Genomic DNA, 276,624 nt, shown 5'->3' with positions numbered 1-276,624 from the left:
AACTGTGACACTGCTTTTTAGGTTTCTGCACAACAAAGCTCAGCAAGTGCTCCTCAAGTAAAGGTTAGATTAAAAGGGCAGGGCATTGCTACAATTCCCTTGTTCTGCTTTTACAGCAGCTGTTAAGGAACACAGAATGGTTACTATCACAGCTCACATGGCAAATCAGTGTACAGAAACTAGAATTTATCATGGTTTCAACTCTCAGCACCACTATGAAAATGTGAACAAAAGTATCAACTGTATCTTAGCCAAACCTGTATTAGCCAATGCAACAGTAACTCCCCAATCGACCATGTTTACAGATAGTCATATATAAAATTGATCCAAGAAAGGGCACAACCCACTTTTGTGTTTTCAGTTTTATACAGAACCCCCATCCAGATTTTTGGGGTGTGGGTTAGTTTCTCTAAGCTTGTTCTGAGCCTAAAGCTCTTCTTTCCCCAGCTGCATCCCACTGGTTGATGCCATAGCTGGAATTGAGTACTAGCCAACAACCTCTGGCCACAGGTCATTCTCAGAATGGGCGAAATATCTAGAGAGACAAGACCACAGGAGACTCAGTTCATTTCCTAAAGAAGCCTCCAGGCTCAATAAGAATTCTTTACCCATTCGGTTTTTTTTAATTGTAATTAAAAATTTTAAAATTTAAAGTATCTTTTCATTCACTGAAATGTATTTTCTAAAAAGCCACATTTGTAAAAATATATCTGTCCCTTTATTCATCACGATCCTTCTCCTTTGTGCAATTATATTACAGCCTGATCTACTGAGAGACTACTCAGACTATAACTAACGCAGTTCTTGACAGTGTCTCTACTCTCTTTATACACAGGGACAATTTTAAGGAAGTTCACTAAATCCCATGTAAATGGTAAAATAAAAAGCTGCCAGCTGTTTGTTGAATTTCCCAGGCTGAAAGAGTATAGGCAGATGTTACGAGTTTTCTGAAAATGAAGAAACTTGCACAAAATTGCGTTAGCTCATTTGGTTATTTTTACATCTGCAAACTCATACCACGAGCACTTCCCCGAGTACCAGTAATTCTTAACAGTTCAAAAAGCATCTGACCATAATAAATTGTTAAAAGAATCAAATGTAATGTGTTTAGGAAAGCTGCTTGCCACTGCTATTACTATGTACTGCTCACATTACATCTTGCTCCTGCTTGTAACTCTAACCAATCCCTGTTATTCAGCTTATGTGGTCAGATGTATATTTTGTGTATTAGTAAAGAAAAAATGATGGTTGAGTTCATTTTCACAGACCCTAGGTTCTCTTCTTCTTCTGTGCAAGTGAACATTCAAAAGAAGCATAGGACCTGATTCTGCCACAGGATACATGTCCCAACTTCCAGGGAAGTCAATGGGAATTTAAGGTCATATCCATTAGCTCAACTAGCTTTGTAATCTGTGTCACCCATCTTCCTAACTAGAAAAGGGGATTGTCAACTTTCTGTAAAGTTAGCTTGTGAATGTACTGGGTTCAGCCTCCATTCACCTTGCGCTCAGAAATTACCATGCAAGCCCAGCTGGGACTAAAGTAAACACTGGCAAACAGGTGGTTATATTAGTCTTCACAAAAGGACACAAAATTACAGCCGTCAACAATGGGCTTTGAATTAGACATCCAAGAGTAAGCTATACTTATTGGCTTTTCATTTTCTGTGTCTGGGCTTTTTATAGTTCAAAACTTCCAAAATGTAAGTATTAAAATAGTCATCCAGTCAATTTTAGATTTCAGATAAGTGGAATAAAATTATAAATGTTTTTTTTTATTAACCGATTTGTTTATTTCACTCTACTGTAAATATGAGCTAAACATAAAAGCAATGATGCAACTTTCAGGCCAGTAGTTTGGACTGGATATTAATTGAGTTGGCCTTTTTATGACTCCAGGTTTGCTATGCTTAATAAATGGCCTTACAGCTATATGTGTGCAGCACAACAGTGACACCCAGAGGCCAGGCAATGTAACCAGCGCTTGTTTTCCTCAGAGTGGCAGTTTGAATGTTGAGCAGACCTCAATGAAATTTCACCTTTGCAAAAGTAAATTCTCAGTAGGCATTATTTGATATGTATAGCATTGTAAACAGTTCCTTGTTCGTTTCAAAATTCCTTGGCAATCCTTATGAGCATTAATAGCCTCAGACAATTCAAGCAGATATTCTGTATATGAATGCACTCCATTGCATTGCATATAGTAGTTACTTGCCCCCTTGTAAAGCATTTAATGAAGAACCAGCGACAAGCCACAACAGTGCAGCACAAGAGGCTTGATATTTATCAGTTGGGGCCTTTTAGGCCTCTTTGCTAGCCTAAGTGGGTTTACTCTGAAATCATGGTTATAACCAAGACTTATGTTAAGTTTTCTACTTGGGAGTACTGTAGCCAGTTCAAAACCAACAGCTTACTTTATTAAAAATGTTACCATTTTATAAAAGACATGTTTAATTATGATGGAGATGGCTGTATTGTAATTAATATTTTGAGATAATTGTGATATTGAGCTTAAATTATATACAAAAAAGTCATTTTTGTATGTGTTAAAAAGATTGCTATATTACAGATGACTAACTGTACTTTTCAGTTTAATTACAGTATTGATGTAAATAAAGCTGAATGAAGAAATATTTACTACTTTAAGATAGATTGTGAATGTATTTAATGGTTTTGCAGTATAAGGACTTACTGAACTTGAAAGCTGCTTCATTTTATGTGCAAAAAGGTACTTTAAAACTATATTTTAAATCTATTGATTCAGTGAAATCAATTATCTTGTTAGTTAATTTGCACATGCAAGTTGTATCCTTCCAGTTTTATTTTATGTATTGACACTAATTGGTAAGGTGCATATTGTGTTTAGAATGCATTTTGCAGATGCTTTCTGTACATAAAAGAAATACAGGGACTAAAACAATGCTGTGCAGTGTATAGCAGAGCCATTTTTCGGCTTTGGCGTACCAACTTTTTCAGTATTTAAAAAGTGTTTTGAATAACATTAAAAAGTCTCTTTATTGTACAAATAATAAAAATGTCACATTATTGTAACAAACTTTTGTCATCTTTTAATATAAAGAAGGGATATCAATTATCCCAAGGTAATTAATTGTACTGCTGTTGGTCTCTATCTAGTTCCTTTTAAACTGCCATTCAATATGTTTTATTTTTCTTTTGTATAGTAAAATTTCAAACTGTATTAACTCAATGGTTAGTGATAAACTTTTGAAAGAACCACCATAATGTTTGTTCAGAGTTACGTACAACCTCCATTTCCAAAGTGTTTGAAAGTCTGAGGTTCTACTGTAAAATTATCACAACTGTATGAAGAAAAGCTACAGCACCTGAAGGTCTAAAATTCAGTGTCTATATAGAATGTGCTTTGTATAGAAGCTGGAAGAGTGTCTCAGTAATCTAAATGTTAGACTTGATAGAGCTATAAAATGCTGGGTACCATTCATTCAAATAGAGGCAACTTTGGCCTTCAACTATTGGCAATGTATTTATGTGGGAAGGCTATTTGTTTTTTTTGTTTTTTTGCATGGGGCTCTCTCTTAAAACAGTAGCACATCTACTCAAATGCTCCACCTCCTTGTCCTTTCCTATTGCTATATAGTGTTATGTGCCAGCTGTTTGCTGTCCTCCCTCCCCAGAGGGGGTTACATTTCAGTGCTGTTGCATGTATTGTGGTAGTTTATGATGAAAGGTGCGCATTAAATGTAAGACATTAGGGATAGGTGTATTTATTTTGTCTTAATTTTGGACCCACTCAACCATCATTGGGTTGAAAGGTTAATTGGAATTGTTTTTTAATTTTGCTGATAATAGGAGATGGGGAATGGAGAAAGAGAAAAGTGTTGAAGGAGGCAGACAGTGTGAAACACTTACCTATTTGATTAAGAGGTCACCTGCTATAAAGCATAGTTTATACACACCATACATAATATCCACTTCAGCTGTCTTCTAATGGCATGAGCAGAGTGAATGTGGCAAGAGGTGGCTTTTCTATTCCTAATTAACACAGGATTCTCTTTAGGTACAAGACCTCATTTTCTTTTAAGTTCAATTAGGAAGGTGGGGAAAACAGGTTGCACTCAGAAGAAAAAGGCTTGCAAAAGTAATTTTTAACAAGCCAAGGTAGGTGAAGATGTTCACCCATTCCTAATGTATGTACTGTAGTTTAGTCTGTAAGAATTAAAAGCCATCTGACCTTCAGTATAATACTGAATTCCCTTGAAAATATAGCCTTAAAAACAGGGCAGCTGTCAGTCTTCAATACTGTTTGGAAGTGAAGTGCTCAACAAACAGTCAGTGCAAACCACTATGGGCTCAATTTTGATTCGGGCTACAATTTTTTAGGCTTTTACTTGCAACAAAGAGCAATGTATATACATTTGCATCACAGTTCAGATCTGAGGCACCCATTCCCCCAACAAATTTATCACCAGAGTTATTCATCCTGGAAATGGCACCTTAAGATGCATCAACATATTTGTATGTAATATGGCAAGCACATATTAATGTTATTGAGCTAGAGAGCGTGACTGGTACATTAAACTAAACAAAGGTAATAATTTACATCCAACAGGAAACATTTATTCATTACTAGTCAACCAAGTAGAATTCAATCACTTTTATAAACACATTCTTCACACTCTTTGTAGCACAGTTCATACTGTATCCTTACCATTATTACAGCATTGGTGTGTAATTTAAGGTTTCAGGCATTTAACAGGAGGCAGACAGTGTGAAACACTTACCTATTTGATTAAGAGGTCACCTGCTATAAAGCATTTGGTCCCACACAACTATGGACAATACAAACCTAAGAACATCAGAAAGTTTACTTTTTATGCAACCCCTTTAGTGTTCCTAAAATTAATTCATAAAAAGTTTTTTTTAAACTGAACTGTAGAAAAAATTGTCATTGTTAGTGGTTGTATCCATTGAAATCACTGCATTACAAATAAAGACAATCAGCATTGTGGTATTTTCAATTGAAATGTTGATTTATGTAACTCTGGAAGAAGATCTGAGATTTTATGGATGGGCATTTTTTTCAAACAGAATAAAAGCAGTATTATAAAAAATGCTTTATGGCACAGGCCAGCTTAATCAATAGTTGACAAACAGGAAGGAAGTCAGACTGGTGTATGGCCTTTGGGTTTCTGATGGTAAAAATCTTGCTTGTATTTTGATCCATAAGCCTAACAAAAAAATAAGTGTACTCTGATCAAGTAGGAATTCGACTTCTTAGGTATTCTAGTACAGCTGCTGTTCCTTTTGCCAAAATGGCTCCTCGAGGAGTGCGGAATGGATTTCCTTCTAGCAGAAGTGTCCTGGGGAAGTACAGAAATAAAAATTAATACTGTCAGTGCTTTTGCTTGTGCCAGCACATTCATACATCACGCACACTTATGGCTCTTTAGAAAAATAAAAGAATCCTGATTAAAGATGAATAGTAATACTATATTATGAATTTCTGCTACTCGATTTCATATTGGCCTAATTCAAGTGCTAATAGTATGCCAACAGTGATGTAGTGATGGATAGTTGTGTGCATAATATACATGTGCCCTGCAATACTGTACATTTAGGGGAACATACTTTTTCAGTAAAATCCCTGCCTGGGACGGTGGGAGGAAGCACTTATAAAAATAAATGATAAAAGCAATGGGAATAGCTGGTTGTAGCACTGAGCTATGCTAAATGGCAACTTTACCTTTTCCCAACTCAGTTGTTTTACACAGGCTCTCAGGTAAGCACAAGTCCTGTCACCAGAGCACATTCCCATACGTTCCCTTCAAGCCTTCCCTATGACCTAGGATCTGTGTTTTGCTGAACTAGTCAGACCCTTAGGCCCTGTCTAAATAGGGGAAAAAAGATGCATTTTTGTTGTGTTAACTAACACATTAAAATTCTACTCATGAACATTATTTGTCAGTGCTACAGAGGCTAGTTTTAGAGTTCACACGAAAACTAAACTCCATAAGTCTGCAAGAGTCTCCTTGCCCATACATTCATGTTCTTGAAAATGTGATTATCCAATAAATCTAAAACAAAGTCAACTGTAAACTCCTCAATCAGAAAAACAAGCATGCTGTTTACTCTGAGAAATGTGGGTGACTCAGCACCTCTTCTCAAGCCAAACCAGTTGTGCAGCAGGTGGATCTCACTTATGCCACTGTGGTAAGAGAACAACTGCTATTTCTATTGGAAAAAGCAGTGAAAGGGTTCATAACTTGCCCGTTTTTAACTATGCTGAACTGAAGCTTGGTATACAAGCTGTCTGCCCACTTGAGATTTCCATTTCATTCACAAAAATGGTTTAAATTGGTAAAGCTAGTGGTAGGCTGAAGAGTGGTTATTTGTCCCTGTATGACTTCAAAGCCTTAATTTTAAAAAATAAATTTTATTTAATAAATTGCAAGAAGGAACACAGGAATTGCCAGCCAGAGACCCATTTAGTCTAGTATCTTGCCTTTGTCAACACCAGTAGCATCACAGTGGTATGACCAGCCCCTAGGGCAAGTTTCTATTCAAACTCTTTCATGGAAGGGGTTGGATTATTCCCTGAAGCTTGAGAGTGTATATTCTCAAAATGGCTCTCTATTGAATCTAACTGGGAGTTAAAGCACTCACCTGCCAGGGAGGAGACCCAGGTTCTCCCACAACCAGGAATGTACCCTCCATCCCAACTGAGTGGTCTAACCACTGGCCTCTCTCTCTCACTTCCCCCACCGTGGACCTAAGAAACCTTCCTAATGCAAGTTGCATTGAAACCATCCTTTCCCATGAAAAACTTTAGTTTCAACTAACTGGCATTTTCTGACAAAAACTGTTTTGTAGAAAAATTCCTGAGCAGCTCTAGTGTGTACACATATTTCCTTTTATCAATGTAAATTTGTTACCTTCCACTTTCATCAACCCTCTCTGCAATCTTGTAGTGTGAAAAAAAAGTACATATTTGCTCTCAATTTACCTTCTCTATAACAATCATTTTTTGACTTTTTTTTTTCAACTCTCTCTTCTCTAAACCATTACAGTCCCAAATCTTTCACTCTCTCCTCATCAGGAAGTCTTGTTATACCTCTAATAATTTGCAATCCCCATCTCTGAACCACTTGTCTCTAGATAAACACTGAGATTGAACAAGCAGGACTGAACAGAGTATGCCAGGTGAGGACCTAAAATTAATTTATAAAGTGCCCATATCATTTTTCCGTGTTATTTTCTATCACATTCTTTATGCACCCGAACATTGTGGGTTTTTTTTCCCCTTTTTAAACACTGCTGAAGCATACCAAGCAGAGATTTTCATGAAGCTTATACAACTATATCCAGATCTTTCTCCTGAATGCGCAAAGTAATTTAGCAACAGCAAGTCCTGTGGCACCTTTAAGACTAACAGAGAGCATAAGCTTTCGTGGGTGAATACCCTCTTTGCCAGATGCACGTTATGGAAATTCTCAGAGGTAGGTATAATTATGCAGGCAAGAATCAGTCTGGAGATAACGAGGTTAGTTCAATCAGGAAGGGTGAGGTCCTCTGCTAGCAGTTGAGGTATGAACACCAAGGGAGGAGAAAACTGCTTTTGTAGTTGGCTAGCCATTCAGTCTTTGTTTAATCCTGAGCTGATGGTGTCAAATTTGCAAATGAACTGAAGCTCAGCAGTTTCTCTTTGGAGTCTGGTCCTGAAGTTTTTTTTGCTGCAGGATGGCTACCTTTAAATCTGCTATTGTGTGTCCAGGGAGGCTGAAGTGTTCTCCTACAGGTTTTTGTATATTGCCATTCCTAATATCTGACTTGTGTCCATTGATCCTTTCATGTAGTGACTGTCCAGTTTAGCCAATGTACATAGCAGAGGGGCATTGCTGGCCCATGATGGCATATATAACATTGGTGGATGTCCAGGTGAATGAACCGGTGATGTTGTAGCTGATCTGGTTAGGTCCTGTGATGATGTTGCTGGTGTAGATATGTGGGCAGAGTTGACATCGAGGTTTGTTGCATGGATTGGTGCCTGAGTTAGAGTTGTTATGGTACAGTGTGTGGTTGCTGGTGAGAATATGCTTAAGGTTGGCAGGTTGTCTGTAGGCGAGGTCTGGCCTGCCTCTGAGGGTCTATGAAAGCGAGGGATCATTGTCCAGGATGGGTTGTAGATCACTGATGATGCGTTGGAGAAGTTTAAGCTGAAGACCGTATGTGATGGCCAGTGGAGTTCTGTTGGTTTCTTTCTTGGGCTTATCTTGTAGCAAGAGGCTTCTGGGTACACGTCTGGCTCTGTTGATTTGTTTCCTTATTTCCTTGTGCGGATATCGTAGTTTTGAGAATGCTTGGTGAAGATCTTGTAGGTGTTGGTCTCTGTCTGAGGGGTTGGAGCAGATGCGGTTGTACCTCTGCGCTTGGCTGTAGACGATGGATCGTGTGGTGTGTCCGGGGTGGAAGCTGGAGGCATGAAGGTAGGCATAGCGGTCGGTGGGTTTTCGGTATAGGGTGGTGTTAACGTGACCATCACTTACTTGTACTGTGGTGTCTAGAAAGTGGACCTCCTTTGTAGATTGGTCCAGGCTGAGGTTGATGGCGGGGTGGACGCTGTTGAAATCGTGATGGAATTCTTGCAGAGTCTCCTTCCAATAGGTCCAGATGAATGTAGTTGAGGAGTTCAAATTATTCCTTTCAATACGGATTATCATACAGATGTCACCGCTGTATTCATCTGCCATCACATTGCCCATTCCCCTATCTTTGTTATGAAATTCCTCAGTGGCTTTTCCAATTTTCTACTCTAAATACTGTGTCCTTTGCAAATGATGACACTTTACTAACCCGCCCCTTTCTGATCACTGATCAATATATTAAATACCAGAATCTTTGGGCAGCCTATTGTTAAAGTCTTTTAACAAATTGCCTTTGACAAATGGCCATGAGAAAAATGTCAATAAATGGGGCACTATACATAAGTCTCAGGACAATCCTCTGTTATGAACAATCCCTGAAGTAAGTAAAAATAAGGCAGGTTAAGAGCAGACCAGTAGCTTAATTCTAAATTTTCCTAAATTGTGGGTTTATTAAGTTGGACTAACTCCAAGTTTGATGCTCAAGGCCAAACTCCATATTCAAGTACCCCTATGTAACGTGAGTTAGCCTCTAACACGAAATATAATTTTCTGTTTAATAAATAGATAAATTAAATCATGAACCAAAAATGTCCTCTATTCTCAATTAGTCTTGAGAAACTATGAAAAAATTGCAGTTGCTTCATAGCTGATGACTAGAGGTCAGGCATTTTATGAATTTAGACCAACACACAAGTACACTGTTACTCTACCATTTTTCCTTGTGACTAAAAAAAGGCCAAAAAAAAACAGTTATCAAAACCACGTTACTGTGCAGTATTAAAAAAAAAGTCACCTAAGATTTACGCAGTTTCCAAGTTCTGGTGGCACTTGAAGGAGGTCATTATTCTGAAGGTCTATGGTGCCAAGCTTGTCCATCTTCCTTAGTTGTAGAGGGTCTATAGATCCAACCTGATTGTTACTGAGTAGGATAGTTTCAAGTGTTGGGATGCGATAAAGAACGTTGGGAAATATTTTAAACCTACCAAAAAATGAAAATAAATTCACTTAAGGAATCAAATCAGAAACACAGATATACAAAATGGGTAACAAAACAGATAATGGTGAGGTGAAAGACTAGATTTAACTGAATTTGTTTAATAATCATCACTCATTAAAGGTACATTTTCAACATGCATTTTTGGGAGGGTGACAATAATACTGATTAGTCTACTTCACAAACATAAAAGCAGAATGTAATTTGTATGATGACTGCTGCGGGCCTTTTGTTCTCTGAGCAGTCATTTTGTAAAACTGAGCATAGCAATGTCGTCAGACAGACACATTCCTCCTACAGTCTGAGATAAGTTCCTGTAAACACATTCATTACATTCGCCAAGCTGAATCCTGCTTGTTTTATACTCATGAAAAAATTGTCACCATTCAGATACCAACCCCCCACCCCAAATCCCACTATACTTATGACCAGTTTATATATGAAAACAAGAGCCCTTCATTTATAGACACCATGTTTATGGTCCATGGCACAAAGAAATTAAGTAGAAGCTTCATTACTTGTAATCATCCAGCATTTTATCTACCCACTGCTCCCTTAACGTGACAGCTGACTAATGCAGCTCTGAAATACTACTGCACCACACAATTTAAAAACGTTTCAGAAATACTGATTTACAAACTATTTATAGATTCTGCTAAATACTAACAGCTGTATTTCTAGCATAATGCATAGCACCCAGTGATTTGGCAAAAAAACTAAATCAGCCCCCCATTTTCATGGCTTGTTTTCATTAATTAAGACACAGGCAAGATTTGGTTCCAAAAAAGAGTGTTTTCCTTTTAAATATTAATACAGGAAGAACCTTCAATACTGCTTAAAACAAAACAGATCTTCACTTAGTTATTAGAAAAAACACCAAAAAAACGCAATTAACACAATCCTGTGTTAAACAGAATGTGCATTGATTGTCTTAGCGGAAAGAAAATTACTTCTACCCCAAAGAATTCTATTAATTTTTTTCTTGTTGGAAAAACACTAAGATGTTACAGATCTAATCAGAGTTCACAATGGGGTGGGGGTTTTTTGGGGGGTAGGAGGGGCGCCTCTCTTTCTTCCCACTCACAGTTTTTATTCTGCTCTTTTAATGGCAACATTTTCAAGAGTCTTGCTGCAGCCAGGGTGGCCAGAGACAAGGGGAGTGCTTTGGGAGAGACTTGTGTTTTAAAAAACTTTAAGCATAGCTTTTGAGAGGCAGAGGCAGGCTCGATTGGAGCAATAGAGCCAGCCACACTGGGTTTAGCCACATGTATTGCTGCCTGAAGGAAGGAATCACTAGCGAAGGCAGGAGGGGCCTGCCATTCTCTGCAGCATCCAAATGAGATGGGAATTAGAAAGAATAAATATCAATCAGAATATATTTAAATCTCTGTTATAAATACATAACTAGCTCTGATTATTACTAAACAACAACTATGCCTCAGGAAACCAGTGACATATATTGCTCCCTGCAAGCACCAGAGATTTGCTGCAGCAGTAAGTTCTTTGAAAAATAAGTACCATATGGTGCATGCAGAAGAGTGTATGCCGATAAATCCCATTGTGCTCTGTTAACTATTTTTAAAGTTTGGCCCCATTGGCACCAGCAAAGGCAGAGAAAGCTACCATCTCGATGAATCACAGCCTGGTACTGGATATGTATCTGCTACTGAAGAAAGTTCCCTTATCTACTGTTCACATAGTGGCCTGATCCAGCGAAGTGCTGACTTTGATACATTCAAGCAAACTGACACCTAGTTTCAATGAAAAAACCTGGCACAGGCACAAGGGACAACTTATATTTTCTTGTAAAACTGATCCTTTTTTAAATGGGCTGGAAATTATATGAAACTAACCAGCACTGAGCAATGCCATTTGCAAAAGGAAGAAAGGAATCAAAATCCATACTTTCACACATCGTTTCCTGCCAAACAGACGACAAGCTAGGCAGGAGTTTGTATTTACACTTTGGTAAGAAGCAGTTTGCCCTGAAAAGTTCTGCTTGGCAATGGTGCCAAATGTTCAAGCCTGCTCCAAATCATGATAAAGTAGTTTCTCCCTAAAACCATGAGCCACCACTAACTAAAAGTGGGAGATGCAAGCTCATTACAAGTCAAGAAAGTGAAAGGCTTTGGTTGATAGCCCAGGTCTGTAAATCCTTTATTGCTGGTAAAATATGAAGAGTGAAATTCTGGCCCTATTGAATTCAATGTCAAAAACTCCATTGACTTTAGTAGGGCCAGGATTTTCCAAGAAATGCCTATGATGGAAACAGGATGAAGCCAGTGACCTACAGGAAACCCTCAAAAATACCCACAGATACCCTTTAAAAAAAAAAAATCAAAAAAAAAATCACAAATACCGAGTATTTTTCTCATCAGGTGTCCCCCTCCCAGCATCAGTGACAGAATATTCCTGTGTTAATTATCAGCAGATGGAACCAAAGTCCACTTGCACCTGCTTAATAAGACATGCAGTGCAACCCAGTTCTTTGGTTAACATATTTGCAGAATGCTTTGAACATTTAAAGTACTTACTGAGGCTGGGAAAGCAGGAAAAAGGTGTTTTTCTCTTGAAAAAAGAATGAAACAAGGTAACTAACATCTCAAGTTATTCTCCATTGTTTTCATTAGTTGATTTGGAAACAAAACTTCTTTACTAGCAGAATCAGAACCCTAATATGAACAGACTCAGTAGTATTGAGGAGTATTCTCCTGTGCACATTGCTTCAAACACACAAACGGGATTACCACATGGTGGTCTTTGCCTCATTCTCATTATATGTTAATAGGTCTATCTGCAAGGTTACTTACCTATTGAAGCAAAGATTTATTATTTGCAGTCTTATCAGTGCTTCCATTTCCTCAGGTAAAGATGTCAAAAAGTTATTTCTGAATTGTAGACAAAGAAAAGCAGCATTTACTAACCTTTAGCAAATTTAAGGGTTTCCAGAAAGCAAAATTTGCTAGTCTGTCCTTGAGCTGATGTTACTAACATGCTAAACTAGTCAACTGTTTCATGGGTATGCCCAAACCACAGTTAGTGCAGATGGGCATCGAAATCATTGTTTTCTTTAGCATTTGGTTTTTGCCAGTCAGAGAACAGATTTTATCATCAAGACATACCCAAACATTTTGTAATGTGGCATCACTTTCATTTGACAATAACTTTCAGTATGTATGGAGTAGGAATTAAGTAAATCAAATCTTTAATCAAGTCGCTGCCATAATTTCAATATTGCATTTATATAGCACTGTAATGTGTACCCAGCATTGTACCATGGTCAGAGTGACATACAAAGATCCACCCAAGGAGCTTATGGACTAAAACAACATGTAGTTACAGTTGAGAACATTTCAGTCAAAGTGTGCAAAGAGCTGGCATCCCCCACCCCACTTCTAACACAGAACATACGTACAACTATGTTGCCCAAACCCACCCTTTTTCTTAAAAGGTTTTCAGGAGCTGCTTAAATGAGAAGAGAAAGGGGGCTCGAGGAAATGGAATGGGCCATTTCACATACAGTACTCAAGAAAGGGGGACTAATCACTGAGGGTCATTAAATGTTGCAGTCTTAGACTAAACAAATCTGCCCTCACTCCCTTCCTGGAGCACTCAGCCTCGTTCCCTCCCTATCAACCACCTCACATGGTCTTACCCATCCCTGCAACTTGCAGCCTAACCCTTCCTCCCACTTCTCCCTCTTCAGCAGCACATAAATTCAAACAAGCTGGCTTAAATGTAACTAAACCAATGCAAGCTGCTGTGCCTGGCTACTTTTCACTTTGCACTATACCCTGGTAATAAGTGCCAATGACAATTCCACCACCTTGAATGAACACCCTGAGAAGTTATGAAGATTATTGTCATTCAGATGAATACATATAAGGAGCCTACTGGATGTTACTGAAGATACTACAAATATAGTTGCCCAAGGACACACTCCAAGCTTATTAATCTCTACTCCTGATGGAATTCTCCGCCAAAAAAATAAAAATTCTGCACCAAAAAAAAAAAAATTACACACGCTATATTTTAAAATTCTGCAAATTGTATTTGTCAATAAATAAATGTGGCTCCAGCATGGCAGTGGGAAGCACAGGCAACTGGCTGCATTGAGGTGGGAGATCACCCTGAATCTCCCACTTCCCCTGGTACAGGGACTTGGCAGTGAGGCTGCACCTGACCCTGACACCGTGCAAGGGTTGGGCCTGCCCCAGAAACATCCCAGAGCCCAGCCTCTCTGCACCAGGTGCGGACAGGCAGGCTCAGCCCAGCAGGAGCCAAGAGTGGAGGGGCTTAGTATGGGGGGATCCAGGTGTGGGGTGAGGTTTCCGTGTGGGAGATCTGGATGCACAGGGGCTTGTTGGAAGGAGGGGTTCTGGGTGCAGGGGCAATGGCACTCTGCAAGGGATCCAGGTGAAAGTGGTTGGGGCTCAGCAAAGGGGTCTGGGTGTGAGAAAATGGGACTCATGGGGGGTGGTGTCGGTGGGGGGAATCTGTGTGCTGGGGGTCCAGGTGCAGCTGGTTGAGGCTCAGTGGGCTGGATGTGGGGGGCTTGTCAGGGGGGGTCCAGGTGTAGGGAGGCAGGGCTTGTCAGGCTGAGGGTTCGATGGGCCTGCTTAATGGGGAAGCCCCAGCTGCTGCCCAGGGAACACCGCATGCTGGTCTCCCGCTTCCCCCTGTGATTTCCCTATCATCTTTTCTTCCCCATCTCACCTCCCTCCCCCAATACCTCATGCCTCATCCTTCCCCCTCACTCCAGGGGTGCTGGAACAATTTGTATAGTGGGGGTGCTGAGAGCCATTGAACCAAGCCATCAAACTTGTATATGATGGAAACCACTTCAAGACAGCACCCAGCACCTCTAGTTCCAGCACCTGTGCCTCACTCCCACATTCCCCTATTCAACCCCCATACACTTCCCCACTGCCTCTTCCCCTCCACCCTCTCACCCCCCTTCCTTCATTTTCTCCACCCCACCATGGGCACTCACTGTTGCACAGAGAAGAGGAAGGTTCCTCGAGAGGAGAAGCTTGACTGGCACTAGGACCCAGGAGGCAGCCTCCTTCAGCTGGGCAGCTCTGCGCTTGCAGAAATGGGGGAAGGAGGGCCAGTGGCATGTAACTCTGTGTTCCCCAACGCCTCGCCTCTGTTGGGGGGGGGCGGTCAGTCAATACCCTGCCAAAATTGTGCCCACAGTCGTGCCCCCATGCAGCTCCCCTCTGCTTCCCCACTGTTTTCTGCAGAGGTGTTTTCTGCGGGCACACAGTCCCACAGAATTGTCCCAGGAGTAATTCTCAGAGAGCATAACTGCCTGGCACTGCTGTCATAACTGCCCTTAAGGCTCTTTTCTCAGAGTCACTTAAACTCCATGACAGCCTTTACAACTCTGATGCAGAGCATTTCAGTCAGTTCATGACTTATTTACTTAGGGCTTGTCCACTTGATCAGTTTTCAATGGTTAGCTCTAGGCCACCTGATCACCATCCAACTCCAAGCCTGCCAACTGTTCAACCATCATAGAAACAATTAGGAAAATGAAAGATTATTTCAGTACTGCAATACTGTACCAACGGATGGTTTAAAATGGCATTAAAAGAAATTACTCTAAAAGGAATCCAGCAAAACATCACAAACCTGATATCCAAGTGTGTCAATTTATGAAGTGTACAGAGCTCCAAGGAAATGGAAGAGAGTTTATTGAAGCCAAGATTCACATCACAGACAGATTCTTTCAGCTCCACAATCCTGCAACCCATTACAAATAAAGTGTATTACATGAGTAAAACATCTCCCTTTTTATTGTGTAATTTATAAAAACCAGCTTCCTTGCTATGGGACTTTCATTTACAAGTCAGGTATTTTCTGCGCTCTTTGGGATTTCAGTGGCCATGTTGGCAGGAAGAAAATAATGGGAGATGCACTTATGAAAGCTGACTGTCCTTGAGGCTTATATTTTAATGCCAAGACAAAAGCTCACACTTAACTTTCTAAGGTTGCCCTCAGTCAGCAAACAAAGTATTTCAGAAAGCTATGGCAAAAACGAACTGGACTTTCACTGTTAACTTCCACATTGTAAATTCTGTTTTACTAAAAAGGCACCAAAGAGTCACTCTTCTTATTAGCCACAATGAAATGCAATCACTTGTTTCAATGTTGAAATTAAATTCCAGTCTTTCATTTCCATTTCATTGTATCACTATTGTGAAGTACAGAGAACATTGTATTTATTGCTCTGGTAAGCAGTGTACTGAGATAATTTTGAGACACTTCGATGTGAACTATTTGGAAGTTCATGAAGTTAATTGAAATCCCTCAGATTAAGGCCTTATTTTAACCAATGCGGGAGTAATTAACACGCAGAGTACTCATCTCTCCAAATTGTGATTTCTCCTGAAATTCCTTCCTGTCAAGCAGCTATTCATATACGCGGTTCACCTACACCTTCCTCCCCCAATCTTTAATACAGTGACTAAACAAATGGAGCTGTTTACACACACACTGGTTTAATAAACTGATTTTTCTATAGAATTCTAGCAATACACTTGCATTGAAGAGATATTTTCATTTACAAAATAACACAAAATGGCTGTCCCTCTCAGTTGTATTTGTTTCTGTTCAGTGCCTAGTACAATGGAGTCCTGGTCCATTATAAGGGCTGCTGGGCACTATTACAATACAAATAAATAACAGGTCTATGTCTAGACATGCAGGCATATATGATTATTACATATTTATATTACAATGTTGCTTAGAGACCCCCGTTAGGATCACAGCCTTATTGAGCTAGGGCTGTACAAACATATGAAGAGATGGTCTTTTCCCAGAAGAGTTTATAAGCATTATGCAGGGCTCAATTCTACAGCTTCTAATCAAGTGAGACTTCCATTTAAGATAATACAATTTTTGTTTGAATAAGGACTGCAAGATCAAAACTGTGGTATGGATGCAAAATACCGTATAACCGCAAGAAACTAGCTAACATATAGAACCAAGAGTGAATGTTATTTCGTTCACGTGTGTGTGTCTAAGCACTGCAGCTTATATACTCTGCTTGTCAGAACACAAGGATGGGGGTTCCTCTTACCAGATATTTTTTATTTTACTGTAGCCCCTAGAGGCCCTAATCAGGATTGTGGCTCCTCCTTCCCCTGGGTGGGCTCTCTTTCTGACTCTTCATCTCTGCCTCACTGCTGGTGGCTTGGCAGTTCTGATCCGTGGCTCCTAGCTTGAGCCACAAGGCTATTGTGCCAGATAGGGGAGTCAATTTCAGTAGCTCTCAGCCCCCCCGTTTAGCATCGGAATCCCTCCTGAAAACTCACTTCTTTCTTGAGGCCCACAAATAGTAACTCATGTTGTAAAGAAGATATCACTGTGCTATTAAATAAATTAGAATTAAGCACATTCCTGTGTTGTCTATTTAATCTGTAAGCTCCTTGGGGCAGGGATCATGTCCTCCTTTTTATCTAGTACAGCACACTCTTAAGTGCTTTACAAATAAAAGACTGTGTTGCTCCCACTAAAGTTATTGCAACACTTTCCAGGGACTTCCATTGAGGTAGAATGAAGTCCAATGATATCTGAAGCTACAGTACTAGAGGCTTTATGCTTGGAGAGTCTACCAGACTATCACTGATGGGGGAAAATGTTGAAATTATTTATGCTTGCAGGAAACACTAAACTGAAGTACCTGCAAAAGTTGCATTTTAAATTGGACCTCATCTATAGCACACAGCTGTCAGCTCTCAAAGCAGTGGATCCACACAAATTATTTCTTTGGATAGGAAAAAGTGAACCACTTTGTGATGAGAACAATGAACAATCCTACAGATTCACCAAACCGGTCAACTGGCTGTACTGTATTTTTATTATGTGAGGTGTCAATGATGTATCCCCTCATTTGTTTCAACAACTCTTAGCAAAGCAAAAAAATAAAAACACACACACACACTCATGCATGTGTGTAATGAAAGTATTACTCAGCCATCTCTTCTCCTAGCTAGGCTTCTTTCACTTACAATTAGCATCTATGTAAGATACCTGCACACTACTCAGAATAAGCAAAGTCCTTTTAAAGAAAAGATGCAATTGTTTTATTCATAGCATCATAACATAAAATACGTCTTGAAGTAGAAATTAAGATATGGAGTAAATATTCTTGGCAGCAAGGTTAAAAACACAACGTTTTAATATATTGCTGATTGACCAGGAGAGAAAAGAATCATTAGGATGTGGAACAACATCTACTAAGAAGTAGCTATACCTTTTTGGAATTTCATTCAGCTGATTCTTGCTGAAGTTTACAGTAGTGACAGAATTGCTTCCGACTGCATTAAATATTTCATCAGGAATCACAGCTGCTCGTTTCTCACTAAACAAAAAGCATCTTATTTAGCAGGGTAACATGAACATGTCAATCATTCTCTGTTCATTAACTGGACATTCTTCCTCTTTTAGAAAGATAATCAGCAGAAAAATTTACTGAAATGTGGATGTTTTTAAATTCCTCTTAACCAGAAGGCCATCAGAACATGGTGCCATGGTATCTCGTGCATAGGCAATTTTATCACCTCATGCTGTGATCCTGATCTGTTGTCAGATCTTAGAAGATGCACAGTCTTGGGCAAAATCAATACCTCAAACATGTAAGTGCCAGAGGAAAAGATGCTGGGTCTACATAGGTGTCACTCTTACCTCAGAGCCAATGCCTCAGTATAGTGCCACAGGTTCCCTGATGCTGGAGTGGTCATCTTTCAGATGAGAAATAAAGCTGAATTTCTGAACATTTGTGGTAATTAAAGATTTCATGGCACTGTTCATTAGAGAAAGGGCATTAACCCTATTGTTCTGGTCCTATTCCAGCGCCAATAATTACATTGTGCACAGACTCTGCAGTTTCAAGTGGATGTGGTATATTTTTTCCACTTCTTGACCTAACCTTTGAAGCATTGCTTACATTTCAAAAGTAGTTGAAGAAATTCCTTACAAACCACAAAGGGGTTTTGGAAGGGTAATTTCTTAATGTTTCTAAAACTCTTGAGATCTGATAAAAGGTGCTAAAAGTGTCTGATGCATTAACTTTTCAGTGAGCTTTAAAGAAACTCTGCCATGCTTGTTACAGGGCACACAAAATAAAAAGATACAAAAGCAATACCAGGATGTGCAAGAGTCTAGGATCTCTGCATGTCTGGTATGCACCATATAGGGCTGGTCAGAAAACCAGAATTCTTCCTTGCAAAAATGTTAGAGGTTTTGGAATTTATTTTCATTCCCAGTTGGAAAGAAAATGAAACCTCCTGAATTTTTCACAAAAAAACAACCTGTGTGCAAGAGAGACAGACAGACACACAGACACACACCAAAATAGACAAGAAAGTGGTGGTTAGGGCCCTTACCTGGGATGTGGGAGATGGAGGTTCAAGTCCTGCCTGGTTTGGAGCAGGGACTTGAACTGTGGTCTCCGAGGGTATGTCTACACTGCAATTAAAACTCCATAGCTGGCCTGTGCCAGCTGACTCAGTCTCACAAGACTTGGGCTAAAGGGCTGTTTAATTGAAGTGTAGATGTCCATGCTCTGGCTGGAGACTGGTCCCTAGGACCATGCAAGGTGGGAGAGTTCCAGAACTCAGGCTGCAGCTTGAGCCAAAAACGTCTACACCATAATTAAACAGCCCTGCAGCCTGAGCACCATGAGCCTGTCAGCTGACATGAGCCAACCATGGGTGTTTAATTGCAGTGTAGATATCCCACACATCCTAGATGTGTGTCCTAATCACTGGGCAGTTCTGGATGAGTGCCTGGCTCTCTGGCTGTCTTGACCCAAGAAATCTTCTTGATGAAATTTTTGTCCAAACTGATACACTTCCACAACGTTTCAGTTTTGATAAAACAATGTTTTTTTTACAGAAAAATGTTTCATCAAAATATTTTGACCAGCTCTAGCACTGAGAGTCTGAAAACAAAGGAAAATGTAAAACAAGAAAGGATTCTTATAGTTCTAGAAATAGATAGCCTTTGTGACACATACCTGTATTCTAATACTTTTAATGCAGTTATGGCATGAATGTTAATCCTTGACTCACTTGGAAGAGTCATGGCTATCACAGGAGACCCCTCATTTGGGCTAGTTATATCATCTAGAGAAAACATAACCATACATGTAAAAAACAGCATTTAATAGATGTTAATATTTGTATAAGCACACATGTAGTACCCTCTCTCTAGATTTCCTACTGTTTGTTATCTGTCATCTTGAGGAATATGGTGTCAGTGGTTAGAGAACAGTCTGGAATATATCTCTTTAGTAAATCCAGAGGATTAAAGAATCCAAATCTATAACTGTGCGTGTATGGAGCTGCAGCAACAGGCTTTAAGACATCATGTACCCATGGGTTAGTATAAGAATCCGTCAGAAAGTACAACTATATTCTAAGCCTAGTTTCCACTAAAAAAGGAAACTATACAGACTAAGCAGCACTTATGAAAAAATGTATGGGAGCAGATAAAGATTAACATAAGAATGGCTCTACTGGGTCAAACCAAAGGTCCATCTAGCCCTGTATAGTGTCTTCTGACAGTGGCCAGTGCCAGGTGCCCCAGAGGCAATGAGCAGGTAATCATCCAGTGATCCATCCTGTCGCTCACTCCCAGCTTCTGGCAAACAGAGGCTAGGGACACCATTCCTGGCCATCATGGCTAATAGCCATTGCTGGACCTATCCTCCATGAATTTATCTAGTTCTTTTGTGAACTCTGTTATTGTCTTCACAACATCCTCTGCAAGGAGTTCCAAGTGCTGACTGTGCATTGTGTGAACAAATACTTTGTTTTATTTGTTTTAAACCTGCTGCCTATTAATTTCATTAGGTGACCCCTAGTTCCTATGTTATGAGAAGTAGTAAACAACACTTCCTTATCTACTTTCTCTACACCAGTCATGATTTTATAGATCTCAATCATCTCTCCCCTTAGCCGTCTCTTTTCCAAGCTGAAAAATCCCAGTCTTATCACTCTCTCCTCATACGGAAGCCATTCCATACCCCTAATCATTTTTGCTGCCCTTTTCTGAACCTTTTCCAATTCCAATGTATCTTTTTTGAGATGGGGCAACCACATCTGCACACAGTATTTAAGATGTGGGCATACCAGGGATTTATACAGAGGCAACACGATATTTTCTGTCCTATTATCTATCCCTTTCTTAATTATCCCCAGCTTTTTTGAGTGCCGCTGCATGCTGAGTGGATGTTTTCAGAGAACTATCCACAATGACTCTAAGATCTCTTTCTTAAGTGGTAACAGCTAATTTAGACCCATCATTTTATATGTATAGTTGGGATTATGCTTTCCAGTGTGCATTACTTTGCATTTCATCTGCCATTTTGTTGCCCAGTCACGCAGTTTTGAGAGACCCTTTTGCAGCTCTTCGCAGTCTGCCCGGGTCTTAACTATCTTTAGTAATTTTGTATAATCTGCAAATGTTGCCACCTTACTGTTTACCCATTTTTCCCCGATCATTTATGAATATGTTGAATAGATTAGTCCCAGAACAGACCCCTGGCGGACACCACTATTTATCTCTCTCCATTCTCTACCCTTTGTTTCCTATCTTTTAACACATCCAGTCATGCATTTACTATAGAGGGGTCAAAAACAACAAACAACAACAACAACAACAACATGTATTATTTTTCAAGCCAAACTTCTATGAAACAGGACTGCTGCAGTCTTCAGTTTATCTAGCTCTCAGACCTCATAGTAACAGGTGCAATATCTAGATAGATATTGCAATAAGTGTAAGTATAACTAACTTTATCATCTACAGCATAGCATCTCTATATAAACTGAGTCTGATAAACTACCTATATCCATACTCACTTTACCCAGTTAGTGCTAGGATTTAATTTTTCAGGACAATATCGAAGAACCTGACATTTCAAAAGCCATGTGCAACCCTGTACAAGGCACTAAACTGATTAATACTGCCATCTTCTGATGCAAAGAGATACACATTATAAAAAGGAATAAAACAACCATACATAGTCAGTGAAAGGTATTATACTAGAAGGAAAAATGGTCCTGAGTATGTGCATTCAAACAGCTATGCTCAGGCTATAAGCTACCAAGGCCCCTTCTATATTAAATGGAGAAAGTTTCTCTAAATTCCTAAGTGTATGAGGTGATATACACACACATATATACACACACACATATGTATACACATATACATACATACATACACATACACACCCCTATTTACCATTTAAATAAAAACTAGATAATTTAATCTGTTTTCAGGCATACTACCATATTTTTTTCCATTAGCTTTATAACAGAGACATTTAAATGAAAGATCCTGAGAAACAAGTTAGAAAGGTTCATGGTGCACATTTTCTCTCTCGAAAAGAGCAGAAACAAGCACAGGCAGTGGGGTGGCTAGGGCTAGACAGGGCTCAGTTCCCATCCCTCCCAATCTATTTTCTTATTTTTCACTTAGGTGCTTTTGGAAATTTTATCCACGGTCTTTCATACTATTACATCACTTTTTGACTCTCCTATCCAGAGAGGTAGAGGCTAGATTCAAATGTAGCATCTATGTCTTCCAAGATCAAATCAGTTGTGGAAAAAGAGCACTGCTAATCATATTAGGAGAACTGGACAAGATAACCAGGGCAACTGTTCTAACTTCTAATGCATTTAAAGCCACAACAGATTAATTAATTAATTTAAATAAATAAAGCAAAGAGTCTCCTCGTTCAACATATTGCAAAGTAATACCATACCTTGGATTTTGCTTCTCAGATACTTCAGGAGTTCTTGGGTGCCTTTCTAAAAATACAGAGAAAAAACAAGATAAAAGAACTTGTCAATCAGTATTTCTGAAATTTTATTAGAAACAATGGATGAAAAGGGTCAGTATTGTAGGGAAAGCTCATAGCACTGCATGTTATTATGGTTGCATGACACGTCCCACTATAAGATCAAGTTTTCAGTTGATTATCAACTTTGCCAAAAACTTTAACCATTGGGGCTGAAGATTTCCATGTCTGGTATCTGCCTCAGGCTAATTTTTGGGGGGGAAATGTCAATCATTTCCAAGAATGAAGTCAGAGAAAACCACATTGTTTTGCCAATGTTAAAAAATTATGGTAACCTTTTCTTTAAAAAGCTCTAATGCCTCCATGCTTTGGAGCAAAGACTTGAAATTTGGCAGGGGGTGGGCCTTTGGATGTTCCTGCGAACATCCATCCAGATTCAGCTAAATGTAAAAAGCCCTTGAAAATAATCTCAGTTTATACACGCTCAGTAGAGAGTTCCTCACAGAGTGATCAGTTCAGTTTTCTGTAAGCTCTTCCCCACAAAGTGACTGGGCATGTTTCTGCCTGCCTCAGGATACGGGGTGAAGCCAGATTTTTCCTGTAACTGCCATCTCTGGCTGCTGCAGGGTTAGGAAATGTAGGCTGTACTTGAAGTGCTCTCAGTCATCTCCCTGCTGACACCCAGGCAGCATGGAGAAGGGAACCTAACTGGAATGCAGAGGGGACAAGAGCTGGACTAGCGGCAGGGAAAGGATGGGACAAGGAGCCTAGTGAGATTGGGACTGGAGAGGAGGGGAAGAGAGAAACTGTGACTAGGAGTTGGGGGAGGATGGAGACTGGGATCGAAAGTCCAAGGGAAGCTGGGACTGGTTGAGCAAGGAGACCGGGATTGGGAGCCGGTGATGGAGGAGACTTGGACTGAAAGGTGCTGAGGGGAAAAATTTGTACCAGAATGTTGGAATGTATATCATTGAGTTCTGCAGAGGAGCTGGAGGGAGACTGGGATTAGAAATTACAGGTCTGTCTCATCTTATGCTAGGGTTACGTTCCGTGGTCAGCGCGTAAAGCAAAAACCGCATATAGTCAAAATTACACTGAGTGTAATGGCGGGCAGAATCGCCCGCACTACAGGAACAGTATTTAAATTGTTATTTTTCTCCTTTTTTTTTGTTTTTGCCAACAGCGTAAAGCTGAATTTGCACATGTTAAATCTGCATAAGATGCGACAGACCTGTAGTGGGGGGAATGAAGACATTTGGCAAGGAACTGGGCTATGAGGAGAGTACTGGGACTGACAGGGCAAAAAGACTGGGAAAAGGAAACAGAGATCAGAGACTGTGACAAGGAGCCAGGCAGGGTTGGGGTGGGAGACTGAGATGGAATGAAGAAGAACCTAGTGTGAGAGACTGGGAACAGATGAGACAGTTCAAACAAGGAGCTAGGTGGAACTGGTTGGGTCAGAAGACAGAGGACAAGATGTTGGGCTGGGGTAGAAACAAGAGAAACTAGGAATGGAGTGGGGGAATTGGGACTCAAACAGGCAACTTGGGAGCGAGAGACTAGGACTGGCTAGGCACAGAGACAGAGGTGAGAAGCTTGAGGAGTGGAGACAAACTATGTAGGGAAGAAGAATGGGGCTGGGACAAGGAGCCAGGGATGGGGAAGAGACAGGACTGGGACAGGTTGAAAGAGACAGGGCAGAAGGATCTGCAACCACTAGAGAACACTCCCCTCTAGAACCTACAGAAGAATCCAAGTTTTCTGAGTCTCACCATTCCTCTGCTATGAGCTAATATATGTCAAACCCACAGGCAAAGTGGGTCTGTCATCCTCTCTGAGGACAGCACTCCAGGTGGACACCTTACTTATTATCAGTTACTCTGTTAGCTCAAGCGGCAGAGGTCTGTGTGGAGAACCTAATGGTTCCAACCCTGCTGATGAAACATGGGTTTCAGTGTAATAGCAAATGATGGACTTTCTGATTTTTCAATTTGCTTTTTAAAAACATAGGAAATTACATAAAAAATACATCAAAAGAACATTATTAAGGATCCTAAGTTAAGCACCCAAAAGTTAGGAAGTGCCAGAATTAGTGTTGCCTGCGAAACCTTAATCTGCCCCACTTATGACTGCACTATGATACAGTCTTTAGTTCCATGCTCACGTACTATTTTCCCCACAGGATCCATGCCTATTTGTTGCAGAAACTGGAAGTATCGCAGAAGCTGAAGTACTACTTGTAGTACTGACGCATAAAGGTTTAGGCCCACTCATAACTAAAGGCCTGCCCCCTCAATTAAGGAGAATGAACCACTAAGCCCAGGCCACAATTGATTTCTGGGGACAACAAATGACCTGTTTTTCCAAAGGTTAAAAAAAAATTTAAAACAATCAGAGATCCAGAGGGGGACACTGAGCAGCAAACCCGACAGCCCCCACTGCTCCTCAAAGGAGTCCAGGGAGTCAATGGACTCTGCTCAAATGCATGACTGGAGAACGGAACGGAAATAGGCCCCACAGTCAAAGAGCATCCCCTGCATCCAGCTTCCTCCTCCTGGTATGATGGGTGTCCATATTGGTCAACACCAGGAGGCTGAAAAAGTGGTCCTGCAATTTTGTGGAGCCACAGATGGGATGTGCAAAAATCGAGAGGTGAGGGGAGAAGCACAGCCAGAATCTCAGTAAGAGGTTTTGGAGGAGTTGGAAGAGGAGCTGTAACCTGACGCACCCCATGTAAACATGTGCCCTGAAAGATGCATAATGAACAAGGCAGAGAATTGCAGAAAGAAAATAGATGGTCTCGTGGTTACGGCAGATGAATGCTGTTCCGGGGAACTGGATTCTATGCCTGCCTCTGGCACAGAGCTTCTATATGATGCTAGGAAAGTAATTTAAACCAAACTTTTCATATGTGGTTACTGATTGTATGTTCAGAGCACAACTCCCATTGACTTCAGCTGCAGTTTTGTGTGATTCAGCGCTTCCGTAAATCAGATCCCAGGATCTTAAATGAGGCACCAGTAAATGAGGAATACACAGAGTGCTATATAATGCTAAGTGCTCTGAAAAATCAGGTTCTATCTGTCTCAAACTGGGCAGCCAAAATTAGCGGATACTTCTGACCTCAATTTCTCAGTTCTCCATCTGTAAAATGGGGATAATACCGTACCCTCACTTCACAGGGGTATTGTAAACAATAATTCTGAAGCACTCAGATACGATAGTGATAAGACCCTGTGATGGGGTATTCAAACCCTGTGCCAGGAAGGAGGAATTAAGAATCAACCCTGGGCCTGGGAAACCCTACCCTGCCACACCTGCAAAGCATGTATGGCTTGGAGGAGGAGCTCAAAAGGAGAACAGACCAGCTCTGTAGGAGGTAAAGACAAAGGAGATAAAGTGACCTTCACATGCAGCTCCTAGGAAGAAGCACTGCAGGTGATCCAGCTGCCTGAGCTTTCTGGCTGTGGTGACTTTGCCAAACCCAAAGAGAAAGGACATGCAGAAGGTCTAAGACTTTACTTTTGATTTCAGTTTTTTAGTGACTATGCATTGGGAAAAGGGGACTAGTAGGAAGTGATCCAGGGAAGCAGCAGCATAGTATTTTGGGTGCATAATATAGCTGCCTACTATTGCACCTGGAATTGGAACCCTAGGAGAAGGCAGGTGCCTGTTCTTCATATGGGGGAATCTGGACAAGAAAAGACCTTGAAGTCAAAGAAGAGTCAAGACCCTGAGACCCTGACCAGGTGAATTCTGGAGCACTTCGCCTGACCATAGGTCTGTCTATTGCTGGACTCTTTATATATCCGAAAAAGGGCAGACATAAATATGTGACCTGGAGAGAGGGCTGAGTCACAAGAGGGGGCAGACCATTACAGGGCTGGAGCAGTTATCTGCAGGGCATACCCAGAAAGAGGAGAGCCTGCTAACCTGCACCCGGCCACAAGGAGTCAATTTCTTCACAGTGACACGGAAAAGCCCACGAGGAAATTAATAATTCTGTATTCAGAGCAGGGTTTGAATAGTATGCAGGCCACACACTGAAGAATGAGGAGAAAGAACTATTGAATAGCTGCTCATTAATTTATCATCTTCCATCCTGTGCACTGAATAAGGTAGAGGTTCTGTGGAAAAAGACAGGATATAATAATGTAACTAAAGACTATCATAATGCATACATATGGCAGGAGATAACATGTATTAAGGTTACACAATCAACCTTAATTCTGGCATTACCTAACTTTTGAGAGCTTGCCTTTGTAATTTTAATAAACTCCTTTAACATAGTTTGATATATCAAGCTGTATTTGATTCCTAAGTGTACTTACCTGTAACATGTCTCTTCGAATAGTTCTCAAAGGATTTCCCTCTAATGCCAGGAGTTTCAACTGAGGAAGATTCCCCAGAGCACAAGGCAAGCTGCAAATAGACGTAGCTCATTTCAGAGAGTGACTTCAACAAAACTAGAATATGATTAGCACCAGTCAGTCAGATCACCTACTATTCTGAATCTTAGATACACAAGGATATCACATGTAAGAAAGAAAATGTAGTGGAATCAGGACCACAAAAGAGAAAGTGAATCAGAAGAACCACCTCAGGGTTCAATTTTATTTTATAACCGAATAATTTAGTTGATTTACAAAAATACTGCAACACAATGTAAGTTTATAATGACAGAATTATTAGAATAATAATTCACTGTATCAAACAATGAAGATTGATTTCATTAGTTATGCCTCACCACATATTCATGTGGTTTTTAATCTTACCTACTGATATCATTGTTGGTTAAGTCAAGTCGCTCCAACCCCTGAAGCAGAGTAATTTCATCAGGCAGTGATTTTAGCTTGTTATCTCTAAGCTCTAACACGCAGAGAGAATTCAGATGTTTAAGATGCTCTGCACTTAACACTTCAATCTGATTTTCACCAACATGTAACTCCTATTGAAGCAGAGAGCATCAAAATTATATTTCTGTGGCAAAATGTCATTTACTCATCTCAATTCTGACACTGCACCTCCATTTTAGGGTGTCCAACTTGACAAAGTGAAGGGGGTAATGTTCATAATTACAAGTCACTTCTGAAAATCTTGGCCTTAAAAACCTAACTGCAGGAACCCACATTTGAAAATGTTAGCCTTAAATCTTTTTTGTCCTTAAAGCTCTTTTGCTTATCCCATTTCTGAAGGGGTTGTTATTGAAAAATAACACTATCATTGTTATAGATACACAGATAATTCATTTACAATAAAAATAGAACATGGCCTTACTAAATTACTAAAGAGGAGAATTTCTTTTCATTTCCTTCATAGCCCTTTCGTATATTTTTCTCATATTATAAAAAACTATTGTCACCTACCAAAGACACTTATGCTGATGACTAATATTAAAAAGTTATGGGGCTAACTGTAAATAAAGCAGATATGCTCTCAAAGCATACATGTCTCAAAGCATGAGAGGAAGGGAAGAAGTATGTAGAAAAGAAAGGGGGTAGGTTCCCTTGTATGCTCCCCACTTACATACAGAAGACAAAACAATAAGCATTCTGTAGTCTGTCACTCAGCTAATATGCAAGATCTTGCATTATCAAGACTGTACATCTTCCTTGCAACAAAAAGCTAGGAATAACTTCCATTTCAGTAAATCTGGATCTTCAGACATCACAGCACATTGATCCAGATAGGTTTTGCTATAGGTTTACACTATACGACTGTGTATATCTATATGACTCACAAACTGCAACAAAAGCAGGCCTTGCAGATGTCAATGGGATTTATTTTAGGTTTTGCCTTCTGCACTCAAGATGCAGTTCTCAAATCACAAAACAAATGTGAATAGAATTTTCAGTCTATACATGGAGAGATGTGCTTCTCATATAAGCTTTCAGAATATTCTTACCCAAGACAGGTCTATCTTCCTGTTAGGTATAGATCAGATGGACATCCCATTATTTTACAAAATGCTTGGAAGAAAGAAGCATTTCTAGAGACTAGTATAAATTACACTGGTCTACAATTTTTTGAGAAGTCATCTGCTTCAGAGATAAAATGTGATATTTATTATGTATTTTAATGTGCTGAATTCAAATATGACAATTAAAACAACTGTTGGCTACTGTTTCCAAGATAAGTTAAGTTTTTACATTTTATGTCTATGTATATTGTGTAGATAGTAGAGTTTTAATCATAAATTGTAAACCTAGGTCTTTTCATGTGTTTATGGTTGCTTTACATGATAATATTTCACCTGTCCTGTTTATGTAACACTTTAAAAATCAGCAGAAGGGTTATATAAATAAAATTTATTATGAAACAAAAGGCAAAAAACTATTATGTACATAGTTTAGTCCTATTCAGTGTCTACTCAGTGTTTCTAGGCTTGTCTCTTGTATTCATTAAATGGAGCATCTCTTGTCACTGTCCAGCAATAGTCTGCAAGCATTGATGGGCTCCATTTGCCCTGATAGCCCGCCAGGAGATTCCACTGCTGTAGTCTGGAGCCCAACAGCTCTGCCTTACTCTTGGGTAGTTCCAAATCCCTGACAAGGTCATTCAGTTCACCTTGTGTTATGAGGTGTGGTTCAGAGGAGGAGGATGGGAGAAAATGTGGGTCCTGTGACACTGATGGTTCAGGACCAGAAGTTTCATCCTCTTCCTCATCTGACTCAAGTGAGAACGATTCTGGTGCATCAGGAACTGGCAGTCCTTCTCCGTGGGGTACTGGGCGTATAGCTGATGGAATGTTTGGATAATGCACAGTCCACTTTTTCTTCTTTGACACACCTTTCCCAACTGGAGGTACCATGCAGAAGTAACAATTCCTGGTATGATCTGTTGGCTCTCTCCAAATCATTGGCACTGCAAAAGGCATAGATTTCCTTTTCCTGTTCAACCACTGGCAAAGATTTGTTGCACAAGTGTTGCAGCATATGTGTGGGGCCTACCTCTTGTCCTGATCTCCAATTTTGCAGCCAAAAGAAAGGTGATAGGCTTTCTTAACCATAGTGGTTATACTGCGCTTTTGTGATGCAAAAGTCACTTCACCACAAACACAGCAGAAGTTATCTGCACTGTTCACACAAGTATGAGGCATCTCTGCTCACTTTGGCTGAACAGAAATGTGTCCCTTTGCAAAAATCAAACACTGACAAATAAGAGAGCATGACACTGTATGATTTCTAGAGCTGATATAGGGCAATTTGTTCAGCAGAGTGATGTAAGCTTCCTTATGATTGCATCATCCATGACTTCTAGGAATAACATGATGCAATTCATATCATGTATGATGCAATACCAACTTCAGATTGCATCATTCATTGTTTTGCCTAAAAGCAAGTACTGTCCAAACCCAGTCATAGATTTATTCATAGATCCAGTCAAAGATGTATTTTAGTCATTTCTGGTTTAAATTTGAGATCCCTTCCCTTTATAACTCACTTATCCTCCGCCATTCCCAAGTCAAGGGTCGTATATACTGACCCAATAGCATGTCTTGAAAACTAGAGCCAATCAACAATTTTAAGCATCATTTTCGTTCTCAGTGACCCAGAATTAGTAAAGTTGGACTACATTTATTTCAGAAGCATTTTGGCTGTAGAGCAGTGTTATATATCTACTGTATATTATTACATTCCGTTTTTTCAGTCATTCCCCTTAATCCACATTTTTATTTTCCCAAATGTAAAGATAGTTGTAGATTTGTCTTCCAGTTTAAGTTTAACTGTTACTTGCAACTGTTATTACTGTGCACACTGATAAACTATAATGCTAGGCACAGAATTGTTAAGATAATGTTTAAAGTAATTTGTGATAATTTACATGTTCACAACTGCAAAGCAAGGTTAAGAAAAAAAATTTACTCCAAACACATTTAGATTACAAAAGCTGTAACAAAACTTACCTTCAGTAACTTGCATGATGGAAATTCTGGTAAATACTGTAATTTATTTTTTCTTAGATAAAGCTGTTCTAAAGATGCCATGCTGGCCAATTCGGAAGGTATGGTTTCCAACTGGTTTTTAGTACAATCCAGTTGTTTTAAGCCTAGAGAAATAATTTCAGTGGTGAAAAACTGAAATATCAAAAATTCTAAAACTTTTACTAGAGACGCAGATGGCACACAGAAATATGCTTTTCTAAAATAAGCTTTCTGTGGCAGCTGTCAATTTCAGAAATACCTACTACACCTTCAGTGTTTGCAAAAGCTTTCTGTTTGGCTAATTATAAACAGACTTCAAAGATTTTCAGAGTACTCTATCCACATTAAATATTAAGTATTCAATGACAGTGCAGAGGGTTGGCCACATAGCAGGCCTTGTTTGGGGGTGGTATGGAGGGATCACAAGCTGGTCTCCACACACTTCAACTATGTCTGTTTAGAAACTTAGGGTATGTCTTCACTACCGGCTGGATCGGCAGGCAGCAATCGATCCAGCAGGAATCAATTTATCGCGTCTAGTCTAGGCCTCTCCCATCAACTCCTGCACTCCAGCTCGGCAAGAGGCACAGGCAGAGTCGACGGGGGAGTGGCAGTTGTCGACTCAACATGATGAAGACGCCATGGTAGCTCAATCTAAGTTCGTAGACTTCAGCTACGGTATTCACGTAGCTGAAATTGCGTAACTAAGATTGATTCCCTCCAGTATAGACCAAGCCTAATAGTCTACCATCAGTACACAATCTGTTCCTCTTTATCTGCAACAGCAATTGCGGCCCATATTTACCTTAAATGGCTATTAAGCCTGATGATTTAAGGTGATTCAAAGATTAAGACTGAACTTTTACAAATAATCCATTTATACTTTCTCCAGCTCTAATTCCACCACCTGCTTTATGCGCTTGGTTTTCCATACAGCATATGCCATAAGGAAAAGGCTCATCTGTTATATAATCTTAACCAGAACACTAGCCTCTAAGCAGAGCAAGGTTTATCTTTGCTCTTCTTTGATTACGCTTCACATTCTATCAAGAAATGACAGCTATCAGAAACCTGAAGTTTTATATCCAGGAGAACCCACGAGCTATGACTTATTTCAACCATTTACAATACCTCACATTATACCTATTTATTCAGCTGCAATAAAAATGCAAGCAACATCTTTCAAGATAAGAGACTATAGACTTATTGTAAGACATTTAAAATGCTGTGGGAAACTCGTTTACTTTTCATTGCGCTGATCTCTGCTGGCAGCTTCTTCAGTTGGTTATGGGCCAAACTGAGCCGCACCAAACTGGTTAGGGAAGCAAAACTGGATGGAATGGTTTCAAGTTGGTTGTTGGAAAGATCCTGGGTGGGGGAAAAAAAAAAAAATAATTGAGACATGGTAGACAGAATGGCTTTGAAGAGTGTTTAGCCTATGTGCAAAGTTAATCACTGAGAGAGAACATCAAATGTAGTTGGGTAACATGTTTGGGAGTTTCCCTCGTTTACGGACAAGAGCAGAAGACATGGCTGTCCAGCAGTGGTGAGAGTAGTGTCAACTACGGTAGTTTTTCTATCCCATGCTTCAAACATTCTTACATTTTGTTGGCTTTTCTTTAACCACTGCCATGTACTGATAGATTATTTCATTGAAATGTCCATGACGACAACCAAGGGTGGGCTATTCACAAGTGCCTAAGTGACTTAGGAGCCCTGGTCCCTTTGATTTTTTGTTACACATTTGAAAGACTTTGGAAAGGGTTTAATATTAACTTCAAGATAATAAACTATTGTCTTTAGCTAAGTGTGATGCTGCAAAAAGCTCTAATATTTGGCAAACTAAAGAACATGGTTTCAACCAGACATAGTGTCACATCCAGTGGTACCCAGCAATCATTAGAATATTTTAAAATACTTATGAAGTGGGTGTAGGTGGTAGCCATGTCAAAGACAGGCTTTCTGAACTGTCAATAGCAAAGTACAGATTAACCAGCTAACCAAGAAAAAAAATCCATTAGAAAAAGATGCAACTTACTAACTCTTCTAAACTGATAAGCTGTCCAAACCCATCTGGTAAATGACTCAACTCATTGTGTTGGAGAAGCAGGCTCTTCAAGTGTCTCAACTGTGTCAGCTCTTCTGGAATATTTTTCAGCTTGTTGTGACTAGTATTAAAATAATAAATGTGAAGGCATACATCAGTATGAACCTGTTCTAAACTCAACTGTTTGTGAAATATTTCTGTTTCACACAGCACTGCGCAAGACAGGGTTAAGGTAGTAGAGCAAATGTAAATGGATATAAATATTAAGCAGATTTTGAATGGTTAGTTTTCTAGGTTGTCCTCCTCTATGTTTATTTGCTCAAGACAACTTTAAACCACCATCTGAAGTTACACTTCAGCTGAATCTTGCCTACTTGCTATTCTACCAGACAGCATCTTAAAGAAAATTGTACCTATATTTTTCAGTCCACAAGTCTGAAGGTTCATATGGTAAGAACCACTTTTCAACACGAATAAGCTTTTAAAGTTTCATTGTCAAACACGTTCCTTATGAAGAGTACTTTTTATCCTTTAAACTGAAGCTGTTAGACTGAGTGCATGTTCCTTTGAAGAATTAACAGATGAAAACCTAAAAACTACCACATGACTGAGGGAAGGCCTTCCCTGATCATATCAAAACCCAAATATTGAGGTTTTCAGTGTTGTAAATATGTTCATGAAGTACAAAAACAAATCCTCTCAATACAGAGACAAAAAAAAGAGCATAAAGGCTTGTGGAGGTGCCTTGCAAATCCAGGATCTGAGCCAAAGCTCACTGAAGTCAATGGACAAACTTCAGTTCACTTCAGTGTGCTTCAGATCAAGCGCCTAATCACCAGAAAGCAATGCACCTTGCTATATAAAGTAACTTAGGCCAGACTTTCAGAAGTAATGAAGAAATTTAATCCCCAACTCTCGTTGGCTTTTAATGAGTTAAGAGAATTAGGTGCGTAGCTCCCTTTGCACTTTTGAAAAATTCCATCCTTAGTGCCCAGAATCTTCAACATCCTTATTTGTCATGTGACAGGAGTAACAACATATAGTGTACATTTTATGACATCAAAAATATTTAAATGTAGAGACAACATATGTTTTCTGTGAGCAGTGACATCTCCAAGACTCAGACTCCCACTCTTTCACCGAGTGTGTTTAAATACAAATAATGTTCGCCTTCTTCATGAAAGAAGTTCTATCCGTTTGTTTTTGGGTTGCCTTGGCAGAATTCTATTCACTAATTAGTCCCAGAAGATATTGGGGGGAGGGAGAACCCCCACCCACAGAACTCAACAGGCAAATGGAAGGTCATTACGTTTTTCTATTATCAGTCAATCAAATGAGTAGATTCTGTATCTGAGCTGGTAAATTTTCACAACCATTTTACATGACTCATGTGAGCATGCTCAGATCGTTGTTTTCTCCAAGCATCCTTACATGTGTCAAGTGTCAGCAGTGGGGATCACATTCCAGATAAAAATATGACTTAGTCACAACACTTCTAAAAACTGAAACCTGAGAGATCTAGGGTCTTGGGTCTGAGATGTACACTACACAAGTAAGAATTAATGTCACTGGGCTAAAAGCTCTGAAAATTAGCCAGAAGAACTGTGTATAGAAAAACCAATGAACACGATCATTGACCAATAACAGTTTAACAAGGTGACAAATCAAGACCTCAATCCTGCAAGTAGAACCATGAAGGCAGATCCCAATACCTGTGCAATTTGTCTGCCTAGGCATAGCAGTTTATCTGCATGATTCTCTTTGCACCATCAAGGACCAATATGGGTCTTTGTCATTTTATGAATTTTACACTAAAATATCAAATTGAAAGCCTGACTACACTCACAAAGTTCTTCCCTCACTGCTACAAATATATTTAATAACACTGAACACAATGCTGGTTTAGAGAGCATGTCTTAAATTACAGGGAGACAATTTTGGAAGATTTTAATTTTCTCAACCACTCGACACATATTTACTGTATTCAGATTTGTAAAACATATTTACCTGACATTGAGCTTCTGAAGATTTTCCAAAAATCCTATAGCAGAAGGAATAGATGTCAGCTGATTATCATGTACCTAGAAACAAAAAGGTTTTAGAACTTTAACTGCTTGTCAATACCCGTTTTTTTTTTTTTTGTTTGTTTGTTTTTTACTATAGCCAAGAAACAAACTATGCTACATGCATACAAAAGAAAATTTTGTACAAAGGCTTTGACAAGTGCCAATTGTCAGGATAATTTCATTACTAATAGAACACTACAAAGTTACCTGTCTGACAAAAGCTTCACTCAGTTGACAGGAAAAGCTGTGAGAAGCAGAGGTGAGAGAAACTAAAAAGGTTGGGAGAGAGTGAAAAAAGACAGCCTCCTTCCAGTGGGGTGCAGGGGAGGCCCTCCCTCCCACCGGAGGACAGGAGAACACTGGTGAGGTACTCCCTTCTCTTCATGTGCCACCGTGAATATTGTGAGGTACTCCCTTCTCTTCATGTGTCATTATATAATGCCTGCATCTGTAACTTTCACTCCATGCATCTGAAGAAGTGAGGTTTTTTTACCCACGAAAGCTTATGCCCAAATAAATCTGTTAGTCTTTAAGGTGCCATCAGACTCCTTGTTGTTTTTGTGGATACAGACTAAGACGGCTACCCCTGGATACTTGACTGCAAATTCTGAGTACATCAATTCCTTAATTTTTCACTCCTTCAGGGATCCTTCAAGAACCCTATCTAAATGCCCTTATTCGCCAGCTACCATCCAGAAAAAAGGCATTGCCAGGGTAACCTTCCCTCCAGGAAAGAAGAAACAACTCTCCCCAAAACCAACCAGTACCACTGTTTTAGCTTGTTGAGGGCATCAGAGCATGCTTTCGTGCCGACAGGATCCGAGCACATTGCCTCTGCAGCACTCCAGGTGCCAGAACACAAGACATTACAGTGCTATTGCAGTGCTTTTGTGATTACTAATATACTAGAAACCTGAGGTACTGAGATACAACTGTGATAGTGGCTAAATAAATACCTAGAGAGTTTGTGGGGAAGGAGTGTAGACTCAAAATTCTGTTTTGGGTCCTGAAGATCCCCCAGGTGCATTTTCTCCTCAAAGACACCATCTAGACAAATCTCTATCGAGGAGGACTGGACTTTGGTCCTCACAGGCAAGTTATTATAATAATTGTCCATTATGGAGTATCCGGGACCTTCTTATGAAAAATTTGGTTCCGGCCACTGTCAAAAACACGATACTAGATTAGATGCACCATTAATCTGATATAACAATTCCTACATTTCCCTACAAACACATCAATACCACTTTAATACATCCAGCATTTAATACAAGAGAGGGGAACTTGAGACCTCTGTGAGGAAATCTAGTCCTTCCCCCACCCTTCCAGAATGCAAGCACAATCTGATAACAGGTGTTCTTTACTTACATCCAGTACAGTGAGAGCAGGCAAAAGTCTGACATCCTCAGAAAGACACTGCAGTTTGTTTGAGGCTAGGATGAGTTTGGTCAGATCTGTTTGCTCCCACCAACGATCAGTAGCACCAAAAGACAGATTTTGATGGGCTTCCTCTGGAATATCCAAATTTATTCGCCACACATTCGCAGGTACTACACACATACAAAAGTGGCATATTTGTACAATAAACGTCTCCAATATTTAACCTTAAACTTTTACTGTCACTGTGGTTATCCAAAAATGTTTAATAATTTTATTCTTCATGGAGCTGCTTGGAACATTTGTCCAAATGAAATGGACAAAAATGTGACTACTTTCACTAGTATTTCCCCCCTATTTTCTGATCAGCTCTCATTTTTAAACAAAGTACTTATGTAATCATAAATTGTAGTTAAACCAGATGATTGGCAGAGCATCATGGAGAGTGTGGGGAGGACGGTGTCAGATCCTCATAACTGAAAGGGCTTAAAAAAGGCATTTACAATTCCGGGAATCTACAGAATCCCCAGATGCTCCTGAACAGACAGTTGCCACTGCTTGTCTAAAGCAGTGGTCTCCGAAGTGTGGTGCGCAAGAGGATCTTTCGGGGTGCGCGGCAGGAGGAGCGCTGCTGGAGCAGCACCACTTCAACAGTCCAAGCACTTATTTTTGCTTGTGGCAGCAAAAATGGTAAAGCTGGCCCTGCGGCACAGCAGGGGGTGCATGCTCAAAAACTTTTTACTCACAGGGGTGCGAGATCAAAAAAGTTTGGAGACCACTAGTCTAATAGACCTTTTTTAATAATCTGTGCTTGGTTGCAACAGCCACATCCTTTTCTTTTGGCTTTGGACCTATGCCTTTGTAACATCAAGAGCTGAGTTCAGTATTATAATGTGCCATAACTCAGGACTGCCTAGAAACTTCAGCTAGAGCAGAATCCATCAGCTCGCTTATTGCCAGGGTTAGCCTTACACAATGAGAGCACATCACACCTAGGACCTACCTGCCAATGACATTCCCAAGCCCTATGTGGTTGGGATCCTAGCTATCAGAGAGAAGCCTTTCTGCAAAAGTCGCCTACCAGTTCGGATCTACCAGCCTTAACAACGGGAGCCCCATTTAACATACAAGCCCAGGCCCCTACACTGGCCGATAAAACAAAGATGTAGCATCACATCTTCGCAGCGCTGCACTGACAGTGTCCTCCCTGAGTCCCCGGGTTATTCAGATCCCGCAAGGGGGCCAGCCTGGCACCCCCCTTACCCGCACGGCCCCAATGTGAAGCACTCGCCTTGTGCCCTTCCCTGGGCGGCGGGGTGGCAGCATGTCTGCCCCTGGGGGAAGGGCAGGGCCTGGCCTCAGCGCACAAGGAGGGAGGGATGCGCCGCTCTCCTTCCTGCCTTCGGCCGAGCCCGGTCCCCTCCCGCCTGCCGGGGAGCCCCACACACCGGGTCGGGGCAGGGGTCCCAGGCTCTCACCCTCACTCAGGTCGCGGCCTGCCAGGTTTAACTGGCCGTTCCTCCGGGCCGCTCTGATCAGCCCCTGCGGCACCGCGGGCCCCGGCTCCCCCGCGTCCCGCCTGAAGCCGGCGCGAGGATCTCCCGCTCTCCCTCGACGCGCCGCCGCCATGGCCCCACAGAGCGCCGCGCGCAGCTCCCCCAGCCTCCTCCCGGCCGCGTCAGCCCGCCCCCAAGCCACGGCCTCCGCCTTCAGCGCCGGCGAAGGTCGCGGCCTGCTTCCGAGATGCCTCTGCCGCAGCTCCACCCCCAACGTGGGCCTGTCTGCCCGAATGACCCTCTCCACCGCCTCAGTAAGTGAGGCTGGGAAATCTGCCCCCATCCCCCCTCACTGGCTACAATTTACTCGCCCCCAGACTTCTCCTTGTGTCTGTGGTGGTGGTTTGTCCTGCTGTGTTAAAGGGGGACCTAGCAATGCCAAGCGCGATGCACGGGTCAGTGACCAGAGCCATCCGCAGTTTGTTAGCATTAACCCCACACTTCAAAACCTTGTGATTGTTTTGTTAAAACCTAGTTCACTCAAACTTCTGACAAACACCTGGGAGAAAAGCTTTGTGAAAGATTCACCTCATTTCAAATATAGGTCTAAGAGCGCTCCTGCTCCCTCCAGAGAAACCCTGTTTTTCTCAGAAGCCCCCATGGATACGAGGAGAGCTAACATTTATATTATGTTAGGCCAGGCAAGTGAAGTCCGCGGTAGGACATGATATGTAATCAGACCATTTAAAACTTTGCTCATTAATTATTTTGTAAACTATTTAACAAATACTTTGGAGAAAAACTCTTTGTTGAACATTCAGCATGTCTGCATCTTCAGCTAAAGATGGAGAAAGATCCCAATCCCCTCAGTTATCCGAAGTCCTCAAATGAAAACAGGGGAGATTTGCCATTCCTGAAATTTTTAAGAAAAAGCAAGCAGAAAAAAAAACTGTTTCAAAACTTCTTTATATGCCATAAACAAACGCAAAGGGCACTAAAACAAGGTTTGTTTTCTTTTACAGGTCACATTTAATGTGGTCAGTGTGTGGAATTGTCTTGTTTTAAAATAATATACACTGATCATTTTGCTATCAAACATATGTAACCCTTCTGCCCCTCTAGTTGGCAGCAACAAGGGCCGGGTTCAGTATCCAGGGGTTCCGTTTCAGTAACACAATGCATAACCGGCTCGAGCCCCCACCCAGTGACCTGGGACACTCACATACCACACCCCCCGGGCGCCTCTAGGAGGCAATACTTCCCCTCTCGCAAGCATGGAGTCTGAGTGTAGCAAAATCTTTTTTTAATAAAGGAAGGAATCAATGCGGCATCCCATTGGAGAAACACCACGAACAGGGTTATAACACAAACCATAAACAAAAAACCCACCTCGAAGTACGTTTGGCACTGTCCTTTTTCCCCTTAGGGTTTTAAGTCCAATCACCCCAAAGTCCAACAACCCAAAAGTCTCTGGTCAGTGCCACCGCAGAGTTCGAGAGTCTATCTGTAGAGGTCCCTCCCCCCAGCCTGGGTAGAAAGGGGCACCTTACGTGGTCCAGGGCCAACTGCCCTGCCTCTCCGTGGGTTCTGCTTCCGCCTTCTCCACGAACTGCTCCGCTTTACCCGCTGCTCCACTCTGCTCCTCCAGCCGTCCTCAGGAACTGCTCTGCTCCACCAGCTGCTCTGCTCCATGAGCTGCTCTGCAAAACTGCTCGGCTCCGCACACTCTGTGGGCCGCTCCACCTGTCCCACAGCTACTCCGCTCTGCCAGCCGTTCTGCTGCCACCAGCTGTCCCGTGATCCGCTCCAGCCGTCCCCGCAACTGCTCCACTCCGCCAGCTGCTCTGTTCCACAGCATATCTTCAGGCTCCCCCACTAGTTAGCACAGTACTCAGTGCTCTCAGCTCAGTCATTTCAGCTTTTTTTGTGATTTCAACTCTTAGTGATCTCAGCTCATAGTAGAGGAGCCCCAGTGCTAGTGCACCATTAGCCCAAAGTGCGTTCAGCTCAATAACCTGTATTTAGATTCTTGAGGGAATAAAAATCAACTCTGACATTCCACAGTGGAGAGAGGAGGGGGTGCAACTGGTGCTCCTGGCTCCACAAGGAGACTGCACCACCAGGCACAGATACCTGTCCCCAGCCTATTTCACTGGGTTTTGGAACCCATGTCCCTTGTCTAGCAAGTACCACCCAACTGAGGGTGAGTCATTTGTCACCAAGCAGTCCCACCGCTCAGCAGTCTGGGATAGGGTAGGCGTGCCTATGCAAATACACTCTCTGACATTCTTTCCACCAGATGTCAGGGTAGAGCTTATCCTGACTCTGCTTACACATATTTGGGGAAGATTAATGGTGGACAACTCTCAAGACAATACAACTGTGATGGGAAGGCTGTTCTCCCCCCAGCTACATCCCTTCTAACTCCTGATGTTTCTCTAAAACAGACACTCATCCTCTATTCATTTTCATCTCCTCCCACACCTGCTTCCCGAAGACATCTGTCCTGAGCACACATGCTGTATTTCCCATTTCTCAAACAAACTCCAATCCTCACTGAGACCCCTCCCCCCATGCACACTCTTCTCCCCCTGAGAGACAATGGCCTGTTTCATGAAATCCCACCCCCTCTTCTTCCTCCCCGATGAAGCAAAGAAATATCCCATGCCTAGTTTCCAATCCCATTTCCTCAAAGAGGAAAGATGAATGTTTCTTATAGCACAGTCTTCCTCTCATTCTAGGTCCCCTGAAAAAATGGAAAGAGATAGGCTCCTCTACTTCCCCATCCTTTTCTCCCACCACAAACTGGAATTCCGTAACTGATTCTACTGTACTGAAGAAGTGACCTAAGAAGGTATTAATTATTATTATACATATTATTCAACTACCCAAACATCTGTCTGGAAAATAATACAGCAGAGTATAGATTATCTAAAAGTTACTGGAATATATTGGAGACTTTTTTTATTTCAGAAGTTGGAGAAAGCTACTAAGGGAGAGGCTTTCTAGAAGGTGGGTGCATAACTGGTTGGAAAATCATTTCCAGCGAGTAGCTATTAGTGGTTCACAGTCAGGCTGGAAGGGCATAACGAGTGAGATCCCGCAGGAATCAGTTCTGGATTCAGTTCCGTTCAATATCTTCATCAATGATTTAGATAATGGCATACAGCAGGGGTAGGCAACCAATGGCACGGGTGCCAAGGGCGGCACGCAAGCTGGTTTTTAGTGGCACTCACAGTACCCCAGGTCCTGCTCACCAGTCCAGGGGGCTCTGCATTTTAGTTTAATTTTATATGAAGCTTCTTAATAATTTTTAAAACCTTATTTACTTTACATACAACAATAGTTTAGTTATACATTATAGACTTATAGAAAGAGACCTTCTAAAAACATTAAAATGTATTACTGGCATGCAACACCTTAAATTAGAGTGAATAAATGAAGACTTGGCACACCACTTCTGAAAGGTTGCCGACCCCTGGCATAGAGAGTACACTTATAAAGTTTGCGGACTATACAAAGTTGGAAGGGGTTGCAAGTGCTTTGGAGGATTGTCATAAACAGATAGCTAAGGGTTAATGTCTCTTCCACCTGAAGCACCTGACCAGAGGACCAATCAGGAACCCGGATTTTTTCAACTCTGGGTGGAGGGAGTTTGTATCTGAGTCTTTTGTCTGCCTGCCTGCTTTCTCTGAGCTTTGGAGAAGTAGTTCTACTTTCTAATCTTCTGTTTCTAAGTGTAAGGACAAAGAGATCAGATAGTAAGTTATATGGTTTCTTTTCTTTGGTATTTGCATGAATATAAGTGCTGGAGTGCTTTGATTTGTCTTCTTTTTGAATAAGGCTGTTTATTCAATATTCTTTTAAGCAATTGACCCTGTGTTGTATCATCTTAATACAGAGAGCACATTTGTATGTATTTTTTCTTTCTTTTTATATAAAGCTTTCTTTTAAGACCTGTTGAAGTTTTCTTTACTTCAGGGAAATTGAGTCTGTACTCACCAGGGAATTGGTGGGAGGAAGAAATCGGGGAGATCTGTGTGTTGGATTGCTAGCCTGATTTTGCATTCCCTCTGGGGGAATAGGAAAGTACTTTTTGTTTCCAGGATTGGGAACAGAGAGGGGGAGTCTCTCTGTGTAGTTTCACAGAGCTTGTGTCTGTGTATCTCTCCAGGAGCACCTGGAGGGGGGAAGGGAAAAAGGATTATTTCCCTTGTTGTGAGACTCAAGGGATTTGGGTCTTGGGGTCCCCAGGGAAGGTTTTTCAGAGGGACCAGAGTGCCCCAAAACACTCTAATTTTTTTGGGTGGTGGCAGCAGGTACCAGGTCCAAGCTGGTAACTAAGCTTGGAGGTTTTCATGCTAACCCCCATATTTTGGACGCTAAGGTCCAAATCTGGGACTAGGTTATTACAAGGATAGGAGTAAAATTCAAAATGATCTAGACAAACTGGAGAAATGGTCTGAAATAAATAGGATTAAATTCAATAAGGACAAATGCAAAGTACTCCACTTAGGAAGGAACAATCAGTTGCACACATACAAAATGGAAAATGACTATCTAGGAAGGAGTACTGTGGAAAGGGATCTGGGGGTCATAGTGGATCACAAGCTAAATCTGAGTAAACGGTGTAACACTGTTGCAGAGAAAGAAAACATCATTCTGGGATGTATTAGCAGGAGTGCTGTAATGAAGAAATGAGAAGTAATTCTTCCACTCTACTCTGTGCTGATTAGGCTTCAACTGAAGAATTTTTGTCCAGTTTTGGGCACCACATTTCAGGTAAAATGTGAACAAATTGCAGAAAGTCCAGAGAAGAGTAACAAAAATGGTAACAGGTCTAGAAAACATGACCTATGCAGGAAGATTGAAAAAAATGGATTTGTTTAATCTGGAAATGAGAAGACTCAGAGGGGACATGGTAACAGTTTTCAAATACATAAAATGTTGTTACAAGGAGACGGAAGAAAAATTATTCTCCTTATCCCCTGAGAATAGGAAAAGAAGCATTGGGCTTAAATTGCAGAAAAGGCGGCTTAGGTTGGATGTTAATAAAAACTTCCTCTCGGGGTGGTTAAGCACTGGAATAAATTGCCCAGGGAGATTCTGGGATTGCCATAATTGGAGATTTTTAAGAACACGTTAGACAAACATCTGTTAGGGATGGTCTAGATCAAGGTTCTCAACCTTTTTCTTGCTGAAGCCCCCCTCAGCATGCTATAAAAATGCCAGGGCCCAGTAGGAAAGGAGGGGAGGGAACTCGGGGCTCCGGGGACAGGGGGGGACACCCTTGGGCATAGGCATAGTTTTACTTCTACTTTGGGGGGCAAGAGCTGGCAGGGCTCGAGCCAGCTCAGCATAGTAGGGTCCAGGGAGGATGCACTACTTCCACCCCCTGACTCACTCAGGAGGCCACCCAACCTGTTTGGGCTGTGGAGGGACACAATAAAAAAATATAACTCAAAGGGGGGAGTCAGAAAAAAATCTGAAAACTGCTCAGGGTGCAGGGAGTGTAGGGGGGTAGCTAGGGGCTGTGTGAAGTGAGAGGAGTAGCTCAGGGTGCAGGCAGGAGATAGCTAAGGGCTGTGTGCATGCAGGGGGTAGCTCAGGGTGCAGAGTGGGGGTAGTCAAGAGTTACGTGTGGGCAGGGGGTGGCTCAGGGTGCAGGTAGGCGGTAGCTAGGGGCTGTGTACAGGCTGGGAGAGGCTCCCAGTGTTGCTTCCAGCTTCGGGCAGGGGGGAAGCTGGGGGTCCTGGCTTGGGTGGCGGAGGGAGGTTTGCCAGCTTCAGTTCCGTGCCATTCCTGGCTTGGGGGGGGAAGCACGGCACCAGCTTCAGCACTGGGACTTGGGGCACTGGGTTTCAGCTGCAGGATACGCAGCCCCCCGAAAGGGCTCACAGACCCTCGGTTGAGAACCAATGGTCTAGATAATACTTAGTCCTGCCATGAGTGCAGGGGACTGGATTAGATACCTCTTGAGGTCCCCTTCCAGTCCTGATTCTATGATAAAACGTTAAGGCCTCAAACAGAGACCAGGGCCCCTCTGTCCTAGGCATTGTACAAATCTCATTCTCCCCAATCCTCTTCCCCCCGACAGCCTGTGCTTTTCATGTCTTGCTCATGTTTCCTTCTGCTGCCAGATCTATTTTCAATAAAAGAGACCATGTAACATCTTTGAAAATAACATTTTGAAGAGAACAAGGCAAGACAAACAAAAAAGTACTTTCTTTTAGGCTTATCCTTAGAATGCAGTTTCTCCCCATTTCCCTTTGCTTATTAATTCCTTTTAAAATGGACTTTTTTTTAGTAGGTGAAAGAGTACTGAAAATATTGGTGTTGTATGTAAAGTTCTAGTCCCAGGCATAATAATGCTTCTCCCTTTCCTATCCGATCACAAAAAAAAAGACAAGAAAACAACTCAATCCATTTTGCTATCAATATCAAATAGAATTTTCTTCGGGTAAGCAAAATATAAGCCTTCTTCGACAAATTTCCTTTAAAAATTATGTATACAAAACTAATTCTCCTTCGTATGCTATTAGTAACTCCTAGATTGCTAAAACTGAAAGAACTGTAAAAATGTTTTCTTTTCACAGCCTATGTTCTTTACTTTTGCACTTCCCTCAACTTGGGCAATTAAGAATTTAGCCATTTACAACTTTTGTTTATAGTCAGTTTCATTTTTTGGCTTTCAGGTACCAGCTCACTTTGGGTTTCCAACACTGTAGGGGAAAGGGTTTTTTTTTAAAAGATTCCTCTGAAATTAAAAAATAAATTCTACTGGTCTAACATTTTGTAAAATAGTTCACATTTGATTCTGATTCAGCTTGAAAATCAAAAGTTTACTAAACTATGATGGTCTTGAGGCTGGCTCTCTTTTCTTGCTTGCTCATTCATTCTTTTTCTTCAGTTTTCTTCTGATTTTTATCATCTTGTTTATCCTTTATCTGTCAGCAGATGACACTATTACTCAAAGTTTTATGAGTTCTGCTTAACTGGATGCATTGGTACTTAGATTTTGGATGAAATACTCTGTTAACTGAGTTGCAATTTTAGTTGAAAGCTTCTGAATGCCAGCACCATTTATTGACAGGACCTATGCAATTTGAAATTGACACAACTCCCCACTGCTGCCCTGCTTTGAAATCAGAGCAATCTCAGATTCAACACATTTCTCTGTTCAGGATCTACCTTGAATGAGTAACATTTAACTGTGATCTGAATAAAATTTGTTCTTGGATATTTGAGAAATCTTGTGTTACTGTTGGCTATCTGGTAATAGGATTTTTCCCAGGTTACCTGGGGGCTCAAATTGTAAACTGGTGGAAGCACATTCTCAGCAGAGGCTTTTTTGGTATTTTTAAAAAAAAAAAAATTATTTCTACATCAATTATGCAAACAACATTATAATTAAGTAGCAGCAGACCTAGTCTGACAGTTGAAATGTATTACTTGGAAAGGTGTATTGATTTTATAGAAGCAATAAAGTGGCATTGCACTATCAACGTAAAAGAAACTTCTAAAGAAGCTGTTACTGTGTAGGGAAGCATCTATCACTAACATAACGTAACAACCCCTTGAGGTCGATAGGTTGAGGAGGGGTTGGCAAATTTTGCTTCCATTAAAAGAAATTTACTTCAGTTACAGCAAGATCAGGTTGCAGACTGGTTTCGTTTTCAGCATAAGAGTTAAGAAAGAACTGAAAAACGACTGGGAAATTATTATTATTATTATTTTAAATTTGAGATTAAATACTGTAGTCTACTTCTCGTGTACGGTGCACGCGTTGCTCGCAGTTCAATATCTACCCTGGGAAGTCTACTTCAAATTGATAACAGTAAAATAATTAGGAGCAGCCTTTGCCAGCTGCTGATCACACTCAAGTCCCACTGGAGTCATTTGGAGAAACGGGTCGCTCAGCACCGTGCTAATGCAGGGTCCGCTGGTCCTGGAAGAACAGAGGAGGCGCCCTGCAGCTCTAGGGCTCGTAGACCCTCAAGGATGGGGAGGGGGCACCCACCCAGGCTACAGCCTCGTCAGCTAAAAGCTCTGTGCCGATAGCCGCGGGCAGGCCTCAGACTAGGCCCCACGCCTTCCGCTCTGGCTGAACTTTCTCCGCCCCCTGGGGATTCAGTTGTAGCGAACTCGGAGTGAGAAACAGAGATAATCCCTCCCGCGCCCAGACACCGCCTCGCCTGCCAAGTCTCCGGAATAGCTCCCCATACTGCACATGCGCGGGTCAAGCAAGGCACCAGGATGAGGCGTGCGCAGGACCGGCGGCAAGCGCTGCAAGACGTGGTTGACTAGTACGCATGTGCAAGAGCCGCAAGTCCTTGGGAGAGGTACGCGTAATGCACATGCGCGAATAGGGCTTCTGTGGGAGAGGCGACTTGTGAGTCTGCGCAGGACCACCAAAGTACGCAACTAGCGCCTGCGTAGAGAAGACCAGTAAAGGATTGTGGGATACTAGTCTGCGGCCCGGACAGGCTGGTGGAGCGGGCAGCTGGTGGCAGTTATTGCCCGACAACGATTGTTTTGTGCGCGGGGCTCGTGCTTGTGCCCGGACGGGAAGCGGCAGGGGACATAACAAAAAGCTACCCCGTTCCTAACGCGCTCTTCCCTCTCCCTGATGCGTTTGTAGCACTGGAGTGGGCGGCAGCGCGATGGCTTCAAGCAGCGGCACCGACGTGATTCAGGTCACCAACGTCTCTCCAAGCGCCAGCTCCGAGCAGATGCGGACACTCTTCGGTTTCCTGGGCAAGATCGAGGAGCTGCGCCTCTTCCCTCCCGAGTGAGTTCACCAGCGGCCCCCCCCCACCCCGCCGCTTCCTCCCCCGCGCCATACAGGCTTCCCCTCCCCCATTCCTGGGCAACGTCCCGCCTCTTTCCCATCATGCCCCGCGCCTCGCCGCCTAGTGCTGAGAGACCCGCTGGGCCGTGAAGCTGTAGGCCGTGGGTCCTGCTGCTGGTGGTGCGGCGGGACCTGGCTTCCCGCCGAAGCTTTAACCTCCCCCGCAGCGCAGGAAGCCTGCCTCACCCTGTCTCTTGTGTAGGCGAGTCACCGTAAGCGTTAGCTAGCGGCGTGGTACCGGGGGCTCTTGAGAGCTGTGTGTGTCGGCTCCCACACGGCTTCTCCTCGACTAGCAGCGCGCCAGATTAGTTCACGGCTGGGTTTATGTTCCAGGAATAGTTTTCAAAGCATGCGTGATATTAGCGCGTGAGGGAAGGACCCGACCCTGTGCCCTTATCACTGCTAAATGCACATCATCTTGCATGCTGGCTGTTCTAGGGGCCTCCAACTGATAGCCCGTCTGTGGTGGGATTGTTCCTCACATACAGAAGCACCGCACACCTGTTGGACAGCTGCCATTTAAAAAAAAAAAAAGAGGAGGGCTTTGCTTTTCTCTTTACAAACTTTTGGGATTTTTTTCTCCTTAATACACAGAGAAGGTGCAAGGTGGATAGTAAATCTTGAACCAGTGATTGATTTATGGCCATACATCCAAAATAACAACAATAATAATAGTTTTAGTAAACAGTGCTTTGCATTGCTGGGAGTAACTCCTCAACCCCTCCAATCTACTTTTAATGGATTGCAGGTATTTTTAAAAGGGCCTCAGCTATATGAAAATATAACATAACAATTTTTAATTTTTTTACGAAAGATTTAAAACAATCCATGATATATGTGCATGTTCTTGTTAACATGCAAAAAATCTGCCCAACTCACAAATGGTAATCCCAAATCCATGCAAGGAAAATCTATGAAGTATTACAGGTGATTTTTTTTTGTGCAGTGCTGTGATTTTTTTTTTTGTGCAACACTGAATGAAAAGCTATTTTTAAAGGACTGAAAACTGCAAGCTTCGGTTTGTACTCCTTTTTTTGTTGTTTGTGAATCAGGGTTGCCTTTGTTACTCAGAAAAGTGGCTTATATAATAAGTGAGGTCAAAATAAATGTCACATAGATCATGGATGTCACCACCACATGGAATTTTGGGTGTGTAACTATAATATGTAATGTCTATATGATATGGTTTTTTCAGTTGTGACAAACTACCTTGATTTTGACTGTGCCTGTTTTAGTCTCCCCTCAGATGGTTTCTAACATACCAATTTCTTCACCTAGTTTCAAATAGTTGCTGGGGTGGGGGAAATCACCACAAAGCTTCTTTCATCCTGTCACCTCTTTCTCGCCTCCCCCACCCTTGGCCTCCAAAAAAAAAAAATAGGAAAATCCTCCACTGCTCTTAAATGGATATGTACGTATATTCCAACACAGAGTTTTCTGTGGTCTTAGTGTTTATTTTCAAATGGACATTTGCAATCTGAATCCCATGTTAATGCAATTTTTGTGTTGGAATTTGTAGTGTAGAAGAAAACTAACTGAATACAATTGCATTAAAGTTGGTGACAGATTTTTGTTGTTTGAATAATGTCAAATATGAATGTTTAAATTTGTACATGTGGGAAAATCATATTTAAGTACCAGAAAAGTTCATTTCTACCAAGTAACAAAGAGTTAGTTGTCTTTAGCAAGAAAAATGTGTTTAGGCTGTGTTATGGTCCTGTTCACTGTATTTGAGCATCTCACAATCATTTAAAAAAAGAGTCGTGTCTTTTTATATTTTATATTTATATGTAACATCTGTATGAGGTGGATGTTACCATCACTCTAGTGATGAGAACCTCAGGCATAGGGTAGATTTAGTGACTTTCCCAAGGGAGTCTGGTTGAACTGGGTATTGAATATTGAATTTAGGTCTCCCAAATACCAGTCTAATGCTTTTACTACTTCTGTGGATAGGGCTGCTGACAGTAGTTGCTTCTAGAAATAACTCCTGAAGCTCCACTTTTTCCTGCTGGTGAGCGCATCTATTCCCTTGTTTGTTTGTTTTTATATGGCCCTATGTGTTCTTAACTGATCCCCACCCATTCACACAGGCACCTAAATTCAGTTCAAGAGTACATTATCGTCACAACAAACTATACAAGTTTTGGCAAATTGTTAGAGACAGAATGTTTATCTCTTTGGTAGAGGTAGACAAAAATCTGCCCCGGACAGAGCACTATCACTAGGGGACACGTTGCCTTCTTTTTGAAGAAATGAAAGATTGCAAAAGTGAATATTTGCACTTTACTATGGTAGAAGTGTGTAATGTGTTTAGTTTGGCAGTCTATGTTTCAACAGTACTTTGTCTATTTTAAGATTGATTTCATAGTTAAAATCCAGTTCTGGCATGTACTGTTTAAGTTGCACGTTGTACGCAAGTAGACTTTGAAAGAATATTTATTAAGACTGCAAAGTAAGCACTCAAGTTAGGATATGCTCTGGGAATGAATCATCATTCTGTAATGAAAAGAAACTTTTGTTTGTAGGGCTCCATTTTTATTTATTGCAGAAGTTGGAAGGTGTGTAGTGATAGAGGCATGGGGTTGCAGAAATAGAAACGATGATCTCATGGTTAAGTGGTCCTATGGGTAACCCTCTCATTCTCTCTCCAACCCTGATTAATCCCCAGAGCAGATCCACACTATGCACTGAATGAGGTAGGGCTTCTGTGGAAAAAATACTATGTGGTCAAGTAATTAAAATTGTATCGTAATGCATAAAAAACTAAGGTTGCACAAGTAACCTGAATACTAACGTTTCCTGACTTTTTAGTGTGTGAATTAAGGTTGTCACCTTGGCATGCTTTTAATTTTGTTTGTGTGTAGTTTCCTAGGTATTTCAAAAAGCAAGCTCAGAAGACAAATTCCATCATGTGGTACTGTATTGACACCAGCACGTGGCATAAGCAGAACTGGATCCCTTAGACCAGTGCATTAACCTCTGCTCCTTGAGCCAACAGAGTAACTGATAGCAGTAGCTGTTTGTCATGTTCTGTGGAACAGCACTAGGGATGGATGGGACATATAGATCGCTAGAATTTTTTTAACATGGATAAAGCAAAGTATTCATCCCTAACCCAATTCTCAGCAATGTCTGAACCATTTTGGCACAAGTTTTCCAAAAGTACTTCAGCCAGAGGAAAACACCTGACATTAAAAATTTCATCCTAGTTAAAGTTTGGCAAATCTATAGGCATCTGAAAGCAGGTTTTTTATTGTTGGGCAAAAAGATTCTTGTCCCCAAGAATCAGGCAGGCACAGACAATACTGAAGGGGGTTTATTTATGGTACCAGGAAGAATGACAAGCAGCTTCAAAGGTGGGGGATTATAATGACCAATTATATACCTTTTTTCTTATCACTTTCTTTGCATTTATCTTGTTCTTACAGAGACAAACATTGTTTCAGAGACAGAGATGACAGGACAGGAACAGAACATATGCGTCAAACTGTTTTGATTATATCAATTATTCCTGACTATCTTAAAGCAAAGGGGTCGGGTGGGGGTGAGTGTTTACAGATATCTGAAGGGCTGTGAAGGGAAGGTTTGCTGTGTTCTAAGAGCCGAGTTACTGGGCAGATGCTTGACCATACAAGTTTATCAAGTGTTTACAGTTGTCAGTGTCCTTGGGCTTCCCGTGTTTTTGCTTGTTAGTTACCTGGATTTGTTTTTCATTGTTAACTTTTCATTTAACTCTTGCCTAACTATAATGGAAAGTTTTGAGTAACCCTAATAATTGGTGGTGCTAATTGCCTTGCCTAGAAATATTGCAATGAAGATTATTTTGAGGGCACAACAGAATACAGAGTTTCTTCTTAGGCTTCGTCCACCATTCCTGTCGAGGAAAGTTTATATTTTTCTCACTTTCCTTGCTGCAGAGTGTGTGCAGAAAGTTAATTCCTGGGTGACAAATCTGGATCTCAGATTTTTTGCCATTCTTTCTCTTCCCCGTCTCCTTCCTTACCCCCCAAAATGGACAGACTGATTTAAAAAAATTTTTTTTGGTTTTGTTTTTTTTTTTTAAAGCTCCTATTGCATGGAAGTATAACTTTGTATATTGAATCTATCCCAATTTTGATTCATTAACTGTTTTTATACAGGGAGGATATCCGTGCATTAAATTAATCTTCAGGAAGTAGAAGGCAGGGCAAAGGAGCTACTGGGCTATTTTAGGGATTGAGTGTATTTAATGGTTACAATATGTACCTTACCCACAGAACTTTGTATGTCACGGGCCCAATACAAGCTTATGTACCCTGTTATCACTGTGCCTCCGCTTTATTCTAGACCAGGGATCGGCAGCCTTTCAGAAGTGGTGTGCCGAGTCTTCATTTATTCACTCAGATTTAAGGTTTCGCGTGCCAGTAATACATTTTAACATTTTGGGAATGTTGTCTGTAAAGTAAATAAGGTTTTTATAAGGTTTTTAAAATGTTTAAGAAGCTTCATTTAAAATTAAATTAAAATGCAGAGGCCCCCCCCCCACGGACCCGTGGCCAGGACCTGGGCAGTGTGAGTGCCACTGAAAAACACCTCGCGTGCCGCCTTCGGCACCCGTGCAATAGGTGGCCTACCCCTGTTCTAGACTGATCTTTATGAGTGAGAGGATAAATTTTTCTGTCTGTGCAGTACAGCTTCTGCTGAGACATCAACAAGAATGCAGGTTTGCTATGCTGGTGGCTTTTGTGACCTTCCTATTCTTCAGAAAGTGGGTTCCGAACCCAGATTTATTTTGTGTAAATCTGTGACCAGTTAGAACAGAGTTTCTTAATCTTTTTGATATCGGGCACCAACTTGCTACCTTCCTCAACTGTGTCAGGGAAATCTCAGGGACTGGCACCAGTCCATGGACCGGTCATTGAGAAACATAGGGTTAGAAGATAATAGTTTTTAATGTGAGTTGATGCATTTGATGTCTAACTTCTTAAAATTGCACCCTCATGAAGAATACTCTCGTAATGTATTTCTGTTAATTTCTTCTTGTCACAGTAATCAGGATCTGTGTATATAATAGGTTCACTTCCTGCTTTGTGACAAATGTGCTTATAAATGGTATGAGCAAATACAATAATTTATTCTTAAGGATAAAAGTTGTATTTTGCTTACCCAATTGATTGCTGTTTCAAAAACTTTCAGTAGTATAATTCAGAATTTAATTCACGGATATAAATAGTGGTTTCTCCATATTTCTCACCCAAATCTTAGAGTTCAGTGGTAAGGTTTCCTTACTGAGTCAGGTTTCAGAGTGGTAGCCGTGTTAGTCTGTATCAGCAAAAACAATGAGGAGTCCTTGTGGCACCTTAGAGACCTAACAAATGTATTTGGGCATAAGCTTTCGTGGGCTAAAACCAAAATTACCGATTCAGTTATTTTTGTAAGATGTGCTAAGAATTGTCAATTTCATTCTATATCATGCTTGTCAAATAGACAAAGTACATTTTGTGGTATTAGTAATTCACAGTGGGTCTCTCCAAGTCAACATAAACTATATTAAATTATTAACCAAAGATATGTATTTGTTATAAAATTTGACTATGAAGTTTACTAGTAATCTTATTTATATTTGTGTTTAGAAGTCAAATAAGTGTCATAATACCAATACAAAACTTTGAGAAAACTAGTCTATATTCAGTAGTAAGATCCAATTTATGACCTAGTGAGGTTGCCTGCAGTTAATAAGTATCTGTGAAAGTATGCTTTTTTTGTTTTTCAATTCAGGGATTTTAAAACTAGACTTGTCAAGGACCCATTGCTCATAGCAATGTTGTAGCTGCAGAAATAGCTGAAAAACCAGGATTCCATTGGGAAAATATTCCCACTCTACCTACCCCCTCTCAGATTTAATATACTGTATAGGGAATGCTAAGGCAGTGTATTGTAGAGAGTATTTCTGACTGTACGTAATTTTGGAATGAAAAGCTTGGGTTGACACTGAACCCTCTGTCTTTGATGGCTGAGGTAGGATATTCTTGAGCGTGGTAGACTTTGGCATTTGTATTTACCATAAACTGTTAAAGGAATCATACAGTGGTAAAAGCATTACAGTATTGTTAATATGCTGGTGTTGAACTCTGTCTCCTTTTCCCTGGAATCTGACAGAGCTATTACCCTACTCTCCTGGTAATTGGAAGAGCAGGCACCTGGCTGAAAACTTAGCTTGCTTATATTCAGCCCTAATAAGAAAAATGACATTGGTTGGCAGATAGAAGTATTTTAAAAAACTGGTTTTCCTGAACACTCTTAGATGCCAGCTGCCATGCTTGACACCTGTCATTTCTAGCCTAGTGAACACTCCTCCCAGATGCAGATCTTGTCATATCTCAGTCACTTGAGGGCCAACACATACCACCCCTTTCAGATGGGGTAAACTAGCAAGAATCTTAGCAGTGTTTCATACTCTTCACAATCTGCTAATTCACTTTTGGGCAAAATACGTGACCTACAAAGCCATAAATGGCCTGTCCTAGGCATCTTAGACCACCTACTTGGAGGGGAATACTTACGATAGATTCCTCATGATGAAGCGTGGAAAGAATTAGGGACAACGCATTCTGTGTCAGGTCCTCACCTCTGAAATCTGATCCTGTTAGAACTACACCTTGCTAAGAAGCCATTTTTATCCAATCCGTCCTTAATGGAATATGCTGAATAGCCACACTGTTTAATCTTTTTGAGGCAATTTGTTGCAAAGGGTTCTGCTTCTGAATAGTGGGTTTCTGGTTGGTTCTCTTTCAGTACTTAAATATATTTAGATACTACAATGATGGACAAGAGGAATAGGGGAATTAAAATTGAGTTTGCAGTTAGAATAGCTACATGGCATGTACAACATATTTTCCTAGTGGAACAGTTATAACTTTATTGAAAAACACCACTGTCAGAAGGCTCATATGACATTGAAATAAATCTATATTCACCTTACTAATAAAAAGCACTTATTGAGGATGATCTTCTATACCAAACTTCAGGTTTTTGCACTATTGAGTGTAGATCAATTTTAAAGTTTTAGAGGAAAAATATATACTTTTCACTCTAATTTTAAGCATTACTGTTTACCCAAATGTTCAAAAAAAGAAAAGTACCTTGAGGTGGTGACGAAGCTGGGAAAATTTTAGCTTCATTAGATGAGTTTCAGAAATCTGTGTGACTGAACGTGGATATGAAATTAACTGTTGGCTGCTACCAGTCTAATAATTTACTAAAATGTTATTAAATTACCATGAGCTATCCAGTCATTGCGGGGTATCAAAGCTTTAGCGTTTGTATTGCCTGTGTGATGTGAAAACTTTACAAATACCTGGAATCAAACTATTGATATGAATCAGGTAAAATGGGTAGGTTGATGAGAGGAGATATATTTGTGTAAACAGATTCTGGCTCCATAGAAGAATCCTTTTCGGAAAAAGATTAAAAATATTTGACAACAGCATTCTACATTTTCTTGCAGCAGGAATTACTGGCTTTCTTTATACAGTTCAACCAATTCTATTTAAACTAAACAACATTAGTTTTGTAACTTATTTAAGTCATTGGGTTTGAATACACATTCAACGGTATTGAGAATTACCGAATTTATGTTTGACATAATAGTAGGTAGAGTTCTTGTGATTTTTCAGCGTAGTAAGTTCCTTATCAAAATTGTGTGCACCGAAAAGGTAAAGGCTGCTGAAAAAAGTGCCAGAACACTTCATGGCAAAACTAGAGTGAAAATAGCAGACACTACTGAAGACATGACCGGCGTGGGGTGGTGGTGATGGTATTGCAGAGCTGCTAAGGTTTCCTATTTATTTAAAAGAGGAATGTGGTCAAAAGCAACTCTTGAATGGCTTTGTCTTAAAACCTACTGAATTGTGATTGTATTATTGCTGTTAGATTCTGTCAAGGTTATTTATGCCTCAGGTACTTAAGGCCAAGCTACAGGGAGCGCAGCGAGTAGTGTAGACATATTCTCAGTTCTTGAAGGTTAGACCTTGCTTTCTTAGATTGGGATCATGCATTCAGGATGATTTCAGTTGGTGAGACAAAAATGAAGTAAGATAAGAAGTAGTACTTTCTGATCAATGTAGATTACTTTAAATCACTGATTTTAATCTCGGTTTACATCATCAAGCAGGAAACCTTTTATTTAAAACTATTTTAATCTTGTTTTGTATTTGTACTTCTTTTCCAAAAGATAAGTTGATTCTTACTGGCTAGTAACCATGACATGTTCACTTGCAACTAAATTTAGCCTTTATACTAAATTTGGTGCTTCTCTTTGTTAACCAGAAAGCTATCTATATGCATTAATTTAAACAGTTGTATACCTTAATATACATATATTCAGATACCGTACTTTTATTTTATGTTAGAAAATGGTGAATGATGCATTACAGATTTACTAGATTGACATTTTACCTGTGGTTTGTCGAGATCTATTTGGAAAAATGCACAAGTGCATTCTAAATTTTTTTATTAAATAAAACTAGCTTAAATGTGCTGGATACATAAGAAAAAAGTTTAAATGCAACATATTTTGCATTTAAAATGAACTGATTTATGAAACAAAGGAAGTGTTGTGTCTCGTTAGTAAATTGAACTGATTTCTTTCTGGTCACCGTGTCTCTCAAGATTGTAGACCTAAAAGGTCTCATTCTCTCGTGCTTAGTTTTTATTTGCAGATGGAAGGGGAAAACAAGCTGTCCTGCTTTTTCAACTCACAATCAGTTTCTTAGCTTTAAATGAACTAGTCATTGAACTGAACTGGTTGAATGAATTGAAATGAAGAAAATAGTCTCTCTGAACCTGCAGAAGAGGCTACTGCTGTTAGAAGCTGGGTTTAGCACTTCAACAAATTCTGGTTCCCAGTGCTTAGCAAGTGACTTACACCAGTGATTTGATTTTGAAAGATACTGCTTATTTTTTTATTTAATGATTTTAAGATTATAGTAAATGAAGGCCTTGACATAAGTTATCATAATTTTAAATAGGTTTATTAAATAAAGAAATCAGACGTTTAAAAAAATTAATATCAGTATTTACCCACCCTGTTTTGAAAACATAAATTCCAAATTATGAACCTGTTATAGATTATTTCAAACACTTTGAATTGCACCAGTAATCTGTTGTGGACAGGTAAAATATGCTCCATGTTTGCAGGTATCTAAATGAAGAAAACTTTCATTTGCTAGACTATTTTCCAGCCACAGTTTCTACTGCTCAGAACTGCGAGATATTTTTAATTTGTGGGGGGTTGTGTCCCTAACTTTGATAGGGGTGTTGCCTCATCTGCCATGCAAGTATGGTTGCTGCCTCAGACTCCCTCACTGCCTGGGTAGTTTATTCCTCTGCATAAATGGAAAAACTCCATTCCTCCTAGGGTAACTGAAAACACAAATTCCAAACCTTTAAACATCCTCTTGGGGCCATCAGCTTCAAGGTGTCCATACAACCTTCAACTCTTCACCCCTTATCACAGAGGAATGGAAAAGATCTTCCCATTCTCTGCCAGAAATTCCAGGGTTCTTCACCCTCCCTCGGATCCCGCAACAGACAGTTTTACATGATGCCCATGTGGATTTCCTTTGGGTAGTCATTCATCTCTAATTGCAGCTCCACTAACAGTTGCTGCAGCTGAACTGTGGCATAGACATAGACCTGGATCTGCCCTATAAGGAGCATTCTAATCTCCTTCAAGTTCACCACATAAGAGTTCAAAAACTCTTGATGATGCAATTGGTGAGTTTTAAAACCCATTGCATTCCACTTTAATTTCATGACTTTCTGTTTAATCTATTGCAGGGTCTGTGTTGTTGCAAATTCTAATTATAGCTAAGTGAAGGTGCTATTTTCATCTTTACTCTGTGCTTAATATAACTTCAAAAATTATTAATATTCAAATTTTGGCCCAAAAGCAAAGGGTGTAGAAATCGCTATGTTTGGGATTTCTGTGGGGGCATATACCTTCTTTCTGTATTTTTCCTGAGGAAACCCCCGCCGCCACCACTTCACATCTTAATTATATATAGAGAGAGAGAGAGACACACACACACACACCTATCTCATAGAGCTGGAAGGGACCTTGAAAGGTCATTGAGTCCAGGCCCTTGCCTTCACTAGCAGGACCAAATACTGTCCCTGAGAGTGTGTTTCCCCCCATCTCTAAATGGCCCTGTTCAAGGATTGAACTCACAACCCTGGGTTTAGCAGGCCAATGCTCAAACCACTGAGCTATCCCTCCCCCTTACCCACTGGATCACTCTCCTGAATCATACTTACCAGTTTGTATTCAGATAACTCGCTAATTGAGAGATGATTGTGTGTGGTAGAATTAGCATTTATTTATCTGTTGTAAATGGGGGAATAAAAGTAATTTTCCTGTCTTGTAGTTAGACCTCTGGTGATCCAGCAAAGCAACTTCGTTCAGTATCATTTAATTCTTATGTACATGTAATTAACGATGATTGATAAGGAAAGTTTAATAGTAAGAACTGGTACAAAATTGAAACCACACTGCAACACTTTTTAAAAAATTGTGCTTTGTATTTAAATACATAGTCTTTAGACTTAATACAGTGAACAGATTGCAAATGTTTAATTGTTTTTAATGAATTTGTCTGATTTTTGTTGTTGTTAATCTTATCTAATTTTTTTATATATATATATATTTTTTTTTAGTGATTCTCCTTTGCCTGTTTCATCACGGGTCTGTTTTGTAAAGTTCCATGATCCTGACTCAGCAGTTGTGGCCCAGCATCTGACAAACACTGTGTTCGTTGACAGAGCGTTGATAGTCGTACCATATGCAGAAGGTTTGTGATTTGTTTAATGACCTATGAAGCCATAGTAAAATGGTAGTCTACCCCAATATAGTTCAGTAGAGTGAGGTTTAGTAACCTGTAAAATATCTAAGATATTAACGTTTTGAAACCCTTGGTACGCTGTCATTAGGTCTTTCATTAAAGCAAATTTTTGTGTTTTGTTAACACACGATGAAAGCTGGAAGTTTTCCTGTTAATCTTTTATATAAGAAAATCTTACATTTAAGGTGTGACTATTTTTAAGCAGAATTATATGAAAATTATGCTCTTAATTCATCAGAGTTCCTAAGACATGTTTCTAACCAGACTTAAAAATGCTGACTTATATGCATAAGAAACATTGCCTTAAAGATGAATTATTCAGGATATGTATTTTTATATAATCTCCTCATGCAAGTTTTTTCTCCCTCTTTGAGAGTGAATGAGGGAGTGGATTAGCAGTTATTTTGCCATGTCCTTTGTTTAGTTGACAACTTCTCTGAAAAAAAAATTCACCCTCTCTGTAAATTCCAGTATACCAAGGGTTTGAATGATTATGCTTTAAGATGAAAGTGAGATCTTCCGAGAGGTGCCAGATGGGCACTGGGTATTAAATTTTATTCCAAGTTTTCTTGTTCAGGCTTGCTATATTTTATAGAATTTCACTGAATAATAAACTCTTCTCTCTGTTATTTGTGTGTGTGATTTTTGTAGTGGAGAAGGCAAATGCAAAGCCCTTCCAGATGACTGAAACACAGTGGGTCCTCTGCAGCTACAGGGGATTCTAGACATTAACTAAAGGCCAGCAAGCACTCAAGTCCCCAAGTGTTTTCCTGGTGTAACCACTTGTTAACTACATTTTCTCTTCTTTTTTTACATTTTAGGGTGTTACAGTAATTTGAAAGACAGTGAGCAGGTTTTTTTGGAACTTATTTTAAAACAATATGCTGAGAAGACCACACTTATTACAGATGTCTCATTAAACTTTACTAGGCTTTAGAAGCAATTTATTTCAAATATACTGATTATTGGTTTATTCTTAAATTTTTTACTTAAAATCCTTTTGAAATAGAGTAAAATCTCTGGATTAAGTCCTATTACAGTATCAAATTTAAAATAAGGCCTATGTTGTTCAGACTTTTGACAAGGCAATTTAATTTTGTCAGCTGTCTTCCAGGGCTGGTGAGCAGTCATAGGTTCTTGTTAAAAGAAAATTAAAAAAAAAAAATTAAACATTTAAGACTTAATTAAAATTTGTAGCATGATCTGTAATTGTCATTTTTCAGAATACAGAACACTTTCTAAGCAGTTACATTTTTACCCAGATTAGTGTAAACAAAAGTATCTTAAGGAATTTCTTCCTTATTCTTGTTTATACATTATTAAAGCATGCTAAATAACAGTATCTCTGTCAGTAGCATCTAAATATTTCATAGGCCCTTGTTTAAGAACTTTAAACTCAGCATTTGAATTAGGATGGGTAATAGGATTCTGTTTGTCAGTATGACTGACCGATTTGCTTGATGGTGGATAAACTTGGCATTTAGAGAAATCTGCCCAATAGTTTCAGTTCAGAATGTGCTAAAGATAATATGTTACAAGTTAAACAAATACTACCATTTTAGTGGGCCTATTTTGAACAAGAAGTTTCTTGTGGGATGAGCAGCATCTTGTGTGTAGTTCTGGAGATTCAGAATTCTGGACATGATATGGCATATCACAGTACAGTCTGCTGTTTTCAGGTTAAATTTAAGTCCTTTATTTTTGTAAAATGTTGGTTTTCTACTTGGAATACACAGTTTTCTCTTAATATTTATCAGTAAGGCCCCAATTCAACAAGGTACTTAAGCACAGTACAGGAAGGTACTTGAAATCAGCAAGACTACTCAGTGCTTAAAGCTAGACACATGCTTAAGTAGTCTGCTGAACTGGAGCCCAGTACTTTATACTTTCTATTGTGATATTCTGTATTAATGTTGTTCATCGCTAAAGTAAATGTTAATTATTACACTGCACAGATGATAGTCCCGTGTATCACAATCAGAGTCCAGTTTTAGCTTTTACTGACATTTTTGGTGTTGGCTGTTGCTTTGTGTGTTAGACCTATACACAAAGTCTACGGTAAGGCATAGTATTAATTTTAATTTTCACTGTGATATTCCTAGATTTGGAAGGAATGGTAATAAATATTAAAGATGGTTGGGGGGTTATGTAGGTTCTTTGGTTAATGTTTGTTTCTTTTGTCTGTTTCTTTTTCTTTCATTTCTACACATTCAAGCAGTATTTCTTGGTTCTAACAAAGCAGCAGTAAAAAAAAACTTTGCCGCATGAAAATTAACTGGTGAGGGGCCTCATTGCTTTTTTTTTTTAAATTGTAGTTTTATTTATTTCTAAATACTTAAAAAAAAAAAAAAAAAGAGGATCAGATGCATGACTTTTTTTTTAATGGATGCAGATCTTCTATGAGGTGTCTCAAGTCAGAGGAGTTGTATTTAGATGCCAGAAATGTTGTATTTGCACTAATTTGAAATGTGTAGATATAATTTATAATATCCTCTGAGACATAATTTTGCATGCAAAATTACCCCTAATCTCTATAGGTATGTTAATATATTGATGCATTAATGCCCTATATCTAAATGACCTTTTCCCCCCCCCTCCCTCCATAACTTTTGGTATCTAAATTGATGACCGCTCAATGACACAAGCAAGATAACAGTGCTGTGTATTATACATTTGTTTATATTATCGGCACTTCTCAGTATAGGTGGAAGGAACCATTACCTTTATTTAACAGTGGTTTTTCTTTTTTGTTGTTGTGTTTTACAGTTCTTTTCCCTGGTTCAGCCTGAACTATATACCAGGCCCTGCTGAAAATACCACCCAACAGTTTTCTTCTGCAGCTTATCCAGTTTCTCTTAAGTGCCCTGTACATATTGTATGTTTTATGATGAGATGCAGTTTCTCAATATGTATTACATAAACACTACTGGTATTTGCAAATATATAGTAAAATTGTATTATTGAACTCTCATTTTGGGGGCTTGGGCACATTAACAGTTTAATCCATCTGTATAGGGCTTTTGCTGTTGGATAGAATAAAAATTACCTACATACATATTTGTTTCATAATAGGACCCTTAATAAGATTGTTCTGTGTGCAGAATAGGCAGTAAAATCAGCCACACTTGTCTTAGTTGGCTACAAGAGTTTGGGCCAGAAGTTTTTCTGAAATGGCAATATGTTGCAGCATTCTTGGTACAGTAAGCATGGCACATAATGGAACATACGCATTTTACTGGACAGGTAAGGAATGTGCCACAATATATTGTATATACACACAGAGCGTGTATTTGGAGATCTGCAGACACTTTCATATTCATTTGATGAGTCAGCAAAAGCCCTACGCTTTATTCAACAAAATATTTCCTTACCTTCTCTTAATTTTTTACAAAATTTGTATGGTAGGTGTAAAAAATCATAGTGAACTGTACCATATTATTAACCCCTAAATCAAACTTTTTTTGTCTTGTGTATCTTGATTTTTCTGTGTGCTTTATAGTGAAGCAGCCGACACGAGTCGTTGTTCATAAAACAGCTTTTGAAAGTTGAGAGCACACCCCTGGAGAACCGACTGTGCTTGCTTACGTTTGGTTCATGACTTAAAAATCGAGTACAGGTGATGAAATCTTGGCAGTGTTAACAAAAAAGTAGTGTGTATTGTGCTATTTTTTACGCTAGAAACTTAACCATTTGTAGAGAAAAAGGAACAGTCAAATTTTCACACATTGAAGTTTCATTCTGACATAAAATTTAATGATAAATATTAATAGAAATCAAGCTTTATATTTTAGCCAACATAAGTACTTTCAACAAACTCAGGTGGTGTATCAGGGAGACATTTTCTGGGTGTATTTGTGTGTTTTCTGACCTTGAGAGAGAATATATTCTAATGCAAGGCTGTTTCTCTGCAGGAATTATTCCTGATGAGACTAAGGCTTTATCTCTTTTGGCACCAGCTAATGCTGTGGCAGGTCTGCTGCCTGGAGGTGGTCTCCTGCCTACTCCCAACCCACTTTCTCAGGTAGGTTTTCATTTGCTTGGAGTGAAAGAAATACTGTCCATATTTTGCTACACTTTCATTTGCTATATTAATGCACTTGGGTAAATGGGATTGGATGGCAAGAAGAGATTTAACTGTGTATTGATCATTGTAGTGATTTAGTTAAACAGTGTAACCACACTGCAAATCAATCATGTGCCATGAACTGTATGGTATAAGAGTTGTAGGTTGTTAGTGGGGAGACAGGGTTTTTACAAGCATGCTCAGAAATTTAATTAGTGCTTCTGGTAGCCTGTATAATTTCTTTAATGACTCCTAAGCACGAGAAAGAAGAGTTTGGGATTGAATTATTCAGAAGATCTTACCTTATTCTGTTGGAGCAAGTTCTCAGTTCTATCTCTTTATATTAAAAGCGTTAAATAACTTGGTCCTGAACTGGCTTTAAATACAGTTATTGTTTGAAGGGTTAGTTTCTCTTAAAATGGTTTGTGTACATTCTTGAAAATGTGTATATTGTACACAGATCCTTAACTTTACTTGTGCCAATCTGAAATGCACTTTACTTTGGAATTTATTTAATAGCTTTTCTTGTATGCCTGTTTAGGCTTTTTCAGAAACTATAATGGCTGATATGGATTTTCAAAAGCATCTAAAGGAGTTAGGTGCCTGGCTTCCATTCACATTCAGTGGGAGTTGGGTATATAACTTGAGCAGGCATGTTTCAGAATTCCATTATTGTTTTCATAGAATCTGTTTGAGTATCCTTGTATGCCTTTAAAGGGGGAGGGGAGGTACATACTTACTGTGAAAATCTGTTTTCATGTGTATTCAGTCATAATTGCTCACTTCAGTGAGAAAAATGCAGGGGGGGAGGATTTATGTATTTTAAAAACTGCCTTTTTGGTTAGCATTGCAGACCCACTGCAACTAAAATAGTGAGATGGATTCTGTTCCTTCCTTTGCAGCATCTGCAGTTGTTTACTAAATTCTAATGGCTTACATCTGATCAGTCAGTTTGCACAGGTATTACTGAAGGTATAATATCACCTTCAGAACCTCTTATTAGGCCTGATGAAAGGGACAGAAAGAATCCTGGTACAGTTTGTAGTCTGGCTGTTAAAATTGCCTTTTTAATTGTAATCTGAGCATACTTGATATAGAAAATAGGGCAATAAACACAGAACCATACAGTGATATTTTTAGTCACTTTTTCTTTTCTTTTCTTTGGAAAAGAATGTCCTTTTAAGTTGTTTGTGTGGAATATAGTGGGAAAGTCTTTTTGGTTGGTTGTTTGCCTCTTGCTCCCTTGGGCCGGGGATAGGTGGGATGCAATCTTTCTCGCCCCTTAGAATTCCTGTAGTTTAATCTTCTATGTGCTTCAGTTTGCAAATATACAAGTAAGAGAGGTGAAGTGCTCTTACTGGCATTTTTTGCTAAAGGATATATTAATGTACATGTTTGTTAGATGGGGTGTAAATAAGGAGGTGATGTGGTAGTGTTAAAGGAATTGTACTGTGCCAATGCCTGTTTTTTAATTATCATCTGTGTTATAGATTGGTGCTGTTCCTTTAGCTGCTTTGGGAGCTCCTGCTCTTGATCCTGCCCTAGCTGCTCTTGGGCTTCCTGGAGCAAACTTAAACTCTCAGGTATATACATGACTTTTTATTCTTTTCCCATCTCTGGCAGACTTTTAGACTGTGATCAGTAGATTGTGATCCACCAGTATATTAATTGACTGATTGAAGGTCTAGGACTTGCTATATTTATTCCTGAACCAGTACTAAAAAGAATACTGCTGTAGCAAGGGACCAGCATTTGACGTAATTTTAAGGTCCAATAATTTGTAGAAATTAATCCCATCTTTCGTATGATATAGTGCATTTGTTTATGGACCTAGCAGTGTGGTAGTACACCTTAAAAATCCTTTTGCAATCTTGCTTCTTTTCTAATTTAATACTGCCACTTGAGATAATGTATACTAAAGAATTACTGTTTCTAAACCCCAGTGTTTGATTCCAATTGAAGACTTGGAACACCAGCGTTCAAGTGGTCAGACTCCTGGGGAAATTCTGTGCCAAAAAATTAAACATTCAGCACAAAATATTTTAAAATGCTTCAAATTTTATTTGTCAAAATAACACTTTATAATCATGTCATTTTCAATTATTTTGGTAATTTTATTTCAAAATATCTGTCAGCAAGAATGTCTGTAACAATACAGACACACACAAAAGTTCCCCCAGGAGTAAAATGTTAAAGAAACTACTATGACAACCTAATTCCTCTTTTCTTTGCCCCCCAGAGCCCAGCAGTGCCCCTCTTCCCCCCCCCACCCGGATACCTGCCCCTTCAGCCCAGCCATCCACCCCCCCCCCCCCCGCCCTCCTGGAGCCCAAGGATCCAGAGGAAGAAACAACCTGAAATTCAGGGCTTGTCTACATCAGAAAGTTGCAGCGCTGGTGAGGGAGTTACAGCGCTGCAACTTTGAAGGTGTACACATCTGCAGGGCACCACCAGCGCTGCAACTCCCTGTTTGCAGCGCTGGCCGTACTCCCGTTTTGTCTCGGGTGTAGAGGATCCAGCGCTGGTGATCCAGCGCTGGTAATCCAATGTAGACAGTTACCAGCGCTTTTCTTGACCTCCGTGGAAGGAGGAAGCCTCTGGTAATCAAGCTGGTCTCCTTTCCCGGTTTGCTCTCTCGTTCCCGGAGCCCAGAGCAAGCAGGTCTCCTTCCCTGCGGTTTGCTGGGTGGCTCCGGGAACGAGAGAGCAAACCGCGGCGAAGCGGGTCTCCTTTCCCGGTTTGCTCTCTCGTTCCCGGAGCCCAGAGCAAGCAGGTCTCCTTCCCTGCGGTTTGCTGGGTGGCTCCGGGAACGAGAGAGCAAACCGCGGCGAAGCGGGTCTCCTTTCCCGGTTTGCTCTCTCGTTCCCGGAGCCCAGAGCAAGCAGGTCTCCTTCCCTGCGGTTTGCTGGGTGGCTCCGGGAACGAGAGAGCAAACCGCGGCGAAGCGGGTCTCCTTTCCCGGTTTGCTCTCTCGTTCCCGGAGCCCAGAGCAAGCAGGTCTCCTTCCCTGCGGTTTGCTGGGTGGCTCCGGGAACGCGAGAGCAAACCGCGGCGAAGCGGGTCTCCTTTCCCGGTTTGCTCTCTCGTTTCCGGAGCCCCGAGCAAGCAGGTCTCCTTCCCTGCGGTTTGCTGGGTGGCTCCGGGAACGAGAGAGCAAACCGCGGCGAAGCGGGTCTCCTTTCCCGGTTTGCTCTCTCGTTCCCGGAGCCCAGAGCAAGCAGGTCTCCTTCCCTGGGGTTTGCTGGGTGGCTCCGGGAACGAGAGAGCAAACCGCGGCGAAGCGGGTCTCCTTTCCCGGTTTGCTCTCTCGTTCCCGGAGCCCAGAGCAAGCAGGTCTCCTTCCCTGCGGTTTGCTGGGTGGCTCCGGGAACGCGAGAGCAAACCGCGGCGAAGCGGGTCTCCTTTCCCGGTTTGCTCTCTCGTTTCCGGAGCCCCGAGCAAGCAGGTCTCCTTCCCTGCGGTTTGCTGGGTGGCTCCGGGAACGAGAGAGCAAACCGCGGCGAAGCGGGTCTCCTTTCCCGGTTTGCTCTCGCGTTCCCGGAACCCCCCTTGAAGCCGCCCAACAGCGCTGCAGTGTGGCCACATCTAACACCACTTGCAGCGCTGGTTGCTGTAAGTGTGGCCACTCTGCAGCGCTGGCCCTATACAGCTGTACTAATACAGCTGTAACAACCAGCGCTGCAAAACTTTAGATGTAGACATGGCCTCAGTCTCAGGCTTCTGTGGCATTTCCTGCACTCTGTCCTCTCCTTCCCTCAGGGCATGCGGGGAACTGCAACTGCCAGGAACCCTCTAGCTCTCTCACCTTCCCCTCGAGCTTGTTTTCTATGTGCAAGGTGGGCTCCACTGGGTCCAGCGACCCTTAGTGGTGGCTAGCAGGACTACAGTCCATTTCTGTGGGGGAAAAGAAATTATGCGCACACAGCATTAATTTCTGCAAAATTTTGCATTGCACAGTGGCACAGAATTCCCCCATAGTAAGGTCTCATATGCAACTCTATCATATTTTGAGAGATCAGATGCTGAAATCATATATAAAATATAGTTTGAAAAAAGCATTGAGTTGATAGACCACTACAAAACATGTTCAGTGCTAAACATCCCAAGCAAAGATTAAAGACAGCTTTTTAAATCCATAGATTTAGAAATAATCTCTCCATCTTAATTTTTTTTTTATAATACACCGTAGGATTTCTTAGACACTGTTGTCTTAAATCAGAGTGAAATAGTTACAATAATCTGTTAGTACATGAACCACTTAAGTAATGGTGATCATGCAGACTCCACGCTCCTTGGCTATTATAGCAAGTGTCCTTTTAATGCAGCATAAGAAACATACCATTTGGACAAACTTGTCTTATGCATTGGCTAGGCACTGTGTCTTATAACTAAAACAAGCAATTTAACATGAAAAATATAAACAATTTAACTAGACCCTGGAAAAATCTTTCATTTTTAAGTAGCTGTCCTTTCTGGCTGCTTAGCAGTTTGATTACAAAACAAGTTGGATAGTTCTGCAAGAGGCCACCTACGAAATAGTGAGTTATTATGGAGGAGATTTGCTGTCTGTGATAGTAGGTAGCAAGTGGCCTTATGTACAGGTTTGACTGTAGTATCTTCTGGATTTTCTTAAGTAAGAGCAGGAAAATTGAAATTTATGGGTGGGTTAGAGAAAATCTATAGGAAAAGAGACTCTTCGTTAGTGCTTCTGCTTGAAGGATTGTGAGTATTGTACTGCAAATGTAAAAATAGGCACTCTGAATGGACGGGTGGGTGAGCCCTCTGCCTAAGACAATTAGGAGATAAATTGTAAGCACTATGAATTGTCAAAAAAGAAAGTGCCTTATTCCTTTTCAGGAAAGATGCTATTGACTGGGATATATTAAAAGGAGAGCATTTAGATTCACGTGCTTCTGAGTGAAAAACAGTTCACCTTCTAGGATGGGGCAAGCAGTCAACAGATTTCACAAAAACAAGGATTAAAAACAATGCAGGCACTTTGGCTGATTAACCCTTTAGTATTTCTCAACTGTAAGCACTCTGTGCTTTTTGTTTTTAGCTATATTCCATGTGTATTCAGGCATGGTGGTTAACCTGTTAATGTGTTCAAGCAAATTTAATGCTTTTCAACATGTTTTAAAATGTCTCTTCACAGTCTCTTGCGGCAGATCAGCTACTAAAGCTTATGAGCACAGTGGATCCAAAGTAAGTGGAAGTGATACCTTTCAGTACTTAGGTTTATATTGGGGTGCACTTAATCTTGAGAGTAATGACTTATGTCACTCAATACTGACGCATTTCCCACACCTGGCCAAATAAAGGAAGGAAACTGGCTTCCTGTGGAAACCACCTGGGGTGAGGGGAAGGGGGAAAGGTGGTTCACCGTAGGCATCAAAGACTTTCTCTCCTAATTTGGTGGCGAGAGGAATTCAGTTTTTTCATTACTTCATGCCCTTTATGTAAAGAAACTTGTGGTGCACTCACTTTAATCCTTTTAAACCATTAGCTACGAGCAAGTCTGTTAGTGTACACCTTGCACTGGAACAAATTGACTTCTAAAAACAAGAAGTTAAAGTGGAATCTTGTGTTCTAGAGGTTAAATCAATCTGAATTAGTTTACTTTTTCCTCTAAGGATTTACCATGTTAGCTGAACAGAATAAAAATTTCTGCCTTTTCAAAAATATTTGAGAGGTAACATTGGCAACAGGTATCTGTACAAGACAATAGATGGACCCCTTGCTACTTGTGGGCTGGATAGTGGTACACTGGGCCAAGGGACTAAGAGGATGCAAGTTGTCCCATGTTCTGGTACTCTGTATCACCACTTCCAGCACAGAGCAGCATTGTGGAGCTTGCTAAATTTTTTTGAATTTGAAGTTTCATTTTCACTTCACTTAATGGCTTGTTCCAGGTTGAACCATGTAGCTGCAGGTCTTGTCTCGCCAAGTCTGAAATCGGATACCTCCAGTAAAGAAATAGAAGAAGCTATGAAAAGAGTAAGAGAAGCACAATCACTGATTTCTGCAGCCATAGAGCCAGGTAATTGAACTACTTTAAAATTTTTTGGTTAAACACAATTTTTGGCAATGTAGCCACTAAAAAGGGCTTATCCACTGTAAAACGTAGTTTTCATACTTCCTTATGTATGGGTTCATTTTTAATTGCAAAGCATCTCACTTACTGCAGAAGATCCTTCAGAGTGGCTGAATGATTCTCCTGGAGCTCAGTTAGACCACACAATTATTATTCTGTTATGTAAATTTTGGAAGAGTGCTCTGGAGAATGAATTAGTGAATGAGACACATCATTTATCAAAGTGCATTAAATTGAAGATGATGAAATGCCTAAATCGCCCTCAGAATGAATTCTAGAAAAGTTGCTATAGACACCTCTGCTTCAAGTATTTTATTGAAAATATCAGGTGGTCAGATCACTTGGTTGTCAGTAAAGTGTGCTATTCTCATTGATTGCTAGTGTTTATGTGACCAGATTAGAAAGTAGCAAAAAAGGAGAGGAGTCCATTTTTGTCATAATTTGGGATTAAAATTCTGTTTTGGGGAGAGTTGGGCAAATTCACTTTCACTTTCAAATTCTAATTTTTTCATTTTGTTGCTTTATGATAGTTAAAGAAGTCTGAATGCTTTAAAAGTATTTTGGGAGAGAAGGGAACTTCAGAGAAGCTCCACTGATCAGAAATGTTAACTCTAGTCATCTTGATTCCTGTTCTAGGACTCTCTTTTAAGGATCCAGTGCAGTGAGTTGGGTTTCTCAGCCCTTATATGAAAGAGTGGGAATGCGGAAACTTTAACATAACAAGTTTTTCTTCCCACAGCTAAATGCTTGAGTTAAGCAGGTGTGAACAAAAGTTTTCACTAGTATGAATAAAAATCACTTCCCCTCTAAATCAAGTTTCATGTTATGTCATAATCTTCCAGTTCTCCAGAGCATCTTCCAAGAACAGGCTAAACCAGACTTGAATTTCTGATATTTAAAACAAAACAAAGTTACCACCACCAAAAAACAACTTTTCAGGCTTGCTTTTGCTTCTTTATGATGTCTGAAGAGGGTGCAAACACACACTTAATTTCTTTTATGGATCTCCCTAAAGATAGATACCACTTTTGTCCTTGTACTAATGTTTCCCCTTCTTAATTTCAGATAAAAAAGATGAAAAACGAAGGCATTCAAGATCAAGATCACGATCAAGAAGGAGGAGAACTCCTTCTACTTCTAGGCACAGGTTAGATTTCTCACTCCATAAATATTAACAGAAAAAAGTGCCTTACACATTTCCTTCAAAAATTTGTTTAAAATGCTAAGCTTGGCAATGCCAGCTGTTAGGTATAAATAGAGAAAAAAGCAAATCTTCTTAGTGCAGTTAAGTTGAGCACTAGGACCAGTGCAGAGCATGAAAGTGGGTGAAGCCCTGTTCATGTAGACGGCTTGGGACCATGGATTGGTTGTAGCACAGACAGTGCTGTACTTTACAGCACCAAGAGTTGCACTAGCAACTTTTTCGTAGCCTTAGAAGTGTCCACTGAAACATTTTTTTTTTTCTCACCCTGTGTGGTGGGGCAGATGCCCCACACCAGCAGAAAAAGGGCTAAAGGAGAGCTAATGGTCTCATCTAGCCCCGCCCTGCTATACCTTTAGCCAGTGCCATGCCTGGAGGGGGAATAAAATGAGCCAGACTCTCTCTGTTTGGGGCTGGTTGATCAGAAAGGAGGGACAGAGCTCCACCTGGAGGAGCTTTGCGGGCAGAGCTGTAGCAGGACAGGCCTGCTAGATGAGGCAGTTGCTGGAGAGGAGCAGTTAGACTCCAGGAGTGAGCAGCACACAAGTAAGAGAATGTGGGAGATAAGTCTGAAGGGAAGGATGGGGTGCCCACTGGAAGTCTGAGGGATGCCCAGTATTGAGTTGGGCTTTCTTTTTGTTTGGGCACTTTTGGTGCCTGAGTGCTTTCCTTCCTTCCTCTCCCTGCCGCCCCCCCCCCCCCAGGTGTGCCCCAAGGGGTATAAGACAGAAAGGACAATTAGCTGGTGGGCTGGAGCCCTGTGACAGTAGACGCGGAGGTGGAGACCTCCCTTAAGACCTGCGGCTGTGTTACGGTGCCTAGAAGGTCCCCAGGAGGGTGCTGCTCTCCATGCTATATGGATTGATGAAGAATGCAGGCAACGACCTTCTTCTGTGGAACGGAGCTGGTCAGACCTTAAAAAAAGGAGGGACCCTAAACAAATGCCACCAGCCCCTGTAGCTGGATGCATATGGATTAGCTGCTGAAGTGAATGGCTGAGCAGAATGCTCAACAGCAACTCTTCCTGCAAATGGCCAACCAGGAGGAGCAGTTAATCCTGCGATCTAGCAGCCCAACAGCAGCAGCTGGTACAACAATTGGTCACTCTAATACAGCCAGCCACTACAGTGGTACCAGCAGGCCTAGACCCAGTGGCAGACTCTGTTCCTGTCAGGAGCAAAGATAGGGCCTAATAGTGATATCAATGCGTTCCTCAAAATCTTTGAACAGGTAGTCATAGCAGCTCGTTGGCCCCTTGAACAGCAGACAGATTTGCTTGCCCTGTACTTAAACTGGAGTGTGCAAATGGCTTATATACTTTAGATCCTTTTACTGCCTGAGATTGTGCGCATGTCAGAATGGCCATCCGCAATGCTCTTGATGTCTCAGAAGAAGTGTTCTGACATTTCCTGGAGGAGTAGTATCCTCTGAGAACATGGCTCCTTCCAGTTGCCCAAAAGCTATGAGATGTGTTGGAGATGGCTCAGACCTAGATGAAGACATGAGCCCAGGTGGTAGAGATAATTTTACTCAGATAGTTCACTCAGATACTCCCCCTCTCCCAACCCTCCCCCGAGGGAAAAGACTGGATCCTACAGCATCAACCTGAGGCAATGACTGATACCCTTTGCCTCACGGAATACTGTCTTGACAACCAAGATCCCCATGATGATGATCTGCTACGGGGCTGCTGAAGCCAAGGGACGAGCACAGAGAGCTGGCCACAGAGGCTGACATCTTGGCAGGGGTGCCACCCTGCTGACCCTTACCAGGACTCATGAGGTGAGGTCCTGTGTGTTGCAGGGACCTTGGATAGCCTGGACCAAAGATCTGGAGCTGTTGACCTGGGTCCCAGTTCAAGAAACCACCAGCCTGCCTGGGCTTAAGAAGGGAACAACCATAGAAACTGAAGTAGGGGGACCTAACTCAAGAGGGGACCTTTCAGGGATCCCAGGTGGTGCTGATCACAGCAACAAAGCCCAAAACGTTTGCGTTTTGATATGGCTGTCCTGGGCATTGGTCCCAAGATGACAGCTTTGGCATATCTGGATAGTGGGAGCCTATGCTTGAAGATCAAAACCTTATGAAGTTGATCACACTCATAAGAGTGAATGGGACAGAAGTGGTGAGTCTTTTGGACTCTGCATATTCTCAATCCTGATGTTGAGCTTGGTGGTCCCAAATCCTGGGTCACCCTGGGGAACTCTCCTTCTACAGTGTGTGCATGGGGACATGAAACTGTACCCTCGTGTTCAAGTTATGCTCTCCCAAAATTAGATTAATGGTTGGCCTGGCCCCATCACTTGCCTATCCAATTATTAATGGTTGAGATTGGGAATATTTCAGGGATCTGATGAAGGAATCTTTGGGACCTTTTTCTGAGCAACGGGTCTCCCCCGTTCCACACACCCCAGTCAACCTGATGTAGGAGATGTTCCTGCTCCTGGAGAAGAGACTTCCACCCAAATTGGCAACAGCCAAACAGAGCAAGGCCCAATATGATCCCAACTCGGAGAACCTTCCTTCCCGTGTATGAGATCATAACAAAATTTTCAACCTCATTGAAGAGCAGAAAACTGATGACATGCTGAGCTGACCCTGTACCCAAGTGATGGTTTTCAGTGAGGAATTGGTGGAACCTTGACAAGATGAAGCTTTCCTCATTTTGAGAGAAGGCCAACCACCTGTTCCACCTTGAGAGAGACTACCAGACCAAGGAAATCAGAAACCAGCTTCTGGTGTCTAGATCCTACCAGAGGGAGGTCATACGGCTGGCCCACACCAGACCCTTCATGGGCACCATGGGATGGAGAAAACACTGGCTCAAATTCTAGCCTGAGTCTTTTGGGGTGTTTGTGGGGTTTTTTTTGTTTTTTTTTGGCCTGCAGTGTATATGGACTTCCCCAACTCTTGTGCTTCCTGTGCCAGCTCACAGCACTCTAGACAGTGGTTCCCCTGCCACTCATGAGCATACCCTTTGAATGTATAGGAATGAATGTAGTTGGCCCTGGTAAGTGTGCTGCAGGCTACCAGTAAATTCTGGTGCTTGTAGACTGTGCCACCTGGTATCCTGAACCTCATACCTGTGTGCTTCATGAATGCCAGAGTAGCTGCTTCTGAACTTTTGAAGATCTTTGCCTGGGTTTAGGTTCCATGGGAAATTATAATGGACTTGGGTACAAACCTCTTTTCCCAGACAATGAAGCAAGTATGTCAGTTGTGAAAATGAAGACTCTCTGAATGTCTGTCCACTGTCCCCACAGAGATGGGCTAATGGAACACTTTAACAAGTTGCTAAAATATATGCTGAGAAGGTTCGTAGCTATGGATATCTGCCTCTGGGACCATGTGAAATGCCACAATCCTCCACCGGCTTCCCAACATTTGAACTATTATGTGGGAGACAAGCAAGAGGGATTTTGGATCTCATTCAGAAAATGTGGGGAGAACGGTCATCTCAAGCTGACATTGTGGTACAGTGTGTCCTTAGCCTTCAGGAGAAGCCTGAAGTTCTAGGCTCATTTGCCAGCAAGAACCTTCAAGGTGCCCAGATCAAGCAGGAAGCGTCTTGTCATAAAGGGATCCATCTCCAGGTGTTTCACCCTGAGGATCAAGTTCTCGTGTTATTTCCAGTGTGAAATCAAAGCTGCTCTCAGGGGCCTTATGAAGTAATACAAGTGGAGCCTGTGAATTTTGAGATCCAGCAAGCAGACAGAAATTCACAGTTTACCTCATGAATCTTTTAAAGCTATGGAAAGCCTTGTTCATAGCCCACTACCTGCTGGAAACCAAATTAGTCCCACAAGCCACTGCAGTCTTGAGGACTGAGATGATCAAAATTAGGAGTAATGTCACTCCAGAACAGAGGGTCCAGCCCCACCAGTTGATCACTGCCTTCTTCTCCACTGTTTTTTCTGTGCAGCCCAGATGAACTCATCTGGTTGCCCATCACATCCAGACTAAACCAGAACACTAAATCCAAGAAAGTCTACAACCCCATACCCAGAGGATGAGAGAAACTGACTCGTGCTCCTAGTTCACAGTGCTAGTGCTGAGAATAATCGAGGAGTTTACTGACTGGAGAGCCCAATAACACTGGTCCCTGAGCCAGTTAGGACCACTTACTTTTGCATAGATTTCAGGAAAGTCAGCATATTGAAAGTTGATGCCTACCCTCTGCCATATGTTGACTAATTCTTGATTGGCTAGATGAGGTGGAGTACATTACCTCATGTCTGAGACCTGGAGAAAAAACAGCCTTGCTTCCTCTTTTGGCTTCTTTTCAATTCTGGATTTGCTGTTCGGATTCCAGGAGCCCCCAGCCACATTCAGAAGGTTAATGGACCAGGTCCTCCAGCCCTATAACATGCTGCTGCATACCTGGATGACATTGTAATCTGTAGTCATACTTGTGAAGACCATCTGAAACATGTAACTGCCCTATTCCTGTCCCTGAGGGTGGCTGGCCTTTCTGCAAACCCTACTAAATGCTGTCTGGCAAAAATGAGAACCTACGTCGAGTGCACACTGGGAAAGGGCAAGGTGCAACCCTTGTGGATAAGGTCCAGGCCCTACAGACATGCCTCTCATCAACCTCCAAGAAACAGGTACACTGTTTCCTAAGACTGGCTTCTTGGCCATTGCAGCCTCCCTCATGGATCTCATTAAAACGAATAGCCCGAAGAAATTCCAGTGGACTTGCTTGCTTGCTGGATCTCAACATTTTGTGAAAAGGCCTTTCAAACTCATAGGGCTCATCTCTTCTGAGAGCCTGTCTCGTATAGCTGCAACTTCACCAGGAAATTCCCACTACAGAGCAACACCTCTGTGGGACTAGAGGCTCTCTTATCCCAGTTGGTGGAATGTGAAGAACACCCCCATCCTCTACCTTAGTTGGAAATTATTCCCAGTGGAGAGAGCCTATTCCACAATCAAGAAAGAGACGTAGTCAGTGAAGTGGACCATGGACTCGCTGTTATACTACCTTGACAATAATTCCACTTTTGTTAGCAACTATTCCCCGCTATGTTGCCTCCACACCATGAAAGACGCCCAGCCCCAAATTGAGATGGTATCTATCTCTCAATCCCTTCTCCTTCCACATCCAGCACATCACCCAAATTCTGATTGTTTTTCTTTGGAGAGGGGAGAGCTGGTGGGGGAGGAAGGTACCCAAGATAGTATTGGGGGGTGCGAGGTGGGATGGGATAGATAGGCCCACACCAGCAGAGAAAGAGTTAAGGAGAGTCTGTTTGCTCAGCTAGCTCCCCCTGCGCTATATCTGCACCCAGTGCCAAACCTGAAGGAGGAATAAAAGGACAGAGCCTGGCTGTTGAGAGCTGGCTGGTCAGAAAGAAAGATGGAACTCTGCCTTGCAGCCTGAAGAGCTGTGGGAGAACAGGTCTGCTAACTGGAGGAGCATTTAACCTTAAATAGGCCGTGCATGAGTAAGAGACTGGGAGACAGGCCTGAAGGGAAGGGTGGGGTGCCCCACTGGAAGACTGGGGGATGGCCCACAATTGACTTGGGTTTTCTTTTTTATTTGGAACTGTTTTGGGCCTCAATGCCCCTCCCCCTGCTCTCCCCCCCCCCCACCTCCAGTGGGATAAGACTGAAGGGACAATTAATTCCTGGGCCAGAGCCCTACTACAGTGTCACCAGAACGGGGGACTCATTTCTCTACCTGGGAGACCCAAGTTAGGGCACTTGAAAGATCCCCATCCATGGGGGTGCTGCTCCTGCCACACTGTTACACAATGTTTATAATCTAATTCCAAGTTATTTTACCTCCTATCAATGCAACTTAAAAATTGATTGCATTAACCTTCCTCAATCAAATAACTTATTCAACAAATAAACCTGTTTTATCGTTTGGCTAATCTTGATGTTTTTACTCATCCTACCATTGCATCACCTACGCCAGGGATAGGCAATCTTTGGCACACAGAGCACCAGGGTAAGCCCCCTGGCAGGCCTCGCCGGTTTGTTTACCTGCTGCGTCCGCTGGTTCGGCCGATAGCGGCTCCCACTGGCCGTGGTTCACTGCTCCAGTCCAATGGGGGCTCCTGGAAGCAGTGGTCAGCACATCCCTTGGCCCGCACCGCTTCCAGCAGCCCCCGTTGGCCTGGGACTGCGAACTGCGGCCAGTAGGAGCCGCGATCTGCCGAATCTGCAGACACGGCAGGTAAACAAATTGGCCCAGCCCGCCAGGGTGCTTATCCTGGCAAGCCGCATGCCAAAGGTTGCTGATCCCTGCTCTATACTGCAAAGTAATGTCAATTTGTACTTCTTTAAATCTGTCCTTTCATTTTTCATCCTTAGTTATATAATCCGTGCTCTGGTGATCACGTCTAGATTTCTGCAGCATTCTCTTTAAGGTTGACCATGTTTTCAAAATCAAACACTGGGAAACTTTTTGGTTACAACATACATTTGGGTTATGAAATATTCAGACACACACAATTATATGTGCTGGTGCCCTACTGCCAGCTTCTGATTCAACAATGACACATACATATTTGATACTGTCTCACATGACCATCTTATAAATAAACTAGGGAAATGCAACCTAGATGAAGCTACTATAAGGTGGGTGCAAAACCGGTTGGAAAACCATTCCCAGAGAGTAGTTATCAGTGGTTCACAGTCATTGTTAGATGGGCATAACAAGTGGGGCCCGCAGGTATCAGTTCTGGGTCTGGTTCTGTTCAATATCTTCATCAATGATTTAGATAATGGCATAGAGAGTGCACTTATAAAGTTTGCAGATGATACCAAGATGAGAGGGGTTGCAAGTGCTTTGGATGCTAGGATTAAAATTCAAAATGATCTGGACAAACTGGAGAAATGGTCTGAAGTAAAAAGGATGAAATTCAATTAGGACAAATGCAAAGTACTCCATTTAGGAAGGAACAATCAGTTGCACACATACAAAATGGGAAATGACTGCCTAGGAAGGAGTACTGTGGAAAGGGATCTGGGGGTCATACTGGACTACAAGCTAAATATGAGTGAACGGTGTAACACTGTTGCAAAAATGCAAACATCATTCTGCCATGTATTAGCAGGAGTGTTATAAACAAGATACAAAAAGTAATTCTTCTGCTCTGCTCTGTGCTGATTAGGCCTCAACTGGGGTATTGTGTCCAGTTCTGGGCACCACACTTAAGGAAAGATGTGGGCAAATTGCAGAATGTCCAGAGAAGAGCAACAAAAATGATTAAAGGTCTAGAAAACATGACCTATGAGGGAAGATTGAAAAAACTGGGTTTGTTTATTCTGGAAAAGAGAAGACTGAGAAGGGACATAACAATTTTCAAGTACATAAAAGGTTGTTACAAGGAGGAAGGAGAAAAATTGTTCTTAACCTCTGAGGATAGGACAAAAAGCAGTGGGCTTAAATTGCAGCAAGGGAGGTTTAGATTGGACATTAGGAAAAACTTCCTAACTGTCAGGATATTTAAGCATCAGAGTAAATTGCCAGGGAGGTTGTGGAATCTCCATTAGTGGAGATTTTTTTAAGAGCAGGTTAGACAGGTCAGGAATAGTTTAGATAATACTTAGTTCTGCCATGAGTGCAGGGGACTGGACTAGATTCTATGATCTCAAAGTGGATGATATTTTCAGAACATTCACTTTTAGTTTAAAAAAAAAATACTCATTTGACTCTGTCCTCACTCCAGAAACACAGTTTCTTATACTGAATGCATATTCCACTGGGCTGTTTGCTCCTGGTAAACAGCAAATTTTACTCCATATACTAGTGGCTTAAACACTTTGGGGTTTTTTTTTAAAGAATGTTTTGACTGATTAAATGGAAAACCAGGATGTTTTTAGGTGTTCCAATACAATCTCTCTGGCCTCTTAGTTCTTACCTTGCACCTCAATAGTCTGTCCACAATTAGGTCATGCTAATTATGTCCCTCCTGTCTTCATACTACTCTACTGGGTCTCCTAAATCTTCTGCATCAAGTTTCAGCTTGTTCCCACCTTCAGATCTGCAGCGTTCCACTGCTGCTTGCATCTCTGATCTGCCTGCCAACATGCTTTACCCAATATGTTTTCCTCTGGCGGTCATTGCCATGCCTTCTATGTTGCTCCTACAGCTGATCAGTATGTAGTATGCATTTACTTTCTCCATTTCAAATAATTCCTCCAAAACTTCCATGCCACCCTATCAGTTTTCTTCTGCCACCATAAGTGTGTACTCACATACCAAAATAGATAATGTTGCATAGCTGATAGAGGTTTCCATCACTCACTCATCACCTGTACTTTGTGGCACTTGCTTTTCTGTTGTGGCCTTTCTGAGCATGACTTTATGGGGTCCATCATCTTCATTTTTTCTGTATGCGCTGACAGCGTTTAACCAATAGTCTAGTATGTCTAGGTCAAATATATTTTTGTAATCCTGTGGCTAATGCGTTGTTTGATAGACGATCAAGAAGCAGATCAAGGAGGAGGTCACATTCAAAGTCAAGAAGCAGACGGCGATCTAAAAGTCCAAGAAGGAGGAGATCTCATTCCAGAGAGAGAGGTAGAAGGTCTAGGAGTGCATCCAAAACCAAGTAATTCCCTCTTGCTACTCCTAAAATTTGCTAGAAAGCCAGATGTTAATTCTGAAATATATGTAATTTAACATCTGTTAAAGAAAATAACCAGGTCATCAAATACTACCAAGTAGTTTTTATTACTGTGCCACAAAATGGAGATCTTAACTGTACTAGGTACTGAAGCATAGCACTGACAAAGTTAAACAAATAGCATTTTTGTAGAATTTAACTTTGAATGTCTTTGAGGAAGTATCTTTATAAGAGTAGGTTTGTGTTCCACTGTGATGCCCGAAGTTAAGACATCTCTGAATATGTATTTAGGCACTTAAATGTGGCCTCGTCATAAATGCTGAAAACATGCATCTCCCATTAGTTGCAATGGGAGCAGCAGATGCTTATTACATTTAAAAATCAGTTGTAACTTTTAGCATCTAAGCTTGGTAATTTCTTCTTGGATGTCTCAGGAAGAATTAAAATAGCTGTTCTGCTATTTCAGTAATTGTCCTTCTTTGCTTTCTCTTTTTCACTAATGAGTTTCACACTGGAAAGGGACAATCAGTTTGTACTGTAAAATGTCTTGAGAGTTGTGATTATCTGGTATTATTTCCTATTCTTCTGACATGCAAATATTTGTCTCCTAAAACTGACTGATTTTGAATATGTAACATTTCATTGCCTTTCAAGGGATAAAAAGAAGGAAGAGAAAGAAAAGAAACGTTCTAAAACTCCACCAAAAAGCTACAGCACAACTAGACGATCTAGAAGCACAAGCAGGTACCAGAATTTGGGTCACTTAGTCTGTGTTTCAAGGATTAGAATATAGTGGTATTGGTGTAAAAGTTTCTAACCTGGTGTGTGACAATTATCCTCTTTCACCTCTGAAGAAATCAGTTATTTGCTGCAGTGTGTTGCTGTAGGTTATGAATTAGCACTTCAACTAGGGTTACAGAGACTTACAGGAGCTGTTTCAGCAAGACCACCACAGCCCATTTATCAAAATACCTGCAGCTCCCACTTCAAGGAAAGTGAAACAGAGACTCGGTCTCACCTGGAGCATTTAAAGAAATCTGTGCAACGCCTTATTGATCTAGGCACATCTCTTCATTTGTTTGGGGTTTGTTTGTTTTTTTTTTTTACTGTAAATCTCATACACAAGGAAAAAATACCAACCTTAAATTAGCACACTCAGTGTCTTTCTGGACTCTTGAAAAGATCACAATTCAGAGGTTGTTTACTGTGACAGCTTGAAAACTACAGGAACATATCTGCGTTTATTTTGTCCACATATAAAAGAATAATAGGAGAAAATGTACTTTCAAATAAAGCATCTCTTAAATTAACGTGTGAGAGAGAGAGAGAGAGATGTCCCTGGACTTATGAAGGGGAAAATGAAGTGCCTCAAAGACATTTTAAATGCTAAGAAAGTATTAGTTGGTCTCTGAAAATCAAGCTGTTTTGTCTGATTGCTATAACATTAGTGTAATGGGAACTTATGGCAATTTATTTCGTGATAGTGGACGTAGAATAGAGGGCAGCTTATGCTGCATATCAACAGCTGCATTTGCTTTGCAGTGCTGCTAATAGTAAATGTCTTTTTGATAAAACAAGGAGGAGTGTCTCTGTAGAGCAATGGTCCTTTAGATTGTAGATATGTGCCAGTACAAATATATTTAAGTTAATATAAACTCTGTAGTTTAAACACTTCTGATGTTTTTGGACTGTTATCTTTTAATGTCTACAGAGAACGACGGCGCAGAAGAAGCAGGAGTGGAACAAGGTCACCTAAAAAGCCCAGGTCCCCTAAAAGAAAACTGTCTCGGTCCCCATCTCCAAGAAGGTCAGTGTGCTAGCAGGCCTCTGAGTTCAGTTGCTTTGTAGCTCTAATTTTCCAAGGGGTATCTGGGGAGGAAACAGTCCTGGTACCTGGAATGTTTGAGCTATAGTAGAGGGTATAGTTTTATCCTTTTCAACCAAGGAATCTCTTGAACTCTGCTGTAAATTCTCCATGAGAGGGAAATCCTGAATTTTTGACGATTATTGATCTGGTACTAATAAATGTGTGGGAGGTTGTATTGCATTCTGTATGCATCATAATGTCCTGCCTTGCCCTGTTTAGAAAATTTCCTACACTGTCTTTTCATCTCCCGTTCTTGCTTTGAGATGTGATAGGAGTTGGCTGGTTGTGACTGTATTCTAAAGAAATAGTTAACCTTGGCTGAACTGATGTTTTGTGAGTTTGGTGGCTTCTGGTTTAAACTAGGATTTTAGCATGAGGGGCTGGTTCTTTGTGAGGGAATTACAGTAAAGTCTTAACCTTAGTTTTTGCAATGTGCGAAGATTGAGCAAGGTCCTTTACTGTCATCTTAGACATAAAAAGGAAAAGAAGAAGGATAAAGATAAAGAGAGAGGCAGAGATGAGAGAGAGCGGTCCACGAGCAAGAAGAAAAAAAGCAAAGACAAAGAGAAGGATCGAGAAAGAAAATCCGAGAGTGACAAAGACGTAAAAGTATGTTTAAAAACTTGTTTAGTTTCACTGCCTTTGGTGTAGTATTAACCTTAAACCCATAAGAACCTTGAGGCAAGTTTTACTTTTACTTTTTCATCTCGGCAAAGCAGGTCACAAGGGATTATGATGAAGAAGAACAAGGATATGACAGCGAGAAAGAGAAAAAGGAAGAAAAGAAGGTAGCAGATTCTGCTTCCCCCAAAATAAAGGAATCACCAGTGGATAAGGGAAGTGGAGATTCAGCAAGAGAATCCAAAGTAAATGGGGATGATCATCATGAAGAAGACATGGATATGAGTGACTGAATATTGCCTTTGCAGTGAATGCAGCTGTGGACATGCATCAGTGTCATTCCTGTGTGATTCTTTTATGCTGTACTTGTTAATCCTAAATCTAGATGTATACAGCTCTAACCTATAAATGGTTGTAAAGCTCCTGATATTAATTTACATCAAAAGCTTTATAGTGAGAGGTACTTTGGTTGCCATTCTTGCTATGGCCACGTTGGTTTGAGTAGCCAAGTAGGTCTTACTAACTTGGTGCTGCTTCAAGCAAAAGTGAAAAGCTGCATGCATCTACAGCAGACATGGGTTGTTTATGTTGTATGATCTCCTTTAGTAAATTGACTCACTTATGATAGTGTTTCTAGAGTTTGATTCATTGCAGTAATAGAGCAGTATAGGGAATGCACTGATTGCATGTTAATTGTGGCAGAAACATCTTAAATGTTCAAAGAAAATTTTACAGTGTATGATGGATCTTTTTAAGGGTCTTAAGTGTGGCTACACAAAATTAATATTCATAGTTACATCTGGAAATAAGCATTCTGATATAAGTAGATAATCTTTTTAGCCATGTGGCTATTTTGGGGGTGGGTTGGAGGGTGGGCTTTGTTTCATTTTGACAAGGTTAAAATGCACTAACCTTTTTTGATGGCTAATTTTGACGGTTTTTTACTCAGTCAATTTAAAATCCATCTCAGGCAGTGGAGAGAGGTATAGTTTAACTCCTAACTTCTTCTCTTGGGTCTGGGGAGGTCAAATTTTCTGATGTAGTAATGCAGAGTCTCCTGACTTGCCCAGTGCCCAATGAGTAGAAGTTGCTTTGTGCAGTTTTCGTCACCTAGTTTTTTATTTTATATTTGTTCATGAGCTGAGCATGTTGCAAAAAGAGGTAGTGCATTTTAAAATTGACCTTTGTATGCTTTTAAAAGCAAGTCTACTTGATAATGTACTTTTTACTTGATCTCAAGTTGTATAAACTAATACATTTGTGTTTACTGTCACTGCAATAGTAATCTTATGCATACAGTGATTCCATGTTATGCAAAGTAGTTAGACGAGCTGTTTTCTTAGTTAAAGACGTTTCAGAGCTTTTACTTTTGTGCAAGGTAAAAACAAAAGTGGGCTACAGTCTGTGCCATGTTGATGTACAGTTTCTGAAATTGTTTTACAAGACTTTGATAATAAAACCCTTAAACTTATGCTTATGTTCCTGTAAAACTGTACTTGTATTTATTTACACTATTGAATGTATGAAATTACCTCATTCATTTAGAGTTGTCTTTTTCCCCCCTCATCCACCTCCTTTAACAGAATCACAGTTTAAATCCATATCTCTTACTAGTAACTGTGGTGAAGAAAACTGTTAAGCCAGCCTATCTTTCAGCTCTGAGTTAAGCCTTTTTCCCCCTCAGTACAGTACGTATTTTACCTTAACCGGGGATAAAAGTAATAGACCTGAATGAGAACCTGAAGTGTTAAGTACTTTTCAGATATATTTTTCTCATTGTTAAGTGTGTATTTTCATTGAAATATAAACACTTTCACCTTTTATCTTCTCTAGAATGGTGATGGAAGATTAGCAGGAACAGGATAATGAAATGCAAGGGTTTGCATCAGCTATGCAACTCTAAAAACTAACCTATTAAAGAAGGTCCTGAAATGACACAACAATTCACTGGTTTAAATGAGTAGGTATTGGAATGAAACTAAAACTAGCACAAGTGCTTATAATTTTTGAGTCTGGTTTTTTAAATTGTCACTTTTCCACAGATGTTTTAAAATGAAACTTGCCATTTAGATATGCAGTGTCATTTTTAGAATTTGTAGAAATGTAACTTTTAAAAAACTGTTGCATATTTTGTCAATACAGAGAGGTATATGTCACTACAGAGTTCTCCTAGCCTTTTCTTTCTAGTTGAGTGAAACAAGCTGATAATCTCATTAATCAAGAAAAAAGACATGCATATTGCATCTAATTACACTTCCTTCATGTTTAAATTAATTGTACTTTATTTTGCTAGCAAGTACAGAACAAAAGAGAAAAGCCATCTTGCTTTTTTTAAGACATTTGTAGATTAACACTATTGCATAAGCATTGAACAATGAGGAGAATCCAGTCCTCTGATAACCAACAAGTGTGGTGGGTACAGTCTTGGAAAAACGCTACATAAATTAATTTTACACTATTTTCTGAAATCGGAGCATTGTGTGTTGAAATTGGGGTGTGTGTGTGTGTGTGTGTGTGTGTGTGTGTGTGTGTGTGTATATATATATATATATATATATATATATATAAAAACACACACACACACTATATATTTATTTTATTTTAAAACTCAAGTGCAGGTGCCTGAAAACACAGAGGAAGTAACAAAAATGGTTTACAAACTACCATTTACTAATTCACATTTATTCACCCGTGCAATGAGTGAATGCTTCTACCTGTTATAAAATTGAACACAGAAGCCCTAGTTGCCTTTCAGAAGTCAGCAGGTGCTAAGTTCATTTTTTCACTAGCAGACAACTGTGGGATCATTTTGGAAAATGTTCACTTCTAAATGTAGAATACTTGGAAATTAGCTTAGATCATATCTTAGTGTGTGGGGTGGGGTGGATGCCCCTTCATCAGCTGGGGACAAATATAAATGAGATGTGGCCTAGCAAGCTTTTAATGAGCCCCATACATTCACAGGTACACTAGGTCTGTGATTGGGATCAGCTGCTCCTGATTTTTTTTTTTTTTTGCAGCCGCTTCAAAAACAAAAACAGATTTAATTAACTACTAAAATGTAATCAGTTGAGTGTTCATTGTGCATGGCTCTGTTTTTTCCAAGGTTTTGGAATTTGCTGCAGAATCCAAGTTCTCATTTTTAGAATATTGGATCTTATAGTTGTATAGTGGACCAATTCTAAATGATTATTTTAACTCCCTGAGCCAACACTGGTAGCTCTGCCACATATGAATTGCCCCCACTCCTTTTGATGGAGTGCCAGCTTTGAAGACTGAGAAATGCTGACATTCAGCATTTTAGCAAAATCAGTTACTGTGCTTCTGTTGTTAATAGGAAAACATAGATTCTTCAAGTATATGTCTGTATGGGTGCTCTAACAGAGAACATACAGGCATCCAGGCTTTCTCAGTCCTGTGCAGAGCAGCACCTCAGGCCTCCAAATGAGGCATGTCCCCACATCACTCAGTTCCTTCTTTACTGCCTGCGGCTTGAGATGAAGCAATTGCTTGTCTATTGATTCTCAACTTCCTGCCTTGCTTTGTATTCCATTTATTTTTTCTTTATTTCTTTATAATGTTACATGGTATTGTTTAGAAAGGGTTACTCTTCTCCCCTTCAGTCCTCTACCACTCCGGTTTATGCCAAAGACCCAGAGTTTAAGCCCTGACAGACCTGCCCACTGGTTTTTGCCTTGTAGTGATAGGAGTTCAAGCACTCCCCTGCCTCAGAGGCACCTATGACCCATCTGCATCTAATGTCTGTATGGAGTTTAAAGATGGGTCTCAGAAAGAGGCTAGACTGAAGCTCCTTCTACGGGAGTGCTCACTAGCCTTAAGGGGACTCTGTTTTCCCCTTGTGTACATCAGCCTCAAATTCCTGGACTGTCCCATGACAGCAGCAGCACCTTCAAAGGATAGGACATGTAAGAAGATGACTTTCTCCTTCCAGAGAATTTAAGAGGGTAGGTCATCTCAAACCCCACTCTAAGACCTCACATCCCTTAAGGGGTGCAACTAAGGCTCTATCTGAGCCTGGGTACCAAGCCACTGGTACTGCACAGCAAGCAGCATATAGATAAGTCTTGACACAGGCCTCCAATGCATGCCACAGGACCATTACCTCTCTTACACCAGGGCTTCAGGATCAGAGAAGCTTTTCTACAAGCCTCACTAGTACAATGCCAGGCGCAATACCAGCTCAGTCTTCTGGCCATCATAGGCCTCCAGATTTCTTTTCTCAGAGGAATTGTTTATACTGGAGGTACCAGAATCTCATCTGTTATGGTCCTTTACTGGTACTGCTTAGATTGAACGTTGGTCAGACCTCCAGCCTTCAGTACCCATGTCTGATGCTCCCTCCTTCAGCCCAGGGGATGATACTTCTCAGAGTCTGAAGGCCTTCATAGAGGGCTCTTTCATCACCTTGCTACCACACCCTAATGAGCCAGTATTCAGACCCCTCCAGTCATCCTGGAGACAGGGCTTATGACGATCCATGGGGAGGGATACTTCCCCCCCCTCCATCCCCTCAGTGGGTTTACTAGAATTCCTGGGTCACCTCAGGGAACAATTTTATAAGGGTTCTAACCAGAAAGAGAGACACCCACACCCCCATACCAGCCCATACCACATCATTCACAGGCACCCAAGAAAGGTGCAGGTTATAGTTGAAGGTCCTCTTCTTCCCCCCTCTCCTTCAAAGGGCCTAGCTCTTCAGCTCTCACATGGACTCCTCCCTATGCACTCTGAAGGATTCAAGAGCTACCTTACAGTCAGAATATCAGTTACTGCAACAAAAAGATGGTTTGGTAAGTCTAAATATAACCGCCATCTAGGCTGTTCCCGTACACCCAGCAACAGGCTTTCTGAGACCTTCCTACTTTCAAAGGAGGAGATCTGTGCCTCAGAATAGGGGACTACCCCTTTCTACAGCAATACCTGCACCTCTCTTTAAGAAATAAATTTGGTATCTGATTTGAGGGCCTCAACCAAATATACCCATTCATCTCCCCTTCCTCCCTGCCTGGGCACAAAGAACCTCAGACAGATGGATTTTGGAGGTGAACAATGTGGGATACTCCATCCACACTGTCCCTTCATCCTTATCCCTTTTCAGGAACTCATCTCACAAAGATCTCTTGAAACAAAAAGTCCAATCTCACTGTTGGGGATGATTAAGCCAGTTGCCCCGGAATTCATGAGAAGAAAGTTCTATTCCAACTATTTCCTACTTCCCAAAAGGGGTGGAGACTAATCCTCAACCTAAGAAATCTGAACCTCCTTTCCCAGCATTTCAGATGGTGACGCTAATCACAATAATCCTGTTCATAGATTCAGAAGACTGGTTGGTCACCGTCGACCTCTATGATGCCTGCTTTCATGTAGCGATCCACCCATCCCACAAACAGTTCCTACACTTCAATTTATGGGATTTGAGTTCAGAAGACTTGCCAGTACTGAGTCCTTTTTTTCAGGCTCTTCCCAGCCTCTATGGTCTTTACAAACCTTTCAGCAGTGCGGCCCACCTACATCATGTTAGACCCCCAAGTAGGGCCCCAGGGCCAGACAACAGGTGCTCCGGCCTCCACCCCCCAACGGAATTTTCCCCCAGCCCCCAGAACTGCCACTGATCACGTAGCTGCTCAGAAAGCAGAACTTGTAACAGGAAAAAGCAGCCTTGTGGTCAGCCGGCCTGGAGGGACGAAGTTCCCCTCACGACGGTTGCTTCCTGGGTAAGGATGTTGGGGCCCGACTGCCTCCCTTGTATGGGCATGAGCCACTCGCGACCCCGCAATTGGCTTATCACAAATTGTGACGAAAAATTCGCTATATATTGTTGGCCCCCTCCCGGGGACGGGCGGAGAGAACTCGAATTCCCGTCGAACCGTATCCAGGCCTGATCAACCTGAAGCTCTCTCACCTGGCTCACGCGTTTCCCAGAGCCTGACTGCTTGCCGGCCGTAATGAAACTTTTGTGGTTTGTATGTGTAAGTAGAATTAGCTGTTAAGGATATCTGTATATCTGTGCTGCTAGATAAGAGGCAAAGACTGGTTCCAGCCGCCCCAAGGCTCCTGCTAGGGGAAACCCGTTGACCAGGAAACCTTGAACGCAAGGGGGACCAGTTGAGCCTCGCAATTTGTGTTTAGTAAGATTAGTTGCTGCATTTATGATTACTAATAGCACCAATATCACTTTTACTAACCCCTGGGATGACCTGCATAATTACTGGGACTTAGAAAAACACCAGGGCCAGCTTCTGTTTGTAATTGTAGTGTTTGTGTTATTTGTTTTAGTATTATATTGTAAGCCCAAGCTGTAACTAATTGTGTTATCCCTTATCCTTATCTGTGACTCATTTAATAAACCCTCAATTTTTAACACTACGACTGATTGCTTGCGTCATCCCCGTTCCTACCCTTGGGCACTTGTCAACCCCCCCCCCCCCCGAGGGCATCCAGTGATCGAACCTCCGCCCTACCCCAACGCTCATTACCTGGTAGATAACGGGCACCTGGTGGCCATATCGGTGGAGCAAGGGGCGAGAGCAATCTGTAATCAACATGGCGTCACGAACAGGATGCCTTCGGGAAGGTCAGTGCCCGTGGTGTAGTGGGGACCGTGAACAATCTGAGCTCGAGCAATTTCAACACCTGCAATTTCACCAAGTGGCCAGCAGACAGTCTGCGAAGCCCACCCTAGATTGGATTTGTATTATAGAGTCAGGGTCAGGGTCAAAAAGTTATACGACCTCATTAACCCTGCCTGCCGTAGGATGTCTCCTCCATTGCCATCCCACCTTTAAATGTCACCCGGCCGATAGCTCCCTGCAACCCCAGTGCACTGGGGTTGCGGAGACTAGTCGGACCGAGACACCGTCAGGCATTTGGAAGGAGTGTAGCCGTATCATAAAAAGATCCGGGGCCACCGTTTCCAAACTCATACCCCCGCCCCGGGTACAGCCGGGTGATCCTGCCCATGGGTTGCTAGCCCAGTTAGTGCAGGAATTAGAGCAGACCAGGCGGACAAAGAAACTTAGACCAGACGAGTATAAGTCAGAAGACGTGTCCACGGTCTTGTTCAGCGCACTGAACAAGGCGCTGGACCTCTGTGCGGTCCTTCATGGAAGCACTATGTTTGCTGCTAAACAAGCCGCTGCTAACGGCACCGACAGCGCAGAATGTGAGATAAGTGACAAAGAGCAGGAGGACGGGAGTCAGACTGGTAGAAGCCCACCCCCCTATGAAGACCCCCCTTCCCCTTTAATCTACCCCGCACTCCCCTCAGCCCCACCTGCGCCTGAGAAGAAAAGGCAGATAGAGGCAATGCCCGTTGCTATCACCAAAAGTAAGGTGGATTATTATACAGGCGAGACGGTTACGACCACCGAGTACCGAACTCGCACTAAAGCGGAGATGAAGGAATTCTTAGCAGACACGAGGCGCAGGGAGGGCGAGGCACCCCTAGTGTGGCTGGGTCGTCTGGCCCTGGATCACGGGGCAGAGATGGTAGATAGGGAGGAAGCCGCTGTTCTGGCCAAAACGTCCAATTGGTCGTCGGGGTTCCCGGGTCATCATCTCTTAGGAAATGAGGTATGGCCGCTCACCACCCCGGCCGCGGCCGTCTTGGCCATGAAAGGCAGTTTCAAGGGACTGTATGTACCTCCCGGCAGCGTAAATACACCCCATGAGATCATCTGGGCTATTGCCGGAGCGTCCATCGTAGTGTGGAACCCACAAGCGGCACCGTTAAATTTAGACCAGGAACAGGTTCAGTCAGGTGTCCCCTTTATTTATGTCACAGACCCCACTCAAATTCCGGTCCAACGGGACGCGGTGGATTTGGCCGTAGATGGCTGCCCACCGATTGACACAGGGGGACTCCTGCTGTTGCATGGTTGGGTTGGGCAACCCCTTATTAGCTTATATGAGGCCGTGTCCCGGCTCCGAATGCCACCAGCCCCGAAGAACCCCATTTCAGCCCTTCCAGCTGAGGGCCCTGTTACCAAGGGTCAGCCTAAGCACCCGCCTAAACACCCTGAACGAACCAAGGCTGAAAGAGCACTCTTTGGGTTCCTATTACATAAGGGGATCCTCAAGGAAGCACTGCGGAAGATGTCTGATACCCAACAGCAAGATTTGGGGAGACAGGATGGAAGGACTGGGACGACTATTTGAAAACAAAAAACGAGTAGAGGCCGGGTGCGCCCCGGCCTCTACAGAGACTTGGGATGATCGACCATATCACACCCTATTGGTAGCCGGTCCCAAACCCCCTCACACCCCTGTATCTTTTTTGTTGGACACCGGGGCTCAAATCTCCGTTATAAAATCCGATGTGCCCCATGTACCCACAAGTTCTACTATGTTTATTCAGGGTCTTAACAGTATTGAAGAAAGGCCTGTAGTCACCTTTACTCTGATTCATAAGGGGTATAAGCGAAAAGTTAAGGCTTTGTTGGGAGGAACAAATTTGCTGGGGGTTGGGGATATAAAACGACTGCGATTACAAAAACAAGTCTGCCAGGCTCTGCCTGTCACCCTGTCGCCCGAAGCCTCCCCCCCGTATAGCCCTGAGCTCGTTAATAACAGTTCATGGAAATTTTCCCCCATTCCCACGAAGCCTGAAGGCATCCCCCTCATTAAGCGACTGCTCGACCAATTATTAAAGGAGGGACGGATAGCACAGGCGACCGCGTCAAATTATCTATCTCCCGGCTGGGGTATCCCCAAGCCCGGCAACCCCTCTGAATTTCGATTGGTAATTGACTATAGGCAGGCAAATAGCTGAGTCCGACACCTCCCATTCGCAGGCCCAGCCACCATTCCAGAAATACGGCAACAGCTAAGCGATGCCAGTGGGAGGTGGGCCTGCACCCTAGATTTAAAGGATATGTTCTATCAAATCCCGTTGGAGGACAAACCCCAAATCCTAAATTTCGCTTTCCAGGGCGCACAGTATCAGTGGAAGGTGTGCCCTCAAGGGTTCTGTAATTCCCCCGCCTTGGCCACGGCCGCTCTTGCGAAAACCTTAAAGGGGATAGAAGCCATTGGGGACACCATCATTTTGGCCTATGTGGACGACATAATTATAATTGGACCCAACGAACACATAGTCCAACACGTAACTAACACCGTGGTAGCCGAACTAAAGGCCAATGGGTGGCGAATTAATGAAGCAAAAAGCCACCTCGTGCCCTCTCAAAGCTTCTCCTTCTTAGGCCAACATTATGACCCTTACAACTGTGGCCAACCCACCTCGGGAATTCTAGACCCTTGGGTTAAAGACCCGCCCGAGAATAAAAAGCAATTACAGAGACTTTTAGGCCTAATTAATTATCACCGACACTTCATCCCAGATAAACACCTTGTAGACCTGGAAACGATCCAGGAACCCCTCTCGTCCAAACGGAAACGGGAAATATGGAGTCCTGAGGCCCAAAAAAGCTTGGAACGAATAGCCACCTGGTTTGCCTCCAACCCACGGCTAGCGCGATATAAAAGGGATTCACCTTTTACCATTACCCTTTTCTTTACACAACATCACTATGGGTACTCGGTATCACAAGACGGGCAACCGGTCTATAACTGGGCCCGACGGCTTAAGGGTCCTCAGTATCGATATGGACCCATAGGACTTATGTTACTAGCCGCAGGCGAGGCACGCATTTGGGCCCCGCTATCTAGTAAAGGGACCCTGATAGGCCCCGAGGTACACCTCATTCCATGGCTCACGCGGCTGCCCCCTCCCAGTTTTCACGGGACCAGCCTAACTTGGCAACAGCTGTGTTATTTGGGGGAAATCACGTGGCGGGAATGGACGCTTAAATCGCTGCCAAACGATGTCCGATTCCCAGCAGTTTCGGAGCCCTTGTGTATAGAAACAAAATATGACCCTTGGATTGTGTCTGACGGGGGCACTTCCCCGACCCCCCGGGCAGGAGTCCTCTGTGCTAAATGCGACCATTTCCAGGTTGATCTCCTTCCCCCGGGTATCTCGGCCCAGCATAGCGAAGTTCATGGGGTCCTTCTCGCTGCCCAGCACGTTACCCAGGCCCATTCCGTTTCTGCTCAGGTCGTGTTGGGTATAGACTCACAATTTTGTCTCAGCGTTCTCACGGGAGAGGCTAACCCCACAGCGTTTACGCCCCTGTGGGAGACTATTTTTGACCTCGTACGTAAGTTCTCCCGGCCCTGGTTTATAACCCATTGCCCGTCACATCGTCCTGACTCTAACCCCCTCCACTCCGAATTGGATCACAGAATGAGGGAAATTCAAGCACCCCAAGTGTGCCTGGGGCAGCAGCCCCAGTTGGAAACCGACCCATTCCTCCGATGGCTTCATGAGGATTGGGGGCATTTGCCTAGCGGCCGCCTATATAATCAGTTAGCCCTAGGTGCTCAAGGAAAACCTGAGGTACGGCGTCAGGACTGCGAAAGAATAGTGCAGTCCTGCCTTAAGTGTGCACAAATCAAGTCCCAAAACCGCCCGCGTTACGAGCGATGGGCGTACGCTGCAGAGTACTTTCCTCCCGGCGCGGTGTGGCAAATAGATTTAATGGGACCCCTACCTGGAGCCCGTCGCCACCCAAAAGCTCTGGTAGTGGTAGATTTGGGCTCCCGTCAAACTCACTGCATCCCCCTGAATACCACCACGGCTGCAGCTGTGGCTGGGGCACTGCAACAGGTAGCCGCAGCATGGGGTGTGCCCTCCGAAGTTCAAGCAGATGGAGGACCCCCGTTTACCAGCAAACGTTTCGAAGCATTAGTGCTGGGATGGGGGGCTTCCCTCCATATTCACTTAAAGTATCACCCCGAAAGTAATGGCGTTGTAGAGCGTAAAATCGGAGTTCTGAAAACCATGATACGTTCAGTTAATCCCAACGCTGACTATAAGGGTTGGAGTGCACTATTACCGCAGGTTCTAATCTCTCTTAATGCAAACTATTCTCGTTGGCCTGAAATCAGCCCCAGACCTAGAGGCCCCTGGACTCCCGTATATCAGCCTGATCAACTAGTCTGGGTGGCTGAGCCACAGGCCTCAGGTCACCGAGAACCCTACGCTGCGCAAATTGTAAGTGCAGGTAAATATCCCAATACCTACACGGTTGTGGATGCCCGGGGCACCCACACCTTGGTCCATCATAACTGGATAAGCAAGCGTTCTGAGTCGGGAACGAACTAACGGGGGCCAATAAGGCCGCCTTCTGTTTGTCTTGCAGCTCGCAATGGCAGCGGGAAAACGGGACGACAACCAGGAGGGCCCCGATTCACGGAACTTAGGACAGCCGTATCCTGTAGATGAGAACGCCCATAAGCTTATGTTCGCGGCCTATTGGATCCAAGAAGTCCTGGGAGGAAACATCGACTTATCCTCACTGACATCTGACAACTGCCTTGCATGTTCCAATAGGCTGTCTGTAAATAGGCCTTTGTTTGATTTATTGCCGTTAGTGTTTAACTTTAGTAGTATTAATAGTCCCCTTAATTGTTCTTCCTCCTTTGCTCAGTGGCTCCCTATCGTGCAGTGGACAGGTTGTACAAATGATTATTTTAACCCCATCTCCCCCCGTGTCTTTCCTATTTTTAATAAAACTATGGCACGTTATCTAGGCCCACTCCCCTTGTCACCCGGACAGAGACCCATGGCGTCCCACTGTTGGGTGTTTTATGGCAAGAAGGGACGACGAGGCCGGTCAAACTCACCCTATTGGGTAGGCACGTATCCAAACTGTTCCCAAACCCTTGTCTATGACAGCGTGTCCCACGGCAACGTTGTTATGGATCGGGACACCCCCCTGCCGATAATCAATAAAACTGTCGTGGAAATGGATGTCATGGTCCCACCCTTTAGCGACTTCTTTAACCCTCTTAGGCACACCTATTTTTATTTTAGTTGGGTTTTAAACAAATTAAGACCCGGTCACTTTTGGCTATGTGGCGAGACAGCCTTTGCGGCACTCCCCCCCAATCCCAAAGGTATATGTACCATTGGGTCTATCCTAATAAAAGGGGGTGGTCTTTATGTCAAAACCCGGCAGCCCAGTCCGGCCGGGCGGGTTTGACGTTCTTGGGGATGGTGGGAGAGGGCAAAGGGTGCGTTGTCCTCTGTAGTATCTTCAGTGGTCTCATTTAACCCCGTGGGATATATGTTATTGCGTGAGCAAGTATTATTTCAATCGCTGGCTATTGAAACGCTAGCCAACACCACTGCAAAGGGCTTTAGCTTGGTTAATCAGCGATTAGATGAATTAGCAGATTATTCTTTTCAGAATCGCTTAATGATACAGTTTTTGTTACAATCACGGGATTTTTGTGAAACCCTCATATCCATGTATCCACAGTTTAAAGATAAGTGCTGTATCTCTCTTTCTTCTATCTCTGGAAACTTAAGTGAAGTGATTAATGACCTTCAGGCCCTGGGAACTGCTGTGCGTGAGTCCAGAGAGACCTTCCGCTTCTGGTCATGGCTGGAGTGGCTGGGCCTTGGAGCCTATAAGGCTTATTTTCAGTCCCTTTTTGTGTCGCTCGTGGTGGGCCTCTGCCTCCTCTGCCTCGGGTGTGTTTTTGTTAAGGCCTGTGTTCGGCGGATGGTGGGAAGTGCCCTTATTGCCTCGGCCACTGAGACGCGTCTGCTCGTAGGAGCGGACGCTGACTCGGACACTGAGGTTTAGGTACGTGGGGCATTGTCGGCCGGAGCATGGGGGCATGTTAGACCCCCAAGTAGGGCCCCAGGGCCAGACAACAGGTGCTCCGGCCTCCACCCCCCAACAGAATTTTCCCCCAGCCCCCAGAACTGCCACTGATCACGTAGCTGCTCAGAAAGCAGAACTTGTAACAGGAAAAAGCAGCCTTGTGGTCAGCCGGCCTGGAGGGACGAAGTTCCCCTCACGACGGTTGCTTCCTGGGTAAGGATGTTGGGGCCCGACTGCCTCCCTTGTATGGGCATGAGCCACTTGCGACCCCGCAATTGGCTTATCACAAATTGTGACGAAAAATTCGCTATATATTGTTGGCCCCCTCCCGGGGACGGGCGGAGAGAACTCGAATTCCCGTCGAACCGTATCCAGGCCTGATCAACCTGAAGCTTTCTTACCTGGCTCACGCGTTTCCCAGAGCCTGACTGCTTGCCGGCCGTAATGAAACTTTTGTGGTTTGTATGTGTAAGTAGAATTAGCTGTTAAGGATATCTGTATATCTGTGCTGCTAGATAAGAGGCAAAGACTGGTTCCAGCCGCCCCAAGGCTCCTGCTAGGGGAAACCCGTTGACCAGGAAACCTTGAACGCAAGGGGGACCAGTTGAGCCTCGCAATTTGTGTTTAGTAAGATTAGTTGCTGCATTTATGATTACTAATAGCACCAATATCACTTTACTAACCCCTGGGACGACCTGCATAATTACTGGGACTTAGAAAAACACCAGGGCCAGCTTCTGTTTGTAATTGTAGTGTTTGTGTTATTTGTTTTAGTATTATATTGTAAGCCCAAGCTGTAACTAATTGTGTTATCCCTTATCCTTATCTGTGACTCATTTAATAAACCCTCAATTTTTAACACTACGACTGATTGCTTGCGTCATCCCCGTTCCTACCCTTGGGCACTTGTCAACCCCCCCCCGAGGGCATCCAGTGATCGAACCTCCGCCCTACCCCAACGCTCATTACCCGGTAGATAACGGGCACCTGGTGGCCATATCGGTGGAGCAAGGGGCGAGAGCAATCTGTAATCAACACATCAGTGGGGCATAGCAGCCATTACCTGGTTGATTGGCTCCTCAGGGACTGATCAACTGTAGAGACCCAGTCGCAACCTCCAGGACTCCCTATTTCAATCTCTAGGCCTCAGCATCAATAAAAAGAAATCTACAGACGCCCAAAGACTAGACTTTATTGGAGCCATTCTAGGCTCTTAACTGCCAGAGCTTTCACCAAAGAGATTTTCTACTCTATCCAGCTTAATCTTGCCAATACAACATAGCTTGCAAACAAGTGCAAGAACTTGCCTACAGCTTGTATGCCTCCACATTTATCATGCCTCATTCAAGGCTGCCCTTCAAGTGCCTTCAGACATGGCTACAGTCAGAGCAAGATCCCAGTCTGTGTGTGCAGCATTGTTTAAGCTTTGGAACTGGATAGAAATCTCAACTGGCTATCTTCCAGAACTCCAGAATACCCATTGTGTCCAGGACCTTCAGGACCACAAATGGAAGCTCAATAATGCTGTCTTCCTTAGCATCTGCCAGACTTGGGGCTCCCCAGAAGCAGACCTCTTTGCCATCTGAACAACATGAAATTCTGTCCTGCTCCAAGAGAAAATATGTCTGCAACTCATTGGAAGATACTCTCGACATTGTGCCTACCCCCGTTTATCCTCCTGGATGCTTACCTGCCTTTTTCTAATCCTGAAGATTTTAGATTGAGTCAGGAAAGAGTGAGGGTTATCCTCATAGCATCATCCTGTCCAAAACAAGTGTGGTACTTGAACCTCCAGCCCAGACTTCTCCGGAAGGATCTCCTGTCACAGAACTCAGGGACCATGATCCATCCCAACATTCTCTTTGAACCTGAGAGCATGGAACTAACCTGTTCGGAGGAGTTCAGTCAGTTATCCTATAGCAGGAAATCTAGCAAAATTTACGTTCAGAAGAGGAAATGCTTCTACGCCTTGGTTGTCCATTCACTTTTCTGAAGCCTCAATGGTTCCGTGCTCCAAAATCCTGGACTACCTCTTAGATAAGCCTTTTCGTTAAATTCATGAGCTTAGAATACATCTGGCTGCTATAACAGCTTTCTGCTCCCTCATTAAAGGCTTCAGTCTTTGCCCACCATATTACAGCTAGATTCCTATAGGTTGCCTGCTGTACAGAAAGCAGCCCCTCCACGGGGACCTCAGTTTGGATCTCAGTGCCCTGAGGAAATCTCCATTTGAACCAGCGCTACCTGTTCTCTCGTCAGCCTCTCCTAAGACTTTATTCCTCATAGCTATCACTTCAGTTAGACGAAAGAGCTGAGCTGCCATATACCACGTTGTATAAGGACAAGGTTACACTGCATCACCATTCTCACTTGTTCTCAAAGCTGTCTTCAGAATACCACATTGTTCAAGAGATTCATCTGCCAGTATTTTACCCAAAACCTCAGGCCTCTGGAGAGGAGACCAGCCTACATAAAATAGATGCCAGAAGGGCTGTTGCCTTCTACCTTGACAGGAATAAGACCTGCCAGGCACCTCCTATGCTATTTGTATTATTAGGGGAGAGGATGAAGGGTTAACCTATTTCCACTTAGACTATCAAATTAGATTTCAGGTTGCATTTTAACCTGCTAAAAAACTGGGATGCGGACCTCCCTCACAGAGTGACAGCACATTCCACTAGAGCTGTCCACATCTCTCTCTCTACTGAAGGTGTTCCCATAACATAAATTTGTAGGCCTGCAACTTGGTTTCCCATTTATACCTTTGCCAAGAATTACACGATCTTACCTGTGCCCAGGGGTACTACCATCTTTGGTGATGCAGTCCTCTGAACTGTCTCAGACTTACCTCCTCAGCAATTTACTGCTTGGGCATCTTCTGTGGTGAAGCACCCACAGGAACATGTACTCAAGAGGAGAGGTTACATACCTTACAGTAACCTTGCATTCTTTGAAATGTGTCCTACCCTCTTTCCCTTTTAGCTCTAGAGGCTCTGCTTTGCAGTAGTGAAGTAACTGAGTGGAAGCAGCTCTGTGCCTCATTATATGCCCTTGTTTGGAGGCACAAAGTGCTGCTCTACAAACATGCAAGTCTGTGGGTGCTGCTTTGCATTCTCTGGTTGACCGTGCATGGGTGCGCATATATCCTACTGTAGAGCACCCATAGGGCCAAAACAGGTCTAAGAACTTGTTACTTTTAAGATAAGTAACCCCTCTTTCTCCCCCCCCCCCAGAAAAAATCCCTTTTATTCCTGTCCACAAGACTGGAGAGGCATCCTCCTCATGGTGCCAAAAGTCACATGCCATTGCACTAAGTAAAATGCAGTCTTCTGCTTAAAAGAAAGCATATAGTATAAATAAAGACGTGCAGTGATTCCTCGTGGTAGCTCTGCAAAATGCTCCAGTTGAGTTAGATTAATGGCAGGCTTTCATGTCACTTTGACACCTTTGCAGTCCTTATCTGGATAGCGTGGAGATATTTCAGTAGCTGCTGCTTGCAGTTAAATTGAATGCACCTCAGTATAAGAAAATGGTATAAATGGATTCTTACTTCTTGACCTCGAGTGTATATACTTAAATTTACATTTAGTAATACAAAAAATTGCAGTAATATTAACCTTAACTCATATTTAATACAGTCAAGCTGTTCGCTGCATACCTGAGACATTCTGAATAGCACTGACTGAATTTTCCACTAGAACGTCTGTAAGTGCCATTTCATTGAAAACAAAACTTAGAACATTTTGATTTCAGCAGTTTTGGTTGGGGGTGGGGGAAGCATTAGCCAATCAAATTATTTCAAACTCTTGATATGAAACACTTGATTTTGTGGGAAATTGTTTCCATTCAGCTTCAAAACAAAGCCAAACATTATGAACTAGTTCTTGCACAGCTCTAATTCTGAATTAAATATAATTCACCACCAGGAACTGATGTGTAACTGACAGTGCCCACATTCTCATTAAGGTAAAATGTTCTGCCCCTCCCAATAATCAACTATCAGTGCTGTGCTGAAAAACTGTAAATGGATTTACTAGTTAATAAAAATGCTTATTACAGATAGCCAACATGTAAGGGAGCTATTTACTAACCTTGCACAAACTAGTAAAATATTCAGATTAAGATCCAACTTCAAGAATTTCAGGATAGTTACAGTTGCGCTTTTCACTATTTAAAAAAATACTTCTCATAATTAACATTCCAGCATTTTACTGTTGTGTTTGGCCTTCAAAGGATTGTCTTAGTCCCTGCTTTTGCTGCTTTGATGTAAAGCTTGTAAATTGCCTGCTCTCTCTGTGTGTGAGGTAATGCCTCTGGCTCCTTTAAGATGTTAAGGAATCAGCTAGCCCAGGGGTAGGCAACTTGCGGCACACACATGCCGATTTTCAGTGGCACTCACACTGCCTGGGTCCTGGCCACTGCTCTGGGGGGCTCTACATTTTAATTTATTTTTAAATGAAACTTCTTAAACATTTTAAAAAACGTATTTACTTTACATACAACAATAGGTTTAATTATATTATATACTTATAGAAAGAGACCTTTAAAAACAATAAAATGTATTACCAGCATGCAAAACCTTTAATTAGAATGAATAAATGAAGACTCAGCACATCACTTCTGAAAGGTTGCCGACCCCTGACCTTGCCTTTCTCCAAAGTGTTGTTAAAATTTACATCTATAAAAAGTTAAGCAGTGTGACTAAAAATAATTTTCCTCCTCAGGCACTGTCACCACTCTAGTCTTGCAATAAAATTGTTTCCACTTCACTAGGGTTAAGCTCTAAATCTTTAATGTGGGTCTGAAAAGACTCATGTTTTGCTTTCAACTCAAAGCCTATAACTGGAAGGAGAGGTGAGGAGTCTGTTCTCCTTCATCACCACCTTCCAGATCTATTTTAAATGACATGCTTCCAGTCATTGAGAGAAATTGCATACATCAGGCGCGCTCAAAAAAAAAAAAAAAAAAAAAAAAAAAAAAAAAAAAAAAAAAAAAAAGGCCAGGGTTTCACATATTAGAATTCACTTTCCATTAATCTATTGTTGCTTAAGTCCAGTGGTTTGGAAGTGGGTAATTTTAGTTGGATGCAGCTCCTACAAACAAATTGACTTCAAGTGGAATTATATTTTTTCAAACTAATACAGATGTTCTCAGGATCAGAACCTTCTTGGGAAGATAACTTTTATTCTGAATAAGGTATAGAAGCAAAATTCTACATGAGAGATGGGAAGGAACAGGGTTATATTGAAAACGTCATATTTTATTTAAAAACTGACCAATAAAAGATCCTTACAGAATGAGCTGAAGCACTCCAACCTTTCCTCAACTCAATCCTTGCTCAAACATGTACAAAGTGCCTACAATGTACATATTATGTAAAGTACTGTACAGAGTTAGTTAAAGTTTTCACATGTTCAGTTTCAGAATCAAACAGCATCTTTTGGTCTTTATTCTAAGAGATGATACAACCTAAAAATTACTATTAGTGAAGGTGAGTTAAGAACACAGACCACACAAATAGTAAAATGCAAAAAAGTGACCTTAAGTTTCCATGATAATTACAAATGTCTAAAGAAAATAAATGACTCTGCAGCATTATAGGAGATTTGTTAAAGTTTAAAATAATGTAATTATCCTTACATGAATTAAAAAAATCAAGAACAAGTACATTTAAAAACTGACAGTTGCTTTGAATATATTACCAAACTTAAGGTGGGTTTCCAGGAAAATATATCAACAGTTTTGTAACAATCAGTTTCATAAGTACGTGTCAAGAACCGCAGTTATAAAAGTGAATAGAGTGACTGGAACAGCAGCTACTAGAAAATAAAATAAAATGCATTCCCTTTACCACAAATTAAAGAGGTGTTTTGGAAGACCAGTAAAACTGAATTTGGTTAAGGAACAGTTCTAGGACTTTACAAACATTCTGTTTCAGTTTGAGAATTAATGGCTGCTTTTTAATATACTGAATCAAACATTTCAATCACTGCTAAGAAATAGGGCCAGATCCAACTGCTAATTTTTAAAAAGTACCTCACATTTAGGCTTTCTTCAATCGTGCTCTGAGATTGCTCCTCCCCACGCAGTGAGGAATCTTGAAATTTTAAGAGCTTGACTTTCAAATGGACATGGAATTATTCATAACGAATTATTATAATTCATCGCTAAATCTTGAGTATTTTAGATTTAGAATGTCCATGATAGCAGAAGATTAACATTTTTGTAGTTTTCCCAGCAGTACTAAGGAATGGTTGATATTATACAAATAGCATACTTCCAGAAATGTCATGCATTTTAAAACAACCAGATAACTGCCTCTCACATTCCAGGGTATCTTTTTGTAACAAATCCTTTTATATGCATATGTAAAGTTTTCAGACTACTACATGACATGTTCATTGTTCTGCTGCTGAAGCAAGCTGTGGTATATGCATTCTGTAAAAGTACTGTGGCTGCATACTCTCTGTAGAGAGGACAGAATTATCCTTTACATGGCAGGAGGGAACCGAAAGAGAGCTCTGCCGGCTCACTCCTGCTACACCATAGATGTTGGTCTACAACACCGATCTCCTGTACTCACACATCATCCCTCATTTGCCTAGACTTATGCCTTCTGTGTATTATTTAGGAAGCCACTCTTGAAAGCGCACATTTCACTAGCTGTGTTTTTAAATTCATCACTGGGCATGTCAAGCCAGATTATGGTATCCCCAAAGGATTTGAGATGCAAGCAACTGTGCTAATTCTTACTTAAAATTTGATTGAGGCTGTCACTGGAATCTAATAGCAACTGTTCTGAAACAAAAGCTGGTTACAGTCAAATGATTCCTAATTGTATATTGTAAGGTTTAGTCTAAAGCCCATTGATATCATGTTTCCATAGACTGCAATGAGTTTTAAATCAAACAGTTCATTAGAGGAAAAGGTAGTCCTCTCTTCAGGCCCACTACTGATTTCACATACCACAGGTGGATTGTATCCTCTACTGTGTGTCAAGGCTTATTTAAAAAAAAGTCCCCCCTCCTCCCTCCCGCAATCCAGTTATATTGCCTTTAATATTAAACTCAGCTTCCAGAATCTCCTCCTATGGGTGCAGCTTTTATGATACAGGCTTGTGCGCTGGTTTGTTTTTTTACATCAAAGTACTAGTTCCTTTCTTGTAATACTAAGGAAGATTTAATCAAGTCTTGATTTCTGTCACTGAGAAACATCCCAATTTGTTTTTGCTGAAATTCCCACCCAGTTAAGTATTGAAGTTGTGAGGTGTATCCATTAGTTTCAGAAATGCAAATATTGTAGGAACAGGTTTAGGGTTTGTCACCCATGCCGGACTGACACCAGTGGATACTGAAGGCCTCTCACCATTTATCCTTAGAACAGTTATAGCTAGGGTGGCATTGTAAGTTCCTACAATGGGCCCTACAGAAGCTAAACCTTGACCTACAGAGCAGACAAGTTAATTCTGTCTCACTTATTGCTAAGGATTTCAGCTGATGCCAAGGGAGGATGCAAGACAGGTACCAATTCATGTAATCAGTGTCAAACCTGAGTGACTCAATTAGCTGGAAGAACAACTCATCACTCCTACTAAATGTTCAACATCTGTGATTGGTTAGGTACTTTGGGAATAACTACAACAATTTTACAATTCACTAGTGCTTTTTATATTCATTCAGAACTGATCAGTTTCTCTCTAGCATATCAGTAACCAAACTGCAATGTAGATGTGCAAGTGTTAACCTTTTACAGGTTTAAAATGCTACTGGAATGGATCAACCATCCTTATTTCCTCCTGTCAGTCCATTTAGTCAACTGCTATTGAGGGTGAGGGGATAGGACTCCTTAAACTGGATATTGTAACTTCTTAGCGCAGCCTCTTTGGATTTTATACAGACAGGGCCAACACCCTTTGAAAGAATTCTACTTTAACCATTTCCCAATAAAATCAATGTGGCTGACCAGTCTGCTTTTACTGTATCATGATTTAGCTGTCTGATTTCATCGTCCACCTGATTAGTAAGATTGGTTACCTTTACTAAGCATTGATGGTTCATTATAGATATTCAAGTTTAACATTTACCGTATTGGTTTCTAGAAAAAGTAGTTTAGCTGGGGTGCTCAAAACAATTTTGAACACGGACATTTCTGGACACTCGCACCACAGCTAAATCTCATCCAAACAAACAATTAGCACTAACAGCCAGCTGCACACTTTCTTTTGTGCAAAACAAAGCTAGATTACCCTCAAATTTAGGACAGTGGAATGAATAAGTTAAAGAAGCCAAAACAATTCCTGATTTTAAAGCCTATTTTAAAAAATAAACATACTCCATTATATGGCAAGAGGAAGAAACTGAAGTTACACACTAAGTATTGGAAAAGTGCACATTTTTAATTTTTCCATTGTGAGTCCTACTAAATGTGCCCTACAATTACACTAGGTTTTCAAAGTATAAGTTTTATTTCACTTAACCTCTCTAATGTCTGAGATTGTGTCTTGATGCATCCAATATGTTCCAGTGTGCTGCTCCATATCATAGCCTGATTGATGTGCAGCTAGTATGGAGCAAATCTCCTAATCAAGAGTAAAATAATGCAAGTGATGCAATTTCTAGGTAGATAAAGAATCTCCAAGCATGCTAATCAACACCATATCATGAACACAGCAAGGATTTTTAAACTAGCAGGGAGGTGAGCGGGGTGGGGGGGAAGAGTGTATTTGCAAATTATTTGAAAGGAAAATTAGTAAACAACTTGCAGTGAAAAAATTAACAGTTCAGATAAAAACATGAATAGCACCACAATGGATTGCACTAAGGTGCTAAAGGAGGTACCTTATTCCCTGCAGAGTGAATGCTATTTCTGAAGTGTATTGCAATGTGTAAATGCAATTGTGTAATGGTTACCATTTGGTTCATTCATCTACAGAAAATGCATTCCTTCTAATATACGTTCAACTAACATTCAAATTACTGAACTATACATAATGTTACATAGTTTACAATTCATGAAAACAGCTTGAAGGAATATTATAAGGTCACCTTGTGTAAGGTGGGATGTTTAAAGGGCTAATATCCAGCTAAGACATTTCAGTTTTTGCGCCAATGGTCCAAGAGTGCTTTTTGTATCACCGAGAACAAATGTAAAAAATTTATAAACAAATGACAGTCCTCACAGCTGTTAAAGTATCCTTAGAGCCACTGAGGTGTCAAACTATCTCACTCGCAGCACTGTATGTATAAAAGTGTAAATGACACATCAGGAGACTTGCTGTAATTCAGATACTAGATTAGATGCCCATTATAGTGAATTTCAGTACATCAGTCATACGTGTGTTCCCTTTTCTTCTGGATCATTTAAAAAAAAGTTTATCCCTTCCATTTTGACCCACTTCTATAACTATATCTGTGGGCTATTTGAATTCATTTGCTTTCACTGTGGTATGCTGGTATTGTTATTAACTCTCCAGTTAAATTAGAGATCAGGAAAACGGCTGGGGTCCTCCTTATAGTCATCAGGAATAGTGAAGATGGATTCATCAAACTCATCATAGCGGAACTCCTGAAACGTCACAGTGGCCGTGATGGTGGGAAACACAGGTATGTCTGGAGAGAGCAGAGTGGCACAGCGAAGAACAAAGAGACAAAGGGTTACACAATTATTACATTAACAATCGTCTTAATAAACCGTATCATATGCTTGTGATCAGGGACTCTAGTTATACGTTTCTGAACTTACTAAATATTTCAGACACATTATTGGCTTGTCTACACACGAAAATTAATCCAGAATAAGGTAGAGTGTGAACTGAAAGCAGATTAACTATTCCTGATAAAACAGAGTGGATTAAACTAATTTGAAATATTGCACTCTTACTGCAGAAGAACAACATCCCACACATGGAGCCAATCAGGAATAGCTACTCCCTGTGTAGAAAAGCCCTGAATGACTTGCAAACCAAATCGATGACAACCAAATTCCCTTTTGTAGGGAGGCGCCTTGGCTCCCCGCCACGTCCAAGAGGGATGAGCCAGAACAGGTGCCTCAGTGGGCGGAGCCACTGCCGCCTGTCCCCGCCCCCTGGAAGTCAAGGGGCAGAACAGGAAGTATAAAAGCCCAGCCTCAGCACTCAGTTGGCAGCAGACTGCTCGAGAGGGCAGACGCTGGTGCCCGAGCTCCCGCCGGGCCCAGCCTGCCCCGTGCTCACTACCCAGAGGAGTGCTGGCCTGACCTGCCTCGTGCCCAGTACCCGGAGGAACACTGGCCTGAGCTTCCCTACGCCCGGTATCCAGAGGAGCTGCCTGAGCTTCCCTACGCCCAGTATCCAGAGGAACCCATGGTCTAGGACCCGCTGGACAATGCCGGCGAAGGACAGGCACCTAGAGAGGGGGAGACTGGAAGTGGCCCAGGGGAAGCCAACCCCAGTCTGGCTCCAGGAGACCCTGAACCAATGTCAGTGTGTTGCAGCCAGGATCCTCACTGACTGCAGCGAACCCTTGCCACTGCTAGGGCCCCGGGCTGGGACGCAGTGGAGTGGGAGGGCCTGCGTCCCCCCTGCCACCCTTCCAAGGGTGGCAGACTCCCCCTCCCCCTGGCCTGAGGAGGCCTCTTGTGCTGTTTAACTTGTTGCTCAGCCCCTGCTGAAAGGCCTGAGCTTGAACTGTGTGCTGCTCTGCCCTGCCCAAGGGCCTGGGCTTGTATAATGATGACTTGTTGTTCAGTCCTGCTGAAAGGCCTGAGCTTGAACTGCGTGCTGCCCCGCCCTACCCAAGGGCCTGGGCAATAGACTTTGTATTTGTTCAGCCCTGCCGGAGGCCTGAGCTGTGAGCTGCTTACTGCCCTGCCCCACCCAAGGGCCGGGCTTATGTACTGTGTTGCTCAGCCCTGCTGAAAGGTCTGAGCCTGAACTGCTTATAGACTCTGTACTTGCTCAGCTCTTGCTGAAGGGCCCTGAGCCTGAACTGTTTGTTGCCCTGTCCCTACTCCAGGTCCAGGCCTATAGACCCTGTGTCAGCTTAACCCCTGCTGAAAGGTCTGGACTCTGCACAGACTGCTGCCGGTAGGGAGGCGCCCTGGCTCCCCGCTGCGCCTGAGAGGGATGAGCCCCAGCACCGGACCCTTACACCTTTGCTTTGAATAAACTTGTGAATTTAGTAGATGAGCAAAATTGTGCTGAAAATCTCAGTAAGAGGCTCTTGCAATATTCAGGTTCTGGTCTCAGGTGAACAAAATGAGTGCACAGGTGCCAGAATGCTTAAATAAAATTTCAAAACGTCAAGATGTCTCAGTTTAAATTTTGGGCAGAGTCCTAGAGGTGGGTAAATCAGTTAGGTTTGTTTTTGTTTTAATCCAACATAGTATTTATAAGCTATGGACAAATTCCCTCTTCAGATCACAAAAGCAGTTTCCACTGAGTACTGTGGGGTTGTGCATGTGTAACAGAAGGTAGGATTTAGTGCATTTAAAAAAAAAGTTCAAATATACCACCATCATCCTGGTTTATAACAAATAACCCTAGACCAAAGAAAGTTTATTCTTGGATCTCTGCTGCTATCTGAGAACGGGGTGGGTTTGCTTCTTTACGGCCTAAGGTTTTCCTGTGGTTATCTGTCCACACAAATTAGCAAATATGTTTTATCCATCTGTTAACAGAAACTGGAAACCTGCATGTAGTTTCTCATAGTTGATTTACAGCAATCACGAGGTGCAATAAATAGCAAATGTAGAAAATATTCTGAACAATCCTCAGTCATAGAGGGTTAGGGGTCCTGGCAACAATCCTGATTAGAATCAGAATTTTCACAGGACTAACATTAACAAAAGTGTATTCCTTTACTCAAGGCCAAGGTCATCCCTTAATTTGAGTGATCTGCAGTTTCCCTGGGAGCACCACACCATACAGTCTTCAGTTCAGAATGAGCACCAACACTAGGAAAGGGTAATTTTTTATAATCTGGAGCTTCCACTGTTCAGTCAGGCCCTTTAGTGACTAGTAAAGCAAGTGACTTCTTGGTTGCTGACTCTTCTAATCCCAGCTATAAATATTCCTCAGTCTTTCACTAACCTAATGGGATTGTGTTTCTTCCATTCACCAAGGTCTGGACTATATTCCTCTAAAGGCTGTGGCAGCACATTGTAACAGAGAATTAAGTTCTCTTTATATAACCAAAAAAATCAACAGTTTATTACACAAATTTAGTCATTTCAATTAAACATCTCCACTTCTTAATAGAAGCTGAAAGAGTCACCTTACCTAGCTTTACGGGAAAGCCTGGTGGAAGCTTCATCTGAACAAATTCTCTAAGTTTGTTAAAGTGCTTGAACGGTGCAATTACTTCTAAAACATTCAATAATCTGAAAAGGAAAGTGCAGTTTTATTAGAAGCTCTTCACTTTTGCCACTTTAATTTTTGTTCCAAGAAAATGTAAACCGATGCAATGGATAAGTAACTACTAAAGTTAAGGGACTGAAAATTAGTGCTCTAAGTTCTACTACACACACACGCCCCCCCTAGACCTGTGATGACAGAGCATTGCTGTTTTGACTTAGTCTTAGTGACAGTTTTAAAGTCCAATTTCTAGTAATCCACATCTTAACATATGGCATGTAATAAAGTCGGCATGAAAGCTTTTGTTTCTAGCCTCGGTGAATCATGAGAAATTGGATGTTAAAATCATGCTGCCAATTACTATTCTTCCCTTTTCCCAAGACCTCAAAACTTGACTCCAGATTAATGTTAGAATTCATTTATATGGAGACCTAGAACTAGGAACCCAAGCTTTAAACGATCACAAAGCTTAAAGCCTTAGCTTTCACGCATTATTGTCTCACTACCTGTATTCAATATCGGCTGATAAAAAAACCTGAAGCTACAGAGAGTGGGGAGAAGAGAGGTGCGGCGTGTGGGCAGTATGGACCAATCTGGCTAAGGTAAAGGCAGTTTACAGATTGGGTTTCATTCCATTAATATCATTTTTCCATATTCACTGATCATTGCTTTGTACACGTCTGTTGTTTTAGAAGAGCTAAGTCACTCCACTGTAGATTTCCGAGTGAAAGTTTGAGAGAATGAGTCGAACTGCTGTTGACAGCATAAGCCATTCCTGTTTCCTTGTCCAAGAGGCAGTACAAGAAGTCAATGACGTTAAGGGGGAAAGAATCAGAAAAAAATGTGCATACACCTGAGTGGAATACATGTCTGTATTGTGACAAAGTTCCTCCTCTACCTTGGTGGGTCCTGGGCTTATTGGCAGATTTGCTCACCTCAGTGATCTTCCCCCACAGTCTGGGTCAACTCCTCCTGTGTCTGATCAGGAGTTGGGAGGTTTGGGGGGAACCCAGGCCCGCCCTCTAGTCCGGGTTCCAGCCCAGGGCCCTGTGGATTGCAGCTGTCTATAGTGCCTCCTGTAACAGCTACGTGACAGCTATAACTACCTGGACTACTTCCCCATGGCCTCCTCCAAACACCTTCTTTATCCTCACCACAGGACCTTCCTCCTGGTGTCTGATAACGCTTGTACTCCTTAGTCGTCCAGCAGCACACCCTCTCACTCTCAGCTCCTTGTGCCTCTTTCTCCCAGCTCCTCACATGCACTTCCTCTCCTCTGGCTCCTCCTCACCTGACTGGAGTGAGCTCCTTTTAAAACCCAGGTGCCCTGATTAGCCTGCCTTGATTGGCTGCAGGTGATCTAATCAGCCTGTCTGCCTTAATTGGTTCTAGCAAGTTCCTGATTACTCTAGTGCAGCCCCTGCTCTGGTCACTCAGGGAACAGAAAACTACTCATCCAGTGACTAGTATATTTGCCCTCTACCAGACTCATGTACCCCACTAGTCTGGGTCTGTCACAGTATCCACATCTCAAAGAACAGTTACAGTACAGGTAAGGAAACTGTTTAATTTCGCCACATATGAACGTTTACAGACAACTCTGACTTACGATTCAATTCCCAAGGGAAATTCCTGGCTCATGGCTATTGTGGCTTTAAATGTTTTCTTGCTTTCTTTGCAGACCAGCTCTCTACCCAGGTGAGGAGCTCTTTAAACAAACAAACAAATAGTTAAACACACTCCTCAATGGGACATTTGCTTTTATGAAATAAATAAGTCAGACCTAAAAAAAGAGTTACCATGTGAAAAACATTTTTATATATAAGAGTATTATTATGAAATAATAGCTGCACTTAGGAGAGAAAAGGAATTGGATGGCATCTTAATTTAGCTAGCAATTGATTTGATGCTACCTTAAGCATAAATAGGATTGTTGTACGTAGAAAGCTTTACTGAAATGTGTTAAACACAGAGCTTAATCTTTTAAGAGTTTCAAGTTTAGGCTTCAGATATCAAGTAGTCCACAGGCTTACAAAATATCGCTGTATTTTCAGTCAATTGCAGTGCAAGATTATATTGTCAAATTATTTATATCCTCCCTGCTACACAACCCCATTTTCACTCATGCCAGCCTTGTGAAAAGTGTGTTTTACAGGCCAAGGCAAGAAAAATACAGATACTATGGAGTTGTAAAAACATTAGTTAAAGGAGGAAAGTATCTACAGCTAAAGACTCCTTGTCTTTAAAAGAAACTGATACACTTACTTTCCATTTTCAGCAGATATGTATTCTTCCCATGTAATTGTGTTGGGTGGAGGTGGAGTAAGGGACTGTCGTCTGACAGGCTGTTAGGGAAAAACAAGTGGTCACTTTCTGTAAAATATTAAGTTATTGCATGGTACTATATCATTCAAAAGATAAAACTGCTCTTTTCAGTCTATAAAATGCATCAATTCATCCCATCCAATATGAAGCTAGCCAAGTTTAACAGTTTCAACTAATCACTCTACTTCCTGCTCTTCCTTCCCAGGGTTTTAACTTTGCATGTGGACATTTGGCTCCAAGTATTAATTCACACAGAAGTCTGCTGCAGTAATCACCAACATCAGGATGACAAGTAACAGGAAAGAAGAGACAGATGGAAATTATGGCTAATGTATACTATAAATAAAATCTTTACGCTGATTGTTCTCATAATACCTTTTCTTTAACATAAAAAGAGTTCCCTTTAAGCTAGATCTTTGGACAATACTATTGTAGGATATTCTTAAGGATAATCCAAAGATTTTAATTTAAAAAAAAACACTGAGAAGATAGTCCTGTACTTCAAGAATATATTGCATAAAGAATTGTTTGAGATTCCAAGAGCTGGTAAAATAAGGAGATAAAGTTGACTGCAACAAGTAAATATTTAATGTCTCGTGGAAAAAAAAATCCTGCTGCTCATTGCACTTCAGTGGACTTCAAAGTTCCTACATAAGGTGTTGCCAAGGATGAAGCCATCTTGTTTGATGGTACACTCATTTTCAAAAAATTTGAACTGAAACAAGACAATTCTAAGTCACCCAATGCTGGAAATCTTCCCTCTGATGTCACATTTACTTTGCCTGAAAAGTGCTGGCAACACCCAGGATGTTTATGAGACTGGTCCATTTCATTACTGCTCAGACCACCACAGGCAACAATACACAGAAGCATGACAAGGTTTATTCTGCTGATTGAATTATGGTGGTGACTGGAAGGGAAATGATTATGGAAAAGTAGTATGGAAGAAAGCAAATTTCCCATTTGATAGAGACAAATACATTTATTACAGTCCCATTTCCAATACTGAGATGCCAGTTTCCCATTCTTGCTTGACTTTTTGGGACTATGGTAATTCTCAAAATGTGCTAGGTGTTTCCAAACACAGAAGAGTTCCTGCCCCAAACTGCCTGCAATCCAAAAGAGCATGATCTTAGATGCATTACTACAACAAATCCATTATGTCAGTTTTTTTTATTCATAATCAGTTTTGTCCAAATTGCTATATTCTGCTTCTAGCAGTCTGCTTTGAAAAGCTGTGATTTTTAAAGATGGTATCCAAAACGACAGACTTTGGAGCGGGCTCCTTTCTGATGAACCTATCTGAAATCCTAATATCTTCAGGGCAAGTTTAGTATTTAAAATCTGCTTGTTTTTATTGCCTGGCTGTGAATGGACATTCATGGTTGATACTGTCTTCCATTATAACATCATCACATTTAATATTCCTTGTCAGAAAAAGCAGCATGTTGATTCTCACCTTAGCAAAATAATTATGCCATATGCTAACTGACTATTCAATTCTATTAAGTCTATAAACAGAACAGTAAGAAAACAAGATTTTATGGCTTGTATAGTACTTCACTAACATTTCAAAAGATTATGTGTATTTTACATATCAGCTCAATTGTGCAAATTTGTATCCAGTGGCATTATTTTAAGTTTAGAAGGTACATTTCAACTGTGAAGAGAATTTTGAAGTTAAGAGTCAACCCCCAACAAACAGTGAGAGGAGAAGTCCAAATTACTGAAAGGATAAATATTTAAGTTCCATTTAAGGATGGCAATTGGAATATTTCTTCCTATAGCTAATACACAGGCAAGCAACTTGAATCTGAATTAGAATGCTTAGTTTATATGCTACAAAGATTCATAAACTTTAATCAAATTAATTCAAACATGCCAGAATGAGGCTCTGACCCCTTCATGCGTGGCTCGCCCAGAAATACTGACCGGGGCACGTCAGGCTGGACTCGGTAGTGACAGTGCCAGGACACATACTCAAGTTCCTACCATGGTGGATCAACCCTCAGATGATTTGCGAAGTTGTCCCCTTCAACAGTGCACCACCCTCCTTGTCCCTAACAACACATGCGTCAGATCTGGGTTGGGGGGCAAACCTGGGAGATCTTCGAACACAGGGTCTGTGGTCGCAGGATGAGCTCTCCCTTCATATCAATATCAGGGAGCTCAGAGCAGTGCAGCTAGCATGTCAAACTTCCCAGTCCCAGCTACAAGGCCAAAGCATGGCAGTGATGATGGACAACACCACTGCTATGTTCTACATCAACAAACAGAGTGGAGCCAGTTCTCCCTACCTATGTCAAGAAGCCCTCCAACTATGGGAGCTCTGCATAGCCCACTCCATTCACCTGGAGGCGTCTCCTCTCCCAGGAGTGCAGAACGAGCTAGTGGATCACCTCAGCAGATCGTTCTGCAACCACAAATGGTCCGTCCATCCATCCAGATGATCTTCATCCCACATTCCAAAGGATGGGATTTCCCCAGGTCAACCTATTCACCACCCGGAGCAACAATGTTCTGTTCCTTCCAGAAACACAGCCCAGGTTCAATCATGGATGCGTTTCTGCTACTTTCAGGAGACCGCCTCACGTATGCCTTCCCACCAGTCCCACTCATACACTAGGTGCTGCTCAAGATCTGCAGGGACAAAGCGGAGGTGATTCTGCTTGCCTCAGCCTGGCCCCGTCAACACTGGTACACCACACTTCTGGAGCTGTCAGTGGACACCCCGATCGTGCTACCACTCTGCCCTGATCTGATCGCTCAGGACCATGGTTGCCTCTACCACCCAGACCTCCAGTCCCTCCATCTCACAGCCTGGAAGCTCCATGGTTAAACCTCATGGAGTGCCTGTGTTTGGAGCCAGTAAGGGAGTTTCTTCTCAGCAGCAGGAAACATTCCACCAGGGCTACTTATCTAGCCAAGTGGAAAAGATTCACTTGCTGGTGTGCCCAAACACCACACACCTCCACTCCAGTCTACAACACTCATCCTTGAGTACCTTCTGCATCTCAAACAGCAGGGCCTAGCAGCGTCATCTGTCAAGGTGCACCTTGCTGCTATCTTAGCCTTCCACCCAGGAACATCTGGACACTCCGTGTTCGCTAACCCCATGATAGGACGTTTCCTCAAGGGTTTGGAATGCCTATGTTACAGATCAGGCAACCGGTTCCCGCATGGGACCTTAACCTGGTCCTCACTAGGCTCATGGGGCCCCCTTTTGAACCACTGGTGACTTACTCCCTGTTCTATTTGTCGTGGAAGGTGTCCTTACTGATAGCCATCACATCAGCAAGGCAGGTGTCCAAATTAAAGGCTCTGACCTCCGGCCCACCCTATATGGTCTTTCACAAGGACAAAGTACAGCTCAGGCCTCACCCAGCCTTCCTCCCCAAAGTAGTGTCACAATTCCACATTGGTCAAGACATTTTTCTACCTGTCTTCTATCCTAAGACTCACACTAGTACCCAAGAGCAGAGACTGCACTCACTGGATGTTTGGAGAGCACTAGCATTCTACATCGAGCACACAAAACCATTCAAGAAGTCGAACCAACTGGGCGGTAGCAGACCGGATGAAAGGACTCCTGGTCTCATCTCAGAATATCTTCTGGATCACATCCTGCATCCACATGTTACAAGTTAGCCAAGGTCCCAGTCCCAACTCTGATGGCATGTTCCACAAGGGCACAAGCTTCGTCAGCAGCGTTCCTGGCCCAAGTCCCGATACAAGAGATCTGCAGGGCAGCAACTTAGTCATCGGTGCTTACATTTACCTCTCACTATGCTATCACCCAACACGACAGAGATGATGCAGCATTTGGCAGGGCAGTGCTCCAGTCAATGATTCCTCAACTCCAACCCCACCTGCGGGGTATAGCTTGGGAGACACCTGATTGTAATTGATGTGAACAAGCACTCAAAGAAGAAAAAACCGTTACTCATCTTCTCGTAACTGCTGTTCTTCAAGATGTGTTGTTCATGTCCAGTCCAATACCCATCCTCCTCTCTTCTCTCAGAGTAGCCAGCAAGAAGGAACTGAAGGGGGGTTGGGGTCGGCATGGTCATATATTGAGCACCATAAAGTTGCCACTCCAGGGGGCTCCACAGCAGACACGACAAGAGCTGCTAAGGGAAAGCTTTCCAACGACCATGCACACAGTGCGTACACACCTGATTGGAGTAGACGTGAACAACACATCTCAAAGAATAACAGTTATGAGAAGGTGAGTAACCGTTTTCTCTACTCATCCAAGCATATTTCAAGATCAGCATTCAACACTGTCCTGAACTTCAAGCTTGGCTTGCAAGAGTCACTTGGTAGACAGAAGAAGATAACATTACCAAACTGGGTCATTTCCATTATCAAAGCAGGGCTTTGGAGCTGTGCTCCAGCTCCAGGCAAAAACCTGCAGCTCCACTGCTCTGGAGCTGCTCCACACTCCAGTTCCAGGCTCCGCTCCAAAGCCCTGTATTTAATACCATGAAACAGAACATCATTGCACACACCACACTAGACTTAAATTAGGAATCCAGAATGCTCGCCCAATATTTTATGTTAGCATTCAAGTGTCAGGTTAGATGGATTACTATCAGGCTGATTTTAGAAGGTAAATCTGTTCCTAGATCAGTTCTACCATGTTTATGCTTTCTTAAAAAAAAAATCAAAAAAAAAATCACCTATTCTCACCAATCTAAGTGCCTGTTCATGCAATAGAAAACTAGTGCAAATTAAATGTAAAAGTGTGTCATTCATTCCAAATAAATAAATTACCACATTTATTGTAGGATTTGAGAGGTCTATCTACTGAGGTTAATCTCTTCCAATGGAAACTGGACATGCCTGAAGCTTGCTAAAACATTGCTTGTGGATCTCTAGTCCTGTTCCAGGGTTGTGGTGGAGGGATGCTACTCTCCATTACCATATGTATTCAGGAACTGAATGTATAATTTTTAAGTTAGGCAAAGGTTTTAAAATTGGTAGTAAATTCTCAAAAGCCAGTATTTACATATCTACTAGTAAGATTTCAGAAACAGGCATCTGATGTAAAAGATTTTTTAAACAAAATCTTGCTCTATATTCTTAGCACACAAATAAAAATGTATTAGAATCCTGTTCTCTGAAGCACTGTGGTCCAGAAGGACACCCCTGTAATTTGCACCACCTGGCACAACTGCACAGTCATTCCTTACTAACACTGAATTCACTATCCATGTAAAAATAGCAAGTTGCTTGTCCCCCAAGCAGCATGTCCACTGTGACAACAAGTTACACATTAGAAACACCAAGTAATTCCAATGCTCCGCCACCTCTGCTCCCTCCCCCCAAGCGTAACATCACTTCAGTCATTTTATGCTGGATGATTTTAACACACAAAAGAACTCAAATAGAAACTATTAAATCAATTCATCACACAGTTGAACTCCTCATGCTTTGACTTCATGTAGCAGTTTGCTCTCTTTACATTATGATCAGTGAAATATTTGCTATATATTGAAAGTAACTACAGTTAACTCAAGATAGTTAAGTGAAATCCATGCCTTGCTTATGTTACCACATTTTGCCAAAGGGTGTAGGCTACAAAAGTTGGAATGCATAAAGTTTACCTGAAAATTATCAGACAAAGACTAAAACCACAAAAGTACATTTAGGATAGTGCAAAGACTATAAGTCAGCAGTTCTAACGATTTGGGGAATAATTTCCCAGTTCATGAAGGAAAGAGGGAAAACTACATTTTAAAGCTAATCCTTCCCAAAGCTCTAACCAATTGGCCTGATAAGGTACTTAAAATGGGGACCATTCAGAAGCCAGGTCTTGGGTAAAATCAGTTGGCTACCTCTATAAAGTGCCCTAGCAGGGGACAGCACTAACAAAAAGATGACCTTCAAAGCAACATTCTAAACTAGAACCAAAAAATCCTGCCAAAAAGTATTCTGATTCGGTCAGCCAGAAAGAACTCCACCTTATAGTAAAAGTCATCATGAAAGATCCAGGAATCACTCACTGAAATATTCAGTACAATCCGAAGGAATTTAACAGGGGAAAGACCACATTGATTAGAGTTATAAACCAGTTCAGATGTTTTAAACTAAGATTTATACAGAAAAGAAGGGGAAAAACATTTTTTTCAATAAAGCTTATTAGGTATCAAGTGTGAAAATTAATATTCCCTGGAACAAAACTGGTGTAGATAACAAGCTAACTATACCTCAAAATTTTGTTCCATCAAGTTACCGCCTTTACTCAGGCTTTCCATTATGGCCTTATTTCGAAGAATATCTTCCTCACTGAGATGTTCTCTTCTTTTCCTAGATTCTAAAACAAGTCCATTGACCAAGTAGAAGTCTGCCAAGAAGTTTCCTACTCTTTCCTGTAAGATAGATATTTGACATTCATGAACTCAAAAGCTATGGTAAGGTAACTTAAATCAGGAATATTCAAAGACTAAAATGACTCTGTTACATCAAAGGAAATAAATTTAAGTACATAAGAATTAATATTATACTTTAAGTCACCTGTACTGACAGAGCACTTGCATTAACACTGAATACCTCCAACAATGTAAATGAAAGTGCAGCAGAAACACTGGCTGCCATTGCAAGGATTTCTTTGGGGATAAAAACTTACATTAGCACAAAACATCTATTTATGTCAGCATTTCCCAAAGAGCTAATCTGAAGATGGCAAGGGGAAACTTTTTTTTTCTGTGGCTGTACACTCTAGAACAACTGACTGTATCAACTGATATTTTATACATATGACTTATTTTTTGCACCTAGAGTTTACATTTCATAAAATGGAAAAAGTAAAAATTATAAAAACATGGTCAGATATGAGCCAACTTTTGAGTGACATCAACTAATGCTTCAAAAGGTGGCAAAAATCTTCCCCCACACAGGAGGGCAACTGGCAGTATAGCTGTACCTAAGGAGGAAAAACATTCTTTTCATTGCCTTACGAGTGAGCGCTAGTACCTCTCAGACAGGTTGGATTTTCCATGTGTCTAGGTTGCATAGCAGGAAGTGTTTTTTAAAAGGATTAAATAAACTCACTGCTAAATTATTTGCCATTACTCTTGGTATTACTGTATAAATTTAGTCATTTAAAATTATAAATGGTATATCTACTTTACAGCTTTGAATGCCTCTATTCCTGTAGAATGAGATAAGAAATAGTAGCCCCACACAATTTTTGTTAACCCCTTTAATTGTTTCTAATATCTCATATCTTACGAAATGCTGAGCACCACCTCCTGTGTTCAATGGAACAAAGACGTTTGTATGATCAGGTCCTTATTTCCCATATTTTAGTCTCATCCCTCATAATCTGCCTTTCTGCGCTAAATAATCCTAGAGTAGGTCATCTCCAACATCATAGATAAATCCCTAATCCCATGCCTCTGACCACTGTTGATGTCTCTGCTTCATCCTCTTTGAGATGATCAAACCTGAACGGGTGTAAGGTACTGCCATTCTCTATGTTCACAGTGTCTACAGCTGTAAGAGCAGTAACAATTGTAGAGTTTGGGGGTTTTCTTCCTGGTTAATTCAAATTAATGTAGATTTCTGCAAGCTCTAAATGTATCTTGGCAAAGTGCAAATACAGTGAGCTGTATTTTCTGTCTGTACCTGACAACGATGCAGTCTAGCGTAGATTTCGGTGAAATTGGACGACAGAGGCATAAAATGTATTGAGCTCAATTTCTACCCAGAGTTCCAAATTAGCAGGTGTCTCTTCAAAAATGATCAGCCAGAACACAGTTAAAGTTGGTACACCAAAGTGCACTGGGTGTCTGAAGTGCCTGCTGACTAAGCTGACTTTTAACTTGCATTTTTTAGGTGAATCCCCATGGGATTTCTACACTGTATGCTTTAAAAAATTTTTTAATAAAGTAGTATTTTTGCATAATCTTTGTATCTGCCTTTGCTGTCTGGGATCTGGAATGTCAGGGGAATGGGCAGAGCACCTAGATCAGCTGATTATTGTCTCACCTGCTGCTATCTTGCCTGCCCTGAATGGGGAGCTGGCTGAAAACTGTATGCTGGCAAGAGGGGAGTGGTTTGACAGGGGACCTAGCAAATGCTGTCAGCTATCAGAAATAGCCCTTGGGAGTTTTTAAGTTGAAGTGTCTTCATTAGCCAGAGATGATAAAACAAGTGCATGAATAATAACCGCAATGACTTCTCTTCATCTCATCCTCAGAAAAGGAATTAATATGCTTTCTGCCATTGTTTTGGTTTCTATCTAATGTTTTAATAGGTCAGCTATTACTGTGGCATCTAAAACACTGATTCTGTCCAAGCTACAGCAAAATGTTTAAACATCTTCATTCTCAAGTTTCCATTACAAGATCTTGAATTTGCCTGTTCCCCTACTTCCGACATCAGGTCTTCATAACCTCTTGTTCATTCCCTACTTCTACTGTGGAATACTGCACTTTTCTGTCTCCTTTCCTGTCTCTTCACAATGGGCCATAGATCCTTTTACTACGCTTCTTATGCTGCCCTCACTATCTGGCACAGACTCTGCTTCAACCATGAACTTAAAAACCCTCTTCCTCCATGGCTTGCAACCCAAAGAGAGATGAGATTTAACATGATAAAAATGTTGAAGACAAACACACACGCCTTATTCTCCTCTTTTGCATTAACACCATCTGCCAGTGCTATTTTGAACACAGTAACAAAGAAAGGGCTGGATAAGACAGAGAGGGTCTGTTCAGACTTACTGTTTTGTCTTCTCTGAAAAGCCATCCTGTTTGGGCACGCGTGAAGGTAATTGATTTGGTTGATAATGTTGCTGAATAAATATCACTGCTCATTAAAATGTCAACTTCCTCCTCCGTTTCCATCTCAGATTCCTGGAGCAAAAGAAATCCTAAAATACTGAACAGTACTTACTGATTATTTTAAGCTCTCTCATTTTTTACAAGCAGACTGTACATCAGGGGTAGGCAACCTATGGCACGTGCTGAAGGTGGCACGCGAGCTGATTTTCAGTGGCACTCACACTGCCAGGGTCCTGGCCACCAGTCCAGGGGGCTCTGCATTTTAATTTAGTTTTAAATGAAGCTTCTTAAACATTTTTAAAACGTTATTTACTTTACACACAATAGTTTAGTTATATATTGTAGACTTATAGAAAGAGACCTTCTAAAAACGTTAAAGTGTATTACTGGCATGTGAAACCTTAAATTAGAGTGAATAAATGAAGACTCGGCACACCACTTCTGAAAGGTTGCCGACCCCTGCTGTACATAAATAAGCCTTATCCTTTAACTGGACAATTTTTCTCCCCAAGAAAATTATGGATGCTTCAAGTAGTAGCTATTTTATTGGAATTATTCAAAAAATGTCCTATAACATTGGCATCGTAGTACCTTATCCAATTGGTATTACGGAAGGAGGCACATGGTCTAAAACTGTACCAGCCAAATGTACTAATAATTCAGTATATGGGTACAGTCTCAATTAGTTTAACATTACTATACCACCAATTGAAAAATAGATTCAAACACTGTGTCTGGTGCTGGGGGGAAGAAGGGGGAAAAAGAAAAAAAAATAACCAACAGCATCACCAGTCCCTAACTTCAGTGGTTGAGTGGCGATATGTTTACAACTCTGCTCCAATTTTTCTCTGTTTCCATGGAAAGGGACAGATAGCTGTCTAAAATCAGTTAAGAAGCTTTAAAGTTATTATCTGAAAGCACCTTGCCCCATATTGTTGATTTTGCATCACCATCCATATAAACAACAGCTTAAAGCCTTCAGCGACTTTCGGTGGCTGCGAACGACCAAAGCCATTTCAAGAGCACCATTTTAATTTAAGACTGACCCATTTGCTTACATGGAAGTACTAACACATTTCTAGTTTCTTTTTTAATTCAGTATTTTAAAAATCAGTAAATTTCCAGAAGTGTTGTTATATTGTATAACCACATTCCTTGCATAGGCTCTAATACAGCAAAATACTTAAACACATGCTTAAGTGTTTTGCTGGATGAAGCTGTGATTGAAGGCATTTTGCTTCAATGGGCTTAAAAGTATCCAGTAATTCACACACTTTGTGCTGATGCTAATTGTTTGCTACACGCAGTGCCTAAACAGGTTCACAGATTATAAAGGCCAGAAGGTACCATTGTGATCATCTAATCTGACCGCCTGCATAACACAAGCCATAGGACGTCCTGAATTAATTCCAATTTAAATAAAACCATATATTTTAGAAAAACATCCAGTCTTAATTTAACAATGACACTGCAATGATGGAGAATCCACCATCTTGGTAATCGTTCCAACAGTTAAATTACATTCACTATTAAAAATCTGCATCTTATTTCTAGATTGAATTTTTCTCGTTTCAACTTCCAGCCATTGTATATTGTTTGTCTGCTAGACTTTAGAGTTCCATTATCATATCTTGGTTCCCCATGTAGATACTTACAGACTGATCATGTCACCCTTTAACTTTCTATTTTCTTAGCTAAATAGATTGAGTACTTTGAGTCTATAACTATAAGGCATGTTTTCTAATTATTTAATCATTCACATGGCCCTTCTCCAAACCCTCTCCACTCTTATCAACATCCTTCTTGAACTGGGAACACCAGAACCGGACACAGTATTCCAGCAGCAGTTGCACTTATACCAAATACAGAGGCAACATAACCAGTGATGAGCTCCCAAAATCCTAATAACCAGTTCCTTACTGGGTCCTCAGCAGCAGGGTAGTAGTGGTCTTCACTCGCTCCTGGTTTTCGGTGGCAGGTCCTCCACCCCGAACAAGTGAATCCCCCACCCCGTGTGACCCGGTAGAGAACCGTGCGGTGAGTACAAGCCCCATGTACCTGTCTCCCCCCTCATCCAATGCCAACCCAACCCACATCCTGCCCCTGACTGCTTCCCTCAGAACCCGCAACCTATCAATACCCTCGCTCCTTGTCCCCTGGGAGTGGGGCAAGTTGGGTACGGGGTGGGCTCCTGTGGCTATTTAAAGGACTGGGGCAGCAGAGGCAGCTGGAGCCCCAGGCCCTTTAAATAACCCCTGGAGGGCTCCAGGGGCTATTTAAAGGGTCCAGGGCTTCCCTGCTTCTACTGCTCCGGCCCTGTAAATAGCCACAGGAGCCCTGGGGAAGCAGTGGGGCTCCCATGACTATTTAAAGGACCAGAGCGGCAGACGAGCTGGAGCCCCACGCCCTTTAAATAGCCCCTGAAGCCCCTCACTACCCCGGGCTCCGGGGGCTATTTAAAAGGCCCAGGGCTCTGGTGCTTCTACCACCCCGGCCCTTTAAATAGATGCCGGAGCCCATCCCCTACCCAACTCGTCCCACTCCATCCCCAGACTGCACCAACCCCATCCACCACCTCAAAAGACCCCCAGAACTCCCATGCCTACCCAACCCCGTTTCCCATCCCCTGACGGCCCCCCCTCAGAACCTCGGTCCCCTCCAACCGCTCCCTGCCCCTTATCCAACCCCTCCTCCTAGCCCCGGCCTGGGCCCCTTACCATGCTGCTCAAAACAGCCGGAGCTGTAGGGCTGCCCAGAGCGCTGGCGCCGGGAGGGGGAGCCTCCACAGCTGGGAGCTCAGGTGAGCCAGACAGGACAGTTCCGCGGGCCAGATGTGGCCCGCAGACCCAAGTTTGCCCACCCGCTGGCCCCTTTAATAATTGGTTCTACACCGGCTTCTACATTTAACAGCTGGTTCTTGTGGTGCAAACCGGCTCCAGCTCACCACTGAATAGAACCTTTATTCCCACTTGAGAGTCCCCTAAGGATTCCATTCACTCTTTTGATCACAGTGTCACATTGGGAGCTCATGTCTGGCTAATTATTCACCACGATCCTCACATCTTTCAGAGTCAAGGCTTCCCAAGACAGCATGTTCCCATCCTGTAAGCATGGCCTATATTCTTTGTTCCTGGATGTGTGACCTTACATTTGGCCATATTAAAAACACATTGTTTGCTTGGGCCCAGCTTCCCAAGCAATCCAAGTCACTCTATCAGTGACTGACCTGTCCTCTTTATTATTTACCATCCCCCCAACCACTGCGTCATCTGCAAGATTTCTTTGTAGACTCCTTACCTCATTGCTAAGTATTACTTGAGTCCTAGTTGGGTACAGAACCTGACTTTTTAGCAGAATACACATTTAATGTAAGTATTTCATGAGTACTGAAAACATATCCGTATAAGGTAATATGTTTAACATTGTGTACATACGCAGCTGCTCACCTCATGATGTATTCGCTGGTAAACTTTTTGTTCGTTGTCTAAAACTACAAATGATTCAGAGGGTGCTGCATCACCATTGAAAATGAAGCTTAAATCCCCTCGTTGGCACTTCATGTCAGTAAAGTCTATGAGAGTTGTGTCAAGCCTGTGGAAATATACCCATGGTAATGCACCTTTGCAAAAGGAATTATCCAGAAATGTTCAAATACACAAGTGAGTTCTATTAGCATCCAACAGCATTGCTTTTTTCCCCAAAATGGTAAAGTCTACATTTTCATTGTGTTTTAATATAATTATTATTGCAAATTTCACTCGTATAAATAGACAACAAATTACTACTTTTTGCTTATACAGGAAATTCCAAATGTAGTAAAGATATCTGTATAAATGCAAACTAACAGGCTGTGGCTCAAATGCATAGGGATTCAATTATATGAATGTGGCGAAATGTACAGAATTCAATGTGACTTAGTCCTACATTACAAATACAGTTCAGGGGATTTTTATGTTACTTTCATGGCAAAAGATAATGTTTTCCTTTCATATTGTATCAATATAGCAGAATTACAGATGGAAAACATTTCAAGAAAAGCTGCCACTGCATCCTTTTGCCCTCAAAACTGCATGGTATCAGGATACTGACTGATTTTACCTGGCACACAAATACACTGAGAGAAATTTCCCTAAACGTAAGTGGCCACATTCTGATGTGTTAGTCAATGTGAACGAGGATTACTAAACAGTTTCACTGATTTCAGCAAGGTTGCGAGTAATGGTATCAGGATCTGGCCTAAATTGAGAAGAGGACCAGTAACAGAGTGAACTTTGCATTGCCTTGTTTTTGTCACATTTAGCTAGACTATTTCAAGTCCTTTTATTTATTTTCTTTTATTTTCAGTGGCATAGGGCAGGGGTGGGCAACCTATGGCAAGCGTGCTGAAGGCTGATTTTCAGAGGCACTCACACTTCCCAGATCCTGGCCACCAGTCGGGGGGGGGGGGGGTGGAAGAAGAGGGGGCTCTGCATTTTAATTTAATTTTAAATGAAGCTTCTTAACCATTTTGCAAAACTTATTTACTTTACATACAACAATAGTTTAGTTATATATTACAGACTTATAGAAAGATCTTCTAAAAACATTAAAATGTATTACTGGCACGTGAAACCTTAAATTAGAGTGAATAAATGAAGACTCTGAAAGGTTGCCGATCCCTGGCATAGGGAATACTTCTACCAGTCAAATTAAGAGTTCAGTGGAGCATGAAGTTTTTGCCGATATAATTCCTGTGGGCTGCCTCCAAAATGTGTTTTGTTTTTTGTTTTGTTTTTTTTCAGACAGCTAAAGCCACCAGATTTGTTTAGTCTAACAGCCACTAGTTCTTAAGTAATATTTTTAAAATCAGTTATGCCGTTTATTCATCTTTTTAATTCGAGACAATATAGGGTATTCTCATGTAGATTCACTCTCAACTCCCATTACCATTAATGCAAGTAGCATGTGCGCAGAGAAGAGACTCAGACTGGTCTCAGTGAGAGCTGACCTAAAAAGTCAGAACATATTTCTGTGTTAAAAGCTTTAGAGAGAGCAGCAGTTTCTCTGAATAATTTATTATTCTGATTTTTTTGATTTTGGAGCTTAAAGGGAAGAGACAATTGAATCCAACAAAGACTATTATAACTAATTAAAGAGCCAAGCTGGAAAAGTTGTAGAAACAAAATGGTTTCTAACTCTTGCTTCTCAGAATTTGAACATTTGTTCTCTGAAGTTATAGTAACATTTGCCACTGATGTTTTATAGGGCAGCCACATTTCTGAACAAAATATCTGAAATCTGCTTTAATTCAAATAATGTTTATAAATATAATTAACTCACCAAGACATGAATGTGTTACATGACAGATAGTCAGGTACAACTGAACTATTTGTTCCCGGAACTGACTCAGTAAGAAACTAACCAAAATTAATTCCCCAACCATTTGAATTTAAGTTATAGTTATCACTGTCTAGTTAAGTTTCAGAAGCACTTCAGTAATTACAACAGTTGTTAATCAAGAGCATCATCTGAGCTCACTTCTAAGAAAACCAATGTTAACACCTAGAAGAACAGAAAGCTGCATTCCAATGCACAAGAATATCAGAACACACTTATTCCAAAGCTATTAAAAACACACTAGGCTGCCTTTGCAAGCATTTACAGAATTGAATCAAATGCAAATTTTCCCACCCAGATGTGGCCGTTGGCCAAAAAGTTTGCCCTCCCCTGATTTATAGCCTTCAAACCACTACTGGAAGTGATATTTCAGTTGCACTGTTGTAGTTCAGTAATAAACACTTTGTTTTAACTTAAGTTTACAATAGTACAAACCAGTGCTTACCTGATATTTATACCTTGTTTGTATATTTTACATGCATCGGAAGGCAGAATTCGGGAAAGTAAAGGCACTATATGTGTAAAAGAAAAGTATTAATACTGAACAAGACATAAGAAATACAACTAAGTACTTCTGCGCAACAGACCATATCTCAGAAATATACATTTAATAAAACACTGCAAATTTCACCATCTTCAGATATTGCTGTATTCTTAAGTACAGAACTATGCCTATTACACTTTTATTGAAATTGGACCTAAAATATGGAAAAATTATAATGTTGCAATCAATAACTGAAAAATGAACAAATACCACTGTAGTGAAATAGATTGCCTTCAGCATCACACAACAGCTTAAAATGCTCTCAAGCCAAGTGAACCAGACACAGGTTCCCAACTATTTGCCTCCTAGCTACTCATATTTTAGTCATAATCTCAGAATTTCCTTTGTCTCTATTATATTGGCTAACAAGATTAGTTACAGTTAGACTGTATTGAAACCACTGAAATGGAAAGTATATAGTGTAGCATATCTAAAACTTCAAGTGAACATTAAACCAGCAGTGAAACTGAGCATCAGAACAGTCTCATATTAATATGTGAGAAAACAGATATAACACAGCTTACTGCATTTTTAAAAACCATCATTTCTTTTACTGCAGTAAAACAGTTAATGGTTAAAAATGCCCCATAATATTCTGAGTGGCATTATAAAGGCACAGGACAAATTGCAGTCAATTGAACCTACTGAGAAGAGGAATAATTGCTCTGAAATGCACTGTCCAGGACGCCTTATTCCTATGAAACTGGATTTACACAAAGAGGGGCTCGACCCTAGATTAGCAGTATGAGGTGGTTTAGGGAAAGCCATTAGAGAATGCCCTCCATTCAAGGCTGTGCTGCTCACCATTGTGGGAGATTGGTGGTGGAACCACAATGCAGTTCTGGCTATACTCCCGGTTCCTATTTTCCTAGGCAAAGGCTGACTGCCATATCAAGGCATTGTGAATCAGGCCTCAGCATCACCACTCTAGGAAGGCCTGGTTCCCGCCCTGTCTGGCCCTTTCAGATACTGCACACCTATACAGAAAGGTGCAGGTGTCAGCTCAACAGGCAGAGCACAATTTACTTTGCAACATACCAAGTTGTTGCTATATGCACATCTGCTCAACAAATTTTCATAGCTCAGCAGATGCTTATTTTTCCATGCAAATTGGCTTTGAAATTCTGCACACAACATCTATAAGGAAGGGAGGTCTCTGTGGGGTTTAATTTTTTTCTTTAAGCAATGCTGGAGTCTAATTTTAGGCAGATACTACAGATTCCATTTCTTCGCACCAATCAGTACATAAAGATAGGTATTATAGTTCTTACCCCAACTTTGAAAATCCCAGTGAAGTTCTAAATAGAAGTCACCTAGCTGTGAAAAAAAATATGAATGTATCATTAGCCATATTGACAGCTGTTAAACATTTCTGGGAAGACACGCAACATGCAAATGTCATCTTGGGAAAGGCTAGATAAAATGAAGATAGGATATAACTGAATAAAAAAAGTCTAGCCTTCATTCCTCCAATGTTATCATCTGAAAAACAGTTAAATTAACATTTCTTGATTCCAACTAGAGCGGAGTGAATATGATGAAGTTACAAACTGAGAGGCTAAACTGCCTATAAGTAGCTTATATTTCTGAATTTCTTTTATTTGCAATCATTCCAGGAGGGGGAAAACAAAAACAAACAAAAAAAACCCCACTAAGTACATGACTCTAATTAGCTAATCCTCTCCGAGATTGCTGGGAGTGGAGGGGTCCCGAGTCTATATAAACCAGACCCAGCTCATTCCACAGACAGAAGACTGGGCAGCTGAAGAACTGCCAATGGGAGGAAGAGGAGGAGGACAACGACCAGTTCCAGAAAGGGACAGGCAGGAGGAGAGGCACAAATATATGAAGTTTGGGGAAAACTGGGTACAGGATGGCGCCTGTCTCCCTAGGAAACTTTGGACCAGCTTGAGAGGTAAGAGAATGGATGGGAAAATAGGACTAAAGATTTTGGCTGTGGATGATAAACTAAATACTGATATATCTCTTGTCTAAGTACTCAGACGTTTTCTCTGGCTCCTTTTCTTCCTTTCCCCTCCCTCCCACTGACTCTTTCCTTTCTCTGGTAGTCAGATCATCCTGGATCACCAGACAATGGCTTGGTGACATTTAGACGTGTGGGATTTAGGGTTTAGCTGGAGGGCCAAGTAACCTTAGTGACTGTCTGCCAGTCTCACTGGGACTGGTGAGAATCCACTAGTGCACAGATCTGTTTTACAGATACAGATTTTAAATGGATGTGGATTCAACCCCCTATTTTCCACAAGCCATTCCACATTTTACCACTGACCCAAGGGAAGCTGAAAGCACCTGTGATGTTTTATAGCAGCTAGTGTTCTAACAAGAGCACAGGCAGCAGCAATTTGAAACTGGACAGAATCTTCTAATTCTAGTTTCATATTACTGCTTTGGGGAAAGCATTGCTGTGCACAGGCAGAGTTAGGCAGCTGCACATAAAGGCACGTTTATTTAAGTGAAAGACTAGGCTAAAAACTCACTTCTAGAAGTGCACTGACAGAAAGGGGGAAGGAAGAGAAAAAAAGGTTCAATGTTACATGTAGTAAAACTGATGGCTGAAAGAGGCGAGCATATCAGAAACAAAATCTTCACATTCGGGTATAAGGGATAGGGTTATTCCAAAAGAGAGTAGCTTAAAGACCTAATCCAATACAAAATAACTATCCTATTATGTCACACCGAAAGCCCTGGCTTTATTACTGCAAACCACAGTAGACGGATAATTCCTTCTTACATAAACTGAGCTTTTATAACAGTTTCTAACAATGGAGGAGGAACTCGTGTGTCCCACAGCCTCATTGGCACTCTTAGGTGGTTTCCGCAGAGCACCTAGGACTAATCAGGCATGGAGCTTAAGCTCTCTTCTTATCCCTAGAGATGTGTGCTCCAAAACATGAAGCTATGAAACTAAGCAAATAAACAAGAGGAAGAACACAACCTTTTTCACAGCATGCATCACCCACAGCATGCATCCCACTCAGGATGCATGTACTGTCTCCCCACCTATTTGCAACCACAACTTTGCTGGGGCAATCACATCAGTTTGCTTACATAGAAAAGTATTAGGAAGCACTGGCTATATCTTAGTACTGCAATACTATGGAACAGTTGGAAATAATCAACATATGTGACCAGACACTTCACCATGAGTGGTAATCAACAATTTGGGAGCCAGTGCACTAGTAACACAGTCAAAATGAACAATGAAAATGCCAGACACTGACAATCTGAGAATAACTTGTGTGTGTCAACTACGATACTCCAATGATTCATTAGGGCTCTGAACCTGCCCAATGTAAAGTAATGTCAATTCCTGCAATTAACTTTAAAATTAAGCATTTGATTTCCTAAAGTATAACTCCAGTATTTAGCGCATTTGGATTAACTAAAGAATCTCTGAAAATTCAATAGCGAGAGAAGTTACCTTACCGCAGTACTTTCTGCTCTAGAAATGTATTGCCTCCACAGGTCCTCACTAAGAGATCATCTGCACCACCATGTGCTGATCATGATCTCTTTCAAGGCAAAGAAAACATGCTTCCTCAAAGGGTTACCTGGTTTGAAATGGGCTCTGTTGCAAAGTAGCAGGGCACATGATAGTGTGGCTCTGTCATAACTATAAAGGGAAGGGTAACAACCCTCCTGTATACAATACTATAAAATCCCTCCTGGCCAGAGGCACCAAAATCCTTTTACCTATAAAGGCTTAAGAAGCTCAGGTAACCTAGCTGACACCTAACCCAAGGGACCAATAAGGGGACAAGATACTTTCAAATACTTTTTTGTGTGCTCTTTGTTTTGGGGTGCGTTCGCTCTTGGAACTAAGAGGGAGCGGACATCAATCCATGTTCTCCAAATCTTTCTGCACAAGTCTCTCATATTTCAAACTTGTAAGTAAGAGCCAGGCAAGGCGTGTTAGCTTTATCTTTGTTTTCTTAACTTGTAAATTTTCCTTTTGCTGGAGGGCTTACCTCTGTTTGCTGTAACTTTGAACCTAAGACTAGAGGGGGTTTCTCTGGGCTCTTTAAATCTGATTACCCTGTAAAGTTATTTTTCATCCTAATTTTACAGAGATGAATTTTACCTTTTCTTTTAATAAAATTCTTCTTTTAAGAACCTGACTGATTTTTCATTGTTTTAAGATCCAAGGGTTTGGATCTGTGTTCACCAGGACTAATTGGTGACGGGATTACCAAGCATTCCCAGGAAAAGAGGTGTAAGGGCTTGGGGGGATATTTTGGGGGAAGAGGAACTTAAAGTGGTCCTTTCCCTGTTTTTTGTTAAAGTACTTGGTGGTTGCAGAGTATTAAAATTTAACCTAAGCTGGTAGAAATAAGCTTAGGGGGTCTTTCATGCGGGTCCCCACATCTGTACCCTAAAGTTCAGAGTGGGGAGGGAACCTAGACAGGCTCAGCGTCAACATCATAAAAGAATAATTGTCATTTATCAACAGTTTCCTTAAGCTTACCTCTTTCAGGGCTTTTAATAATCGAGGTCGCTTTTCTTCAACACTTTCCCTGGACTGCTGCTTCAGCTTTCTTAGGAGTGCTGTAACTAAATAGAAGTGTACTGTAAATCAAATACTTTGCTCAGATTGTGAACCCCTCAGGGCAAGGACTCATTTTCCAGTGCTTTTCAAATACTGAAAAATGTAAGCAAGGTTGTTTCATCAGGCATTTTAAATATGTAATTATATATAACTATATTTGAATCACAGCAGCAAGACAGCCTCAGTAATTCTCCTTTGCAACAATCAGTATATGCAAGTTCATGGCAACCCTTCTAGCTGCATCCCGTTTTTGCTTGCACACTACTGGACATGCGTCAGTGGAAGACATTAACATTTACTTCTGTGGGGAGAAACCCTCAGCACAGTGGAATACCCTGTTTGTAAATACTACCAGCATTTTAAATGAGCACCAAAACATTAAGTTGTGTGCTATGAGAAGCAGTAAAACAACAAATAATTAAGTACTTAACTGCTATCTACTAACAGGTGGCAGTGGGCTAATTTTGACCCTTACTGCTTCACTTGAGAGCAAAATGGATAAGTAACTCACTCAACACAGCTTGTGACTTAGAGCATGGCTACCCTTGCAGATGTGGAGCGCTGAGAGTTAACCTGCCTTCGGAGAGCGCAGTAGGGAAAGCACGGCAATCTGCCCACACTGACAGCTGCTTGCACACTGGTGGGGCCACATTTGCAGTGGCATTGGGAGCGGTGCATTATGGGCAGCTATCCCACAGAGCACCTCTTCCCATTCTGGTGCTGTGGCTTGTGGGAAAGGGGAGGAGAGTGCAGGGCATTCTGGGTCCTGTCCCAATGCTCCATGATGCATTGGTTTGCATCCCAGCATTCCCTGTTCTTCCGTCCATGATTGGCGCCATCTTTCAACGTTTTTTGTACTGCATCCTCTGTCTTCCCTTTTAGTCTGCAAGAATGGAGCCTGAACTGCTGAGGAGTATGCTGATGAGTCTTGTCAGCACATCACGTTTGGCAGTCGAGTTATTCCTTAGGATCCAAAGTGACAGGGAGAGCTCTAATGATATCGACTCGAGTAACGCATACGACACGAGTTTGCTTGTGGAACGCCGCTTTTGGACTCGGGAAACAAGCACTGAGTGGTGGGATCACACTGTCCTGCAAGTCTGGGATGATGAGCAGTGGCTGCAGAACTTTCGGATGGGAAAAGCCACTTTCATGGGACTGTGTGAGGAGCTCGCCCCCACCCTGCTGCACAAGGACATGAGATTGCTGCCCTGACAGCGGAGAAGTGGGTGGCTATTGCATTCTGGAAGCTGGCAACTCCAGACAGCTACCGATCGGTCGCTAACCAGTTTGGAGTGGGAAAGTCAACCGTTGGAATCGTGTTCATGCAAGTTTGCAGGGCCATTAATTGCATCCTGCTCAGAAGAACCGTGACTCTGGGTAATGTGCAGGATACTGTGGATGGCTTTGCACAAACGGGTTTCCCTAACTGTGGAGGGGCGACAGATGGGATGCATATTGCAATTCTGGCACCAGTCCACCTAGCCTCCGAGTACGTTAAACAGAAGAGGTATTTCTCTGTGGTTCTCCAAGCACTTGTGGATCACCGTGGGCGTTTCATTGACATTAATGCAGGATGGCCTGGAAAGATCCATGATGCACACATCTTTTGGAACACAGGCCTGTTCAGGAAGCTGCAAGCCAGGACTTTTTTCCACAGACCAGAAGATCACAGTAGGGGACGTCGAAATACCCATTGTGAACCTTGGAGACCCTGCTTACCCTTTTATGTTGTGGCTCATGAAACCCTACAGTGGGAGCCTTGACAGCAGCAGGGAGCAGTTCAACAACAGGTTGAGCCGGTGCAGAATGACTGTGCAGTGTGCTTTTGGCCGTTTAAAGGGCCGCTCGTGCTCTCTGTATGGGAAGCTGGACCTGGCCGATGACAGCATCCCCGTGGTTATAGCCACGTGTTGTACCCTCCATAACATTTGTGAAAGGAAGGGTGAACGACTCACTCAGGCATGGAACTTGGAGGTTCAACACCTGGAGGCTGAATTTGAACAGCCAGAGAGCAGGGCTATTAGAGGAGCCCAGTGCGGGGCTGCAAGCATTAGGGATGCCTTAAGGGAGCAATTTGAGGCTGAAAGCCACCAGTAATGTCTGGTGCCCTGCACGGGAGTGAAGTGCAGTGGTTCCAATGTTAGTAGGAATCTGTGTTTGCTATGCCCACATGCAGTGCCTCTTTCTTTCCTGGGCTAAGGTATCTTCTACTTTATGCAATAATAAAGAATGTTTTCAAAACCAAAAAAATCCATTTATTGAAAAGAAACACAACAGCTTGGGAAACAAAGGGCAAGGGGGTGGGGTGGGGAACAGTACAATCACAGATCTACGCATGTCCTGTCTGGAGTATTGTGCAATGAGTGCTGCACCTCAGGATGGCTATACTGCATGGTGATGGGGGTTTAGTGCAGTGGGGTGGAGGGAAGGGGACACGGTAGTGCTCTGCCTGCATGGCTACGAGCACCTGGATAGAGTCTGCTTGGTTCTCCATTATGCTTATCAGCTGATCCGTGCTTTGCTGGCAGAGCACCACGCTTTTGCGCCAGCACTCCTCGTTCTGCTGACAGATCCTCCTTTCACTCTCCCAGCACTCCTACACTTTTTGATTTTCATTACTTGATGCTGCATTAGTTCATGCAGCATGTCTTCCTTGCTTGTACGTGGCCTCTTTCTGATTCTTTGGAGTCTTTCAGCCGGTGATAACACAGATGGCTGATATCTCAACAACGCTGCATCTGTAACGGCAAAATGCAACACTTAACAAAAGCAGCACTGTTCACATCAGACAGAGCAACGATTCCCCCATATTTAAGGGCAAGAGCAGTCTACACAATAGCATAATTTGCCCATCTCAAAGCGAGCGCACATAACCCACAGGAGCCCCAAAAGGGTGAATAAGCACAGGGTCAAGCGTGACTGACTGTTTCACAGCTGTACTGTCTTCTGGGTTTCTGTGCCATGGGGAGAGCCAACCGCGGCAGGGGGCCCCTATATTGAACATTGTCCCCACATTTTCCACAGGAGTTCATCCTGGAACATCTCGCTGCTGAGGGTGACCTGGGAAGCAAGGGAGGGTCTCCTATTGCAATGCAGCTTCCGCCCTGGCCCATATGCAGCTTGCCTGTGTGCAGCAATGGTCCCCCCCGACTGCCCCTCATGGCACAGTGGCATGGACAAGTTAGCCTTACTGAGACAAGGCTCTCCTGACAAACCTGCCTGAAGGCAGCCCAAGTTCTGGATGAGACCTTTGAAGAGATCACTGAGGCCGATTACCGCAATGTGAGAGAGCACAACAATGCCCAATTCCACATCTAAGCATGCATGCAGCCCTATGCTCCTCACCCCAAGAGCCCGCACCAAATAACTTCCTTCCCAAAATAAAAGCCGCTTACCGAGAACCTCCTCTGGTGTTTGTCCTTCCCCAAGCACCAGCCGCCGCAACTGGCTACCTTCCTCTTGGCTTGAGAACAGCTCCTGGCTGCATGTATCTAGGGATTCTGGGGTGTCTTCCTCTGCCTCAGCACACTCGCTCCAGCTTTGCTGCTCCTCCTCCTCCTGCCTTTTTGAACTGGGCTCTGAAGTGTCCAATGGTGGTACTCAGAGTGGAGGTGGAGTCGCTCCCAAGTGTCGCATCCAGCTCTTTGTAGAAACGGCAGGTCGCGGGGGCAGCACTGGAGCGGTTATTTGCTTCATGGGCTTTGCGGTAGGCATTCCGCAGCTCCTTCACTTTAACCCTGCACTGCAGTGCATCTCGATCATGGGCCCTTTCCATTATGTCCCTTGATATCTGCCCAAAGGTGGTATAATTCCTATGGCTGGAGCACAGCTGGGACGGGACATCTTCCTCACCCCAAACATTGATGAGATCCAGCACCTCGCCACTGCTCCATACTGGGGATCGCCTGACACATGGAGGCATGGTCACTTGGAAAGATTTGCTGAGTGCACTCCACATCTGACTGAGCAAACAGGAGGGGGATTTTCAAAATTCCTAAAGAATTTAGAGGGCGGGTCTAACGGTTGGTCACCCGAGGGCAGGACAGTAGAGTTCAAAGTGATGACCAGAGTGGCTAGAACAGGCATTGTGGGACACTTCTAGAGGCTGATCAGAGCTCATTAACAGGACTGGTCGTCCACACTGGCACTGCGGCGCTCCAGCAGGGGCACAGCAAGTGTTATTCCACTCACCGAGGTGGAGTACCAGGAGCACTCTAGCCACGGAGTCAGAGTGCTCCACGTGCCTTGCCACTGTGAACAGGGAGTGAGCTAGTGCGCACGAGGCTCCTTTATTGTGCACTAACTCGCAAGTGTAGCCAAGCCCTTAGTCCCCTTGGTCAGCAGAGAACCAAAGATATAAGTATAACTGCCAGTGGTTACATGTTATCTACACACACACTCTCTCCCATTAATCACAACTAGAAACCGCACCTGATGTATTTAACTTGATATAGCTGGCTGATTAACTTTGAAAAGTTAAAGTTAAAATGTCCCAATAGTCTATATTAAGAAATAGCAGAATGTGAGTCAATCACATTGCTACCTTGGGCTTATGATTTTACTCTTATTGAGTAAAGGTCAGTTTGTTGTTTTCACATCCACTGAAAAACAAGGCCTTGCACATACTTAATTTCTGTCTTCATTTTAATACAGTTTAGCTTACTACCACTCCAATGCTATCAGGGCTAGAGAAACTGTTTAGCAGAGATATTAACAGTTAACTAAAATTTTAAACACCACAGTATCCAGGGTAGACAAAGGCAGTAGCATTTTACATAAATGTTAACTAGTTGCAGTCAATCTTAGAGGGGGCCTTAACAACCAACTATCACTGTCTTTGTCTACATGAGGTGCCATGTAATACTCCTCATGTCAGCTAAATAGACTTCATTTCCTAGGCTAAGTAAGACCTCTGTTTACATCAAACAAATAATCAGCTAAGATTTCTTACTCATTTGTCTGTCTCCATAGCTGATGGCTTCTGCAAGAGGACTCCATCCCTGAGCATTTTTCACCTTTACTGGAGCATTGTGGGCCAAAAGCAAGTGTGCACATTCTGTAACAGAACAAGTAGTAATATTTATTTACAGCAAACACTATAGTTTCCTTTAACTATTCTGTAAGGGGTCATTAAAAATAACCCTTATTCCCTTCAGCTGTCAGGTTTTTATAGGGAAAAAACCTTGTGACAGTCTTTTATATGGTAAATAACTGTCCTTTCTGGAGAAAAGCAGTTGAGATGGGCTGGAACTGTTGCTGTTAAAGTCTGATCCAGATTCTCTCCCTCCCCTAACACAAAATAACAGCAAGGACAGAAAATGCATCTTCTGTCTCTGGTACTGACTTACTTGCAATCTGATTGCTAGAGAAACATTGGCACAGCACCGGTCTTATCAGCTACTCTGAGATTTGGCTGTCTGTTTAAAACATTGCTGTTAGCTCCCCTTTAGTCACGGGCTCACTGCAGTGCTGTGAGACAGACAGACTTGGCAAGCTAACACTTTTATTAAAGAGAATGCACAAAATAGACTAGAGGAGAAAAGGTGGGAAAGAAAAATGACATGAGGGTGGGGGGTGACAGCAGGAACCAAAGTCTTATATTGCAAGTAGTGTTCAGAATGCAGACAGAGCCACTGGAGGCGAACATTACCTAAGTCTCTCTCTCTCTGGCCAGATCTGATTGGGTCATCTCAGAATTAGGCTGATGGAGATCTAATGGTGTCATAGTGCATCCTGGGATTCCAGAAGATGGTGAGAGTGGAAGCCATAATGGGACAGATCACTCCTTTCAATTCAACCTCTTCTTCCCTTCCCTCCCTCCCCAAGTAGGAGTGATAGGTGGAACAGCCTATCCCTCATTTTGTCCACAAATCAGGACTAGTTTCCAGTGCACTAGTTTCACAAAAATAGTGTCACCCCTGATGACCAGAAATTGTCAAGACTATAGCTTTCTCTCCCCACAAAACCTATAATGGGACATTGGTTAAGAAAGAACTGTGCAATCTACTGAGTTACCCAGACCACTTTCTCTAAAACCCTGAGGTTTTTCTTGGACATTCCCATTCAAGTTCTGACCAGGCTCAATCCTGCTTAGCTATTGAGATTTGAAATCGCATCTCATGATTGAGAGCATATCCAATTTAATTTAAAACCAAAACAGCTAGTTTCTTCAAACAGATGTTGTTCAAACATGATTTTACATTTACTCAAGATGCAGAGACTGTATACAAATAGAAAGATTAATTGCATTGTGCCTCTAATGTCTATTGATCTAAAAGCCAGATTCCCAATAGGCATACTATCATGTTCTTGATGGTTATACTTCTAAAGACATCTGTCACTTCTGGATGATAAAGAGATTTCTCTGAGTTCGCTTAGCTGATGTGTTGAGCACATCCTCTTGCCTCAAAAGCAGTTTTAGGAGATAAGAATCACACGTACCCACCTCTTACATATAAGAGTTTAACTGGTACACCAGCAGAAGCATGCCAAAGTAACTATGATAAATGTTTCAATGGGAAAATTCCAGGGGGTCTCAGTGACAGCACAATGCTAAAGTCATTTGAATCATATTCTTGGTCTTATGCTCCAAAATGGAGCATCCTGGAAAGGAATTCTTTCCAGTTCTACTACAATGCCCCTACCGTCCAAAATAAAAGGGAAGCAAAAATGCTCTTAAAATGGGTTTGGTTCCACTGTGATTGGAACTATGATAGCCATCATGCAATATATACTTTAAAATGGACAACGGCTAAATGTGTTACATTTGCAGTGTCTCACTATTTACAACAGACACTTTGGAGTCATTTGCAGGCACTATATGTACTGAGAACAGCTACAAGACACATTTAGCACATATATAAAAATGAAATTGAGAAACTATAATTTTGCCCTTAGTTTTCAGAAGTTGAAAAAAATATTTTTAAAAGCATTCACACTTCAATAGCATGGGTCACACAGTTCATACAACCTCCTCCTACTTTCTACCCTTAATTTTGCTTTCATTAATTTACTGAGACCTAAGTTTCTGAGGCTTCTTTCCCATTAGCATTCCATGAGCTTAAATTATTAAGTACCACAATTACGATGTGCTATACAAACACCAACCAAAGAAGAGTAAAGTTATGCAGTCACCTGGTATATGAGATCCTGGAAATCATGATCTAAAGACAGAGCACAAGGCTACATGCAATGCATTCTTGAGTTTAATTCATGCTATGATTTGCTTTGTGGCGTTGGGCAAGTCACAATCTTTAAAACTGTGACAGTACCTACCTACCTACCTACACAAGGGTCTTGTGAGGACGAGTCAACATTCATGGAGTATTGATTATTAATAATGCAACCCAGCTTTACTTAATATAGCTGAAATGTGGAAATATCAGATACTATTTGTACCAATAAGATTTCTATATGAAGCTTAACTGAAAAGTGTTCAGCTACCAAAAAAAAAAAAAAAAATCTTATTAAAAGATATAACTAGATCAGACTCTAAAAACTGATTTAATTCTAAAATTGAAGAACTGCATTGATATTTACTCAAATAATGGTAGAGGACACATCTATCTAGAAACAGGCACAGTGAACACCCATTTATCCCACTGAGATTATCTTAATATACAGTGTATGCTATTTATTGGAAAACTGATAAAAAGCTTCCCTTAGAAATTTGGAGCTACCTGTCACAGACTAACCTCTTGTTGTTAGTATCAACACTTGGTACACATGTATCATGGGATTTTAAAGCAACAACAACTAAAAGGTTAATTTTACCCAACCTACCTGAAAATGATCAAAAGCATTAATCTCAGCTGGTCCTTGATTGTGTTTCCCTAGTATTGTTTTGGTTTCTTAAATGAGAGTTATCCCTCTCCCCTGCTTTCTGGTATACAAGCAGCCAGCATGGAAAAACACCCTAGCTTCTATTGCTTAGCCAACTCAAGTGAAGCAGGCCACCTGTTTCAACAGCCCCTCCTCTTCCTGGTCCAATGGAGGGGTTTAGCTATGCGAGAAGAAATGGCAGCATCTTTTCCCACATGCCAGGAGGACTACTTCCTGTCTTCATACAGGATGAAGATGGAAAAGCACCTCTGGTCATGCCTCTTTTCTCTCACCTTTCTAACTCTATGACCCTCCAGATCTCACTGTTTCCTGATAGCTCTGTAAGAAGAGGAAAGCCTTCTCCACCTATTCTCTTATTAGACTCTCAGAGGAGTGCCCAGTGAATGCCCACCTATTATAGCTCATTTTCCTGTCTCCAAAGACCTCCAACTTGCTCCCATTCATCCCTCAGCTCCCTCCTGCCACCTTGATTTTGACATCTTTACCCCCATTCTCATGTATCTTCTTGTTTCCTGAAAGCCTCTGCACTTGTAACTGAACACATTCAATTAAAGTCTTTTTTTTAAGTCTTCAACTTTTCCAATCATTTCTCTTCCCTAAAGTCTTGAGAGAAATATGAGAACATATGATACTTAAAGTAATTTCACCAACCTTTATGTCCCAACATCACAGCAAGATGTAACGGAGTGTTTCCTGCAGTGGAAAAAAAAAAGCAGATAATTAGATTCATGGTGGGAGAATCCATGAGACTTTCTTCAGGAGTTGGCTCTTGTCTCTCAAGAAAGGCTCATATGTAACTCAATTTAACAATGTGAGAATGTAACCTATCAATGATACCATAAATATATAAAAGTTACAAAGTTATTTTTTTAATGAATGATTCCTTTCAAACAAAAACTAACGTGTTAATATACATTGACATGAAAGTGTTTCAAGAAGAGAGTTTTCTGTGTCATTTACATCTTGAAATTTGCTTCTAACAATTCAAACCAAAAAAAAAAAAAATTTGATTCTCTTTTTAGGAAAGTAAGAGAATTATAGCCCAAACTACCTTATGTGTTGAAAAGTCTCAAATTTTATCAAGAATAGCAGATCTAGGACAACAACTACACATAAGAAAGTTATTCCGATAAAATTTTAAAGAGCATGTGTGATGATGGCAAATAAGGTGCCAGCTCATGCCAAAGCCCCTAGGCCTCCATGAACACTGACAAATGCATAGCTGGAAACCAGTCTGATTCACCTGTGTGTTAGTACTGTTAAAATAGATGTTAATTTTATAAGAATGTGTTTAGCCTTTATGAAATGCTTGTAGGACGTTGCATGTATAAATTCGGTACCCCATGTTATAAGGTTACATTAAATGTTTGCATTGTAATCCTCTGTAATCGTGTCAGTCATCTAACAGGAAAGGAGCATTAATTAATATAGGAATGCTGGCTTCATACAAAAGGTGTTGGATCCTGCCCAGGAAGAAGGCCCACTGAAACCAAATGAAATATTGTGAAACATTAAAGAACAAAGACTTTGTTAATTGCTCCCCCACATACCGATGAAGAGGACACTGCAGGTGGACTAGTCCCATCAACTTGAACTCTGGGTGAAGGGAATAAAAATCCCTGACAAGAAGGAATTGTATCTCTATGGTGCTTGAACTCTGAGGGAAGAAGATTTCTAAGCACAAGCCAGGGATCCCCAGCTGGGTTAACCCTAAAGGACATATAGGGCTTGCATATTACAGCAACTTCTATTACCCTTTTGGAAATGAAGACTAACTCATTTGTGTGTGTATTTTTACTGCTTTAGCCTTGTAAATAAATTAACTAAAGAGTTATTAACTAAGAAAAATAACGTATTATAGGATTGGCTATAAGAGTGGCTTTCTATATAGAATCTAAGATACTATCGCTTACCCCAGGTCGATTGTAAGTAACCTGAATATTATTGTGATTTTGGGGAAAAGGGACCATCTCTCACAAAGGAAAGCTTGGATGGCGAAACAGAGCAGAGTACCCAAAAGAACTATCTGTGACTCCATGTTAAGGCTGTTATAGCGCTTGAAGAGTTCACACTTGATTGGTGAAATCCAAGTATAGAACTCAGTCAGTTTGGGGTTTGTGTACTGCTTCTTCAGTCTGTCCTGAGATTGGTACTTACACTTGTGAGCAACTTTAGAGAGTCTGACAGTATGTTTTATTAAATTTTTTTCCCAGACATTCAGCAATACTAACCAGTTTTACTAGTATGGAATTAGATAGCTAGTGGAACGTAATACTCCACCCTTCAATATAAAGACAGTGCGACTGGTTAGAGCAGAGGTCCCCAAACTGTGGGGCACTCCCCCCGAGGGGGTACAGAGAAAGGTTCAGGAGACCGTAGCTGGGACCTGAACCAGCCCAATGGGGTGGCAGGGAGGGAGCACCACCCAGATCCACTCCTAGTCTGCGCATGGGGCCCCAGCTGCCTTCACCCCCTTATCTCTGTCCCCGTCCCCCCACCCTGAGCTTTGGTGGGGAGGAGAGGCACGAGGTAAAAAATCTGGGGACCACTGTGTTAGAACATCATGATTATTTTTAAATGATATATGTTAATCCTCCTTTAAAATGTAACAAAAGTCTCAGTGGTCAAACAAACATAGTAAGGCCACCAACAACACTTGATAAGTATCCAATCTGCATAACTTCCTACTTTGGGATGAAGGAAGGGAAGGAAAGGGGAGATAGTATTGTTAAAGGCAGTCAATCCTTCAGGTTACTTAAAAGGCTTAAAATAGACTCGTCACTAGATACTTTAGGGGAAAGTGTAAGATTAAACTGCTACTAAACAACTGGAATAGTAACAATATCTCCAAAGAAAAGGTGGATAGAGAACTGTAATTAGATCTCCGGACAGTTCCAACAACAAAATAAACACAATTATAATTTTACGTATTAAAAATCCCTAGTTCTAAATTTACACTTTGACAGGGATTTCTTATCTAAGTATTGAAAAATACAAGGGTGAGGAATATGATGCATCGAGTGCCTCTAAATATATACAAATGTATACACCATACATTATATATACAAAATTTCAACTACTGCGTTACAGAGTGTAGCTTCTAAGTGCAGGAATTGGAAATGTTTACCTTCTAGAAAGGGAATGATCTTTATAACCTGTTGTGACACTCTATCCCCCAGGGGAATGCCCTGTAACCCCCATATTCATCATTTATATATACCTGTGATATTGCATATAAAGCATTCCCTGTAAGGTATCATGGGAAAAGTTATAATCTACTGAAACCCACTGTTCCATTTAAATATGTACATCATTAATGCATATGAAGTCATGAGATTGTATTGTATGGTTCTCAGTAATATATGTTGTTGGTTTGGGAAGTGCCCAGATACTAGTTCCCCAAAGACAATAACCAGGGGGATAACCAACACCAGGACGGGTGTTGAACCATCAGCAGCCATTATCCATCAAGGCAGCTACAATGCAATGACTCACTTGTGCAAGGCCACTCCAGGGGAGTTGCTCAACCTTGTCTGGTAGTGACTCAGCAATGGCCACCAGACACGCCTGGATTTGTATTCCCCAAGCACATAAACTAAGGGTATAAAACAGAACACAGTGGTCTCGTGCTTGGCCTTTTTTCCTCCCCTCCCCTATGCTGCAAGCAACAAAGACTCTCAGAAGACTGAAAACTCCAACGGAGGAGACTGTTTTACTGTTTATCTTTAACAGTGAGTTTGCCTAAAGTGCTTGGTAAATCTGCTCAGGTTTTCGAAGGCTGGTGTACGTCCACTTTCCATTGATGAAGTGGTGAACCAATTAATAAACTTGCAATGCTCAAGAAAGAGTCTTGAGCAGTGCAAGACGGTATATTCCTAGGGTACAAGGCTGGGAGGATTTGGCTGATGCCTTTCTCTGAGATTCACTAGTGGCTCTGGGAGCATTCATGCAATGTAGCTGAGTGTGGGGTTCCACATGCGGTTGTACTGAATGGTAGCAGCACCTGGGGGGGGTGGGGGTTGCTGCTCGTCCATAGCAAAGCATTGAAAAAGACAGCCCAGGCTGGAGAGTTAAGGGGGTACAGCAGTCCCACAGTCCCAGGCTGCACCCCAGGGATCCCGTCACACCCTAACCTCCAATACGCCATCCTCCTAGCTCTATTATAGCTAATTAGGATTGTAGTGTACTCTGGGTAGGTGCCACCCCACGTTTTCTTTTTGGCCTGTCGAGCATCATGCTCACCTATGAAGCTGTATAAGTAATACACTAAATAAGACTGTGCTGATCTAACAGGCTCCTGGAATCTCAAATATAGTAACTCCTCACTTAAAGTCATCCTAGTTAACGTTGTTTCATTGATGATCAATTAGAGAACATGCAAGTTGCGCAAGGCTCCCTTATAATGTTGCTTGGCAGCCAACTGCTTTGTCCACAGCTTGTAGAAAGAGCAGACCTTTAGAGCTGGCTGATGGAGGCTTGGAACCAGGGTGGACCGGCAGCCCCATCAGCTCTCAACTCCCCTAAGTTCCCTGTGTGGCAGCCACCCAGCAGGCTACCAATTGCCAGCAGTTCAGCTGTCCCTCCCCCTACTGCTATGTGCTGCTCCTGCCCTCTGCCTTGGAGCTGCTCCCGGGAGTCTCCTGCTTGCTGTGCGGGGGAGTGGGGGGTGAGGGAGGGTTAATCTCAGGGTGTCCCCCTCCCCCATGCTCAGCCCCATCTCCATAGAGCGGGGAGGGAACAACAGGGCTGAGAATGGAGGGAGCATGCTGGCACCAGCTGCTGTTCTCAACTTGCTGATCTACTTAAAAAGACAACGTACCTAGAGTGGGGTCAGCATACTTAAAGGGGCAACATGCATCTCTCTCTCTCTCTCTCACACACACACACACACACACACACACACACAGTGTGTCTCTGTCTGCCATGCTGTCTTCCCTCCCTCCATTTGTGCTGCCTTGCAGAGTGTGAGGCTACATTAACAACAACGTGTTAACCCTTGAGGACTCAGCTGTTCTAGTTCATTATCAAGCAGTAAGGCATTCCCTGGGAAATAGCCCACCCTCTGACTTCACCACCTCAACCAAACTTCACAATCATCACTGCTGCGTACAGTATTAAATTGTTTGTTTAAAACTTATACCCTTCTACCTCGATATAACACTGTTCTCTGGAACCAAAAAATCTTACTGCGTTATAGGTGAAACCACGTTATATCAAACTTGCTTTGATTCACCGGAGTGTGCAGCCCCGCCGCCTGGAGCACTGCTTTACCGCGTTATATCCAAATTTATGTTATATTGGGTAGCGTTATATTGAGGTAGAGGTGTACTCTGTGTGTGTGCGCGCGCATATATATGTCTTTTGTCCAGTGAAAAATATTTCTCTGGAACTTAACTCCCCCTATTTATATTAATTCTTATGGGGAAAATTGGATTCACTTAACATCATTTCACTTAAAGTCGTATTTTTCAGGAACATAACTACAACGTTAAATGAAGAGTTACTGTAGCTGAATGGAATCTATAAAACCACCAGCTTCTGCTCTGCAGAATGATCAAGATGATCACACAAGTGCCAGCAAAATGCCTATTACAAAAGGGACACCACAGTAGTTCAGGCCTCAAGTGTCAACACTTTTTTTCATTGAAATTTAATGTCCTCCAACAGTGTTTGCTACCCAAATACTGCAACTCTTTTAGTGCATAAGAACTAGAAAGAGAGACCAATACTTCCCTATTTTTCTTATTGCTACACACATCCACTGGAATTATACTATCTGCTCCAAGCTGAATGAAATTAGTAGTAAAATGTCATAAATAAGACTCTTTCAGGCAAAAAATTTCAAATCTGAATGAATAAGAATATGCTTCTAAATAAGTCCACACTTGAAAATCAGGTCAAATTTATTTAGGAGCTTACTTTTAGATATACATTTTTTAGAAATCTTGGCCAAAGGTTTTATTTTTAACACAAACATATTTGTAATGCAGTTTTAATCCTGACAGGTTCTCTTTTATTATTAGTTGGAACAATGATAGTGTATAAGACAAACAATGCTGCTATGAAGTTCTTTGAGAATAACCATACTGACTCAGCAGAGAGCTTCCATTACTGTTTGTAAGTCACATGGTCGATGGGAGTGCTGCCAGCACAAACCCCAGGTCTCACTCCACAGGCTGGCCTCTCAATACGTTGATGTGGCAGCTGAGGCTCCCTGTTCACATGGGTGCCTTCAACTGAGGCTCCTGGGGGGGATGGTGGGTAGGAGTCTTGGGCCAGAGTAGTAAGGTTGATGGGGGGGTCCCATGCACCCTAGAGGGAAAAGGAAGGTTTGGGCTAAGGGGGAGGGAGGAGGAGAACTGACCCTCTTTTCTGCCTCGTAGAGGTGATGCCATTTGTACCAGGTTTGCCCCCCCCATTCTCCTCCCATCATGAGTCAGGATTTGGGGGACGGCAGGGAAGGACCGGGAGGAGGCAGGTCAAACATCAATAAGTAGCATTGTGACCTTGCCAGGGTTGGCTCCAGGCACCAGCAAAGCAAGCAGGTGTTTGGGCAGCCAACGGCTTCTCGGCGGCGAGTCCCTCAGTCCCTCTCGGAGGGAAGGACCTGCCACCCAAGAACGAAGTGGCGGTGGTGGAGCTGCTGCCGAAGAGCCGCCGATCACGTTTTCTTTCTCCCCTTCCCTGCAGCATGGGGCGGTAAAAACGCTGGAGCCGGCCCTGGACCTTGCACACAAGGTTGCAGCACTGCTCAGGTTTTGCACCCTAGATAGTTGATGCTCTCCTGGACGGTCATGGCAATCAGACATGTGGGGCTTCTGGGAGGTGTCCAGTTTCTCAGATCCCTTAACAAAGGTTAAGGAGCCCTCCAATTTCCATAGCGTACAATGTCCCAAAATTCTTCAATCCAGCCTTGGGGGACAGCATAAGCAAAATTCCTAAATTTATTTGAAGTTCTGGTGTTTAGCATGAAATTGAGTCTAATTGGATCAATGTCCAACAGGAACTTCTCACCCTCTTATAAAAAATGAAATACAAATAATCAATGTAGCTATGCTAATGCAACATCAACTTTGCACACAAAAAAGCAAGAAGTGCCCAGTTACCAACAGAAATATCAATTCACCCATACTGCAGACATGCAGTATTTTCCATTCCTAATTTTTTGCCTACATGAGTGTGACACTCTCTAAGAGCACCCAGGATTGTGAGGCACCTTGCTATCACCTACCCTTAGCGTGAAAAAAAGCGTCAACTCTCTGACTCGATCGGCCACAGGCAACACAAGCACTGTCACTTCTTAGCCTTTCGCAGGTTCCGCTTTCCCTCTACACTGGTTAGCAACAGGCTTACTCCAACTATCAAGTCCTTTGAGCACCTCCCAGGAGTGTCCAGCCCCTGGTCCACTGAACAATCACAGAATTCACAGATTCACTGCTCCCAAAGGAACAGTATGCCCAGTTTACCAGTTACTCCTCAGATTACAGCTCCACTTAACACGGCATATTAGGTATGCTTATAGTGGAAATGAGCAAAAGTTTATTTAAGTAAAGACTCTTTACTTTACACAAGGTTGCAGCACTGCTCAGGTTTTGCACCCTAGATAGTTGATGCTCTCCTGGACGGCAAGTATAAATATTAAACAGCAAGTATAAATATTGGAAACAAATGGTTACATATAAAAACAAAAACACATTGCATTCTAGAACCTAGGATGAACTAGTCACTGTCATGTCTTACAGAGCAAATGCTCACCTAAAATCCTTCCAGCATGTTACAGGCAGGCTTGGTTAGGATCTCCTGTTCATGAGAAAAGCAACACCGTCATCTTGCCCTCTCAGTGGAAAAGATCCAGGGAGTACCTCTGCACACCACACATACACCAACAATCCATTGCCTTTACTCATAAACAAGATACCATCCCGTTGTTTTATTTCCTCCTGTAAACTTCCTCTCAATTAGCATTTTGAATCTGAATGCAAATACCTCCGTATGTGGATATTGTGTAAGTATCTATCGGCTCCTTCCAGGTAGGCGGCAGTCTTACGCATGTCACCTTCTGTTTATCTGCCTCAACTCACAGGTTGATGAAACTCACAGGTTTAGAGAACATAATTTCCAGTATAGATACACAATTTTTAAATATTATCTATATATACACATTTTGAAATTATTATGACAACCAGCAGGCTACTGCTCACAGTAGAAACTTCACATAACACCCTTCGGTGAATTATTATGCATATTCCTGATCTAGCAGGATCCCTGTAAAACTCTATGCATCCCAGCCCCTCTGCCAAATGGCAGCAAGAGGCCCCTGGATCACAACATGTAGCATATTTTGTAGCTCTGTCATGAAGTATGACAGAACACTGTTCTTCTAGGTTAATGTATTGGAACCTTACCTTTTGAATTCCCTGACCGATTTTATTTGTGCAACCTAATGTTGCTATATTTTTCCATTTAACTGCATATTTAACTATTCTATTGATTTTTAGCAAAAATGTTTATTGAAACTAAAAAACTAACACTAAACTTGCATTTCTTGTAACTATGTGTACGTCTGGATGCACTTCTTACTGTTTTCTGCAGTGTTGCTTTAAAGTAACAACTTAGAAGTGCTAACACCACATGCAAGGAAGTGATATTTCTTTGTATACTTCTGTGAGAAATAACCCCAAAAATTCATAGGTTTTCTCTAGGCACTAAGTCAATAGCTTCATACCTATGGCTTTAAAGCAGACATCATAAAATCTCTGGCCCAGATAGGTGAACAATCACTAACAGAGAGGTCATAAATGCAATTTCATGAATCAGTCAAAAGGATGTGTGTGAAAACCATTCTCCTCTCCAGGTCACTAACAGCATCTCAGACTGGTATGTCCTAGTTCCTTATGCAAATTCAACTCACAACAGCCAAGCTAACATTCACTTATTATAAGAATATTTTAGCACCAAACTACGCTCTCTGCAGAATGCAGGAAATGGCCACTTAATTATGTGACCTCACACAATGAAGTAGTCATTCTACAATAGGATAAGTTTAACATCACAATCCCACACAAGTAATCTAAAAAATGTGAGTCGAGAGTAAGCAAGGATTTTAAAGTCCAATCACCTATGCACCTGTGGTGAGTAGGAATCTTTTCTGTACAAATGCCATCAGCTTCTGTAGAATCTAAATTTTTCATTTAGAATATTAAGCCTTACGATCTCAAAAATTTTAAAATGTCAACCAAAGCATATACTCACTCACAGAAAATTGACTTCCCAGTCTGCACACAGGCAGAGTTCCAATACCTGGGATAGGTCATAGCACCTTGCCAAACTTTAACAAAATGAAAACTAACCAGAGCCCTACTACTTTTCATAAGTGCTATTCAGAACTCTGATCAATTTCATTCTACCAGTGACTGGGAAAGCTCTCCGCAACAGATGCAGTCACTGGAGATAGTCAGCAGGAAAAGGGACTTAAAAAATAAATTAAATTAAAAGATCATGCTCTTATTTATTATTTGAATTGTGCTAGTGCCAAGGAGCCTCAGTCAGGGACCAGGATTGTGCTAGGCACTGTACAAGAACGTAACAAGTGCGGTCCCTGCCCCAAAGCTCTTGCTGACCAACTACAAGACAATACAACAGGTTGATATGACAGATGAGGGACGACAAGGAAAAAATGAGATATAAACATTACGTTAGCCAAGAAGCTAGAGGAGAAGTAAAGTAACAGATTCTCAACTGTCATTACAAAAGTCAGGAGCTTCTAGTGTGAGGAAAGTCTGGGGTAAGAAAAGAGAAAGTTCTCCTTTTCCCCAGCAGCAATTTATCAGACAGAGGCTGAAGCTCCTTAAGCAAAATCCAGGAACAGTACTCTCACTGGAATCCCAGTCCCCTCATCTTTGACTGCAATTTGTTCAGAAAAATATCTTGGCTTCTCACCTGGGCACTGCCTCTGAACAATAAGGCCACCATTCTCTCATATTGGTCCTTAGCCTTCTGTCTGTTAGATGCCTGGCCGATGTTTCTGTGAGTAGGGGAGCATGGAGGGAGAGGGATCACTGATGGGATAAGTTAGAAAAAGTCTGGTAGAGGGAGAGAGTCATGAAGGAGATAAGTAAGGGGAAAAATGAGGAAAAAGTACAAAGCACAACATAGGAAGACACAGAAGGTAATGAAGAAACATTATGGTCTATTATGAGAAAAACGAAAGCAAATGGAAAGGTAGTATAAAAGCAAGAAATGCAAGTTACATTGTAAGGTATCTATATAATTTTTTTACAACGTAGAACATTAGATGAAGTGCACAAACAGGACATTATTTTACTACTATAAATTGAAAAGGGGTTCCTTGAAGATGGGATAGGAGCCTGCTGGCATAGGAATCTTCCACACTGAACAACAGTTGAGAATTTGTTTTTAAAAAGCCATGATATTAAGACCTTATCATTCAAAAGTATGCTGATATATGGCCAAATTTTGAGTGCCTTAACTCGCCCTCTCATATTTTATTTTTTTTAAATCAAGCCCATTAGGTTAGATTGCTAGTTTCCTAAACTTATTTAAGAATGTGAACATACTGCTTAAAAGTGTGAGGAATATTGACTTGAAAAATGCTTTAGTTTGGAATTAAGCATTCATAATACTATATTATGCACACAGCACTAGTAAATGAACAAAATCAGACAGAAGTCCTTTTTTTAAATGTTACAAATACTGGAGCATCTTCTGTTTAATAAGATACTCTAAAATGGGCCTGTGGTGATGAATTAGTTTGAAGAGGGCACAAGGGAAGAGGCCGTGGCAGTGGAGTACAGTAGTATTTCAAGAACACGATACCAAAAGACATGGCTGGCCCTGGGCCAGATTATACCAGTAGGGACATTGAGGTTGAGACAGCTTGAAAAGATAGCAAGAATATTTTATAAGGACTTTTGTATCTACAGCCCATAGAAGAACTAAAGAAAGTAAAGGTCAAGATGGAAATACACCCAGTCACAATACACACTTACAACAATGTTTTAATGGAAGGGTGTCTAACAAATATTCTCTCACTCCTAAAAAGGAATAACTATTTCAGTACGAACTACGAGTGACTAGTTTGTAACAGATCATCACTCAAAACCAACCAGGCACAACTTTCTGCAGAGCACCTCCACTAGCCAGTTCATTAGCCTAATCTAAGAAACCTACAGGGCCCGACTTTGGTTTGTCGAGATGGAATTTAATTCCATCGGGGGCAAATTTAAGTCTCAAGCTGATAAAATGCCAAAACTGTTTTACAGCACACAAAATTCTCCTAGGAGTTTCCTAGTACCAGTAAATTGCACAAAGTCTCAGCCTTATAATTTAATTAGTATCCATGGAATTTGGATTAAAAAAAAAAAAATCACAACAGACTTCCAGATAAATGGAAGCAGGCAATCCTAACATACAACAGTCTTGAAGTCTTATTGAACTCCATGTGAAATGTGCCAGTCACCTTAGGCTTATTAATTATGGCACTGAAAATAAGGCTTCTCAAGAGTATTATCAAGTATCAGTGTGTACTATGTCTAGGGAAGCTATAATATAAGTTTTTGAAAAATAGGGTTAGGATTGCTACAATCTAATTAAAACTAAATTTAATTACAACTAGTTGATAAAAGTCTAAAATTTTACCCGCTTTTAGAAATTCTAATGCAAAATTAGTAGCAATCGGAAACCAACTGTAAGAGCCATGTAGTAAGATTAACTTTTCTTACTCAGCCAGAAAGACCATATATTATGTACACCATAAATTATGACAAAACTATAATCAGCTTTTTGATACTTTACTGTAAGGAATTTTGATTTAATACTATTAGAGCACTAACATATGTATCACTATTGTAAAATCTGTATTGTAAGAGAACCCATTTTACAACAGAATCCATTCTATAATAGAAACACCAAGCAAGTCACTTACGAAATAGGAAGTTACTGTAAAAGGTTGTAAGACCTTGCTTTTTACAGTGATTGAGACTACATACACAAAAGGGACAAAGACTAAGCAGACTATTACTGGAGTAATACAAGAAGAGGAAATGAAAGTAGTACAATGTAGTACAAGGTTAGGCAAACTTTTTGGGCCGAGAGCCACATCTGGGTGGGGAAACTGTATGCAGGGCAGGGGGCTGGGGTTCAGGAGGGGTGCGGTGTACAGGGAGGGGCTCAGGGCAAGGGATTGGGGCAGAAGAAGGGTGTGGGATGTATATGGGGGCTCAGGGAAGGGTTGAGGTGCAGGAGGGGTGCGGACTGCAAGGGGGGCTCAGGGCAGGGTGCAGGAGAGGTGTGAGGTGCAGGCAGGGGGCTTAGGACAGGAATTTGGAAGGGTGGGGTTTGGGCTCCGACCCGGCACCGCTTACATAAAGCGGCTCCGCGGTGGTAGCGGCGTGCATTGGGGCCACGGTAAGCTCCCTGCATGCCTGCCCTGTCCCTGCCCCTCCTCCCCCCGCCGTTCCAGGAAGCACTGCGGCCCCTGGGGGAAGGAGGGGGCACGGAAGGCTCCACATGCGCTGCCCTAGCCGCGCCTCCAGGTACCTCTCCCAAAGCTCCCATTGGCCAAGGTTCCCCACTCCCAGCCAATGCGAGCTACGGGGGGCAGTGCCTGGAGGCAAGAGGAACACACAGAGCCCTCTGCTCCCCCACCTGGGGACTGCAAAGACATTGTGCCAGACGCTTCTGAGAGCTGTGCAGGGCCCACGGCGCCACGGGGGCAATCCCCAGGGGTGGATCCAGCCTGTAGGCCACAGTTTTCCCACCCCGATGTAGTATATATAAATAAGGAATGAGGAAACTCATGCAACATCCTGGGACTTGATGCAATTTAGAAGAGGTAGGAGGTATGTTTGGAAGAGAATGAAATACCAAACATGTGACAAAGTATTGTTGTAACTGTATTGATACAAGGATATTAGAGAGACAAGGTGGGTGAGGTTTTGAGCTTACAGAGCTCCTCTTCAGGCTCAGTTACTTATGGAAAAAACAGATTATCGATCATCAGGTTCATTCTCATTCCACACTTTATTTTTCCAGCCATCACCTTAGTGTGTCCTAAAAATTGTCATGTATATCATGCATCTAATGTCATAAGTTCTAGTTAACATTGCCAGCTTTGGAGAATAAACTACTGGATCATTTATAGTTTTGCAACTATTAAGGGTCTGACATGCATAAACTTTTAATATAAGTTAATTTGTACTAACAGCTACTTAAATGATTCTGTAAACTTCAAGTGGCTGTTGTGTGTATAAGAGTTTGGAAAGACAAAAATCAAATTAGTTTGCAACCTGTCATCATAAAACAGATGACAGACCAAATTAAGAGACTGAAGTTCACTAGATATTGGTTCTTTGCACATGTAGGATCAGACTTTCATTGGGGGCTCATCCAAGCTAGCACTAGTGCACATGCATGTTTTAACATGTTTTAGGTTCCAGGGTTTGCATGCACAAAACAATTTTATAAGCTCATATGCAAAATCCAGCACCTGTACAAGTAGAGAGTTAAAGGCTCTAGCTGCAAGTGTTCGTATACTTTTGATTCACTATTATGAAGATGCTGGAGTCTAAAAACCAAATTAATGGTTTTCATAGAGCAGTTCAGCACAATAATCCATCTTTTCCCTTAACATGATGCCACAATGCATATAAAAACAGCCATAAAGCAAGTGTGGACAACAAGCGAACCTCTTTTGGAACAGTAAAACCTATCTTACACAACCATCCAAGGAACCAGAAAGAAAGTCACCTAGAGTCTGTAAGGCTGAATATAGTGGTATCTTAAAATGTGTATATGTAGAGTCACCCTTCCTGTAGTTACCTGCAGATCTTGGAAGTGCAGGCAGATCCCTTCTCCTTCTCCCCTGCCCCTCACATTTTTCCAGTTTTATCCTCTATTTGTTAATAGGAACCCTTCAGGTTTAAGATAATACTGGTATTTAAAGGAGCTTGATCAGGCTTTGAACGTTCAAACCTTATGAATTAGGGAAGGAGGCAAGTCTTCACCTTTGCCATTGCTATTATACAGCTAAAAACCATATTCTATTAGGCTACATCAGTAGGGAAGTAGCACATTTGTTTCATTATGACAGCTGTATCATAGCAAAGATTTTTTTATTTAAAAACAAAATTTAGAATTTGCAAAGCGTACACCACAAGTTACAGGCCCTACACTTGCATTAAAAGAGAAATCCTCATATTGTATTTTCCCCTACATATCCTCTTTTTCCTACCCATAACTTTAAAGAATATTTTTAAGGACTCTTGTGTGCAAGAGTTTACATTACGATCACTCATCCAGAGTGTCCTTCAGCTGGAGAAAAACTCTGCCCAAATCCTTCCACTCAAGTCTTAGAGCGTATGTGGAACTGATTTTTCAATCACTTATGACTATTTTAAAGTTTTTCCCCAGCCCAAACTGACCTATGTCCAGAGGTGAATTTGCACAAACACAGAACATCAGTAAGTTATGAGCATGTGCAAAGATGTTACATATTGGAAAGCTTTTTCAGCCTTACACTACAATGCAGCTTGCTAAACTGCACTTATAGCAATAGTTTCAGGATGAAAGGCTTCACTCTCTTCTGTTGTGGTGCAGAGGGAGAGAGAGAATGAATCCTACTTTTGCAAAGAGATAGAAAAATCATAGTAAGTGAGTCTATCGCTAACTGCCAGGTCCCACACAAGACTACTACAAATAGAGATAGTAGAAGAATAGTGTCAGCGAATCCACTTGGATTATAAGTAAGAAAGAATCTGCCCCCAAAGGATCTATCCTGCCAAACTGGAATAGGAAATCTTGAAAGGAATTCACTATAAATGGGGTAGGCAAGATGATGAGGGCCTCACCACAACGGAAGGGAGAATGGTCCAGTAAGAAGAACTGGTAGTGATTATTCTTCTACTCAATTTCATGGCTTCTGGCCAATCCACTGAGGTGGAAAGAGGCCTCCTAGGAAAGCAATATCCCCAGGATTCTCCTCCAAATTCTGGACTGTCCCAATCCCACTGGGCAAGTGATAGCTGTAATCCCATGTTCCCTTCTTTTACAGGATTATAATAAATTTGGTGCAAAGTATGCCTTGTAAGGTATCATTTGAAAACTCATAACCTGCTGATCATTATTGTCCAGGTAAAGTGTGTGTGGCAACATTGCATGTAAAGTTACAGGATTCATCTGTATGCTATTACTTGACATGTTCCAAGTCTGGCGGGGGCAGCCACAAACCAGTTCCTCAGAGACAAAAGGCTATCCAATTCCTCAGGCAGCAAAACCAAATGGACCACCACCTAGTTAAGCGGCCATTCTTCGGCACTTCTACATCCTGACAAAGAAACAGCTGGGGTTTCCCATCCACATAGGCTGTCTCCTGAACCACAGCAGGAAATGATTCTCAAAGAAGAGAAAGAGCTAGAGAGAGGAGATGCCCCAAATTATTCCTCCTTTCTCTCTACCCACGGCATCCACAATACCTGAAGAACAAAGGAAACAGCTTTGGACTTGGAGAGGGATCCTGACTGAAAGATTCAGCCAGTATGAATGCTAAAACGTGGTGAGAGAGACCTTTCTTTTGAATTCACTCTATCTTATTAAGTTTGGCATTAGTTGAGATTTACTTTTATCTTCTTTTAACCAATTTGACTTATGCGTCATTACTTATAATCTCTTAAAATCTCTCTCTCTCTAGTTAATTAACTTGTTTTATGTTTTATCTAGACAAGTGTGTTTGGGAAGCTTAATTTGGGATAACAGGATTTGTGCATATCCTTTTCTATTAATAAAACTGTGGACTTTATATGAGCTTATGAAAGCAGCAGAGTGTCCTGTGGCACCTTACAAACTAACAGACGTATTGGAGCACGAGCTTTCATGGGTGAATACCCACTTCGTCGGATGCAACATGAAATTCCTATAAGGTGCCACAGGACTCTTTGCTCCTTTTACAGATCCAGACTAACAAGGCTTCCCCTCTGATATATGAGCTTATATTATCCAGGACAGTGCTGGGCAGTATAGGGGGTACATTTCTGGGGGAAAGTATGGGGCTGGAAATTTGCTGGTGTTGCTCTGCAGTGTGATTCAAGGGTTACTGGCTGTAGCAGTCTTGCAGTATAAGAAGGAGGCTGTGGCTTTGTCTGGAAACTGAACAACAAAGACTTGTATTGTTCAGGGGTGTGAAATAAAAATACCCCCCCCCCATGACAAAAGTTTTGCTGATGAAAAGCTGTGAACAGTAGTGTGAACAACAGTTTGTCAGCAGAAGAGCGCTCCTGCTAACAAAGCTACTGTCGCTTGTTGGGGTGGAAGTTTTTTCGTCAGCTGGAGAGTTCTCCTGCCGACAAATAGTGGCTACACTGCATGCCTTTTAGCAGCACAGCTATAGTGACACAGCCATGTCCCTAAAAGGTGCACAGTGCAGACAAAGCCTTAGTGTGACCAGACCAGGAGTGGTAGCTCTTACAGCAAAGCAACGCAAGAGGCATCTCAAGTTAGAGAACTGAGAGGGGACAGCTGTTTATCAGTCCAGATTGTACCCTATGTAATGTCACAGGGTGTCTGAATAAAGAATCTCCCTCCTAGAGTATATGAGGGGAGGGGAATTAAACTCACTGTCATCTTTCTGACTGATCCTGTAGTTCCACATATGGAAAGGTTTTTCCACAAGGGAGGAGAATGGAAGCCAAGATAATGTATCACATAGGTAAATGGGAAGGAATTGGGGAGCCTCTCTACAAGCAGAGTGGGGTAGAAATATCTCCCCACTAATCCATCTGCACTATGTCCCATGTGTGGACCACCATTTGGGGGTGCATTAAATCAGAAAAGCAGTCGTAGTGGGTTCTTCTTAGGTGCAATCTCAAGAAATGGGAGATGTGGCTGTCCTCCCGGCCAAGTGTCCTGGGTCTGGATGAGGGGGTTCCTGAAGGTAACTTGGGGGGGTACCTATGACACACTGCTCATGGCCATCTTTCTGGGAGATGCCCTGGCTGCAGATGACAGAGGGATGGGTGCGTGGGTTAGGGAGGGTGCACCCACTGGAATATGGGGGAATTCTGTCCTTCTGGCAGCTCGAGGGCGGAGCACAGGGACGGCGGTGGGCGCTCTCTGAACCGGATGGGGCAGGTCTCTCCATGGAGCGGGGGTGAGAAGGGTCTCTCCGAGGCTCTGGCTGCTGTCCGCAGGCGCGGGTCAGGGCAACACTCACCGTGACTGTCCTTCTGGCCGATGCCCTGCGTGCGGATCAGTGCCGAGAGCCGCCTCACGTCCCCCTTAAAGACACACTCGTGCACCGGGAAGTGGCCCGGGCACTTGTCGGCCTCCGCAGCGGGGCTGACTCCCCCCGGGGTGGCGGGGGCCGCCGGGGCCCCCTTCAGCTGCAGCCGGTGGTGGTGGTTGCTGAAGATGCGATGGCCCCCGGCGCGGCCGCCCTTGCCGCTGCCCCCACGGCCCCCTGTGAAGACGCCTCCGGGCGCGGGCGCCGCCTCCTCCTCGCCAGGCTCCAGCAGGTCCCCGTCCTCCTTGCTGGGCTTGTGGTCCCTGCGCAGCGAGCGCAGCTTCTCTCCGGTCATCGCCAGCGGCGGCCCCGGGGACGGGGGGGCCCCGCCGGGGGGACTCGCCGCAGCCGGGGGGAGCCGGAGCCGCTGCGGGGGGACGAGGCACTCAGAGCCGCGGCGGCGAGTCCCGTCCCGTCAGCATCCCCACCGGAAACAGCCCGGACCCAGCAGGCTCAGGGGAGCCGACAACCTCCCTCCCTCCGGCCGCTCCGCTCAGCGGCCCGGCCGCGCCGCCATCTTGTCGAAGCGATCTCGCGAGAGGGAGGAGGCACGAGCGTGCCGGGCACATCGCGAGAGCACAGCGGCCCGGCTGGGCGCGGAGAAGTGCGCGTAGAGTTGGCCGAGGGGCGGGTGAGTCGGCGCCGCGCGGGGAGGGCAGTGGGCGGGGCGTTGGGCGGTACGAGGGCCCGGCGGGCTGTGGGCTGGGTAGTGCCGTGCCCTGTTCCAGTGGAGACAGGCTGCGGGTGGGGGTCCTCGTCAGGGCTACGCTCGTTACAGCTCAGCCGAGCGGCCGTTGCCCTGTAACCCTTGGGGCGTTGTTACAGCCCCAGCCTTGCCCCGGCTTCAAGGCCCCACCGGCAGCCCTGGGCATGGGACACCGGCGGCCTTGGGAGTCGCTGCGGGGCTCAGACACGAGGCAGCTCCACGCGGCAACCGGCTCCTTAGATAAAGCAGCTGATGCTCTTAGTCCAGGGTGTTCCCAGTTCAGTCCCTGCTGTAGTAACCAGGCTGCTAACGGGTCACACTTACACTGTGAGAAAAAGGTCCTACCGCCTAGCTTGGCCTGGTAACCTACTTTGTCTGCAGTAGGAGTTTCACACGCTTATCTAACGTGTTAACTGTACCTTCCCCTGCCTGTAAGCAAGGCCTGTCCGGAGAGAAATAGAAGTGTAGGACTGGAAGGGACCTCATTAGGTCATCCAGTCCAGTCCCCTGCACTCAAGGCATAGTCTACTTATACATAGTCCCTCCTGACACGTGTTTGGCTAACCTGTTATGAAAAGCCTCCGTTTGGCTCCCTTTTTCTTGCTACATTTGCAGAACATAACTCTCCACATTCCCCCCAGCACAGAGGGAGGGGCACAGTGTGTTCCACTTCCTGCTCCAGCAACCACACCATCAGTTTGGGGGGTGATTGAGAGAACCATCAAACCTGTTGTGTGGATAAGTAAGGACACAGCATTGTTTTCAGTTCACGGTAGAATTTGCTGTGCTAGAAGCTACCGGAAGCCTTTTTCACTCATTTGTAGAGACGCAGCATCAGTCAGTAAACAGAGCATGTCTGTAAGAGCCAGGAATTCACATGTTCTAATCCTGCCTCTGACATGAATGGTGACCAAGCCCCTCAGTTCCTCCATCTGTACAATTAAGATAATATACATTACTGCCTTTGATATTCTGAGGTTCAGTTATTCAACACTTTAGGAGAGATAGCTTTACATAAGCCAAATATTGTTTCATGGTACAGGTGTAACTGAACTGTACAACAGTAAAGTTACACTAATCAATTAAAGTTAACTTGTAAGCAAAATAGCATTGTGACCCCTTTGGGACTGTCACCTGACGTGTTGGAATTACCTCAGCCCGTTTTCCCTGCCAGCCTGGGACTCCAGAACCCTGTCTTGTTGAGCCAGACACGCTAGCCTGCTGCAGTACAGACCCAGGTCTGGTCCATGCCCCCAAAGCTATTTCCAACACCCAGTTCCCCGTGGGATCCAAACCCCAAATAAATCCATTTTATTCTGTATAAAACTTATACAGGGTAAACTCATAAATTGTCTGCCCTCTATAGCATTGATGGAGAGAAATGCACAGCTGTTTTCTCCCACAGGTATTAATCACTTACTCTGGGTATACTAATAAAAGTGATTTTATTAAGTATAAAAAGGATTTAAGTGGTTTCAGTAATAACAGAGAGAACAAAGTTAGTTACCAAGTAAAATAAAGCAAAAACATGCAAGTCTAAACCTAACACATTAAGTAACTGATTACAGATAATAACTCACCCTCAGAGATGGTCCAATAGGCTTCTTTCACAGACTAGACTCCTTCCTAGTCTGGGCCCAATCCTTTCCCTGGTAGAATCCTTGTTAGTTTCAGCAGACATCTTAGGTGGAAACTAGGGGTTCTCTCATGACTGGCAGCCCCCTTTGTCCTGTTCCACTCCCTTTTATAGTTTGGCACAAGGCGGGAATCTTTTGTCCCTCTGGGTCCCTACACCTCCTTTTAAATGGAAAAGCACCAGGTTTAAGATGGATTCCAGTATCAGGTGACATGTTCACTTGTCCTGTGAGACGCCAGCCTCCATTTTTCCAGGGCTGACCCGCACATACCCAGGAAGGTTTGCAAGTAAACAGAGCCATTTACAGGTCATGGATTCTGAAGCACCTTTAATGGCTTTTGCTAACTCCAGACATAGAAATAATACATGCAAACAAATAGGATGAACGCACTAAGTAGATCATAAGCTTTGTAATGATACCTTACAAGAGACTTTTTGCATGAAGCATATTCCAGTTACATCATATTCACACTCATAAGCATATTTCCATAAAACATTAGGGAGTGCACTATCACAAGCAGCTGTGTAATTAATGCAATCCCACAATGTCTTTTTTTGTCAGCAACTTTTCCACAGTAATCTCACTTTAAAGCAAGTCTTGCTTCTCCCTCATTGTGATAATCAGGATGGCCCATTTCCAACAGTTGACAAGAAGGTGTGAGTAACAGTAGGGGAAAAAATTAGTATGGGGAAACAATTTTTACTTTGTATAATGACCCATCCACTCCCAGTCTTTATTCAAGATTAATTTAATGGTGTCTAGTTTGCAAATTAATGCCAATTCTGCAGTTTCTCATTGGAGTCTGTTTTTGAAGTTTTTTTGTTGGAGTATTGTGACTTTGAGATCTATAATTGAGTGACCAGGGAGGTTGAAGTGTTCTCTAACTGGTTTTTGAATGTTATAATTCTTGACGTCTGACTTGTGTCCATTTATTCTTTTGCGTTGTCAGCTGTTAGAAATGGGCCACCCTGATAATCACTACAAAAGTTTTTTTCTCCTGCTGAGAATAGCTCACCTAATAGCTCACCTTAATTACTCTTGTTACAGTGGGTAAGGCAACACCCATTTTTTCATGTTCTCTGCGTGTATATATATATATCCTCCTACTGTATTTTCCACTGCATGCATCCGAAGAAGTGGGTTTTAGCCCACGAAAGCTTATGCTCAAATAAAGTTGTTAGTCTCTAAGGTGAGACTCCATGTTCTTTTCAGTGTTGACCTGTGACATAGGCTAAGCAGGAAATTAAATTTGTCAGTCACATCTATCTATTCCTGTATGTCAGAGCCCCCTCCTCCCTTCAACAATTGCAGTTATTTATAAAACAATGCTTCCAAGCCAGAGTTCCCCACAAGAGAAGCAGCAGTAATAAATCCTAAAATCCAAAGGCAGAATAGGGGCTTGTGGGACCCCTCCCCACCTCTTATGCCTGCAGTCCTCCCCGCACCAACCTCCAGCACTCCTGCTGGGGAAATGGCATTGGGGTGCAGGAGCTTGCCCCACCCCTGTGTTCGGCACTCCTGTCAGGGAGTGGCGTCGGGGGGAGTGGGGCAAAGCCCCCGTGCCCCAATCCCGCATCTCAACAGGCGCGGGACGCTGGGGTGCCCCAACTGGCCAGAGCTCCTGAGCATGGGTCCCACTGGCGCAGCAACTAATCCATCACAGCTAAAATCAGACTGAGGGAGACAAACTAAACAAGGTGAGGTGGGGAGAGATACACACAACTAGACTACAGAGAGAGGACTGACAAAAGGACAGGGAGCTGAGAATAGCTCACCTAATAGCTCACCTTAATTACTCTTGTTACAGTGGGTAAGGCAACACCCATTTTTTCATGTTCTCTGTGTGTATATATATATCTTCCTACTGTATTTTCCACTGTATGCATCTGAAGAAGTGGGATCATTTTTGCATATTCATTTGGGACCAAGCTCTGAAGGGACAGTATACCAAGCCCTAAGGGAGAGAGTACTCATAGATTTCTTAAGCAGCTCCTCTAGCTGACTCAAGTAGCAGCATCCAGCTCTTTTTGACTGGTAGGATGTAGCTAGGATGCAAGGCCCATGAGATGGAGGAAGAAAGTAAGAGGATATGGAATTTTGGAAGATAACCTCTCGCCCATCCCAAGATACCCTGTATCACAGCAAACGTCTCTCTGACCAAAGAGCTGGATGCTGGGTGGGGGAGATGGTGGAAGAGATTGAAACAAAGAGCCAGTAGGGAAATGTGAAAATAATTGGAGAAGAGATCTGGGGAAATAATCCGAAACAAGGCAGGGAGTGAAAGGCAGGCAAGAATAAAGAGGTAAAAGAAAAATTGCACAAAACCCAAAGCAATTAGAGAAGAGCAACTGAATTATTTCATTAGTGTATCTGGATTTCTTTTTATTACCAATCCAATTATTAATAATATTTAAGCTCAAAAATAAATCCTTCCTACTGAAATTTTGGAAGCTTTCTTATCTGAAAGTATGTAAAGAGATATGCTACCCTCCCACCTGCTTCTTCGCCAGCACAGAAAAAACACAAAACTAAACCTCTGAGGACAGTAAATGGAACTAGCTAGACCAGCCAAATCTAAAATATTAAATTATATTTTGCCTTAATGTTCACAGTGGTTGACCTGATACAGATAAGACTTATTTCCCAAGGGGAGAAAGAGTAACAGCTGGAGAAAATTAAGCTTGAGCAAAATCAAGTAATAAAGAAATTAGAACTGACAAAACTCCAGGATCCTTCTTAATTAGAAGTGTTACATAACTCTCTCCATTCCTTTGGGGCTGTCACTATTTCTGAAGCTGTTTATAAATATACTTGTATTTGGTAAGAATTCTTCTTATTTGGAGGTTTTTCACACTGTAGTCCATGGAACCAGGACAGAGCTTTTTCTGGTTTACCATAGAATGAAAAATTTTGAGAACCAAATATTAGCTTATTGGGAGTCTGTGAAAGGAGTTATCCTGGGTGATCCTGTATATTTTGAGAAGGCCCTACGGAATTCTTCTAAGAACAGAAACAAAATAATGTGATATAGTGATGTGTCAAACTGGAGGTAGGGAGATTCTACATGGAAGCAATATAATTTTATTTTCTCCTTGACTTCAGTCTACCCACCCAGGCCTCTCACAATATAAGAATGAGCGTAAAGGAACAAATCAAAGGTCTGCCTATGATCTAATTAAATTAGTAGGAGTTTTGCATGTTCAAGGAATGTAGGATTGATCCCTTCTTCTAGTTTCCTATTCATAAGAGTAACCAGTGCTGCATAGACAAAGCATGTTTTTTTAACTCCTATATTTTGACAAAATGTAAAAAGATTTTCCTCCGACCCCTGCAAAGCATATTTGTGACCTAGGTACTCCTAAGTCCTTCTTACATTTCAAGTTCCTACCACCTGCTGTTGAGGCTGGAAAAAAAGGTGGTTATAATGACAAACGTGGGGTGGGGAGGTGTCTCCTACTCTGTTCAAACTCAAAAATGGTCAACCATTTTTGTTCAAACTTTTGCGAGAAATACTGAGACCAAAGATTGAAAATTCATCTTGAAAAATAAAAACTGGAGAAAGTTGTAAGCACAGTAACTCCTTGCTTAACATTGTAGTTATGCTCCTGAAAAATGCTACTTTAAGTGAAACAATGTTAAGTGAATCCACTTTCCTCATAAGAATTAATGTAAATGTGGGGGTTAGGTTCCAGGGAAATGTTTTTTGCCAGACAAAAGATTTTATACATGCACAGTATAAGTTTTTAAACATTTAATACTGTACATAGCAATGATGATTTTGAATAGGGTGACCAGATGTCCTGATTTTATAGGGACAGTCCTGATTTTTGGGTCTTTTTCTTATATAAGCTCCTATTACCCCTCACCCCCTGTCCTGATTTTTCACATTTGCTGTCTGGTCACCCTAATTGTGAAGCTTGGTTGAGGTAATGAAATCAGATGGTGGACTATTTCCCAGGGAATGCCTTACTGCTAAATGATGAACTAGCACTCAGCTGAGCCCTCAGGGGTTAAAACGTTGTTAATGCAGCCTCACACTCTACAAGGCAGTATGAATGGAGGGAGGGGAGACAGCATGGCAGAGGGAGACAGAGATACAAACAGTGTGTGAGAGAGAGAGACAAGTATTGCCCCTTTAAGTACACTGACCCTACTGTACCTTTTTAAGTAGATCAGCAAGTTGAGACAGCAGCTGCTGCCAGCAAGCTCCCTCAGTCCTGAGCCCTGTCATGTCCCCCTCTTCCTCTGTGTAGATTAGATGCAGGAGCAGGGGACACCCTGACATTAGCTCCCTTGCACAGCAAGCATGAGGCTTCCAGGAGCAGCTCCAAGGCATAGGGCAGGGGCAGCACACAGCAGTTGGGGGAGGGACAGCTGACCTGCCAGGCAATTGATCGCCTGCTGGGTGGCTGCCCCACGGGGAACTTAGGGGAGCGGGGAGCTGATGAAGGGCTGCCTGGTTCCAAGCCCCAACCAGCTAGCTTCAAAGGGCTGCTCTTTCTGCAAGCAGTGGACAAAGCAGGTGGCTGCCAAACAATGTTATAAGAGAGCACTGAATAACTTTAAATGAGCATGTTCTCTGATTGATCAGCTGGGTAACAAGGAAACAAGGTTAATTGGGATGACTTTAAGTGAGGAGTTACTGCACTTGAAAAGGGCCTTGGAATAGAAACCCTTGTTTAACCTTGAATATAAATGTTGTGATGTGATCCACCCATAATAATAGATCAGGAGCACCATAAAATAGCCTCAATTTTCTGAGTCACACAAAGAGAAGAAGACCAACTCTGTAGCAAGCTAAGGCATTCATTAGAAAGGTGAGCCAGCTGCTAATGCCCTAAAACAAAAACAGCTTCCTTCTAAGCTCTGGAAGTGAGTTGCACAGCAACCTGGGCGAGAGCGCTCATGCAAACCAATATTTTACTTGGCTCATAAGCTCATTCTTCTGTAGGTGTAGAGCATTTGTGTATGTACTGGCCTACGTTGGTTTATGGACCTAGAATATTAAAATAATATGAAACCACTTCCTAGGAACTGTGTGTTTGGTAGGATCTCATATTCTCCCCCATTAATGAGGCATACTCCCAGTCCACTTGTATAGTTTATCTTCTATATTGTACCATATTATGTGGAAGATCACTTCCCATCCCCAACAGACAATACATTAGGCACCCTGCTTACTTTTGGAGTGGAGCAGAAAGAGACACTTCGGACCACCTAAGCATCTTTCTTCCTCTCTCTTGCTAACCTGTGAAACTGAACTGCCAGCTTTTAAACAGGAAGAGTCCAATATGTTTGGTCATGGCTTCTTTAAATTTCTTCCTCTAATAACTGATAGTCAGTGAAAGAAAGCATAGTCTCACAGTAGGACATTAGGGAGCTCACTGAACATGTTTGGTGAAGACTTCAGTGTCATCCTAGGGGCCAGATTGCCAAATACGATGGTTGGATTAAAGGGTGAAATAGGTGAACCTGGGGATGTGGGTGGGGTTAGAAAGGTACACATTCTTCCTAGAGCCAGTAGTCATGCAACCTCATTTTAGCTGGATAGGGCCCAATATTTAAAAGGGTAATGCTACTCAGAATTGTCAGCCATGGCACAATAAACAGCAACTCTACCAATAAAGAGCTCTACTGCATCTTTTTTACAGTTCCGCAGCAAAACCATCCTGCACATTACTGTACAAACTAGCTGAGTTTTTTTTCTCTAAGAAGCTCTATTCACAGAAATAAGATCATGACTATTAATGTCAGAGAAAAGTCCACTCATTTTCCCCGACCTTGTTCAAAACACATTTGTTGTACACCTTGGATTTAGTCCAGTGTAAGTGAGAGGAGAATCAAGACAATGGTCTTCATTTGCACTGTAGATTGGCCCATAGCCATGTTTTGTAACTAGGTTAAAGGTTTGGTGACAAACCCCATCAAGGATAAAAAAGATATTTAGGGAAATGGATACAATGAAAACAAGCAGTAACATATTCTCAGTGGTAAAATTACCTTTTGCACTCTGTGTGTGTATGTGTATGTGTGTGAATTAAATGATACAAAGGAATATTAATATTCCATTTGTCCCATCCCCCATTCTCAACGTTTGTCTTTCTCCTGACTATGATTCTATGTCATCATTGCCATGTCTCTTTCTTTTATTGTTTATGTTGCAGGCACCAGTTTAAACTTTAAACTCTTTAAGTCAATGACTTATGTAAACTACATGTTATATAAATCACTGCGTACATCTTTGATGCTGTGGAAGTAATAAATACTAATTAAAAGCTGTCTACTTGCTAAAGGTGCAAGGAAGCCTAAAAAGCAGGAAAAAACAAAGGGGAGGCTAAATGAGGAGGAAGGAAGATTTTCAGATCCCCGGAGAAACACTGGAACTGTACAAAGTATACTGTACTCAATGAGAAACAACTACCATAAGTTCACATTCCAGTAGGACTGATTCATCCCTTCCTCCTCCTGCAATAGTTACTTTGAGTTGCATGCTGTATGACTGCAAAGGGTGGGGTTAGATTTCTTACAAGAGATAAGGGATTTTTTTTTTAGAGATGACTGTATGAATAAATAGGGTCTGTTCTGCATAGGCACCAAAAAGTTCACATGCTTTTTCCTAAGCACAGTATTATACCCTGGTGTCTTTGGCCACAATCCCCCCAAATTATTATTATTTATATTACCATTGTGCCCATGACCCCTGCTCATGGACCAAGATCCCAACGTGCTAGGCACTGTACAAACATGGAACAGAAGCACAGTCCCTGCCCCAAAAAGCTTACAATCTAAATATAAGATGAGATAACCGCTGGATAAAAACAGATGGGAAAGTACAAGAAAACAATAAAACAGTGTTAGTCAGCATGACTGGCAATTGGGTGAGCATGCCAACAGCCCAACTGCTGTCAAGTTTTTTTGTAGGCATCATGGAAAAGGAGCATTTTAAGGAGGAATTTAGAAGAGGACAATGAGGTAGCTTTATGGATATTCATGGGAAGTTCTCTTAAGTGTGGTAGCATGGGAAGAAGCACAAAGGTGCTTGTGTGAAAATGTAACAGGTGGGTGACAAAGTCTGGCATCATTGGCCAATTGGAAGCAAGAAGTTGGTATCTCAGTAGCGAAGGAGATGATGGGTAGTGAGGCGATAGACTGTGAAGGGCACTGAAAGAGAAGAACAGTAGATTATGTTTGATACAGGGAGGGGTGGGAGCTAGTGGACAGATGCAAAGAGAAGGGTGATATATTCGAAGCAACAACCCTGCAGAATGACCTTTTCAGCAACATGCTGCCTGGATACAAGTGGGGCAACATTGCATTTGTCAAGGCTAGAGAAAAGGTTGCTGTAGTAATCACCACATAAGATGATGAGAACCTGGCTAAGAATTTTAGCTATGGATAGGAAAGACTGTATATTAGAGATGTTATGCAGAAAGAAGTGCTTTGCAGATTGCTATGGTCAGCTGGATGGCCGCCAGTTCTATCCCAGAGCCAGCTGCACTTCAAGAGCAGTTAAAATAAACTGAAAGAGGAGGGAGAGCTCTGAGGGCACCAAGCCAGGAGGGGGAGCGCTCTGGTTCACCAAATCAGACCTTGTGCTTTAGCAGAGCCAGCGGAGCTCTGCGCTCCACTCCCCTTTCCACACGGTTATAGTGTGGGTGAGGTGCTTTGGGATCGTTCAGGTGGTACGGAACAGTAAGACAGTGCAATGGACCCGAAAGCAACTATTACTGTGTTAGCCCAAGGGAATATCTGCGGCCTGGGCTGGCACGGACCCAGCACCGCTGTCTCCCTGGCAGATTCTCAGTTTATCCATCCAAACGCCTGTTCATGGGCCGCGAACGCCAGTGGGGCAGCAGTGCTACCCCGGGCAGCTTGGGACACACGGCACCTCCCGCCTGGGTCTCCCAGGGTCAGCAGCCGGGACCGGGGGCGCGCCGCAATGCCCAGCACCTGCGCCAATCAGGGGCAGGCCCAGGCGGCGACGCCTGGCCCGGTCTCCTCCCCCAGCCGCTTTGTGCAATGCAAGGCGGAGCTGCTGCTTTGCGAGCACTCGCCGGCTCCCGGAACGCGGTGTATTACAGCGGCCGGCTGCACCGATAGCCTGAGCCTGCATCGCTTCCTGTCCCTGCAGCTGCCGGCACCAGCCGCCTTCCTCGGCCCCTACCGCCACAGCACCGCATGGAGAAGGCTGAGGACGGGTCCCAGGGCTTCCTGCCGCCCTTCGAGCACTTCGCCACTCAGGCCATCCACGTGGGGCAGGAGCCGGAGCAATGGAGCTCCATGGCCGTCGTGCCCCCCATCTCTCTCTCCACCACCTTCAAGCAGCAGGCGCCCGGCCAGCACCGCGTGAGTGGGGACTCCGGCGGGGGAGGGAGCGGAAGGGGTGATGCGAGGCGAAGGGAAACGTGGGGAGTGAGCGAGAGAAAGCGCTGCGGGCTGGAGCGAGGGGGTTACGGGTGCTCTGCTTTAGATCACAGGAATGGAACAGATGTCGGTTTCAAAGGCTCTCTCAAACCTGTCAGAAAATGAGGTGGAGTAAAAGGTTTACTCCTCTCTACAGCAGAAACGTGCGTCCCTGTAAGTGCAGCTCTGACCCTTACACAAATTATCCACATGTAAACGCGCACATCTGTAAGGGAAACCAATTTGTTTCCTGTCCCTTCAGACTGAAAATAGTGGTTTGTTTTTTAAAATCCAGTTTTGTGGCACAAAAAGGATGTAAAGCAGCAAATTATTTACAGCTGAAGAGTTTTTTTTAAAAAGTCTCAACAATGTTCTGTTTTGCAAAATTGCGAAAAGCAATTTTCAGCCAAAAGCAAAAATTCTGTATCGTTGCTGTAAATAATCCTCTCTGTATCACAGAAAGGTCCAGAGGGGAAATGCAGACTTATTTTTAACTTTAGAGATTCCAGTGGATGCTATAGAACAGAAATCCTATGCCACTGCACTTTAAACGTTACAACACAGCTTGGAAGTTTCATAAACCAGATGGCAGCTGCCCAAATAGGCACCTGTCCAAAGCAGCATATCTATCATTAAATACTCAGTGCAGAGACATATTATGCATTTAAAAATCTACATTTATAAAGCTTAATAAAGTCTTTGACTCTTTAACCATGTAATGCGTGACAGCCTAGCAATGTCAGAATGATGAAAGAAGGGGCTTGCTTGGCTGCCCTCCGGCAGTGTAGAAGTAGATAGTGCGCTTTAAATTCTTACCCTATCTCTGTGTGCACACCCTTACTGTGCATTAAGGGTACCCTTAGGTAGTTAGCTTAAGTTAATTCAGATTGGAAGTATGTTAATGGGCACAAGCACTTTTAGTTACTCAGGGCTTGTCTACATCAGAAAGTTGCAGCGCTGGTGAGGGAGTTACAGCGCTGCAACTTAGGAGGTGTACACATCTGCAGGGCACCACCAGCGCTGCAACTCCCTGTTTGCAGCGCTGGCCGTACTCCCGTTTTGTCTCGGGTGTAGAGGATCCAGCGCTGGTGATCCAGCGCTGGTAATCAAGTATAGACACTTACCAGCGCTTTTCTTGACCTCCGTGGAATAAGCAGGTATCCCAGCATACCTGAGGAAGCCTCTGGTAATCAAGCTGGTCTCCTTCCCGGCTTGCTCTCGCGTTCCCCAAACCCCGAGCAAGCAGGTCTCCTTCCCTGCGGTTTGCAGGGTGGTTCGGGGAACGCGAGAGCAAACCGCGGCGAAGCTGGTCTCCTTTCCCGGTTTGCTCTCGCGTTCCCCGAACCACCCTGCAAACCGCAGGGAAGGAGACCTGCTTGTTCGGGGAACGCGAGAGCAAACCGCGGCGAAGCTGGTCTCCTTTCCCGGTTTGCTCTCTCGTTCCCCGAACCCCCGAGCAAGCAGGTCTCCTTCCCTGCGGTTTGCAGGGTGGTTCGGGGAACGCGAGAGCAAACCGCGGCGAAGCTGGTCTCCTTTCCCGGTTTGCTCTCGCGTTCCCCGAACCCCCCAGCAAGCAGGTCTCCTTCCCTGCGGTTTTGCAGGGTGGTTCGGGGAACGCGAGAGCAAACCGCGGCGAAGCTGGTCTCCTTTCCCGGTTTGCTCTCTCGTTCCCCGAACCCCCGAGCAAGCAGGTCTCCTTCCCTGCGGTTTGCAGGGTGGTTCGGGGAACGCGAGAGCAAACCGCGGCGAAGCTGGTCTCCTTTCCCGGTTTGCTCTCTCGTTCCCCGAACCTCCCTTGAAGCCGCCCAACAGCGCTGCAGTGTGGCCACATCTAACACCACTTGCAGCACTGGTTGCTGTAAGTGTGGCCACTCTGCAGCGCTGGCCCTATACAGCTGTACTAATACAGCTGTAACAACCAGCGCTGCAAAATTTTAGATGTAGACATGGCCTCTGTAAAGGTATCCATAGGGGGGTGGTTAATGCACAATAGCTAGTGCAGAGCGGCTACTTTGGACTTTCCCCCTGTGTAGAGAAGCCCTAAGTAAACATGCAAAACAGGCTGGAAGAAAAACGTAATTCCCTCCCTTGTTTCTGCCCCGTTGCTGCAGAATTGTAGCAGGAGTCAGGAGAAGGCAAACTTGTTTTCCTCTGAGACTAGTCAGCTTGGAGCTTAATATCTCCCACAATTAGCTGAATGTGGATCAGAATCAGGTCATTAGACTGTATTTCTTCTTTCAGTCTTGATTTCCCGGTAGTATTAGTATGGGGGAAGAGTAATAGAAAAAGTTCCTTGATAGTTTGTAAGCATGGATATATGGTCCTCAGAGTTTCTCTTAACTGTACTACTAAAAAGTGGTCATATTGCAGAGCAGAGCAAAAAGCAATGCAATACTCCATAAACTACAAATTCTGTTAGGGAAGGGGTTGAATAGCACAGAAGCGGTTGTATTGTAGGCTGAAGGAAACAATACCTGCTGGCAAAGATCAAAGAGACTGAAATGCCATTGATTCAGAGCCAAGATCTTCACCTGATTAGTGATGTTTTGGGTGCCCAGCTTGAGATATATGAAAGGGGCCTGATTTTTAAGAAGTGCTGAGTACCTGCCCCGCCCAAAATTGGAGCCCTCTAGGCTGTCTGAAAAAACATACAGTCTCTGAGGGAAATTTTCTAAGTCACAAACTAAGGCTTTGTCTACATCTACAATTTTGCAGCGCTGGTTGTTACAGCTGTATTAGTACAGCTGTATAGGGCCAGCGCTGCAGAGTGGCCACACTTACAGCAACCAGAGCTGCAAGTGGTGCAGCGCTGTTGGGCAGCTTGCAGGGGGGTTCGGGGAACGCGAGAGCACACCGCGGGGAAGGAGACCTGCTTGCAGGGGGGTTCGGGGAACGCGAGAGCACACCGCGGGGAAGGAGACCTGCTTCCCCGCGGTTTGCTCTCGCGTTCCCCGAACCCCCCTGCAAACCGCGGGGAAGGAGACCTGCTTGCAGGGGGGTTCGGGGAACGCGAGAGCAAACTGCGGGGAAGGAGACCTGCTTGCGGGGGGGTTCGGGGAACGCGAGAGCAAACCGCGGGAAGGAGACCTGCTTGCGGGGGGGTTCGGGGAACGCGAGAGCAAACCGCGGGGAAGGAGACCTGCTTGCGGGGGGGTTCGGGGAACGCGAGAGCACACCACGGGGAAGGAGACCTGCTTGCGGGGGGGTTCGGGGAACGCGAGAGCAAACCGCAGGGAAGTATACCTGCTTGATTACCAGAGAGGCTTCCTCAGGTATGCTGTGATACCTGCTTATTCCACAGAGGTCAAGAAAAACGCTGGTGAGTGTCTAGACCTGATGACCAGCGCTGGATCACCAGCGCTGGATCCTCTACACCTGAGGTTCGACAGGGTGTACGTCCAGCGCTGCAAACAGGGAGTTGCAGCGCTGGTAATGCCCTGCAGATGTGTACACCTCCTAAGTTGCAGCGCTGTAACCCCCTCACCAGCGCTGCAACTTTGTGGTGTAGACAAGGCCTAAAAGTCAGTTGGAGTTGAGTACCTAACTCCTCTTTGTGCCTTTGACTCTCTGTAGATGTGTTGGTGTCGATTCCTGGAAGTGCTTTCAACATCAGGAAACTGATAGCCAGATGAATGTTCTGCCCATTATCACATGATCTAGGGGCAAGCAGAATACTACTTCATCTGAAATTTGTTAGCAGAATGTAATCTGGACCCATACTGTAATAAACAACAACCACAAAAGAACCTCCTCCGTATTGTTAAATGAATTTGCTTAAATTAGAATGTAAGCATGGCCCTACTGGGTCAGACCAAAGGTCCATCTAGCCCAGTAACCCGTCTTCTGACAATGTTAGCAAACATTTGCTGCTCACTTTCCATAAATATAATAGAGAATACTGAAGGAAATTTTTGTGGAAACTAAGATTTTTTTTAAGCAGACTTTGGGCAGTAATTGTGAAAAATAAACTTAATTAACAAATGTGATTTCTTCCCCCCACCCCATTCTAAGCATTATCCTTATTTAACTAAGGAATGGAAACATACCATGTGATCAGTATGTCCTCTCACTGTCCTCCTGACAGAATTTGAATTTAAATATCAAATACTTGTGAATGAGCAACATACCAATAATTATTTGCCAAATTTGTGTTAAAATAGCAAATAATCACAAGCTGTTTACAGTCAGTTGGAGAACAGAAATACAGGAGAGTTAATAGAATATACTTTTTATCTAACTTTCTCAGCTGCATTCTTACTGCAGGTTCAAAGACAGCTTCCTTACCTTGTGTGAGCTTGTGTCAGAATCCAGAACAGGATGAAGAATCTCTTTACACTGGGAGTCTGAAACTAGAAAGACATCAGAATACATCTCTCCTCCCCTTCTTTTTTTGTTTCTCCTGTTGAGTTTCTTTAGACAGAGCTCCAGTGTCCCTCCGAGGGCCTTTGGGCTCATTGCACCAGTGAAAGTCTTCCCAGCATGCCAGCTGGAATTTAGGATGACTTTTGCCAAGAAAATACTTGTCCTTTCGAGGATCATAATTTTTCAGACTAACTGGGTGGCTTTCAAAATTTACTGACAGGCCTTCTGCATCACCTGCCTTGCAACTGGCAGGAGTGTCATGTGTGTTAAAAGGGACGCTCATCTTTCTCTTTGATTAGGGCCCTGGAAGTTTTGGATTCAGTTCAGTTTATTATTGCAGATACGTAAACATTTGTTCTGAGGCAGCTCATGTGACTAACAATTATATATTTTGATGTCACTGTGTGACAGTCATGCATTGCTGAAGATTTGAGACAGCACTGCATTCCAGAATTGTGGAACAGGATTCAGAACCTGGTCTTTCACCATTTGAAGCTAGTAGGAGCTTTACCATTAACTTCAATGGATGCAGGCTCAAGCTCTAATTACACTGTATTTGAGCCTGATCCTGAAATACTCATTGCCTCCCATTGAGGTCAACTGGAGTTAAAGGTGCTTGGACCCTTTGCAAAGTACGAGAGAGATTATGATGTCCTATTTGAACATCCATGAGGGAGTCTCATAAGATTATTGCTAAAATAAGATGATTAAAATCAGCTGGTGCCAAAAACTGAGTTAATTTGCTACCATTTTAAAAATTAATTTATTGTAGTTTTTTCTTCATTATAATACAGCCTGTACTTTAATGAGCACACACTGCATCCAGATTTCCCATACTAACCCCCTAAATTTTAAAATTTGCATGTGATTTAGATATACAGACTAGATTCTTAGTTGATGTAAATTAGCATAGCTACATGAAATCTGTGGAGCTGTGCAGATTTATGCAGCTGAAGCTCTAGCCTCAGTTCCCAAAATGGAGGGATAAATGTTAATGCTTGGAATTGAACTATCGAAGCCCTTTTTAGTAAAAGTGGTCTTTCAATGTGAGACTAATTAGCAACAAAATATAAGAGGACATATTAAAACCTTACCAGCCAAATTAGCTTATGTCTCAGAGAAATGACTTACTAGAGCTTCTGAGAGTGCTTAGTTTGACTGCAAATAGGTAGTCTTCTGTTCTGACAAGCAACGGATGTCGGATCTCTGTGGGGTGGTGTACAACAGCTTGTGATAGCAGGTGGGTATGTTTTGGATGCCTAACTTTAGTGTTAGGAATATGGATTTCTTGGATGGGCTAGGATTTTACCAAATTTTCAAACAGATAATTGTCAGTACAAGTTTAACTATATTATTGTACAGCACCTCCTCCAAAATCCCCAACACGTACTGTTATTTTTGTATCTTCTTTTCACCACAGGGTTTTGAATATAGCAGTAGTGGAAATCCTACTCGGAATTGCCTGGAAAAGGCTGTGGCCACACTGGATGGAGCCAAGTACTGTAAGCTCTCAGCATTTTCATTAAGAAATATGTCAGCATGTAGTCCATTCTGAAGATACACAGTAAAAGTATCCTAAGAGGGTTGGAGCACCAGAGTTTGACCACTAACAGTAAATCATTTAACTCAGCTTTTGCTGTCAGCATGTACTTCGTCTGCTTAGGTACTTCACTGGTCTGTTCTTTTTTTCTTAAAATATACCTGAATTAATAATCTTTAACCAAAAATGCTAACAATGATTAGTATATAAATATCAACTCCACTCTGCCGTTCAGTGGGACTACTTATGCAGTAACGTACTATTCAGTATAAGTAAGAGTGGCAGAACGTGGTCCTTTCTAAAACATTGACACTAAATAGGAAAATGGGGGAGGGAGGAGAAACAGAAATTTTATGTTCATAACATGATGTAAAGATATATCTCTATTAAAATATAAATGTGTCTGTTCTCTGTCACAGTGATTCTTTTTTCTGTTCTAGGTTTAGCTTATGCTTCAGGCTCAGCGGCTACTATGAATATTGCACATTTGTTAAAGATGGGAGACACTGTTATCTGTATGGATGATGTTTATGGAGGTAAGTGAGCACAAATATATGTTGGGTCTTAACAGTGTTAGCTGTACACCTCGTTAAATATATTAAATTGATCATAGATAACTAAAAGCAGCAGAGAGTCCTGTGGCACCTTATAGACTAACAGACGTTTTGGAGCATGAGCTTTCGTGGGTGAATACCCACTTCGTCAGATGCATGTAGTGGAAATTTCCAGGGGCAGGTATATATATGCAGGCAAGCTAGAGATAATGAGGTAGTTCAATCAGGGAGGATGAGGCCCTGTTCTAGCAGTTGAGGTGTGAAAACAAAGGGAGGAGAAACTGGTTTTTTAATTGGCAAGCCATTCACAGTCTTTGTTTAATCCTGAGCTGATGGTGTCAAATTTGCAGATGAACTGAAGCTCAGCAGTTTGTCTTTGAAGTCTGGTCCTGAAGTTTTTTTGCTGCAGGATGGTCACCTGCTATAGTGTGGCCAGGGAGGTTGAAGTGTTCTCCTACAGGTTTTTGTATATTGCCATTCCTAATATCTGATTTGTGTCCATTTATCCTTTTCTGTAGCGACTGTCCAGTTTGGCCGATGTACATAGCAGAGGGGCATTGCTGGCATATGATGGCATGTATTACATTGGTGGACGTGCAGGTGAATGAACCGGTGATGGTGTGGCTGATCTGGTTAAGTCCTGTGATGGTGTCGCTGGTGTAGATATGTGGGCAGAGTTGGCATCGAGGTTCGTTGCATGGATTGGTTCCTGAGCTAGAGTTACTATGGTGTGGTGTGCAGTTACTGGTGAGAATGTGTTTCAGGTTGGCAGGTTGCCTGTGGGCAAGGACTGGCCTGCCGCCCAAGGCCTGTGAAAGTGTGGGATCATTGTCCAGGATGGGTTGTAGGTCCCTGATGATGCATTGGAGAGGTTTTAGCTGGGGACTGTATGTGATGGCCAGTGGAGTCCTGTTGGTTTCTTTCTTGGGTTTGTCTTGCAGTAGGAGGCTTCTGGGTACACATCTGGCTCTGTTGATCTGTTTCCTTATTTCCTCATGCGGATATTGTAGTTTAGAGAGTTCTTGGTGGAGATTTTGTAGGTGTTGGCCTCTGTCTGAGGGGTTAGAGCAGATGCAGTTGTACCTCAGTGCTTGGCTGTAGACAATGGATTGTGTGATGTGCCCGGGATGGAAGCTGGAGGCATGAAGGTAGGCAGGTTTTCGGTATAGGGTGGTGGTAATGTGACCATCACTTATTTGCACCGAGGTGTCTAGGAAGTGGACCTCCCGTGTAGATTGGTCCAGGCTGAGGTTGATGGTGGGGTGGAAACTGTTGAAATTGTGGTGGAATTTTTCCAGAGACTACTTCCCATGGGTCCAGATGATGAAGATGTCATCAATATAGCGTAGGTAGAGAAGGGGTGTGAGTGGACGAGAGCTGAGGAAGCGTTGTTCCAGGTCGGCCATAAAAACATTGGCATACTGTGGGGCCATGCGGGTGCCCATAGCGGTGCCACTGATCTGGAGATATATATTGTCATCAAATTTGAAACAGTTGTGTGTGAGGATAAAGGCACAGAGCTCAGCAGCCAGTTGTGCTGTAGCATCATCAGGGATACTGTTCCTGACAGCTTGTATTCCATCTGTGTGTGGGATGTTCGTGTAGAGACCTTTTACATCCATGGTGGCTAGGATAGTGTTTTCTGGAAGGTCACCAATGCATTGTAGTTTCCTCAGGAAATCAGTGGTGTCACGGAGATAGCTGGGAGTGCTGGTGGCATAGGGTCTGAGTAGAGTCCAGATATCCAGACAGTCCTTCAGTGAGAGTGCCAATGCCCGAGATGATGAGGCGTCCAGGATTTCCAGGTTTGTGGATCTTGGGTAGTAGATAGAGCCCTGACCAGGGTTATTCTAAGGGTATGTTGATTTGTTCCGGTGTTAGCGTAGGGAGTGTCCTGAGTAGATGTTGCAGTTTCTTAGTGTATTCCTCAGTGGGATCTGAGGGAAGTGGCCTGTAGAATTTGGTGTTGGAGAGTTGTCTGGCAGCCTCCTTTTGGTAGTCAGACCTGTTCATGATGACGACAGCACCTCCTTTATCAGCCTCTTTGATGATAATGTCTGGGTGGTTTCTGAGGCTGTGGATGGCATTGCGTTCTGCACGACTTAGGTTATGAGGCAAGCGATGTTGTTTTTCCACAATTTCTGCCTGTGCACGTCGGCGGAAGCATTCAATGTAGAGGTCCAGACTGTCATGACGACCCTCAGGAGGAGTCCATGTGGAGTTCTTCTTCTTGTGCTGTTGGTGGGAGGGTACCTGTATATCAGTGCGCTGTTCAGTATTGTCCTGAAAGTATTCTTTGAGTCGGAGACAGCGGAAGTAGGTTTCCAGATCGCCGCAGAACTGTATCATGTTGGTGGGGGTGGCAGGGCAGAAAGAGAGTCCCCGACATACGACAGACGTTTCTTCTGGGCTGAGTGTGTAGTTGGATAGATTGACGATATTGCTGGGTTGGTTGGGGGTACCACGGTTGTGGCCCCATGAGGTAGGTAGGAGTTCAGACAGCTTACAGTCCTTTTTTCCTTTGTAGAGAGGTGAAGTGATTAATGTATATCTCCTGTCTTATTTTAGTGAAGTCCGTTTGTATGGAAGTTTGGTTATTAATTAGAGTCTCCAGGTTGGAGAGCTCTTTTTTGATGTTTTCCTGTTTGCTGTATAGGATGCTGATCAGGTGGTTCCTCAGTTTCTTTGATAGAGTATGGCATAATCTCTCACTGTGGTCTGTGTAGTATGTAGATAGCAGTGGATTTTTTACCTTTAGTCCATTTGGTATGATGTCCATCCGTTTGCATTTGGAAAGGAAGATGATATCTGTCTGTCTTTGTGCAAGTTTCTTCATGAGGTTGACGGATTTCCAATCCATACGGCTAAATGCAGTGCCTTGCATGGTGTCAAGTATCAGAGGGGTAGCCGTGTTAGATAACTAAGCAGTTAGGATGTTCAACCAGTTATTGTTTGAATTGCATATTTATGATGACGTTATTTTTAATTGGAAAGAATAATTCATGCAATGAAAAGTCTTCTTTAATAACAGACCATTCCTTCATGACTTCATTGGCCAAAGGTGGAGACATAAATGTTTGTAGAATGATTGCACTCGTTTCAGCTGGAGAACTCAAAAGGTATGGCTAACTGGTGAGAGGAAAAGTCCCAACCTCCTAGCTGTGCACAGATAAATGTTGATTCTGCTTAGGCATCCAGTAGCTGGTAAAGATCCAAAATGGCCCCAGATTGCCAGTGTTCCAGAAAACAAAACAAAAAACCATAGTATCTGTCGCTTCCTCTAGATTACCTGCTCTACTCACCAGCATCACCTCAATCCTTTCTGGACTGAGTTTCAGACAACTCATTCCAAACTGTTATCTTTACCAGGCACTGTGAAAGCCTTGTCTGACTGTTTGAGGTGTGAGTTTTCCATATATTTCTAACATTGCAGCCCATGTTATCTTGTAATTGTCTTTAATGGCCTCACAAATGTGAACAGGAGGGGTGACATATCCTTATGGAACCTCCATATGGTAGAGAAGGAATTGTTCATATTACTCTGGGAACTTTCAGAGGAAAGAATATATTAATGGAAATGTGACCTTGTCCACTTCTGGCAGAGTCTTTGAGAAAGTAAATACCACCTCACGGTTCCTGTTTCATGGTCTACAGAGAGAGAGAATAATCAGCATGGTCAAAAATCAGAGATGTAGGTTTCATTTTTTTAGAAGGTACACACTCTACATTTTTTAAAGTGATTTATTTTGAAAATTTTTCAGGTTAGTTTTACAGCTATATCAGAAAATAAATGATTGTTTGGTTATTTTACCAAAGGTAATTGAAGCAGATGGTTCACCTCCCAGTGACTTCATAAATATCTCCAATTCAGCAGGTTAATCATTAATATTTGGAGAATTTTCATGCTGTGTTAGGAGGAGAACATCACCAGACAGACATTTAAATTGTTTTATTTAACTAAATCAACAGTGTTATGTATTCTGGATTTTTTCTTCAACAGCAAACATATAATACTTTAACAAAACAAGACTATGAATTTTTAAATTTAGGTAAACATTCACGTTTTTTAAAATCAGATTTGTTTTTGTTAAATGTTTTTAACTAAAATAGTTAAATGAAATATTAAAAAAAAATTTAATTAACTATGTCAGCCAGGTCAACACGAGAAACTTAAAATATTGACTTCTGCAACTAACTCTGTCTTCACCTTCACTTTCTGTTTGTTCATAATCTGGAAAAGTACTTTCCTACTCTTTTTCAGGTCCCAAATGATTTCTAAATTTGGAAAGAATTAGTCCAAAGGAAGAAAATATTCTTTCTACACTGGCAGAAGAAGCTACTATTGTTTGTTTTGTAATTTAACTCTGTCATAGCATATTTCTCTCTTTCAGCTCTCACTCAGTTCCTTCCAAATTTCAACAGCCTCGGCAATAAAATAGCTATTTCCCTGCATTTTGTTCAAGGCTAGAGAAATAGGCTTCAGGGTACTCAGCATGTGTTCAACATTTCTCTTAAGCTCAATGTCGAGAACTTTGGCTGTTACAGTGCCATCTAGTTTTTCACGATTTTGTTCACAACCCATCATCATATTAGGCCAGATCTTGATATAGTGCTCAAAATAGTCCACTACTGAGTTCTATCGCATGTCTTGTGGGAGAGTTAGCTTGGTTCTTCCCACTTTTTTCAGAGCAGCTGCTGCTGCAAAGTGGTTGTTACAGAAGTATTTTGCAGTTTCAACAACATTGACCTTTATTTCTGGAAAACTGAAGTCTTTGGCTAGGAAATGCATCAAATGAGCAATGCAACCGTATGTAATTAGCTTGGGACTCTCTTCTAAATAATTTCTTCTAATCTTGGATACGTTTGCAGTATTGTCTGTAACCAAGGTGCATACTAGACATTTTTTTCACAGTTTGTTATAGCTTTTACTGCTGCTACTGTAAGTATTCTGCTATGTGTACATTTCCTGATGTATCGATTGTTTCTGTAAGGAAGACATTCCCTTCTGTTGTCACACAAGCACATACAACAGGATCATTGTGGACATTGCTCCACCCATTAAGAATCAAGTTAACAATATTTACCCTCTAGAACTTTTGCACCCTACTCAATGTCTTTCATACACTTTATCCAGCAGTTTGCTTATAACATCTGCTCTGTTGAGTGGACCTGTATCCTGGTCTTAATGACTAAACCATGTTAATGAAGTGTGGGTTCTCAATCATATGGAAAGGAGAGTTTGTTGCATAAACAAACCAGGCAGTTTTTTCATCAATTACCTCTTTTTGTAATCTGCTGGTTCTTATCACAAAATTATCTATGGTTGTTTCTGGATGATGATGATTTGTTTTTCTTTTTGCTACATATGATATACTGTGGCTGTGTGACATACATGATGTGACTGAAACACTATCAGAGTTATCTGCCACTATGCAAAATGATGGTGATCTTGAAGGTGGATAGTCTTCAGAATCCTGTGTATTGAGGATGGATTCTCCTAAACAAAATAAGTCAATGCAGTTATTTAATTATTACCATACTGCTCATTTAGTATTACTCATTGCATTCACTGACATTCAGTACTACTTTAAAGGTGAATTGTAAAAGGAAGATCTGCCTATTTCAGCTATTTATTTATCGCAACTGCATCTAAAATGATAGTACCATAGAGTAACACTTTTTTAAATTTTTTTTGCTCAAACATGAGAATTCAAGAGTAGTCCAGAAGGAAGACAGGTAGTCCTTAAAAAAGAAGAATGAAATAAAAAAATGTCCAGACTTGAAGATCTTACATGTTCAGATCTTTCCTTACATGTTCCTTTCATCATCTTCAACGCAGTTTCCTCTCGAGAAGGACCACTTCTCATGATGTTTCATTTGGGCAACCAGGCCTTGCATTTCTTTGTTGCACTGTTTGCATTTTGCACGCATGCATGTCTTACCCACAGGTAGAGGAACTTCATTAACATATTCCAAAACTGGGTCTCTTTTAGTGCCTGCTGCCATTATGGGTTTTCCATCCTAGTGAGAGAATGGGATGGTAGCTTGTCATAAACAGATAGCTAAGGGTTAATGTTCTTTTACCTGGAAAGGAGTAACCTGAAACGCCTGACCAGAGGACCGATCAGGAAACAAGACTTTTTCAAATCTGGGTGGAGGGAAGTTTGTGTGTGAGTCCTTTGTTCTTTTGTCTTGTGTCTGTCCCTCTCGGCTATGAGAAGTGATTTTTTCTGTCTCCTGGCTTTCTAATCTTGTGTTTCCACGTTGTAAGTACAAATATAGTAAGGCAGTAAGGTTTATATTGTTTTCTTTTGTATTTACATGTGTGTAGTTGCTGGAATGTTTTGAATTGTATTCTTTTTTGAATAAGGCTGTTTATTCATATTTCTTTTAAGCAATTGACCCTGTATTTGTCACCTTAATACAGAGAGACCATTTTTATGTATTTTTTCTTTCTTTTTATATAAAGCTTTCTTTTTAAGACCTGTTGGAGTTTTTCTTTAGTGGGGGACTCCAGGGAATTGAGTCTGTAGCTCACCAGGGAATTAGTGGGAGGAAGAAGTCAGGGGGAAAAGAAAATCTCTGTGTGTTAGATTTACTAGCCTGACTTTGCATTCCCTCTGGGTGAAGGAGGGGTGGAAGAGAGATTAGATATCCCGGTGATTGTGTTTTCCAGGACTGGAGACTGGGAGGGTGGAGTCTCTCTGTTTAGATTCACGGAGCCTGCTTCTGTGGATCTCTCCAGGAACCCAGGGAGGGAACACCTGGAGGGGGGAAGGGAAATGGTTTATTCCCCTTTGTTGTAAGACTCAAGGAATTTGGGTCTTTGGGGTCCCCAGGGAAGGTTTTTGGGGGGACCAGAGTGCCTCAAAACACTCTAATTTTTTGGGTGGTGGCAGCTTTACCAGGTCCAAGCTGGTAACTAAGCTTGGAGGTTTTCATGCTAACACCCATATTTTGGACGCTAAGGTCCAAATCTGGGAATATGTTATGACGTGGTGGCAGCCGTTGTGGGAAAGATAGAATCCAGAGGCCAGTGGGAATATTATATTTTTCTTTTCTCTGCTAGGGGCTTTTTTAGCAGAGAGGGTTTGGTTTTAAAAGGAACCAGAGAGAATTTTTTTTTCTGCTCTCTCTGGCAGTTTTTGGCTTGCATATTAAGCAAGGAACCATTAAGCTGTGACAAACAGGCCTTTTGTCAGACAATAGCACTCCCATTAGGAGGCAATTACCAGCACAATACACATGCAAATAAAGTGGTTTTTCTGGTTTACTTTACATTTAAAAGATTAGCTAGAGGAAGAAAGGGAAAAAGGCACTGTTGCTAGGCAGACCCTAGGAGGCAACAGAGAACCTGCAGTTCAGAAGATTAACACCGGAGGGCACCCCAAAACAAGAAAACAGGAACCATGCCTAACAAGACAAAAATGGAGGCCGAAGAACAAATCAAAGACGCCGCTTGTAGGTTTTCATGCAAACACCCATATTTTGGACGCTAAGGTCCAAATCTGGGAAAATGTTATGACATAGCTACACTCACAAAGACCTCAAGACTTCTGGAATACGCTGGTCAAACAGTTTCACTTTTGTTTCTACTGCCTGTCTCTCCCTTCTCACATTTATCTCCAGATTTCTCCTTGTCCAGATCTATTCCGCCCCAACAATCTTCTGTTCATTGAACTTTTTGAAACTTTGCACTTTTAGAGAGAGGTAATGGATTGTCTCTATGTACACAAATTAGCAGAGGGACAATAGGGTTGAGATCTGTTATTTCTCACCTCGATATATTTTAAAACATTTTTGCTGTTAACAAGTATGTTATCTCTGGAGACACAAATCCACAGTTTGGGAACTGCAAAACTAAGCATCTCTGATGGTATCTTCTAGACTGAGCACTGAGTCCCTGTGGGTAGATAGAAAGATTAACCTAAATAATCTATACAGAAGCCTCTGGAACTCCATAAAGTTGGATCCCTAATCCATAAACTGTTGGAACTCATTTACAAAACTTTTCTTAAACAGTACATGAATATATTGTCTCATACTATAGAATTAGAATTTATAATACCTATTCCATGATGAGATATGTTAATTGCTCAAAGAGATCTTAATTAATACTCTCTTTAGATATACTTTTTTTAATAGTTTTTTTCTCAAAAAAAAAAATTTTGATTGATTTTTATCCATGCTGGTTTAAGGCAATATCAGTCTCCTTGCTGTTGTCACTACCGACTGTAATGGAAAGACAAGAAACAAAATAGTTGTAATTTCTCTTCCCACTTCTTCCCTTCCCTCATAAATTCTTAAAGCCTACTAACTAGACTCTGAAACAGATGGCCACTCTGAGGCTGCATGGTGGAAACACATGACTGTGAGGAAAATTAAGGGAGGTGAGGATGTGGAAACATGATATGGAGAGTAGAACTGCAAGGAACTGGAGGAAGGGGAGGAAGAAGGCAAACTCAGATGGACTGTCTGAAAAAAGGAAAGTTAATGTAATTAACAAGTGTTGTAATTCAGCCATGTAACAAAAGTCAGTCCATTGTTTTATTTTATTAATAATAGCTAGTTTCATGAATGAAGGGGAAGTGTTCAAATAGTCCTAAGCATAATACTTTCCAAGTGATATTCAAAACCCATTAGTATTTTTGTGGTGAATGCCCCAAACCAGAGTAAGGAGAGCATGTAGTACAATGGATACATTGTATTCTAGCGTGTGTGTGTGTATTTGTTTTTCTTCTTCTTCTTTTCAGATCTCAAGTTGAAAACCACTATGGGTGTGCACTTGGGACCAGTAAAAAGATTTTTTTTCAATCCTGACTTTCATCTTCTTATAGGAGAGAATACTTTAATATTTCTTTTTAAAAATAAAAAGGACTTAAGAAATCTATCTGAAACAATAGCCTTAATGGTCTCCCATTACTTAACATCCACAGCACTGTTTGAAAATACAACACTCTGCAGGCCATCATCTCCCATAATTCTGCTATGTATGAGCAAGTTGCCTCCTTTGTGCAGTTCCAGAGGCAATTCAAAGCTGCAGCACTTCTTCAACCCCTTTCTCTGGCTGTTACCAAATTTTCTGCTTCCCTGACAGCAGTCAGTTGTGGTTCTCTTTTTTTTCCTGACCTTTTCTTTGCCTTTTGATTTTCTGGTAGCATTGAACAGCCTTCTTTGTTTTTCTTCTCCTTCTCTTGGACCAGATATTCAGCGGTGAAACTGCACGGAGTCTCAGTTTCAATGCCTCCCTGCTGAAATCTTCCTCCTTTCAGGGATGGCAGAGCAGTCATGCAAATATAGAGCTAAGCCCAGATGTTGCTCCATCTGGGAGGCAACTTTAATGGGCTCCATGGAGGGTGAATTACACTCTGCCTAATATAGCAGTGCAAGGGTCAGCCAGCTTAGGGCATGGAGCATTTAGCCAGACACACATGTTGGGACCCAATCTCCCCAGGAAGTCATGACTCTACCACAGAAAATCCTTATGAGGAGACCTAAAATAGAACTGGGAGAGGCGCTAAGGACCAGGAGGACTTCATTCTGCCAGCCCAAGGGGTAAGTCAAAATCATGAGTATAAGTCTGCTACAGCATTTGTGGCAATGTGTCAATTGATGCTATGCAGTTTTGTGCCGAGGCCATGGCATGGCATCGAGCTCTGTGGCCACGAGGCATGGCTTCTTCCCTGTAAAGTGATTACTCTCTTCGAACAAGCCCTTTGCTTCTCTAAATTCACAGGATCTCTCCTCATTGGAGAAAAGTTGGATAAGGTAGTGGTTGAAAATGCAGCTAAGAACATAAGAACAGCCGTACCAGGTCAGACTAAAGGTCCATCTAGCCCAGTATCCTATCTACCAACAGTGGCCAATGCCAGGTGCCCCAGAGGGAGTGGACCTAACAGGCAGTGATCAAGTGATCTCTCTCCTGCCATCCATCTCCATCCTCTGACAAACAGAGGCTAGGGACACCATTCCTTACCCATCCTGGCTAATAGCCATTAAAACCATTCAGTCCTCCCTTCTCCGCTTAGTGCTTCTAAGAAGGGACTACAAACCCACATGCAGACAGAGACACTTCTTTCATCCATTTTCTTTATGGAAGTTCAAGAGAAAAGACAACACATATGTAAGGAAAAATCTTGGAACTGAGGAGTGAGGGGAAAACCTCCATCTTCAGTATCACAGTGAGCAAACGTACCTTGACCCAGACCTGAGCTTTGGAGACAGGATGTACTATTTTCAAGACAAATGGTTTAGTTCAACCACAAACAAATGGACTGGAGAGAGAGCATGCCAGAGTTGTTCTCTTGAGATGAGGGCACCACCACACCCCCTCCGACAGTTTCCAGTCAGCTTGGATCCTGCCAAGTGCAAGTTGTCCAGAGGTGGAAGATCTCATCCTGAAACATGTGTGATAGGATTTCCCCCAAAAAAACGCTTTTCAGGGTTTTACTCTGTGTTCTTCACTATTCAGAAGGGCACAGGAAGAATCGGAGCCATCCTTGACTTCAAAAGGCTCAACAAATGGCTGAAGAAAACAAGGTTTCAGATGGAGATCCTCGCTTTGATAGTGATGTCTATCTCAAGGGGACTTCCAAAGCTCAGTGGATTTGGTAGACGCCTTCATCTAGCAGCCTGGCTATTGAAAGGGAAGTGTTAGCTGTGCTAGGCCTATCTTCAGAAGAGAGAGAGGACTTAGCTCTCCTCTAGGAGAGTTTGCACCCTAAAAGCCTACTCATCTGTTTGGACTAAGTTCAGCCTTTGGTGTCAGTCGAGCACGGAGCAAACCCAAAAGTTCCTGGGATTGCAGTTACTGTAGACTTCTTTCAAGGGATAGATAAGGGACTTCAGGTATTAGCCCTCTGTAGCGTACTGTTCATAGAATCTTTACGCTCCCTGACCAAGAACCTTCAGGTTTCCAGGCTTCTCAGAGCAGTCAAACTGGCAGTCGGACTGACCTTCGCTAAATGGGATCCACCACTGGTGTTGAAAGCCCTAACCACTCATCCTTTGAACCCCTGACTTCTGCATCATCATACTACCTCTCCATCAAAACCTGTTTTCTGGAGGCCATCACATCTACCCTGTGACTTTCAGAACTGACAGCCTTATCTGCGCAGAAACCTTACTGCATATTCCATGAGGACAAGGTGGTGCTAAGAATGCCAGAAATTTTCTTGCCAAAGGTGAACTTTCCTTTCCATGCCTCAGCACCCAGCTGTGAAGCTGTGGCACACTTTGGATGTTAGAAGAACACACAAGATTTACATCAAGCATATGGAGTCACTAAGGAAGGCAGGCACCCCGTTTGTCTCCTTCCAACTGAACTCTAGGACTCAGAATCTTGATGCTCCCCCTGGCTAGATGGATCAAATTATGTATTGTTGAAGCATACAGTGCAGTCAGTGTTTCTGTACCAGAAGGAACCAAGGAGCTCTCCACAATATCTATGGTGACCTCATGGGCCAAAAGAGCACGTGCTTGCACCACAGAGATCTGCAAAGCAGCAATATGGTCATCAATTAAAATCTTTAACAGATGCCATAGAGTGGACTTTGGTTTCTGCGGAGGGCTTCTTTGGCAGGAAGGCCTTAAAGGTGTTGGTCCAGTAATAACCATGTTGTTTGAGCAATCTTGTAGAAGGGAGAGGTCCTTTTTGTTTCCTTTCTGTTTGTTCTATTATCCCTCTCTCGTCCTGTTCGCTGCTTTGCATGTGTAGCAGAAATGTGGGAGACAGTGGGCTGCAGAACAGAAAATTTCTTACCCAATAATTTCCTTTCTGCTAGCACCATCTCCCACAATTCTGCCCACCCTGGATGGCTTGTCAGTTGAGGGTCAACACACGCTTTGGATAAGTTACCACAGTGGTCCCCAACCTTTTTATGGCCAGTAGCACATTCATGTTTTCAGAAGAGTGTGGCGGGCGCCAGCAGTTTTTCAAGACTTATTTTGTATTTGTACATTAAATAATATGAAAAACATCCTATTTAATATTACATAATATATGAATCGCTAGATAAAACGGGTAATTTTACATGTAAAAATTATTAAATTAAATTATTCAGCAATTACTCTTTCACATTACCATGTGAATTTGCTCTTTTTTATCTACCTGTAAGAAAAATTAAGGAATTTTTACAAAATAAACATCAAACAGTTTTCATCTTATTTAGTTTAAAAAAGTAAAACATTGTTGAACTGCTGGTCCAAATATATTTATTATTCCTACTTTAACATAGAATGAAGCCTGCAGCCCCGAAGTTCTCTGTCTCTGGCAGGTGCGGGGCCACAGCTTCTCTCTGTCTTAAGCCATGGTCCCGCACCTGCCAGAGACCGAGAACACTGGCAGCCCCGGAGAAGCTGGAGAGAAACCACAGCCCCGCGCCTGCCAGGGACAGAGAAAGCTGGTTCCCACAGCCTGCAGCCCTGGAGTACTCTGTCCCCAGCAGGCGTGGGACTCCAGCTTCTCTCCCCTGCTGGGCACTAGGCGGGCGCACATAAATGCGCCTGGAGGCACCACGTTGGGGACTTCTGAGTTACCATATAATCAGGTCTTCTGTACATAGTTACTTCGCTGGCATTTCATTTATTGTTGTTAAATGTGTTTTCTACAAGTTATTACACAACTTTGGCACGAATCATCTGGTGGCAAGTCCAGAGAAAAGGGGAAAGTGGCAGCTTGAATTGCATACAGGAAGGGAATAGCCCATCCAGTCATTAAAACGTATTTTAAAAAATACAAAATTACTAGTCTAATTTTTGCATAAAACGTCCTGCCTTTGTCTTCCACCCACCCTCCTGAGCCTTTCTTACCCATAAAATGAAAATCAGTGAGTGTGCTCTAGTGCTCATAGAAAATTTCTTCTCTCTTGTCAAATAAGTGTAAAGCAGAAACATGTCTTTCATAATACTGTGTTTCTCCTATCTTAGGTACAAACAGATATTTCAGGAAGGTAGCCTCCAGAATGGGTGTGAAGATTACTTTTGTTGACTGTAGCAAATTGGAATGCCTGGAGGCTGCAATCACACCAGATACAAAGGTAATGGAAGAATGCTCCTGAATTCCATTGGCAGTGTGTTTTCAATGATTTTGTTTTCTTCCTTTACAAATGCTGTTTTTATTAGAAGAGTGTAGCAGTTCTTAGGACAGGTTTTTATTTATGGCAGAAAGCACAATCACAGATCTTAAAAGTTCTGAAGTCTCTTCTTGGGAACGCTGTGCTTTTGGGTGGCAAATTCAGAACACTGCAGGGGCCTTGCAGAGAGAGGAACATTTTTTACTGGGCTAGTAATAAAGGTTTGTTCAGAGGTGAATGTTGTAAAGGGGTTTCTGGGTTGAGGAGGAAAGGTTTTGCTGTTGACTCTGTTAATGGTTAAAGGCTGCTTTTTCATGAGTTCTTTTTTAGTAATTACACTTTGCACAGCTGGATGGGAACATGGCATTTGGCAAACTAATATTAAATACAGCTAATGATTTTTAAGAGCTTTTCTTAAAAATATGAAGAAAAATTTATGATTATATTGGTAAAGGTGTTGCTAAAGGAATTCTAAGAAAGGAGGGTGCATGTGTGAGTGAGAGCCATAGCATCAGGCCCAGATGTAAGTACGTGAGGCTGTCAGTCTGGTACTCTCTTCAGAATATATGTGGAAAAAGAAAAAGAAAGTGTCCTTTTAAAAAGAAAGTTATAGGTGATGGTACATTGTGTAATTTACAGATATTTAAAACTAATGATATCTGTTTGAAAAATTACAGCTTGTTTGGCTTGAAACTCCCACAAATCCCACCCTGAAGGTTGTTGATATTCAAGGCTGTGCAAATGTCATCCATAAACATAAAGACATTATTATGGTAGTAGACAACACCTTTATGTCAGCATATTTCCAGGTAAGCTGACTGAATGTCTGAAATCATGGGAAGGTTGGTACACAGGGATGGATTGATTGATTGATTGATTGATTTTTAATGATTTCTAATGGCAGAAGGGACGATCAATGAAGAACTGTGTGCTCTTGGCCTTGTTTTAAAGCTTTCATGCTGAAAGTGTGATGCACAATTGGCTTGTTAATACAGATCTGATCCAAAGCACTTTACACCATTTAAAGAATGAATTGGAAAAAAACCAGCTAACCATATAAAGATGTGAGATCTGTTAAAACAAAGAGGCGAATTAGTTAATGGTTGCACTAAATCAAAACACTGTGCTAGTGCCCTAGATAATTGATGAAGCTAATTTTTTACCTTCTCTAACTGTGACTTAACATGACCTTTTTAAATGGATTTTCTGGTTTGGTTGCTTTTTCAGTTAACTCCTCTTTAAATGGGTGAATTCTTCTCCTGTCTTGTTTGTTTTACTCTAGGACACCTTTCTGGACATTACACTGTGTTTTAATTGTTTTTGTTTAAAAAATATAAATCTGTAATCTCATTTGATTTGGAGAACAAGTGAACAAAATATTTTAACACTACGACCTCAATGTATTTGAATGCAGCATCTTCGAAATATAGAAAAAACCCTTTAACCTCTCAGCTACACAGTCTTTAGTTATTATTTGTTGTAATTTGGAGTTTATTATTTTGGCCACAGAAAGCTCCCCTATTTTTTTCCATTTGTGCAGCCGGTAATACTTTTTCAAGTTAAAAAATCCTGAAGTATAGTGAATAAGATTCAGACAAAATAGAGTTTCTAGTTCATGCCAAGACACACACACACACTTATCTGATTTAATGAAAATTAGATTAATTTACTGCATTTTGGGAACAGGAATTGTTATGTTTGATTTGCTTTTTAATTTCTTCATAAATTTAGGAGGTGCTGCAAAATAACGGATTTGTATGTGATTAAAGTAGGTCTGCACAAATACAAAGTCGTGAGATTTGGCATTGTCCAGGTAGTACATCATTTTCTTCCTTTTAAGGCACTGGTTCATATAAGCAAGTACTTTAAAGTTTAAGTGTGTGCTTTGCTGAATTGGGGCCCTAGTTTGAAAAAAGTGTAGTGATCTTTTTTCTAATTTGGCTCTGAGTTGCTTCTGCAAGACTCAGTATGGAAATGTGTTGAAGGAGCAATATATGCAATAACTTGTCTAGTTAGTATGTCTGTTAACTTGATCACAAGAGAGAAAATCTATTTGTGATTAACTCTGTAGGATTGTCTGACAAGTATTAAAAGGTAACGTATTAAACACTTGAAGGTTGCTACTGGGACTCACTTCTGAGAGGATAACTATCCTCAGGAATTTATTACTACTTCAATATGTTGCATATAGAAGAAAGCACTAGTGCTTAAATTACTATTCCATTATTGAGAGATGACAGCAAGACCATACAAACTTCTGTACATAGTCTGACAGCAAGATTTTTTACTTTTTTGTTCTGAATTTATTAACTATATTAGCCTTTTAACACGCTGAACAAACATAGTATAAGTGTTAAAGAGTAATAATTTGCAGTCTGTAATTTAGTGACTGATGTAAAATCAGATCATTTTTAGAGAAAGCAGCTGTTTGTCTTGTCATTTTCAATTACTCTTTCCTTGGAAGAGCAATTTGAAAACTGAAGCAAATGTGAAGAATTCTGTTTGTCAGTTGCTCCTGCTCTAAACTTTAAATTTTCCTGAGGCAGTGTCATTAAGGTGAAAGACCAATCCAGACACAAATGTAAAAAAAAAAAAATGCAATGAACAAATTGGCCTGGTTACCTGGGCCTTTCTTTGAAGAGGCTCAGGGTTTTGATTGTTAGGGCAAGTTATTTTGTATGTGCAGTTAACATTGATTAGGTTGTAAGCATGTTGAAGTGGTTACTATTCTTTATGTGCCTATAAGCCGTCTGGTAGGTGCAGTCTGTAAATGGAAATAAAATAATTTTAAAAACTAGGGGTAGGATTTTAAGTGCTCTGCATTGCCTTAACTCTTCTCTCACTGAAGTCAATAAGAGAGAGACAGTGCTTTTGAAACTCCCAGCCTGCGTGTGTCTTGTTACCTGAGTCTTCTGTTTTTTGATCACCAAATTTCTGCTTTCTGTGGGATGAGGTGAGAGTAGTTTGTGATTTGAAAATGGTGAAAGAATGTTAAATCAGATATTCTATGTTTGTTCCATTTTAGCGTCCTTTGTCTCTTGGGGCAGATATTTGTATGTATTCTGCAACCAAATACATGAATGGTAAGTATCTGAATATTACATAGCTCAAATGTTCTCTTGGTTTTTTCTAAAACCAATAATAAGTGCCATAAAATATCAGTTTCTATTGCTGCTTCATGCTCTTTGTTCTCCATATCTGTCTAAAGAACCCTCAGAAATCCTTGGTATGAGGAACCCTATAAATGGGTGGTATTTCTACCCAATTCCTGACCACAGCATTCACACGACAGATATTGCCCAACTGATTTGCCTTCATTTAATTACAACAAAGCCCTGAAATAGGACTGTACTTTCAAACCTAAGCTCTTTCCTGAGCAAGTTGACGAGGATTTCTCCATCCAGGACCTTCTTTGCCTTTCTCTCTTGTCTGTGTTACTGAGAGCCATTGGTTGTAATGACCCTCAACTGTTTGAAAAGCACCATGTGCAAAAGTGCTGAGTGGAAGCTACAAGTGACTGGCGTTACCTCCTGAAATGTGTAGGGGTAAATAGTCAGTGGAAGCTTAATAAACTGGGTGCTACTTTGGGTGGAAAACACTTGCAGAGTAACAGGTTTCAGACTCTGACTGCTGTCTGTCTTGATAGCTCTTAGCTCTGACAGCTCCCTCAGCCAGTGTATCCCTTTAGATCATGGATATCCCCTTCTAAATTCCCAATCCTCATTTACAAACCCTCTTTTCCTGCTCTGCAGGTCCTCACCTGGATCTCCAGCTATGCATCACTGACCCACAAACCCACTATGTCCCCCAACCGAGTCCCACTACCCCCAGTCTGGCTGGCCACTCCCCAGCCAGCAACTGCAGGCAGCTCAGCAAAGTGAGTTTATCAGTCAGTGAGTCTTAGATGGATTGCTGGCTGGGGCTGCAGTAGCTGGTGCAAAGCTGGTAGATAACCCCTCAGCTACCAGGGGCCATTACTGGAGGTGGGGGATTGTTTGTTTGTTTCACTGAGGAGAGTGTACTCTGGCAATTTCAAGGGCTTCTCTGAAATAAAGAGATCAATCAGTAGCAGAGCAAAAAGTCCTTTATATTCCTGAATGGAGCTAATGATCTGATTTCCAGGATGAGTCAGAAGAATAGCTCTGTAGTACATACAGGGTTACACCACTCTATAAACCAAGGGTGGGCAAACTTTTTGGCCTGAGGGCAACATCGGGGTTCCGAAACTGTATGGAGGACCAGGTAGGGAAGGCTGTGCCTCCCTCCCCAAACAGCCTGGTCCCCTGTCCGCCCCCTCCCACTTCCCAGCCCCTGACTGCCCCCTTAGAACCCCCCAACCCATCCAATCCCCCTGCTCCTTGTCCTCTGACCGCCCCCTCCTGGGACCCCCCGCCCCTAACTGCCCCCCCGTGACTCCACCCTGTATCTGACTCTCCCTATCCCTGGACTGACCTGACCCCCATCCACATCCCTGTCCCCTGACAGGCCCCCCGGACTCCCACACTTATCCAACCCTGTTCCCCTTCCCCTGAGTGCACCTTCCCCTGAACCTCCGCCCCATCCAACCAATCCCTGTCCCCTGACTGGCTCCGAGGACTCTCTGCCCCTTATCCAACTCCCCACTCCCTGCCCTCTTACCATGCCGCTCAGAGCAGCAGAACTGGCAGCTGCGTCGCCCGGCCAGAGCCAGCCATGCCACCCCGAGCTTGCAGCCCTGCCTCCCAGAGCGCTGGTCGCACAGCGAGCTGAGGCTGCAGAGCAGAGGGGACAGCAGGGGAGGGGCTGAGGACTAGCCTCCCTGGCCGGGACCCTCCTTGGCCGGGCAGGACGGTCCTGTGGGCTGGATGTGTCCCGCGGGCCGTAGTTTGCCCGCCTCTGCTATAAACACTTATTACGAAAAAAATCAAACTTTAACAAAAAGTGAACAGAAGCCACTAATGTGTAGTGGCCACTATCACTAAAACTGGCTAAGAGCAGTATCTACTGTTCTGTCTGCTCCATAGCAACAAATGAGCTGCTAGGTGGAAGTGTTAAGTGCTGGTGTTTTACCTGTTTTCTGGCAAGTAGAGAGCCAGGGTGTCTCAAATGTCAGGTATTCTGAGATGAGGGCAGATGCCAACTGTTCCATTGTACAAGCAGGCTCTGCCAGCGGCTACAGAGCATAGCACTAACCATGATCTAGGAGGCTAATCTGGATCTTGGCCTGAATGTCAGTGCATAGATGATGGTAGCAGTGAGGAGAAATATCTGATGTCTTGAACAGCAAAAACAGAAAAGGAAATATGTAGTAGCAGGACCAAGAAAACAACCCCTAACCCTTTATATATTGAAAGCTTCCTGACTACAAACAAGTTAACAATTTAATGCTCCTCTTTTATCTTCAGGGCACAGTGATGTTGTAATGGGATTGGTTTCAGTAAATTGTGATGATCTCTATGAAAGGCTCAAATTCTTACAAAATGGTAAGTAGCCAACACAGGAAATTCTTTAAAACTTACTGGATCCAAGTATGCCTGTACAGAACAGAAATTTTTGCATGTGGTGTATTTACATATATGAAATCCATGTATCTAGGCTACAAATATGACCCAAGAATTTAAATGGGATGGATTGTGGCCTAGTGTCCATAGCACTGGATTGGCACTCGGGAGATCTGGGTTCTATTCCTGTCTACCACCTAGGGTGACCAGAGAGCAAATGTGAAAAATCGGGACAGGGGGTGGTGGGTAATAGGAGCCTATATAAGGAAAAAAACCAAAAATTGGGACATCTGGTCACCCTACTGCGAGCAGCCTCCTAGGTAGACTTGAACAAGTCATGTTGCTTCTCTGTGCCTCAGTTTCCCAAGCAGTCAAATGGGGATAAATAATACTGACCTTTTGAAAAGTGCTTTCAAATCTGCTGATGAAGAGCACTGTTTAATATGTTTATCACTATTTGCACTGCTTATACATGGAAAGATTTTCTTCTTATTTTCAAGTGTCAGAACAGAAAAACAGGAGACAAAGTGGTTAATTGTCCTTTTAATTAATAATTAAATTAATTAATGGCCCAGTGGATTAGTAAAGGCTTCTATACAAGCCTGTGTTCCTTAGACCATGGGTGAGATCCTCCATTGAAATCAATGACAAAATTTCCATTGAGTTCAATGGGGCCAGGACTTCATCTCATGTGTTTAAATTCATCTCAAGTCATCTATTAGCCTATGTGAAATGAGTTGATAGTGTCAGTTTATTGCCAGGTGTCACAGCTCAGGGCAATTGTACCTGTATTCTCCCTCTGTGATTCAGCAAGCGCCCCTACTCTCAGGCTTCTAGCTCCCTAGCCATTGCCTTTCTTGTGTAGACACCCATGTCTCACCCACTTCTTACTGGGGCATTTCCAGGCTGCACTACTTCCTACCTTGACTGTATTCTCCCTAGCAGAGGCTCGCCTTGCCCACTTGCTTGCTTTCTCTACAGAGACTAATAAGAGTCATAAGTTATCACATAGCTCTTCCTGCATAGACTATTTTATTCTTAAGATAAAAGCACTACAGACAAAACATATTAAAACCAATAAAAACGCACGCTACTAAGCTTATCAGTGATCATTCCGGCCCTAATACGGGATCTTCAATATTCCACCCAAGGGGTTTCTTGTCGTTTCAAGTTAATCACAGCTTCAGCTCAGAACAGCCACCCAGTTTAATGGTGTCTTAGTAGGCCAAGTCCTTCCAATTCTTCCCTAAGGATTAGGGCCCTGCCCATTTGCTGGATCAGAAAGAAAGCCTTGAGGCAATTAGAAAGCAGGCTGTTTATCCAAAAATCCTTTCTTTGTCTGTTTGGTCTCTGAAGAATCAGTTTGAACTAGTATATGTGCACCTTGCCAGGGGAGTGGCCTCAAAGGGCTGATAGTGAAGGAATTACATTAGCAACCCCCTCCGACTAGAAAAGGTACATACGGTTCTATAAACAGCACACACACAATTACATAGTTAATACAATGGACCCTAACAGTATTAACCCCAATTCAATAAGGTTTAGCTTACTTCAAAATTTATCTTAATTCTACAAGGTTCCACAAGGTCCAGGATATCGTTAGTCTGTCACACAAAGGTGTTTGTGGTTTGGTTTGGTAATTACCTTTTTAATGGGGACCAATTCAGCAGCGACCAAGGACTGAATATAGAAATGCCTTAAATGAGACTCAGATCCTGGCAAGACTTGCATTCATGCTTAATGTTTAGGCTCTGTGAGTAGTCCTACGGACGTCAATGAGAGCACTCCGCATATAAAAATAGGCATTGTATGTCCTTTGCAGGATCGGGGTCCTAGATAGCAAGCTTTGCCTGGCAGGAACTGTCTCTTACTGTATGTTTGTACAGTGCCAACAGAACTGAGCCTCTAGCCCCACTGTGCTACAAACCATTAATAACTGCCCTCATCGGTTGGAGGTAGACCTTTCAGACCAGGATTGAAGCAGTATCTGTTTTGTGGATAAACAGAGGAGCTTTGGCTGCAGGACTGTCAGGACAGTACCTTTCTAAACGTATTTAAATATTTGTTTTCTCCTCCCCAATACCCTGCAAAATATCTCCTTACACATATATAAGGAGGCATATAATTAATAAACTATTTTATGTAGCTGGTGTCCATTTTTTAATTTGTTTTCCTTTAGATCCATGACCCTAGCACTCAGCGCGCACACGTGATTTTTGTTTGATAAGTTAGGAATCTTTTATGTTTTGGCAGCTGCATTTTTTTGTCTGTATTTTTACAAATTCATTTTTATCCATTGAATAAAGAACACAAGGCAGGGCAAATACGAAATAAGTCTAAACAAAGTAATCTGAGGGAGTGCCTTATGTCTGATAAGATTCATCCCTGAGTCTTCAGTGTTTTAGCTCCTGCCTGACTCTCTTATATTTTGGGGGGAGGGAAGAAGGAGATACAAACTGTGTGTCTATTTTTCTCTCTCCCTTATCTTGTTTTAAAGTTAGAATATTTTTAGTGTGGTATCAAAGTACTATGTTTGAGTTTCCAGATATAGGGCCAAATTACACCCTGGTATAAACAGGCAAAGTTCCCACAGAAATCAATGAGAATTGCATCTGTTAACATCAGGGGTCAGTTTGGAAACTAATAAGGCCGAAGAGGTTTTTTATATATTTGTAATATTGTGCTATTTTATAGCCGTTGGAGCAGTTCCATCTCCTTTTGACTGTTACCTTTGCAATCGGGGTTTAAAGACACTGCAGATCCGGATGAAGCAGCATTTCTACAATGCACAGGCTGTTGCTCAGTACCTTGAATCAAATCCCCGGGTAGAAAAAGTCATTTATCCTGGTAAGTTGCAGGACTTCCGAAGAGAAGATATTTTTGTTCTGGCTCTGTTTGGTATAGGATGCTGTATTCCTAGGTGTTGCTGATACATCCATTGAATTAGATATGTATGTTTTACTCCATCATAGGCATTTATCTTGCAGTTGATTCTATGCTGCTTAACACTTGAAGGTTGCTTTTTATGTGCCTTAGTGTGGCTTGCTCTTCTCTGATGCAATTTTAACAGACTGTATAAGCTGTTTTATCAGAATGTGACTAATTTCAGGACTGCCCTCGCATCCTCAGCATGAGCTAATGAAGCGTCAGTCCACTGGTTGTCCTGGGATGGTCACGTTTTATATTAAAGGAAATCTTGAACAGGCTGAAATCTTTCTCAAGAATTTAAAGGTAATTTCCCTTCAAATGAATGTAAACTAATTCTGTAAGAGAACCTGATTGTGACTCAGTTAGGGTTCTGAGTGAAAGAGGAAGTGGTTATTTTCAAAGCAAGGACTCTCTTTCTATCTATTTGGGTAGTACCACAATCTAAATAATGGATAATTATGAGATGGGACAGTAATGAGAAGGAAGAAAAGGAAGTATCAGCCCATTTGAAGTGTTTACAATCATAGCTGGGGCTTATATAGCTAGTTTAAACCATGTGTTGCTACTAAAAGTATTTGCATATCTTCCAACAACTGTTAATGCATTTGAAAGCAGAAGAACTGTTTCTGATGTAACACTGCTAGAACATTTTAAAATACTTGACAATAGAAAATGCCTTTTTAGACTTCTTCATGATCAATGTTCCAAAAGGAAGTGCTGCCTCTTTCTGGCAGATCACCTGAAGGTGTTCTTGTAACATGAGCTTTAAAGCATTGTTTAGCTCCCCTTTTCTTAAACATCCTTTTAACTTGTTCATGGCTATTGTTCTCTGGACACAGTTTGGTAAATTTTTTAAAACAGAACCAATTAGTATCTATATTGACAGGCAAATTAAGGATTTCTCTTTCTCCCATACTGTCCCACCACCACTAGCCCTCACTCCCAAATAAAATCACAACTGAAATTTCACATAATCAAATAACATCCCACAAACAAAGGTTCGAGTACAAAAATGAGTCTTTCTTCCTGTTCTGGAAGGTCAGCCGTCTCTGCCTCTGTTTGTCTAATAGGGAGAATCAAATTCCAGAATCAAGGATTCACCTCCCTCTGAGTGTTTTTACCTCTAGCCCCTCCAGTGTCCTGGCTAATCAGTTGTTGGGCTGATGCTTAAGGAAAGAGGTGTTTTCTAAAATAGACTGTCTGGGTATACAAGGAGTGGATTACACCTGAATGCAGAAGAGGCAAGAGGAACAATAGCAGCATACTGATCCTGACAGCAGTTGCTGCATCCTCAGCAGACATACATCTACTGTATATTTCTGAATGCAGCAGAGTATGTAGAGAGCATTTTGTCATCTAGTGCAAGAACATATCTATGATTAAAGATCAGAGATTAGTGAAGACCTTTAATGGGTGGTGGGCATTCCTCAAAGGATCAGCAATTGAATTCTGTTCAGTATCCAGCAGTTTGGATTCTCCTCCAAATTTCTGGGTTTGCAAAATCATATGAGGCATCTTGAGAGAAAAGAATCTCATGACCTTTTTGCTTCTAGTAAGGCTGCAGACATAAGTAAAATACTTCTGAAACAATGTTGCATCAGTTCTGCCCTTGATTGGGCCCAGAAAGTGTAGTGGGGCGTGAAACCTGAAGAATTAATAGTTAGGACAGGAGAGGGATGTGGTAAAGAGAGAGGAGGGAGTAATTTCAATTTAAAGGTTTTTTTGGTTTGTTTTTTTAGTTCTGTTCTTTTTCTTTCCCCCCAAGAGATTCACCCCATCCCCACTCTGACTATACTCAAAGCTCAGAGGTGCAGCCCGATTAGCCCTGACAAAAATTTCTCCCTTGAGTTGCTTACTGTCTCTTCCTTCTCTTCTTTAGGCAAGTTAAGCCAGATGTTTTCAGATCCAGTAACATTTTGCTAGTAAACTACATACCAATTGTTTTTTCTTACTGCATCCAATATTTTTTCCATGGTATGAAAGTTTTTTGTGGTTTTCTAGTTCAGCGAATTCCACTTCAAAATTAAGTAAATTATAAAATGTAATTGCCTTTTCCTCTACAATGTAGCTATTTTAAATCCTCTTGCCTTTGTTTCAAGTAAACAAGCAGTTTTTCAAAGTGAACTTTTGTATTTCCTGCTATAGCTTTTCGCGCTGGCTGAGAGTCTGGGAGGATATGAAAGCCTAGCAGAACATCCGTAAGTCAGTCTTCCAGTAGAGATTTAAGATGAAACAATCCTTAAATTGCACATACTGTGGAAGAAAAGCTTCTGTTGGATTTTGTGGTCGTATTGAAACTGTGTAGTGTTTAAAATTTGAATGTTTCACTTTGTGGCCAAGCACCATAGAGCTAATTTTTATATCATATGAGCATTTTATGGCTGGTCAAGAAATGAGCAGTGATGTGACCTTATTTTAGGAATTTAAACAATGGAAGACTCTTGCTTTGAATGGTACAGTGTGGTGTCACCAAGACCTTCCCGTGATTTCTTTACCTCCACTCCAGTCCCATAAAATGCTAGGTAAAAGGATCATAACAGCAGAAAGTAGCCCTAAAAGCCATGGTTCTGTCTGATGGAGATTTCCCCTATTTTAGTCATTGTGGAAGATGGCCGTAAGGCTGCTTTCTAAGCAGTGGTGCAAGTAGAAATCATTTCTTGCCGGTACTGCACTCATAGGAGGAACGCAAGTGGGGGGAACGTGACCTCCTCACATGGCCCTGCATGTGTTAAACAAATGCAGTTGTAAAATGATACTTTAGGTCCCTGGTGCCTCCTGTACTTCCAGGTGTCATTGAGGATCCAGCAGCACCCCAAACTGGAAACCTTTTAAATGAAAGAAGGATAGGAAGGATAATCACCCCATTTTCCTTTAACACACTATCAGTGCCTCCCTTATGTCCAAACTAAGCAGCTGCCTGCTTGCCTTTATCTAAGTATTGCTCTCCGCCAGGCACTAAGCAAGCAAAGATGCTCCGCCATCTGGGTTTGATGGAAAAGAGGCAAAAAACAGTTTGTGCCATGTGCATCTTGATAGAACTACAGCCCACATTGTTTTATTATTTTCCTCATCATGACATACAGGAGGGGCAATCAAAATCAGCCTGGCAGAACATGCCTGAGGAATATCTCTGGACAGATAAGCGGTTGATCAAAATCACATTCTCTGATTTCTTGGGGCAAAATCCTGTTCCACTGAAAACAAAAGGAGTTTTGCTATTGACTTCAGTGGGAACAAGCTTTGACATTTGGAGAGGAAAGAACAGAATCACTCAAGCAAGAGCCTACGTTGCTTATACCACAGGTATCAAAGGCTGCTGACTCATGTGAGAAAGTCAGCAGAGCAGACATCTGATCTTTGTCCATTGCAAGGCAAGAGAGAAATCAGCAGTCAATGAGGCTAGAACAGTCTCTGTACCATATCCAACTCATAAGTCCATCTGCAAAGGATCAAGGAATATGAAGGCTCCAGATTACCTTGAAGTCCTCAGTCCCTTGGTTAGAACGCTCCAATTAGTATATGTTCATTGTCCAGAAGCTGGAACAGGAAAGAAGCAAATGGAGATGTTTCCAGGGCCTTTTTGCTTCTTCCAAGCGAAGGGAAATCTATTCTCAGTGTGAAAGATGGTATTTGGAGTCACATGGGCAAGTTACATGTCCATCACCCCTACACATATTGTAGTTAGAATGTTCACAGGAAAGGTCCATTAAGTGTAGACAGGTGTTTTCCAGGGTCCGTTGTGAGCTAAGTGTTCCTTAATGAGCTGTTCAACTTGACTCGTCCCTTTATGTGCAGGCTAAATAACTTGTGGGCATTACCACAAGAGCAAACATGTAGTAAACGTAACTAATATTTATAACTTCAGATACCAAGATGAATATACGTGCATAGAAATAGCCTAATCATAAGTACCAGCTATTTCATGTACATGACAAGAAATTCTGAAAAATCACATAATTGAGATCCTCTGTGCCAGCACCATGCCCCGCTGGAGTTTTGTTCTGTTATGTAACAGAGATGGAGCCAGTGATATGACTGTTTAGCCTAAAAGAGCAAGGTTAATTTTTAGCTATTCAGCTGTGAATGAGCCTTTGAGCCTAGTCAGTGACAGCATACTGCCACACATTTCAGGTTAATGGGCTTCAGTGTTCCTTTGGGGTTACCAGGTTTATGGACATTAAAAAGTTATGTGATGAGGTGGTTTTAGGTTTGCAAATCTGTGAACCTCTGCCTCTTTGGGACTTTATTTATTGCTGGTCATATCTTCCCACATTATCCTCTCCACCCTTTGCTCATGAGGTTATGTATGTGTCTTGTAGCACTCTTCTGAACACCAAGTGGAAGGAATTTTTTTTTTCCCCCAGTAAGTGTGGACTGATTCTTTTCTCTTAGAAGGCATGTAACTTTTTTAGGTACTGATTAATGCAGAAAACAATTGGGGCTGTTAAACTTTCTTCAAATTCCATAGAAAATTACGTTCAACTATATTTTCCAGTGCAGTTCTGAAATGGGTGTTTTTGTATGTACGAACATCAACATGTTTAACTCTTCACTTCCCCCCCCCCCAAATATGTAGTGTTCAGTCTGTTTGTTTTATATGGGATTTGGGTGAGGAGCCATTTTAGCATATGTATGATTTAATAAAAGACAAAATTTTAAGTAGAATGTATCCTAAACTGCATTATGCTGTTGTACCCAAATGTATTTCAAATGGGGGGGGCTTCAACTTCCATTATAGGAATGGACTCCTGAAACTCTTGCCACAAAAATGGTCCATAGTTATGCAAATAATCCCATTGTCTTTATGGGATTGATCAGATGATTAACGGATTAGAGGATTAGGTTCCAAGTTTGTAAATTGTTCTAGATGAAACTGACAATGCCTGAGCTGTCAGATCAGAAGGCGCTTCATTCAGATAAAGGTGGGCAGATGTGTGATAAGTCTTAGCGCCATTGCTAAGATGAGGAACATAGTTTCAGCAAAGTTCTTGGCAGATTCCTGAGGCAGCTGGTCTAAGGCTGTCACTGTCCAGTATTATAATCTTCACTTGTATTTCTCTCACCCACAAATCTCGAACATGAGGCCCTTGTGTTCTTTTTTTTTTATTTTGCTGCTCCAGTTCCAGTTAACAAAATGCATGTTAGACTAATCTGTCTGCAAAGAAGAATTCTGTGTTCAGTTACACTGGGACAACACCACTGATTCCTGTCAAGCTGCAGAACTGGGCTGACATCAGAATCTAAATATCCTCTGGCCAGTGATTTGGACTTGATATGATATGAATGTCATAGATAATTCAGACTAATAGGGAGAAAAAGAACCAAAACCACTTATTTAAATACCTTCCATCCCTGCCACCTCCTGAGGGCTCCTGACCAACATAAAACAGCACTACATATGCTACAAAAGCTTTGTTTAAGTTTGTTAGCACATGGATTGTGCTGTTAAAGCCCTAGGAATGAATGCCTACCTTAGCCCGAAAGGAGCAGAGTGCAGCCTTGCACCCTCCCCTGGCCACCGCAGCCTACTAGAAATCTCTTGCAGGGTGCCTACTTGCACTCCTGCTTCTAAGCGTCCCCTCCTAAGTCCTGGTGTAGGTGGCCGGGTGGGGCATGGAGCTGGAGGGGAGTGACACACTTCAGAGCAAGCTTTATGTCTGTCCCCTTTTCCAGACTCTTCAGTGCACCCCCTCCGTATCTTAGGTCTCAAGTCTTTAACCTCCTTGTGGTGGAATTCCCTGATTCTTCCATTCTCAGCCTGCGTGCTAGGCTACAATGCCCTGGATACCAAACATGACTGATCAGTAGATCCAGCTGGGTTTTGGCTACCTGCTGTTCTTCCCTTCATGAGACATGATCAGTGGTGAATATAGTGACCCCCCACAGCCTTCCTAAAACAAAGTATTATTTAACCTTAACAGTAGGAATGCAGCATCAGATATGAGAGACTTTGTTTTAAAAATTGTCTATGTTCATATCTATCTTACCTAAAGGTTTAGATAGCCCTGTCTTACCCTGACCTCTAGAGGCCCAGGGGTCAGTTAGCTCCCCAACAGTGTCTGGGTCATCCTCCCCCTTAAGTGTCAGATCCCCTCAAAGAAGTATCTGTGTGTGTAAACCCTTTTGAGATTGCTTGACTCTTTCCCTCTCCAAGGGGCTGAGTCCCTCCTGGTGGAGCTGGTCTGGCAGGCCCAGCAAGCAGGGGCTGAGCCAGGGTTTCAAAGCAAATTGCTCTGCATTGTCTTGATAGTTACATCTTTCTGCAAATAACCACACCTCCCCTTTTTGGATACATATCCTGACAAAACTATGATTCACAATATCTGCATGCAGCAGATAACACAATTAGTTCAAAATACCACATTCATGAACTATTACAGGCAGCTCTAAATCCACCACAAGGCTTAATGAGCTGCTGTGCTCATTAAAGGGTGGCGCTGTGTCCCCCAAGGCAGCCCTGGAAAGCTGGTGTAACTTACACAGGCCTCAAGGCTTCGGAGGGCACAAAGAATCCTCTGTGTCTCTTCTAAAGGAACTGGGCTGCAAGTTCTGTGTCCAGTGCTTCTCAGAATCTCACCTAGGGCATATTTAATCTTTGTCTCTCTTTTCCTTAACTATAAAAACTAGCAGGATTAGTAAAATGCGAGTGAAGCAAAAGCAGAAAATTCCTCCCTCAAAAATACTATATTTTATTGTGTCATTGGCTTAAGGTGAGGTTATGTTAGTAGTGTTTAGATCAACTGAAAAACTGCCCCCCTCAGTCACTGTAAATCAAGGAATATCCTTCAGTTTCTTCCACAGTATTATCACTGGCTTTTTTGCAGCACAGTATTGTTCTTTGGCCTACCTTCTTCAAAGTGGGAGTCTCAGCCACGAATGAAAGTATGGACAATGGATTCACTAAATCCACATGATGTACAGTAAAATCTAGGGTTACAGACATTGGGAATGGAAGTTGTCCATAACTCTGAAATGTTGGTAATTCTGAACAAAGTATAGTTTGCGCTCCAGCAGCTGACACTCCAGGCCAGGCTCCAGTAGGATCTGAGCTCCCTCTTCTGTGCTAGCAGCTTCCTTGCAAGCAGATTCTGTCTTCGGGTCAGATTGAATTGGCAGGCTTGTCCCTATTCTGTCGGGGGGAGGAGGGGGAGTAAAAACAGCACATCCCCCACCTTCTGGCTAGAGGAGAGGGGGTGAAAGCACAGACCCCCACACTGCTTCTGCTCTGTGGTCTTGGGCTGGCAGCCCCAGTGTCTTCACTTCCTAACTGTAAGTGGCTGCCCCATGTGTGGGGACAGACAGCCCAGATGTGCCTACCTTTAAGATGCAATACAAGCATAGTACTTGGTTGGGTTTTTTTGGGGATGGGCCTCTGCTGCTGCCTGATTGACTACTTCCAGTTTCACATGGTGTCTAGTTGACTGGTCAGTGCACAACTCTGGTGTTCTTATCTTATTCAGTTTTGCTAGTGTAAAAAAGTCTGCTATTCTAACTCTGTACACAAGGGGCACACTTGGCACACAACTACATGCACCTGTTTTTCCATACAAAGAGGAGTCATTGTGGCATCTTAGAGACTAACATTTATTTGGGCATAAGCTTCCATGGGCTAAAACCCACTTCATCAGATACATGGAGTGAAAAATATAGTGAGCAGTGTATATCTTCCCCCTCCCCTCCCTCCCACACAGCGCTTATGCCCAAATAAATGTGTTATGCCACAAAGACTCTCCTTTGGTTTTGCTCATACAGACTAACTCGGCTGCCACTCTGAAACCAGTAAACTTTAAACACAGGGTTTGTAACAGTATTTCATTATATGACACTAGATCATTCTGGACTTATCTGAAGACTTTGAAGATAAAATGGTTGAATCTTTCAAGACTTGTGCTTCTCTGCTAATGCTGTAGCCACTGCAGCTAGTAGTGAAAATGAATTTAATATTGTCTGTCAGCTTGGGGTGAGGAGAATACAAAGGAAAATTGGCCATTCTCTGCATGATGTGTATATCATTGTCTTCTGCCCTTGCATATGGGCTGAGTTCCCACTGAAATCAATGGGAGATAAGTCTGTAAATAAGGGTGGTATTGAGTCTAATACCTGTAAAGCTCTATCAGCTCTTACCTTAAGGCAGAAGAAACCCTCATCAATTATTTCTTACTTAGCCCATTTTTAATGTCTAGCAATGTTTGTTTAATTCACTTCCCTTCTCAAGTCCCTTTCTGGTTTACATGGGATCAGAGTTGCTCACAATTCTTTACCACTCCTCTTTGTCCCTGGCACAGGTTTGTAGGCCTTGGAGTTCCAATCCTGTTTCCTCTTTAAACCTCTTGACAGTTGTGACCAGGATCCTCAGGGAGCCACATTGAGTTTATTCAGTTAGAGATAATCCTCAAAACTGGTGGACATTCCACTACCTAGATTTACCAAGCCTGCACAAAACAACTTCTGTACTAGTTACCTGGAAGCTAAAACACAATTCCCTTATAACAACCCAGCCCTGGGCTTCTACCCAGACACCCAAGTCAAATATGTTGAGGATTATTGAAAATCTTAATCATAAAAGAAGGTTCTGCCAATCCCAAGGATCAGAAGCATTACCTCCCAGGTTAATGAATATTTCAGATCTTACCCACATACACGCTTACAGCCAATTCTTAGTGGGTTTGGTTTTTTTAAAGTGTACAGGTCTGTCGCATCTTACGCACATTTAACATGCGCGATTTCAGCTTTCCATAGTCAGCAAAAACAAAAAAAGGAACAATTTTTAATACTGTATCTGTAGTGCGGGTGATTCTGCCTGCCATTACACTCAATGTAACTTTGACTATACGTGATTTTCGCTTTACGTGCTGACTGCAGAACATAACCCCAGCGTAAGATGCAACAGACCTGTATTGGTTAAAAGATCAGTATACATACAGATCTAAGTGTAGGTGATTAGTTTCATAGTAGAGATAGTGAGCACTGTAGTTGCAAAGAGTTCTATCAGAATTAGTTCATAGGTTATAGTCCAATATTCATATCCAGGAGGGACTGGAGACCTCAGTCTTACAACTGAAGCTTCTCCTGCATAATGCATCAAGCAGATCAGAGATAAAAGGGATCAGGACCCAAGGGTTTTTTGGTTTGTTTTTAACTACAGTTCCAGGCCTTCTCTTGACAGCTCAGAATCCTTAGGCGAACAATAGGTAATTTGAGACTCTGAATTTCCTACGCATCACCAGTAATTAGCTACATGGATTAACATAAGACAATTGCCCATTTTCCACCATTTGCAGGTGATTTGCTATATACTTCAAAGATCAATATAGTGATATCACTGTATTTACCGTTCTGTAACTGTTAGACTTTCCTTTTGATCTCTGAATAAATAGATTACAGCACAGACAGGAACTATTTGGTTACATTAACCTCTAACAAAAATAAACAAACCCCCCACAAAAATACAAACATTAATCTACCAATATGGCCCTAAAGGTTGAATTTGGGTCATTATCCTGCAGGATTAAGAATCCTGTCTAGCAACATGTCACAACAGTCTTTCCATCCTTGATTTTCCACCTCCTTTCTTGCTATCCTGTTCCTGCCATTCTTTCTTTGCTGGTCATTCTTCTCCTATTCTTATCCATATGTCCAGCCCACCTCAAACTTGGGCCTCTCAATGACAGGCTGGAGAGTACAAGTTCATCTTCCTCCTAATTTCTTCCATGCTCACTCTAGCTACCCTTCTCTAGCATTCCATTCTCTCCAGTATCTCATTTTCTACTACTTGTACCTTCTTTTCTTCCTTCTCTGTAAGGCCCACAATTTCCAAATCATAGATGGGGCAGGGACAGACACATGCAGCATATACTTTCTTTCAGTTTGTAACTTAATTGCTGGTCTCAGTACTCCTACCATGTTTTTCACTGCCACCTATGAACGTTGGTTTCTTATTTTCAGTTCTCCAAATCTCTCTCCAGTGGCACTAAGTATACTTTCCAGGCACGGGCTTCAGGTTTGTATAATTTTTGGTGGTGCCCAGAACGGGTCCAAGCAGAGCCATCTCATCCATAGGATGGACCAAGGCAGTTGCCCCAGGCCCCACCCTTTGGGGTGCCCCATGCTTCAGGGGGATGTGGGGTTCAGGGTGACCGGGGAGGTTAGCAGGGGGCCTGGTGCCAGCAGCAGCAAGTGACTTGGCCCAGCCTGCCCTGCCCCTCCGGCTCCTGGTGTCACTTGGTGGGAGGGGGCGGAAGCCAGAAAGAGGTGGAATGGAGGCGTGGGGAAAGAGGCAGGGCAGAGCAGGGATAGGAAGAGGTGGGGCAAGGGTGGGGACTTGGGGGAAGGACACTCACTGCTGCCAGCACCAGACCTCCTGCAAGCCACCCAGGCCACCCTGGACCCTGCTTCCCCCTGAAGCACGGGGTCCCACAAAGTGCAGGGCTTGGGGCCGTTGCCCGGGTCCATCCTATGGACAGGACGACCCTGAAGATATAAGCCCAAACATTGGTGGAGCATGGGCACATGGTCCCATATAACTCGCCACCTATGTTTCCAAGTACACAAATTCTCTCTGATTCAGCTTCTCACTTTCACTTGAAACTTCACTCAGTTCTTCTACCTTCCTTCCTTGCATAACTTCAGTTTCTTTGAATTTACCTTCAAACCATGGTCTTTAAAACACAGATATGCAGTTCCAGCAGGAAGACTTTTAGATATCCCATGTTTAGACAAATACAATAAAAAGGTTGAAGGAAGGTAGTATAGATATTGCTTCCTTTTCCAGATGAAAACTTGGAGCTAGAGAGTGTCCAAAGTACCCACTGTTTTTCCTTTAACAGTTATAGTCAGGCAATATTGTACCAGATTCTCAGCTAGTACGAACGAGTGAAGTCAGTAGAGCTATATAGATTTCTTCTAGTTGATGCCCCATTGACTTAATTGGAGCTATGCTAGTTTTCACTATCTGAGGATCTGGGCTGTTGATGTGTAGATTAAGTAGAGACTATCACAAAACTGCTGTTCAGAAAATAGTCACCACTCCTAGAGAGCTGGTAGATAATTATAAAGGCCAGCTTAATTAGTTATTTAATAAAACCCCTAATGGGTCTGCACAGAGACCATTTTTCTTTTTGTTCAGGGCTATTATGACTCACGCTTCAGTTCCTGAAGAGGAGAGAGAGGTTCTTGGGATCAATGATACTTTGATTCGCCTGTCAATTGGTTTGGAGGATGCACAAGATATACTGGAAGATCTGGAGCAAGCTTTGAAAGCAGCAGTAAGTCATCTAATACTTTAGTGCCTCTTGTTTATAAAAATGATTTTCCTTTTGCATTTTACTTATGGCTTTTCAAACTAACAGTGTCTGGCATCGTTCACCATTTATTTTAAATCAGTGGAATACATTTACTTGATCAGATAACTAATACAAAAGTTCTTATTACAAACATATCATCTTTCTATTTAATATTTTTAATCTGACTGCATTTTGGGTTTTTGAATTTCCATGATTAGTATCCTGTTTACATATCCTCTACGACAACCTTTTCAAAAAAAGGGATAGATATAGATTTCTAGTATGCATGATTCTTAGAAGCTGGCAGTAATAGTAATGACTTGATTGGTAATGCTTAGGCATAGAAGTGATTAACAAGTTTATGCACTTCTAATAAGGACAATGGCTGCTCCCTGGAAAGTAATCAAATGCAGGAAAGAATTGGCTGGTAACTTTTTGTTTAAGCTAGTGAATTTATTAACTCTTGAAAATAAAATCTATGAAAAGTTCAAACCTTACATTCCTCCAGAAGTCTCAAAGAAATTAAAATTGTTTTTTTTGTAATATCATGCCATTTGCATTCCTTCAGCATAGGTCCCCTAAAACACATAGAAGGAAAAAAGGCAACAGCAATTGATAATTATTTGCTTCTTCTATGAACATTGTACTCTCCATTGTATGGTTGGCATGGTGAATGACACCTGCTCTCAACAAATATTAGTGTTCTCTGCAAGCTCTCTAATAGAATGGACCAGGCTAACTGCCTAATCTAAAGCAGGGGGACACTATGTTAGTTGGAGCACCAATCTGGAGGTGCATAATTAAAAAAATTGCAGCATGGAAGGTCCTAATATACATTTTTAATGTTCTCATCATGGTGCTGAGGCTGGAACTCAGCTGGGTTCTGTTTTTGTACACATTGCTATCTATAACACAAGAAAGGCACAGCTATTGTTAGGATGGCATGGCGACACCTTTGCTCTCCTATCGTATAAGTACGCAAATCATAGAAAAAGAGGGGTTGGAAGAGACCTCAGAAGGCACATAGTCCAGCTCCCTATGCTGTGAGGCGAGATGAAGTTGTTTGTCTAGTCCAGTGTTTATCAAACTTTGTTGCTGGTGACCCATTTAGATCTCAAAAATCATGACCCCGTATTAGAAAAAATTGTGACCCCTACCTTCAGCCCTGCTGAGGCTAAGGCTTCAGCTCTGGTGGAACCCCATCAAAAACAGTCACCAAACCACAGGTTGAGAACCTACTGTGGTAATCTATTCATAAAAACCTCAATGACCAGGGTACCACAAACCTCCCTTGAAGCCTGTTCCAGTGCTTGATTACCTGTACTTAGTTTTTCCCCTAATAGGTACTTAAATTTCCCTTGATGCAGATTAAGCCAATTACTATTGTCCACTTTCAGTAAACATGGAAAAAATACCAACTATCCTCTTTAAGATCCCTTATATTTGATGTCTTATTAGGTCTCCCTCTGTCTTCTCAAGATTAAAACATCTCCAGCTTAACCTTTCCTCATAGGTCAGGTTTTCTAAACCTTCTAATGGTTTTTTTTGCTGTCCTCTGGACTCTCAAGTTGTTCCACATCTTTCTTAATGTATAGCATCCAAAACTAAATGCTACTCTGGCTGAGACCTCTCCGGTGTAGAATAGAGGGGGACAGTTCCATCTTGTGTCTTACATGCAGCACTTCCTGTTAATACACCCCAGAATGACATTAGTTTTTTTAAAAGCAGCAAAGAATCCTGTGGCACCTTATAGACTAACAGACGTTTGGAGCATGAGCTTTCGTGGGTGAATACCCACTTCCTCAGATGCATGCATTAGTTTTTTTGTTTTTGCAACTGAATCACATTGTTGGCTCATTCAATTAGCTCCCAGATCTTTTTCTGCACTACTACTACTGCCTAGACAGTTATTCCCTATTTTGTAGTTAGGGATTTGATTTTTCCTTCCTAAGCATAGTGCTTTGTATTTCCCTTTACTGAATTTCTTCTTGTTCATTTTATACTAGTTGTCCGATTTGTCAAGCTGGTCTTGTATTCTAATCCTGTCCACCAAAGTGGTTGCAACCCTTCTCAGCTTGGTGTCACCTGGGAAATTGTAAGAATGCTCTCCACTCTATTATCCAAGTCATTAAATGAAAATGTTGACTAGTACCGGACCCAGGACTGACCCCTGCAGTACCCCAGAGAACCATTGGTAGCTGCTCTGAGTATGGTCTTTCAACCAGTTAATAGTAATTTAATCTAAACCACATTCCCTAGTTTCTTTATGTGGGACTGTCGAAAACCTTACTAAATATCAAGATGTCACACCTACTGCTTCCTTCCTATCCATTAGGCCAGCAGCCCTGTCAATGAGGTTGGTTTGGCATGATTTGTTTTTGACAGGTTATGCTGGCTATTACTTAAACCCTGTTATCCTTTAGATGCTTACAAATTGATTGATTAATTTCTTCAAATATCTTTCCAGATTTCAAAGTTATGGTGAGTGTTCTCTAATTGCATTGATCTTCTTGGTTCTTTTAAAAAAGATAAGTACAATATTTGCCTTTTTCACAGGGCCAGTACACCCCATTCCCCTGGAGGTGGGGCAAGGGCAGGGTAGGCCCAGGGTTAGAGCTAATAGGACTCGCTAGATTGCTGGGAAGCTTGGCCCAGTGGCTAGAGTCAGTAAGACTCCCTTAGGCTGTAGGGATGCATGGCCTAATGGTCAAAGTCGTGGGAGGTGCTTTGATGGGCCACCCCCCAAAGAGGGCAGCCAGGTAGGGGGACCCAGGCCCTCCCTGCTCCACCTGGTCCCAGCTCAGGGCCCTGGTAGTGGTGAAAGGGTTCACCAAAGTCAGCGGGGAATCTGTCTGCAACATGCTGACTGCTGCCAGGACACTGGCTAGTCCCTCCCTGGGCTGCTTCCTACCATGACTCTTGAAGTTGAGGTCACGGTGTCTTGGGAGTCTCTGGGCTCCTTAGTGGCAACTGAAATCTCCCTGGGGCATCAGCAAGTACCTGGGCCCCTGCCTGGAACTCAGCATCTCCTGCGATCTGGAATTCTGGCTGCTCCTTGGCCGGCAAGATGCATCCTTCCTTCCTTGGTAGCCAGACAAGACTGAGCTAGGCTGCTCCCTTTTATACTGTAGCAGCAGCAGCAGTTGGAAAATGCCCAGTAGGGTCAGGGAGGTGTGGCTTTTGCTGCTAAGAACATTGTTTTAACCCCTTCCTCTCCAGTGCGGGGCCAGTACACTCCATCACAGCGCTCCTCTGGGACCTTACCCATCATCCATGAGTTCTCAAAGATAATTGCTAACGATTCTGAGATTGCTTCAGTATCTTAGAGTGAATTTCATCAGGCTCTTGACTATCTGAATACATATCTAAATATTTTATAACCAGTTCTTGCCTTAGTTTGGTTTGTGTTCCTTCCCCTGCATTGCTAATTTTTGTAAGCATCTTTTTAGTGAAGACTAAGCAAATAGGCATTATATACCTTTTGCCTTCTTTGTGTCAGTCATTATCATCTCCCCTTCCCCATGGGCTTTTCCTTTTGTCTCTTGTTTTAATAATACATTAGGAACCTCTTATTGGCTTTTATGTCTCATTAGGTGCAGTTCATTTTGTGCTTTATACTTCTGGATTTTGTCCCTACGTGCTTCTGCTATTCTTTGTATTCATCTTTAGCAACATAGTTTTTGATTTTCAGATAATTGAAGTGCTCCTGATGCAGCCACATTGGTCTCTTGCTATTCTTCCAATCTTTCCTTTGTATTGGGATAGTTTGCTGTGAATTTAAATTGGTCTCCTTGAGAAACTGCCAGTTCTCCTGAACTCTTTTCCCTTAGATTCCTCCCCTCCCCCAGGAACTTCCCTACCAATTCTCAGTTGGTCTGCTTTTCAAAAATCTATTGACTTGATTCTGCTGCTCTCACCCCTTCCTTTCCTTAGAATCACAAAATCTATGATTTCATGGTCACTTTCACCCAAATTGCATTCCATCTTCAGTTTCACAACCAATTGCTCTGTCAGTCAGAAGCCAGTCTTATCTAACTACCACTCATTACTTCCTCCACTGTCTGAAATAAGAAGTTGTCCCCAACATACTCCAAGAACATATTGGAAATTTTGTGTTTTACTGTACTACTTTTCCAACAGATGTCTGGTCCTGTGTTAGAACCAGATCTTGTGTTTTGGTTTTGTTTTTTTTTAAATCTAGAAATGCCTCATTCTCCTCCTCTTCCTGATTTGGTGGTCCATAGTGGACCCCCTACCATAATATTGTCCTTCCTTTATCTTTACTCAGAGGCTTTCAACTGGTCTGCCTCTTACCTCCTTCTGAACCTCAGAACATTCATATACACCTCTACCTAGATATAACGTGACCCACTATAACACAAATTCAGATACAACGTGGTAAAGCAGTGCTCTGGGGGGCTCCAGTGGATCAAAGCAAGTTCGATATAATGTCGTTTCACCTATAACATGGTAAGATTTTTTGGCTCCCAAGGACAGTATTATATTGAGGTAGAGAGAGATTCTGGAGGATGCCTGTCTCCTCCTGTCTGCTCTAGGCAAAGGAGGAGAGGGTGACAGAGGTGCTCTTAATTAACTCAGACCTGCATTCAGCAAATCATTGAAACCTGTTGTCACAGGGTGGGACTGGCCCCTTTAAGGGGAGATGGGCCAGTCCCACTGCACCATAATTAATTAGCTCCTTCTCAGCCTGAGGGAGTAACTGTGGGGATCAGGTGATAGTTTAATGGACAACTGGGACTTGTAAAAAGGCTGAGTGTAGTCAATCTAGGTGTAGAGCCCCAGGGAGGTACTTGTGGAAGACCTTGAGCCTGTTCTTTGGAGCAGGCCAATGGAGAAGTTTAAGTTACTTGCCTCAACTAATACAACAAGTCACTGGCAAAACAGGGACTAGACCCATGTACTGTCTTACATCCCTGCGCCACAGCATCAGGCTATTGGTGTAGTTAAAAGGAGCATGAAAAAAAATACAAGAAACTTGGGGTAGAGAGAGGATCACTTTTCCATATGTGCGGCATGACAAAGTTTGCTAGTAAGACAGATATAACATAGCTTGAATTACTCCACTATGCAACTGAAACTATTCTCTGTAATAGAACATTTGTGGATTTGAGAAGTTAGCCAAAAATTGAAGTTCTGAGCTCTTTTGCAATGGTCAAGTAGTCAAACTTATCTACAGAGGCCTTCTAGGAGCATGACTATATCTATTGCTAATGTATGGCCAGTTTCTTGCTAAAACAAACAGCTCTGCAGTACTAGAGAACACCACAATTAATTATATCATGCTTGTCTTCTGTTACTGCAGGTCCCAGAGCATATGGTTCGCAACTAGGAATCTAAGACCTGAAATTGGAAGCTGATTACTACACTGTGAAGGCACCTAGAGAAGATTAAATTAAAAGCCAAACCACTGATAAGTTTCTTCAGATTTTCCTTTAAAAGTGAAGGGGGGGACCACACGCCTAAACTTATAATCAAAGTTTAGATACCGAAGCAGTCTTTTTAAGCTTCGCTCTCCAGTGACTCAATATGGGTCATACACTTATGCGCAAAACTTGTGCTTTCAGATGTGTTATCCTCTTGTTCCTCCTGCTCTTATGACTTGAAATGTCACTCTCCTTTCTGAGAAGTTTGTTGATCTGAGATCAGCTGTGATGTACATGCAACAGTATTATATCCGGATCTCAAATATTAAAAATTGGCTTTTTTTATGCTGTACAATGGTGAGTGCATGCTGCAGTTATGTTGGTACAGGCTGTTGCTTTCATCATACTGCAGAATTTTTTTAAAATCACATTTTATGTTTAACTGAAGATATATTTTGAATGGTGTAGGATCAAATTCACACTTTTTGAATGAGAATAGCAAATCTGGTTTGATTTTGTGTAACACTGAAAATTTAAATATTATAACTGATACTGTACTGTAATCTTCTGAAGATTTGACAGGTAAAATAAGCAGGATTTAGTCTGAATTTTTTAATGGAATGGAATTCTACATGAGAACAATTTCAGTCTTAACTCCTGTCTTACCAACATAGAACTTGTTTCTGTATGCTTGAATTTCTAAAGTGGATAATTTAATGAAAGGGGAAATAAAATGGGGCATTTGTCAGACAGACTACAAAGATAATTTCGAAAACATAAAAAAGTTTTCACAAAGCAAATGAAATCTAGACTTGTTTTTTCCTTTTAGAAAAGAAGTCTAATATTACACCACATACTAGTTCTCTGGCCTTTTAAAACCCACTTTTTTAATCCAACATTAAATTGTTTAGAATGTTCTATATGAATTGTAAGTGGAACAATAGTGAATAAAATGAACGGGACAAAGCTGGCATTCTTTGCTCAGTACAGCCTTTTTATAGAGGCGAGGTCTTATCAATATTTTACTATGTCATTAATATTATTGAAATCTAACACCTGAGTCCTCACTATGGTGTGACAAGATGTAGGAAGTTAGGATGGAGAAGGGTTTATTCTGACGCATTCCCACATTGTGGGTAGATTTCATTGACATTAACCTTTTAGAAGGTAGCTAGACACTTTTCAAATAAAAGCTTACATTTAGCAGAAAGCAGCAAAGGTAGTTTAAGAAAAAAGGTTTTGAAATTTCCAAGTCTATTTACTGGCATCCTTTCTTATGCAGTATCCTGCTAAATAATCCACTGAAGTGGCCTATAGTATCTCAAAAGGTCCAGAAAATACAAACATGAGTGGGTTATTACAGAATTCCCTTGGAAGTGTTTTTGCATGGCGGGAGGGAAAGGGAGGGGGAAAGAGGGAGAAGAGTGTTCTCTGGTGCTTGAGGAGTGATGAAGGGGGGGATGGAAAATACTTCGCACATCCCTAATGAGAAGAACTGTAGCTGATTTGTACAAAAGGTTGCTTCACTTTTATAAGGTAATGGTTGTGGAGTGTAGAGATGAAGATGGTTAAGTAACACTTGTATTTGTTTTTGGTGGACATCAACACCAACAGATAATTGCACACTTTGGCAGCATAGCTGCCATTGCCAAGGAAAAAGCCAGTTTCCCTTCAGTACTGGCCCTCTAAGGGGTACAGCAAATGCAGGGAATCTGTTTTAAACCATCTCTGAATCTCAAATACATTGCAAGCTGGATCACACATTCATTAAGGAAACATGCACTTCACAAGTGAAAACCATTACTTTGCGATACCACAGCCTCTGGCAGACCAGGCTTTCTACATTCCATATAGAAAGTAAGACCAAAGCTTCCTGCCTAAGAGTTCTCATTGCTGCGGTCTTTTCCTCAGAGAGCACACTCATCCTTTGGCCATCATGCCCTTCAGCAGATCTGCTAGAAATAGTACAAGCCATCTCTCCTTTCTCTTCACTCACCTTTCACTATTGAAGTATTTTGAAGGTGCCCACTACTGTAGCATTTAGGTGACAAATTATGTCCTTCTTGTATAATTCTCCTCTGGACTTGTATAAGGAACATAGTAAGTCCTTGCCAGTAAAATTATTGTTCTGCTAATTTTACTCCGGAGGGCACTGTGCACCAAAAAACGTAATCTGCAAATTTTATTTGTCAAAAAGTGGCGGCTCCAGCATGGCACTGGAGAAGCCCAGGCCACTGGTTGCACAGATGTGGGAGATCACTGTGTAGCTCCCCTATCCCAGGGGATAGACTCAGTGGTGAGGCTGCATGCAACCTTGATACAGCACAATGACTGGGCCTGCCCCTCTGCACTAGGTGCCTGTCTGCCAAGCAGGAGCCAAGTTTGGAGGGTCTTAGTGTGGTGGGAGAATCCAGGTGTGAGTTGAGAGGGTTCTGTGTGGTGCAGTGTGGGTGCAGGCAGCTCAAGGGAATCCAGATGGACAGGGGCTTGGGGGGCTCTGGGTGCAACAATAATGGGGACTCAGCAGAGGGGTCAAGGAAAGTGGTTGATGGGGGCGGGGGAGTCAAAGTGTGGAAGGCCCAGATGCTGAGGAATAGGGCTCAATGGGGTTGGGATCCAGGTGCCGTTGGTTGGGGCATGGGGGAGATCCAGGTGTGGGCGGTCCAGGAGGAGTGGGGCTCATCTTCGGGTGTGGGGGGCAGAAGAATCGGTGCAGGAGGGTCTGGGTATGAGGGGGTCTAGATGCAGGAGCAGTTCCCTGTACAGGGAGTCTCTCCCGCCTGCAGCGGAGGAGCAATGGGTGCAGGAAGCATGGGCGGGGTGGGTGGGGGTGAGGGGAGAGAAGAGGTTTGCAGAGTTTCCTACAACTCGGGGAGAAATCTGGGTAGGTTGGACCCAGCCCAGATGCCATTCAGGGGAAGAGGAAGTCTCATCCTCCCCAGCCCAGTTGTGACTAGCACCTGAGCCTGGCACAGGGTAGGAGCCACCAGCCATGTCTTCTCCAGTTCTGCCTGCACCCCACAGTGATTTATCTCTCTGCCGGCTGCCCGGGGCACCCAAAACATACTGCTGGGAGAGTTGCATGACCAATTTTGTGGTTGCCTTGTCAGAGTCATTTTTCTGCAGGGAAATGAATCAGCAAAGGACATAAATTTTGAGCATGCACAGAAGTGCAGAATTCCCCAGGAGTAAGTCACACCAAGGGAAATCAGTGCTTTCCACAAGAGCTCACAATCTTTAAAGACAGATACAAAAAATAGGGGGAAGGGAATTAACATACAAGCAATGCCTCAACACACCTTATTCAATTTTTTGTGTTTTAAAACTCTGCACAACTGCCCTCTCTCTAGCCAGAAGTTTTACTTCCTGTATATGTCCATAATTTCATAGGTCATTACTCCATGAGCACCTGTAACATGAATTATTGCATTGTCTAAGTGTCTATGCAATCATGGAGCATGCCCCCATTGTGCTGGGCAATATGCAAATAGAACAAAAAAAGCACCTCTTGCTCCAAGGAGCTTGCAATCTAATACCACAGTCCTACAAACTCTTACACACATGCTTACCATGAGTTGTTGCATTGAAATCAATGCAACTACTCACAGCAGTTAAGTATGTGCACAAATGTTATAGGATTGGAGACTAAGTATGTCTATATAAGAATACAAAGCATCCCATTTTCCTCCACTAAAGTATTCCATTTAAACAGAGTCTGGAAGAAAACACTTAACATGTTTTCAGCTGAAGTGTGCCTAGAAATTCTGGAGACCTCTATCCTTCAGAGAAGTGGTTGTTGAAATCCAGCTTGTATAAGGAGGTACCTGAGGTGGTGTTAAGTCATCAGTGTACCTAGAGCACACCTGAGCCCCATCTACAACTGGAAAGAAGACAAATTCTAAGATGCATGGAGGGAGGAGGTGCAAAAAGATGACGGTCAACTTTGAAATAAGGGTTCTAGCAGAGCGAGCGTGTGAAATGTTTTGCAGCACGCTGGGATGCAAAGGCATAAACATCTTGCTGTTTGTTTAGCAATCATTGTGGGAACCTTTAAAATTAATGACTTTATAAATAAACTTTAGTGCTGCAGTAAAGCAGTTCTGTGTTAAGCTTGAGAAAAATCAAGTAATAAAGAAATTAGAACTGACAAAACTCCAGGATCCTTCTTAATTAGAAGTGTTACATAACTCTCTCCTTTCCTTTGGGGCTGTCACTGTTTCTGAAACTGTTTATAAATATACTTGTATTTGCTAAGAATTCTTCTTGTTCAGAGGTTTCTCAAACTGTAGTCCACGGAACCAGGACAGAGCTTTTTCTGGTTTACCATAGAATGAAAAATTTTGAGAACCAAATATTAGGTTATTGGGAGTCTGTGAAAGGAGTTATCCTGGGTGATCCTGTATATTTTGAGAAGGCCCTACGGAATTCTTCTAAGAACAAAAACAAAGGGTATGGCTACACTTACATTTGTGCAGCGCTGGGAGTTACAGCTGTCTTCATACAGCTGTGTAGGGACAGCGCTGCAGTGTGGCCACACTGACAGCTACCAGCGCTGCAGTGTGGCCACATTTGCAGCATTTGCAGCGCTGTTGGGAGTGGTGCATTGTGGGCAGCTATCCCACAGAGCACCTCGTCCCATTTTGGCACTGTGGGTTGTGGGAAGAGGACGGAAGGGTGCGGGTCATTCCGCTTCCTGTCCCAACGCCCCGTGGTGCATCGCTACACATCCCAGCAGTCTGGCGCCATTGTGAGTCTGCAGCGCGATTTCTGTTAGAAATGGAGTCTGAGCTGCTGAGGACCTTGCTGATGAATGTTGCCAGCACATCACGTTTGGCAGTTGAGCTATTCCTTCAGCTCCAAAGTGACAGTGAGGAGTCAGACGATGATATTGATTCGCCTGACGTGCAAGACACTAAAAGTGCTTGTGGCAGTAACGCACGTACTCAGCACCGTGGAACGCCGCCTTTGGGCTCGGGAAACAAGCACTGAGTGGTGGGATCACATCGTCCTGCAAGTCTGGGATGACGAGCAGTGGCTGCAGAACTTTCAGATGAGAAAAGCCACTTTCACGGGACTGTGTGAGGAGCTCGCCCCCACCCTGCGGCGCAAGGACACGAGATTGAGAGCTGGTCTGCCAGTGGAGAAGCAGGTGGCTATTGAAATCTGGAAGCTGGCAACTCCAGACAGCTACCGATCGGTCGCGAACCAGTTTGGAGTGGGAAAGTCGACCATTGGAATAGTGTTGATGCAAGTTTGCAGGGCCATTAATCGCATCCTGCTAAGAAGAACCGTGATGCTGGGGAACGTGCAGGACATTGTGGATGGCTTTGCACAAATAGGTTTCCCTAACAATGGAGGGGCGATAGATGGGACGCATATTCCTATTCTGGCACCACCCCACGTGGCATCCGAGTACATTAAGCGGAAGGGATATTTCTCTGTGGTTCTCCAAGCACTTGTGGATCACCGTGGGCGTTTCACTGACATTTACACAGGATGGCCTGGAAAGGTGCATGATGCACGCATCTTTCAGAACAGTGCCCTGTTCAGGAAGCTGCAGGCCGGGACTTTTTTCCCACACCGCAAGATCACAGTAGGGGACGTCAAAATGCCCACTGTGATCCTTGGAGACCCCGCTTACCCCTTAATGCCATGGCTTATGAAACCGAATACAGGGAAGCTTGACAGGAGCAAGGACCGGTTCAACTACAGGCTGAGCCGGTGCAGAATGACTGTGGAGTGTGCTTTTGGCCGTTTAAAAGGGCGCTGGCATTCTCTTTATGGGAAGCTAGACTTGGGGGAGAGCAGCATTCCTGCGGTTATATCCGCATGCTGTACCTTCCATAATATTTGTGAAGGGAAAGGTGAAACATTCAGTCAGGAATGGACCTCCGAGGTTCAACGCCTGGAGGCTGAATTTGCACAGCCAGAGAGCAAGGCTATTAGAGAGGCCCAGCACAGGGCTTCAAGGATTAGGGATGCCTTAAGGGAGCAATTTGAGGCTGAAAGCCAACAGTAATGTTTGGTGCCTTGCACGGGTGTGAAGTGCAGTGGTTACAATGATTTGCAGTGCCTGTTTTTCCCTTGGGGTATAGTATTTTTCACTTTCTGCAATAATAAAAAAAGTTTTAAAAGCCAAGAAACCATTTATTCAAAATACAGTACATAAAAGGGCAGGGGGGTAGGGCGCTGAACTGTATGTTCAGAGGTTTGAATATGTCCTGCCTGGATTGCTGTGCAATGCCTGCTGCACTTCAGGATTAATATGCTGCATGGTGATGGGGGTTGAGTGCATAAGGTAAGGGTCGTAGCCCTGAGAACTACGTAGGTGAACGTACAGGTGTTGGGGGCAGCTGGTGGTGGTAAGAACCAGGCTGCTGGAGAAAGGGGTTTTGAGCAAACACTGGGGCACAAGGGAGAGAGCTTTGGGGCAGGGGGGTTAGCATGGTAGTGATCTGCCTGCATGGCTATGAGAGACTGCATACAGTCCGTTTGGTGCGCCAGGAGGCTTATCAGCTGCTTTGTGCTTTTCTTGGTAGCCAATTCCTTTCTCCTGCTTTGTGTTTCCCTCCACTGATGCATTTTCTCTCTCCAGTCCTGCAGCCTCTTATTCTGTCTGGCATACTGATTAATAACTGCTTTCACCAAATCTTCTTTGCTATTGGTTTCTGCCTCAAGTTCTGTAGTCTTTCAGCAGGCTGTGATAGGGCCGGAGGATTCAAGGACACTTAAAAAAACAGAAATAGAAACATTTAATACAGAGGCTGCATTGTTTATAATCACAGTGAAGGAGTTTGTAGACTATTTGTAGCATCATTTACACATAGCAAACATAGCACAGACAGGCCACGGCAGCGAAGACATGGTGAGTAATGGGGTGAGTGTTTCTGCCGCGACTCATCTGGGAAGGGGAGCTGCTTGAGTCAGGGCTCACTGGGGTTTCTGTGCATTGGGGAAAGCAGAGAGCAGCTGGGGGGGGCCTGCACTGAACACTATCCCTACATTTTCAACAGGATTTTCTACTGCCAGATATATCACTGCTGCGTGTTACCTGGGAAGAGCAGGAGGGTCTTCTACAGCAATGTGGATTCCACCCTGGTCCCTATGCAGCTTGCCTATGTGCAGCAATGGTCCCCCCACCCCTCGCAGCACAGTGATGTGGAGGCATTAGCCTGACTGGGACAAGGACCACAGTGGCTCTCCCTATAAACTTGCGCAAGCACATTGCCCACGCTCTGGCTGAAACTTTTGAAGAGATTACCGAGGCCGCTTACCGAGACGTGATAGACCAAATCAATGGGCTATTCCACATCTAGGCATGCATGCATGCAGCCATAAACCCCGCCCCCCCTCCTCTCCCAAAACATTTCCATCCTTAAAATAAAAGCTGCTTACTGGGAACTTGCTCCTCTGCTTCTTCTTCACCAACAAGTTCCAGCTGCTGCGACTGGCTAGCCTCCTCCTGGATTGAGAAGAGCTCCTGGCTGCATGCCTCCTGGGACTCTGGGGTGTCTCCCTCCACCCCAGTAGCCTCACTCTCAGTTTCCTCTACACCCTCCCCCTCTTCTCCCTGCTCTGAACTCTCCATTGTGGTCCTTGGATTGGCAGTGGGGTCACACCCAAGTATGGCATCCAGCTCCTTGTAAAAACGGCAGGTCGTGGGGGCAGCTCCTGAGCGGCGGTTTCCCTCACGGGCTTTGCAATAGGCACTCCGCAGCTCCTTTACTTTAATCCTGCACTGCAGCGCGTCCCGTTCATGGCCCCTTTGCAGCTTGGACTGTGATATCTGCCCATAGGTATCATAATTTCTATTGCTGGAGCGCAGCTGTGACTGCACAGCTTCCTCACCCCAAACACTGATGAGGTCCTGCAGCTCACAAGTATTCCATGCTGGGGCTCGTTTGGGGCTTGGAGGCATGGTCAGTGATTGATTGACTGCACTCCACACCTGGCTGAGCAAACAGGAAGGGGATTTTTAAAATTCCCGGGGCATTTAAAGGGTGGGTCACCTGAGCCCAGGGCAGTGGAGTGCGAAACGATGAGCAGAGTGGCTGAAAAGGTATGCTGGGATACCTCCTAATACCCTGGAGGCCAATAAAAGCGCTTTTGGTGGCCACACTTGATGACCAGCGCTGCATCACCAGCGCTGGAATCGCTACACCCCAAGCAGACCAGGTGTACAGCCAGCGCTGCAGCCAGGGAGTTGCAGCGCTGGCTGTGCTTTGCAAGTGTGAACACAGAGTGAGTTGCAGCGCTGTAACCCCATCACCAGCGCTGCAACTCTCCAGTGTAGCCAAGCCCAAAATAATGTGATACAGTGATGTGTCAGACAGCAAACTTTTTGGCCTGAGGGCAACATCGGGGTTCCGAAACTGTATGGAGGACCAGGTAGGGAAGGCTGTGCCTCCCTCCCCAAACAGCCTGGTCCCCTGTCCGCCCCCTCCCACTTCCCAGCCCTGACTGCCCCTTAGAACCCCCCAACCCATCCAATCCCCCTGCTCCTTGTCCTCTGACCGCCACCTCCCGGGACCCCCTGCCCCTAACTGCCCCCCCGTGACTCCACCCTGTATCTGACTCTCCCTATCCCTGGACTGACCTGACCCCCATCCACATCCCTGTCCCCTGACAAGCCCCCCGGACTCCCACGCTTATCCAACCCTGTTCCCTGTCCCCTGAGTGCACCTCCCCCCAAACCTCCGCCCCATCCAACCAATCCCTGTCCCCTGACTGGCTCCGAGGACTCTCTGCCCCTTATCCAACTCCCCACTCCCTGCCCTCTTACCATGCCGCTCAGAGCAGCAGAACTGGCAGCCGAGTCACCCAGCCGGAGCCAGCCGTTCCACCCCGAGCTTGCAGCCCTGCCTCCCAGAGCGCTGGTCGCACAGCGAGCTGAGGCTGCAGAGCAGAGGGGACAGCAGGGGAGGGGCTGAGGACTAGCCTCCCTGGCCGGGACCCTCCTTGGCCGGGCAGGACGGTCCTGTGGGCTGGATGTGTCCCGCGGGCCGTAGTTTGCCCGCCTCTGCTATAAACACTTATTACGAAAAAAATCAAACTTTAACAAAAAGTGAACAAAAGCCACTAACGTGTAGTGGCCACTATCACTAAAACTGGCTAAGAGCAGTATCTACTGTTGTGTCTGCTCCATAGCAATAAACGAGCTGCTAGACGGAAGTGTTAAGTGCTGGTGTTTTACCTGTTTTCTGGCAAGTAGAGAGCCAGGGTGTCTCAAATGTCAGGTATTCTGAGATGAGGGCAGATGCCAACTGTTCCATTGTACAAGCAGGCTCTGCCAGCGGCTACAGAGCATAGCACTAACCATGATCTAGGAGGCTAATCTGGATCTTGGCCTGAATGTCAGTGCATAGATGATGGCAGCAGTGAGGAGAAATATCTGATGTCTTGAACAGCAAAAACAGAAAAGGAAATATGTAGTAGCAGGACCAAGAAAACAACCCCTAACCCTTTATATATTGAAAGCTTCCTGACTACAAACAAGTTAACAATTTAATGTTCCTCTTTTATCTTCAGGGCACACTGACGTTGTAATGGGATTGGTTTCAGTAAACTGTGATGATCTCTATGAAAGGCTCAAATTCTTACAAGATGGTAAGTAGCCAACACAGGAAATTCTTTAAAACTTACTGGATCCAAGTATGCCTGTACAGAACAGAAATTTTTGCATGTGGTGTATTTACATATATGAAATCCATGTATCTAGGCTACAAATATGACCCAAGAATTTAAATGGGATGGATTGTGGCCTAGTGTCCATAGCACTGGATTGGCACTCGGGAGATCTGGGTTCTATTCCTGTCTACCACCTAGGGTGACCAGAGAGCAAATGTGAAAAATCGGGACAGGGGGTGGGGGCTAACAGGAGCCTATATAAGGAAAAAAACCAAAAATCGGGACATCTGGTCACCCTACTGCCAGCAGCCTCCTAGGTAGACTTGAACAAGTCATGTTGCTTCTCTGTGCCTCAGTTTCCCAAGCAGTCAAATGGGGATAAATAATACTGACCTTTTGAAAAGTGCTTTCAAATCTGCTGATGAAGAGCACTGTTTAATATGTTTATCACTATTTGCACTGCTTATTCATGGAAAGTTTTTCTTCTTATTTTCAAGTGTCAGAACAGAAAAACAGGAGACAAAGTGGTTAATTGTCCTTTTAATTCATAATTTAATTAATGGCCCAGTGGATTAATAAATGCTTCTATAGAAGCCTCTGTTCCTTAGACCATGGGTGAGATTGTAGAACTGATAAATGAAATTGTTTTCAATTGTTCACTTTATTAATGTAACTTCTGTTCACCATTCACTACACTTGCTTATACTGTAACTTCTGTTCCATATTGTAATTGAAACCCCATTTTAAAACACACTCCATTTTGTAAAAGCTTCCTCCAACCTTCATTTTTGCAAACCCTGCTGTAATCTTATTAGTTTAGTTTAGATGTGTGAATGAGGTATGTATGAATAATGGAATCAACCTCCAGCCCCAGCCTGTCCTGATGAGATAAAGTTCAAATACCAACGGCTGAAGACCTAGACAACAGCCCTAAACAAAGTAAGAGGCATCCACCCTAAAAAGAAAAGGACAACAGAACAACAGAAGGAAGATCAAAGCCAGGTCCAAGGCTGAAAGTCACGCCTGCAATTGATGGGTGATCAATCTAAACCCAGAGGCAGCGTGACGCAGCAAGACCTATACACTTTGAATTCAAACTAAAAGCCTATAAAAAAGAAGGGTGAGATGAGAGACTCTGGGTAACAATCTGCTGCCAACATGGAAGAACATCGGTGCCTGCCCAACAGAGATCCAGCTCAGCCTTGTGCCCAGCTTTCCTGGCCAGTTAGCTGCCACAAGCTACGAACCCAAGCTGCAAAATCAAGCCATGAACTTAAGCTATCTTCAGGACTGGTAACTATGCAGCAGCTGCAGAACACCGAATGAATGAATGAATGAATGTGTGTGTGTGTGTGTGTGTGTGTGTGTGTGTGTGTGTTTATAGGTATTAGGTATAATGTGAATGTGTGTGTGTGTGTGTATAGGTAATAGGTATAATGTGTGTGTATAAGAATTAAGATATTAGTTATTAGTCATAAATTGTTATCATAATAAATGTGGCATCTTTGTCTTGTCCTCTTTAATAAGATCCTGCTGGTTTTTAACTGGTCTAATATAATTGGTACAACAAGATCCTCCATTGAAATCAATGACAAAATTTCCATTGAGTTCAATGGGGCCAGGACTTCACCTCATGTGTTTAAATTCATCTCAAGTCATCTATTAGCCTATGTGAAATGAGTTGATAGTGTCAGTTTATTGCCAGGTGTCACAGCTCAGGGCAATTGTACCTGTATTCTCCCTCTGTGATTCAGCAAGGGCACTTACTCTCAGGCTTCTAGCTCCCTAGCCATTGCCTTTCTTGTGTAGACACCCATGTCTCACCCACTTCTTACTGGGGTATTTCCAAGCTGCACTACTTCCTACCTTGACTGTATTCTCCCTAGCAGAGGCTCACCTTGCCCACTTGCTTGCTTTCTCTACAGAGACTGATAAGGCCATGTCTACATCTAAAATTTTGCAGCGCTGGTTGTTACAGCTGTATTAGTACAGCTGTATAGGGCCAGCGCTGCAGAGTGGCCACACTTACAGCAACCAGCGCTGCAAGTGGTGTTAGATGTGGCCACACTGCAGCGCTGTTGGGCGGCTTCAAGGGAGGTTCGGGGAACGCGAGAGCAAACCGCGGCGAAGCTGGTCTCCTTTCCCGGTTTGCTCTCTCGTTCCCCGAACCCCCGAACAAGCAGGTCTCCTTCCCTGCGGTTTGCTGGGTGGTTCGGGGAACGCGAGAGCAAACCCGGGAAAGGAGACCAGCTTCGCCGCGGTTTGCTCTCGCGTTCCCCGAACAAGCAGGTCTCCTTCCCTGCGGTTTGCTGGGTGGTTCGGGGAACGCGAGAGCAAACCCGGGAAAGGAGACCAGCTTCGCTGCGGTTTGCTCTCGCGTTCCCCGAACCCCGTGCAAGCAGGTCTCCTTCCCTGCGGTTTGCAGGGTGGTTCCGGGAAACGCGAGAGCAAACCGCGGCGAAGCTGGTCTCCTTTCCCGGTTTGCTCTCGCGTTCCCGGAACCACCCAGCAAACCTCAGGGAAGGAGACCTGCTTGCTCGGGGTTCGGGGAACGCGAGAGCAAACCGCAGCGAAGCTGGTCTCCTTTCCCGGTTTGCTCTCGCGTTCCCGGAACCACCCAGCAAACCTCAGGGAAGGAGACCTGCTTGCTCGGGGTTCGGGGAACGCGAGAGCAAACCGCGGCGAAGCTGGTCTCCTTTCCCGGTTTGCTCTCGCGTTCCCGGAACCACCCAGCAAACCTCAGGGAAGGAGACCTGCTTGCTCGGGGTTCGGGGAACGCGAGAGCAAACCGGGGAAGGAGACCAGCTTGATTACCAGAGGCTTCCTCAGGTATGCTGGGATACCTGCTTATTCCACGGAGGTCAAGAAAAGCGCTGGTAAGTGTCTATATTTGATTACCAGCGCTGGATCACCAGCGCTGGATCCTCTACACCCGAGACAAAACGGGAGTACGGCCAGCGCTGCAAACAGGGAGTTGCAGCGCTGGTGGTGCCCTGCAGATGTGTACACCTCCTAAGTTGCAGCGCTGTAACTCCCTCACCAGCGCTGCAACTTTCTGATGTAGACAAGCCCTAAGAGTCATAAGTTATCACATAGCTCTTCCTGCATAGCCTATTTTATTCTTAAGATAAAAGCAGTACGGACAAAACATATTAAAACCAATAAAAACGCATGCTACTAAGCTTATCAGTGATCATCCCGGCCCTAATATGGGATCTTCAATATTCCACCCAAGGGGTTTCTTGTTGTTTCAAGTTAATCACAGCTTCAGCTCAGAACAGCCACCCAGTTTAATGGTGTCTTAGTAGGCCAAGTCCTTCCAATTCTTCCCTAAGGATTAGGGCCCTGCCCATTTGCTGGATCAGAAAGAAGGCCTTGAGGCAATTAGAAAGCAGGCTATTTATCCAAAAATCCTTTCTTTGTCTGTTTGGTCTCTGAAGAATCAGTTTGAACTAGTATATGTGCACCTTGCCAGGGGAGTGGCCTCAAAAGGCTGATAGTGGAGGAATTACATTAGCAACCCCCTCCGACTAGAAAAGGTACATACGGTTCTATAAACAGCACACACACAATTACATAGTTAATACAATGGACCCTAACAGTATTAACCCCAATTCAATAAGGTTTAGCTTACTTTAAAATTTATCTTAATTCTACAAGGTTCCACAAGGTCCAGGATATCGTTAGTCTGTCACACAAAGGTGTTTGTAGTTTGGTTTGGTAATTACCTTTTTAATGGGGACCAATTCAGCAGCAACCAAGGACTGAATATAGAAACGCCTTAAATGAGACTGGGATCCTGGCAAGACTTGCATTCATGCTTAATGTTTAGGCTCTGTGAGTAGTCCTACGGACGTCAATGAGAGCACTCCGCATATAAAAATAGGCATTGTATGTCCTTTGCAGGATCGGGGTCCTAGATAGCAAGCTTTGCCTGGCAGGAACTGTCTCTTACTGTATGTTTGTACAGTGCCAACAGAACTGAGCCTCTAGCCCCACTGTACTTCAAACCATTAATAACTGCCCTCATCGGTTGGAGGTAGACCTTTCAGATCAGGATTGAAGCAGTATCTGTTTTGTGGATAAACAGAGGAGCTTTGGCTGCAGGACTGTCAGGACAGTACCTTTCTAAACTTATTTAAATATTTGTTTTCTCCTCCCTAATACCCTGCAAAATATCTCCTTACACATATATAAGGAGGCATATAATTAATAAATTATTTTATGTAGCTGGTGTCCATTTTTTGATTTGTTTTCCTTTAGACTCAGGACCCTAGCACTCAGCGCGCACACATGATTTTTGTATGATAAGTTAGGAATCTTATGTTTTGGCAGCTGCATTTTTTGGTCTGTATTTTCACAAATTCATTTTTATCCATTGAATAAAGAACATGAGGCAGGGCAAATACAAAGTAATCTGAGGGAGTACCTTATGTCTGATAAGATTCATCCCTGAGTCTTCAGTGTTTTATCTCCTGCCTGACTCTTTTATATTTTGGGGGGAGGGGAGGAGGAGATACAAACTGTCTTTATTTTTCTCTCCCCCTTATCTTGTTTTAAAGTTAGAATATTTTTAGTGTGGTATCAGAGTACTATGTTTGAGTTTCCAGATATAGGGCCAAATTACACCCTGGTATAAACAGGCAAAGTTCCCATGGAAATCAATGGGAGTTGCATCTGTTAACATCAGGGGTCAGTTTGGAAACTAAGACCTTATTCAATAAGGCCGAAGAGGTTTTTTATATATTTGTAATATTGTGCTATTTTATAGCCCTTGGAGCAGTTCCATCTCCTTTTGACTGTTACCTTTGCAATCGGGGTTTAAAGACACTGCAGTTCCGGATGAAGCAGCATTTCTACAATGCACAGGCTGTTGCTCAGTACCTTGAATCAAATCCCCGGGTAGAAAAAGTCGTTTATCCTGGTAAGTAGCAGGATTTCCGAAGAGAAGATATTTTTGTTCTGGCTCTGTTTGGTATAGGGTGCTGTATTCCTAGGTGTTGCTGATACATCCATTGAATTTGATATGTAAGTTTTACTCCATCATAGGCATTTATCTTGCAGTTGATTCTATGCTGCTTAACACTTGAAGTTTGCTTTTTATGTGCCTTAGGGTATGTCTACATCTACAATTTTGCAGCGCTGGTTGTTACAGCTGTATTAGTACAGCTGTATAGGGCCAGCGCTGCAGAGTGGCCACACTTACAGCAACCAGCGCTGCAAGTGGTGTTAGATTTGGCCACGCTGCAGCGCTGTTGCACACCGCGGGGAAGGAGACCTGCTTGGAGGGGGGGTCGGGGAATGCCAGAGCAAACTGTGGGGAAGGAGACCTGCTTGGAGGGGGGGTCGGGGAATGCCAGAGCACACCGCGGGGCTGGATACCTGCTTGGAGGGGGGGTCGGGGAACGCCAGAGCAAACCGTGGGGAAGGAGACCTGCTTGGAGGGGGGGGTCGGGGAACGCCAGAGCACACCCCGGGGCTGGATACCTGCTTGGAGGGGGGGTCGGGGAACGCCAGAGCACACCGCGGGGAAGGAGACCTGCTTGGAGGGCAGTGGAGTTTGCTTGATTACCGGAGAGGCTTCCTCAGGTATGCTGGGATACCTGCTTATTCCACGGAGGTCAACAAAAACGCTGGTGAGTGTCTACACCTGATGACCAGCGCTGGTGATCCAGCGCTGGATCCTCTACACCCGAGGCACGACCGGGTGTACGGCCAGCGCTGCAAACAGGGAGTTGCAGCGCTGGTAATGCCCTGCAGGTGTGTACACATCCTAAGTTGCAGCGCTGTAACCCCCTCACCAGCGCTGCAACTTTGTAGTGTAGACAAGACCTTAGTGTGGCTTGCTCTTCTCTGATGCAATTTTAACAGACTGTATAAGTTGTTCTATTCAGAATGTGACTAATTTCAGGACTGCCCTCGCATCCTCAGCATGAGGTAATGAAGCGTCAGTCCACTGGCTGTTCTGGGATGGTCGCCTTTTATATTAAAGGAAATCTTGAACAGGCTGAAATCTTTCTCAAGAATTTAAAGGTAATTTCCCTTCAAATGAATGTAAACTAATTCTGTAAGAGAACCTGATTGTGACTCAGTTAGGGTTCTGAGTGAAAGAGGAAGTGGTTATTTTCAAAGCAAGGACTCTCTTTCTATCTGTTTGGGAAGCTTCTAATCTATTTGGGTAGTACCACAATCTAAATAATGGATAATTATGAGATGAGACAGTAACGAGAAGGAAGAAAAGGAAGTATCAGCCCATTTGAAGTGTTTACAGTCATAGCTGGGGCTTATATAGCAAGTTTAAACCATGTGTTGCTACTGAAAGTATTTGCATATATTCCAACAACTGTTAATGCATTTGAAAGCAGAAGAACTGTTTCTGATATAACACTGCTAGAACATTTTAAAATACTTGACAATAGAAAATGCCTTTTGAGACTTCTTCATGATCAATATTCCAAAAGGAAGTGCTGCCTCTCTGGCAGATCACCTGACAGGTGTTCTTGTAACATGAGCTTTAAAGCATTGTTTAGCTCCCTTTTTCTTAAACGTCATCATTTAACAGAACCTTTTGAAAAGTGCTTTCAAATCTGCTGATGAAGAGCACTGTTTAATATGTTTATCACTATTTGCACTGCTTATTCATGGAAAGATTTTCTTCTTATTTTCAAGTGTCAGAACAGAAAAACAGGAGATAAAGTGGTTAATTGTCCTTTTAATTCATAATTTAATTAATGGCCCAGTGGATTAATAAATGCTTCTATACAAGCCTCTGTTCCTTAGACCATGGGTGAGATTGTAGAACTGATAAATGAACTTGTTTTCAATTGTTCACTTTATTAATGTAACTTCTGTTCACCATTCACTACACTTGCTTATACTGTAACTTCTGTTCCATATTGTAATTGAAACCAATTAGTATCTATATTGACAGGTAAATTAAGGATTTCTCTTCCTCCCATACCGTCCAATCACCACTAGCCCTCACTCCCCACATAAAATCACAACTGAAATTTCACATAATCAAATAACATCCCACAAACAAAGGTTCGAGTACAAAAATGAGTCTTTCATCCTGTTCTGGAAGGTCAGCCGTCTCTGCCTCTGTTTGTTTAATAGGGAGAATCAAATTCCAGAATCAAGGATTCACCTCCCTCTGAGTGTTTTTACCTCCAGCCCCTCAGTGTCCTGACTAATCAGCTGTTGGGCTGATGCTTAAGGAAAGAGGTGTTTTCTAAAATAGACTGGGTATACAAGGAGTGGATTACTCCTGAATGCAGAAGAGGCAAGAGGAATAATAGCAGACATACTGATCCTGACAGCATTTGCTGCATCCTCAGCAGACACACATCTAGTGTATATTTCTGAATGCAGCAGAGTATGTAGAGAGCATTTTGTCATCTAGTGCAGGAACATATTTATGATTAAAGATCAGTGATTAGTGAAGACCTTTAATGGATGGTGGGCATTCCTCAAAGGATCAGCAATTGAATTCTGTTAAGTATCCAACAGTTTGGATTCTCCTCCAAATTTCTGGGTTTGCAAAATCATATGAGGCATCTTGAGAGAAAAGAATCTCATGACCTTTTTGCTTCTAGTAAGGCTGCAAACACAAGTAAAATACCTCTGAAACAGTGTTCCATCAGTTCTGCCCTTGATTGGGCCCAGAAAGTGTAGTGGGGCGTGAAACCTGAAGAATTAATAGCTTGGACAGGCGAGGGATGTGGCAAAGAGAGAGAAGGGAGTAATTTCAATTTAAAGTTTGGTTTTTTTTGTTCTGTTTCCCCCCTACCCCCCAAGAGATTCACCCCATCCCCACTCTGACTGTACTCAGAGCTCATGGGTATAGCCCGGTTAGCCCTGACAAAAATTTCTCCCTTGAGTTGCTTACTGTCTCTTCCTTCTTTTCTTTAGGCGAGTTAAGCCAGATGTTTTCAGATCCAGTAATATTTTGCTAGTAAACTACATACCAATTGTTTTTTCTTACTGCATCCAATATTTTTTCCATGGTATGAAAGTTTTTTGTGGTTTTCTAGTTCAGCGAATTCCACTTCAAAATTAAGTAAATTATAAAATGTAATTGCCTTTTCCTCTACAATGTAGCTATTTTAAATCCTCTTGCCTTTGTTTCAAATAAACAAGCAGTTTTTCAAAGTGAACTTTTGTATTTCCTGCTATAGCTTCTCACGCTGGCTGAGAGTCTGGGAGGATATGAAAGCCTAGCAGAACATCCGTAAGTCAGTCTTCCAGTAGAGATTTAAGATGAAACAATTCTAAAATTGCGCATACTGTTGAAGAAAAGCTTCCGTTGAATTTTGTGGTCATCTTGAAGCTGTGTAGTGTTTAAAATTTGAATGTTTCACTTTGTGGCCAAGCACCACAGAACTAATTTTTATATCATATGAGCATTTTATGGCTGGTCAAGAAATGAGCAGTGATGAGATCTTATTTTAGGAATTTAAATAATGGAAGACTCTCTTGCTTTGAATGGTACAGTATGGTGTCACCAAGACCTTCCCGTGATTTCTTTACCTCCACTCCAGTCCCATAAAATGCCAGGTAAAAGGATCACAATAGCAGAAAATAGCCCTAAAAGCCATGGTTCTGTCTGATGGAGATTTCCCCTATTTTAGTCATTGTGCAAGATGGCCATAAGGCTGCTTTCTAAGCAGTGGTGCAAGTAGAAATCATTTCTTGCCAGTACTGCACTCATAGGAGGGACGCAAGTGGGGGGAACGTGACCTCCCCACGTGGCCCTGCATGTGTTAAACAAATGCAGTTGTAAAATGATACTTTAGGTCCCTGGTGCCTCCTGTACTTCCAGGTGTCATTGAGGATCCAGCAGCACCCCAAACTGGAAACCTTTTAAATGAAAGAAGGATAGGAAGGATAATCACCCCATTTTCCTTTAACACACTATCAGTGCCTCCCTTATGTCCAAACTAAGCAGCTGCCTGCTTGCCTTTATCTAAGTATTGCTCTCCGCCAGGCACTAAGCAAGCAAAGATGCTCCGCCATCTGGGTTTGATGGAAAAGAGGCAAAAAACAGTTTGTGCCATGTGCATCTTGATAGAACTACAGCCCACATTGTTTTATTATTTTCCTCAACATGACATACAGGAGGGGCAATCAAAATCAGCCTGGCAGAACATGCCTGAGGAATATCTCTAGACAGATAAGCAGTTGATCAAAATCACATTCTCTGATTTCTTGGGGCCAAATCCTGTTCCACTGAAGACAAAAGGAGTTTTGCTATTGACTTCAGTGGGAACAAGCTTTGACATTTGGAGAGGAAAGAACAGAACCACTCAAGCAAGAGCTACGTTGCTTATACCACAGGTATCAAAGGCTGCTGACTCATGTGAGAAAGTCAGCAGAGCAGACATCTGATCTTTGTCCATTGCAAGGCAGGAGAGAAATCAGCAGTCAATGAGGCTAAAACAGTCTCTGTACCATATGCAACTCATAAGTCCATCTGCAAAGGATCAAGGAATATGAAGGCTCCAGATTACCTTGAAGTCCTCAGTCCCTTGGTTAGAACGCTCCCATTAGTATATGTTCATTGTCCAGAAACTGGAACAGGAAAGAAGCAAATGGAGATGTTTCCAGGGCCTTTTTGCTTCTTCCAAGTGAAGGGAAATCTATTCTCAGTGTGAAAGATGGTATTTGGAGTCACATGGGCAAGTTACATGTCCATCACCCCCACCCGTATTGTAGTTAGAATGTTCACAGGAAAGGTCCATTAAGTGTAGACAGGCGTTTTCCAGGGTCCGTTGTGAGCTAAGTGTTCCTTAATGAGCTGTTCAACTTGACTCGTCCCTTTATGTGCTGGCTAAATAACTTGTGGGCATTACCACAAGAGCAAACATGTAGTAAACGTAGCTGCTAATCATAACTTCAGATACCAAGATGAATATACGTGCATAGAAATAGCTTAATCGTAAGTACCAGCTATTTCATGTACATGACATGAAATTCTGAAAAATCACATAACTGAGACTCTCTGTGCCAGCACCATGCCCCATTGGAGTTTTGTTCTGTTATGTAACAGAGATGGAGCCAGTGATATGACTATTTAGCCTAAAAGAGCAAGGTTAATTTTTAGCTATTCAGCTGTGAATGAGCCTTTGAGCCTAGTCAGTGACAGCATACTGCCACACATTTCTTGTTAATGGGCTTCAATGTTCCTTTGCGGTTACCAGGTTTATGGACATTAAAAAGTTATGTGATGAGGTGGTTTTTAGGTTTGCAAGTTTGTGAACCTCTGCCTCTTTGGGACTTTATTTATTGCTGGTCATATCCTCCCACATTATCCTCTCCACCCTTTGCTCATGAGGTTATGTATGTGTCTTGTAGCACTCTTCTGAACACCAGGTGGAAAGAATTTTTTTTCCCCCCCAGTAAGTGTGGACTGATTCTTTTCTCTTAAAAGGCATTTAACTCTTTTAGGTACTGATTAATGCAGAAAACAATTGGGGCTGTTAAACTTTCTTCAAATTCCATAGAAAATTACATTCAACTATATTTTCCAGTGCAGTGCTGAAATGGGTGTTTTGTATGTACGAACATCAACATGCTTAACTCTTCACTTCCCCCCCAAATATGTAGTGTTCAGTCTGTTTGTTTTATATGGGATTTGGGTGAGGAGCCATTTTCGCATATGTATGATTTAATAAAAGACAAAATTTTAAGTAGAATGTATCCTAAACTGCATTATGCTATTGTACCCAAATGTATTTCAAATGGGGGGGGGGGGCTTCAACTTCATTTATAGGAATGGACTCCTGAAACTCTTGCCACAAAAATGGTCCATAGTTATGCAAATAATCCCATTGTCTTCATGGGATTGATCAAATGATTAACGGGTTAGAGGATTAGGTTCCAAGTTTGTAAATTGTTCTGGATGAAACTGACAATTTTTGAGCTGTCAGATCAGAAGGCGCTTCATTCAGATAAAGGTGGGCAGATGTGTGATAAGTCTTAGCACCATTGCTAAGATGAGGAACATAGTTTCAGCAAAGTTCCTGGCAGATTCCTGAGGCAGCTGGTTTAAGGCTGTCACTGTCCAGTATTATAATCTTCACTTGTATTTCTCTCACCCACAAAGCTCGAACATGAGGCCCTTGTGTTCTTTCTTTATTTTGCTGCTCCAGTTCCAGTTAACAAAATGCATGTTAGACTAATCTGTCTGCAAGGAAGAATTCTGTGTTCAGTTACACTGAGACAACACCACTGATTCCTGTCAAGCTGCAGAACTAGGCTGACATCAGAATCCAAACATCCTCTGGTCTGTGCATGCAGAGGCATTCCTCTAATGATTTATCTATGACATTCATACTGTCATAGATAATTCAGACTAATAGGGAGAAAAAGAACCAAAACCACTTATTTAAATACCTTCCATCCCTGCCACCTCCTGAGGGCTCCTGACCAACATAAAACAGCACTACATATGCTACAAAAGCTTTGTTTAAGTTTGTTAGCACATGGATTGTGCTGTTAAAGCCCTAGGAATGAATGCCTTCCTTAGCCCGAAAGGAGCAGAGTGCAGCCTTGCACCCTCCCCTGGCCCCCGCAACCTACTAGAAATCTCTTGCAGGTACAGGGTACCTACTTGCACTTCTGCTTCTAAGCGTCCCCTCCTAAGTCCTGGTGTAGGTGGCCGGGTGGGGCACGTATCTGGAGGGGAGTGACACACTTCAGAGCAAGCTTTATGTCTGTCCCCTTTTCCAGACTCTTTAGTGCACCCCCCTGTATCTTAGGTCTCAAGTCTTTAACCTCCTTGTGGTGGAATTCCCTGATTCTTCCATTCTCAGCCTGCGTGCTAGGCTACAGTGCCCTGGATACCAAACATGACTGATCAGTAGATCCAACTGGGTTTTGGCTACCTGCTGTTCTTCCCTTCATGAGATGTGATCAGTGGTGAATATAGTGACCCCCCACAGCCTTCCTAAAACAAAGTATTATTTAACCTTAACAGTAGGAATGCAGCATAGGATATGAGAGACTGTTTGTTTTAAAAATTGTCTATGTTCATATCTATCTTACCTAAAGGTTTAGATAGCCCTGTCTTACCCTGACCTCTAGAGGCCCAGGGGTCAGTTAGCTCCCCAACAGTGTCTGGGTCATCCTCCCCCTTAAGTGTCAGATCCCCTCAAAGAAGTATTTGTGTGTGTAAACCCTTTTGAAATTGCTTGACTTTTTCCCTCTCCAAGGGGCTGAGTCCCTCCTGGTGGAGCTGGTCTGGCAGGCCCAGCAAGCAGGGGCTGAGCCAGGGCTTCAAAGCAAATTGCTCTGCATTGTCTTGATAATTACATCTTTCTGCAAATAACCACACCTCCCCTTTTTGGATACATTTCCTGACAAAACTATGATTCACAATATCTGCAAGCAGCAGATAACACAATTAGTTCAAAATACCACATTCATGAACTATTACAGGTAGCTCTAAATCCACCACAAGGCTTAATGAGCTGCAGTGCTCATTAAAGGGTGGCGCTGTGACCCCCCAGGCAGCCCTGGAAAGCTGGTGTAACTTACACAGGCCTCAAGGGCTTCGGAGGGCACAAAGAATCCTCTGTGTCTCTTCTAAGGGAACTGGGCTGCAAGTTCTGTGTCCAGTGCTTCTCAGAATCTCACCTAGGGCATATTTAATCTTTGTCTCTCTTTTCCTTAACTATAAAAACTAGCAGGATTAGTAAAATGTGAGTGAAGCAAAAGCAGAAAATTCCTCCCTCAAAAATACTGTATTTTATTGTGTCATTGGCTTAAGGTGAGGTTATGTTAGTAGTGTTTAGATCAACTGAAAAACTGCCCCCCTCAGTCACTGTAAATCAAGGAATATCCTTCAGTTTCTTCCCCAGTATTATCACTGGCTTTTTTGCAGCACAGTATTGTTCTTTGGCCTACCTTCTTCAAAGTGGGAGTCTCAGCCACGAATGAAAATATGGACAATGGATTCACTAAATCCACATGATGTACGGTAAAATCTAGGGTTACAGACTTTGGGAATAGAAGTTGTCCATAACTCTGAAATGTTCGTAATTCTGAACAAAGTGTAGTTTGGGCTTCAGCGGCTGACACTCCAGGCCAGGATCCAGTAGGATCTGAGCTCCCTCTTCTGTGCAAGCAGCTTCCTTGCAAGCAGATTCTGTCTTCGGGTCAGACTGAATTGGCAGGCTTGTCCCTATTCTGTCTGGGGGAAGAGAGGGAGTAAAAACAGCACATCCCCCACCTTCTGGCTAGAGGAGAGGGGGTGAAAGCACAGACCCCCACACTGCTTCTGCTCTGTGGTCTTGGGCTGGCAGCCCCAGTATCTTCACTTCCTAACTGTAAGTGGCTGCCCCATGTGTGGGGACAGACAGCCCAGATGTGCCTACCTTTAAGATGCAATACAAGCATAGTACTTGGTTGGGTTTTTTTGGGGATGGGCCTCTGCTGCTGCCTGATTGACTACTTCCAGTTTCACATGGTGTCCAGTTAACTGGTCAGTGCACAACTCTGGTGTTCTTATCTTATTCAGTTTTGCTAGTGTAAAAAAGTCTGCTATTCTAATTCTGTACACAAGAGGGCATACTTGGCACACAACTACATACATGTTTTTCCATACAAAGAGGAGTCATTGTGGCATCTTAGAGACTAACATTTATTTGGGCATAAGCTCTCATGAGCTAAAACCCACTTCATCAGATACATGGAGTGAAAAATATAGTGAGCAGTGTATATCTTCCCCCTCCCCTCCCTCCCACACAGCGCTTATGCCCAAATAAATGTGTTATGCCACAAAGACTCTCCTTTGTTTTTGCTCATACAGACTAACTCGGCTGCCACTCTGAAACCAGTAAACTTTAAACACAGGGTTTGTAACAGTATTTCATTATATGACACTAGATCATTCTGGGCTTATCTGAAGACTTTGAAGATAAAATGGTTAAATCTTTCAAGACCTGTGCTTCTCTGCTAATGCTGTAGCCACTGCAGCTAGTAGTGAAAATGAATTTAATATTGTCTGTCAGCTTGGGGTGAGGAGAATACAAAGGAAAAATTGGCCATTCTCTGCATGATGTGTATACCATTGTCGTCTTCAGCCCTTGCATATGGGCTGAGTTCCCACTGAAATCAATGGGAGATAAGTCTGTAAATAAGGGTGGTATTGAGTCTAATACCTGTAAAGCTCTATCAGCTCTTACCTTAAGGCAGAAGAAACCCTCAAATTATTTCTTACGTAGCCCATTTTTAATGTCTAGCAATGTTTGTTTAATTCACTTCCCTTCTCAAGTCCCTTTCTGGTTTACATGGGATCAGAGTTGCTCACAATTCTTTACCACTCCTCTTTGTCCATGGCACAGGTTTGTAGGCCTTAGAGTTCCAATCCTGTTTCCTCTTTAAACCTCTTGACAGTTGTGACCAGGATCCCCGGGGAGCCACATTGAGGTTATTCAATTAGAGATAATCCTCAAAACTGGTGGACATTCCACTACCTAGATTTACCAAGCCCACACAAAACAACTTCTGTACTAGTTACCTGGAAACTAAAACACAAATTCCCTTATAGCAACCCAGCCCAGGGCTTCTACCCAGACACCCAAGTCAAATATGATGAGGATTATTGAAAATCTTAATCATAAAAGAAAGTTCTACCAGTCCCAAGGATCAGAAGCATTACCTCCCAGGTTAATGAATATTTCAGATCTTACCCACATACACGCTTACAGCCAATTCTTAGTGGGTTGTTGTTTTTTTTTTTAAAGTGTACATCAAGCAGAGCAGAGATGAAAAAGGATCAGGACCCAAGGGGTTTTTTTTGTTTGTTTTTAACTACAGTTCCAGGCCTTCTCTTGACAGCTCAGAATCCTTAGGCGAACAATAGGTAATTGAGACTCTGAATTTCCTACGCATCACCAGTAATTAGCTACATGGATTAACATAAGACAATTGCCCATTTTCCACCATTTGCAGGTGATTTGCTATACCTCAAAGATCAATATAGTGATATCACTGTATTTACAGTTCTGTAACTGTTAGACTCTCCTTTTCATCTCTGAATAAATAGATTACAGCACAGACAGGAACTATTTGGTTACATTAACCTCTAACAAAAATAAATAAACCCCCCACAAAATACAATCATTAATCTACCAATATGGCCCTAAAGGTTGAATTTGGGTCATTATCCTGCAGGATTAAGAATCCTGTCTAGCAACATGTCACAACAGTCTTTCCATCCTTGATTTTCCACCTCCTTTCTTGCTGTCCTGTTCCTGCCATTCTTTCTTTGCTGGTCATTCCTCTCCCATTCTTATCCATATTTCCAGCCCACCTCAAACTTGGGCCTTTCAATGACAGGCTGGAGAGTACAAGTTCATATTCCTCCTAATTTCTTCCATGATCTCTCTAGCTACCCTTCTCTAGCATTCCATTCTCTCCAGTATCTCATTTTCTACTACTTGTACCTTCTTTTCTTCCTTCTCTGTAAGGCCCACAATTTCCAAATCATAGATCGGGCAGGGACAGACACATGCAGCATATACTTTCTTTCAGTATTTAACTTAATTGCTGGTCTCAGTACTCCTACTATGTTTTTCACTGCCGCCTATGAACGTTGGTTTCTTATTTTCAGTTCTCCAAATCTCTCTCCAGTGGCACTAAGTATACTTTCCAGGCACGGGCTTCAGGTTTGTATAATTTTTGGTGGTGCCCAGAACGGGTCCAAGCAGAGTCATCTCATCCATAGGATGGACCAAGGCAGTCGCCCCAGGCCCCACCCTTTGGGGTGCCCCATGCTTCAGGGGGATGTGGGGTTCAGGGTGACCGGGGAGGTTAGCAGGGGACCTGGTGCCAGCAGCAGCAAGTGACCTGGCCCCAGCCTGCCCTGCCCCTCTGGCTCCTGGTGTCACTTGGTGGGAGGGGGCGGAAGCCAGAAAGAGGTGGAATGGAGGCTTGTGGAAAGGGGCAGGGCAGAGCAGGGATAGGAAGAGTTGGGGCAAGGGTGAGGACTTGGGGGAAGGACACTCACTGCTGCCAGCACCAGACCCCCTGCAAGCCACCCAGGCCATCCTGGACCCTGCTTCCCCCTGAAGCACAAGGTCCCACAAAGTGCAGGGCTCGGGGCCATTGCCCGGGGACAGGACGGCTCTGAAGATATAAGCCCAAACATTGGTGGAGCATGGGCACATGGTCCCATATAACTCGCCACCTATGTTTCCAAGTACACAAATTCTCTCTGATTCAGCTTCTCACTTTCACTTGAAACTTCACTCAGTTCTTCTACCTTCCTTCCTTGCATAACTTCAGTTTCTTTGAATTTACCTTCAAACTATGGTCTTTAAAACACAGATATCCAGTTCCAGCAGGAAGACCTTTAGATATCCCATGTTTAGACAAATACAATAAAAAGGTTGAAGGAAAGTAGTATAGATATTGCTTCCTTTTCCAGATGAAAACTTGGAGCTAGAGAGTGTCCAAAGTACCCACTGTTTTTCCTTTAACAGTTATAGTCAGGCAATATTGTACCAGATTCTCAGCTAGTACGAACGAGTGAAGTCAGTAGAGCTATATATATTTCTTCTAGTTGATGCCCTATTGACTTAATTGGAGCTATGCTAGTTTTCACTGTCTGAGGATCTTTGGGCTTTTGATATGTAGATTAAGTAGAGACTATCACAAAACTGCTGTTCAGAAAATAGTCACCACTCCTACAGAGCTGGTAGATAACTAATTAAGCTGGCCTTTACGTTTATTTAATAAAACCCCTAATGGGTCTGCAGAGACCATTTTTCTTTTTGTTCAGGGCTATTATGACTCACGCCTCAGTTCCTAAAGAGGAGAGAGAGGTTCTTGGGATCAATGATACTTTGATTCGCCTGTCAATTGGTTTGGAGGATGCACAAGATATACTGGAAGATCTGGAGCAAGCTTTGAAAGCAGCAGTAAGTCATCTAATACTTTAGTGCCTCTTGTTTATAAAAATGATTTTCCTTTTGCATTTTACTTATGGCTTTTCAAACTAACAGTATATGGCATCGTTCACCATTTATCTTAAATCAGTGGAATACATTTACTTTATCAGATAACTAATACAAAAGTTCATTATTACAAACCTATCATCTTTCTTATTTAATATTTTTAATCTGACTGCATTTTGGGTTTTTGAATTTCCATGATTAGTATCCTGTTTACATATCCTCTACAACATCCTGTTCAAAAAAAGGGATAGATATAGATTTCTAATGTGCATGATTCTTAGAAGCTGGCAGTAATAGTAATGACTTGATTGGTAATGCTTAGGCATAGAATTGATTAACAAGTTTATGCACTTCTAATAAGGACAATGGCTGCTCCCTGGAAAGTAATGAAATGCAGGAAAGAATTGACTGGTAACTTTTTGTTTAAGCTAGTGAATTTATTTACTCTTGAAAATTAATCTATGAAGAATTCAAACCTTACATTCCCCCAGAGGTCTCAAAGAAATTAATTTTTTTTTTGGTAATATCATGCCATTTGCATTTCTTCAGCATAGGTCCCTGTAAGCAGGGGCGTTGCCAGGGCTCAACCCTCCTGGATGAGGAGGGGAGCCACACCGGCCTCGACCTGTCGTCTGAGGGTCTAGGTCCTTGGGACTATAGCCCACCATCCGGGTAGCTCGGTCCCTGGGGATAGAACCAGGTGGCGGCACAGTCAAAGGGGGGCCCAGCCCCTGGTTCAGGCAGGGCACCAATACACAGTTATCTCAGCTCCGGCCCTCTTGGTTCACGGACGGGCTGGTAAGGGTTCGGGTCGCTCGGGCCCTTTGGGACAGGACTGAGCAGTGGCACAGTCAAAGGAGGCCCAGCCCCTGGTTTGGGCGGGGCCCCAACACACAGTTATCTCCGTTTTTAGCTGGCCTTTCCAGGCCGGGGGGAGGGGGATTCTGCCACCCATGGACGAGTGGCAGGGGGAACGCAGGCCCACCCACTCCACTGCGTTCCAGCCCAGGGCCCTAGAAGCGGTGATCACCGCTGCAGGTGGTCAGTGGGAATCCTGACCGCAACACACTCCCATGGATATTGGGAAATCTGCAGCCTGACTCGGGTCGGCTGTCCCCGGGCTACTTCCAGGTAGGCTCGGAGGGGGATACTTGTTCGTGGGACCCGCTTCGGGGACGTCCCACCACGGAGGCTCCTCACGGCCAAGGCTGGGCGGGAAGTCTGGCAGCTCCTCTGGGAAGTCCGGCCAGGCCTGTTCCAGGGTGTCCTCAGGGCCGCAGCAGGGGCGGGGCAGTTCTGGCCGCTCCTCGTAGCGAGCGCAGGGAAGCTCTGGCAGCTCCTCGTTATAGCGAGCGCAGGGAAGCTCTGGCAGCTCCTCGTTATAGCGAGCGCAGGGAGGCCCTGGCCAGTCTGGACAGCGGCCTGTGGTCTCAGCAGCTTCCCAGTCAGGAGCTCCCACGGACAAGTCTGCTCCTGACGGTGGCTGGGGCCCAGCTGAGGGCCAGCTTTTAACCTTCCAGGTCGCTGCTTGACCCTTTGCGGGGCGGGACTTCCACTTAGTGGCCCTGCCCCTATGGGTGAATGACGGGGCTCAATCCTCACAGATGAGGAGGGGAGCCACACCGCCTCGTTACAGCCCCCTAAAACACATAGAAGGAAAAAAGGCAACAGCAATTGATAATTATTTGCTTCTTCTATGAACTTGTACAACATTGTACTCTCCATTGTATGGTTGGCATGGTGAATGACACCTGCTCTCAACAAATATAGTGTTCTCTGCAAGCTCTCCTAATAGAATGGACCAGGCATAACTGCGTAATCTAAAGCAGAGACACTTATGTTTAGTTGGAGCATCAATCTGAAGGTGCATAATTAAAAAAATTGCAGCATGAAGTCCTAATATTACATTTTAATGTTCTCATCATGGTGCTGAGGTGGAACTCAGCTGGTCTGTTTTGTTACACATTGCTACAACACAAGAAAGGCACAGCTATGTTAGGATGGCATGGCCTGACACCTTTGCTCTCCTATCTTATCAAGTAGCAAATCATAGAAACGAGGGGTTGGAAGAGACCTCAGAAGGTCACCTAGTCCAGCTCCCTATGCTGAGGCGAGATGAAGTCTGTTTGTCTAGTCCGGTGTTTATCAAACTTTGTGCTGGTGACCCCATTTAGACTCAAAAATCATGACCCCCTTATTAGAAAAAATTGTGACCCCCTACCTTCAGTCCTGCTTGAGGCTCTAGGCTTCAGCCCTGGTGACCCCATCAAAACAGTCACAAACCACAGTTTGAGAACCTCTGTGGTAATCTATTCATAAAAACCTCCACTGACCAGGGTACCACAACCTCCCTTGGAAGCCTGTTCCAGTGCTTGATTATCCTGTACTTAGTTTTTCCCCTAATAGGTAACTTAAATCTCCCTTGATGCAGATTAAGCCAATTACTATTTGTCCTACTTTCAGTAAACATGGAAAACAATTTACCACCATCCTCTTTAAGATCCCTTATATTTGATGTCTTATCAGGTCTCCCTCAATCTTCTCAAGATTAAAACATCTCCATCTTAACCTTTCCTCATAGGTCAGGTTTTCTAAACCTTCTAATGTTTTTTTGTTGCTGTCCTCTGGACTCTTAGATTGTCCACATCTTTCTTAATGTATAGCATCCAAAACTAAATGCTACTCTGGCTGAGACCTCTCCGGTGTAGAATAGAGGGGGACAGTTCCATCTTGTGTCTTACATGCAGCACTTCCTGTTAATACACCCCAGAATGACATTAGTTTTTTTGTTTTTGCAACTGAATCACATTGTTGGCTCATTCAATTAGCTCCCAGATCTTTTTCTGCACTACTACTACTGCCTAGACAGTTATTCCCTATTTTATAGTTAGGGATTTGATTTTTCCTTCCTAAGCATAGTGCTTTGTACTTGCCTTTATTGAATTTCTTCTTGTTCATTTCATACTAGTTGTCCGATTTGTCAAGCTGGTCTTGTATTCTAATCCTGTCCACCAAAGTGGTTGCAACCCTTCTCAGCTTGGTGTCACCTGGGAAATTGTAAGAATGCTCTCCACTCTATTCAAGTCATTAAATAAAAATGTTGACTAGTACCGGACCCAGGATTGACCCCTGCAGTACCCCCAGAGAACCATTGGGAGCTATTCTGAGTATGATCTTTCAACCAGTTAATAGTAATTTAATCTAAACCACGTTCCCTAGTTTCTTTATGTGGGACTGTCAAAAACCTTACTAAATATCAAGATGTCACACCTACTGCTTCCTTCCTATCCATTAGGCCAGCAACCCTGTCAGTGAGATTGGTTTGGCATGATTTGTTTTTGACAGTTTATGCTGGCTATTACTTAAACCCTGTTATCCTCTAGATGCTTACAAATTGATTGATTAATTTCTTCAAATATCTTTCCAGATTTCAAAGTTACGGTGAGTGTTCTCTAATTGCATTGATCTTCTTGGTTCTTTTTAAAAAGATAAGTACAATATTTGCCTTTTTCACAGGGCCAGTACACCCCATTCCCCTGGAGGTGGGGCAAGGGCAGGGTAGGCCCAGGGTTAGAGCTAATAGGACTCCCTGGATTGCTGGGAAGCTTAGCCCAGTGGCTAGAGTCAGTAAGACTCCCTTAGGCTGTAGGGATGCATGGTCTAATGGTCAAAGTCAGTAGGGTTCTCCTTGGCTGTGGGAGGTGCTTTGATGGGCCACCCCCTAAAGAGGGCAGCCAGGTAGGGGGACCCAGGCCCCCCCTGCTCCACCTGGTCCCAGCTCAGGGCCCTGGTAGTGGTGAAAGGGTTCACCAAAGTCAGCAGGGAATCTGCCTGCAACATGCTGACTGCTGCCAGGACACTGGCTAGTCCCTCCCTGGGCTGCTTCCTACCATGACTCTTGAAGTTGAGGTCACGGTGTCTTGGGAATCGCTGGGCTCCTCAGGTGGCAACTGAAATCTCCCTGGGGCATCAGCAAGTACCTGGGCCCCTGCCTGGAACTCAGCATCTCCTGCGATCTGGAATTCTGGCTGCTTCTTGGCTTATGCTGCCAAGATGCATCCTTCCTTCTTGGTAGCCATGCAAGACTGAGCTAGGCTCCCCCCTTTTATACTGTAGCAGCAGCAGCAGTTGGAGAATGCCCAGTAGGGTCAGGGAGGTGTGGCTTTTGCTGCTAAGAACACTGTTTTAACCCCTTCCTCTCCAGTGCGGGGCCAGTACACTCCATCACAGCCCTCCTCTGGGACCTTACCCATCATCCATGAGTTCTCAAAGATAATTGCTAATGATTCTGAGATGGCTTCAGTATCTTAGAGTGAATTTCATCAGGCTCTTGACTACCTGAATACACATCTAAATATTCTATAACCAGTTCTTGCCTTATTTTGGTTTCTGTTCCTTCCCCTGCATTGCTAATTTTTGTAAGCATCTTTTTAGTGAAGACTGAAGCAAATAGGCATTATATATCTTTTGCCTTCTTTGTGTCAGCCATTATTATCTCCTCTTCCTCATGGACTTTTCCTTTTTTGTCTCTTGTTTTAATAATACATTCGGAACCTCTTATTGGCTTTTATGTCTCATTAGGTGCAGTTCATTTTGTGCTTTACACTTCTGGATTTTGTCCCTGCATGCTTCTGCTATTCTTTGTATTCATCTTTAGCAACATAGTTTTTGATTTTCAGATAATTGAAGTGCTCCTGATGCAGCCACATTGGTCTTTTGCTATTCTTCCAATCTTTCCTTTGTATTGGGATAGTTTGCTGTGAATTTAATTTGGTCTCCTTGAGAAACTGCTAGTTCTCCTGAACTCTTCCCTTAGATTTTCCCCCCTCCCCCAGGAACTTCCCTACCAATTCTCAGTTTGTCTGCTTTTCAAAAATCTATTGACTTGATTCTGCTGCTCTCACCCCTTCCTTTCCTTAAAATCACAATCTACGATTTCATAGTCGCTTTCACCCACATTGTATTCCATCTTCAGTTTCACAACCAATTGCTCTGTTAGTCAGAAGCCAGTCTTATCTTACTACCACTCATTACTTCCTCCAGTGTCTGAAATAAGTTGTCCCCAACATACTCCAAGAACATATTGGAAATTTTGCATTTTACTGTACTACTTTTCCAACAGATATCTGGTCCTGTGTTAGAACCAGGTCTAGTGTGTTTTGTTTATTTTTAAATCTAGAATGCCTCATTCACCTCGTCTTCCTGATTTGGTGGTCCATAGTGGACCCCCTACCATGATATTGTCCTTCCTTTAGCTTCACTCAGAGGCTTTCAACTGGTCTGCCTCTTACCTCCTTCTGAGCCTCAGAACATACATATACACCTCTACCTAGATATAACGTGACCCACTATAACACAAATTCAGATACAACGTGGTAAAGCAGCGCTCCAGGGGGCTCCAGTGGATCAAAGCAAGTTCGATATAACGTCGTTTCACCTATAACATGGTAAGATTTTTTGGCTCCCAAGGATGGCATAATATTGAGGTAGAGCTATATTCTGGAGGACGCCTGTCTCCTCCTGTCTGTTGTGGGCAAAGGAGGAGACAGTGACGGAAGTGCTCTTAATTATCTCAGACTCACATTTAGCAAATCATTGAAACCTGTTGTCACAGGGTGACTGGCCCCTTTAAGGGGAGATGGGCCAGTCCCACTGCACCATAATTAATTAGCTGCTTCTCAGCCTGAGGGAGTAACTATGGGGATCAGGTGATAGTTTAATGGACAACTGGGGCTTGTAAAAAGGCTGAGTGTAGTCAATCTAGGTGTAGAGCCCCAGGGAGGTACTTGTGGAAGACCTTGAGCCTGTTCTTTGGAGCAGGCCAATGAAGAAGTTTAAGTTACTTGCCTCAACTAATACAACAAGTCACTGGCAAAACAAGGACTAGACCCATGTACTGTCTTACATCCCTGTGCCACAGCACCAGGCTATTGGTTTAGTTAAAAGGAGCATGGAAAAAAAAAAATACAAGAAACTTGGGGTAGAGAGAGGATCACTTTTCCATGGGTGCAGCATGACAAGGTTTGCTAGTAAGACAGATATAACAGCTTGAATTACTGCCCTATGCAACTGAAACTATTCTCTGTAATAGAATGTTTGTGGATTTGAGAAATTAGCCAAAAATTGAAGTTCTGAGCACTTTTGCAACAGTCAAGTAGTCAAACTTATCTACAGAGGCCTTCTAGGAGCATGACTATATCTATTGCTAATATATGGCCAGTTTCTTGCTAAAACAAACAGCTCTGCAATTCTAGAGACCACCACAATGAATTATATCATGCTTGTCTTCTGTTACTGCAGGTCCCAGAGCATATGGTTCACACCTAGGAATCTAAGACCTGAAATTGGAAGCTGATCACTACAAAGTGAAGGCACCCAGAGAAGATTAAATTAAAAGCCAAACTACTGATAAATTTCTTCAGATTTTTCTTGAGATTTTCTTTTAAATGTGAAGGGGGGGAAACCACACCCCTAAACTTTGATTATAAGTTTAGATACCCAAGCAGTCTTTAAGCTTCGCTCTCCAGTGACTCAACATGGGTCAAACTTATGCACAAAACATGTGCTTTCAGATGTGTCCTCCTCTTGTTTCTCCTGCTCTTATGACTTAAAATGTCACTCTCCTTTCTGAGAAAAGTTTGTTGATCTGAGATCAGCTGTGATGTACATGCAACAGTATTATATCCAAATCTCAAATATTAAAAATTGGGTTTTTTATGCTGTACAATGGTGAGTGCATGCTGCAGTTATGGTGGTGCAGGCTGTTTCTTTCATCATACTGCAGAATTTTTTGTAAAAAAAAAATCACATTTTATGTTTAACTGAAGATATATTTTGAATGGTGTAGGATCAAATTCAGACTTTTTGAATGAGAATATCAAATCTGGTTTGATTTTGTGTAACACTGAAAATTTAAATAGTCATAACTGATACTGTACTGTAATCTTTTGAAGATTTGACAGGTAAAATAAGCAGGATTTAGTCTGAATTTTTTAATGGAATAGAATTACACGTGAGAACAATTTCAGTCTTAACTCCTGTCTTACCAGCATAGAACTTATTTCTGTATGCTTGAATTTCTAAAGTGGATAATTTAATGAAAGGGGAAATTAAATGGGGCATTTGTCAGACAGACTACAATGATAACTTTTTTAATGTTTTCAAAATTTTCACAAAGCAAATGAAATCTAGACTTGTTTTTTCCTTTTAGAAAAGAAGTCTAATATTACAGCACATACTAGTTCTCTGGCCTTTTAAAACCCACTATTTTTTAATCCAACATTAAATTGTTTAGAATGTTCTGTATGAATTGTAAGTGGAGCATTAGTGAATAAAATGAATGGGAGAAAGCTGGCATTCTTTGCTCAGTGCAGCCTTTTTATAGAGGTGCGGTCTTATCAATATTTTACTATGTTGTCATTTTTAATATTATTGAAATCTCACACCTGAGTCCTCACTATGGTGTGACAAGATGTTGGAAGTTAGGATGGAGAAGGGTTTATTCTGATGCATTCCCACATTGTGGGTAGATTTCATTGACATTAACCTTTTAGAAGGTAGCTAGACACTTTTCAAATAAAAGCTTACATTTAGCAGAAAGCAGCAAAAGTAGTTTAAGAAAAAAGGTTTTGAAATTGCCAAGGGTATTTACAGGCATCCTTTCTTATGCAGTATCCTGCTAAATAATCCACTGAAATGGTTTATAGTATCTCAAAAGGTCCAGAAAATACAAACACGAGTGGGTTATTACAGAATTCCCTTGGAAGTGTTTTTGCATGGCAGGAGGGGAGGAGGAAGGAGGGAGAAGAGTGTTCTCTGGTGCTTGAGGAGTGATGGGGGGGGGGGTGGAAAATACTTCACACATACTTCTCCTAATGAGAAGAACTGTAGCTGATTTGTACAAAAGGTTGCTTCACTTCCATAGGGTAATGGTGGTGGAGTGTAGAGATGAAGACGGTTAAGTAATACTCGTATTTGTTTTTGGTTGACATCAACACCAACAGATGATAATTGCACACTTTGGTAGCATAGCTGCCATTGCCAAGGAAGAAGCCAGTTTCCCTTCAGGTACTGGCCCTCTAAGGGGTACAGCAAATGCAGGGAATCTGTTTTAAACCATCTCTGAATCTCAAATACATTGCAAGCTGGATCACACTTTCATTAAGGAAACATGCACATCACAAGTGAAAACCATTACTTTGAGATACCACAGCCTCTGACAGACCAGGCTTTCTACATTCCATATAGAAAGTAAGACCAAAGCTTCCTACCTAAGAGTTCTCATTGCTGCGGTCTTTTCCTCAGAGAGCACACTCATCCTTTGGCCATCATGCCCTTCAGCTGATCTGCTAGAAACAGTACAAGCCATCTCTCCTTTCTCTTCACTCACCTTTCACTATTGAAGTATTTTGAAAGTGCCCATTACTGTAGCATTTAGGTGACAAATTATGTCCTCCCTGTATAATTTTCCTCTGGACTTGTATAAGGAACCCAGTAAGTCCTTGCCAGTAAAATTATTGTTCTGCTAATTTTACTCCGGAGGGCATTGTGCACCAAAAAACTTAATTCTGCAAATTTTATGGAGTGGCGGCTCCAGCATGGCACTGGAGAAGGCCAGGCCACTGGCTGCACAGATGTGGGAGATCACTGTGTATCTCCCCTATCCCAAGGGATAGGCTCAGTGGTGAGGCTGCATGCAACCCTGACAAAGCACAATGACTGGGCCTGCCCCTCTGCACTAGGTGCCTGTCTGCCAAGCAGGAGCCAAGTTTGGAGGGTCTTAATGTGGTGGGAGAATCCAAGTGTGAGTTGAGAGAGTTCTGTGTGGTGCAGTCTGGGTGCAGGCAGCTCAGGGGGGAATCCAGATGGACAGGGACTTGGGGGGGGCTCTGGGTGCAACAGTAATGGGGACTCAGCAGAGGGGTCCAGAAAAGTGGTTGATGGGGCTCAATTGAGTTGGGATCCAGGTTCAGTTGGTTGGGGCATGGGAGAGATCCAGGTGTGGGTGATCTAGGAGGAGTGGGGCTCATCTTGGGGCAGGAGGGTCTGGGTATGAGGAGGTCTAGATGCAGGAGCAGTTCCTTGTACAGGGAGTCTCTCCCCCCTGCAGCGGAGGAGCAATGGGTGCAGGAAGCATGGGCTGCAGGGGAGTGAGGGGAGAGAAGAGGTTTGCAGAGTTTCCTACAACTCGGGGAGAAATCTGGGTGATCAGACCCAGCCCAGATGCCATTCAGGGGAAGAGGAAGTCCCATCCTCCCCAGCCCAGCTGGGACTAGCACCTGAGCCTGGCACAGGATAGGAGCCACCAGCCATGTCTTCCCCAGTTCTGCCTGCACCCCACAGTGATTTACCTCTCTGCCGGCTGCCCGGGGCACCCAAAACATACTGCTGGGAGAGTTGCATGACCAGTTTTGTGGCTGCCTTGTCAGAGTCATTTATCAGTAGGGGACATAAATTTTGAGCATGCACAGAGGTGCAGAATTCCTCAGGAGTAAGTCACACCAAGGGAAAACAGTCCTTTCCGCAAGAGCTCACAATCTTTAGACAGATACAAGAATTAGGGGGAAGGGAATTAACATACAAGCAATGCCTCAACACACCTTATTCAATTTTTTGTGTTTTAAAACTATCCACAACTGCCCCTCTCTCTAGCCAGAAGTTTTACTTCCTATATATGTCCATAATTTCATAGGTCATTACTCCATGAGCACCTGTAACATGAATTATTGCATTGTCTAAGTGTCTATCCAATCATGGAGCATGCCCCTATTGTGCTGGGCAATATGCAAATAGAACAAAAAAAGTACCTCTTGCTCCAAGGAGCTTGCAATCTAATACCACAGTCCTACAAACTCTTACACACATGCTTAGTTTTACCATGAGTTGTTGCATTGAAATCAATGCAACTACTCACAGTAGTTAAGTATGTCTATATAAGAATACAAAGCATCCCATTTTCCTCCACTAAAGTATTCCATTTAAACAGAGTCTGGAAGAAAACACTTAACATGTTTTCAGCTGAAGTGTGCCTAGAAATTCTGGAGACTTCTATCCTTCAGAGAAGTGGTTGTTGATATCCAGCTTGTATAAGGAGGTACCTGAGGTAGTATTAAGTCATCCGTGTACCTAGAGCACACCTGAGCCCCATCTACAACTGGAAAGAAGACACATTCTAAGATGCATGGAGGGAGGAGGTGCACAAAGATGATGGTCAACTTTGAAATAAGGGCTCTAGCAAAGCGAGCGTGTGAAATGTTTTGCAGCACGCTGGGATGCAAAGGCATAAACAACCTGCTGTTTGTTTAGCAATCAGTGTGGGAACCTTTAAAGTTAATGACTTGATTTATAAAAACTTTAGTGCTGCAGTAAAGCAGTTCTGTGTTTAACAAGTCTCCATAATATAATAAAATACTTGTTTCTAGAACATACAGAATTGAAGTATGGGGAATGTGTACAAACAGTGAGAATTTATTCCAGGTGTTTTGTAGCAAAGCATCTAGTAAACGCTAAAGATCCTCCGAACCATATGGCTGAGACTGAGTGCTTTTCTGCTGCTAGCATACAAATACAACTCATTAATCTTTTATCACAACAGTAAACGGTTGTTTTGTCCAGACAATAGACCATTTATGGATTTAACTTTCAGCCTCAGTATGGTGTCTACTGAAAGAATCTGTTTGGAAAAGGATTCACCATTTAAATGGCAACTTGAAGGCACAACTAGGGCTAACATCCTCACTCTTGACCCTAAAAGTGTATTAAAAAAAAGAAAAAACAAACAAACCCACAACATTAGAAACCTAAAATACCATCCAACAACTGTGGATCAAAACTAGTCCACTGTATGGAAATTGTACTTAATCTGATCTGCAATTTTATATACCACCATGGATATTATTAAATTACTTCAAGGCATATTAAAACAAGTTGACCTTGTATGCTGCTGGCTGTCTCTCTCTGAGAGAGGCCATGCAGCCTCACTATCCCATACCTGTAAAGGTGAGCTCAAAAGGGAGAATTAGCTTCACCTAGTGCTCCAGTCCTCCAGCCAGGCAGAACAGTATGGCAATCTATGAGCGCCAGGCAGCAAAGCAATGAGTGGGCTCTGGCTCACAATCAGGGCAGAGCAGCTAAGCAGTCTATGTGGCTCAGGTAGGGTCACCAAAGAAGCACAGGCTTCCTGGCCTAAGGAGGGAGATATTGCCATCCCAGGGGTGGAGTGACAGGGAGGGGGAGATATGGGCCCACCCAACTCCACTATGCCCCAGCACAGGGACCTAACAGTGACAGAGTAGTCTGCCACTGGGTCAGCAGGGATCCACCCATAACATGCTGAGCTTGTGTCAGGTCAGCTCCCAGCCAGACTGTTCCTGGTTTTCCTGAGCTGCTTCCTACTCTCTCCTTCAGGTGTATCAGCATCTGTCATCTCAGGGAGCCCTAGCCAGTCCACAGGTAGCAACCTGGGGAGACCCAGCCAGTCCCCAGGCAGCAGCCCCAGCAACTCCTCAGCATCTTGGTCAGCCAGCAGTCCTGGGAGCTCTAGTCAGGCCTCAAAAGGTAGCCTCAGTAACTCCTCTACAAATAGAATACATCTATCTCCTATAGCAACTCCACCACACATGAGCAGTAGGGCCTGCTTTTTATACTTCCTCTTCCTGTCCCGCCCTTTGGGCAGACATAGCTCTTCTGGTTCGGCCCACCAGGGGGCATGTTGTAGTCCCTCACTGTCACTCTCTGAGGGAGGTCATGCCTCCACACTGCAGACCTGTATTGGGAATACCAGTCTCTTGGGTGCTGCATATCCACACTTTGCTTTTGAGTCCTGTAAATTGTTTTTGGTATTGACTGTAGTCTTTTATGAAGCAACTTAAAGTATGGTTCAACTTTGAAAGATGTTTCAAAACATGGCACCATTTTATTGTGTCTCAATTATTAGCTGATGAAATGCTTAGAAGTAAAGACATATTTTTATAACAGCTAGTCCAGCAAAATCCCTCTGGGATTGGAAAGTCAAGTGGTGTGAGAAGAAAAAACTCATCACTAGTAACAAAGCTCTGCAGGCTAAATTTGATTCTAGTTACAGCCGTGCAACCCTATTGTCTTCAAATTGTGGTTGCAACAACACCTGTACGGTCTCATTTCCTTCAACAAGGGTAATGGACTGGAACATAATAAACAATTCTGTTGATGATGAACCCCAAGGAATAGAGTCCAGCTCACTTTCATGCCCGTGATAACTGTTGAAGGCTAATATGAGTAAAAAGTCCATTTGTCAATAAAGTCCTCAGAAATTTTTTTTCAATTAATTTTTAGTTACTTTTCCAAGTTAAACCATGCTTTACTGTTTCCTGTGATCTACTAGTAGATTTTATTACTTTTATTTTCATAGTTATTTAGTTTTTCCTCCAAACATGGATATGCTAAAGATTATATATTTTTATACATAAATCTGTCTGTGTATATGTATGTATGTATATATATAGTATATACACATGTGTGTGTATATATATAAAGTTGCTCAAATGAATATAGCACAAAATATGATACTGAAAAATTAAAAAGGGCATTTAGCATTGGAGGCTATTGATCGGCTTTAAAGGAATGTTATCATCTAAACCATACAAAACAAATTACAGTAAATATGCACAAAAGCACAAAGAGCCCCTGGCTTCCACATTTTCAAATAATATTTTAAGATCAGCATACCATAGATTCCAAGCAAAAATGGACCATCATGAACATCTAGTATCTGAAAATTTACATGTCCTATGTTTTTGTATACCCTTACAGAATAAGAACAGTAGAGTGAAAGAACAGATGAAGAAGTAGGGCAAGTAATAAGAAAGGGAAAAGAATAAAAGGGCAGAACAATTGAATTTACTACTCGTGTTACAAGGAGTGCTCATTTAATTTTCTCCTTCATTTGAGCTGCTGTTGTTTTATTTCTTTTCAGGAAGTCATTCCATGCTGTTAAACTTTGCCAAGTTATCATCCAAGCAGTAGATTAACTTCTCAAAAGCTACTGTCTCAGCAAGTGGAGTTTAACAACTGACAGAACAAATGGTTGCTTGTTCCTGAAAGATTAGGAAATGGTTGCTGCTAACATATGGTACTAAAAATGGACTTCTGTTATTTCAGATGCAACTAAAGTTGTGTTGGTCCTAATTTCTATTTTCTAAGCAGGTTTAAAGAATGGTTGATATATATGTTGAGATAGAATGGCCTTTCCTAAAAGGGCTTATTATCTATATATATTATGTACACTTAAAGTAATTAGTTGAAGTTAGTGCTGGCCAAAGCAGCTAACAGAAATATCCCATTGCAAGCTGAAGTACTTTTTAGAAGAGAGAAGAGGTATCATAACAAACATTTCCCTCGCCAAAGGATCATTAAGGAGAGGTGCTTCATGATTCAAAGCACACAACTGTACTGCTAAACCCTAGGGGTTGCTGGTGTGCCTTGCTATGTGCCCATGCAGGAGAGTAAGAAGCCTCTTGGCTCCTCTCCATTGGCTACCACATCACCAGACTTTGGATGGGGGTAATCAGCTGCTGCTAGGCTGCTATTCTGCCTCCTAAGTAGGTGGGTGAGGAGTGGGCAGAGCCTTAGCTCAACCCTTCAACACACAATAAGGGAAATAAACTGTGCCAGGCATGGCATGGCCAGGGAAATAAACTGTGCCAGGAAAAGGGATTGGCACAGATTACTTCCCTCTTGTTGGGACTGAATTGTGACTCTGAATAGAGCTATTTAATTAATTTATGCATGTAAATTTAAATAATAATAAAGATGACTATACAAGGCTCTAGACACATAATTAATAATACAATAAAAACCTCAGCAGCAAAAATAATAGTTCAAACACGCACTCAGCCAGCCACCTACAAAACGCTCCTTTCTGCCCCTTCATTGTTCTGGGAAGCATACTCTCAGAATTACAGCCTGGGCCCAGCCCTATTCCTGGAGCAGTGCAGTAACTGCTGAGCCTTGTTTGCCTTGTTTACTTGCAAGATACACAGACTGCATGCAGATCAGAGAAGAGAAACAAGATGGCTAAAGGAAATGGTTCCTAAGAAAAGATTAAGGATTCAGTTCCTCCAACCCCCACTTAGAAGCAGATGGGGAAATTCTTATTAACTTCATTGTGAGCAGGAGCAGGCCCTAGAAGAGTAAAATAACTTAGGAGAGAATGGAGGAATCTAGTTATTTAGAAGGTGTAATCTCCAAATTACAAGATGGACGTGTAATTACAGGAGCAAGGGATGATGTGAGGTCATTAAGGCTAAATAGGGAAAATCATGCACTTGCTGAGCTGTATGAGGCTGTGAAATAGTTACTCCTAAGAACTAGTGGAAGCCCCATATTTAAAAGTAGACAAGACAAAACACTAGCAATGTGCAGAGGGACCAAGCTGGCATTGGCAGGGTGCTTCTAATCTCTAACTTCTGTGATAATTCAAAAGAAATCACTTGGAGTTTGAGTAATGGTTCTGGATAGTGAGTTTGTGAGGATAGGGTTCAGTCCTGCAAGGTGCTGAGAACTCTAGCTTTGGTCCAGAAAAGCACTTAATCACATGCTTAGCTTTGACTTCAGTGGGGCTGTTCATATGCTTAAATTTAGCCCAAATATGATTTACTGGATTGGGGCTGGTGTGTTCAGCTCCTTTGGTAATGGAAACCATAAGTGTTAATCATTGTGCTTCTGGCCTGACTGAGGTGGACTACCCATCTCTCTTTCATTCTAATGAAACATATTTCCCAGCAAGTACATAGCATGGGCTTTTCAGCAGGTCAGCTGCTACATAGAGTGCTCTGGTGACATCTGGAAAATGAACTGGCTATCAGCAGAACCAGTGAAATTTGGGATGCTGGAGGATATCAATAAACATCTCATCACTGTAGGAGTAAGTTGATTATAATATGCAAATTCACATAACTAGCTGGTGCAGAGTAAGGAGGGGAGGGGATTAACCTGCTCCTAAGCCATTTTCTGTCTTTTCTTAGTGATGTGTTATATTTGCTGGTCCTGAGCAACACAAATAGCTTAATTTTTGAATTGTTTGTTGAGGCATATAAGGGGTAATGAAGCTTTAACAGAAAAGGCAGGTTTTCCCCTAAACTCTGCCCATGAGTATGCATAAATGGTTCAATTGATTTCACACTTTCCAAGGCATTTAGCGGCTTGTTATCAAAGAATAGCAAGGTTGGAAGGGACCTCAGGAGGTCATCTAGTCCAACCTCCTGCTCAAAGCAGGGCTAATCCCCAGGCAGATTTTTACCCCAGTTCCCTAAATGACCCCCTCAAGAATTGAGCTCACAACCCTGGCTTTAGCAGGCCAATGCTCAAATCACTGAGCTATCCCTCCCCCCCTGCACCTGTTATATTTGTATTTTCTATCTAGTACCATGACATTGTGTTTCCCAGTATATGGAAAGAATGCTAGATACATGTCCTGTTTTATAATTGCTCTTGTTTCACAATGGAGAGGAAATGGGACTTGCTGTTAACTCTGATCCCATACAACAGAGCAGCAAGTAGGGAAAAGGTTTCCATAGCAGCAGCAAACATTCCTGAAACATTTGGTGCACATTTCCTCCACTATTTATCTTTCTATAATGTCGGTGTGTCTGTGTGCATGCTCACGTGTGATAAACACATGAATATATTCAATGGAGTAATTGAGTGGGCACTATTAAAAGACACCATTGACTGCCTCCATAGCTTACATTTATGGAAGTATTAACAGGAGTTTATCATGCTGCTGTAAGAATATGGAATATAAATATTGCAATCATGTCAATTGGTGCAGTAAATGCTGATTTGGTTTTTGAATGGCACTCCATTCTGTGTATATCAAAAATCTATCTATACATGCATATATCATAGAAAAGTAGGACTGGAAGGGACCTTGATATGTCATCTTAGTCCTGCACTGAGGCAGGACTAAGTATTATGTAGACCGTCCCTGACAGGTGTTGATAACTTGTTCTTAAAAACCTCTAGTGACAGAGATTCCACAACCTCCCTAGATAATTTGTTTCAGTGTTTAACTACCCTTACAGTTAAGAAGTTTTTTCCTGATATCTAACCTAAATCTCCCTTGCTGCAATTTAAGTCCATTACTTCTTGTCTTGTGCTTGGTGATTAAGGAGAACAATTTATCACCCTTCTTTATATAACAACTTAATGTGTAATTGAAGACTGTTATCAGTCTTCTCACAAGTCTTGCCTCAGTCTTCTCTTCTCCAGACTAAACAAACCTAATTTTTTCAATCTCTCTTTGTAGGTCATGTTTTGTAGACCTTTAATAATTTTTGTTGCTCTCCTCTGGACTTTCTCCAATTTGTCCACATCTTTCCCAAGGTGTGGTGCCCAAAACTGGACATAATACTCCAGATGTGAGTAGAGTAGAAGAATTACTTCTTGTGTCTTGCTTACAACACTCCTGCTAATACTCCCCAGAATAAAGTTTGCTTCTTTTGCAACAGTATTATGTTATTGACTCATATTTAATTTGTGATCCATTGTAACTTCCAGATGCCTTTCTGCAGTATTCCATCCTAGGCAGTCATTTCCCATTATGTAATTGTGTGCCTGATTATTCATTCCTAGGTGTAGTACTTTGTATTTGTCCTTATTGAATTTCATCATATTTGTTTCAGACCGTTTCTTCAATTTGTCAAGATCATTTTGAATTCTAATCCTGTCCTCCAAAGCACTTGGCACCCCTCCCGGCTTGGTATCTTCTGAAAATTTTAAAAGTGTACTCTCTATGCCATTATCTAAATCATTTATGAAGTTATTGAATAGATCCAGACAAGGACAGATCCCTGTAGGACACCACTTGATATGTCCTTCCAGCTCGATTGTGAGAATACTCTCTGATGACAGTTTTCCAACCAGTTGTGCAACCACCTTATAGTAAGTTCATCTAGGCTATATTTCTCTAGTTTGTTTATGAGATGGTCATGTGAGAGTATCAGAGAAGGTCATGTGAGAGAGCCTTACTAAACTTGAGATATATCACATTTACTGCTTCCCCCCATCCAAAAGACTTTTTACTCTGCCAAAGAAGGATATTAGATTGGTATGACATTATTTGTTCTTGACAAATCCATGTTGACTGTTACTTATCACCTTATTTTCTTCTAGGGATCTACAAATCGATAGATTGATTATTTGCTCTATTATTTTTCTGGGTACCGAAGTTAAGTTGATGTGTAGAATTCCCTGGGTTGTCCTCATTCCCCTTTTTATAAATAGGTATTAAATTGCCCTCTTGAGCTAGTTGGCTAGTGCTGGACACTGCCTTGAAGTTGCCTGGGTAGACCAGTTAGTGCTTGAGCCTCTGAAGTGTCTGAGCCCTGTTAGGGCAGGTAGGCCTGGTGCAGGACTTTTTATTTTTTTGTCTTTATAGTTAGTTTGTTTCCCTTTTGTTTTGGGACTTGCAAATATGTCAGCTGGGGAACAGACTATGTGGAAGGCCTAGCTGTAGGCCATGGTAGGGAGGAGTCTAGGGATACATCAGAGGGTCTCAATAAACAGATCTCTTCTGCTTCATACATGGTCCCCTGGTTTGGCTCCCAGAATGGAGGTCAGGCCTCTGTTCTCCTACCTAAGGTGCAAGTTGTGAAGACCCTGGAGCCAGAGGACCCTGGCAGGCCCCAAAAGCTTGAAGTTGGCCTGAACTCTGATTTGATGTTAGCAGACCAGTGATGTGGTGGACTGAGGTTTCTCTGGAAAGGGTTAGACTAAAAGTGAACTGGCCAGAGGGCCAAATCACAGGAAGAGGCAGACTGCTGCAGAACCAAATTGGCTGTTGGCAGGAGGTACCAAAGGCAGAGGAGAGTCACTATACCATGTCCAGCCATAATGGTGTGTGTCTGGAGTGAGTAGACATATCTGGAGTGCTATGCTACAATGAAATAATATTTACTGGATTAAAATATATACTGTAAAGCATTTATCTATCAGGAATGCTCAGGGTTAGTTCATAATCACCAGTCTTGTTGGCTACATATCTTCCTGGAGGTGAAGAAAGACCCAGTTTAATCTCTGTATTATAGGGACAGAGCCAAAGCAAACAAAACTACTATAAACACACTGCTGTGGTGGTGAAATGGGCCAAAAGAGGATAGAAGAGAGAAATGTCAGTGCTGGTGGTGTGCACTGTCAAGGTGCATAGCCTCCACCACAGCAGTGGAGGCAGAAGTGGCGAAGAGAAAAGGATGCAGAAAAGAAGGGGCAGTGTCACAGTGACAATATCAAGCGGCTCCTGCTTTGCTTTCTAGTCATTAGCTCCTTGTTGAGGCTTCTCACAGGAATGAGGATGGAGCATCAAGGCAGGATGAGGGACTGGACGTCCCAACACATTCTCAGAAGTATGTCTACACTGTAGTTAAACACCTGTTGCTGGCCTGGGTCAGCTGACTTGGGATGTGGGGCTGTAAACTTCAGTGTATATGTCTAGGCCTCGGCTTTGAGACCATCCCCTGTTGTGAGATCCCAGAGTCTGGGGTCCAGCCCAAGCCTGGACATTTACAGTGAAGTTTTATAGCCCCACAGCCCGAGCCCTGTGACCACCAGTCAGCTGATGCAGGCCAGCCATAGGGATTTAATTGCAGTGTTGACATACTCAGAGGGGCTACAGGAAACTCTTGACCTAGTTCAGTAAGTTATCCCTATTCAGGGAAGTACTTAAGCATGTGTTAACTTCACTTAAGGGGCCATTTAAGCACAAGCTGAAGTGTGCTCCTGAGTTGGTAACTATAAACTGCTGTTTAGCTATCAGAAGAGTGACTGGCTCCTTTAAGAAGCAGTGTACCTGTGATTAATTACCTGCTGCCTAACTGGACTCAAGGGAAGGCACTTGGACCTATAAAGAGACAGAGTAAAGCTACAGAGTTTTGATGGCTGTAGAAGACTTTGAGACACCAGGGGAACAAGACTTGAGCCAGGTAGGGCTAGAAATGACCTGCTAAAAGCAGAAAATTGGGTTGGACCTTGTGGAATCTGTTTTGGGATTTGGAATTTTGTTTGCAGTTTTGACTAAACCCAGGCCTTAATCAGGGGTGTTTGTACAGAAAGATGCCTATGTATGGAGTTTATTGGGGAGCTCAGGAAGAAGGAAAACTGAGTCAGGGTGCCAGCAAAGTGATCTCAGCCTAGCAGGGCACACTACAGAACTACAACCTATTCTCCATAACGACTGCATTGTATCATGTGGGTCTGTTCACTTGCTGTACACCCTGCTGTCTAGCCCTCAATGCCTTGCCTATTCAGCTGACTTCTGGGAAATATCTTCCCATGCACTAGCATTGGGGCAACCTAATTGTATCGGGGGCTAAAAAGCTGTGCAGCTACTCCAGACTGTGGGTTAGAATCTCTAGCTCAGTGCTGGAATGGTTGCTGCCCCAAGCTAGAACCATCTCTCCAGTGATGCAGACTCAACATGTGATGCCAATGCTCCATTGCTATTATCACAGGCGTGAGGCAAGCCTGGTGCACAAGACAGACCATGATATTAGCTGGAGCACTAGCATCATGGGACATTGTAGGAGTTAATCCTAAATACCACTTATATGGCCCTATGGTCTATCTCTAGGGATGCTCTTTTTGGAGGGTCTGTAAGCCTGGGATTTCCTAAGGAGCCAGAGAGCGTCAAAGGGGTTTGGGCACCTTAGGTGCCTGTGACAGCCCAACCTAAGTGTATAATGAACCCAGTGAATGCAGATTACAGATTGCGACTGTACAGCTCTATGCTTTCACTTTCCTTTTATTTTGGGGTGTTTTTACTTATTTTCTCTTTGTAACTATTAAAGCTAGTTAATATTCACTTTTTGATGAAAATGAATCTTGCCAATTTGATTTCCCTGCATTGATCTGAAGCCTTGACTATCATTGCTGTAAAGGAAACTCAGATGTTCCTCTATTGCTGTCATCTCTCACTTCCAACAGTGAGCAGCCCTTGGCTCGCCTACTGAACTCTGTGATCACAGGTGAAGTTCATCAAGCTCTTTAATTTTTTTACAATACAAGTTAATTTTATTGTTCATACAAATGTCCCACAACACACAGCAGTTACAGTGACTGATAATGCTGCAAAATATTATGAGAAGTCCGAGCAGACATGGCCTGTAGCCATGGGGGGATGTTAGAGGGGTGGGTAACAGGCTCACTGGTCTGGCAATGAGTGAGTGCTTGCATTAGTTGTATATGGGAGCTAAGATTTAGATTTCAAGGCATCTTTTATAAAGAGATGGCAAGTCAGTGAGGTGATGGAAGAAACCTGGTGTGGTGGCAGCAGAAAAAAACCCTCCAGAATACAAAGTCAAGGAGCACAAACCATATACAGATCACAAAGATGTCTTCATTTTATGTGTACTTGAAGATTGTCAAATAGATGTGCATATGGGCCATGATCCAGCAAAGCATGGGCTTAGCTTTAAGCATGTGAGTAGTTTTATAGATTGCAATTAAACATGTTTTGCTGCACTGGTTCCATGCTGTGTTATAAAGTTGAAAACAGAATACAAAAGAGACCCATATCTAGGCACTATAGTTCTTATCTCCACATAACTCTGTTCCTGAGTGCTCTATTACACTTCTATCTAGAATTCTGATTATCTATGATTATTAGGGAGGAACTGTCCTGGAAAAACTAAACTGAGTCTAATAATCATCTTGGCTACTTGCGTGTACATGCATTAATGGTAACTTGGAAAAAATGCATGTACTATAGCTGAGCTTGCTCACTACTTGGTGAGACCATCTACCAGATGAGACTGGAATCAGGACCAAAGTGTTTCTTTTTCTTTTAAAAGGCAAAAATATATCTATATGGTGGTGAACAGTCTGTCATGATTCCATGATATGAGCTGTTAAATGGTCCCACGCTAATGAAAACAACTTTCTACATTTATACTGATCAGTGACTCTCTTTTGGTTTACGTTTAATCTTCATGACTGTTTCAGAGTCCCAAATGCATTTGTAATGCTGTCCTTCTGAATTTTTTTTGGAAATATGGAATAAGACAGAAAATAAAGTCTTTTTAAGTCTTTATAGTGCCATAGCTAATATGGACAGCACAGCTTAATGCAGGGGTGGCCAACCTGTGGCTCCGGAACCACATGCGGCTCTTCAGAAGTTAATATGTGGCTCCTTATATGGGCACCAATTCCGGGGCTGGAGCTACAGGTGCCAACTTTCCAGTGTGCTGGGGGGTGCTCACTGCTCAACCCTGGCTCTGCCACAGGCTTTGTCCCCTCCCCTGAGCCTGCCATGTCCTTGCTCCTCCTCCTCCCCCTCAGAGCCATGATCCAGCCGATTGGGAGGTGCGGGGAGGGAGGGAGAGGAGTTGGGGTGGGCTGCTGATGTATTACTTTGGCTCTTTGGCAATGTACATTGGTAAATTCTGGCTCCTTCTCAGGCTCAGGTTGGCCACCCCTGGCTTAATTTAACAGTGAGTTGTCATGCCTATGGGCATTTTAAGAAACCATAAAACTACCTGTATACACATCCATATATGAAAATGACACACACAGATCAGGATAGTCCAGTGGTTTTCAACCTGTGGTCTGTGGACCCTTGGGAGTCTGCAGGCTATGATTTCCACAGGGGTCTGACTCTGCACCTCCATTTGAAATCTTTTAGGGGTCTGCAAATGAAAAAAAGCTTGAAAACCCCTGGGATAACCTAAGAAAAATGTGTACCCCTAGGTGGTGCAGAAGAGCTGGAAAACCCTAAGCTCCTAGTTAAGAAAATAAAACTTGTTTCCCTCGCCCCTCCCGCCCCCCTCGGAGATCAGATACCCATAACTATACTGATTTTTCCCCCTCATTATCCTTTATTCCTAGAAATATCCTTGGTCAACATTTCCAAAGTCAACACACAAGATATTGTAATGAAACTTCATTACAATACCAAGTTCAGAAGTTGTGTATTATAGATTATTTGCATGTAAGAACTGGAAGGAAGCTGGTAAAGTTAGGTAATGAAATTGAACTATAAATCAAGTCTGTAAAGGAGGCAAAAGGAATACACAAAGTACTTTTTTCTTTGAAGATTGCTGTTGAAAGGTAAAGCAAGCCTGGGACTCTCTCAGCTCTCATCTATCTAGGCTCTGATCCTGCAAGGTGATCTAGGAGCAGAGTAATTTACAGGATTGGGGGATCTGATCATAAACTTTTCAGGGCAGGAAGCACCCCTAGCCTGTGACTGGGCCTGTCTTCTGTGAAGGGGTGTGGCTTCTCCAACCCATCCTGCTACCACTTTGCACATCTAGGCAATGGCCAAAAATCATCTGACCCTCAATCATTAGCCTATGTGACAGGAAATCATGATAAAACTTGCTAGCACCTGAGAAATGAACCATGGAATTTTGTAGGCAAAAGTGGAAACCATCTAAGTGGTAAACTTCTTCCCTGCTCCTGTCATTAAATCATTATTGTTGTATCTTTACTAGAACTGCTATTCATAATTATGTGGCACTGTTTAAAGCTCAAAAGATCCCTGTTTAATTGGACATTTTATTTAAACCTATGTCTGCTCTACAGAATTATTCCATAATGGCTGTGGCATCACAGGCTCATTACAGCTAGTGCTCTGCCCTGATATCTGACTGCCAAATGTAACCTAGATAACTTATAAAGAGAAATTCTTCTTGGTCTTTGTGTTTTGATTTTTTTATAGTAATTGTTTAGCACCAGATGTCCTGTTAATTTCATGGCAGCAGGATCTTAATCTGGCGATTTTAAAACTCATTCTGTACCAAGCAGAGAATGCTTGTTTTGTTGAGGTGAAGATGAGGGAAATCAAGGTTTTTCTTTTTGGGGGAAAAAATGTACTTGCAGAATTTAGTGTTCTTAACCGCTGCAGTTTAGTCTCTAGACTAGCAGTCAAAAACATAATATCAAAAGAGCTCTGGAACAGTGTTCTTGTGGAAGTGGGTGGTGAATTCCAGAAACAAATCTTTCCCCTCCCTCTGGTCTTTCAGGTCATAGCAACCATGCCCAGAGTACTGGTAGGACACACTTCCTCAGTACATTGCAGCTCTGCCCTGCCCTTCTATCATAATTCCTATGCATCATGCATGCTAGTATACACATACTATTTTACTACAGTGTCCTTTTTTTTCTGTTCTCTCGATATCTTGGCTACACAAGCCCTGCTGCTAATAAGATTGATCTCTAGAAAGTCATTCTGGCACATAATCCAATACTTGTACAGCAGCAAAGTTCTAAACTTCATTAGTGGTCACTATCATTCACTTAGAAACCACTAACAGTTTCCGAGCTCCCTGCCAGCAAAACAAAGACTTGTGGAAACTCTTAATTGAGTTCTGTGGGAGTTATAGCTCTAATCTGAAATCAACATTCTGTTGCTCTACAAGTAGGTGATGTTCTCTTCTTTTATTATGAAACAGCAAAGATTATTGCAACTTCCTCCTCTGCACCCACGTATAATGAGACAGGAAAACTGGCTGCATTTGGTATGGATTTCCATTTTTACCAATAGGATCTCTATTGTGAAATGGATGTTTCTTAAGACTTTGGCAGCTATCTTTTCTAAATGCGGCTTTCTTTAAACACTGCTTCTGTTGGGAAAAGATAGCTCCCAGCATCTATGTTCCCAATGATTTGGTCAATAGTTATTTTTAACACATGAAATACTGGTCTGCTGTTGGGCCCAAGCCTGTTCCCATTGCAGTCAAAGATAAAACTCCCATTGGCTTCAATGGGACCAGGACTGGTCTCTATGGAAAAAGATGGGGAATGTCAACTTTATGGAGAAGTTTTTAGACGCCATCTAAGGTACAGAGCCATTGAAAGAGTTGATTTTTATAGTAGAATTTAAACAGATTCTTAATGTCCTAATAATTTTCCAGCCAACTAACATAGGAAAAATGGTAACAAAACTTCTCTCATCACATTTTCTGTAAACTCTGTATAGTTTAAAAAGAAATCTGCTCTAGGACAGCACACTGATATTTTCCATAAGTTACAGTCCATAAATATCATCATTAACATGTCCAGATCTAGCTGTGCAAATGCCATGATCTCCCACTTGGCAGCTGAATCTTTAAAGTGAAATATTTCAACTGAATCAGTAAGAAATAATTATTCTCCCCTGACAATCTGTCAGCCTTCAATGGCCTAAGATACGTGAAATGGAAACTTTCCCTTAAATGTGAACTCTAACACTAAAATGACACTCAGCCTGCTGGGGACATTAAGCACAGAACTTAGTTTGAATTCTACATTTAAAATCCTTCCTCCTTCTCCCTCACCTCTAGAAAACCCTTTTGGTACTTCCTGGTTTGCTGAACATATCCCAAAATATGTGTGACATCGCAAATTACATTGCTTGCAATGAGTTTTGTGTTATACCTGTGATGTTACTGATGTATTCTGGGATATCTACAGTGAACCAGGAAACATAAGGAAGGCTTCAAAGGAGGGCCAAAGTATTTTAAAAAATAATTAGTTATTCTGTGCTGAACTCTTTCTAGAGGGAGTTCAGTAGATAAAATGTAAATTAACTTATTTCACATTTGTTTCAACTTTAGAACTTTATTTCTTTAGCATCTTGCACATCTGGAATCACAGATTGTACCACACTCAATGGAGCAGTTCTCTTGTACCTGGAGTCCCAGATCATGACTGAATTAAATAAAGATTACATTTCTTCCCATGAAAATAGTTGCATATGGCTGGACTTAGAAGTAAATGCAAATAAAATGACTCTGCTTTAAGGAAACAGACATTTAATAGATATCCTAATGACAGTGGAGATGAAGTGAAATTTACACGGTTTGACAATTCCTGCAGAAGGACGTAGCTAGTTATTCAGCATCTGAATATGTATGGATGAAATATGTATTAGCTGATGCATTCTGAAGTCTTTCTGAGAAATGCGCTGAGGTGGTGGGTTTTGTTTAAAGGAGGAGAGCACATACTCTCAATTATACCTGCATGTCTCCACTGGTATTAATGAACCTGCCCTGGTGCAGCTGATAGAATTTGGTTTTCCAGCTTTGTTCCTCAAAAAGTTGCATTTTGTTTCATAAATGCATTCAGCTCAGTTTCCAAGCACAGTGTTGTCCAGTGAAGTGAAGTGTATGGAAAAACAAACATCTAAATATGCTATCTAGGTGGGCTTGAAGGCCTGGTGGTTGGTAAGTGACCTACAATGCCCTTCCATCCACCTGTCCACTTGCCTGTGTAAACACTTTTCAAAATGTGGATTAGCTCCTAATTTGGAGTTTAGTTCTTTGGTACTAAACTTAAGACAAGTAGGTCTTGATTCTTTCGGAATTGCTGAGCCTTCTCCAGCTGAGAGCAAGGAGGGAACTATGGGTGCCTAACTCTTCTAGCAATCAGACCCAAGGTGTCTCTAATCAAATAACCAAAATTAGTAAATACTCTTGAAAATGTTGATGTTAATGTTTATTAGTTATTTGGACAACACTGGTGCATTCTGCCTCAAGGTGCAGGAACACTACAAAATGTTGAGTGTCCTGATGCCCTTGCCTCCCTTATCCGTGATTGACCTCCATGCTGACTGTGAGATGAGGTATGCTAGTGGGGGAGAAAAAGCTGTTGCCTAAATTTTGGCAAACATTTGGTATCCCTTTGCAAAAAGCTTGGGCATTACATTTCTGGCTCAAAGTAGATAGCATCAGGCCCCTGAAAGTTCAAGTTAAGGTTGATGGCCTATAAAAGGTTGGTTTCTTGCTTCCTGGGACAGACAGAGCTAACAGCAGTGGTAGCAGGGTACAGCGCAGAACAAAAAATGCAGAGACATAATTGAACTATAAAAGTGAGTAAACTGTACAGCAAATGAACTGCCATCTGTGTGACTTAAAATCATAGCCAAGTAATACCTAAGCAAGTCATTTTCAAACTGCTGCCCCTTCAACATGTAGAAGAAGCAGCACCCTCTGTTGCTCTCAAGCTGACTGCTTTAGGCCGAAGCTCTGACGGTCTTCAAAAGAAGCATCTACTAGTCTGTCTTGGCCTTTGAAGGAGGAAAGAACCTCCCCACCCAAAAATGCTGGTTTCACTTAGATAGTTCTGCTGTCCCTTTTACAAGTTTGCCTGGAGGATGGACGACAGCTTGTTAGTGCCATTAACATCAAGCTATCTCAAGGCACTTCATTGGAAATACTCTATAATGTCATAACACAGTGTGTTTTTAAGACAACTCCCTGAGCAAGGGATAGTTCAGGACAGCAGCATCCTAGCGTGGATCTTGAGAAGGGAGGAGTCTTTTAGACTTTCCCTCTGTGGAAAGTGTAGGTTCGTAACCCTTTGGGGTAATGTGTGTCCTCCAGTTCCTCTCCTTGCCTAAAAGCAGAGACTGTCCCTTTTGCAGGGTGCATGGCAGAGGAGGGTGAGGCTACACAAGGACTAGTCACAACCTGGCTCTCAGCCTGCAGTGTTGTATGGCAGAAAGCAGGGATGTATTGGCTTAGTTTAGGTTACCCACTTTTTTTTAAAAAAAAAAAGCTCCAGGTTCCCCAAATGAGAAGTGGGTAAACTAGTTTATTGTCGACTATGCTACTGGCAGCAAGTGAGCACCCTTCCCACCTCATCCTCCAATAGCCTGAGGATTTTTGGCTTTTATCAGCTGGTGTCACAATAGTAACCTTTTATAAAAGTGCACTTAAAGCAGCCAAGTGTTCTACCACATTAGGCAGATACGGTTCTTAGAAGCTTCCAGCTTTACTCATAGGAAAGTTTCTATAATAGAAATACAAAGACTATTTATTTGTCATAATTAAGCAGAACTTATTTATATAGTTGCTGTCAAATGCTACAGTACAGATTTTCCGTTTCAACACCTCCTAGGATTTGCAGGCTGGCCATTGACTGTCACCGTTAGGCTGTTAAAGTAGAAATATGAAGATACTTTCTTTTCCCTACTAATCTAATTCTTCACCAGGGCACAGTTTTGGAAATGGTCATTCAGGTATCCAGAATATTTATGATTTACATGTCTTAACACACAGATATTTAGCTCTGGTTGAGCAGATGCTAGTTCATTGCTGTGCAGTCTAATAACTACTGCAGTTCTGACTTTGTGAAATCTGTTTCACAAACTTGAATTAATCTGTGCTCTAACTTTCCCATTGTCTGCAATATCCTGTTTAACATGCAATTTTCACTCCTTCCTTGTATTCTATTAGAAAAATCATCACCACCATGACCCTTGAAAGCACAAGCCTACATAATACAATACTAATAATTCAGCTATGCCTCCTAATTTGTCACTTTAAGCTTAGCTCAGTATCACCAGGGTTCCCTTCTATCCATAGAGTACTATAGGAAATGTATTGAACACTGCAAATAGTGAAATTATTCAGCTGCAAAATCTATTTAAGGCAGTTGTCAAGCTTTTAAGGGCCACTGCTGTTCTTTCATTCAAGAATCTCAGCGCAATAGTGTCTCAACACAATCATGAGGTAAGTATTAGTGTACAGATAGGTAAACTGAGGCATTGAGCAGTTAAATGACAGAACCATGAGTCAATTAGAAGAGACCAGGAGTGAGACCTCTTAAGACAGCACAGAATTTGCAGCCCAGGGATTGGAGAGGCTAAGGTAGCTTTAAGCCACCATTGTATCCTTCTGATCCTGGGCTGCTCCAGGAGCGGATAGGCTTCTGGTTTAATTTAGACCGGCCCCTAGGGTTATGCCTAAATTATGGTGGCCTCTCCAGAGCTCCATGGACCTAGTGGAGTCTCTGAAGTGCTGTGTGTGGTGTGGCCCCAGCCAAGCCTGCAGTCCACTTCCTACTCCAGGACTCAAGTGGTCCTCGGAAGGCAGCTTTGTGACAGTCTTTTGGCAGTGCCAGCTCCAGACTACTTCTTCTCCAGATGGAAAGGGGGCTTGTAGAGCACCTTTATGCTACTCTGTACATTTTACTTGGCCTGAGGATCTCAGTCCACAGTTGTGAATTTTAGTCTCTTGCTCTATTAAGCAACACACTTTAATTTCTCGTTAAAATGTAAAACACAGTTCAGCTACTACACTGTACAAGTGTTTTATTAACATGGGATGAGGAGCCTGTCTGTATTCCAGAGAGGAGTGTCTATTTGCCTGTCTAGGTACTTGTATGGTCTCCATCACTGTTATGAGAACCTTAGAAACATGAGTGAATTAATATACCATGTAGGGTAGACTCTGGCTTTCCCAGCCATTGTCTCACTGCAGGATGAAGGAGGGGACAGTACCAGTAGCCATGATAAGAGACATTTTGCCACTAGAGGAGGGAGACCAGCAGAACCCTATCAGAGCCGATGGGGAGGACCTGCAGGAGAAGCAATGCATGCTGAACTTTCATAGCACCTTCTGCAGAACCCTAGCCAGAGTGGAGCAGGGCTGGGCAATGACCATGCCCTCACCCTGCCCAGACCACCTTTGCAATAACACTATAATAACTATAATGTAGTTCTGGTGGGAGTTCAGAGGTGTGTATGGACGAGATTTGGCACTGGGGTCTGAGAGAGACAATGGTGGCCGCTCGCCCCGCCCCCCCCAGCCCTCCTCAATCAAGCCACGCTTCCTTTTCCAAATAGAGCAGGGCCATACTATTACTGTGAAGGGCATGGTGGAAGACAGCCACATTTACTCTTTTGTTGCCTGCTTTCCAGTTCCGTCCCATTTATAATCCACCTTGTATCTGCATGCTTAGATTTATTGTAGGGTCCAGGGGCTAGCCTCCCAGGCCAGGAGCTCAGGGGTAGGGCAGGAGGGTCCCGGGAGCCATATCTGGCCCACGGGCCTTAGTTTGCCTACTTCTGGTTTAAAGACATCATTACAGAGAATCTGGCATATATGCTAGTTTAAACCTCAAGTGACATGTATTCCATGCTGCACAGGAAAGCAAAAAACAAAACAAAACCCAGTGTCTCTGCCAATCTGACCTGGGGGGAAATTCCTTCTTGACCCCAAGTACGGCCATCGGTTAGACCTTGAGCATGTGGGCAAGACTTGCCAGGCAGATACCTGGGAAAGAATTCTCTGTAGTAACTCAGGGCTGTTCTCATTGAGTATCGCTCTCTAGCTGTTGGCGACTGCCAGGAGAAAAAGATTCCCTAATGGGCCATGTGCTATTGTAGGCAGTCCCATCATACCATCTCCTCCATAAACATACCTAGCTCAGTCTTGGAGCCAGTTAAGTTTTTTGCCCTCACTGCTCCCTTGAAAGGTAGGACTTCACTCCTCGGATGGTCAGAAATCTTCCCCTAATTTTGAGCCTAAACTTGTTGATGACCAGTTTATATCCATTTTTCCTTGTGCGCACATTGATGCTTAGCTTAACTTCTTCTCTCCCTCCATGATACGTGCTCTCTAAATACATCAAAGGGATAATCATGTCTCCCCTCAGCCTTCTTTTGGCTAGGCTAAACAAGCCAAGCTTTGAGTCTCCTCTCACAAGGTAGGTTTTCCGTTGCTCATATCATCATCCTAGTAGTCCTTCTCTGCACCTGTTTCAGTTTAAATTCATCTTAACTTGGGAGTCCCCCAAGTTTCTGGCTGCTCCCTGTCTGTGTGCACTGTGATAGTCCTGTGCAGGAAGACTGGTGGTGCATTACAGGCCTTTTAAACCCAAGAACCAGGCTCCTTTGTGTGAAATAATTTTCTTCTCAAGGGTTCTGTAGGAGACAGTTTAATAAACCTCAGTATTATTAGCAAGTGTTTCTTGGCCTCTTTTTGATAGGATTATACTCTCTCTGCTGAGATTGTCGTCCACAAACAACTTCTCCTTCATACATGAGTAACAAAATCTGATCTCATTTGCAAACAGCATTTGGATCCTGCAGAATTAAAGGTGCTGTATAAATCCAATTTATTATTGTAATAAAAGCTGCTAATTGTTTGTTTTTAAATCAAGAAACTGATCTACAGAACAATCAAATTCATTTTCTGCTAGAAGAGTAGGCACTTTAGAGAGAGAACCTGATTAATAAACATAGATGTCTGTATCTTCCAGCAATTACACATGATCCAAGACCATTTCCTGCCATTATTTAATTGGAGTGGTCAACAGGAATTTACAGTAAATTTCTTGTACATAGCATGCTGAACAAGCTTCTTTTAGAAGTCTAATGTAGAACATAAATCTCCATTAGTGTCCACAATTAATGACAAGAAGAAAGTAAAATGTACAGTAAGGGTTTCATTTCTTGGCTTCTGTCCAACAAGGGAATAAGTAAAGTAATATTGGTACTGGCATAGCACCTTTCCTGCAAAGGTCTCAATGGAGATGTATGAGATGGAGAAACTGAGGCACAGAACTAAGTGATTCAAGGTCTCAGTCAGTGGCTAGGTTGGCAGCAAGACTGACTCCCTGTGCTCTTCTTTGACCACTAGAAATGCTGATTCTGTAGCTGCAGGAGAGCACTCCTGTGGCTTCTAAAGTGAATGGGATAATACTGGACTGAATTAGAACTGTCTTAAGCAAGTTTATATGCCATAAGATCTGAACTGAACTTGACCTGGATCTTTTGGAGGTCTGGAAAAAAGCCTGTAAAGAGTTGCATCCTGTTCTAAACTTGTGGATTTTGAAAGGTTCCTATTCTGTTGTCAGTCTATTGCTACTCCAGAAATGGGATCCCTGGAACTGACACGGGTATGTGAACCCTGCTGTAATGTAACATTTTGAAGTAAGATCTGCTTGATGTAATGTGTCTGAATAGGAGTTTGCACTGGTACATCTGTGTGAATTTCCATAACATGGGTGGGACTGGTATATCCTGCCTGGGGCAACATTGTCTTGCCAAGTGCCATTTCTGTGCTGCAAGAGGGACCGGGATTATTTTTGGCACTTACAGAATACACTGAAAATGCATGTAAATACCATAGACTATTCCCCTTCCAAAGGGAAAGGGAGGTACAGGAATGACAGGACAGGGAAATCTATCATCCTCTTTCTAATATATTATACAGAAAAATACTATAAGTAGACTTTTGTTAGTATCCTAACACCACAGTATGTATAAATGCTTTTGTTGTGTGATAGAAGCTTTTGGGGAATAAAATGAAGTGTTAACGAGCTGTGCATGTAATACACCAGTAAATAGAGCACAAAATATAAAGCTGATGTGCCAGTACAAAGCAGTTCAATTTGTGATAACACTGTATTTCCCAAGGAGGATACTCTTTATCTTTCTAGCTAACTAAGCATTCACTCTGAATGCTATGGCCCAGATTTCAAGTGGTCTCTGAGTTTGGGTAGGTGCCTCAGTCCTTGTTGCATAGCTTATGACCCCTTGGGCCTGAGTTTTCAGAAATGAGCACTTGCAGCACTCTGTCTGTCTCTCATATTGACTTCTGCTGGAGCTAAGGGTACTCAGCCTCTGACAATCAAGCTCAAAGCATATAAACAGGCCCACCAACAGCAATTCCGGACCCCAGGGCAGAACAGTCAATGGAGCCCCAAGAAAGGGATGGCTGAGGTTTATGACCCTGCTTTTTATCCTATTGATAACACATTAGAACCCACTGTATGTCAATTGTGACATTGCTTGATGTAATTTAATGTTGTTCTACCAGTTACAGCACCAGTATTAAATTGTGAGCCTAAATAGAAGATGTAGAATTTATTTTGAATTCTATATTTAAATATATATACATTATGGAATTAAATTGGAGAGAGTCCAGTGGAGGGCAGTGAAAATGATTAGGAGACTGGGGCACATGACTTATGAGGAGAAGCTGAGGGAACTGGGCTTATTTAGTCTGCAGAAGAGAAGAATGAGGGGGGGATTTGATAGCAGCCTTCAGTTTTCTGAAGAGGGGGATTCCAAAGACATACACATAAACAAAGCTGTATGTACCAACATCTTCCTGGCCCTGTTCTCTTGCCTTTATCTGTAGCTATCACTCATCCGCATCAGGGAGAGAGCCTCCCATCTGGATTGGAAGCTCTTTGGAGAAGGGTTGGTGTTCTCCTATGTGTCTGTGCAGGACCCAGCACAATGGGGCCCCAGCAAATAGTAATAAGAATAACAGCTTTGAATTTCCTGACAATGGCTCAGGGGTGGAGGGAGGCTCCATTAATTTGGGGAGTGTCACATTTATGTCCTGGGATGGAGGTGGTTTCAGAACAGGAGGAAACACACGAAATCAGAACATTCTCTGTAATTGAGAGGACATGGCAGAAGGCTGAAATCTTACCTTGAGCAAGAGGCCAGATAGTCCTGAATGAAGGGAATACAGGATCTGATGGAAAACCTCTCATTCCATAGCGCAGAGACTTCTGGTGGGCAACCTCAGCCCAGGTTGGTCAACTGACCAGGAGTAAGGCTCAGACTCAGGGATCTGGGATTGAGTGCAGAGTCCAGCTTCACCTTTGGGACAGGAAATCCAGCAGATTAGGCAGTGGGGAATATAAAGCTGGGGCAAAGAGCAGCACTTTGGCGCTGTCCTTCCTGACCCTTGCCAGGACCCTGGGAATGAAAGGAATTAGAGGAAAGCCTTAGAGAAGCGACAGGCTCCAGTCCTGAAGCAATGAATGCATTGCAGACCCTGGGCTCTTGGAAAAGAACGGGCCTGGTATTTGGTATGGTATTTTGTGGCTGGCTCTCTGCCTCAGGAACAATGCTGGCTGCTGACTCCTCCAGGGACCATTCATGATGGGCAGCTTCCTGCTAGGGCTGCTCTCTCTCCCTCTGGAGGAGGGAGAGCTGTGAGTGCAATATGATCAATATGCAAGCACCAAAATGTGGTAGCTCTCTGAGGTCACAGATAGCAGCCAGCATGGTGGGGCCTATAGCACAAGGCAGTAGTATTGTCCACTAGCTGCTGGAAACAGATGCCCTTCAGGCAAGGTAGGGATGACTGTCAGCCTCAATAGACTGTTCTCAGTTCCAGGATATTTGGTGAAGTTTGGTCGTCTGGGTCCAGAGGCATTGGATTGTGACCTGACCTTGGTGATCTAGTCTAATCCTGAAGTATTGTCACCAGCACAGCAGATGGTAGAGATGGGTTGACAGGGCACCTTTGTAGGCATGTTCCCCCTTAATCTTCAGAGATCATGGCTTTAACCACATTCCTAGCCTGTCCAGGCAGTTGGTCTAATACCAGAGCCCTGAAGCCATATTTTAGCTAGCATGACTTGATAGTTCAAAGTCTGCATTTGCAAAGTGTTGCTGAATATGTCCTCCTAGGAGATCTTCCCACACTGGTTCTCTATCCCTTGGGGTCACATGGGGAGGGCTGGACTATCTTGATCTCTCCTGAGCTGCAGAAACACCTAGAGGACTGGAGATTCAGTGGGTCTGGAAGTAGTTAAGACCCAATAACAGCAATAGGCAACCTTAGCTGTAGGAGGAATGGAGGCTGCCAAGCTGCTATAGCTGAAGAAAGTCTACAAGAGTGAGGTGACCCCAGATCCAGGGCTTCAGCCAAGGTGTGAGAGCTCTTGAAAACTGCTGACATAAGCTGATGGGCTAGCTGGTGACTGACGTCTTTAAATTTATAAGACCACAAGAGCAGCCTGATTCACCCTGCAGATGCTCCTGACAACTGATTTAATAGCACAATCATTATACACAGGGAACCAGCAGCAAAGTATAATGGCTAAAGAAATGGCATTAGCACTAATGAAAAAGAGCTACCCCCCTCCTGAGCAGTACCCCCACCCTCGAAAGCTAACAAGAGATGCCCACTCTTCTGGCACGGCCAGGGCTTTCACATGCCCTCCCGGCTGCCTTCGCCGCCACTAGTACCACCCCACACGTGCCTAGGAGCCCTGTGGCCTGCCCAGGTGATTTAAAAGGGCCTGAGGGTTCCCCAGCTGGGAGCCCTGGGCCCTTTCAAATCACCTGGACCCTGGCAATTGCCCTCTTCTCCCCTTCCCCATTGGCTGGCCTGCATATAAATTCAGGTCACTTTGAAAAATGTGCCCTTGAAGAGCAAATAAATACAACACGCACCTTCTAAACTGTGTGTCTGAACATTCACACTTGCAGCTGTTCTCTCTGCTGTTAAATCACCTATCCAGCAGAAAGGAAACTGTTTTTACAAACTCATGTGACATGTCCAATAGGGAGGGTTGTCATCAACAAGATCAGAAGTTCAGCAATGCTAATTATCATGAAAAATGTTATTTCTCACTTTCGTAGTTCATGCTTGGGGAGGATTTTGAGGTTGCTCTGTAGAGCACTATGGGTCCTTTCCCCTCAAATTGTAATTTTGTCTCCAACTACATTTACTGATATTTTATAAACATCTCTAAACACATGCAGTGCTTTACAAAGCACCAGTAGAGGCTTGGCAGTGGACTGTTGATATTCTAAGGCCATCTGTCTCTGTCTGGGTGCAGCCAAGACTCAGAGCCCTGCTAGGTATATCTGCACTGCAGCAGGGAGTGAGTGAGCCTCCCGGCCCAGGGTAGACAAACTCCTGCTAGGTCAGCTTGAGCAAGTGTGCTAAAAATAGCAACGTGGATGTTGCGGCACCACCAGTGGCTCAGTCTAGCTACCTGCGCTAAGATCCCACCCAACCCCCAGGTCTGACCTTGAGTGGCTACCCCGAGCTGCTGGTGTTCTTGGCATTCTAGCTTGAGCTAAACTAGTGCGAGTCTGTGTATTGTGGGCATGCTCCCAGCTTCAGTATAGACATAACTGTCGAGGTACTTACCCCTACCTGCTCTCAGTGATTTCAGCAGGAGTTGCAGGCACTCCTCATTTTGCAGAATTCAGGCCTTTAGTCTTCACTCAGGTAAAACTTCCATTCACCTCACTTCAGTTCTATGTTGAGCTGGACTGAATTCAGGGGGTATTGAGGATGCTTGGGACCTTGCAAGGTTGGGCACCAGTCTTTCATTTATGTACATTATAAACCCACCATACAATTCAGTACAAATGGTGTCTTGAGCTTCTACCCATGATTAGAACAGCAGAGGTGCTGAAACCACAGGTCAGGATAAAGTATTGGTGCTGAGCTCTGCTGGTACATTTGCATGACTCATATCTACAGTATCATGTCTGGTTTAAGGCTGTGCCATTGGCCCCTCTCTTTCATCTGTACAGAACTCCCTGTTAAATTAACCAGAAGTTGTCATGTCTTCTGATGGATCATTATGGCTGAGCCTCAGTATGTGTAAAAATGCAGACTAGCAGCCAGACTTAATGCTGTGCTTACTGCTAGCGTAAGCAAATTTGGACAGTTTCCAAAGTGTATTGTTAGGGTTGTTCTTTAAATACATTTGGAACGAATGATCTAGTTTCCCACAATAACTAGAAAAAATGGACCAAGAATGTGTGTATTCAGGGCTGGATTAAGGCAGGAGGTTGAGGGCCCAGGGTCCCAGCTCAAGGCTGTGCCCCCACAAAAAGAAATCACAGGCAGCTATCTTCAACTCCGGGCCACTAAAAGTCCCGTGGCACAGCAGGTCTGGGGCTGGCTGGCATGCTGCGGCCACACCCCATTCCTGGACTTGGCTGGCATGACTCTGCAGCCTCTGGCCGGGTGGGAGGTGGCTCCACATGCTGCCCCAGCGGCGTGCGTGGGCAGCAAATGGAGACATGCTGTCCCCCTCCCCTCAGGGGCTGCATTGATGTGCTAGCAGCCAGCCGCTTCCGGGAGCAGCGTGGGGCTATGGCTGGCAAGCAGGCAGCCTGCCTGAGCCCTGCTGCTGTGACAGGCGCCTCCAGGCCAGAGCCTGCACCTTGCACCCCTGCCCCAGGTCAGAATCCCCTCCTGCACCCAAACTCCCTTCTAGAGCCCTCACCCTCTCCTGTACCCCAACACATTTCACCATCCTGGAGCCCCCTCCTGCACCCAAACTCCCTCCCAGACCCTGCACTCCAATCCCCTGCCCCAGCCCCATCCTGCACCAAACTCCCTCCCAGGAAAGACTTGTATACAGGGCCCCCACAAAATCTAATAGCCCTGGGCCCACAGGAGAGTTAATCCGGCCCTGTGTGCATCATTCCAATTAGGGAGGTCAGAGTCCAAACAACTTGAGAGTTTGTGGATGTTCAGATTTGGACCTAGCTCCAAACTCTGCAATTCAGACTCATCTTTACTTTTAATTCATTGTTTCCAGGTAGTGCCCAAATACTCATTTATCACTGTGTATTGAATAACTAGTTCTGTGAATTACAAGCTGATTAGTAACAATTGAATTGTTTTTCCTGCGCTAATGTGGTGTATGTACCTATCTAAACCAGTCTTCTACATATTGAATCTTCATGGCCTTGTCTGGACTAGAATTTGGAAGATGTTAGCAGTTTGCCTGTAGCGCATATTAAACTGGTCAAATTCAAGCTTTGACTCCCCATATCTCAATCCTACATCATGTGTTAAAGGCACAATGTTTTGTCTACATGAGACTGTTAGCATGTATTAGCTAACACCTTCCAAATCCTAGTGCACGTAAGGCCTATGAGTAAAGTGGGCCCCCTGCCCTGCCTGTAGCAGTTCTCCATGTGTGCCATTTAAAGATGGATGACACAATGTGCTCTCTCATGGGGACTTTATAGTTGTTCTGTTCATTAAATATAGCAACAATCATAAGTAAGGCAGCCTGAAAGTACGTTTCCTCTTTTTTGACAGAAAAATAACAGGTTTATTTTCACTGCATAATAAGAACATAAAAATGGTCTGGCCAATGATCTATCTAGACCAGTATCTTGTCTTCTGATAGTAGCCAATGCCTGCTGCTTCAAAGGGAATGAATAGAACAGGGCAATGCCAAGTGACCCATCCCCTGGTGTCCAGTCCAGTCCACCCAGGGACATCCAGAGCATGGGGTTGACTAGAATAAAAGCTGTTTACAAACATGAACATTGTTAGGCCTTAATCCTGAAATGAGATCAGCCCAGGTAGAGTCTCATAGGCCCTGATTTTGTGCAAGGCCATAGTATGGCTATATTAAACAGAGGAGTGCATATATCTGTGGGTAAGGCTGGTTAGAAAAATATTCCCTAAATAAATGAGTCTATTTCAAGTAAATGACCAAGGTTTTAGAATCCTTTGCCTGCCTGTATCTTTGAGTATGACATCACTGAAAGACCCCATGCTCTGGAACACTTCTTGAAACAACCATGGAATCTCTCTCAAGGTTTATACGTTTCCTAGTACATGTTGAGAAGGCCTTTGAGAAGTTTGTTATTTCTATATAGACATCCAGTCCAGCTGCCTGTATTCAATAAAGCTGGTAATCTTGTTTAAAATGATGAGCTTTAATATCTGAAGTCTAGGCTCCAAGGAATCTGGGATACCCCAAGGGACTTTGGGGCAAAGCTTGTTTGTGGTACTATTGCAAACAGTAATTGGAATGCAAGAATAAAACATTTCTAGACTATTAAAATGCCATGATATACATGACATCTCCAAAATGTGGGGATTGAATTTCAAGGGTGGAGGTCTGAGGATTTTTTAATGCCATGTGGAATTCTATAGGATATTTCAAATGAGATTTTTTTTTAATGCAGATTTGTGACCATGCCACAAGGAGACTTCTAATATCTTCCAAAGGCTCCTGGTATGCAGAGGGAATGGGTCAATATCTGTACCCCTTCAGGATACACTGGGCATTGCCTTCTTTCTGACCTTTCCAGTCACCTTTTGGATATCTTTTGCCCAGGGGCATATGGAGAAAGCAGTCCTGCAGTTGCTAGGTCAGAATATAAGGCATGTGTCTGGCTTCTTATATCGTCCACAGGCGTGGCCTGGTGCATCTGCAAAACATCTGGTCACAGTCTGACACTTTCAGTGACTTCTATAAACATATTTGGGTCTATGTGGTTTTTGCAAACTTGCTTGCAGGAAGTACTCCTTTGGCTATTCTGAATTTGTTCTTCAAGCTTTGATAGGTCACTTAAGTTGCATTGTAGGGGAGGGTGGGGACCACTTCAGGGAAGAATAAAGCAAGAGATAAACAGAGCTAGAATATCTTACCCTTTTCCCTATATGCATATTCTCTCTGTTGTATACTAGCTCCTCCTTGATTCAGGGAGAGGGGAAGATGTCAGATTTCTTAACCATCTAGCAGACTTTATATTCAATTTTCCCTTACCACAGTCGCACCAAATAATTGCTCTTATTTTTGGCTTGCTAGCTTGAGTTGAGCTAGCACGTGTCTGTCTATCTGGGCTGGGAAGCTTGCTCCCAGCTGCAGTGTAGGCAGCCTGTTTGTCTGCCCCTCTGCTTTTTCATTGACTAGAGCTCTGCTACTTGCTTGTTTTCCTATTTCTCCCTGAGGGCAGCAGCAGCAGCAGCATTGGGGCCGATGGACCTTTCCCCTTCCCAAATGCTTTTCATTGTTAGTTAAGTAGATACAGAGGGTCTAATTTGAGGTGACACCCACATATACATTTAGTGTTTGTCTAATCTGCAATTAAAAAGCCACAGCTGGGCCCTGCCAGCTGACTGGGGCTCACAGGGCTTGGGCTAAGGGACAGTTTAATTGTGGTGTAGGTGCTTGGGCTGGGGGTCTAGGACCCTGCAATTAAATGGTCCCTGGGTCTAACAAGCCCCAGTCATGGCCCAGCCCTGGGTGTCCAACTGCAGTGTACACATACTCTGTATCCCATGTAAAACAAGAGATACAAGGTGAGCGAGGTGTTAATTTATTGGATCACCTTCTGCTTGTGAGAGACAAGCTTTTGAGCTAATCCAGAGCTCTTGTCTCTCTCACCAACAGAAGTTGGTCCAATAAAAGGATATTACCTCACTCATCTCGTCTCTCTCATATCCTGGGACCAACATAGCCACAACCACATTTCATACAACATCTTTTTGTCATTTCATTATATACAAAGTTGATAAATTAAGCTGTGATTATGCAATCTGATCCATTAGCACAGGATCTTATGCCCATTTGGAGTCCCATAAACTGTAATAGGATTTCATTTGGCTGCAGGACCTAGGTTATCAAATCAGATTGCAGTATTGGGGCCTCAGAGAACAGAGAAAAATGTGATTACCTTGTTTAAATGACCTGTGAGGGATGATAAAAAAATAATCCATCTGCAATAACAATATAAAGGTGGAGATTATTAACAGAAGTAGGAAATAGGATAACAGTGCTAATTTGGAGGGAAAAGTCTAGATAATTTATTAAAATAGATTTTTTCAAATGATTAAACACCAGAATGATTACATTTTCATCTAGCTCTCTCTCCTGATGCATTAATTTGTTACTAAATGGGTAAGCAGAAATTCACTTTTGGTGCCAAATGGCATATTAGGCTCTATGCCGTCATCTTCCATAACCCTAGACATGATTGCTGCTTGTAAAGGTGTTCATTTGACTTTAGCACCCTTGGGATATTCACTGAGTTTAATTTTTGGGGTGGTTCTGTAAGAAGGAAATGATACAACCAGGGCCGGTGCAAGGAAGTTTCGCGCCCTAGGCGAAACTTCCACCTTGCACCCCCCCTCAGCTAACCCCACCACCCCCATGGCAACTAACTCATCCCCCCACCCGGGGAGTCCCTCCCGCAGCAGCTACCCCCTCTCTCCCCCCATGGTAACTAACCCTGCCTGGGGAGACTACCCTGCCGGGGGAGACCTCCTGCAGAAACTAAGCGTGCCTGAGTAGCCTGCCCCAGCTCACCTAGGCTCTGCCTCCTCCACTAAGCACGTCTGCGCTGCTCTAATTCTCCTCCTCACCCAGGCTTGTGGCGCTGATTGGAGGAGACTTAGGGTATGTCTACATCTACAGTTTTGTAGCGCTGGTTGTTACAGCTGTATTAGTACAGCTGTATAGGGCCAGCGCTGCAGAGTGGCCACACTTACAGCAACCAGCGCTGCAAGTGGTGTTAGATGTGGCCACGCTGCAGCGCTGTTGCACACCGCGGGGAAGGAGACCTGCTTGGAGGGCAGTGGAGTTTGCTTGATTACCAGAGAGGCTTCCTCAGGTATGCTGGGATACCTGCTTATTCCACGGAGGTCAACAAAAACGCTGGTGAGTGTCTACACCTGATGACCAGCGCTGGTGATCGAGCGCTGGATCCTCTACACCCGAGGCACGACCAGGTGTACGGCCAGCGCTGCAAACAGGGAGTTGCAGCGCTGGTAATGCCCTGCAGGTGTGTACACATCCTAAGTTGCAGCGCTGTAACCCCCTCACCAGCGCTGCAACTTTGTAGTGTAGACAAGGCCTTAGAGTTGGGCTGTGTGCTCAGCGGAGGAGCCAGAGCAGAGGTGAGCTGGGGCGGGGAGCTGTTCCCCTGTGCGCCCCCCCCTCGTTATTGCAGGCTGCCCTCTCTGCGCCCCCCTTCCCCTAGCTCACCTCCACCTCCTCGCCTGAGGGGGCTTTTAGGTGCCCCCAACCACTAGGTGCCCTAGGCGGCCGCCTAGTTTACCTAAATGGTTGCACTGGCCCTGGATACAACATTTAACACTGCAATATTTTCACTCTAGTGTAGAATTAACTACACTTGAAAATATTCCTATCTTATCATAAGGGTAGACTTTTAGAATGTATCTATCTAGTCAAAATATAAATACTAGATGCCTCCATGTAATATGGTAAGAGTTTTAAAATAATTCATTTGCATGTGCTGTACTTATTTTTGTACTGTCCAAAATATACTAGGTGATTTCCAATGACAGAGGAAAACAAGCTCTTGCTCTTTTAATTTCTTACAGGGATGCCAATTTTGGTTAGACACATCTGTGGAGGTTTAATCACATGACCTAATCTTTAATTCCTGGAGACTCCAGGACAATCCTGGATGGTTGGCAACCCTAATTTCTTATTTGCTAAAATCTTACATTCACCTTGCCCAGGAGCGATATATGTCCTAACTGCACATACAGCTTAGAGAGGATGCCAGTTCACAGTCAAGCACACTATAACAAGTACTCAAATAATGGAGGGGAGGAAACAGAATTAAGGAAAAGTGTCTTCCTTAAGGATTTCAGTTGAAGAAATGTATGACTAATTAAACACAAATGGAGATAGTTTATTGGGATCATTTACCAATACCGTTGGCTGAAAGCTGTGAACTATAGCTACTTGGGTGTTGTAACAATTAGTCTCTCTTGGATTTTTATCCCTCTGAGGTAGTAAGGATGCGGGATTGGTGCTGCACTTGTTCTTCATGTCTAAAAAGGAATACATGTACATCTTCCCAATAGATTTGACTTTAGTTCTTCTTAGAAAATCAAAACTAAAGAATATACTGTGCAGAGCCAGTCGCTATTGCCATAGACTCTCTTTTCAGTTACAGTTACATTAGTCTTAGCCTTTCTGGTTCTTCTCGCTTCAAAACATTGCTGTGGTCATTATGGGCTAATTGGGTAGTTAGAAGCAGGTGACTTAAAGAGGTTTCAGAATATCTAATCATCATCAGTGCTATGGAAGGTGGTCATGAATTCCCTCTGGGCTGCTCTGGCACTCTGCAAGTCAGAGGCAGTGCAGGGACTGAGTTGTAGCTCCAGTCTCGGTTTTCTTCCTTTTGTGCCAGGTCAGCTGCACTGGCTGGGCTCTGGACTTCAAAGCACAAAGGCCCAGATCCTCAGAGGTATTTAGGCACTCAGTTACCATTGAAAGTTCTTCCTATTCTCCACTGTGCACCTGCATGGGAAGGGGGGTTTCAGCCCAGGGACAGCTGTTCTTCCACTCATGCTGGGTCTGATGTGGGTAGTTCCCTCTAAAGCCCCTTACTCTCCTACAAAGACATGGCAGCCAGGCTTGTGACTGAGCTCTCAGTGACTGAATAATGAGTGAACTTTGTTAAGCTATTGGAGCTGTTCTAGCGGTAGCTACCCATATCGCTATGCACATAACGAGGCAAATGTTTGATACTATAAATCCTTCTGCTCCCCCACTGGACAAAGGAGTGTCATGCCAGTTAGTGGGTGGCAGGGGACTCTGCCAATTTCCCAGAACCATGTAATAATTCGCTTAAGGTACTCTAGGGAGAAAACAGAGTCAAGGATTGCAGTTTCTTGGTAGAAATGGCAATGTGAATCTAGGACAATATTCCAATTTATGGTCTGCTTTATATTACAAGAGGGAGTTTGTTCTCTTGTTTATAGCTCTTAATACAGTCATCTAATATATAAATTCTGTAAAAACCTATGAAATATATGAAGTTACTAGTGATAGAGGAAGAGAGAACATGGTCTGGTGAAAACAAAACTGAACTGGTTAGAGTAGCCCACTGTAGCACAGCATCATGGACCTTCTTCAGCTCATTTCTTTACTATCTATTACTGTGGGGTTCTCCGCTGGAAACCCTGAGCCCCTGTCTAGAGAGAGCTTTGCTGGAGATTACTCTGTGAGACAGCTTCTGGGAAGCATAGTCAGTCCACCTCACTAGCCAAGTCCTTAAGACTCTGCCTGTCTTAACCTTGCCTTGCAGATATCAATCAGTGAACCACAGGGATGTCTTTCTGCAGCATCCAGTTCTGTTCACTGGCACTTGCAGAAATTTTGTCTCCAAAGAGACAGTGCACACATCAGTCTTAGTTTAGCTGAGGACTCATTCTTTTCTTTAATATACAGCACTGGCTTTATAAAACAAGAATAAATTTATTAATGGACAACACAGATTTAAGTGATACTAGGCAAGAATAAAAGGATGAAAAAGGGTTACAAAGAAGAAGCAACACTTTCTAGTGCCTAAAACTTAATTCTAGCAAGCTATAACTTTGCCTAAATCAGTTTCTCACTTACATGAAGCTGCGAGCATCTCACATAATTGAGGCCAAAAGAGGCAACATCCTCTAAGTGGTGGATAATCTGAATGTCTTTTTGCTCCCCTTATATTTCCCACAGTTCATTGTCTTTTTTCCTCAAGAGCCAGGAAGTTCTCCTGGGTTTCACTCTCCGGTGTGTATCATGCTGTGCTCACCAAGCTGTCTGCTCCTCCCTTGTTTGATTGCTTGGTTAACTTTTTTACAAGTAAATATATTTTCATTGTTTTATAGTTTACAAAGCTTGACCCAGACTAGTAAATCCACCTTTTGTCTATGGTAGGCTTGATTATCTGTTGCCACCAAATCTTTTAAGAACATATTTCCAGCACACATACACAACTCGTACATACATATCACAATGATATTCAAGACCATTGTATAAAAAAAAAGTGTGTGACACAATAGCTTACAAGATGCAGTTTGGCTAAATATTCTGACAACTGTAAGGTGTGTGCCCTTTGCCAGTTGGCATAAGAGCAGATACTGAACCATCTACTCTTGCTACGTTCCCACTAATGAAGCTTGACACGCTTGTGAAAACTTACAGTGAAAAGGTAGTTTCCAGTGTGCAGAGTCACTTGTCCAACAGCTGTATTGACAGTGAAGAGTGAAATTTAGGTGCAAAGTGCTGAGCACTTTCTGAGGGTGTCTAGTGCCTTGCTGGATTGGCCATTTAATAAGCAGAGTTTCTGTTGCTCCCATTGTCATGGATGGTAAAATTCCCAGTCTGAGTATCTGGTATCAA

At 42.7% G+C, this 276,624-nt stretch overlaps 4 protein-coding genes across 12 annotated transcripts; 2 read left to right on the top strand and 2 right to left on the bottom strand.

Moving 5' to 3' along the window:
• Window positions 1-4,570: 4,570 nt before the first annotated feature.
• LRRC40 (leucine rich repeat containing 40) lies at window positions 4,571-37,506 on the bottom strand. Its single transcript, XM_050961039.1, has 15 exons — window positions 37,324-37,506; window positions 35,837-36,018; window positions 34,410-34,483; window positions 32,394-32,523; window positions 31,600-31,723; window positions 30,338-30,480; window positions 27,207-27,379; window positions 26,763-26,853; window positions 22,396-22,441; window positions 19,642-19,750; window positions 17,878-17,985; window positions 15,252-15,362; window positions 12,425-12,502; window positions 9,414-9,599; window positions 4,571-5,338 (listed from the first exon to the last, which is right to left on the bottom strand). The coding sequence occupies exons 1-15, from the start codon at window positions 37,472-37,474 to the stop codon at window positions 5,233-5,235; spliced, it is 1,812 nt and encodes a 603-aa protein (XP_050816996.1). The 5' UTR covers window positions 37,475-37,506; the 3' UTR covers window positions 4,571-5,232.
• An 8,271-nt stretch (window positions 37,507-45,777) lies between these two features.
• On the top strand, window positions 45,778-80,974 carry SRSF11 (serine and arginine rich splicing factor 11). Of its 2 annotated transcripts, none has more exons than XM_050961055.1 (12): window positions 45,778-46,132; window positions 56,891-57,024; window positions 60,987-61,096; window positions 62,629-62,721; window positions 66,294-66,343; window positions 67,051-67,178; window positions 68,298-68,379; window positions 76,869-77,000; window positions 77,670-77,759; window positions 78,727-78,822; window positions 79,353-79,491; window positions 79,602-80,974. In XM_050961055.1, the coding sequence occupies exons 1-12, from the start codon at window positions 46,005-46,007 to the stop codon at window positions 79,794-79,796; spliced, it is 1,377 nt and encodes a 458-aa protein (XP_050817012.1). In that variant the 5' UTR covers window positions 45,778-46,004; the 3' UTR covers window positions 79,797-80,974. The 2 variants fall into 2 exon arrangements, with proteins under 2 accessions (XP_050817012.1, XP_050817011.1); XM_050961054.1 differs by having other exon boundaries at window positions 79,599-80,974.
• Window positions 80,975-100,572: 19,598 nt separating this feature from the next.
• Window positions 100,573-151,821, bottom strand: ANKRD13C (ankyrin repeat domain 13C). 2 transcript variants are annotated; one of them, XM_050961047.1, is made up of 13 exons: window positions 151,203-151,821; window positions 134,630-134,671; window positions 131,088-131,192; window positions 126,053-126,153; window positions 122,838-122,883; window positions 121,468-121,534; window positions 119,093-119,237; window positions 115,587-115,718; window positions 113,067-113,228; window positions 106,795-106,874; window positions 106,139-106,237; window positions 104,455-104,555; window positions 100,573-101,806 (listed from the first exon to the last, which is right to left on the bottom strand). In XM_050961047.1, the coding sequence occupies exons 1-13, from the start codon at window positions 151,564-151,566 to the stop codon at window positions 101,676-101,678; spliced, it is 1,575 nt and encodes a 524-aa protein (XP_050817004.1). In that variant the 5' UTR covers window positions 151,567-151,821; the 3' UTR covers window positions 100,573-101,675. The 2 variants fall into 2 exon arrangements, with proteins under 2 accessions (XP_050817004.1, XP_050817005.1); XM_050961048.1 differs by having other exon boundaries at window positions 126,053-126,138; window positions 151,203-151,819.
• Window positions 151,822-157,370: 5,549 nt separating this feature from the next.
• On the top strand, window positions 157,371-239,770 carry CTH (cystathionine gamma-lyase). Of its 7 annotated transcripts, none has more exons than XM_050961061.1 (12): window positions 157,371-161,960; window positions 167,800-167,881; window positions 168,360-168,455; window positions 181,401-181,510; window positions 182,224-182,355; window positions 184,572-184,629; window positions 216,149-216,226; window positions 221,019-221,171; window positions 222,159-222,280; window positions 224,425-224,477; window positions 233,034-233,172; window positions 239,509-239,770. In XM_050961061.1, the coding sequence occupies exons 1-12, from the start codon at window positions 161,793-161,795 to the stop codon at window positions 239,533-239,535; spliced, it is 1,218 nt and encodes a 405-aa protein (XP_050817018.1). In that variant the 5' UTR covers window positions 157,371-161,792; the 3' UTR covers window positions 239,536-239,770. The 7 variants fall into 7 exon arrangements, with proteins under 7 accessions (XP_050817018.1, XP_050817017.1, XP_050817016.1 ...); XM_050961060.1 differs by lacking the exon at window positions 216,149-216,226 and adding an exon at window positions 186,931-187,008 and having other exon boundaries at window positions 157,375-161,960; XM_050961059.1 differs by lacking the exons at window positions 216,149-216,226; window positions 221,019-221,171 and adding exons at window positions 186,931-187,008; window positions 189,721-189,873 and having other exon boundaries at window positions 157,379-161,960.
• The last annotated feature ends 36,854 nt before the right edge of the window (window positions 239,771-276,624 follow it).

This window comes from Gopherus flavomarginatus, chromosome 7, assembly GCF_025201925.1.
Source record: "Gopherus flavomarginatus isolate rGopFla2 chromosome 7, rGopFla2.mat.asm, whole genome shotgun sequence".
Taxonomy (NCBI): Eukaryota; Metazoa; Chordata; order Testudines; family Testudinidae; genus Gopherus; species Gopherus flavomarginatus.
Note: the sequence above shows the minus strand (reverse complement) of the source record. Positions and strands in the feature narration are given on the sequence as shown.

Excerpts from the sequence above, each read along its gene's own strand:
- LRRC40 (XM_050961039.1), bottom strand. The coding sequence starts at position 37,474 with ATGGCGGCGGCGCGTCGAGGGAGAGCGGGAGATCCTCGCGCCGGCTTC. Across the intron at positions 31,724-32,393 it reads TTATCAGTTTAGAAGAGTTA|GATCTTTCCAACAACCAACT; the intron begins GTAAGTTGCATC and ends TCCCCCACCCAG. Across the intron at positions 26,854-27,206 it reads ACCAACAATGATATCAGTAG|CTTGCCTTGTGCTCTGGGGA; the intron begins GTAAGATTAAAA and ends GTCTATTTGCAG.
- ANKRD13C (XM_050961047.1), bottom strand. The coding sequence starts at position 151,566 with ATGACCGGAGAGAAGCTGCGCTCGCTGCGCAGGGACCACAAGCCCAGC. Across the intron at positions 115,719-119,092 it reads ACCAGCGAATACATCATGAG|GAATCTGAGATGGAAACGGA; the intron begins GTGAGCAGCTGC and ends CTTTTGCTCCAG. Across the intron at positions 113,229-115,586 it reads TTTTCAGAGAAGACAAAACA|GAAAGAGTAGGAAACTTCTT; the intron begins GTAAGTCTGAAC and ends TCTATCTTACAG.
- SRSF11 (XM_050961054.1), top strand. The coding sequence starts at position 46,005 with ATGGCTTCAAGCAGCGGCACCGACGTGATTCAGGTCACCAACGTCTCT. Across the intron at positions 67,179-68,297 it reads TTCTGCAGCCATAGAGCCAG|ATAAAAAAGATGAAAAACGA; the intron begins GTAATTGAACTA and ends TCTTAATTTCAG. Across the intron at positions 79,492-79,598 it reads AGAGTGACAAAGACGTAAAA|CAGGTCACAAGGGATTATGA; the intron begins GTATGTTTAAAA and ends ATCTCGGCAAAG.
- CTH (XM_050961061.1), top strand. The coding sequence starts at position 161,793 with ATGGAGAAGGCTGAGGACGGGTCCCAGGGCTTCCTGCCGCCCTTCGAG. Across the intron at positions 168,456-181,400 it reads TATGGATGATGTTTATGGAG|GTACAAACAGATATTTCAGG; the intron begins GTAAGTGAGCAC and ends CTCCTATCTTAG. Across the intron at positions 182,356-184,571 it reads TTATGTCAGCATATTTCCAG|CGTCCTTTGTCTCTTGGGGC; the intron begins GTAAGCTGACTG and ends GTTCCATTTTAG.